Genomic DNA, 288,358 nt, shown 5'->3' with positions numbered 1-288,358 from the left:
GATTACATCAATATGTGTCTTACAATAAATATTATTCTGAAAGAATAGCTGTGAAATAATTTACCCAAAGGAAGGGACCAGGAAATGTGGTCACAATGCAGACACAGTGGACGGATAACAGAAACATTTTAATATCATGTGTAGACACATTTCTGGAAATGTGGGTACAATTAGAATGTAGACTAGATCTGGACCAACGACCCATGTTAGCACCAGGTATAAACGGGGTTATTGAAATCCCTGGTTTTCTTTGCCCATGAAACACAGACGGGGAAATTAGCTGGGGGAAGAGGCAGTTTGTTGGGCTAAAGCAATGTGTCCCAAACCTCCTCAAGCATCTCTAGCCGTTCCACTTTGATCTACTTCAGTACCACCAACATATCTGATTCAACTGTTCAACTAATCATCCAGGATTAGTTGAATCCCAGACCAAATAGGTGAAATGGCTGGGGATACTTAACTCAGGATTAGTTTAACTCAGGATTAGTTTAACTCAGGAACCAAATCAGCAGACAAGTAAGATGAAGACCATGTTGAAGACTAGATGTGCTTGTCATGACACGCGTACTGTCATATGAGTGAAACACAGGGGAAAAGTTGTAGAACAGGAACCCTTTGACAAGTGAAGATACTAGTCTAAAAACTGTATTGAAACTACTGTCATTTGTTTTCACACGTTAGACAGGTTTTCAATAGCAACCTGAACTGCTATTCTAATCCTGCCAATACAACAGCTGTAACGTGTAACATGGCTAAAAAGCGTCGCCAAATGATCAAAGTGCCAGGATGTAACATGTAAAACCAGTAAACACCACAGCACCTCCAGGACAGGAGTGGATCACTGGAGCACTTCTCCGCTCAACCTCTCAAATAGAAAGCAAAATGGATTCAGCCAGTAAGCAGTCCAAGTCTGTCTGATCTGATGTAGGCTGTTTATTATCTGTCACTTTATTCCTAGTTATATGTACATATCTACCTCAACTACCTCGTACCCCTGCCCATCGACTCGGTACTGGTACCCTGTGTATATAGCCAAGTTATTGTTACTCATTGTGTATTAATACTTGTGTTATTATGTGTTTTACTTTTCTATTATTTCTCTATGTTCTTTCTCTCTGCATTGTTGGGAAGGGCCTGTAAGTAAGCATTTCACTGTTAGTCTACACCTGCTGTTTACGAAGCATACGAATAAAATAGTCTATTTCCAGATCGAGTCGCAGCAGTGCATAAATCAGTGATGTAAATTCTGGGTGAGTTTGAACTAATCTGGGATGAGGGAAGGAAGGAGGGAGGATTTCAGAGGAGAGCAGACTCCCATCGGGATGATCTCCCTGTCTTTCCCCAGGAGGAATCTCAGCCTCAGAACTTCTCTATTTCTGCATGCTGGAGTTTTTTTTAACAAAGTTTTTTTATCATCAAAGGAGAGGAGGACGCACTTCTGTTGAGAAATTTGGGGTAAAGGAGTTTGGAGTAGAGGGCTGTTTCGTGAATAATGCATTAGTAATCATCTGAGCTCGCATTGAAAGGGAGAAGGGGATTTAATTGGGTGCATTGATGTTGCTGATACAGAGGTCTTGGGAGTTGGTTCTGTCAGTCGTTTTCAGGTCATTTTTGTCCCTCTGTATGGTTCTGTGGCTCAGTCTGCCTTCAGTCTGCATAGTCAGGCTGTCAGGATTTTTCTTGTCTGTTGACTTTGTTCCACAGAAAACGTTTCATCACCAGCCCTTATATGAAGATTGGTACCCACACCACAGCCACGTGACATACAGACACAAACATACTCACACAATCCCCTGTGGATTCACCATTGAAATATGTTTGTTTGCTGCGGCCAAATGCCCTCTGCACTGAGCAAGACCTTGGACAGAAGTTGTGGGTCAATATTTGCTGGGTCAAAGGTGACTCTGCACGTGGCGAGTGTTTGCTTGACGATGGTGATATCGGCCTCGTTAAACCTGGGTATTGTTCATTAGGCACCAAACGGAAGAAAACAGACTGAAAAAGGAAAAAACTGTTCTTGACTAATAAGAAACACTAGGTTTCACTTTCTGTTGCAAAAAGTCATTTATTTTTTTAATTCCGTTGCGTGCCCGAATGAACATGACAAGCTGTGTAAAACTTCAGATTCCCTGATGTCTGCAGCTTGAAGCCCTGCTAGTGTGTTTCCATACTTTAGAGGTACGGTTTGCGTTACCTTTTGCCCCGATGACCTAATGAAGTCACACTTTCAGATGGAGAATATTGTTCTGACTGTACTTTATAAAAGGGGTCACGTTGACATCGTGAAGATAACACTGACATTCATTATCAGTTTAATAACACCCCAACCTATTCAGTATCCCTACAGGGCAAACACCTGGTCATTAGAATGTTATGCTGAGTCTGGCTACAGCTAAATGTATTCTACAGGTAGGGCCTGGAGGGACCTAACACAGGGAAAACTCTGGACTCTATTCTAGTTATATAGCCTATAATATTAGAGCAGAAAAATGTTCCCTGCCCAGGTCACATCATGATTAACCTACCTAAAGGTAACAGAGAGCTGTAAGCTACAGGGTTTGTTTGCTCCATCCTCTCATTGCTGGAAGACGTCTGTAGAAGACACTGGGTTCAGAAATGAGCATGCTGTCTGTCTGAGCGTACACTTCTTTTCAAAGTTTCATCTTGGTTAATTTCACAAAAAAAAAAAAATTGTGTCTTCAGGTATAGTACATTCAATCTGATTTGTCAGTTTGGCTTTTCTGAGGAATCACAGGGCTTGTCATCATACCAAGATGCTCAGAAGAGGTGTCGAGTAGACCCACACCAGTGAGCAGACTTGTGTACACCGATTGGTCTGGCCTGACCAGAGTATAGTCTCTCTAGACAGACAGGTTGCCTCCTACAATGTTACCAATGTGTGGTTGCCCTGGGTCTGGGGGTCCCGAGATTAGACCAAATATGGCTGAAACGCAGCACTGGATGAGGACAGAGGAACACTCTTACCTTTGTAAGGGAGTTTCAGATCCACTGACACATCCCAAAGGATTTAGGGAGGTTGGACAACCCCTCTTGAATATAAACAGAAGCCATGATGAGCCATACCAGATACACAACACTTGAAGCATATCAACAGTGGTCTTTATACGCACTGGGACAGAGGTCAAATAATGTGTACTGGCTGTACACTCAAACAATTTGGATATAGTATAAATGATGAGTACAAAATGACCTTTTATGTCTGGATAATTCCCTGTATGGTTAACCATTCTTGAGTCTCCAACTAGAAACTGAGGAGCTGTCACTTCCTTAACTACATCATAGCAGCCCCTCTTCCCCACCATCCCCTCCCTGCCGCAGGCCCTCTCCCTCCATGCAGCAGTGGAAAGTCTGGAGTCTGTGTGCCTCGCAAGTGACTAGGGATAATTACCTGGTGCCACCGGAGGTCCAAGAACAACACAAGTGTCTGTAATTAAAATAACGGCATGCTTCGCCGTGTGAGAGAGTGCAGGCCCAATGAGATCGGACCAGAGACCGACAGCAGACAGACTGCTGAAGCCCCCACGTCAGTGTTCCAGTCAGTGTTCCAGCCGTCACGACAAGGCAACCAAACCCTACAAACTCGAGACAAGAGTTTCACTTGACTCCACAAAAGCTTCCTTAATAGGACAATCTTTCAGGCAAAGTTGTACCCCCTCAGATGACTGGAAGCAGTTTTAATTCCCCAAGGCATCTTCAAACTAATTTCTCCACTAAGCATACATGTACTGGGTTGTAACCATCTTTTACAATGCATAGGACCTTTATCAAAATTTACATTTCAGTCATTAAGCAGACAACTTAGAATCAGTGCATTCAACCAAGGAAGGTAAACCAACCACAAAAAATAAAGACGACTGAAATAAGCAAGACACTAGAAAGCGATACCATTGTATGATGTTTTATTAAAAAGTAAAGAAAACATACGTCAGCCTGCGGTCCCATGGCTAACTCCTCTCCACTGGCAATTCTCGATCAGGTTTACCATTGGCAGTGATGGCTGGGGGAATACTATTAACCTCAAAACAAAGCAAAGGGGAGATCGAAACTTCGAACCCATATCCTTGAAAATAAAATCCAAAAAAAAGGGGGGGGGGGGATCCTTTACATGTGAGCCCCACACCTGTCCAACCAATCCCGACCCCAGTTGCAACTATAAATATTTTTAAAAAAGTGTAAAATACTTTTTTAGTTCCTCCGGAAAGAAATAAAGTATTTACAACAGGAATTTTACTGAGGGGGGCAGTCACTTTTGCAATTCTTTAGATCTGCTCTTCCATCTAAATATTCAATGTAATTGAACAGCCAACAATTACATTTCAATCATCTCAGGTACAGGAATTGAGTAGTAAAAAAAAAAACAAAAAAAAAAACTAACTCAAAGCACTTTTTAAAACTGCCCAAATGATAACAACCAAATTAAAATCAGATTGTAGGCTTGACGATTCAATGACAGTAGTGTTAGAAAAGCACTAGCATACTGCATAGAACTTCACATACAGGACAGGTCACAATCAAGACATCTGCATTGTATGACTACCTAACCTGCGTTTGTAAATATCTACCCCAACACCCCATCTGAGAATTACTCCAAGGACCTTAGCGCTCTCCAAGGTTCGATAACGGTACACACTAGTGAGCGGGAAGGGATGTTTTAACACCTGCGCCACAGTAGAACGTGCATGAGGTTGTTTAAAGAAAGGATATGAACAAGACAAGAGGTTCTCAAGAGACCATGACTTGCACTATGCTGGTTAAAAGTGCAGGAGTATAGCACCACCTGGTGCTAATGAATGGAAACATACACAATAAGGAGTTTGAAGCAATGGCAATAACCTGAAGGATTTGAACCGAACAACCCGGCTCATGGTCCACGAACCCTCCTCCACACACAGATCGCCTACATCGGACTAGAACCTAACCAGACCTTGTATTGATGACATGGCATAAAGATGACTGCTGACAAATCTTTGAGGAAGGAAGTGGTTATCGCTCGCAAGTATTTCATACACTTCCTTTAAATCAAATTTGGCCAAAATGTGCAACAAAACAAATCATGAAAATCCCATTTTCAAGTCAACAAACACATTTACATGCATTTAGACCATGGCTATGCTTGGATTTGTGGTTTAAACACTGGTTTAAAATAATAAATGCCTATAAAGTCAATGAGACAGTAGAGCCCTACCACAGTAGGTATATGAAAACAAAAGGCAGCCCTAGCTTTACAGGGAGAGAACTACAGGGCGGAGTTTAAGGGGAATCATCTACTGAACTTGGAGGACATTCTGGAGGTGAAAGGTCGGGCAACGCGGTGGACCAGGAATGAGACACTGCAGATAAACATGTGTTGCTGCAACAAGAACAGAGTCCTCTGGAGAAAGAGGGGGTTAAAATGTACCGTTGTTTTTACAATAGGTCTTTTCATTGTCAACACAGGAAACTGAATTGCATATGTAAAAACCTGGATTATCTGTATGGTTCAATTGCTTAGGCAGAATGATGGCTAGGCAGTTGGTGTGTAGCCTGAAGGAAGAATTGAGACATACACCAAGGGCGTTGGTGCCCTCGCACGGCTGGGTTGCCCAAAGGCCAGTGTTTAGTCACGTCAAAAAGCAAAAGCAGAGAATGATGACTGTACATCGACATAAATGACTTATTTCCTGGACAACGGTTAACAGCCCATCCCTCACAGCCCAAGCCACACAGAAGCTAAATTACAACTTTAAACCTGGGAGGATGACCACAATGTAAGGTGTGGGGGGGATAAATTTAAATTCTCAGAGCTCTGACAAATCCTCTCGTCTTAGATGTAAATGTCTGTTTGAAAAAAAGTCACCAAATATTAAATCGCATTACAAATATAAATCAGTTTCTTTTTTTACTCAAAAATATTAACATAAAACCAAAAACACAAAAAACTCCATCTGAGAAGTTGAGTCCCATTTCCTCAGAATTGGGAGGGGTGTTCCGTTTTCATTTTAGGGGCAGAAATTTGAAAAGACAAACACAAGAAGCACCCTGGCCTTCATTATGAACGTTTTTGCCGCTTGGAATGTCGGTGGCTGGCCCCGTTCTCCTCGTCACTATCCCCACCATCGCCCCCCCGCTGCCGAGTTCTCCGGTTGTCGCCCTCCTCGCCGTCACTCTCTTGCTCTCGGTAGTCTCTCCGGCTGGACGTGGCCATCGCCCGCTTGCTCTTCCTCTTCACGCTGCCCTCTTTCTCGCTCTCCTCTTCCTTTCTCCTCTGCTCCACCACTGCTTTCCTGGGCCGACCCACCTTGCCTTTCCCATTCTGCATCTTCCGAACCTTGGGCGTCTCCTCTTCCTCCTCGTCCTGAGGGGTCCGACTGACTCTCTTCCGCTGGCGCCTGCGCAGGTAGCCGAGGCCGGGCAGCAGCTTGTGGAGCAGCTGGGTGAAGCTCTGCTCCGTCTTGGCCATGCAGGAGAGCACCGAGCTGCCCGTCTGGTTGTACTCCTCGGCGTTGGAGAACACCAGCTTGACGTCCTCCAGGAAGTCCTGGGCGTGGCGGTACTGGCCCTTGCTGAACTTGGCCTGCATGGTCTGGAAGTCCATGGGGCTGGAGATGATGTCAAAGTAGTCCTCCGCCTCCTCTACTGACACCGGCTCTCTGGAGCGAGGAGAGAAGACGGGGAGATTAGGAGTCAGGTCTACTGTCTCAGATCTAAATATCTTGTTACTATTTCCATGGAAGTCACATGGACACCTACACTGAACATGCATCTAATTAACTGTCTGATATCTATATAGTTAGTGTCAATGTATGTTGTTACATTGAGATAGGAGTATACAGTGGGGGAAAAAAGAATTTGATCCCCTGCTGATTTTGTACGTTTGCCCACTGATAAAGAAAGTCTATAATTTTAATGGTAGGTTTATTTGAACAGTGAGAGACAGAATAACAACAAAGAAATCCAGAAAAACGCATGTCAAAAATGTTATAAATTGATTTGCATTTTAATGAGGGAAATAAGTATTTGACCCCTCTGCAAAACATGACTTAGTACTTGGTGGCAAAACCCTTGTTGGCAATCACAGAGGTCAGACATTTCTTGTAGTTGGCCACCAGGTTTGCACACATCTCAGGAGGGATTTTGTCCCACTCCTCTTTGCAGATCTTCTCCAAGTCATTAAGGTTTCGATGCTGACGTTTGGCAACTCGAACCTTCAGCTCCCTCCACAGATTTTCTATGGGATTAAGGTCTGGAGACTGGCTAGGCCACTCCAGGACCTTAATGTGCTTCTTCTTGAGCCACTCCTTTGTTGCCTTGGCAGTGTGTTTTGGGTCATTGTCATGCTGGAATACCCATCCACGACCCATTTTCAATGCCCTGGCTGAGGGAAGGATGTTCTCACCCAAGATTTGACGGTACATGGCCCCGTTCATCGTCCCTTTGATGCGGTGAAGTTGTCCTGTCCCCTTAGCAGAAAAACACCCCCAAAGCATAATGTTTCCACCTCCATGTTTGACGGTGGGGATAGTGTTCTTGGGGTCATAGGCAGCATTCCTCCTCCTCCAAACATGGCGAGTTGAGTTGATGCCAAAGAGCTCCATTTTGGTCTCGTCTGACCACAACACTTTCACACAGCTGTCCTCTGAATCATTCAGATGTTCATTGGCAAACTTCAGACGGGCATGTATATGTATTCTTGAGCAGGGAGACCTTGCGGTCGCTGCAGGATTTCAGTCCTTCACGGCGTAGTGTGTTACCAATTGTTTTCTTGGTGACTATGGTCCCAGCTGCCTTGAGATCATTGACAAGATCCTCCCGTGTAGTTCTGGGCTGATTCCTCACCGTTCTCATGATCATTGCAACCCCACGAGGTGAGATCTTGCATGGAGCCCCAGTCCGAGGGATATTGACAGTTCTTTTGTGTTTCTTCCATTTGCGAATAATCGCACCAAATATTGTCACCTTCTCACCAAGCTGCTTGGCGATGGTCTTGTAGCCCATTCCAGCCTTGTGTAGGTCTACAATCTTGTCCCTGACATCCTTGGAGAGCTCTTTGGTCTTGGCCATGGTAGAGAGTTTGGAATCTGATTGATTGCTTCTGTGGACAGCTGTCTTGTTTACAGGTAACAAGCTGCGGTTAGGAGCACTCCCTTTAAGAGTGTGCTCCTAAATCTCAGCTCGTTACCTGTATAAAAAAGACACCTGGGAGCCAGAAATATTTCGTATTGAGAGGGGGTCAAATACTTATTTCCCTCATTAAAATGCAAATCAATTCATAACATTTTTGACATGCGGTTTTCTGGATATTTTTGTTGTTATTCTGTCTCTCACTGTTCAAATAAACCTACCATTAAAATTATAGACTGATCCTTTCTTTATCAGTACAAAATCAGCAGGGGATCAAATACTTTCCCCCCCCACTGCAAGTCCAAAGTTAGTTGGGCTAGTCAAGCCATATTTGAAACACTTTCAGGAGGCATTTCCCAGCTTCACAAATGTTTAACTGCATGCCAGTCTAACTAACAGAATAGTAGTGCATCAGTCTCACCTGAATGGCCAGCTGTAGCGGAATTTGACCAGTTTCTGCAGGATTTCCTCGCTCCTCTCCAGCTCCAGGGCCTGCCGATGCACACCCGCCTTTGAGCTCTGACGCACCTGCAGCAAACCAAACACACCATATTAGTGTTGGCAAGGGGTCAAGTTATCTTGCCAGCACATGAGTCACCAAAGTCCATTTTTTTTGGGCACTGTTTTCTTTACTCCTTTTTCTTCCCAATTTCGTGGTATCCAAATTGGTAGTTACAGTCCTGACCGTCGCCTCTCCCGAGTCTGTATGGGAGTTGCAGCGATGGGACGAGAGCCATGCGTCCTCCGAAACACGACCCTGCCAAGCCGCACTGCTCGCTTAAACCCGGAAGCCAGCCGCACCGATGTGTCGGAGGAAACACCGTACAACTGGCGACCAAAGTCAGAGTGCATGCGGCCGGCATACCACAAGGAGTCGCTAGAGAACGATGGGACAAGGACATCCCAGCCGGCCAAACCTTCCCCTAAACCGGACGATGCCGGGCCAATTGTGCACCGCCGCATGGGTCTCCCGGTCACGGGCCGGCTGCGACACAGCCTGGGATCGAACCTGGGTCCGTATTAACGCCTTAGACCGCTGCACCACTCGGGAGGCCAGACTAAAGTCTTTCTAACCATGAGCCATAGGGTGTGTGTGTTCTCACCAGCTCGTCGATGTCTGCAGGACTGCTAGGGGCAGCCCTCTGTTTGCTGGGTTTACTGTGGGGAGAGTGCTTCTTAGACGCCTTACTGGACGCCTTCAATGCTTTAGAGTGCTTCGTCTTCTTCCTTGATCTCACTGGGAAGCAGAAGAGTCCAATTAAATATACACACAGACACATCAGAAAAACATTTAAAATCAGCCCCATTTGTTGTACCTGTATGAACTGTAACAATAAGGATGAAATTATAAATCACAAGTAAAATGCTAAAACATTCAGATTATTTAAAATCTTTCAATAGACATCCTAAAACAGATCTCTGGTCGACTAGGCTCATCAACAAGCCCAACTTCTCAGAGGGAGGGAGCTATGTGAAGTCAAGAGACCTCAAAATGCACTGGGCCGAATCCTCGCTCAGAGTTTGGTTTGCAACATTATGTTGCCAGATCTGCAGGGAGGGGGGGAATAAATTATACACACACACACACACACACACACACATATATATATACCGCTCAAAAAAATAAAGGGAACACTAAAATAACACATCCTAGATCTGAATGAATGAAATAATCTTATTAAATACTTTTTTCTTTACATAGTTGGTATGTGCTGACAACAAAATCACACAAAAATAAATCAATGGAAATCCAATTTATCAACCCATGGAGGTCTGGATTTGGAGTCGCACTCAAAATTAAAGTGGAAAACCACACTACAGGCTGATCCAACTTTGATGTAATGTCCTTAAAACAAGTCAAAATGAGGCTCAGTAGTGTGTGTGGCCTCCACGTGCCTGTATGACCTCCCTACAACGCCTGGGCATGCTCCTGATGAGGTGGCGGATGGTCTCCTGAGGGATCTCCTCCCAGACCTGGACTAAAGCATCCGCCAACTCCTGGACAGTCTGTGGTGCAACGTGGCGTTGGTGGATGGAGCGAGACATGATGTCCCAGATGTGCTCAATTGGATTCAGGTCTGGGGAACGGGCGGGCCAGTCCATAGCATCAATGCCTTCCTCTTGCAGGAACTGCTGACACACTCCAGCAACATGATATCTAGCATTGTCTTGCATTAGGAGGAACCCAGGGCCAACCGCACCCGCATATGGTCTCACAAGGGGTCTGAGGATCTCATCTCGGTACCTAATGGCAGTCAGGCTACCTCTGGCGAGCACATGGAGGGCTGTGCGGCCCCCCAAAGAAATGCCACCCCACACCATGACTGACCCACCGCCAAACCGGTCATGCTGGAGGATGTTGCAGGCAGCAGAACGTTCTCCACAGCGTCTCCAGACTCTGTCATGTCTGTCACATGTATCAGTGTGAACCTGCTTTCATCTGTGAAGAGCACAGGGCGCCAGTGGCGAATTTGCCAATCTTGGTGTTCTCTGGCAAATGCCAAACGTCCTGCTGTAAGCACAACCTCCCCCTGTGGACGTCGGGCTCTCATACCACCCTCATGGAGTCTGTTTCTGACCGTTTGAGCAGACACATGCACATTTGTGGCCTGCTGGAGGTCATTTTGTAGGGCTCTGGCAGTGCTCCTCCTTGCACAAAGGCGGAGGTAGCGGTCCTGCTGCTGGGTTGTTGCCCTCCTACGGCCTCCTCCACGTCTCCTGATGTACTGGCCTGTTTCCTGGTAGCGCCTCCATGCTCTGGACACTACGCTGACAGACACAGCAAACCTTCTTGCCACAGCTCGCATTGATGTGCCATCCTGGATGAGCTGCACTACCTGAGCCACTTGTGTGGGTTGTAGACTCCGTCTCATGCTACCACTAGAGTGAAAGCACCGCCAGCATTCAAAAGTGACCAAAACATCAGCCAGGAAGCATAGGAACTGAGAAGTGGTCTGTGGTGACCACTACAGAACCACTCCTTTATTGGGGGTGTCTTGCTAATTGCCTATAATTTCCACCTGTTGTCTATTCCATTTGCACAACAGCATGTGAAATTTATTGTCAATCAGATTTGCTTCCTAAGTGGACAGTTTGATTTCACAGAAGTGTGATTGACTTGGAGTTACATTGTGTTGTTTAAGTGTTCCCTTTATTTTTTTGAGCAGTGTATATAAAAATAAAAAAAATATATTAAAAAAAAAAAAAAAAAAAAATAAATAAAAAAAAATACAAAAATCGACCTGCTACGGCAGCACTATAACCACCGGTCTTCCAAACCCAATTGCATGTGGTTATCTTACGTGCAAGCCTAAACTCACAGAGGATCACTCTGCCACATACCGTCAGCCAAGCCGGGGGTGAAAAGCCCACCAGATCAAAAAGGGGGGACGACACTCAGACAATGAAGAGGGGAGAGAATGAGCTCAGAATACTGCACCAAATTCCTGTCATTCCCATCTTTCTCTGCATCCGTGAAATGGAAACGCGTACATTGTTCGGGCTGTTCAGTTCTCTCTGGTCAGGATAGGAGAATGTCTGGGCCCGAGTATCTATGTAAAACCCCAGCTACACTACAGGCCCTTCCCACTCAGGCCCTTTTAGTCAAAACTAACTTGTCCACTCAGAAATATTCCCTGTCTTCTTGGTAAGCGACTCCAGTGAAGATTTAGCCTTGTGTTTTAGGTTAATTAATCTCCCAGTGTCTGGTGGAAAGCAGACTGACCCAGGTTTACCTCTTGGATTTTGCCTGTGATTGACATTGTGTTTTTTTTTTTTTTTTTATCCTGAAAAACCCCAGTCCTTAACAATTACAAGCATACCCATTACATGATGCAGCTACCAATATGCGCAAAAATATAAAGTGGTACTCAGTAATGTGTTATATTGGATTTGCCCCAAACATAACACTTTGTATTCAGGACAAAAAGTTTATTGTTTTGCCATTTTTTGAAGTATTACTGCCTTGTTGCAAACAGGAAGCATGTTTTGGAATATTTGTATTCTGTACGGGCATCCTTCTTTTCACTCTGTCATTTAGGTTAGTATTACTGAGTAAATACAATGTTGATACATCCTCAGTTTCTCCTATCGCAGCCATTAAACTCGAACTGTTTGAAAGTCACCATTGGCCTCATGGTGAAATCCCTGAGCGGGTTCCTTACTCTCCGGCAACGGAGTTGGGAAGGACACCTGTATCTTTGTGGTAACTGGGTGTATTGGTACACCATCCAAAGTGTGATTAATAACTTCCACTTTGACATTATAGGGTATTGTGTGTAGGCCAGTGACAAATGTAAATGTAATCAATTTTAAATTCAGGCTGTAACCACAAAATGGAAGAAGGGGTGGGAATACTTTCTGAAGGCACTGTACATCTGTAAGGTCCTTCGGTCAAGTACTGAATTTCAAGCACAGATTCAACTCATGAAAACTGGCAGTGACTGGTAAATGGTTAACAATAACAAACCAGACTTGACCATGCTTAAAGAGCTATTTTGAAGTTAATAATTATGCACTGGATTGTGTATTAAGCCACCTAGACACATCAAAGATACAGTCGTCCTTCTGAGCTGCAGGACAGGAAGAAAACTGCTCAGGGATGTTAACCATGAGGCAGTAGGTGATTTTAAAACAGCGGTGGCTGAGATGGGAGAAAACTGAGGATGGATCAACAACATTGTAGTGATTGCATTTCTAATATATTGTTTTTATTTTTGCATTTAATTTTGTATTATTTACTAACATTTTCATTATTATTTGTTGTTATAATTTATCATTTTATTACAATGTATATTGTATACATTGTTGCTTTGGCAATATTGACACAATTTTCATGCCAATAAAGCAGCTTGAATTTGACTCCGAAATAATGACCTAAATGACAGAGTGAAAAGAAGAATTAAAATATACATAATACAAATATTCCAAAACATGCATCCTTTATCATCACACCAAAGGAATGAAAAGCCTCACGGTTGGGGCAAATCCAACACGTCACTAAGTAACTGCCTCATTTTCAAGCATGGTGTTAGTTGCATCATGGTATGCTTGATATCTGAAAAGACTGGGGAGTTTTTCAGGATAAAAAGAAATGTGATGAGCTAAGACCAGGCAAATCCTAGAGGAAAACATTCAGTCTGCTTTCCACCAGACAGTGGGAGAGAAATTCACCTTTCAGCAGGACAATAACCTACAACACAAGGTCAAATCTACACTGGAGTTGCTTACCAAGAAGACAGTGAATGTTCCTTAATGGCCAAGTTACAGTTTTGACTTAAATCTACTTAAATCTATTGGCAAGACTCACACTAAAAAAAATCCAAGGAGGTGAATACTTATGATAGGCATTGTACATCTGTAAGGTCCCTCGGCCAAGTATTGAATTTCAAGCACAGATTCAACTTCAACTAGGCTGGAACAAAACCCTGCACACATTGGCCACTGTGCTCGTCAGTACTGTTACATTGGGTTATGGTAAGTAAGGGTCCCTACTGGGGTCAATAATACTCACAGCTGTGGCCCACAGCCTTGTAATCATTATCCTCCTTGTCCTCTTCATCAGAGTCCTCGGATTCAGACTCCTCTTCGTCCTCAGAATCCTCCTCTTCCTCAGTGTCCTCATTGTAGTTTCTGGAACAACAAGTAGCCATCAGCATTCTGTTAAAGAGCGTTCATCCAATAGCAAAACAGGCTTTTCTTTACACGCCGTACATTTGGAAGAACACTTGAAACTAGGGGCTGATTTGGGGGCTCATCGGTGGAGTCAAAATAATAAAACACTAGAGTATTTTCCAAGTGGCTTCTACAGTACCACCTTTAGATTGAAACAGCTCAATTGTCATGTTTGACAAAGAAGCAGAAAGTTTAGACACAGCTAAGTCTTTAATCCTCCAGTGAGGTGTTGTGTGTTATCGTGTGAACCCTACCTTCCGCGGGAGCAGCGTCTTTGCACGGCGGGCTGGCAGGCGGGACACAGCCACTCCCCCTGGGGGATGCGGTAGAGGGCGGGGCGCAGACAGAACAGGTGGAAGGCCTTGTTGCACTCGTCACACAGGATGAGCTTGTCATCCTCACCTGAAGGAAGGATGGAGAGAGAGAAAATCATCATCATCGCAGACAATAAATAGTTAAGGCCTACACTGTCATTAACTCTATACATACATATTTAATTGTCTAAAGTCACTAAGACCAGCAAAAGTTATTCATGTAAAATATTAAATAAGGAGAAGCCTCTCTGTATGGAGTGTGTGTGCAAAATCTACAACTGAGCAAACAAACAATGTCCGCGCTGCATCCCTCACAGCCCAGGACCCACACCTACAAGGAGTAGGGGTTGATACAGGATGGGCCAAGAGCTGCCATCACACATCCAAGTACATTTAGCTAGGGCCCAACTTACAATGAGACAGTTGGTTAAACCCCCAGCAATAAGGGCACACCCATTAGCTCTACCAAAAGAAGTATTCGTCATAATCATTTATAACCTATATAATGTCTCTCATTCCCAAATATTTGTAGTTCAAGATAAGGTTACAAGCCATGGCTGACCTGAAATCACTGGGTAGGTTTCCACTACACCATCTCCATTAATGTCAGATCAGCAACATGGATAGGAGGGAGCAGTGTGTTGTCACACAGGGCCTTGAGTATTGTACTTCTACTTATAGTAATAATATTACCTCAATACTTATACAGGGCCTTATACTGTAGTATCTTACTGCTAGTTCACCTGTAGTGTGGCTGTGTGGCAGCATGTGGTACACCTGCACCTGTCTGACACTACTCTGTCCCTGCTCTGGGCTCATCCACCTGCCCTGCCTGGGACTGGGGCTAACCATGTCCCGCAGCATGAGGACAGGAGGCCTCAGCCCTGTCCCTGGAGAGAGTACAGGCTGTTATTGGAAGAGAGAATGGGTTCCAATAACATAACTGGTTAAATCAAGGTAATACATTTACTAGAGCAAAGAGCAACACATACAGTTGAAGTCAGAAGTTTACATGCACCTTAGCCAAATACATTTAAACTCAGTTCCTTTTTTTACAATTCCAGACATTTAATCCTAGTAAATATTCCCCGTCTTAGGTCAGTTAGGATCACCACTTTATTTTAAGAATGGGAAATGTCAGAACAATAGTAGAGAGGATGATTTATTTCGGCTTTTATTTCTTTCATACACTCAATTAGTATTTGGTAGCGTTGCCTTTAAATTGTTTAACTTGGGTCAAATGTTTCAGGTAGCCTTCCACAAGCGTCCCACAATAAGTTGGGTGAATTTTGGCCCATTCCTCCTGACAGAGCTGGTGTAACTGAGTCAGGTTTGTAGACCTCCTTGCTCGCACACTTTTCTAGTTCTGCCCACAAATTTTCTATGGGATTGAGGTCAGGGCTTTGTGATGGCCACTCCAATATCTCGACTTCGTTGTCCTTAAGCCATTTTGCCACAACTTTGGAAGTATGCTTGGGGTCATTGTCCATTTGGAAGACCCATTTGCGACCAAGCTTTAACTTCCTGACTGATGGCTTGAGATGTTGCTTCAATTTATCCCCAATTTTCATTCTCATGATGCCATCTATTTTATGAAGTGCACCAGTCCCTCCTGCAGCAAAGCACCCCTACAACATGATGCTGCCACCCCCGTGCTTCACGGTTGGGATGGTGTTCGTCAGCTTGCGAGCATAATCTTTTTCCTCCTAACATAACAATGGTCATTATGGCCAAACAGTTCTATTTTTGTTTCCAAAAAGTATGATCTTTGTCCCCATGTGCAGTTGCAAACCGTAGTCTGGCTTTTTTATGGCGGTTTTGGAGCAGTGGCTTCTTCCTTGCTGAGCAGCCTTTCAGGTTATGTCGATATAGGACTCATTTTACTGTGGATATAGATACTTTTGTACCCGTTTCCTCCAGCATCTTCACAAGGTTCTTTGCTTTTCCTGTCAAGCAAAGAGGCACCCAGTTTGAAGGTAGGCCTTGAAATACATCCACAGGTACACCTCCAATTGACTCAAATTATGTCAATTAACCTATCAGAAGCTTCTAAAGCCATGACATCATTTTCTGGAATTTTCCAAGCTGTTTAAAAAAGGCACAGTCAACTTAGTGTATGTAAGTTTCTGACCCACTGGAATTGTGATACAGTGAATTATAAGTGAAATAATCTGTCTGTAAACTATTGTTGGACTGAAATGACTTGTGTCATGCACAAAGTAGATGTCCTAACCGACTTGCCAAAACTATAGTTTGTAAACAAGAAATTCGTGGCGTGGTTGAAAAACGAGTTTTAACGACTCCAACCTAAGTGTATGTAAACTTCCGACTTCAACTGTAGCTGATAACGTCACATAGCAACTTCACTTCAGTCATTCAAAGATTCTATACATTAGTCAATCATGTCTTTCTGCCTGTTCGAGAGGTTTGACTCAAAGGCCATGAACAGATTTGCTCATTTTTACTGCAAAGATTCCTTTAGTGCAGGGGCCAGCGAACCCCTGATTACCTCTGATCGACTTTAGTGTTAAAATTAGATCCACTTTTAGGATACCATCTGTAATTGTTTCTTACTAATTGGCATGGCCTTTCCATTGACACCATTTTAAAATTCCCTCTTCAGTTTCGGACTCCCTCATACAGCTCCAGGACGTTGAGGATCACCCACCTTTCCTGCGGCACACCTTGCAGCGTGCGTTCTCTGCCGACATGTCCCACTTGATGCAGGCGTCCAGCATGCCCAGCAGCACGTGCATCCGGGAAAAGGTCTGGGCCTCGCGGATCGCTGTCTTCCATTTCTCTACTGCCGTCGCCACCTGCACGGCAGACAAATTACTATTTTTTTTTATTACTTTTTTTATTGTATTGATTTTTACAGAAAAGTGTGTTTAAAGTGCACTTTAAAACATTTATTTGATTTGAATGAACAGTCCTCCTTAAGCTCAAATACAGCTCGGGGTAGAGGCCCTTTAAAACCAGATCAAGGATCAGATTACCCTAGCTTCAATCCTATCCTTAACCATTAGCTGGATGAAGAAACATCGGACTCAGGATCAGTCGTCAGTAATACCCCTTTCATATACAGACACAAATCCCTTTTTTTTTTAACCATACCATCTTCTGTTAATAACTGACAGAGGTAGGGGGTAAAAAAAACAAGGTACATTACAACCCACCTCGAGACCTAGTCATGAAACCTGTATTTTCAGACCCTGTAACCAAAAACCTGGTAATGGGTCTGTGAGAAAAGATCTGTTTTATGCAGGTAAATTCAATAACACTATTGTCTAACACCTTCCTTGTTTGAATTGCAAACAGGGCCCGTGGTTTAATCCTCCCCCTTCCAATTGCCGGTTACGCAATGACATGTATAAAAGGGGTTATTAAAAAAAATAAAGTAAAAATTTTTTCAAAAAAAATATTTTATTTAACTAAGCAAGTCAGTTAAGAACAAATTCTTATATACAATGATGGCCTACACCAGCCAAACCCGGACGACGCTGGGCCAATTGTGCGCCGACCTATGGGACCCATAGGTCACGGCCGGTTGTGATGCAGCCTGGATTCAAACTATAGTAACGTCTATAGCACTGAGATGCAGTGCCTTAGACCGCTGCCCCACTCGAGCCCCACTCGCGAGCAGCGGTCTACTTGCAAGAAAGTGGTAAAAAAAGAGGCTGTTTGAAAAAGGATTGCCTTGTTTTAAATTACAGGTAACATCCCATGTTCTGTCTAAAATAGGTATTACTCACCCTGGCCTCCTCCGCCAGCTTCTTCTCCTCATCCACCTCCTCAGTTTTCCTGCTCTCCTCCCCATCCTGCTTCTTCTTCTGCTTGGGGGCCATGAAGCCCTGCAGGAACTTCTTGATGACGCAGGCCTGGAGGGTGATGACGCACTCCCCAAAGTCCTTTAGGTTCTCCAGGTCATGCACCTGAACACACAGAGACAGACAGGGGTCAGAGGGGAATGGTCAAGTTCAGAGGTCATACTCTGCTGGATGTGCAAGGCACAAAGACAAATACAGGTAAATGGGCATTGAGGAAAATCTTGAAGCTTGTAGATAATATAATATGTATGGCCATTAGTTTTTCCTGCCCATATGACCTGACCAGATATGTGATCAGGATAAACTCCTGATTCCAAACGTTAATTGATTGTATGAATAAATAGTTACCTTTCTCTCGAACTCATCCATGCTGTCGTCCATGTAGCCCAGACCACCTTTCTGGAGGCGCGAGGCCACCTCGATGACGTCGCTGCGTAGGTACTTGAGCAGCTCCTGGTGGCCGTCGCAGCTCCTCAGCCCCGGGTTCCCCTTGCGGGCCAGGTTGATAGAGTGGAGGATGTCCTGGTACCTGTCAGCGTACAACACCCAGTCAGTCAGTCACACTAACTCACACACATATACCTGATCCATGTGACCTAACCATGAAAAACGCTGGGGCATTTGCATAAATAGGACAAGATAAAGTGTGGCATCGCTCACAAAGCAGGCATGGGGTGAGTGAATGAATTGGTGGAGGGTCAAATCAAATTTTATTTGTCACATACACATGGTTAGCAGATGTTAATGCGAGTGTAGTGAAATGCTTGTGCTTCTAGTTTCGACCATGCAGTAGTATCTAACAAGTAATCTAACAATTTCACAACAACTACCTTATACACACAAGTGAAAAGTGTAAAGGAATGAATAAGAATATGTACATAAAAATCTATGGATGAGCAATGGCCGAACGGCATAGGCAAGATGCAGTATATGGTATAAAGTACAGTATATACATATGAGATGAGTAATGTAGGGTATGTAAACATTATAGAAAGTGGCATTGTTTAAAGTGACTAGTGATACATTTATTACATCCAATTGTTAATTATTAAAGTGGCTAGAGATTTGAGTCAGTATGTTGGCAGCAGTCACTCAATGTTAGTGATGGCTGTTTAACAGTCTGATGGCCTTGAGATAGAAGCTGTTTTTCAGTCTCTCAGTCCCAGCTTTGATGCACCTGTACTGACCTCGCCTTCTGGATGATAGCGGGGTGAACAGGCAGTTGCTTAGTATGTAGAATATAAGGCGAATGTCTCCTCACCTGACTTGCAGCTTGGTCTTCAGCTCACTCTCTCTCACACCCTGCGCGTGGAGGCTCTCCACCAGGTCATCGAGTTCCCGTGGAGCATCACACACAAACCTTCAACACATGCGTGGTGTAAACACATAATATATCAAAGCACAAATATAATCTGCTCTCTGGTGTAAGTATCATTTCAACATTGTTATTGAATGACAAATCTGATAGTTATCAAGTCAACAAATGATCATATGTCATTGAGTTTCTTACCAGAGGTTCTGTCCCTGGTTGGGAGTGGTGGTCTCGATGCAGACGGCAGCTAGCGCCCCCTGGTGGGCTCCCTCGCTCAGAGCACCATCTAGACTGCCACCGTCCTCCTCAAAATCTGCAGGACCAGAAACAGAACAGGGTCGTGTTCAGTAGACACAAAGGAAGTGAGGGACTTTCTGAACTTGACCAATAAGAATAGCTTATTTTCCCCCCCTGTTGCACTAGGTTTTTCTACAGTGTGCCCTAATGAATACGACCCTGGTTTAACCCTGCAACAACCAATAATATTAAGAAATGATATTATAGGTTTCACAGAAGTTGTGATTATTACGTTATTCTCTGAATTCTTATTTCTTTCCTGACATGGTCAAATTCAGAAACTACAGGGCCATGAGAAAGTTAGCAAAGAATGGTACTGTTATAAGCGGTTTCACTTAAACCCTCATATCAGTCGCCCTGTTTGACTTAGACACTAAACTTTCTATGTAGGCGTCTTTTACATGCTGAACAAATTTGCCTCAAGGGCCCATAAGGTCACTCAGGTCGATTTTCCTCCATTTTGGAAATTTTGAAGAAACAAAAAAAACTCTAATTCAGTACGTAGACCTCTCTTAACTTCAGGGTTCATACACATTTTTGACAGATGGAATTTCATAACTTCTGCGTATTAAAAAAGTATGTGTAATGTGGTATTGACACAGAGGCTCCTCTCTGATCCCATGTGGCATCTCCTGACGTTCCATACCAGTTAGACAACTGTATAAAACACATGTGGTCAACCCTCAGTCTGGAGAGCTACTGGTTCTGCAGGCTTTTGATCAAGCTTTGCTCAGATGGGGACTGGAATAACAGTCTACACATCCACTAGCTGTCATGTAGAACATTGCAACCAAATACATTATGCCTTTTGAAATAATTCACTCATTTAATAAATCAAAGCTCAAATGCTATGGTAGGCTACAAACCTTTTTATTCAGCTGAAGCAAGCCCACAAATTTTCAGTAAAATGTACCTTTTAGTGTAGTCATTTTGATCTTAGCTACCTTAGAAGTGTTTACTTTGCAGGCTGACTAGCATCTATTGATTTGTCATGTCCCATACATTGGATGCCCAAATCAACTGGAAGTATTTACAAAACAAGTTGAAGCCACATATTCCAAAAGAAAAGCTACAGCTAATCTTTTTAACCCCCTAATATTACTGTTCGCGATTCGCAAATTATTATTTTTGATTCACATTTTGATTCATCACAATTGAACCAAATCCCAACTAATACAATGGCGAAGTGAATCGTGTGTTGTAAAAAATAATGGTTTAAATTAATCAACTTTATATGGCCTTCTTCGCAAGTGTCGGTGGAAGGTTTTTTGGAACATGACGAAAACATACATGCTAACAACAGCTAAACAGTTAACTACAGGGTAGAATATACGTTTTTAATTGGCTACCTAGTTAGTCTGTTCTCTATCATATTTTACAGGCTATATATAGGCCTAACTGCTGCTGCAATGTCCGACAGTATCTCTCCGTGAGCAACGGAGGAGTTCTTGGAAAACTTAAAAGAATTCCATGTCTTTTCCAGGATTTTCATGACGTACGAACCCTGTAACATAGCTTTTCTTAAACTAAGGGATTGGTTAAAACAGCGATTCCCTAACTAGGGTCACCTGATATTAAAAAAATGGGGTCGCGGGAGATTTTTCACATTGAGAGAGGAACTATTGTCATTCACAATGGATATAAAAAATAAATACAAAATAACTTTGGTGACTTTCTATGAAAATAAGATGCGTCTCCTTGCTTACGTAACAGACATATTTGGGAAACTGAACACAAGCATGCAGGTGTTTAGGTTCCTGACTCAGAGAATACCCTGCAGTCTCATTTTGAGCATTAAGGCCACGTTCAAAACAACGTGGGAACTCGGAAATCTCCAACTTCAGTGTGTTCGAGACAGCTGGGAACATGTACAAAAATGAGCTCAGACTAGGAAAAATTGTTTTGAACAGTCACCCAACTCAGAATCTCAGGCCTCTTTCTAGAACTCAGACTTTCTGACCTGAAGATCACTGAACAAGTCATGATTTGACCATAAAACCTATGGCACCCTTTGCCAGCTCATATCTGTAGGACGCTGGATTTAGTGCTCTTGTCTGCATTAAAACCAAACATCGATCCAGGTTGGATGTGAGCGCAGAGATGAGGTCGACCACACACCCTGACTTTGACTTAGGTTAAGAGATGGCTGAGTTATTAATAAATAAGGAAAGCAGATTTTACGTGTCCATTGAAATCCTTTGTAAATCCACTCCACAATGGCCCATCAACTTGAAACTAAGTTTGGCATTGATATCTTAAGAAATAAGAAAACTATTAACAATTCACCTTTGACTATGTAACGATAATGCTCAAAATAATAAAATAAATAAAAATCTCATGGACTAAGTCAGATTTACTCAAATGTTGGTCTTTTGACTCATCACAATAGTCTAAAGAGTTTAAGAAAATAAAGTTGATGTATTCAAAGATTGCCACACAATACCAGTAGATGCAAATGAGCACATATGCTAATATGCTAAAAATACTACCAAAATCTTTTTCTCATGAATAGAAGCAAATTACATGTAGGCCCATGGTACAAGTCTTAGGCCCATGGTACAAAACTACAGAAATGGTCAAAAGATGGCTGAGTTTTTGATGTGTCCATTTAAAACCAGTGTAAATCCACTCCACATTGGACCATCAACTTGTCATCGCTATCATGGATGTCCTTAAGATAAATCACACTGAATTTCGTATTGACATCTAAAACAAGGAATCTATTGCAACTCATTCTTTGCATATGTAACGCTAATGCTCAAAATCTGCCATCATCTTCTCCTCAGGAACCATTCGTCAGATTCACTCCTGATTTTGTATTTAGACTCATGATTCCACATAAAAATAGTTCCTACATGATCCGAGTGCTTGTTTTGTTATTCAACTGATCTTGTGTGTCCTTTCTGTCATGTGCTCACAGCTATATTTATCAATGATATTTCTTTACTCTTCTGGGACATGAGGCACTAAACACAGCTAGTGAAGAGCATAAGGTGTACTAGTATTAAGGTTTGCAGACTCTCAGCTGTGATGACAGTGTACTAACTTACCATTAGTCTCCTCTTTGGTAGCCTCCTCGTCCTCAGGCTCGGCTGTAGCCTCTTCCAGGGGGAGGGTGTAACTGTAGTCAATGCTGTCGTGCACCCAGCCCTTCTCTATGTACAGGCCAGGCACAACATCAGAGAACAGCCAGTACCTAACAGACAGACAAAGAGTTGACAGGTCAATACCGATGGTAATATAAACCAACAGTGACCTGAATCAACTGTATGTGGTAAAACAGTTTACATAGTTGTCGATTGGGACCGTTGAGGAAGCATGCACTAAACCAGAGCACTATGTGCATGTACCAAGAGTACACTGGAAATAAAACAACTAAACATATTGTGAACCATTGAAGTGTGCGTGCTGACCTGTTATGGTTTCGATCAGTTCCCAGTGGGATTCTCCTCAGCACTTGTTTGGCTTTGGAGATGCCGTCCTGGAAGGCCCTCTCCGCTGCAGCCTTCTGCTTGCGGACACGCTCCTCCTCCGCCTCTTTCTCCATGCGCTCTGAGGGGAGACAAAACAGAATTTGAGCAGGCACTCATTCATAACAGAGCATTCCCATTGCATAAATCACCTAAGCAACAATGGACTCAACCATAACTATCTTATCCTTTCTAATTGTCCCCCACAATGAAAATCGGGGAGAGGACTGTGGATCTGTCTCCGTCTGGTAATACGTTAGTCACACGAGACTTCAGACCACATTGGCCCCATTTTAACGAAACTTGTGTGAAAGATGAGTCTTAGCATAGAGATCTGGGATTTACAAAATTACAGATTGGCCAGATAATGGCGGTGTAACAACAGATTGAAAATGCAAACTTTGAAAGGTCAAGCCCCTCACCGTTTGATCTACAATCATGACATTTGGAACATAGGTCCCTCCTCACAAGGAACATATTTGCCTCAGAGACTCATAAGGTCAGTCATTATGGAATTTCCACCATTTTGAAGAAGAAAAAAAGAAAGAAAAGAAAATATAGATTTTTTTTTCTTTTTTAAATAAAAAGAGTTCCCCGCTACTCTTCTGGCACCGAACAACCAATCTGCATGAAACTTGACATGTGGCATCTATGGACAAAGGTCTCAACGCAATATTTTCCAGACGAGTACCTAAAAACATGGCCGCTATTGACCAATAAAGTTTTATGCGTGCGTGGTCTGGCACAAATGCATATAAGTCCGTCAAAGATAATCATATTGTAGCAACATTTGGTACACATGTTGAAAACACACAAGAAACAACATATGCAAGCAAGAACATTCATATCGACCACACGGTGGAGCTATACCGGACAGGTTTCTATTTCTTGATCTGTTTGACTCAGAGTGATAAAATTTGGCACACACACGCTCTGGCACAGGAGTCTAGCTAACCCACACAAACTCAAAACACCACTGGCCGAATTTTGACAAAACCTGAGTGAATGATGTGTCTTGCCATAGAGATCTGTCATTTTCAAAATTACACTGCTTGGCTTAAAGGGGCGCTGCATCATTCGTGGGGACGACATGTTTACTGTTGCCTCGATAAGAAATAAACTCCTATCCTAATGATAGGAGTATTTCCTCACCACGTGACATAAGGAAAACTGGCCCAGTCTAATGACCTACAACATGTCCAGCTGTCCTTACCTTTGTTCTGTCTGTCATGCTCCTCCTTTTCCTTCTTGGCCTGGATGGACATCAGCCTCCTACTCTTAACCGTACTAATCATGTCTTCCGGCTCCGCGGCCACCGGCTCTGCTTTCACCTTCACCTCTTTCTTGGTGCTACCCTCTTTCTTCTTCTTCTCCACCTTGGTGGTGGCTGACGGCGTGTCGCCACTGGCAGCCTCCTCGCCTTTGACATCAGCTTGTTCCTTGCGCCGTTGCTTCTCAGCCCGCTTGCGGTCGTTGACCTCCTTGAGCGAGGCCAGCCTCTCCTTCCACAGCTCGGCTGAGCGCTGCTGCATGGAGTCCACGTGGTCCTCCACTGAGTAGGTCATGAGGATTCGGTGAGACAGTGCCACCAGCAGGCTGGCCTTCTCCGTCGACGTCAACTCAAATACCTCCACCGCCTCCAGCCGCTCAAGGAACTCGCTGCTTACCACCTGGTCGAAGCCCACTAGGGGGCCCCAATCACCCCCCCCGGAGCCCTGGCCCGAGTCATCACCATGGGCGTCGCACGGCCGCAGGCACAGGCGCACCAGCTCAGAGACAGAGTGGAGGGTGAGGGGGATCTCCGACAGGGGCATGTCCAGCTCGCTGTAGCCCTCGGCCAGCTCGTCCTGCAGCAGAGTCTGCAGCAGCACCACCAGCACACGGTTCAGGTAGAGGAAACCTGCCTTCTCCCCGGCCAGAGCCTCCATCAAGGCCACTGCCGTCACCGGGTACTGGTCATCGGGCATTAGCAGGCCCGCGTAGCAGTTGAGGAAGTCCGCCACCATGGCCACGTCTCCGAACAGGGAGTTGGGCAGGCCCTCTGGCATGTCGACCAGCTTGAAGACAGGCAGTACCTTGCCGCCCTCGATTTCCAGGTCCTCATAGCGGCGCTGCTGCTCACGGCGCACCTGCTGCTCCTTCTCCCGCCGCTCCTTAGTCTTCTCCCGGAGCTTCTCCTTGATCTCCTCACGCTTCTTCCTCATCACGTCCCGCTTCTCCTCCTCGCTCATGGCCGCCCATTTCTTCTTGTGCTCCAGCAACTCCCAGCGCTTCAGGACAAGATCACAGAGCTCCTCAGGAAGCCGGCCCCGGTCCTCAGGCGAGAGGGCCTTGGCCGCCTTGGATATGAGACAGGACATGGCGTTCCTCTTGTCCTCCTTGCCCTTGTGCTCCTTGTAGTAGCGCAGCAGGTGCAGGGCCATAGGGTGCAGGGGCTTGCCCAGCTTGGGGGTCCCTGGGCCAGTGCTCCGGGCTCTCTTCTTGGGGCTTCCAGCGGAGTGAGGACTCTTGGCCAAGTCCAACAGGGTCATTTGCTTCATCTTGGGCTTCTTGGCGCCTCCACCCTTTTCATCCTTTTTGAATGACGCCTTCTGGCCGCTCTTGCCTGGGGTCTTTCTGCCAGTAGCAGATTTCTTGTCTCCAGGTTTTTTGCTGGATTTGGGGGAGGAAAGGACAGAAGCCCCCCCCTCTCTTTTCTTGGTGGTTCCGGAGTTCTTTACCTTCAGAGGCGAGCCATTCATTTTCATCTACAACATAAATCGATGCTTTATTGAGTCAATCCATTGCAAGACAAAATATGCAAATTCAATTGAACATTTAACAAATCCTCTGATTCTTTAGAAAACCACTAAGCCAGCTAAAAATATATGCAAATGAGATTACATCAGCATGTATAAAATTTGAGAAACCTGCATGTGGCCCCAGATTGTAGGGCTCAGGGGCATGCCGAGAGGATCATTTTTCTTCTCGTTCCCCGAATTCCCTCCTCCCGGGGTGTTCGAGGTCTTCAGCTTCTTACTGGGTTTGCCCTCTGTTGAGCTCAGGCTCTTGCGCTTGGCTGAGACTGGATTCTCTGTGAAAAACTAGAAGGCAAACAAAACTATTAGTCACATATTTAAAAACAAATGTTATATAAAAACACAGTGCCTTCAGAAAGTATTCATACCCCTTGACTTAAGTTGCATGGACTCTGAAATAATAGTGTTGAACATTTTTTAAATGACTACCTCATACACACAATCTGTAAGGTCCCTCAGTCGAGCAGTACATTTCAAATAGATTCAACCACAAAGACCAGGGAGGGCACCTATTGGTAGATGGGTAAAAACAAAAAGCAGACATCGAATATCCCGTTGACCATGAAGTTATTAATTATACTTTTTCATGGTGTATCAATACATATCACTACGAAGATAAAGGCATCCTTCCCAACTCAGTTGTCGAAGAGGAAGGAAACCGGTCACGGATTTCTCTATGAGGCCAATCAATGGAGAAAACTGAGGATAGATCAACAACATTGTAGTTGCTCCAAAATATTAACGTAATTGACAGAGTGAAAAGGAAGCCTGTGCAAAATAAAAAATATTCCAAAACATGCATCCTGTTTGCAACAAGGCACTGAAGTAATACTGCAAAAAAAATTGGCAAAGCAATTCACTTTTTGTCCTGAATACAAAGTACTGGATTTGCCCCAAACATATTACTGAGTAAGCCTCTCCATATTTGCAAGCATAGCAGCAGCTACATCATGTTATGTGTATGCTTGTAATCTTTAAGGACTGGGGAGATTTTTAGGATAAAAATAAATAAAGACAGATTGGAGTTAACCACAGGCAAAATCTTAAGAGGTTCAGTCTGCTTTCCACCAGACACTGGGAGATTAATTGACCTTTCAGTAGGACAATAACCTAAAACACAAGGCCAAATCTACACTGGAGCTGCTCACCAAGAAGACAGGGAATGTTCCTTAGTGGACAATTTAGTTGACTTAAATCTACGGCAAGACCTGAATATTGTTGTCTAGCAATGATCAACAACCAATTCTAGAGCTTGAAGAATTTACTAAATAATAAATGGGCACAATCCAGGTGTGGAAAGCTCTTAGAAACTAACCCAGAAAGACTCTCAGCTATAGTCGCTGCCAAACGTTCTTCTACAAAGTATTGACTCAGGGGGTGTGAAAACTAATTTAAAATGAGATATTTCTGTATTTAATTTACAATAAATTAGCAAAAAGTTCTAAAAACACATTTTCACTGTCATTATGGGGTATTTTGTGTAGAAGGGAGAGATTTTTTATTTTATTTTAATTCAGGCTGTAAGAACAAAAAGTTGAATAAGTCAAGGGGTATGAATACTTTATAAAGGCAATGTATGATGCTGTTTTGTCTTACTGTTGTATTTTATCTACATGTCCATCCCATAATCCAGAGCTCCTATATCACCAGGAGATTATGTGGAGGTTTTTGGACAAACAAAAAAAGTTAAAACCCCATATAAATCCAGGTTTACCTTGTGTGGATCCAGGAGGAAGTCGCTGAATTTGCTGGGCAGGTTGAACTTCTTCACCAGTTCATCCTCCACCACCCAGGGGGCCGTCTCTCCCATCCCAAGCCGGAGTGCATAGTGGCGGATGAAGTAGCGCATGATCTCCTTGGTCGGAGGGCGCTCAGTCCGGAAGAGGCTGTCCACTGGGACATCACTGATTACCTGTTGGTGTAGCGTTTAAAAATCTATATAAATTACATAACATCGACCCCAGTGTTGTGTTCATTACACCATGCAATGGAAAATATTTCAAATCCATTTAGTAACAGAAAACAAAAATGTGCATTTCTTATTCGACAAGTTTAGGAAGCCCCTTCCTGTTCCAATCCATCCCCCCCCCCCCCCCATTGTATAACCAATGAACACGACCCAGTTACATAAAACCTGCACTTGATGGCCGGAAGTGAACAATAAAACATTTTAAAGCAGTGGAGAGGACACCAACCTTGTCCTCGCTGATCAGCTTCACGTCATACTTGTGTGGCAGGAACTTTGGCATCACCCATCTCTTCTTCTCCTCCTTCATAGCGATGGGTGTTTTCCTGGGCGAGCGCCGTGCTCGGTCACCTAATGGCAAACAAGCACACAGTATATTTTTACACGCATGTGAATTTTTGGGGATCAGGCCTGTGTGGATTCTATGCTATTTTTACATGTACAAATTTGTCCATTTGACAAATGTTAAAGCTCCATGTGCTGTGTTTTAGGGATGTGTCAAAACTGATGGTTTTTGGTTTCAATTAAGACCTAGACAACCAGCTGAGGGAAGTTGCTTTACTAATCAATGACCTTAAATTCATCAATCAAGTAACAAAGGAGGAGTGAAAACCCGCAGTCACTCGGCCCTCAATGGAATGAGTTTGACACATGGTTTAAACTGATTTTTTTTTTTTATTATTATTTAAAATAAATTATAAAAAAAGAAATCGGTTTCCCTTTAAAACTAAGACAGCGGTTTAGGTCTCATGGTCCATCTCTTTCAGAAAGTTAAGCATTGCACCTGTACTACCCCATTACTTTACCTTAATTCCACCTCGCAAAGTTTACATTACCTTCTCAAAGTATTGCCATACAAGACTTTGTTGCTGTCGCGTGCTTTTTTGTTGCTGTCGTGGGCCATTTCAGACCAAACAAACACAATGCTTGGTTATTATCACTAAATCTTATTAAGTTTGTCTTAAAAAAAAAAAAAAACGTATTAAGACAAACTTAATAAGATTTAGTGATAATAACCAAGCATTGTGTTTGTTTGGTCTGAAATGGCCCACCTATTCTCTACAAGTACTTTACACCACTGTAACTGTACTGTAATTAACATTTGTTGGGAAAAAAACTAAAAAGGGTTCACATTTTCCTTAACTTTAAGGATACCAATTTAGTTTAAACGTTCACACACCTACTGTGGTGGATTTTGGTGCAGGTTACCTAACATCTAATAATTGTATTTGTTAGCACAACATGTCTCAAAGGTTCTGTACTCACTGAGGCTCTCTCTCCTGCTTTCCCTGGTCTCCCTGGGGCTCTCCTCCTCTCTGGGGAGCTGTTGTTCCTTCTTCTGGTTCTCCTGGCTGGCATTCTCCTTGTCGCTGGAAGGAGAGTCGCAGGCTCCCTCTAGTTTCTTCTCTGACGTCTCCCCCTCAGCGTTCCCCTCAAGCGGGTGTATCTTCACGACCTTAACCCGCAAACTCTTTTCCTTCCCCACCTTAAAAAAACCCAAAATGAATAGGTGGAGGGGGGGGGTAAAAAGGCATTTCATTTTCTATCAACATATATTCCATTAACAGTATTTCTTCCACCTTCATTGACTACTATCTTACCACATGAAAACAAACATCCACAGCATTCGACCAAAATAAAATAACCTCACCAGAAAGTCACACTCCTCATCTATGGCGTACTTGGTGAGGATCTCCACCCAGGCCTGGTCCACCAGCTTGTCCAGGGAGACCGTGTTGTGGTGAACCATCTCCAGGACGGGCTTCTCGAACCATAGTGGGTACTCTTCTTGAAGCCTGGAAATAAATTACTCATGTCAAACATCTCATTTATCTAACACTCAATAGAAAATGCCAGCAATAAACAGTCTTCCTATGCTAACTGATTTGGGTTTATTGGTGCACTTTCACTCCAATAATTTTGAGATGATGGCTTAGTGTGGCTATTGCTATTTCACTAATCGAGTCACCTGCAAATGCTTTCCGTAATTCATAAACATGCATGGAGCAGTCCAATCCAAGAAATACATACAAATGAACACGCCTCGATGAAACACAGACTGCTAGGACCACCAATGTCTAGCCTATCTGTACACAACCACTTCTCCAACAGGGGGAGCCAATTCAAACCCTGTCTTCCCTGCCTGTTATAAATAGACATCTTTAAATACGGCTGCTGATCCTGCCAGGCCTGCGCTGAGGGTGCCGGAGGAGCACAGCCTGGCTGTGGCACTGCTCTGAGGTCATTCATGTACACACAGAACTCAAAGCTTAATGTCCTCCCACAGCGCAGCGCTCAATGCCACAGCAGCCAATCTGGACACGTATCAAATGAGAGAACCTAGACCTTGCCTATAAACAATTCCTAATCCAATCCCTTCAGGATGCACACAAGTGCCTTGGGGTTGTTTCTAGACCAGGCCACACTCTTATTTTGCACACTCCTCTTTTCATGAAATAAAATGCATTCTCCCCGTCACTGGATTCCAGGATGACTCAATCCATACGTCCTGCAAATAGAAAGGAAGGAGGCGCGCGGGGAACGTCCAATAACACAGCTGTAAATCATGTGACCTTCAACTGGAGGCAGTGAGCAGTGTGTGCTACAGACGGAGCTGCACTGATCTTTTTAGCCTCCACATGTAATGATGATTTATATTTATTTTGAAACAGAGCATTTCTGTTAGCGGTCGTAATGTCGCTCAAGCTAGACTTGCTTGTTACTCACAGTTCAGTTACTTCTTGCTCCTCCTCCCAGGCCTCCTTGTGTGTGAGCTGGTTGCTGCCGGTGCTCTTGCATGTCCAGATGCGTTCGGCGTATCTCTGCAGGCGCGCCTCATACTCGCTGTAGCCATTTCATCAGGATAACAACATATATTCCCCTCAATCGCATAGTGTGAGTACTAGGACAGGAACATCCACCTAGTCACTTGACTCAGTTAGCTCTACGGCATACCCAGAGAGACCCTCCATTCATAATTAATGAATCATGCTAGGAGCAATTGATCTCGATAATTAAAAGGCCGGATGTGAGGGACATCCCACACCAAGCATACATTCTGGATCCTTTCATAACAGAGCCAAAGTGCAGGATAATCCCCAGAAACACTGCTCCAGCTGAAACTAAATCTGACAAGTCTTCCTCTCTGTAGGGACTAAGCAATGTGTTAAATCACATCCTGATATCATTAGGACTTTGGCATCTATAACTAGATGTTAAGCAGTACAAACTTTACTTATTATATTGCACTGACTGACAAAATGCAGAGCACAAACGTTTTGGGTTGATGATGCTTTGCACTGGAATAGTAGTAGTATTAAGGTTTGTTTACAGGTGGCTCGTAATTTGCTGTTTATCAGATAAGGTTATTGTACTGTACCTTTAGACTAGACAGACAAAAAGTGGGGATGTTGGCCTAGTGAGTTATGCAGCCTCAAGGAGCAATACATGTCAAACTCACGTGGGGCACCAAAATACTTCTGTATCTATTGGTAGTAAGGCTAGGGGACCTCAAAATAATGCATTGAACTGCATTTTTATTAGACCGCTGAGCAACCTGAACGATGCATTAGTATATCAATCCCGGATGCCAGGCGGCCATGCACCGGCTACACTTGATTGGAAAGCGATTCATGTCACGAACACGTTTGCCTTTTCTTACAAATCATATTACAACCGTTGTATTTCCAACAAGTCAAACTTACCAGTTTGATCTGCAAGTGAAATCCGTCCGATTTGATCATGAGCTAGTGTCAGAACTGACGTGATATAATCTGCTTGTTCTTCAGTCTACCCTGTAAAGTTAGCTAGCCATGCTAGTAAACGCGCCACCGAGACAGCATGACAAACTCAGAGACGGTGAGAATCACCCAAACCAGTTATGCATAGATCAGCTAACGTTAGATAGCGCAATTCTCAGGTAATACTAGTAACGTTAGTAGTACTTAGCTAACGTTACGGTTTGTCTAGTTAACTAGTTTTAAAAAGAGAGCACAACTTTGACTACGAAATAACAGTGAGTGACTGTGTGGGCATATTACGATAGGGAAAACAATCCCAAAGAAGCACAACAAATCCGACATAGCTAACGTTAGCTATTTAGCTATTATTAATATTCAGAAGCTGAACAACATAAAAACTCTGACACAAAACGCGATGTTCTGATAAGTGTGCATAATGGTTTTGCTTTGACAGTCAGCTAGCTAACTGGCGAACTGAGTCGGCTTTGCCATAATGTGAAAGGATACTCTTTGTTCCTGAAGGCCTCCTTGGTGTGTTCGATGTTGTAGACCTCCTCCTCTGGGCCTGGCGGCTCGGCTAGCGGCTTAACCAGCGGGTAGGGTTTCCGGCCCAGCAGTGGTGCCATCCTGAATACGAAACGGCAGCGATGACGTCTTAAAAAATAAAACTCCTACCACAAAACTACGCAAAATATGACAATATGGCCTTAGCATGTAGTCAAGTATCCAAAAATATTCCAGGAGCATTCAACGTGTAGCATCTAGCTAGCTAACCTAGCAAGTCGGCTAAATCCTCGCTGCAAACAATAACACAGCACTTCTTGCTAGCAGTCAAATCGCATCCTTGTTCTGTTCGCCGGTAGTTGTGTCATTGTTTATCAACACAAACTTTACAAAAACAGCTGTTTAAAAATGTGCAATGATAATGGACTCTTCGGGTAGGCTATCCGGAGAAACTTCTGCTAGCTTGTCCCAAAGGAGGATGGAGAGGAGAGCTGACAGGATTCTCGAACTCGCGGCAACAGCGGAGGTTCTCGTCAGGGGGTCTGGCGCGCTCTCCACTCCGGTCTCCAAAGACTAGCCCTCTTCTCATGGAGCGATTTTTTTTTACTCGCAGTTTCCGTCCTTGAAAGTTTACGTTGTTCCAATGATAGTAAAGGGTTGTAATAACTTCATTGAAATATGCAAGAGATTAATTACTGTGTTGGAAAAATGGCGGGAGTTTCCGCCCGGCAAAACACTGCACAACAAAACAACTCAGTTTCCCCAGCAGCAAACAGCTTCGTATAGATTTATCCCGCCCCTCTCTCTTTCGATTGGTCTAACAAAGAGCGACCCTATTGGCGCGTTCTAGTTAGCATTTGCATATTTCCGTTAGGAAACGCCTACTCTGTGAAATGCGCGTGTGCAATAACTCAATTCGCCGTTGTACAACTTATAAACAATGCCATTTTTTACAACTTTTGCAAAGGGTACATTTCACTAAACTTAGTTCACTCTGTTCGTAACAGATTTTAGTTTTTGGAACAGAAAACTGTATTGAGATCAAACGTTCAATCGGTGAGATAATTAGCAAAATGTCGGCCAAAATCCATCTCGCTCCATGTCCTCCCATTGCCGGCGACTAGGCTTTCTCTCATCCCCATATTTGGTAGTGAGTGGAAAAGCAAACCGGATGCTTCACATTTATACATCCGGTGAAATACCTGGCTCATTGTTCTATCTGTGACTACAAGCTGGCGAGCTCTATTGTTTCCAACCGTATTTCAAAATGGTGCCCTCCTCTAAAATGAAATGTGATGAAGCCCGTTTCATAGCTAGTATACTTTGATTTGCCGCTGTTGTGTCAACACATTATTTCAAATGACAAGTAATTTTAGACATTTGTCACTACCCGACCTTTAACTAAAACGTATATCATGTTAGGGGCGTGGTTTAGCTACGGGGGCTGTACGAATATTAAATAATAAGGCAGTGGGTAATCTCGCTAACTCGTGTTTGCTCTGCCCCCCCCCCTCGCTTGTTCTGCCCACTATGACTCATTTGTTCCCATTGGAAACGACGGGCTGTGGTCTGTCTTGGGTTAGTTTATACAAATCTTTGGTGTAGTCCTAAAACCCGGAAATTAGTTACCTATGGTTCGTTCAGCCACATGTTCTAAATCTAAACCCAGAAGGCCACACATTGCGAGACTTCCGGGAACGCTTGCGAAGCAGACTCGGCAGACCAGACCTGGGTTTGGGGTTTGAGAACTGAATGAGAGATGTGGACAATTCTTCCTTTGTTGTTCATTTTCTTGAAATCTAAATCAACAACCAAGATGCGAGTCAATTACTTAAGTAGCTGAACATGTTATTACTCCAACCTCCGGAAAGTGTCAAGCTGACACGTTTTTAATTTCGGCAAAACATTTTTTTAAATAGGAGTGCCTTTGAGTTGACAGGTTGCACATGCGCCGTTCGTAGCGAGACGACCGTTAAACCAGATTACGTGTTTTTTTGCGCATAAATTTAGCAAGTCAACGTCGCCAGGACATCGCCTACAAGCGTGATCAGGAATTTCTATTGGAGAAGCATTTCTACATCTCTTCATACTAAACCATCTTTGGTTCAGCCTTCGCGTGGGAAAAAATGAATGGTGAAAGAATAGGGTTTTGGAATAAACGCCCAAACACAAGGTCTGAGGGTAACACTGGTTTAGGAGATCTTATACGTTTTGTTCTATGAGATAACAGCAGTCAGTTAACATGAACTTTATGAATTATGAAGTCTTTATGTGATTGATGTGTTTTTTATTATTACATAAATTCTTCAAAATTCACAAAAAGTTACGTTATCTGATGAAGATTATCTCATAGAACAAAATGTATAAGATCTCCTAAACCTGTGTTTACCACAGACCTTATTTTCAGCATTTATCCAAAAACTTTACAAAAACGGCATTCATTTTCCTCATAGGCTTTCTCCAACGAACCATGCCGCAGTTAGTGCCTACGAAAAGACACCATTACTATTTCTCTCTATGAGGTCTGTGGTAAACACAGGTTTGGGAGATAATCTTCAATCAGTCACTTTTTGTGAATTTTGAAGAATTTATGTAATTTAAAAAACACATAAAGCACAAAAAGGCTTCATAATTCATAAAGTTCTTGTTAACTGACTGCTATTATCTCATAGAACAAAACGTATAAAATCTCCTAAACCAGTGTTACCCTCAGACCTTATTTTTGGCCGTTTATTCCAAAACCCTATTCTTTTTCCATTAATTTTTCCTATAGGGATGGCTGAACGAACCTGAGGTAGCTCATTTACGGGTTTTAGGACTTCAAGCTGGCGAGCTCTATTGCAGCCAACTTTAAAGGCGAGTCGAGACTGACTTGATCTACAAATCACCTGGCTTGCATCCTAAATAACTACTCAATATTATTTGTAGATCAGTCAGTCACAATTTACCCATGCTACATCATGGTCTTGACGCTCTTGAACACGGCCACTGTCAGTGGAGTATGCAGATGGCACTCTAGACCTTTTAAATATTTTCTTTTATCGGGGACATGTCATCAAAATAATAAATATATTATATTGTAACAGCATGTGGATAGCAGCTTCTGCCATACTGTAAAATTCCATCAGCCACTGTAAATAATGTATCTACAGTGTAAGTACCATAATCAGGATTTGAATAGAGTACCACAGTTTGTCATAATACTCATAAAACCTAACTGTCAAACTTGGAAATGGTTCCAATCCATTTTCAACCATTCATTTTCCCCTTGGGGGATTTTAGAAACACTTCAAGTAAGGGCTATGTTTCGTGTAGGCTTACCCTGATGTGACGTTTTGATAACTGTAAATCTCTCTCAGACAAGGTGACTTTTATCAGAGAGGAAGAGAGAGGCCCAACTCAGCGGAAAATCTGTCTCCGCAGGCGGTTGTTTTTTCATTGTTTTGCCCACCAAGTAAGGAGTTTTTGTATGGAGGTCTAACAGAGTGTCGAATTAGCTCAACAACAAAAATAATGGTTATTTGCTACGTGAGATTTATTTGATCTAATAAAAGTTTTGTAATGCTTAAGTTGTTACGAGTGTACTGATATAGGTAGGACACGTGACATCCCGGCATCTTTGAGAAAAAGATTTACAGTTAATATTAATTTACAGTTAATATATAAAAAAAAAAACACTTTCTATTGGAGTTGTCTCGAGATGGCTATGCATATTCATGTCATGTGGCATAGCATTTCTCTCCATTGGATACTGGCGGTTGACGTCAACAACCCTCATCGAATATTTTAAAAATATTTTAAAAAACATTACAATAATAAGATGTATACACCAATCCAAAGAAAGGATAGGCGGGACCTAGACAGCCCGCCATGCCGCTTTGTGGACAACGACTCCCATTGTTAGGACGGAGACACCTGTATCTTGTCAGTATATCCAAAATCTTTGATTTTATCAATATATAAACCTGTAGTTAACTAACTAGCTAAGCTAGGTGTTCTGGATAATGTTTGTTTGTGTCTGTGTGTGAGGGATGGGTAGCCTACTTCAAGAACTTATTGACTTGTAGCTGCCCTAGCTGGCAGTATTATTTTGGTTTCAGAGATGGACTGATTGATTATCATCCTCTCTTGAGTCAACAGTGTACTTACTTTACTACAGGAATACATTGATCTGTTTGCTGTTACCCTCTGGACAGCAGATCATTAGTATAGCTAGTAGGCATGGTTATGTAACCTTATTTAGTCCTACCTGCTATGGTGGGTTTTAAATAAATTGGTATTCACACGTCTGTTTGATTTTTGGTAAAATTACTGTTATGTTATTGATGCCAAATTGCAAACCTTATTTGAACCTTTTCTATTCCAGAACCAATGTGTGTGCCTGAGTCTTATCACCTCTCAACTAGGTAATCTGATTAAACCTGGAACACTGTGCTTCTGCTTTGGTCTGTTTCGGTCATTGCAGGAAGTCCTGAAGAGCAGGAGTGTGTGAACGGTTTTGTCCCAGCTCAGCTCCAACACCTGACTTAAATAATTATCATAACGAATCACTGCGATAGGCCTTGATTTGTAATCAGTTATAAGCTGGGCTGGAACAAAAGTGTATACTGTACACACTCCTGCTATTCATATCTGGAGCTGTCCACCTCTTTAAGTCATTATTCTGTACTATGGGTACAGCTGAACTTGTTGACTGATACCAAGGCGACGGATGTTAAGAAGAAGGGAGTAGCTGCGGACCAGAAGACTGCAGCAAAGGCAGCACTGGTCCATACCTGCCCTGTCTGTCAGGTGAGTAGTATTGGTTGGTACTGTATGTGCTTTTAGGTTACTCTCTATGTGTAGGCTATTGTACTGGCCTGTGTGGTACAGTCTTTCATTTTTTTTGTAGTTTGTTGCATTGTATTGCTTAGTTTATAATTTGTGTTGACTTTGAATAAAATCTAAGCCACAGATTGTTAACTTCCTCCATTTTGTACTTCACCTTTATACAGTAGATGCAGACCCAAAGACATTCAAGTAGCACTTTGAGAGAAAGCATTCCAAGTCTCCAATGGTCCCAGTACTGGTTGATGTGCAGGTCTAAGTGACCACACACACTGAAATGGACCTACAGCTGGGGTAAGATTCTTCCATCATTCACACATAGACATAGTGTAAACCACCAGGTTGTTAACAAAACGCTGTCCTCAATGCTTAAATTGTATTGTGTATGGCTCAATTTGTGTAAATCCTGTGATCACTCATCGTCTTTAATGGTGTGATTCAGAGACACACGATGACCACGATTTGAATGACATTGAGGGACACGCTGAGACCCCGAGTATGACTGGACATAGGCCGGATATTTGTGACAATGATTTAAAAGGGGTGTAGAAGCACACCAGAAACCCATTTTATGTTTATTCCAAAGCCAACCATCCCCCTACCTACCCCTTATTCCACACTGCCTTTTATGCCCCATGGTCCCTCAACTTCAGACACTTTGGAACTCTCCATCTTATCTCTATAAACCCACCCTACCGTCACCCATTTTCTCTATGCTGCTTCCTTAATTTTTTATATATATATTTTTTTTTATATCCGAACCATACAATATACTTGCAGTGAAGCCGCTCAACAACTACATCATACCAGTCATCCAACAGACTCCCATTCAGAGTGACTCACAGAAGCATCCAGGGTCAATGCCCTGTTCAAGGGCATGTTGACAGATTTCCCGCCAGGCCAAAAAACTGAACCCGATCCCACCCACAGTTCAAATCAAATCAAATTTATTTATATAGCCCTTCATATATCAGCTGAAATCTCAAAGTGCTGTACAGAAACCCAGCCTAAAACCCCAAACAGCAAGCAATGCATGTGAAAGAGGCACGGTGGCTAGGAAAAACTCCCTAGAAAGGCCAAAAACCTAGGAAGAAACCTAGAGAGGAACCAGGCTATGAGGGGTGGCCAGTCCTCTTCTGGCTGTGCCGGGTGGATATTATAACAGAACATGGTCAAGATGTTAAAATGTTCATACATGACCAGCATGGTCAAATAATAATAATCATTGTAGTTGTCGAGGGTGCAACAAGCACGTCCGGTGAACAGGTCAGGGTTCCGTAGCCGCAGGCAGAACAGTTGAAACTGGAGCAGCAGCATGGCCAGGTGGACTGGGGACAGCAAGGAGTCATCATGCCAGGTAGTCCCGAGGCATGGTCCTAGGGCTCAGGTCCTCCGAGAGAAAGAAAGAAAGAGAGAATTAGAGAGAGCATATTTAAATTCACACAGGACACCGGATAAGACAAGAGAATACTCCAGATGAAACAGACTGACCCTAGCCCCCCGGCACATAAACTACTGCAGCATAAATACTGGAGGCTGAGACAGGAGGGATCAGAAGACACTGTGGCCCCATCCGATGATACCCCCGGACAGGGCCAAACAGGCAGGATATAACCCCACCCACTTTGCCAAAGCACAGCCCCCACACCACTAGAGGGATGTCTACAACCACCAACTTACCGTCCGAAGACAAGGCCGAGTATAGCCCACAAAATCTCCGCCTTGGCATAACCCAGGGGGGGGCGCCAACCCAGACAGGAAGACCACGTCAGTGACTCAACCCACTCAAGTGACGCACCCCTCCCATGGACGGCATGGAAGAACACCAGTAAGTCAGTGACTCAGCCCCTGTAATAGGGTTAGAGGCAGAGAATCCCAGTGGAATGAGGGGAACCGGCAAGGCAGAGACAGCAAGGGCGGTTCGTTGCTCCAGCCTTTCCGTTCACCTTCACACTCCTGGGCCAGACTACACTTAATCATAGGACCTACTGAAGAGATAAGTCTTCAGTAAAGACTTAAAGGTTGAGACTGAGTCTGCGTCTCTCACAGGGGTAGGCAGACTATTCCATAAAAATGGAGCTCTATAGGAGAAAGCCCTACCTCCAGCCGTTTGCTTAGAAATTCTAGGGACAATTAGGAGGCCTGCGTCTTGTGACCGTAGCGTACGTGTAGGTATGTACGGCAGGACCAAATCGGAAAGATAGGTAGGAGCAAGCCCATGTAATGCTTTGTAGGTTAGCAGTAAAACCTTGAAATCAGTCCTTGCCTTAACAGGAAGCCAGTGTAGGGAGGCTAGCACTGGAGTAATATGATCAAATTTTTTGGTTCTAGTCAGGATTCTAGCAGCCGTATTTAGCACTAACTGAAGTTTGTTTAGTGCTTTATCCGGGTAGCCGGAAAGTAGAGCATTGCAGTAGTCCAGCCTAGAAGTAACAAAAGCATGGATTCATTTTTCTGCGTCATTTTTGGACAGAAAGTTTCTGATTTTTGCAATGTTACGTAGATGGAAAAAAGCTGTCCTTGAAACAGTCTTGATATGTTCTTCAAAAGAGAGATCAGGGTCCAGAGTAACACCGAGGTCCTTCACAGTTTTATTTGAGACGACTGTACAACCATCCAGATTAATTGTCAGATTGAACAGAAGATCTCTTTGTTTCTTGGGACCTAGAACAAGCATCTCTGTTTTGTCCGAGTTTAAAAGTAGAAAGTTTGCAGCCATCCACTTCCTTATGTCTGAAACACAGGCTTCTAGCGAGGGCAATTTTGGAGCTTCACCATGTTTCATTGAAATGTACAGCTGTGTGTCATCCGCATAGCAGTGAAATTTAACATTATGTTTTCGAATGACATCCCCAAGAGGTAAAATATATAGTGAAAACAATAGCTGTCCCTCAACCATTCTAGACCCCTCCCACAGTCCCCCCCCCGCCCGAATAAAAAAAAAATAATACAATTAATTCCATTCCCCACCACCAAGAACCCCTCAATGCACCAACAACCAAGAGAATGAACGAACTAAAGAGAGAAAAAAGAAAAAGACAGAAGAAAACAGCAAACAACAATGCACTTTTTTTTTTAAACAAAGGACATCAAGGACAACTAAAATCATAACAGCAATGCCAACTGTATATGTTTGTGTGCATGTCTGGCACTATTACATTTATGTGTGTGTTCTTGTATGCGTTTATTTGAATGAGTGTGTGTGTATATGCATGTGTACAAACACCTGCACGGCATCAGCCTCAGGCAAACCGGCATTAGTTGCTTCCATAACTTGTTATTCTTCTGATTTGATAGCATCTAGACTCAGTAACACGTTTAAAAGTTTTGTGGTGTACTGTTTTTGCTACTTTTTTTCACCTGTGTAAAGCTGTCCTGCGTATTCTGAGGTTCAGACTGAATGCAGAGGTAAATTGACAGCAGCAACATTCAATTGACAAGATGGGTGTTGATATAGCTGTGTTTAGGCATGGCTTCCTTGTTTTGTTTCTCATTCTACTGGAGTTGATCTAGTATTTTATAATAAACCTACCTTACACATCCAGTTGTTTCTCCATTTGTAACTCCCCCACCAAAAATCACAATATGCTGTTTTACATGTTGTGTTATTTGTGCTGGTCTAATTCCTAAAATGGAAAATCAGAAGAATCTGTGGCTCTCTGATTGTAATAATAGTTCATATGGTGCTCTGCGACGTCCCAGGTTTGTAGCATTGATTAATACATAATTTAATCTTTACTTCAAGTCAGATGTTTATACAGTATGTTATGTATGAAAGGCATACTGTACGTATGCATTGTTTACAATTGTGATTTCTTTAAAACAATGTCATTGTTGGAGTTCAGGTGTTTGACGTGATTGATGGGAGACTAGGAGCATTCTTGTCAAATAAATATGCTCAGTAATTCCTGATTATGTTTAAATTCTGCAAAAAGTTGATCTGGCTTTGAATCGGCAAGACTTAACAGAACATGTCCACAAGTTCATTTTGAATTGCTTTAATACAGACGTGCATTCTGACAACATGAATTTAAATAGATTTCTCTTCATTCATTTAGTTGGCAGGAATGATAAAGGATTAAATATAGACCTCCACCAGCTGAAGGAGAAGAGGATCTGGTAAAATAAGGGTATGTTGCTAGCATCATTTAGGTAGCTAGCTTCTTTGCAAAAAAATAGCCTAGTATTCATGGCACATTGTAAATATCTGACTGCTACTAGGATAGTATTCTGTACAAGACCAAATGCATAAATAAAACAAATATTAGTTAAATAAAATATCTAACAGTAAATGAAAATGTTCAATATTTCTTTTGTTTTGGGTAGGAGCTAGTAATGAAGTGCAGGAGCTTGTAGGGATTTGTATTCTTGCATGATTATTAGCATTTTCAAATCAGAGTAAATAGAGCGGAATATAAAATGCCCTATGGGGAAAAATGAATGGTGAAAAAAAAGGTTTGGAACCATTTCCATGTTTGACAGCTAGGTTTTATGGGTATTATGATGCATCCACTGTGGGGCTCTGTTGCTTGAGTGGGTTGGGCCCCTCCAGAAAAAGAAAGAAACATGTTTTTTTTATACATCATTTCCCTTTACGTTTAGTATTCCTGTCTGAAGACATATTGTATGCATTAGAATTTTGAAAAGTCACCTTATTCCCCTATAATCCACTTTTGGTTATATTTTGAGTGAACTATTCCTTTACATTCAATTACAAGCAAATAAATATGTCTTATGATTGAAATGTGTAGTATGACAGGGAAATTGTATTATTTACAAATAATGAAAACACTAAGATCGCGTTTTTACAATAATTTATACTGAAATTAAATTATTCCTACGCAGGTATTCCCCAAAATTTTTTTCTTCTTCACCGTTTCAAACAGTCCATTTAGATTTTCCAACTGGTGATTTTTGTTTCTCGCCTGAGTAGCCTCGTTTCACTGCCAAAAATAAAAATCAACCATCTAGTGTTCAGCGAAATAACAACACAATGTCAAATACAGGTAGCCTCGTCAAATAATTAACATCCAATCACATTAACCATTACTCTCTCGCGGGAATTCCACTAACAGTCCATATGTAGCCAAACGTAGCTGCTGCTCATTTCGTTTGCTTGAAAATTGATTAACGGTTAAAAAAAAGTAAGGCCCGCGTCCATAGAGACACATACAGTGAGGGAAAAAAGTATTTGATCCCCTGCTGATTTTGTACGTTTGCCCACTGACAAAGAAATTATCAGTCTATAATTTTAATGGTAAGTTTATTTGAACAGAGACAGAATAACAACAAAGAAATGCAGAAAAACGCATGTCAAAAATGTTATAAATTGATTTGCATTTTAATGAGGGAAATAAGTATTTGACCCCCTCTCAATCAGAAAGATTTCTTTGTCAGTCATTTCTTTGTCAGTGTGCAAACGTACAAAATCAGCAGGGGATCAAATACTTTTTTCCCTCACTGTACCAGCTCTACTGGTAGTACTGCTACTATCAGCAGTACGACACCTGCACCTGTCGACAACACAAGTTGTTCTGCTTTCACGAGCACATCCAATGCTAGCATCAGTAATTCTACATTTGTTGTTAGCCCAGCTAGCATGGACACTGACAGTTGTGAATCTGATGCAGCCGAAGAGCTACTGCCCTCTTACCCGGGAAAGCACCGAACAACAGACAGGGACGTTGGACCATCAAAGAGGCGCAGATATGATGAGAACTACATTGATTTGAGGTTCACTTATATTGGGAGTAGTGCCTTTCCTCAGCCACAGTGTGTTATATGTGCAAAAGTACTATCTCACAACTCGATGAAACCTTCACTCTTGCGCAGACATTTAGAAACAAAACATGCCAATTTGAAAAATAAGCCACAGGAGTTTTCTGAGCGAGAATGAAGACGACTTACGTGTAGTAAGACATGTATAAAAGCAACAGATATCATTAATAAGAAGGGGCTAGAAGTGTCTTATAAGCTACCAAGTGGCTAGGACAGGCAAGCCCCATACTATTGTGCAGGATTTAATTCTTCCTGATATGGTTGGGACAATGCTGGGGGAAAAGGACAAAAAAACGACAGACAATGCCTCCATCAAACAACACCGTTTCACGACACATCAGTGACATGGCAGGAGATGTTTTGAAACAATTACGGCTTTGCATACAAGCCAGTGAATTCTATGCATTACAGCTGGATGAGTCAACAGACGTGGCGGGCCTGGCACAGCTCCTGGTATATGGGGGGTCAATTAAGGAAGACATCCTCTTCTGCAAACCACTGGAAACCAGCACAACAGGAGAGGATATTTTTAAAGTACTGGACAGCTTTGTGACATCAAATGGACTTTGGTGGTCAAGATGTGTTGGTATCTGTACTAATGGCGCAAAAGCCATGACAGGGAGACATAGTGGAGTGGTAATGCACGTGCAAGTAGTTGCTCCCGACGCTACTTGGGTACACTGCAGCATCCACCAATTGGCTCTTGCTGCCAAGGGAATGCCTGACAGCTTGAAAGACGTTTTGGACACTACAGTGAAAATTGTTAACTTTGTTAGAGCAAGGCCCCTGAACTCTGTTGTATTTTCTGCATTATGCAATGATATGTGCAGCGACCGTGTAACGCTTTTACAACATACAGAAGTGTGCTGGTTATTAAGGGGAAAAGTATTGACACGTTTTTTTTAATTGAGAGACGAGCTTAAAGTTTTCTTTACTGACCATAATTTTAACTTGTCTAACCGCTTGCATGACGAGTTTCTCACACGACTGGCCTATCTGGGTGATGTTTTTTCTCTCGACTGAATGATCTGAATCTAGGATTACAGGGACTCGCCGCAACTATATTCAATGTGCGGGACAAAATTGAGGCTATGATTAAGAAGTTGGAGCTCTTCTGTGTCCTCATTATCAAGGACAACACACAGGTCTTTCCATCATTGTATGATTTTTTTGTGTGCAAGTGAACTCAAGCTTACGGACAATGTCAAATGTGATATAGCGAAGCACCTGAGTGAGCTGGGTGCGTAATTATGCAGGTACTTTCCCGAAACGGACGACACAAACAACTAGATTCGTTATCCCTTTCATGCCCTGCCTCCAGTCCACTTACCGATATCTGAACAAGACAGCCTCATCAAAATTGCAACAAGCGGTTCTGTGAAAAGGAAATTTAATCAGAAGCTACTGCCAGATTTCTGGATTGGGCTGCGCTCAGAGTATCCTGCCTTGGCAAATCGCGCTGTTAAGACACTGATGCCCTTTGCAACCACCTACCTATGTGAGAGTGAATTCTCGGGCCAACTCTCTCCAATACAACCCAACATTGCAGAGTTTTGTGCATCCTTTCAAGCACACCCTTCTCATTAACCTGTGGTGAGTTATTCACAATTTTTGATGAACAAATAAGGTTTTATATGTAAGATGGCTAAGAGCAAAATTATAGATTATTATTTGTGCCCTGGTCCTATAAGAGCTTTGTCACTTCCCACAAGCCAGGTTGTGACAAATACTCAGTCATTCTTATGTTTAATAAATGTATCATATAGTGTGTGTGTGTGGCAGGCTTACAATGGTGGCAAAAAAAAATATTTGAGAGTGCGGTGACCCTGGTGCTAGAGGGGGTATGCAGCTGGAGTTTGAATGTTTGAAGGGGTACGGATCTATAAAAAGTTTAGGAACTACTGTCCTATAGTGATGAGTTACTTACTTCCCATGGATTTTAACTTTAAATCAAGAATAATTCTAGCATCTCTATCAAGTGTCATGATTTTATTTAATGGACTGCTTAAAAAAACCACAATGCTAAGTCTGGAGACGGATGGCCAGTCACGGCCCAAGCTTTCTATGTATAAATTGAGGGCCCAAGGCCATGGATTTGCAATCTGATAATTTCCATGAAAGATAAAATGCAACCAAGTCAAGTGGTCATCCTATGTGGTGAAAAACATTTTGGAATATTATTTGAGAGTGTGGGAGTCAAAAGATGCAAAAAGAAAACACAATATCAACAACCATATTTTACTATGGAGCAGGGTATATTCCAGCATGTGCATCACTTTTGCAGCAGAAAATGAACACTTGAGAGCATGACCCACCTGACCATAAGAAATAATCTCTGAATTACAATACAAGGTCTTTAACTACTTTTCAACCTCGTTCACCATTCAAACTCATGCTATACCAGTCACATCCAATGGCCTATGAAAATTTAACAAGCAAGATAAGAGTATATCAAAAAGGATAGACATGACAAACAGTTGTCTAATCTTATTTGCCAAGCGAAGTACAAATGTAAAAAAATATTTCAAAAACTTCAGCCCATATTCAATAAAATCCAGTGACCGGAATGAGTTTCCCCTCATACTTCCTGTGCTGCTTGGATAAATGTATTTAACAAAACAGCGCTAACAGTGTGAAACAAAAGAAACTCAACAGAATATTAATTAAGATATGCTCAACTTCATCTCTCAGAATTAACAAACCGATTTGATTGAATAGGGGCCATAATTATTTAGATCTGTGCAATTTCTACGAATAACATAACATATGAGACACTTGTCTGACAGAAAATAAATATATAGTGTATATTTCAGAGCGATAGGCACTTTTTTTGAGCACGACTATGTACAGTGTAACGCATTAAACGGCTTAAAATTACTTTCAAAGCTGAGAAAGTAAAATTATATTTTAATAAACAACTTAAAACAATAACTTCAACTTTCTTTTTAAATGTATTCCATTTGTAGTGACTTGATTAACAGAAATGCATATTTTATGATAACGTATGTATAGATAACTGCCAAAATAAAGTAAACACCAACATAAAGTGTCTTAATAGGGCGTTGGGCCACCAAGAGCCAGAACAGCTTCAATGCACCTTGGCATAGATTCTACAAGTGTCTGGAAATCTATTGAAGGCGACACCATTCTTCCACAAGAAATTGCATAATTTGGTGTTTTGTCATACTATGGGGGCATATTCATGGTAGCCAAAATAATGGCCATAATAATGGCCTGCCCGGCATTTTTATACATGACCCTAAGCATGATGGGATGTTCATTTCTTAATTAACTCAGGAACCACACCTGGGTGGAAACACCTTCTTTCAATATACTTTGTATCCCTCATTTACTCAAGTGTTTCCATTATTTTGGCAGTTACTCGTATGTCCCATTTGGAGCCTTCAATAGAGTGCATGGGTTGCATGCATGTCCATCCAATCAACTAGTTATCTCAGTACAGACTTCTTTTCAGTGCAAATTTTCTTCAGTGGAGGGGCTCCTGATTCCTCCTCTTCTTCCTGTTAGAAATGTTGGTATTTAAATAAATTGATTGTGGTGATATCTTTAATGTTATTATTAATTAAGAGCTTAAGCAATTACCAATCACAACTTTTTGCAGCATTTTTTTTTAACACCTTTAAAAATGGTCATATCCTTTATTACTATAGAAAATGACTTACCTCTGTGCATTGAACTCTTACTCGGACACCAAGGGGCAAAACCAGGTCTTCCTTGATCAATGTGGGAGGCTCATCAGCAACTTCATGTGTTGGCTGGGATGGCTCTGCATATAGAGTGAAAGACTGAGTGAAACACTTAAAAAGGCATTGAGCTATTAACTGTAATATAGCCAATATAGTATACCTCAGTTACAAGAGTGACATAATAGCTAGGGCCCAGAGTTTTTCCTAGTCAAGTTACAGGGTCTGGAAAAGCTCCAGGCCCTACATGGGTGGACTGTGTAGTGCGATGGTGTAGTATGCTAAGCCAACTGTACCGTCCACACTCTCCTGGCCCAGCATGGGTGGTAGAGCATCTTCGGCCGTGCGGAGTGTTGTGGTGTGAGGAAGAGGACTGACTGCCTCGCTGGGGTGCTGGGAGCTGGAGCTGCTGCTGTCCATTTTGGGCTGGTAGACATCAGACAGGAAACTCTGGTTGCTGCATTCATCTGCGGTGAAAAGAACAGGAGCAGTCTTGAATGGTTTCAGACCAATATCATTTTCAATTGAGGAGGTAAATTTAAATTCCAATTAAAAAGTATGTAAAAGTTTTTATCTGCATTTAGTTTTTATCTGCATTCAGTGAATTTCCATGGAATTGCCCCCAACCCTGTTATATAGAGTATTGCAGTTCTTTAAAACCTGCTCCAAACTGCATGTGCTTCTCACAGTCAGTCAGTGCCTCACCTAGGAAATCCATGGTAGAGCTGGTGTTTTCCAACACCACATCTTTTAGACCTCGAACCTCTCCAGTTATGGATTTGCTCCGGTATATCTGAAACAGAAAAGCAGCGAGAGAGAGTAAAATAGAGCCAGAGTGGTAAGGTTGTTCCATACACAAACTCATTAAATTCATGAACCATAGGATGGTCTGATGCAGTCATCTATTATTAGATACCAAACCTGTTTAGTGTCTGTCACAGGCACCCACTTGAATATGCGTAGGGATGTGTCTCCCACAGTTACCCACTTCTTCTCCCTGAAAATGAAATGTAATAGAACAGAGAATAGATTTACTACATTCAGTAATAAAAAGCATGAACCAAAGATTCTTCTGATTTACTGGTGGCTATGCACAGGGCTAGGCTATGTAAATAGCCTATGTGCAAGTGCATTTTGTGCATTCCTGAACCTCGGGAAACTGCTCAGATGGACAACGGATATTTTCAATGTGGGTCACAGTTATATCAGAATGTGTAACGTTGTAACAACATGTGGACAAGTGTAGCCATTTTGACAGACTGTGAACAATTCCGTTAGTCCTGCCCATAGAATTGCCGGGCTTCGGCAGCTTCGTCTCTCCATTGGCTGTTGTGTCAGTCACTCGCCAACCCCTCTAATATTTTCCGAGTGAAGTTTGTCGTGTGGCGTTGCAGATGTTTACATTTCATTTACATAATCCCCGCGGTTTTACTTACCATTTACGCACTTTTTCAATTGCTGCCAGCACCTTTTTAATGTCATCTTTAGCACGACTTCGTGTCTCCGCGCGACCTGACCGTCCGGACATCTTTAGTTGTTACTTTTTGGAGATGTCTTTTCTTGCAACTCCAATCTTGCAGTGTGCTTACTCCTCCAATAGGCTAATATTCTCGCGAGGTTTTAACACCCATTCCCTTTTCCTAGTGGTTGGTTTGTCTGTTTTCTTCATCCTCCCCATCATCTTTGAGACGACGTCATCACATTACCATTGACAGTAAAATAATAGGTTGTTATGATGGGTATTATGGATATCTGGATATTTTAACCCCCATAAATGACACAAACGTAATGAATCAAACTGGATATAGTGTTGATTTTACGAAGTTGATTTATAAAGGATTTACAAAATTCACTATCAGATTGAAAAGGTTGATAATCCTTGGGTATGAGAGGAAGTGAGGGGGTGAATAAACTACAATAGAGAGGGAGTGATTAGATCCAATTATGCACAGCTGGAGCTCCCTCCCTGCCTACTATCAATCATATGGCCAAAGATTTTATTTTTATGTCTTGCAGAGGGTAGCACTGGCCAATAAACACTGATATGGCATGCATTTGTAATCTCAGTTCAATTGAGCAAACCAGTGCTTGACTTGGACTGAAATTGGTGTCAGTACTCATATTGTGTGCCGTTACTGTTTATATTTAGGTGCAGGAACTCTGCAATAGTTTTAAGCCAATATTATATCAGAGGTGCAGGAACTGAAGCAGTAGAACATTTTAGGTGCTGGTACTCAGTTCCGGTGAGCTCCTGCCCAAGTCAAGCATTGGAGTAAACAAATACTAATTGGCAGGCTCAATCAGCAGGGTGAGATATTTTGTGCAAACTTATGTATTCTGATCTTATAGCTGTGGCTAATTACCTCAACTAGCTCTAGAAAAGACCCAGAACAGTGTAGCATCAGAGCTAACCTGGATTCTTTGCTTGATTTAGTTTGAGTGGCACTACGGAACCAACGGGAAAATCCTCCAAACTCAATCAAACACACCTCATTTTACATTTCACCCAGGCAGATCAAATCAAATTGTATTCCTCACTTGCTTTGAAAACAACAGGTGTGGACTAACAGTGAAATGCTTACTTACAGGCCCTTCCCAACAATGCAGAGAGAAAGAAAATAGAGAAATAATAGAAAAGTAAAACGCATAATAACAAAAGTAATAGTAGATACACAATGAGTAATGATAACTTGGCTATATACAAGGGGTACCAGTACCGAGTTGATGTGCAGGGGTACGAGGTCATGGAGGTAGATAGTGTATGTAGATACTGTATACATATAATGGGGAATAAAGTGACAGATAGTAAACGGTAGCAGCAGTGTATATGAGGAGTCAAAAAGTTAGTGCAAAAAGGGTCAATGCAGACAGTCTAGGTAGCTAATTGGTTTAACTACTATTTAGCAGTTTTATGGCTTGGGGGTAGAAGCTGTTCAGGGTCCTGTTGGTTCCAGACTTGGTGCATAAGTACCGCTTGCCATGCTGTAGCAGAGAGAACACTATGACGGTGGCTGCAGTCTTTGACCATTTTTAGGGCCTTCCTCTGACACCGCCTGGTATAGAGGTCCTGAATGGCATAGAGCTTGGCCCCAGTGATGTACTGGGCCATACACACAACACTCTGTAGCGTCTTGCAGTCGGATGCCAAGCAATTGCCATACGAAGCGGTAATGCAGCCAGTCAAGATGCTCTCAGTGGTGCAGGTGTAGAACTTTTTGAAGATCTGAGGGCCCATGCATTTAGCTCCTCTGGCTGGCTGGTTTATCTGTGATAGTTTGCAAGCCCTGCCACATCCAATGCGCTTCAGAGCCAGTGATGTAGGATTCGATCTTAGTTCTGTATTGAAGCTTTGCCTGTTTGATAGTTCGTTGAAGGGCGTAGCTGTATTTCTTATAAGCATCCGGGTTAGTGTTCCGCTCCTTGAATTTTTGAAAACCCAAATCTTGCAATTCTGATTCTGTTAGATATTTTTAAGATGATGAACACACTGTTCACACACACTACTGTCAAAGTACTGTAGAGAAAACCAGCCTCTTGCCAGCTATCAAATATGAGACGGCCAGCAGAAACCATGGAAATGATCTAATTCAAGGCTCACAGGAGTGGACGGGTGACCTGCAAGCTCCTGTGACCTATATAATAACATATTATAACCATATCCATAAAAACACATATTACACACATTATTAGACCATATTATAACCACCATATTATTAATTTAGTTCTGGAGATGAATTGTTTACTCTGAATAAAAAATGAATAGGCCACTGGCATTTCTATTATGTAGGCTATTGTAGCAAAAACTCATTTAGACACTGACTGTAGGCCTACAGTCATAACATGGACTTTTCTATATTTACATTATGGTGATAAAGTCTGTACCAACAACCCAAACGCTATCATGTGCCTTCAATCATGCGTAATTGCGCATCATATCAAAATCAATAATGGTCCCATAATATTGATGAATATAGGCACCAGCAGAATTCTAGCCAATCGTTGACATTTCTGGGAGGAGTCTGTGACAGTTGCATCTGGGCCATAGAGAATTATAGAGACCTCTAGTGGCCAAAATACCATATTAGCATGGGCAGCGCAATTGAGGGCTTCCACAATTTTAATGTAGTCAACTGGCTGGGACTTTCCAGTCTGGTCTCATAGACTAGACGTAACATAGTTAATGTGAATCCGGGATACTCAAATTAGTGGAACGGTTAAATAAGACAGAAGGTATAACACAAAGGTCTAGTGAACGTCTAGGAATCCAAAGGTTGCGTGTTTGAATCTCATCATGGACAACTTTAGCTTTTTAGATAATTAGCAGCTTTGCAACTAATTACATATTTTTAGCTACTTTACACCTACTTAGCATGTTAGCTAACCCTAACATTAACCCTTTTACCTAACTCCTAACCTTAACCCCTAACTTAGCTAATGTTAACCACAACAAATTGGAATTTGTAACATATCTTACGTTTGGGAGATTTGTAACATATTGTGCGAATTACAATTCGTAACATATCATACAAATTGGAATTCGTAACATATCATACGACATGGTTGACGGACATCCACAAATTAATACCTACCATTCAAAATGTAACATTGGCGTGTCCCGGATTTACATGTACTATGTTATGTTGACCTCTGAGTCCAGGTTGGACTTCCAACTTCATTGGCTGATCCCTTCTGGTGACACTGCTGGAGTCATGTCCAACCGGGTCATCAGGAAGGGTTAGCCAATCGTGAAGAAGAAAATTGACTACTACAGATAGCCTCAATGGCACTGCCCATGCTGTCACAGATGCTATAATAGCACAGATACAAAAATAAGTCCTCTATCTATCTCTATGGTTTGGGCAACTATTGCCCTAGTTCATCAGTGTCAAAACAGTGCAGCACATTTGCAAAAAAGCTGATTTAGACTGCATAGGGAGAAAGGTAATCAACATGAGAGCATTGGGATTATATTTTAAAATCAGCTTAGTGCAACCAGCAACCTCACTGTACATCAGGCTTAATGCTGCGTTCTTAACCAAGTGGGAAGTGGGAATTTACTACATACGACTGGGAAAAATCTGCTTGAACGGCACTCCAATTGATCATTACTAGTGGGAAACTCGTCTATCATACTGAGCTTCCATATGCTGACCTCTGACGTCACATACTAAGAAAATGACCTTGATAACAGCATTTTGGCAGTTACATGCAAAAAACAAAGCATTAACTATAAAAAGCAATCTATTAATATGTTTTCTGAACACTATCATTTGTTTACAGGCTTGATAGCTGTAGTTTGAGTTTATGGTTTACTCAGCTTCTTGGGCATGAGCGTTTCTCAACGTATTCAAAGCACATTAATTAATTTACTACTTCACAACTAGTAAATTCCCACCTCCTACTTGGTTACGAACGCAGCTTAAAAACATGACATCGTCTACAGAGGGAGACGCGGTGGACAGGCGAAATGACCTCCTGAATTTGTCGACTGCCTGAACTATTATTGTCCAATTTTATGAATAATTTGACGATATCTTTGTAGAAATATTATTTTTCAGTGGAAATTGTAAAGAGACACAATGGACCGAGTGAAGAGCTCCATGCAGCAAGTACCGAACCCAATTCCCAAAGCGCTGATTCGTCGGACCGGTGGTGCCAACAGTTTAGAACTTGAAAAGGAGAACTTTGAACGCGGTCAGGTAAAGCACTTGTTTAGTGGGAATTCTGGATTTCTTGTACAGAATTAGAAGGGACTAAGAAATGTGAAGATATTATAATAGTTATGGTGAAGCTTCGAGTTGGAACCGTCCGTTGCATTGAAGTTGGCAATGATCCGTTCAGCGTGAAAAACCATGACATGTCCGCAAGTTATCAGCTTGAGTGATTGGTGCTGCCTCGCAGGTTCGGATTTCCATGGAATTTTCTGTGAACATTGCTCATGATCTATGCACGAAGGTGTGTGTGCGCGCCAACTTGACCTAAATGAGCGAGTGTTTACAGGAATGCATTGTTTACGATGTTTGTAATACAATGTAGTAGTATAGTACCACCACACAACAGCAAGCCAACATCATCATCATCATCCCTTATTCTTAGCAGCGGGTGACATATTTGATACGAATGTTTGATCGCTATGCCTCAAATACTTTTTCTAATCTAGTAGAAGCTATCGTCACAAAGTTGATATTGCAAAGATTATAGAGACATGACATCATTGTTGGGTATTCAATGCAAGATCAAAATCTGTTGAAATAGGTCAGTCCTAAGAGCACAGATTTAGTTATTTGAGAAATTCTGCCTGATTAAGAACAGAGGTCTGATTTACCATATCTCAGGAGAGAAGACGCCCACAACTGTGGAGAGAGAGAGGCAAAATGCTGTATGTGTCTGCCTGGACAATCCATAAAACAACTACCATGTATCGAACTGCAATAAAAAGCCTTTTAGTGCATCCTGGAGACAACACTAGATCCAATGTCCTGAGAGATATTGTGATGGGTTCTGGAAAGTACAATCAGCCTACAAACTGGGGTGTGTGAGAGAGAGCTGGGTGGGACTATCATTGTTGCTTTTATCCAGGGAAATAAGTTTGAAGAAAGGGTGGGACTGAGCAGCACTGTTTGTTGATGCCCTTTATTAAATGGGCAATCCGCAGTTAAAACAAGTGTTTTGGTAAAAAGCTGAGGGATGGGGCTGTAACGACTCTCAAATTCATAGACAGAGCTATGGATGCAAGGACTGACCATCCATGATATCAACATTTTTGTTTTAATCATGTTTTGAGTTTATAGTGTTTGTTTACAAACATTGGAGTAAAGCAAGCTTATATTTTGGGTTCTGATGGGGTAGGACAGTTAAACTAAGCTCATGAGGCATTTATAAGTTATATTCTACTAGAATCAATGGGTACATATCATTCATTTATAAATCAAAAATGGGATGCATCGACTGCAGATTGACCCTTTAATGGTTTGGATGTACTTTGAATTCTAGATCCCATATAGCTGACAGGCTGTTACTCAAGAGCTGTAGTCCAGAAAAAAGCATGCTCATTTTTCATGCACGCTGCTGAGCAGGGTGGACAAGACACTTCCTGCTTGGCAGTCTCTTCCCAGATGGGGGGTAGTCAAAAAGTAGGTCAGAATCAAGCCTTTTAAATTACCCTGCTCTGCTGGGTTGTTTTTTTTTGCGGCAGATGCAACCTGCTTTTCCCATCGTCTACTACAACCACTGCTAAATTAGCCAATGAGCTTTTGAGGACTGACGATTGATCCAGAGAGCAGAGTTTTGCTGTCTCTTGTAGTCATAGTGTGCTGTGACTGTGACATTGATTTTAGATGAAAGGCTAAATGTGTAAATTTAGGATTATCACACCACGTTCCTCTCAAAATTGCTCAAATCAGATATGATTCCTAATCTGGTTGTAGCAGTTGTTTTTGTTATGGTTGATTTTTGATGGCAGTCCTAAAGCTGTTCCGCGGCGGAGGGAAGAATCAATGAAATCTTGTTTGTGCTTTAATACAGGGATTAGCCCCGAGTTAATCTGATCTGTTGTGGCTTGGATCTGCCTGAATCTGCTGGCTTTCACCACTGTCCCAAAACCACCAGTGGCTCTGCTCTAAGACCTCTGTTCAGGCACAAGCACTCTAATACAATCTAGACTGGTCCCAGATCTGTTTGTGCTGTTACACCAATGACCATAAGAGTTTTTTATGGTGTATAGAAATGTGCACTGACACAGAACAAGTCTCTAGAGTAGACTGATAGTGGTAAGGGTGAAGTCATTGGTCCCAGGGCTCCTATCTCGGTGATTCTTAGAGCCTGAGAGTCTGGTAAACAACAAGGGTGTGTTCAGATTCAGAGTACTCACTACTTCATTTTGTCCGCAGAGTTATAAAAATACCTCGCCCAGGCCCAGATAACACATACAGCATGCATGTAATGACATGTTTAGAGACCTGAAATAAGTAGTGTCCTCTCTAATTGGAGATGGAATGAATCTACAGTGTGCTTGTTTATGAAGGACTGCCATGCCTCTCTCTGGAGTTAAAGTTGTACTGCTACGTAACAGTTTCTCATCGGTCATGAAACATAACGGCACAGTTGTTAAAAAAGAGCTCAATGACCAGCTTGAGAGAAACTATTTTAGTCGTTTCAACAGTCCACCTCCACTTGAACACCGTACCACTTTAATTAACCATTTAACTTCCAGGGGAGAGCTGCTATCCAGCTCTTTCTCTTCTGGAATGACAGGCCTGACTTTGCAGGTAGCCTGGCGGGTAGGAGTGTTGGGCCAGTAACCAAAAGGTTGCTGGATCAAATCCCAGAGCTGATATGGTAAAAATCTGTCATTCTGCCCCTGAGCAAGACAGTTAACCCACTGTCAGAAACCATAGCTAAGTACTGCCTGCTACAATGACCGCGTGTCTGTCTGGATAGTGGTCTGAAATGAGAAAAACATGGCTGCGTCTGTGAGAAAGCTACTTCCGTTCAGCCTGGCACCCCACTTTAGAACCTCTCCTGGGTCTCCCAGCTCCCAAACTGGGCTTTCTATTGTGGGATACATCCTGAGAGTGACTCCACCACACAGCAATGTGGCTTACATAATTAAGTCTTAAATTTAGATCCAGATTCTTCCTGCCTGTCTCCAGCCCCCCTGCATCCCACAGCTCTCCAAGGCAGGCTGCCTCTGGATATTCAGTACGGTTCGTTCCTTGTCATTTCAGCAAGCCATGACACCCACCATCTCAGAATGTTCTGAAATTGTTTCTGTTAGAAACAGATAAGACTAGCATTCCTGCAACATTATTTGGTTGAAATCTAATTAGATCTCTGAGAAATTAAGCTAATTGATTTACTCAAATTGGCAATTTTTTATATTTATAGGATTAATATAATATTCAAAGAATCCAAAGAAATTGTCAAAAGTTCCCACGGAACCTCTACATCCCACACCAATCAGTTCTCTATGTCTGACAAGTAGCATGGAGTGTGAAAAGGCTAATATAGGCACATTTACTTTTCTTTTTTTTGCAAAAAAGTTAGCATTTGAAACAGTGGACAACAACCAACACATGGATTGCTGTCATACCTTCTCAATAGACTGCTTACAGGGTAAGGAAACCAATGTGTAATTGAGTAATTTTGGTTAACGATCCCTTTAACATTGAGCAATCACCTGGAACTGTACCATCTAGTGGCCAGAACCTGGTAATATCAGGATGTGGGATGGGACATAAACCTAACAACTTCAATGACTAATTTCACTGAACAGGGGGGAAAAAACATCACAAAATTCACTGGAAATACATTACATAGGATGTAGAAACAATATTCTGAGCCACAGTTCCAGACAACATGTCAGACGTAGAGAACTGATACTATATACTTGTTGTTGGGGATTGGCGTGGAGGGTCTGTCGGTGACAATTTATTTGAATTCCTCATGTCTTACTCATTGTTAGAAAAAGGTTTGGTCCAAATCAGATGTCGGGTACTATATTTATTGAATATTATATGAATCGAATATATTAAAATTGCCAATTTAGGTGCAATCAATTAGCTTAATTTCTTAGATCAAATTATATTTTAACTCAATTATGTTGCAGGAATGCTAATCTTATCCGTTTCTAACAACAGAAACTTTCATAACAATCTGAGATGGTGGGTGTCGAAATCCACTTGTGCCTTTTGAGAGTATGAGAGTCATTCGGACACTTTTTGAGGATGTTAAAAGTTTTCTTCTTAGATGATGTATGTTAGTTTGACTAAGAGATAGCAGTGCCACAGCATGTCTCAGTCTGGTAATCAATGCTGCCCACCCCACCGCCTGTGCCCCCTTTAGTGGAGCACTGTGGTTCCCTGGCAGCTGTGGAATTTGGAGAAGGATCCACGACCATGTCCCTTGGGCACAAGCAGAACAGCATGGCGGACCCAGACAAGCACTCTCTAATCTCTCTCTCTCTCTCTGTTACACACACACTCTTGGTCTTACTTTCTCTTCCTGCCTTTGTAAGTACCCCCACCCTGTGCTTGTACCCTGTCATTATAACCAGGGTGAGTTGGAGAGGGGTAGTTACACACACACACACGCACAGGGAGAGCGAAAGCGGCCCGGGCCCATTAAAACCACTGAGGCAGCAAAAACAGCAGGCACTGGCCTGTGACCTCATTGCACCGGCTATAGATTAAAAAGTCCTGGACATGAGTGGCAGGTCAGCCATTGGAACAAAGTGCTGAAATTATATCAAAATGGCATTAACTCTGGCTTTAATATGGATGGATTAGATATTTTAAAACCTAAAAAAGTTGATTGGACATTGGATGCTTAGGTTACATCATCACAAGGACCTACATTTGTATTATTGACTTTTAGTTCATCATTACAATAATACTTGTGATTTTAGATCTAACTTTCTGACTTCATTATTGCGTAAATCCATTATAGCTTAGTGGATACTGTTCACACACAGTAGTGATGTATAATTATTTATTTATTTATACCTTTATTTAACTATGCTCTAATGTCTGGCCTACTCAGCGATTAAATGTCGTTGTGGCATACCAGTAAGTAGGTTTTTGTTCTGGAACGGTTTTGTCTCAGCCGTGTTCAAGGCCATTTATATGAACTTTGCCCACAGAATTGAGACAGAGAGGCTTTCACCCTTAACTTGGCGTGTGTGATTGTGTGTGCTCGGCACCACCATCACTAAGGCGGAATTAATGTACGGGGACCCAGACGAAAAGAGAAACTCAGTTGTTCAAACAATCAATATTCTACAACTGACTAGAATATAAACATGATACTCATAAAGGACTAGAGTAGTGTATGTGAGAATTGCAGCCTCTCCATAGAGCCGTGCTTGATGGGTCCACCCACACCATTGGCCCACACCGTACCAGGAAGTGAAGAGACTGGTGAAGAGCAGGCTTTGTCTGAAGACAGTCTGTTTGTGTGGAGCGGCCAGTCTGCCAGCAGGAGAATGTGTCACATATTGATTACCGTGGACTATGCTCCTCACTTGGCCCTAGTAATAATAATAATTGTAACTTTAATTGTTAATTTGCTTTTCATGCATGACGCACAATGAATTCAGAAAAATACTTAATTTCATGTGTTCGGTACCACATTTCTGAGGTTATTACTAAAGAATGATATGCTTAGTCTAATATTGACTTGTTTGTGCTTTGTCAAAGTTGTTTTTTTAGATATCTAAAATTATCTGAGCTGTTTGATTTTTTTTGTGAAGATTCCAGAGTGCAATAATTTCACGATTATGACATAAACCTCTGTCTGAGAGTAACCAGAGGAGGGCACGATTTACCTAAAATGACTGATGTAAGCTCAAGTTTATAACCACATTGCCTCAGCATAGTTGAAGACTGAAAACGGCTCCTTTTTGCAGTGTCACCGTATAACTTTGATATTGACAGTGACTTACTTTAATTATGCCACTGTAGGCTACCCCTTTCGAATAGCATATCCTATTTCAGTTAGGCCCATAAACATAGGCCTACATCAGAGAGTAATGTTATGGCCACATGTGAGCAGTCCCCAAATCACAGATTATTTGTTACACTGTTGCACTGGTTATGGAAAGTTACATTGTTTACCAGCATGATGATTTGCAGTTTGCCCGAGCCGCGCTGGTCTGGTGTCTCGTCATTTATTTGACTTTTTTTCAGGATAGTATAATTTGTTACATGGTGAGGTACGAAGTTAGTTTGGGCGGGGGTTTGTGCCATCCCCAGTCTGCACCTATTGTTTCACAGAGAGAGCACGCTGTTGTTTACACAAAATCCCCGGACAGACATTAAATTATCGATGTTTAGAACCACCTGCCGTCCTGTTTAGAAATATATTTTTAAATATTGCAGTCTACAATGCTATGAAATATATATTTTTTTAAATACACGAGAGGGAGATGTTCCCGTGTGTAGCCTACTCTAGGGGTAGGTTGTCGTTTTCTAGACAGTTCTGTTCCGTTTCTCGACAGTCGGATGCTGTGGCTGGGAGCCCCCACTGTTAACTGAGCACGTAGGACCGGGAGAAGGGACACGGAAGGAAAGGAATTGGAGAGCATTTGATATCAAATCAAATCGGGACACATGTTAAGTTAACGGGCCCACTCCACCACCCTCTACCGTCTACCTCATAAGCGATTCTAGATTTCTCATTTCCCAGTTGTAGACTATTCTGTCGAAGTATTGCCATCGACCGGATTCGTCTTTGAGCTCACAGCCACCCTGCATTTTTCTGGGACTATGGATCTTAGTAAAATGGTAGGTTTCCAGATATCGATTCATTTTTCCAGTGAACATTGTTAAAAAGGCGCAACAAATATGTGTGTTCGGGGTGAGAGCGAACTAATTTGTTACCGGGATTGTTTATTTAGGAAATTACAAGTTAGGATACTGCAGTCGGGATATATGTTCATGGTCGCTCTAAATCATTTGCTGATCATGCAACTGTATCGAGTGGTGTTTTTTAAGTTGGCCGTGTAGGATATGGTTTGTTATAGGATAGTCCAGACTCCAGTCAGATGCATGTTTTAGTATAGGATATAACTAGTGTATTGGGCTATAGTTTGCTAATGAATTTCCTCCGACTGATCGGATGTTTCCCCCTTATTTTCTCACATTGGCAGTTTTCTATGGTCATTAGATAACGTAAGCACGCGCACGTTTTTCACGGTGACTAGAATATCAACGAGCTATTTCACTAGACTATAGTGTTGTTTTCTTGGAGGAAAGCGATGTCAGTCAGACTTATGGTGGCCCAGCTACTTTGCAATGCGTGTCATGGGTCAGTTAAATACTTTCTATAAGACTACTAGAGACAGCAGCATATCTACTAATAGGTTGGATTGCACAATACATTTAAAATATTTTACTATCCACCAGGGACATACGATATAGCGTTACAAACCATGCATGATTAGTTCGGACTAATAATCACTCTTATTGATAGACAACCATCACATTTTTGTTACATCATGAGTGTCATTGCAAATATCATGGCTCATAGTGATAGAGGCTATGCATGCTGTTTTGAATGATTGATCATGAATTGGCTACAACAGCAGATGGAGAGCATTGATTCAGTAATTTGTGAATAGGGGAATCCCCACTTGAGAAATCCCCTCAGGGTTAGTTCAACACTGTCTGGACTTGGTGTGAGAGTTCCAGAGCAGGTGCACTAGCAAGGCCAAAGCACCAAGACTGCCCTTTCAGTGCCAACACGGTGTAGTAGGCTACTCTAGCTCCGTTATAGAGGGGTGGGGGAAGGGGGCCAATACCAAGCTTTGTGCTCCTCCTGAAATCTCATTGATGTGGAGGTAACCATTGAGCACACACAATAGTATGTTTGAGGCAAACACTGGTTGTGATGGAATACGCTCCTCCGTTGTTCTTGGAAGCAACACGGATTGCTCAAAGTCACGTTATAAATATGTTATTGGAGCGCTGTTCACCGCTCTGGATCAAACAGACGAAGCCTCAAGGCTGCTCTCTGAGACAAGTTCCTCTCTCTCGGCCAGAGGAAGATAAAGGCCTGCCTGCCTGCCTGTCAGTGTCCTATTAGCTCAGACTCCTCTGCTTTGGTTATTCATGTCATGCACTGAGAGACAATGGTATGAAAACATCAACAGTCTTGGCAGATGCAAGAACCAAAAGCAGATATCGAATCGTTCTCAAAGAGGGCTTACTATTTTTGTGAAGGCGAACTAAAACCTAGTCTTGTAAGACTGTATTACATTTCTATAGTGTCATAGCGTCTTTATCAAGGTAAATTAGTGCAAATGTCCATAGAGAAACCACAAACTAATTCAGCGGCTGATATGCTTGCCCTTTTACAGTACTTTTATGACATCAGCACTTCTTCAGGAAGTTAGCTCCACTAGTTACACAAAGTAGATAGGAGGCCTCCCTCACAGGAGGTTGCAGGAAGCTGTCTTGTCAAAGGAGGCTCGTAAATGGACCATGGGGTTTAGGTTTTATTATGCTAGCCAGGGCCTTTGGCCCCCAAGGTCCACACTCCGGCCAGTATGTCTCTTCAACCACCTGCCGTCCTGTCTTCCAGCCCAAGCCCTACAGGAACAAAAGCCTGCTGTCGGTGAGGTTATAGACTTTGACTAATGGAGTCTTAATAGACATGAGACAATGAGAAGTAGTGCGACAATACAGTAGTATATACCTATTCAGGGTACAAAATATTTAGGCCTACCAGTTTGATTCTGGACAGTATATTCACAGTATTTTGTCATACTTTGGTCCTGAGTAAGGTCCTGTTTTTTTTTCTGAGCACATGACCTGACCAGGAAAAACTCTTTACTTAAATGAGGAGGGACTATCTGAACTTGTCCAATGAGAACACTCAATTTCTGTTGCAAAACATTTTGCTACAGTGTGCCCTAATGAACACAACCCTGGTCTAATCCATGTTGGCTCTATGTTCACATAGACAGGAAGAGTAGCCATGCTGGAGGGATTGTCTTTTATGTTTCCTTTCCCTACCATGCCAGGCTCTTAGAGGTGTAGAGTGAGTGTTCCATGGGAGCGGAAATTGACGTCAGAAATGTGAGCAAATTTGTAAAATGGTCCTTTACCAAAACAAGTAACAGAGAGGGCCCTTTTCAGTGTGCTGACCTTTTTAAAAGGGGTGGAGTTCCAACCTAAAGAAATAATATAACCTAAACCCTCTCACTTTTACGCTCTTATGGCTTTTACAACCTGTTGATTTGAGGGATGTTAGTAATATGCCTGGTTTTCAGTTTTCACATTTGCTTCCTAAAAAGGTGTTTTTAAGTGCATAGTATGATGACTGTTGTTTTCAGTCTGTCTAGTGTGATGTGATGTAATGTGAAGTGAGTAACCTTTCAGGAAGTGGCTAGGAGGTGTTTTTGGTTATTACAAAATTTCCATCTAAAGCAATCCTTGTCAGCAGGAGAGCACTATTGGTGTCAAACAGCTACAAATTGTGTGTGTGCGTGCGTGTCCTCAGGTAGGGGGGTAAAAGTTTTAAACTATGTCCAGTTGACCATTGGAGCCACCTGAAAGATGCTGGCAAAGGAAACATTATAAAAGGGGAGCTGTGAGGTCTGTTTGGGTTGGCACTGGGCACTAGGCCTGAGGAGGTAGAGGAGCTGGGTGCATTTTTCAACAGGCAGGAAATGGGCTGGACGGGGTGTGCCAAGACAGCAAGCCTGACAGACCACCCCTCTCCCCCTGCTCTCTACCACTCCCCCAGACTCACTGACCCTCTCCCCACCACAGCACCTCTGTGTACAGTGGCGACGCGTTCACAGGCAGCCATCCATGTTTCCTGTTTTCATTCCCTCCCCCCATCCTTCCCTGTTTACCCATTCCTCTTGAGGTGGTGGGCAAGTCTTAGTAGTACCACCACAGCAATCCGCTGTGCACCTCCAGTCCACGGTGCCTGATAAAAGAACTGTGGGAACAGGGAATAGTTTGTGCTGCTTGGCCTCTACTTGTGTTCTGGTGTGGCTTCAGCACTGTGTGAACAGCAGATCATCTAAAACGCTATCTCTCAAGACCACTAACCAAAAAGCACTCTTCTTCCCTGTCAGCCATGTAGGTCATGTAAGAATAGCAGCTCGCCAAACTTGTGAGAACCCAGGCTCCTTTATTTAGACTATTATTTTGATTGGATTGATTGCGTTAATTGATTGATTCAATCTATCCAATTTTTTGTTGCACAGGAGTAGAAGGTGCTATCTCTAAATGCAGATGTTTTTCAACCATCATTAACTTTATTCTGCTCTTCAACCGGTTTCCTAGAGCAGTGCTAAAAATATACTGCGTTGTCGTCATAATCATCTAGTGTCCTAGTACCGCTATGTCTGCAGGAAAAACTTGGAATAAAAAATTATCCCCATTATGCCATGGGATGGGCCATTTAGTCATGTTCATGTCAAGCAGTCAAAACCATTATTCAAATGCTTTCTTTGGGGAAATGACTCATCAATGAGAGATCGCTGCATTATTAAACAGGCACTGACTGGGCGGCTTTTAAGACACCGGCTATGTCCTGCTCAGTACTAGACAAGACCGGCTCGTACTGAATCCCAATCCACCCCTAAAGCCTGGGCACTCTTGTAGATCTCAAAGGATCTGATAGGTTTAAGCAGTATGGTAATTCCTTCACATTGTCTTCTGATAGGCTGGGTGGAGTTTTCACCATATTGTTTGCATTTATCCTTTAAGCTCAACAAGTGTGCAGACCATTAGGGTTTGTTTCTTGACAGTGTCACTGCCACACAGCCAGGTGAGGACTAGCATATCAATGGCGACAGGAGAGGCCTCTAGAGTTCTCTGTGCATTACGTAGGTGGGCCCAGTCCAGACTAGTCTGTCTGTGAGGCAAGCCTCATCCTCTGTCTAATCTCCCCAACCGCAACACACAGTCTGTTTCTCACCTCCTAATTCAATTTTCTAGAAGTCATCATCTCACTTCATCGGCTGCCCATGCTGCGACGAGACGAGTTAATTGGCCTGTCGATGCTAGCGAGCCGCTCCAGCTTCTAGTCCCATTGGCTTGCCAGGAGTCCTGGGCAGCTGGCACTCTCTTTCAGACGGACGACAAAGTCGCTCTGTGGACTAATTGGGTCGTTCCTGTGTGGGAACCGCTTGCACAAGTGCTGGGAGCCTTCCATCGTTCCTTGGATTTTTGGAAGTTTTATTTACGGAAAGAAATAGTGTGGGGTTTGACTGAAATGTAATGGTAGACACGAGTGCTATTTTTACACTGAACAAAAAATATAAACGCAACATGGAAAGTGTTGGTCCCATGTTTCATGAGCTGAAATAAAATATCCCAGAAATGTTCCATTTTGTATTTCACAACATTTTTGGGCACAAATCTGTTTACCTCCCGGTTAGTGAGCATTTCTCCTTTGCCAAGATAATCCATCCACCTGACAGGTGTGGCATACCAAGAATCTGATTAAACAGCATGATCATTCCACAGGTGCACCTTGTGCTAGGGACAATAAAAGGCCACTCTAAAATGTGCAGTTTTGTCACACAACCCAATTGGCATGCTGACAGCAGGAATGTCCACCAGAGCTGTTGCTAGATAAATGAATGTTCATGTCTCTACCATAAGCCACCTCCAATATCATTTTAGAGAATTTGACAGTACGTCCAACTGGCCTCACAACCGCAGACCCTGTATGGCGTTGTGTGGGAGAGCAGTTTGCTGATGTCAACGTTGTGAACAAAGTGGTGGCCTTGGGGTTATGGTATGGGCAGGCATAGGCTACTAACACCAATTGCATTTTATCAATGGCAATTTGAATGCATGGAGATAACGTGACGAGATCCTGAGGCCCATTGTCGTGCCATTCATCTGCCGCCATCACCCCATGTTTCAGCATAATGCACGGCCCCATGTTGCAAGGGTCTGTACACAATCCCTGGATGCTGAAAATATATGATTTCTTCCATGGCCTGCATACTCACCAGACATGTCACCCATTGAGCCTGTTTGGGATGCTTTGGATCGACGTGTATGACAGATTGTGTTAAAGTTCGCCAATATCCAGCAACTTCGCACTGCCATTCTAAGAGGAATGGGACAACATTTCACAGGCCACAATCAACTGCCTGATCAACTTTATGCAAAAGAGATGTCGCTGTGATGCAAATGGTGGTCACACCAGATACTGACAGTAATCTTTTTTCTATCCACACCCCTAGCTTTTTAAAATACATCTGTGACCAACAGATGCATGTCTATTCCCAGTCATGGGAAATCCATAGATTAGGGCCTAATTAATTTTATTTCAATTGACCGACTTCCTTATGAACTGTAACTCAGTAAAATCTTTGAAATTGTTGCGTTTTGTTTTTGTTCAGTAAAGAAGATGCTGAATGTGTTGTACTGTATTTGCAAGTGAAATCCAGATCTGAGATATTGTCCTTTTGTCCAGACTCCTGCTGAGCTGTTTTCAATACGTCTCATCCATCCTGCAGTAGATTCTCAGACAAACAATGGTGACACTTGGAAAAGGTCACACATTCGCTTGCCTGTCGTTGTCAGTAAACACAGAGGAAACCACAGGATACTTTGGTCAGATATATGGCTCTGTGTGCAGTGTTGACATGATGGCATACACACAAATCTCTTGGCTTGTGCTTGATTATCTAGCAACAGGTGTTCCACCTGTAGCACCGGTGTCCATATCAACCCTGCATATATGTTTAATGATAGAAGGCATGGCTAGTAGAGCTGAGCATGTTTTGTGGTTCATCCTCTACAGGGCTACAAGCTAAGCACAGAGACATGGATGGAGTGGAATTTGAGCCAGGGAGCAGTGTGTGTTGAGAGATGTTGGCCAGCTCTGCATTCCTCTCTTTATCCTTGTCCTCCTCCTCCTCTTCAGAAGGCACAGCTGTGACTTAATTAGACAGTCACCCTGTGAATCGATCTTGTCAATACAAAGCCCGTCTTTGTCACCTTGAGCTGTGAATATGCCGTTTGTAATGAGGCTGAGAGAAAAAGACAGAAAGAAACAGGCTATTTTGTCTACCCTTGTCATGACTCTTGTGTCCCTAGTGTGTGTATAAAGTTTTGTTGATGTTTCTATAATGCTAAAAAATCTACATGTCCGAATGAACAAGGTGTCAAATAATCACCAATCAAGCATGACTGTGTAGTGTACTACACCTAGGTTATTCCCCTGAATGCCATGGTCAGCAAGTTATTCCTTCGTGTGAGACCAACGCACTGCCTGCGCTCCCAGTGAACCACCAGTGAAGTGGACCTGTGATGATTTATCACCCTCTGCTTCCCCTCCCAGAGAGGACTCAGGACATCTGGGGGAAGTGAGATTATTCAACCTGGCCTGTCCTTTCGTGACTCTCCAGCCACTCCACTTCAGACTTCAATATCACTGTTCTTTATCTGACAACAAACTAGATGTGACACAGGTATTCATTTAAAGCAGAGATGGGCAACTGGTGGCCCCACCCCCCTTTTGTAGGCCCACAGATCAATTTAAAAATTGAGGAGAAAAAAAAGTTTTAGGAATTCAGTCGGGGTCTCAACTTACTGTTGAGAGTTAGAGTAGTAGAACACACCAGGTGCGATTTCAAAATGTGGATGTGCATCAGCAGTTTTTCACTTGTTATGTCAGTCAATGATAGTCACTCAATTAGCCCATTTCAGCCCATGTTTGATTGCTAAGTTAGTCTAGCCAGTTATCTAAACTTGTAGAAATCATGGTCGAATTATGGACTAGGGGCGGCCCTCGTTTTTGATTTTATAAGTCACTCTCACTCAGATATCATATTAACATGGCATAAGTCAGAGCAAAAATGTGTAGAATTGCAGGAAATAAGCATAACAATTGCAAACATTTCTCACCGCCCCATGGCAAAATGTATAGAATTGCATCAAACTTGCTTTAAAACTGCCACATTTTCCCTTTGCCCCTTGGCAAAATGTGTAGAATTGCAGGACATTAACTCCAAAACTTTCTCTCCTCTGTGGGGGGCCGCCAATGTATTTTTCAAGGTAGGGGGGCCCCTAACAAAATGTAGCTTAGGGCCCCCAAAAGACTAGGGCTGGCTCTGACTGCATGTGTGGGTATAGATGTGGGTACGTAGACCCGTGAGCCACTGCGGCCCCTTATGATAACTTCAGATTTTTTTGTGACCCCCATCAAAGTTGCCAATCCCTGATTTAAAGGCTCAGAGAAGAGGTGGAGGTGCATAGAGGGGCTGCTTTTCCTCTCAGATGGAGTCCGAGATCAAATAGGCCTGAAAGGGATACTCCTAATAGGCCTGAAAGGGATACTCCTAATAGGCCTGAAAGGGATACTCCTAATAGGCCTGAAAGGGATACTCCTAATAGGCCTATCACTAAAAGGGAAAAATAATGTGGCTCTTTACACAGAACTTAAAAGAATGTCTCCTAAATTGAAAAATGACAACCCTGAAGTGAAATGATTCTTCTTCTGTGTGGCTGGTGGTATTTTAGTGGGGCCCATTGTATGGAAGCACTAAGCTTTATGGGTGTGTGTGTGTGTGTGTGTGTGTGTGTGTGTGTGTGTGTGTGTGTGTGTGTGTGTGTGTGTGTGAGAGGAATCAGATGTTTACCTGGCATATGGCTGATGGGGTTGTGATGTGTGTGTGTGTGTGTGTGTGTGTGTGTGTCCTTGGCATTTGCTCAGCCCTGTTTGTTTAAACCTCTCGACTGGAGGTCGGCTACCACCACCCCAAGTGAAGCCCACACTCTGCCAGTTTACTCAGGATTGTGCTCTTGAATATTCAGTATAAGTAGGCTACAAATATTCTCTTTGTTACTGATATATTTCTATATTTTTATAGTCGCTGTCACTGTGTGTGTTCCAATGGTTCAGTTAGAGTATGGTGTTGGAAACATCAGGGTTAGGCTTTGATTGACACATCATGGGCCACATAGACCTGTAGCCTACTGTATGTGTAACTAATTGTAATTCACTTTGGCATCTGATAATTCATATAAAAGAGAGAATTATGAGTGTGTGTCTTCCTCAAGTGAGGAGTGTGAGAACACCAATCAGTGCAATGCTTTTCTCTTTCCTCTCTCCACTTACTCCTCTGCACAGGCTGTGAGCATCAACAAGGCCATCAACACGCAGGAGGTCGCCGTCAAAGAGAAGCATGCCAGGAATATCCTCTTTGTGGAGCCGGGTATGTCGCTGTGTGTGGGTGACACTGTGTGTGGGTGACACTGTGTGTGGGTGACACTGTGTGGGTGGCACTGTGTGTGGGTGACACTGTGTGTGTGTGTGTAGTGTCGGATGTTAGTTGCGCAGTGTGTGTGCGTGTGCGTGCGTGCATAGTGGTAGTGTGTGTGTTGGATAGAATCTGTTTTTCTTTGACTATAGAGAAAGGAGAGCTGTGTTTGTTGACTCCCATGTGTTTGTGCAAGCTCTTGTTCCTTCATGACTCAGGGTTGTGTTCGTGCAAAACAAAACAATAATGGAACGTGACCCTGATGTCTGCCGGGACCAGGCCATTTGTGTGTGTGTGTGAGAGAGAGAGACCGAGAGACAGACTGCTCTGTAACGGTCTTTGTGAGATGTGTGGTAGATTTTTTTTTAGCCCCTCTTGAGAGAACAATGGAAGTTGAATAGGCAAGCAAAACACCTCTCTATGTTAACCCCCCCCCCAGCAGCCTTCGTCAGAGTATGTGTGCTCTCTCTGCCATCTCCCTTGTGTTTCTCCTTGACTGGTCTGTCTCACCCTGTATCCTGGGGACCCACCATGAGAAGGGCGCCCACACTTTCTGGGCGGCGGTCAACCGGCTGCCGCTCTCCAGCAATGCGGTGCTCTGCTGGAAGTTCTGCCATGTCTTCCACAAGCTGCTGCGAGACGGCCATCCCAACGTAAGTCTGAACCCACCAACACAGCCCTGATGGGACACACCTGTGTCGCGATCTGTAAGGCGTGCAATAGAAAACATTTTGCTGCAGAAAACGGAAATGAGCATTTGTTATTGGACAAGACTTGTTAGTTCCTCCCTGTTTCACTACGTTTTCTTTTGGTCCCTAATGAACACAACCCTGAACATACTGCACACCAGAGACATGCCCATCTCTCCATAGACTTGTGCTCAAGAGGTCTAGAATGATACAATATTCCCTGTTTATTACTCGGCTGGATTTGGTTTGAAGCCAGGCAGGGTAGGGATAGAATGGGAGACTCTGACGCTCTGTGATCACTAAGATCCCACAACACTTATCCCAAGACTAGGGGTGTTAACCCTGGTCGCCCTGTCTTAATTCCTAATCTGGCCCTCCTCATCCCCAGCTTCCAATTGGCTAATTTCAACCCCTCTCCTGTCCTCTCCCCTGCATCTCTTTCCAAGGTCATTGCTGTAAATGAGAATGTGTTTTCAGTTAATTTGCCTGGTAAAATAAGGTTTAGGTCAACTAAATATAGGGGTGGTTTCCCGGAAACAGATTAAGTTTAGTCTTGGACTAAAACCGTTTTTTAAATGGTGATTCTCCATTGACCATGCTTTTAAGTCCAGGACTAGGCGTAATCTGTGTCCAAGAAACCGGCCCATAGGGAATATCATTTAAGATTTGCACTTAATTCAGAATAGCCATTAGCCTGGTCCAAGATCTGTATGTGCTGCCTTGCCAAGTCGTATTGCGTTGTCATGCCAAAAGCAAACAGATCTGGGACCAGGCTACATAGCCTCTACTTCTATTAATGTATCATACTGTACAGTGAGATGACAACCACCAGTTTAGCCACAGTAGCTACTACCTCCAGAACTAGCATTATGCACCATGAAAATGATCTGCATATTGCTGCTCACACACCCCCATACACATTCATTCACTTCTGAGCACCCAGGCAATTGCCCAACACACTGGCCTTTTTGAACAGACCCACACAATGCATACAGTACATCTTCACGTGTAGTGCTCTCTCTGTTGTATCAGTAAGATTCTGAACGTTTGGCTTGTGGCTTCAGCCTTGTCTAAATGTTCTTTCTGTCTCTGTGTGTTCAGGTGATAAAGGACTCGATGAGGAACAAGGCTGACCTGAGTGACATGAGTAGAATGTGGGTAAGGATCAGAACACAGCACTGATGGTTGGCATTACGGCCCTAAGGCCCTTCCCAACCAGACCAGGAAAAACTCTCAGCCCCAGTCATCAGGTCTACCACTCTTAACCGGCAGGCTGGCATGGACACATTGGCTGCGTCGGAAATGGCACCCTATTCCCTATATACTGCACTAAGTTTGACAAGAGGCCTATGCGGGCCCTGGTCAGAAGTAGTGCACTATATAGGGTAGGGCGGACCCCAATTAGTCGATTGTTTGGTCGATAGGCTGTTGGTCGACCAACGTTTTTATTTAGTCGAGCATTAACAAACATATGCACAGTACCAGTCAAGTTTGGACACACCTACTCATTCCATTTTTTTTCCTACATTGTAGAATAATAGTGAAGACATCAAAACTATGAAATAACACATATGGAATCATGTAGTAACCAAAAAAGTGTTAAAAAAATTCTAAGTAGCCACCCTATAAAATATACTTTGATTTGTTTAACACGTTTTTGGTTACTACATGATTCCATATGGGTTATTTCATAGTTTTGATGTCTTCACTATTATTCTACAATGTAGAAAATAGTAAAAAAAAAAAAAAAAAAAAAACTTGAATGAGTAGGTGTGTTCAAACTTTTGACTGGTACACTAATATATATATATATATATATATATATATATATATATATATATATATATATATATATATATATATATATACAGTTGAAGTCGGAAGTTTACATACACTTAATGTCCAATTCAGGATAAAAAAAAGGCAGAATCTGCGAAAGCCAGCAGGAACGAGAGGAGGATGGTTGCGTCAAGTTAAGGTTTCTTTCTTCTGGTTGTCTTGATCTCTGGCTCCCTTTTTGAGTCACTTGTGTCTTATTTCATCAAACAGTGCGCTTAAAGCATCAGACAAGCTCAATGCATATGTACTGAACAAAAATATAAATGCAACATGTTGCTTTTCATATAATGAAATCAGTCATTAGGCCCTAATCGATGGATTTCACATGACTGGGCAGGGGTGCAGCCATGGGTGGGCCTGGGAGGCCCACCCACTTGGGATCCAGGCCCACCCACTGGGGAGCCAGGCCCAGCAAATCAGAATGAGTTTTTCCCCACAAAAGGGCTTTATTACAGACAGAAATACTCCTCAGTTTCATCAGCTGTCCGGGAGGCTGGTCTAAGACGATCCCACAGGTGAAGAAGCCTGATGTGGAGGTCCTGGGCTGGCGTGATTACACGTGGTCTGTGGTTGTGAGGTCGGTTGGACATACTGCCAAATTCTCTAAAATGATGTTGGAGGCGGCTTATGGTAGAGAAATTAACATTCAATTATCTGGCAACAGCTCTGGGGGACATTCCTGCAGTCAGCATGCCAATTGCATGCTACCTCAACTTGAGACACCTTTGGTATTGTGTTGTGTGACAACTGCACATTTTAAAGTGGCCTGTTATTGTCCCCAGCACAAGGTGCACCTGTGTAATGGTGATGCTGTTTAACCTCTTACATCTAGACGTTCCGCTAGCGGAACACCTGCTCCAATATCCAATGATGGGCGTGGCGCGAAATACAAATTCCTCGAAAATCCGAAAACTTCCATTTTTCAAACATATGACTATTTTACACCATTTTAAAGACAAGTCTCTCCTTTATCTAACCACACTGTCCGATTTCAAAAAGGCTTTACAGCGAAAGCAAAACATTAGATTATGTCAGCAGAGTACCCAGCCAGAAATAATCAGACACCCATTTTTCAAGCTAGCATATAATGTCACAAAAAACAAAACCACAGCTAAATGCAGCACTAACCTTTGATCTTCATCAGATGACACTCCTAGGACATTATGTTATACAATACATGCATGTTTTGTTCAATCAAGTTCATATTTATATCAAAAACCAGCTTTTTACATTAGCATGTGACTTTCAGAACTAGCATTCCCACCGAACACTTCCGGTGAATTTACTAAATTACTCACGATAAACGTTCACAAAAAACATAACAATTATTTTAAGAATTATAGATACAGAACTCCTTTCTGCAATCGCGGTGTCCGATTTTAAAATAGCTTTACGGTGAAAGCACATTTTGCAATATTCTGAGTAGATAGCCCGGCCATCATGGCTAGCTATTTTGACACCCACCAAGTTTGGTACTCACCAAACTCAGATTTACTATAAGAAAAATTGGATTACCTTTGCTGTTCTTCGTCAGAATGCACTCCCAGGACTTCTACTTCAATAACAAATGTTGGTTTGGTTCCAAATAATCCATAGTTATATCCAAATAGCGGCGTTTTGTTGTGCGTTCAAGACACTATCCGAAGGGTAAAGAAGGGTGACGCGCCCGGCGAGTTTTGTGACAAAACATTTCAAAATATTCCATTACCGTACTTCGAAGCATGTCAAACGCTGTTTAAAATCTTTTTTTATGCGATTTTTCTCGTAAAAAAGCGATAACATTCCAGACCGGGAAACCCTGTTTTCGTTCAAAGACTGAAAATAAAAACATGGAGTCGTCTCGTTGCATGCGCGCACCAGTCTCATTGTTCTCAGATCGACCACTATCCAAATGCGCTACTGTTTTTCAGCCAGGGCCTGCAAAGTCATCTTTCAACATTCTGGCGCCTTCTGAGAGCCTATGGGAGCGTTAGAAAATGTCACGTTACAGCAGAGATCCCCTGTTTTGGATAGAGATGATCAAGAAATAGTCAGAGAGGGCACTTCCTGTTTGGAATCTTTGGTTTTGGCCTGCCAAAAGAGTTCTGTTATACTCATAGACACCATTCAAACAGTTTTAGAAACTTTGGAGTGTTGTCTATCCAAAGCTAATAATTATTTGCATATTCTAGTTTCTGGGCAGGAGTAATAATCAGATTAAATCGGGTACGTTTTTTATCCGGCCGTGAAAATACTGCCCCCTATCCATAACAAGTTAATGAACTTCTTGATATGCCACACCTACAGTGAGGGGAAAAAAGTATTTGATCCCCTGCTGATTTTGTACGTTTGCCCACTGACAAAGAAATGATCAGTCTATAATTTTAATGGTAGGTTTATTTGAACAGTGAGACAGAATAACAACAAAAAAATCCAGAAAAACGCATGTCAAAAATGTTATAAATTGATTTGCATTTTAATGAGGGAAATAAGTATTTGACCCCCTCTCAATCAGAAAGATTTCTGGCTCCCAGGTGTCTTTTATACAGGTAACGAGCTGAGATTAGGAGCACACTCTTAAAGGGAGTGCTCCTAATCTCAGCTTGTTACCTGTATAAAAGACACCTGTCCACAGAAGCAATCAATCAATCAGATTACAGACTCTCCACCGTGGCCAAGACCAAAGAGCTCTCCAAGGATGTCAGGGACAAGATTGTAGACCTACACAAGGCTGGAATGGGCTACAAGACCATCGCCAAGCAGCTTGGTGCGATTATTCGCAAATGGAAGAAACACAAAAGAACTGTCAATCTCCCTCGGCCTGGGGCTCCATGCAAGATCTCACCTCGTGGAGTTGCAATAATCATGAGAACGGTGAGGAATCAGCCCAGAACTACACGGGAGGATCTTGTCAATGATCTCAAGGCAGCTGGGACCATAGTCACCAAGAAAACAATTGGTAACACACTACGCCGTGAAGGACTGAAATCCTGCAGCGCCCACAAGGTCCCCCTGCTCAAGAAAGCACATATAGATGCCTGTCTGAAGTTTGCCAATGAACATCTGAATGATTCAGAGGACAACTGGGTGAAAGTGTTGTGGTCAGATGAGACCAAAATGGAGCTCTTTGGCATCAACTCAACTTGCTGTGTTTGGAGGAGGAATGCTGCCTATGACCCCAAGAACACTATCCCCACCGTCAAACATGGAGGTGGAAACATTATGCTTTGGGGGTGTTTTTCTGCTAAGGGGACAGGACAACTTCACCGCGTCAAAGGGACGATGGGCGGGGCCATGAACCGTCAAAGCTTGGGTGAGAACCTCCTTCCCTCAGCCAGGGCATTGAAAATGGGTCGTGGATGGGTATTCCAGCATGACAATGACCCAAAACACACTGCCAAGGCAACAAAGGAGTGGCTCAAGAAGAAGCACATTAAGGTCCTGGAGTGACCTAGCCAGTCTCCAGACCTTAATCCCATAGAAAATCTGTGGAGGGAGCTGAAGGTTCGAGTTGCCAAACGTCAGCCTCGAAACCTTAATGACTTGGAGAAGATCTGCAAAGAGGAGTGGGACAAAATCCCTCCTGAGATGTGTGCAAACCTGGTGGCCAACTACAAGAAACGTCTGACCTCTGTGATTGCCAACAAGGGTTTTGCCACCAAGTACTAAGTCATGTTTTGCAGAGGGGTCAAATACTTATTTCCCTCATTAAAATGCAAATCAATTTATAACATTTTTGACATGCGTTTTTCTGGATTTTGTTGTTATTCTGTCTCTCACTGTTCAAATAAACCTACCACTAAAATGATAGACTGATCATTTCTTTGTCAGTGGGCAAACGTACAAAATCAGCAGGGGATCAAATACTTTTTTCCCTCACTGTATTAGGTGGATGGATTATCTTGGCAAAGGAGAAATGTTCACTAACAGAGATGTAAACAAATTTGTGCACAACATTTGAGAGAAATAAGCTTTTTGTGCGTATGGAAAAATTCATGGATCTTTTATTTCAGCTCATGAAACATGGGACCAACACTTTACATGTTGCGTTTATACTTTAGTTCAGTGTAGTTGCTTTTATTAAAACACATAGGGTGTGTCTATATATGGAAAAATACACAATTAACAAACTTTCGGTCTACCAATATTTATTTTTTTTAGTTGGGAACCGTCCTAATATAGGGAATTTGGTGTAATTTTTAGAACACGCATGTCATGTACTGTACATTGACTGGGGAGTAAACTCATGATCACCCTCCTCATTATTTCCCCTCAATGCAAACTCAGTGTGGTGTGTCCATGCCGGTCTGCTGTCAGTTAGTGTTGCCATCTGAGTGACAAACATTCTAATAGGTGACAGTCACACAGCAATGTGGTCCTGCTAAACCTGAGTGACTCAACAACACACACGCTGTTGTTATGGTATCCTAATGGTGCTACTGTGTATAGACAATATCTTTACACTCTTTTGGAGGGCTGGCTGTCCAGTTAAAGGATTGATTTAGGACTGTTAATTTGACATACGTAAAATGTTTACATTAAATAACCACATTTCAACAAAAGAGTTGCCTCTGGGTTGCAGCAGTACAGTGGAAAAGCCAAACCGTTTACTGCCCATGCATTCAGTGAGCAGGATGGATGGGGGAGCAGTAGGCGCTAATGCTGACAAGTAACCTTTTCCTGGAAGTACACTTAGTTGGGTCTCTCTTGGTACTTACTGATGGTACAAAATATACGAGGACTCTGGGAGAGTGACCTTGATGACCAGTCAGTACTGCTTCCTTCCTGTTGTGACAACACACTGAGGGCCCAAAGAAAGGGAAGTGAGAAGAAGCAATTGACTTTATAGCTGGCTATTCATTTTGACACACACACACCACACTAGTGATGCATGGGTTGACTCATAACCCGCAGTCGCCGCGGTGATATCTGCGGACTGGTGGGTTTAGGGTCATGAAATATTGAGTGGTTGAATAAAGAGAAAACAATAACTTAAATCCATATGTATCATTCTATAGGCTACATAAAATGTTTATTTCATTATTTTAGGCTATCTAGCATTAGTGCATGAGCCTAACTTTAGAGCCTAACTGTACGCACGACATAGGCCTATGGCATGTCAAGGGAACTGTAACCTACTGTTCAGATGGGTTCAATAGTAATTGAAATCTGGACACTGACTGTAGGTCTATAACATCTCACAATCTTAATATTAACGCCTGCAGAATTAAACATTACTTACAGTAAAATGATACACCAATTTTAGGCAAAGTTTTGACTGGGGAACAAGATTTAGATCTTTCAGCATCTTGAGAGAATGTGAATGTGCATTTAGCCCCTCTACAGACGGTATATATCTTTTATATAAAGTTGTATATAATGTGTTTAAAATCTGTCGTCTGTATTCTGTCTCTAAATGTTGTCTTTCACTAGCAGCACCATATCGCCAAGTAAAATTCTGAGTATGTGTAAATGTACTTGGCAAATATAGGTGATTCTGATCAGCGTCATAAAAGCTGATCTAGTATTTCAACCACACAAAATATTCATCCAAGCCGAACTGAAAACTGATCAGAAACATGTCGGGTTGTTTTCACAGATCTCTATTTCCTTACAACCGGTCAAACTGATGTACAGAAAATCTTTCCCATTTAAAAAAAAATCATTATTGCATTTTCTCCCCGGTCTCTAAACATCTTTGCTCCGTGAAAGGAGCAGAGATGACAAAGAGAACTTTAGCGATGTCAACTAGATTCAAACATTCATTCTATCGACTTATTACATTATTCTGGTGAGCAAGAGTTTATTTAGTCTTCTAGGCCAACATTTAATGACAGAAGAGAAGCTACATGTATCGAATTATAGATTATAACAATTACAAGCAGAAATATGTCTAAATCAGGCAAAAACAAATCCTGCACCCCCTGTCAAAAATTGTTTTTGCCGTCTCTGACTAGCCTACAGCGCATTTGCTATATTAGGGGGTTAGGGTCAGGTGTGGGCCTCAGATTTTCACGTTATCACATATAGTCAGGCGGTTGCGGATGGGTTAGCGAGCGGGTGCAGGTGAACAACAAGCTGACTTGCGTACCACTAACAAACACACACACACACACACACACACACACACACACACAGGCCTGCACTCATACAGTGCAAGACATTACAGAAGCAGATCAATTTGATTTAATGATAAAATTCCTTCTGCAACGTCAGCAACTAGCGACTCCTTTGGAACTCTCCCAAGGCCCTGGAGAAGACCATGTCTATCTCACTTTGATCTGGTCCCCTTTTCCCCTCTGTCCACAGGGTCACCTGAGTGAAGGATATGGGAAGTTGTGCAGCATCTACCTCAAACTGCTTATCACCAAGATGGAGTTCCACGTCAAAGTGAGTAGTGCCCCAGCCTGTATGAATGACAGGCAGACCAGTATCGTCTGTCTGTCTGTTTCTGTCTCTCGCATATACCCATCTCTAAGGATATTCCTAACACAGAAACACCTTTTCTAAAACTAATGGCCTTTTAGAAATCATTAGTTAATAGATAGCTAAGCTCAGTGAAATACTGCAGGCAGCAGACTTGGTGTTGCTCTGGGGGTTTTAGTCATTGTTCCTGGAGATGGAGATGCCTACTGAAGTGAAAAAACAAGGTTAAATCTCAATTGTATTTCCTTGAATCCTCACGTCCTCTCTCCTCGTCTCCTCAAAGCACATTGGAGCAGAAGATCTGAGGTTCCTCCCCTCGAATCTTCTCCTCCGATACGTTTTGAGAAGGACGCAAGGAGAGATGAGACGAGGGAGCATGAAAATACAATTGAGATTCAGCCCGTTCTGATATGACTCGTTCTTCTCTCTCCCCCAGAATCCCCGTTTCCCCGGCAACCTTCAGATGTCAAACAGGCAGCTTGACGAGGCAGGAGAGAACGACGTCAACAACTTGTGAGTGTCGCTTGCCTTTGTTGTTCTCACCAAACCACAGAGGGCTGGATCTATAATGATACATATTCTAATATAGCCCCAATGTTCCCTTTTAATTATGATTACAAGTGTTGAAAGTGACAAATGTTGAAAATGACAAGAAAATGCAGAATGTTTTTGTTATTGCCTTCTATTAGATACTCTATATATAGCATATGACTCTTGTTATATGTATACAAACCAACTCTGGTTCATCCACTTTGTACATGCTGTGAACACTCCAATCCAACCCCTCTGTGTGTGTGTGTCCTCTCACTACAGCTTCCAGTTGACAGTAGAGATGTTCGACTACCTGGAGTGTGAGCTCAACCTATTCCTTGGTGGTAAGCTATTCCTGTCTCTCTCTCTCCATCTCTCCTCTGCAACCACGCTTATCTAAAGATGTTGTGACATAACATGGCCCTCAGCGTTCACACACAACCATCTGGTTCTAGCTTTTATATGCCAGGGTCATGTTCATCCGCGCAGTCAACGGAAAAAGTTTTGCAACGGAAAACAAACATGAGTGTTTCTTATTGGACAAGTCCAGGTAGTCCCTTTCTGTTCTTGTCCATTCTCTTCCGTTTGGTGCCTAATGAACATAACCCTGGTTTTGGCTTCAAAACTACGTCCCAATATCCACACTAGCATGCCACTTAGAATGTGTGCCCAATAAATTGCTTAATTGAAAGTAGTATACTAGTATGGACATTAAAACAGAGCTATACAGTACTCTCCTGTCTCCCAGCCACTGTAAGCTCTTTACAAAGTAAAACACACATCTTCCATCTATCTCAACATGAGTGCCCTTCGTCCTCCATTTGAACACTCAGTAGGACTAATTTCTACCCTGTCTCCTCCTCCTCCTCTCATCCATCTCACTCACACACACACACACCCTTTGCCTCCCATCAGGAGAGATGTTTTGCAGGCTAAAGCATCATGTCACCCAGGAGCTGAGAGGCGTGTGTGTGTCTGGGTTTGGCTGCACAGGAAACCACACCTCCGTGTGGAGGGAGCGACTGGGTCTGTAGGGACGGAGTGCAAAGGCGATGGAGGGAGGGAGCGACTGGGTCTGTAGGGACTGGCATCAGAACGGGAGGGAGGGAGTGCAAAGGCGATGGAGGGACTGAACGAGAGCTGTAATGAGAGAGGAAGGAAGAGATACTGTTGGAGTACATACTCATTGGTTGATTCAGTCTAGAACAGCGGTTCCTAACCACCTGCGTGCACAAACAGTGTGTGCCTTTTTTTCTGTGTGACAGTCACTGGTGTGGGTGTGTGTGTGTGTGAGAGTGATAGAGCGAGATGATCACATATATGTTTGTGTGTTCTCCCTTGCAGTGTTCAGCTCCCTGGACATGTCACGGTCTGTGTCGGTGACGGCGGCGGGCCAGTGTCGCCTGGCTCCCCTGATCCAGGTCATCCTGGACAGCAGCCACCTGTACGACTACACCGTCAAGCTGCTCTTCAAGCTGCACTCCTGTGAGTCCAGCACACACGCCCCCCGCTGGACAAATGGCAGTGACAGCCTGAATATCTCATACTTGACTACTAATCTAGGGCCAACAGTTTTTCCTGTGACCTTCCCAGAAAACCTGTGGCTATTCCAAGGGCACGTCATTCACATAATTTTCCTGGTCATATCATGGGGTTAGGAAATGGCTAAAACCGTAGTACACACACATTTTCAGTAGTTTCATACACACACACATTCCAAAACTCTGATCTCTTTGTCTGTCTGTTCCAGGCCTTCCTGCTGACACACTCCAGGGCCACAGAGACCGCTTCCAGGAGCAGTTCAAGAAGTGAGTTCACGCACAAGTCATGGACAGCGTCCCAAATAGCACCCTATTCCCTATATGGTGCACTAGTTTTGACCAGCGCGCGTAGTGCTCTATCGCCTGCAGTGCTGAAGGTGTGATGATGAAGGCGGAGTGTTTCATCAGTGTGTGTGTGTTGTCTCTGCTAGGCTGAAGAGTCTGTTCTACCGCTCCAGTAACCTGCAGTACTTCAAGAGGCTCATTCAGATCCCACAGTTACCTGAGGTAAGGCCTGGAGTCCTCCTGAACTAGCCTGTAGATTAGACAGGATCTCTGCTGTGTATTATCAAGTAAATACTGTATCATTCACACACGCTCACACCCATGCACATGCACGTAGTCTCCCCTTTTCTCTGTTGCCCTTGCTTCCTCTTGAGGAATTTGGGCCCAGGTTGCTGTTCAGCTACTTGGGTTAAGTGCTATACAAATACAATTTGATGAATTGTCTCGTGTGTGTGTGTGTGTGTGTGTGTGTGTGTGTGTGTGTGTGTCTCTCTCCGCTGTCAGAACCCACCTAACTTCCTGCGGGCGTCGGCGTTGTCGGAGCACATCAGTCCCGTGGTAGTCATCCCGGCTGAGTCGTCCTCCCCCGAGACGGAACACATGGTGGACTTGGTGACAGAGGACCTGGTGGATACCGACATCCCCATCCAGCCGGTAGTGCATCTGAACATGTCCCATTACTGCTTTCTTATAGGGCGCCGTTTGGAACATGCCATATTGTGTGTGAAAGATGAATTCTGTGCGCTCGCTGACTCAAACTTATCCCATTCCTGTGGCATGGAATATATATATATATATATATATTTTTTTTTTTTTTACAGAATTTGGCATGTTACAAACGGTGCCCCTTCTGTGCTCAGTCTCAGTTGTACAGTATCTGTGTCTGTCAACTTAACCTAATGAAACCTAAAGCCTATAGAATGGCTGGCTGGCTGGCTGACTGACTGACTGTCTGTCTTGCTGTGTTGATTCCGACTAGGCTGCTGTGGTAGAGCCCAGGTTCGACGACCTCTTTGGCACGTCCGCCGCCACGGACCCCTTCAATTTCAACAATCAGAACGGGATGCGCAAGGACGACAAGTAAGACAACAGAACCAAACTGGCTGCACTCTGGATGACCGAATTTGACATTTGTAGGATATCCTTTGTCTGTATAGATTGTCACACAATTCAGACCAAACTGAAAGCCCTGCAGCTGAGGTATGGCCTGGGCATACCGTACCGAAACGTTTTGCAACGGAAAATACGCTTTTATCATTGGCCACGTCCAGTTAGTCCTTTTTCTGTTTTGGCCTGTTTTCTTCCGTTTTTTTACCTAATGAACACGACCTTGTCCTGTCCTGTTTCCATTAGGGACCGCCTGATCAAGCAGCTGACACTGGAGATCCAGGCCCTCAGGGAGGAACTGGAGTCCTTCAGATTGGAGGTGAGGAGGGGGGAGGAGGTTTAATGAGGCACTTGATCCACTACAGAGGCAGTTCTCCATAATGCCTGAACTACTGAGGCAGTGTGTTTACACACTGTTGAACCATAACATTCTGTCCCTTCCTCTCTTTCCATCTCTCGCTCTGCCTCTCTCGCTCTCTCTCTCTCTCTCTCTCTCTCTCTCTCTCTCTCTCTCAGAGTGGGCGTCTGTGCCAGGCGCTGCGTGGGCGTGTCAATGAGCTGGAGGCGGAGCTAGCAGAGCAGAGCCACCTGAGGATGCAGGCGTTGGGAGAGAGCGAGTTCCTGAGGGCGGAGCTTGACGACCTGCGCCGGGTCAAAGAGGACACGGAGAAAGAGCAGCGAAGCCTCACTGAGATCGAGAGTGAGTCCAGAAACAACCCGGGCACATCTGCACAACTCCACCTTCTAGCAGTTACCCACTACCATCCGACACTCCAGGACCAATCTATACCACTTGACATGTGTTTTGTTAGTTAACGTGTGTTCAGCCCTCTGACTGTTGTAACAGTAAGCGCTGTCTGTCCGTGTGTCTCAGGGAAAGCGGTGGCCAACGAGCAGCGCTACGTCAAGCTGAAGGAGAAGTACACAGAGCTGGTGCAGAGTCACGCTGACCTGCTGAGGAAGGTAGGCCCATCCAGACCCCTTATGATGGAAGAACCTCACCCCTCAGACTCATGGTGCAGGCTAACTCGTACCCCTCTCAGCCAGTCCCCTTTTGCTCCCTCTCCCTTGGCCCGAACCCTTGTTTGCAGATCTGAACGGTCTGGATAAGTATGAACAGTGTAGTGGTGGAGTTTTCACCATATTGCTTCCAACTTAGCGATCTACAAACATCAGAGGTGTTTGGGCCAAGGGAGAGGGGTCAGGAGTAGGGTGCGAACAGGGACCTCTATGGAGAATACACTTCACGCAGCAATGCTCACACGTTTAGTCCAGATTTCTTGTTTGTAATTCTAAAAGCTCTTCCCTCCCTTAAAACGTCTTGTGTTTTTCTGTTTGTGGCTTCAGAACGCGGAGGTGACTCGTCAGATGACGGTGGCGCGAGCGGCTCAGGACGAGGTGGACAGCGTGAGGAGAGAGATGCAGGAGAAGGTCAAGGCTGCCCAGGAGGCCGCGGAGAGACGGGTGAGGGCGAGGCACACACTGTCCTGAAATACTGTATCACCCTCTTGTTTTCTCTCTCTCAACCGTTTCCCTCTCTCTCTCTCTTCCCCCCTCTCTCTTTTCCCCCTCCCTCTCTTGCTTTCATGGACACAGATGACTTCAAATGTAATATACTTAACTTATTCATACTACAGTACATTTAAACATTCTCTATATCATTGTGTAACTGAGATGCCTTGCTGTACATGTAGGTGTTAGAGAGGTAGGAAAACCTGTCAGAATAAACTGAGGTAGAGGGATGGAGACCTAGCAGATGACATCTCTCTCCCCCTCCTTTCTCCGTCTCTCCTGCCTCTGTCCCCCTTCAGGAGCAGGAACAGGTGGAGCAGCTGCAGGAGCTGCAGAGAGAGCTGATCTCCAGCAGGGCGGAGCTAGACACCCTGAAAAGCACCATGGCCTCGTCCCAACAGGTGGCCAACTCTCTAGCCAAAAACACTCACCCAACAGTACACTCCTCTCCACTCTACCCTACCTGACCTCACTCTGACACCTTCACATCATCTTTACTCTGTCTTCTGTCTTTACATTCCCCAACTCCATGTTACTCTTCTACCCATCTCTGTGTGTGTGTGTGTGTGTGTGTATCCTACCACTCTTCACTCCTATCAACACACTCACTTCTCTCTCACCCTACCCCCTTCTTTTCTCATTCTCCCTCACACAACCACTCCCTCCTCACACACATACTTTGTCGCACATTTCACTTACAAACTATTTCTTCCCGTTTCTCATTCACATTCCTGTTCGCATGCTCAGGAGGGTGCCCACAAACGGGCGAGTAGAGGAATGGCAGTTGTCATATCCACATCTCATAGCACTTAGGGTGTAGTCCCCATTAAAAAAGGTGGTATTAGGAGTGTCTAGGGTGTGAGCCTTGTTGTTTATTTCAGAAGATAACACAGGGATAGGTACGATCCTAAAATACTGTATGTGTATCATACTGTTTCTTCTCCCCCCCCCCACTCAAATCAAAGTTCATGTGTCACGTGCGCCGAATACAACAGGGCTTTATAGTGAAATGCTTACTTACAGGCCCTAACCAACAGTGGCATTTTTAAGTAAAAAATAGGCATTAGGTGAACAGAGTAAAGAAATAAAAACAACAGTAAAAAGACTATATACAGGAGTGAGGCTATATACAGGAGTGAGGCTATATACAGGAGTGAGGCTATATACAGGAGTGAGGCTATATACAGGAGTGAGGCTATATACAGGAGTGAGGCTATATACAGGCACCGGTTAGTCAGGCTGATTGAGGTAGTATGTACATGGATGGTTAAAGTGACTATGCATATATGATAAGCAGAGAGCAGCAGTAGCGTAGAAGAGGGGGTGGTGGGTGGCGGGACACAATGCAGATAGTCCGGGTAGCCAATGTGCGGGGGCACCGGTTAGTTGGCTAATTGAGGTAGTATGTACATGAATGTATAGTTAAAGGGACTTTGCATAGATGATAAACAGAGAGTAGCAGCAGTGTAAAAGGGGTTGGGGGGGGGACACAATGCAAATAGTCTGGGTAGCCATTTGATTACCTGTTCAGGAGTCTTATGGCTTGGGGGTAGAAGCTGTTCAGGAGCCTTTTGGTCCTAGACTTGGTGCTCCGGTACCGCTAGCCATGCGGTAGCAGAGAGAACAGTCTATGACTAGGGTGGCTGGGGTCTTTGACAATTGACAATTCACTCACTTTCCTTCTCTCCGTCTCTCTCTCTCAATCTCAGTCGAGTGAGGAGCTCAGTTCGCAGCTCTCGACTGTTGAATCGGAGAAGGTGGAGCTAGCGGGATCCTTGTTGAAGAAAGAGGAGGAGCTTGCAGGTCTGGGGGAGGAGCTAGAGCGTGTTCAGAGCAGCCTGGCCAGTGAGAGGAAAAGTGGAGTGAAGACTGCCGAGGCCCTACAAAACCAACTCAATGAGAAGGTGTGTTTCAGGGGAGGTAGCTGTTTGTGTGCGCCTGTGTTTCAGCTTCTCAGTGAGCGTGTGTGATATCTGATTCTCTCACTGACCCTGTGTGGATAGGAGAGCAGGGAGCAGGCCCTGGAGAGCCAGCTGGTGGCAGCCCGCTGGTCCACCCTACAGGGGGCTGTGGAGGAGGCAGAGAGGATAGTCCAGGACTCACTGGCCCAGCTTGACGACCCAGCACACATCAGCTGCACCAGTTCTGCAGGTCAGCCCCTAACCCTCTCCAACCTCTGTCTTATGCACACCTGACTCCATCTTTATTCCTGTCCGTCCGACCGTCTGAGATGATGGTACATTGTGGTGTGTGTGTGTGTGTGTGTGTGTGTGTGTGTGTGTGTGTGTGTGTGTGTGTGTGATGTAGGATGATATCCCTTCATAGTGGTGTGTTTGTATGGTGGAAGATGCCTCCCCCCTCACTGTGTACCCTCGTTGTGTGTAGACTACCTGGCGTCCAGGTGTCAGGCATCTCTGGACTGTATGGACAGACTTCACTCTGCCAGAGACGGCTACCTGGCAGACAACACAGGTCAGACTCAGATCTTCTCTCTTACTCCCTTAGTCAGCATTGTGCCATCACACAGACAATCTACTTTCAGGCACCTATCGAAGCTGTCGTCGTTCTTGTGTAGCAGGTCAAAAGGTAGCCACCGACGGTCACTGTGCAGTTTGACAGTAATTAACTCGGCAACATTAACGGGAAGGACGTGTGTATATATACGTGTGCAAAGCTGTCATCAAGGCAAAGGGTGGCTACTTTGAAGAATCTAAAATATATTTTTATTTGTTTAACACTTTTTTGGTTACTACATGATTCCATATGTGTTATTTCATAGTTTTGATGTCTTCACTATTATTTTAAATGAGAAAATAGTAAAAATAAAGAAAAATCCTAGAATGAGTAGGTGTGTCCAAACTTTTGACTGGTGCTGTGGTAAAAATGCGTATTTATTGTTCAAATACAGTGTTTTTCAACATTACCGCCTTCAAGTACTTCATATAAAAGTAGCATATCCTGTTGATTTGTATATAGACTTTATATCAGTTTGACCTTTGCTTCTCCAGGTGTGTCAGAGCTGGTGCGGGCAGTGACCCATCTTGCCCACCTGGTGGGCGACACCATTGTTCAGGGCAGTGCCACCTCTCACATGGTGCCAGTGGAGCAAGCGGACGGTGAGTGTGAGCTGTCCCTGTCTTTTAAACTGAATTGTGCACTCACACATCCAGGACAGGAATGCTCCATGATTTTAAATAAAGTTTGATTTGATCCATGTCTTATAAAAACCACTACGTCCCTATATACATCTGTTAGAGAAGTACTGATCATGCACAGACAAGCAACGATAGCCTGGTCCCCTATCTGTTTGTGCTGTCTGTCACCGGGTGCCGGCGTTGGGAATACGGCACAAGCAGATCAAGGACCAGGATAGCAGTTAGCCACCCACTTCCTCTAAGTCTCCGTACTGTGTGTGCGTCTCTGACCGTCCTCTCTGTCCCCCCTCTCTTTCCACAGCGTTGTCAGACAGTGTGAAGGCGTGTGGGGCTGAAGCCCTGGCCCTGCTGGGTCAGATGAAGGAGCAGGAAAGCCTGGCTACGGCAGACAGCGCAGCGTTGAGGGCAGCACTGGATGGCATCCTGGCCACCTCAGAGGTCAGTCTTTATGGTCGTACACGTTTTGTTATTGTTATTGCTTTATTCTTAAATGTGAGTACATAGTACAGTTTAGGTGCAAATTACAGTCATTTGATTTCATGAAAACATGAGATTATTACACAATTACTAGCGAGTTAAAAGGAGGAGGAGGTTACTAACGTTGATACTGATGATACAAAACCATTGAAAACCTCAGTCAGGCTGCAGGGACGGAGGGATTCATGTATAAACTAGAATAGGCTACATGTCCAGTTGATCTTAAAGTGAACTACAGAAAGTAAACAATAAGGCTGTCATTTAAACACTTGGCATCTCATCAGAAGAAGAATCACAATTGAAAAGAACAGTCAAAACAATCACAATTTGACTACATGTTCAAAAGATTTTTTTAGCAATCTGTATTATACCTACTGGCAAACATGTCAATCTGCTTTCAGCCCTGGTTTCTAGCAACATAACCTGCCGCTCGCAAAAAAGCTGCTATAACTCTCTGTCTGCGTATCTCTCTCAAGAGGCCCACACTGATCTTGTAGGTATTCGCCTGGTCGTAGGATTCTCCCTGCACGGCTGTCGGTTGGTGCTGCGTTATGTACACGTCTTCCACAACGAGCCGGTCATAGGGGATCTTAACAATGATCCGATCCATGTTCTTCTCGGGAGTAAAGGGTGGTCTGTTATCATAAACAACATAATTTGGCAGGCTGTTTGCACCGGGGTTGCTTATTATGTTGAGGTTGCCCACTGCAAAGTAGAGTCGTGTGGCCCTATCAACTGCTGGGAGTAGCCTCTCAGTGTTCCCAAAGGAATGGAAGCCATATTCCAGCTGGCGTGCGTTGAATCCAACAGAAATGTCGCCTGTGCGGTCATGGATGGTCAGCTGTTGAGCGAACCAGTAGAGCAGTTTGAGACCGTGACGTGGATAGCTGTGGCCAAACTCTATGGTTCTCAGTTCATTGATTGATTGGAGTTCTCTGATGACGGCTGAAGAGACTTGGAGCAGGGACAGCAACAGGAGGACAGAGCAGACCAGGCCTTTTCTGTCCATGGTGAATGTTGGTGTAGCTAGAATCTTAGCTGGAGGATGCTGGAATCTGGATGATCAGGAGTGCAAATCTCGTCTCCAACCTACCATTTTATAGAAGAATTTTGGTATGTCACAGCAGTACTTACTCAATCAGTTACTGTTATTGAGATGAGGAACAAACTCTGCTATTCTGCTGAAACTGCTGATCCCATGTTTATTGTCTTGGTAATAATGGGGGGGGGGGGGTTCTTTCCCGTAAACGTAAGTTCCAGAAAATGTTAGGTCCAGGGTTCTAGTGCTGCCGTACCGCACCGGAGCAAAACGGTGCGGAATTGGGGTTGTTTAATAAAGTTTAGATCAAATCTAAATCAATGTTTTGGCAAGATCACTTAATGATTAATAGGTATTCTACACAATAGACCCAATTTAATAGCGTAGTTTAACGTTAGTGTTAGACCAAAAACAACATGTAATTTCTTATAACATTTTAGGATGATTTTGCTGAATGGTCGTGTTAATTGAAACAAAATACAGGTACACTACATAACCAAAAGTATGTGGACACCTGCTCATCCAACAGCTCATTTCAAAATCATGGGCATTAATATGGAGTTGGTCTCTCCTTTGCTGCTATAACAGCCTCCACTCTTCTGGGAAGGCTTTCCACTAGATGTTGGAACATTGCTGCCGGACTTGCTTCCATTCAGCCGCGAGCATTAGTGAGGTCAGGCACTGATGTTGGACGATTAAGCCTGGCTCGCAGTAGGCGTTCCAATTCATCCCAAAGGTGTTTGATGGGGTTGAGGTCAAGGCTCTGTGCAGGCCAGTCAAGTTCTGCCACACCGATCTTGACAAATAATTTCTGTATGGACCTCGCATTGTGCACGGAGGCATTGTCATGCTGAAACAGGGAAGGGCCTTCCCAAAACTGTTGCCTCAAACTTGGAAGCGCAGAATATTCTAGAATGTAATTTGTATGCTGTAGGGTTAAGATTTCCCTTTACTGGAACTAAAGGGCCTAGCCCGTACCATGAAAAACAGACCCAGACTATTATTCATCCTCCACCAAACTTTACAGGTGGCACTATGCATTGAGGCAGGTAGTGTTGAGCTTTACACCACTCCAGCCGACACTTGGCATTGCACATGGTGATCTTAGGCATGTGTGCGACTACTCGGCCATGGAAACCCATTTCATGAAGCTCCCGACAAACAGTTATTGTCCCGATGTTGCTTCCAGAGGAAGTTTTGAACTCTGTAGTGAGTGTTGCAAACGAGGACAGATGATTTTTACGTGCACGGGCTTCGGCACTTGACGGTCCCGTTCTGTGAGCTTGTGTGGCCTACCACTTCGTGGCTGAGCCGTTGTTACTCCTAGAAGTTTCCACTTCACAATAACAGCACTTACAGTTGACCGGGGCAGCTCTAGCAGGGCATACATTTGACAAGCTTTGAAAGTCACTGAGCTTTTCAGTAATACCGTTCTACTGCCAATGTGTCTATGGAGATTGCGTGGCTATGTGCTTGATTTTTATACACCTGTCCGCAACGGGTGTGACTGAAATAGCCGAATCCACTAATTTGAAGGGGTTTCAACATACTTTTGTATGTATAGTGTATGCTGTAACACGTTAATACAATCTGCTCGTATATTTGCTCAAACAGTAGATCTAAATTCATATTCCCATGAAACTGATTGAGATCAGATGGTTGGCATGCAGATGCAGCTTGGGCGTTTCAGCGATAATTCCTCTGGTTTTATCATTCACAATTGACAGTATGTATTTGAGCCAATATGTGTTGTTTTAGGCAGATGATGCATTTCTGCATATTTTAAAATGGTATTATTCAATGGTCTACGTCAGTACAAACTTTGATTGAGAAGCAGTGACGTCATACATTTATTTTGCGACGCGGCACCTAAAAAAATGTCACTACGCCACTGGTTAGGTCCCAGCATTTGTTGGGGACTGGCGTCCACCACTATTTGTTTTATGGCTTAGCCATGGGCTCTCGCTTGCCATGTCACTTGGAAGTTTTGTGATATAATGCTTTATAAGAAGAATTAGTGCTGACCTGCCATGGTTGTGAAATTCTCTGACATGGTTGTGACATAGGTCTACTAAATTTTGTGGAAGTCCACACCCTGCAATCATTCTGAGAACCTCAGCGTCTTCATAATGCCTATTTGTGCACATTTAAACCAGGGGATTGCATCATGATAAGATGAGTCTCACTGCTTCTTATCCTTTCAACAAAGTACGTGACCCGTGGAGGGGAAATGACAACACTAGCAGTTGACCTTCAGGCACAGGTCAGCTCCCCCACACTCTTTCTCTCTCCCTCTCTATGGTCTGTAGAAACTGCGTCCTCGGGGTCTGGAGCTGCAGCAGGGGGAGCTGGGAGATCTGGTGGAGCAGGAAATGGCTGCCACATCAGCCGCCGTGGAGTCGGCAGCCGCCAGGATAGAGGTAACCAGCTCAATTTGTGTGTGTGTGTGTGTGTGTCACCATCATCACCAAGGAGGATCCAGACAAAAACAGAAGTGTGTGTGTGTGTGTGTGTGTGTGTGTGTGTGTGTGTGTGTGTGTGTGTGTGTGTGTAAAGAATCCTCTGGTTTCATTTTACAGTAGTATCAACCAAAAGGTGTCTAATTTCCTCTATTTGTTCTATTCCATTGACAGGATATGCTCAACAAGTCGCGTGCAGTCGACACAGGGGTTAAGATGGAGGTCAACGAGAGGTGAGTCTCCTGGACATGTCCAGTAAGAAAAGCTCTTCTTTTTTTTGTCCCTTTGCTTTGAGAATCACATAACTTTCAAATGAGGGAAACGTTTCAGATCAAGATGTGGAGCTGCCGAACGAATGTGTCCTCTATCGCCCCCCATAGGATCCTGGCCTCCTGTACAGACCTGATGCAGGCCATAAAAGCGCTCGTTCTGTCTTCCAAAGACCTGCAAAGGGACATCGTGGATAGTGGCAGGGTGAGAAACAGAAACCTATCATATGTGCATCATAATGTATAATAATATAATATACGGAGTGGCTGACTTGCCGGGGATATTGATGCAGAGATTTATGCGCATGTGCTGTATTTTTGAAATGTAGCTGCTGCCGTCTCTGCTGCCTATATAGCTTCTGCTCAGTGCTCCCACTGCTGCTTCCCCCTCATTGACATGGAGGGGGAAACTTCAGTGTGCCTAATGTTTTGCGCACTCAGTGTATATTCCAATATAATATATTCGTTCCACCAGGGGGCAGCATCCATGAAGGAGTTCTATGTCAAGAACTCTCGCTGGACCGAAGGCCTGATCTCAGCCTCCAAAGCCGTGGGCTGGGGCGCCACAGTCATGGTGTAAGTAGTATCGCCCTTTCTCTTCTAACGTAACCTTGTATTACTGCACCGGAGCACTGTTACAGCAGTGTTGTTATTACTCCACAACACCATGGTATTCTGGAATACACTCATTTAGGCCAGAAGTTTTTCCTGACTACATGACTCCAGCCCCTACTGTATAGCCTATAACCGTTGAAATAGTAGCATGATGTACTACAGTACCCATAATGCTCTGTGTAATGTCTCCCATAGAGATGCAGCAGACCTGGTGGTGCAGGGCAAGGGCAAGTACGAGGAGCTGATGGTGTGTTCGCATGAGATTGCAGCCAGCACTGCACAACTGGTGGCCGCATCCAAGGTGAGACGGTACTTCTTGTATAATGATATAAATCAATCAATCAAATGTATTTATGAAGCCCTTTTTACATCAGCCGATGTCACAAAGTGCTGTACAGAAACCCAGCCTAAAACCCCAAACCGCAAGTAATGCAGATGTTAGAAGCACAGTGGCTAGGAAAAACTCCCTAGAAAGGCCAGAACCTAGGAAGAAACCTAGAGAGGAACCAGGTTATGAGGGGTGGCCAGTCCTCTTCTGGCTGTGCCAGGTGGAGATTATAACAGAACATGGCCAAGATGTTCAAACGTTCATAGATGACCAGCAGGGTCAGATAATAATAATCACAGTGGTTGTAGAGGGTGCAACAGGTCAGCATCTCAGGAGTAAATGTCAGTTGGCTTTTCATAGCCGATCATTCAGAGTTAGAGACAGCAGGTGCGGTAGAGAGAGAGTCCAAAACAGCAGGTCCGGGACAAGGTAGCACGTCCAGTGAACAGGTCAGGGTTCCATGGCCGCAGGCAGCATGACCAGGTGGACTGGGGACAGCAAGGAGTCATCAGGCCAGGTAGTCCTGAGGCATGGTCCTAGGGCTCAGGTCCTCAGAGAAAGAGAGAGAATTAGAGGGAGAATACTTCAATTCACACAGGACACCGGATAAGTCAGGAGAAATACTCCAGATATAACAGACTGACCCTAGCCCCACGACACAAACTATTGCAGCATAAATACTGGAGGCTGAGACAGGAGGGGGCAGGAGACACTGTGGCCCCGTCCGACGATACCCCCGGACAGGGCCAAACAGGCAGGATATAACCCCACCCACTTTACCATGTGGTAACTGAAACTGTGCATGCGTGTGAGACACTCACTCACAACCGGATGTACATATGCCAACCTACATGTCTCATCACTTGGTGTGTCAACCATATCTCTACATGTGTTTAAGACACACCCATGACCCATTCCTGTTGGTAACCCAGCCACTCTGGTCTGTTGGGCAGGTGAAGGCAGACAAAGACAACGCCAACCTGGGCCGCCTGAAGCTGGCATCCAAAGGGGTCACACAGGCCACCGCCAGGGTTGTAGCCTCCACCAAGTCCGGGAAGTCCCAGATCGAGGAGAAAGGTGAGTGGATTAACAGTAGCGTGGCCATGGATTTACAGTGAGAGATCAACATGACATGTATTGTAACTGAATGTATTGTGACTGAATGTTTTGTGACTGAATGCTGAATTTCTTTCTTTCTCTCTCCCTCCTTTCCCCCCCCCCCCTCTCTCTCTCCTATGACTGTGTGCTTCAGACACCATGGATTTCTCCAGTATGACCCTCACTCAGATCAAGAGGCAGGAGATGGACTCACAGGTAAGAGCAATGTGGGGTGGCTGAGTGTGTGTGTTACAGGTCTAAGTAAACTGTGTTTTTGTGTGTGTTGTCAGGTTTCGGTTCTAGAGCTGGAGACAAAGCTGCAGAAGGAGCGAGAGCGTCTGGGAGAGCTAAGGAAGAAGCACTACGAGCTGGCCGGGGTGGCCGAGGGCTGGGGGGAGGAGGACGAAGGTGCGTATGTGCGTCTCAACATGATTACTCAGAGGCACTATGGCAGAAATAGCTGTTGTGTGTGTGTGTGTGTGATTTCTTTTTGGCCTTTTGGTTGTGTTGAAGCTCAGTCTAATATCCCTCTACTCTCCTCACAGGTACAGGTTGAGGTCTGTTCCCCACCACTCCTCCAACCACAAGACTGACTTCTCTCTCGCTCTGCCTCTTGCCCCATTTACACACTCTTCGGTCTTTCTCTTCCTATTTATTTTTTATTTTTACGAAAGCCAAATAAAAAGGTGCTTTTTTTAAAATGCTCCTGTTGCTCCCGGTGACTTCCAATGGGACAGTGATGAGGAGGGAAAGTGACGGGGGATGGATTGACTACCTCCCTGGCCCCTCCCCCTCGACTGTTGAGGAATAGCCCACCTGCTGATGGCTCCTCTGTCTTCTACCAACGGTTCGTTTTGTCCCAGTGGGAGCACCACTAGTGTGTGTGTGGAGCGACCCACCACGAGCACAAGTTCTTCACAACCAGACATCCTACAATGCATTGCACAAGGGCCAATCCCTCATTAGAGGGAGACTTGACTGATTTCCAGTTAGACCCCACCCCTTGCCCACCCAATGTCTCATCAGTGCAACGAAAACAGGCTTGTGTGTTTTTCTCCCACTAAACAGTTGTTGCGTTGTTCTTCTAAGTCGTAGAGTTGTTGCCCTCGCCAGTTTTCTTTTCTCCTGGGTCCTCTGTTTCCTCTCACTGTGAGCTTTTACCTCTCTAACCCAAACTCCGTCTGAGCTATACGCCCACCGAGATACGGACTTCTGCCTTTTCGCCTCCTGGTTTAAAGACCATGATGACTGTTATTATTATTATTATTATTATTATTATTATTATTATTAGAGTAGACTGTTTAGACACCCAGCTACCCTGAGGATACACTAGAAATAGATCTGGCCCTGAAGTGAGCTCTGTCTGTTGAAATGAATGGGGTTTAATGGGGTGTAGGTTCTCTAAAGACACTAGTGTGGTGTGTCTGACCAGCCAGAGAGGACTGCTGCTGAAGTTGAAGTGGTGTGTGATGCTCTGGGGCTGCTTTGAACCCCTGGTTGTGTTCATTAGGCACAACACGGAAGAAAACGGAGTGAATCTAAAAGGTACTACCTGAACGTGTCCAATAAGAAACACTTGTTTTCGTTTTCCGTTGCAAAACGATATGCTACGCCGTGTCCTATTGAACACGACCTTGATCATGGTGGACCGTTGATTGGCTGTGTGGCTCTGAGCTTCCTGGTCTCTGTAACGTAGCTGGAAAATGGACTTCCATAAGCTGTCGTCTGATCATTTTCCCAGGCGCTCCCCCTCATTGATTTAAATGGAATGGACTTAAGAAAGATGGTGTAAGAAATATGGTGGAGTGAGCAAGTAATAAGCAGAGAGGCAGGGAATTGGAACGCAGCCCTACACACCCACACTGCTGGGCTCTTATCAGCTTCACCAGACGACGTAGCTGTAAAGCCTAGACAGAGGAACCGACAACTTCCATCACCATCTGTCTACAATAGCAATAACACCTGGGCCGTGTTCATTAGGCACCAAACGGAAGAAAATTGGAACAGGGAGTATACCTGGACCTGTCCAATAAGTTACATTGCCACAAGAGGGCAGTGTTCCACAGCAGAGCTTTTACATTACAGAGACTCGTCATGACTTCTCCTCCACCTCTCTTGCCAGTGGACACTAGTGCTCTTCAATCTGGCTTTCTGAAAAGAAATGGGAACATCGTATGTTGTCGAGTACACAATGAGTTAGGTTAGTAGGGTTTCATCCAGTATTTGTTTTCCTTTGAAATACTTTAGCTGCTCTTGAGCTTGCCTGGCGCAATGGAACCAATGAAATAGTCCCAAATGTTCTTCAAAACACGCCCATCTGGCACTCAAGTCAGGCTCAATGAAAAGCAATGCAATTCAAAAATGTATGAATCCTATTTGGGCCCAGATCTGGTTTAATAATAGCATACTTTCTCTGTGTGTGATGCTCTTTGGAGTTTGTCTTCCTGCGTGTCTTAATGCCCCTTTTGAGTTTTTAATATTCTGCTATGCTTTTGGCTGTTTTATATAAAAAGTTGTGACACTGGGTATTTAATGACGATTTAGCGGTGTACTTCCGGCACTACTTCCTGGTTATTAACCTCTCACCCTTTGGTTTGTGTCTGTAGTCCAACCAGCTCAGCCAGCCTTTCAAACTGCCGCTCACTGTAGTCGATGAGAAACAAACAGTACTCAAAATAACATTTGATATGTCTTTTTATGATATACTAAAAACTATGTATGTGGGTTTGTTTTCTTTTTTCAGTTTTTAAAATAAATATTTCAACTCATTAATATGACCAAAGCTTGTTTGTTTAGTTATTTTGCTCACTTCAATGAGGACTGGTAAAGGTAAGCTGCTGCAATTTTTTCAAAGTCCTTGAAATGTTCATGAATATTTAATTAGTTCATGTTTAATTCATGAACCCTTAAGTGATTAGGAACATGTATCATTCAAATGATTAAGTGAGAGACTCGTAGGCTATTTCCAGATAGCGTCCTACAAGAGGAATGGGACGGGCTATCTCATGTAGTCTTTCTAAGGATTCTATGAGATGTGATGCGCTGGGGAAAATGGGGATAATTATTATGACCCTTTTAATCATTGTGATTGATACAGGAGCTGTAGGATGGATGTCTGTCTCTGTACTGTTAGGTACTGTCTAGCGTGGAATAATGTCTAACATTTAATAATTGTTTAATGTAGGAAGATGACCTAAATTCCTTCTGTGTGAGTTGTACAGTAATACTGTTATATAAGTGTGATTAGTTGTGGCCGGAACACTGTGTTGTTCAATCTCAAGACAATGGGACTAAAGGTAGATGGCGCGAGGGGGGGTAGTAGTCATATTAACCCACTATTTACCAGTGTTGTGGAGAAATGTCTCCCTCTTCTCAATAATAAGGTTTCTACTATGTGAGGGAGCCCACAATACCACAAAACAATTACATTGTGACAACCCATATCTTTCATATCACTCAATCTATTCAGCACAGTATTGAATAGTAGGCCCCTAGTATTTACACAGTTCCATTCCTACCATTGTTACTGCTATACTATAGTATACACAATAAGATTACGTTATGCCTGGACTGGAGAAAGAACATATCCTCTTTCAATGTTCAGCTAGAGCCTTTGTGGAGAGTATTGATTTGATTTATTGCATGGAAAACAAAGTTGTGGTCCATTGATCTCTCCAATTGATCTGAGAGTAGACTAATGCACCAATATCCCGCTGTCTTTTCCACTCATTAAAGAAAGACCTGTTTACAAGTACCGAGAGTCATACCTGATTTAAAGTCAATTCCTTGACGTCTGTATAGGACATTGCTGTCAACATCAATGCCCAAGAAAGTACACTGTTGGTTAAAGTTATGTACAGCCGTTTAGCATTTGTCTTTTGCATTCTTTGAACACCGCTCCTTATTGTAACACAAGGCTTCTGTGGGGTTGCCTGTCATGTAGAACAGGGAATGTGTCTGTCTGCTCTATTCATTATGTTTCTGTCTGCAACATTCTGAACGTTTCACATTATGAAATAGACCCCAGTATCCAGCGTAATGATCAGTCTATCCTAATCTGATAGCCCTTCATTATAAACTCAGCAAAAAAAGAAACGTCCTCTCACTGTCAACTGCGTTTATTTTCAGCGAACTTAACGTGTAAATATTTGTATGAACATAAGATTCAACAACTGAGACATAAACTGAACAAGTTCCACAGACATGTGACTAACAGAAATGGAATAATGTGTACCTGAACAAAGGGGGGGTTAAAATCAAAAGTAACAGTCAGTATCTGGTGTGGCCACCAGCTGCATTAAGTATTGCGGTGCATCTCCTCCTCATGGACTGCACCAGATTTGCCAGTTCTAGCTGCGAGATGTTACCCCACTCTTCCACCAAGGCACCTGCAAGTTCCCGGACATTTCTGGAGGGAATGGCCCTAGCCCTCACCTGCCGATCAAACGGGTCCCAGATGTGCTCAATGGGATTGAGATCCGGGCTCTTCGCTGGCCATGGCAGAACATTGACATTCCTGTCTTGCAGGAAATCACGCACCGAATGAGCAGTATGGCTGGTGGCATTGTCATGCTGGAGGGTCATGTCAGGATGAGCCTGCAGGAAGGGTACCACATGAGGGAGGAGGATGTCTTCCCTGTAACGCACAGCGTTGAGATTGCCTGCAATGACAACAAGCTCAGTCCGATGATGCTGTGACACACTTCCCCAGACCATGACGGACCCTCCACCTCCAAATCGATCTCGCTCCAGAGTACAGACCTCGGTGTAATGCTCATTCCTTCGATGATAAACGCGAATCCGACCATCACCCCTGGTGAGACAAAACCGCGACTAGTCAGTGAAGAGCACTTTTTGCCAGTCCTGTCTGGTCCAGCGACGGTGGGTTTGTGGCCATAGGCGACGTTGTTGCCGGTGATGTCTGGTGAGGACCTGCCTTACAACAGGCCTACAAGCCCTCAATCCAGCCTCGCTCAGCCTATTGCGGACAGTCTGAGCACTGATGGATGGAATGTGCCTTCCTGGTGTAACTCGGGCAGTTGTTGTTGCCATCCTGTACCTGTCCTGCAGGTGTGATGTTCGGATGTACCGATCCTGTTCAGGTGTTGTTTCACGTGGTCTGCCACTGCGAGGACGATCAGCTGTCCATCCTGTCTCCCTGTAGCGCTGTCTTAGGCGTCTCACAGTATGGACATTGCAATTTATTGCCCTGGCCACATCTGCAGTCCTCATGCCTCCTTGCAGCATGCCTAAGGCACGTTCACGCAGATGAGCAGGGACCCTGGGCATCTTTCTTTTGGTGTTTTTCGGAGTCAGTAGAAAGGCCTCTTTAGTGTCCTACGCTTTCATAACTGTGACCTTAATTGCCTACCGTCTGTAAGCTATTAGTGTCTTAACGACCGTTCCACAGGTGCATGTTCATTAGTTGTTTATGGTTCATTGAACAAGCATGGGAAATAGTGTTTCAACCCTTTCCAATGAAGATCTGTGAAGTTATTTGGATGTTTACGAATTATCTTTGAAAGACTTATCCTGAAAAGGGATGTTTCTTTTTTTTGCTGAGTTCATTTTCCAGGTAGACTGCATGGCAAGGAAATCCTATAGTATCTCAATCTGGGTATCACTGCAATTCCATAGAACCCTCAGCCCTCTTCAGTCCTGGAGGGAAGACCTAATTCTACATGTGTATATGAGTCCCTTTCACACGCTCACACATACAATCTAAAAATATACATTTCAAAGTGGAAATTGAGCGTGAATCAATCTGTATAATCTGAGACAAATGTGGAAGTTACAGCAAACTTCAATCTAGAGGGATTAGTCCCTACATGAACTCCTGGACCTGGTTTCAATCTGCCACACACACTTCTATACTGCATACACAGACAGCAGTACAGTGCCAGTGAATCCCACCATTTATTGCTAATCGAACACAACAGAGTTGTGTTCATTAGGGTACGCAACGGAAAGCGTTTTGCAACAGAATGCAAAGGCAAACGTTTCTCATTTAGTCCCTCCCTATTTCTGTCCATTTTCTCCCATTTGGTGCCAGGAGAGCATGCTGGTTTATTTATTTCAGTCTTCATTGTGAAGAACAGGTCCTCTCTCTGTGGGTGTTTCTGAGCAACTAGAGGTAAATATTCCTTCCCCTCTGCTGTGCTGTGTACTGTACTGTTGGCCTCAGCTATGGGTGATCTGTGTTGGGATCTCTTCCTAACTGAGACCAGACCTGAGCACCCGGCGAAGACATCTGACCAGACTGACCATACACATACACCACTGTGTCTGTATTTTTTTTAAATTCTTTTTTACATTAACCAGAGTTTACCCAATGTATTAATTTATTTCCAATTGTTCATTATCAATGTCCTGTCCAACAATGTGGAGTATGCTGTTTGCTCGGCTGTTGTTTGGCTGATTTGTGTTGTAGGCTGATGCCGTGTTGTGTCCTCTCTAATCCATTACAAGCAGGGAGGGGAGGAGGAAGGGTGATTCCATGGCTCCAAGTGAGGCTGAGCTATTTTTAGTTCCCTGCGGTTGGTTGGGAGCTGAGCAGGCACTAGGCTCCATCAGGTCCCCTGGCAGAGAGAGAGAGAGTGAGAGCAGCCTCTCTCCCCCTATACTTCGATGACTGAGGTTCTCGTCATGAGGCCTGGACAGACCCTACCCCCACATCCCAAAGAAACAACACATCCATTCAGATACACTACCGCCCTCCGGTTGCTCTCATCACAGATGTTATCTTGACAGGGTTGTTTTTTTTTATTCATCTGAAGTAAACAAGGTCTGGGTCCTTTATCATGCCATTTTATTTATCGGATAGTGACTTGTGGTTCTGATGCATAGTGCTTTGGATATAGGAGGGAAAACGAAATATTCCACTGAGGAAAACTGGACAATAACAGTAGAACGATGCACATAACAGCATGTGCAGAATCACAATATGAGATGGATTCTAACGAACCATCACATGCTAGGTCATTTATAGGATGCGTGTGATCTGTTATCAGTCGGGTAGGTTCTTTTTTTGACCACATGACCTGACCAGGAAAAAGTCTTGTCTACCCGCATCACAAGACTTTAGTGTGGAGTTGACCTTTTCATCTACTTGGAGCCAGGAGGAGCTATAGTCTTGGTGTGCCTTTACAGGGTTAAAGCTCTAAAAAAGGAGCCCTTATTGTTAAGGACTCTTAATGTGAAGCCAGGCCATGTGAATGTAATCACTGTTCAATGTTTGTGTGAGTAAGGGTGTCAGCCATAGGAACAATAAACTATGATCAAACCCAGCCTGCCTCACTGGAGGCCTTTGCTTACATTGTTTTCGTTTGCCTTGCACGTTGAACACCAGTCATTATGCTAACGCTAGTAAGCGTTAGAGGCAGTTTCGCAAGCTAACTTCCATCATACTGGACATAGAAATGGTATTCACAAGTTCATCTGACTGGGGACGTAGATAAAGGGCATCAATGCCAAAATCCCGAAGTATCTCTTTAAGAGACTGATACAGACATGGTCACTGGACAATAAAATAAAGAGCTTTCCTTTTCTCGCTCTCTCCTCTAAGGGCTGTGGTTCTTGAAAGCAAACAAACAAAACGGCAAATGATACTGCTTTCTCGGGCGATGTTTCACCAACACAGACTGAGACAGAGTGCCTCCTGTTCATTGGACAGCTTTTAGAGGTTAGCCGAGTCCCCGGTGACCTTATGGTGAGATATCACACCAATGTACCCTTAAACAGCTAGGAAAGCAGTGTTGCTGTTTGTTTTTAGAAACTCCCAATAAAGAGCATAAATCTTTAACAACAGAGGGAAAGTTCCCAGCTACAGCTCTAGTCACAGTTCACAGGCATAGGACCGTTTTGAGTGTTGTTTCTCAATCTGTTCACAGAAAGATGATTTGACGCTTGTGGGTTTGTCGTGAAGCCTTGTATGGCTAAAAGACACAAACAAGCAAGGCCATGAAGGTGATGATCACACAATGATATGAATGAACAAGTACAATTATTCATTCAACCTCTTCAGGTGTGTGAATCCTCTTTCTGTAATCAGGTGGTACAGTATGTGTAGTAAGCAACACAGTACCTTCACGAAGGCTCTGTGAGTGAGACAGTATGGCTCTCATACTTTCATAACAGTTTTGGGACAATAGTTGAATGCAGCCACAGGTTAAACTGAAGCACTTGGGAGAAGCAAATGCTTTCTTTCTTACTTTATTCATAGTACAGAGTAACTCTATCCGTTTGTTTCACAACGCCATATTCATGGCCCGTTGGTCTGAGGCTGGGAGTAAAGGCCGGGTCCAGACAGACAGAGCACGACACTAGCTCCTACCAATGTGCCACATCTCCACAAAATATAGCCTGTGCGGTTACTAAGAGAACTGGCCAAATACAGAGTAACATCTGCTGCAATGATCTAAGAGGGAGGTGGACTGGCCATGCAGCGGAGCCCCCTCTCTGCCTGGCACCAAGCTTCCACAGGAAACCCCTCCACTTGGGAGAGGGGTTGAAGGGGAAGGAGAACAAGCGAATGATAGGAAAGCGAGAGAGAGGGGAGGGAGAAGATAGGGAAAGTGAAAGAAGAAGAGGGAGACGGGAGGGAGGAAAAGCATAGGGATAGATAAGAGAGACGCAGAAAACAGACAAATTGCAGGTGTGACATCAGCCCACACTCTCCCCTGAAATCTGTTTCCCTCCCAACGAAAACAGCATGGGTTTCGAGCTAAAATAATGATCACATTTGTTTTTGATGAGGCTAGAAGTGGTGATGTATTATCAGTCCTCAAGAGCTGCTATAGATAAGGTGAAGCTGCCATTTTGGTTTTCCACTATTTATATGTATGTACAGTGCTTTCGGAATGTATTCAGACCCCTTGACTTTTTCCACAGTTTGTTACGTTACAGCCTTAATCAAAAATGGATTCAATTCATTTTTTCCTCATCTACACGCAATACCCAATAATAACAAAGTGAAAACGGGTTTAGACATTTTTGCATATGTATTACAAATAAAAAACATACCTTATTTACATAAATATTCAGACCCTTTGGTATGAGATTCGAAATTGAGCTCAGGTGCATCCTGTTTCCATTAATCATCCTTGAGATGTTTCTACAACTTGACTGGAATCCACCTGTGGTCAATTCAATTGATTGTACATGATTTGTAAAGGCACACACCTGTCTATATAAGGTCCCACAGTTGACAGTGCATGTCAGAGCAAAAACCAAGCCATGATGTCGAAGGAATTGTCAATAGAGCTCAGAGACAGGATTGTGTCGATCTGGGGAAGGTTACCAAAACATTTCTGCAGCATTGAAGGTCCCCAAGAACACAGTGGGCTCCATCATTCTTAAATGAAAGAAGTTTGGAATCACCAAATTTCGAGCTGGCCGCCCGGCCAAACTGAGCAATCGGGGGAGAAAGGCCTTGGTCAGGGAGGTGACCAAGAACCTGATGGTCACTCTAACAGAGTTCCTCTGTGGAGATGGGAGAACCTTCCAGAAGGACAACCATTTCTGCAGCACTCCACCAATTAGGCCTTTATGGTAGAGTGGCCAGACAGAAGCCACTCCTCAGTAAAACGCACATGACAGCCTGCTTGGAGCACCTAAATGATTCTCAGACAATGAGAAACAAAATTCTCCAAAGATTGAACTCTTTGGCCTGAATGCCAAGCGTCACGTCTGGAGGAAACCTGGCACCATCCCTACAGTGAAGCATGGTGGTGGCAGCATCATTCTGTTGGGATGTTTTTCAGCGGCAGGGACTGGAAGGCTTGTCAGGATCGAGGGAAAGATGAACGGAGCAAAGTACAGAGAGATCCTTGATGAAAACCTGCTCCAGAGCGCTCAGGACCTCAGACTGGGGTGAAGGTTCACCTTCTAACAGGACAATGACCCTAAGCACACAGCCAAGACAACGCAGAAGTGGCTTCGGGAACAAGTCTCTGAATGTCCTTGAGTAGCCCAGCCAGACTTGAACCCAGTCGAACATTTCTGGAGAGACCTGAAAATAGCCGTGCAGCGACACTCCCCATCCAACCTGACAGAGGATCTGCAGAGAAGAATGGGAGAAACTCCACAAATACAGATGTGCCAAGCTTGTAGCGTCATACCCAAGAAGACTCAAGGCTGTAATCGCTGCCAAAGATGCTTCAACAAAGTACTGAGTAAAGGGTCTGAATACTTATGTAAATGTGATATCAGTTTTTTATTTTTAATAAATTAGCAAAAATGTTAAAAAAAAATATTTTTGCTTTGTCATTACGGGGTAGTGTGTGTAGATTAATGAGGAAAAAAAATAACAATTTAATCCATATTAGCATATGAATACAAGATGTAGGCTATTGCAAATGGCTGTATATATAGACCTCGTCTGTCTTCAGCCTACGTCACTATCATATTCTACGTCACTATCATATTCTACGTCACTATCATATTCTACGTCACTATCATATTCTACGTCACTATCATATTCTGTTCTATACAAAAGAACATTGACCCTGATAATTGCTACATTATGGGGATGTATATCCAAGACCAACAGCACGCAGAACACATCCAATACAGGTACCAAGGTGATGCTTTAATTGACCAAGTTCCAATGATATTGTCACTCCTATCTCCTCCTTTACAAAATACACTAAAATTGAAACATTTTCAAAGAGTAAAAAAGTAGGAAATATTGTTCAACCGACAAGGGATATACCAGAGAGAAAGCATGGCAAGAATCCAAATAATATTCATAATCATGACGATCATAGATAAGACATTACATATTACTATTTACATTTAGTAACACAGAGATTGACATAAATTATAATATATGTATATATTAAGATCTGTCATTTACAAAAACCATAATGCATTATATCACAGAGAAAGGCTATCCATAACCTTGGCTTTCAACAACAATTCTCAACCCCATGTTTTGCAACACTTTGACCCAAGCAAAAAAAAAATATCTTGTGTTTGGTCAATTTATTGTAGATGGGTGTGTTCTTTGGTTGTGTTAGGGACTTCTACAGCCTCTGATTGGAAGTCTGGACTGCCAGTCAGTTGCTGTGGATACCAGGGAGATTGGTTTGATTAGTTGTGTTACTTAGTTGGCTTCTGTTTAGAAAAATCCACAGGTCTACTGTACAGCTTTGCTGTTCAGTGTTTTAAGTGAGGGCCGGGTAGTAAGTTAGTGTGTGTAACAATCTATGAACTGCTATGATCATCCCAGACTGAAAGAAAGCTTCAGAACGTCAAGCTTTCAGAACTTCATAAGTGCATCTCCTAAAGGCCTCCACATCCCAACTGCTTTCAGTTACCATACCAGGCCAAAACACTAGAACCAAATCTCCAAGCCTGTTCAAGTCAGAGTTTCAAAAGTCAAATATGTTTAATTCCATAGTTCAAATTTTATCCAAAGTGGTGATGGTAGATGTATCATAACTTACATCAGACACAACACATGAAGTATCCAAACATCACAAGACATGATTTCAGGCATCTACGGATGATGGAGAAAGCCAAAGCACTGACTGCTCAGATTCTTCTCAGGGTTTAGCTGTATCCTTGAATCCTTTCACACTCCCTATCATCCTGACTCTCACAACAAAAACTGCTGCCGGTGAGACCTGGAGTGGATCACACAGCTGTGCAACCAGCTGTACCTACAACCCCACAACCAGGATGGACTAGAATCCAGAATCAGGACCTGCCCTCTCCCTCTCCCTGACCCGCCTCCCCTCAACCCTTCCCCTGCCCAACCCCCAAAGTCCTCAGTGCCAAACCTTAACACCAGGCCTCATCACTGTCCCAGCTGGCACGGCCTTGGGTGGATCAGATCAGCTGGATTTGGGGATAATCATCTTAGGCCATCTCATTCACATACAGACAAGAGCTCCCATCAGCTGTTTAACCCAAGGCTACTGACCCTGCCAGGACCTGGTCTCTCCTCACACTGCAGGTCAGCCAGCCCTAACATAGATAGTAACACAACAACACTGGCTTTGGCCTGGCTCTCTATCTAAAGAGCTACACATCAGGCTGGGATGTTGGTCTGGGACATGCATGGCTGTTTGTGTGTGTGTGTGTGTGTGCGTGCGTGCGTGCGTGTGCTTATGTGTGTTTGTATGCACGTGTGTGTGTTTGCTTGCCATTGCGTGTGTGTCTGGTGGTGTCCATCCATCCCCAATGACATCCTCCTCCAGTCCAGACACACACAGAGCCCAGAGGGGCAGGTCAGGCTGTTACTACAGCCTCACACACACACTCCCCTACTACCTCCACCCTGGAGGCTGCTGGTGTGTCATCAGGAGGGGAGGACAGAGGTCCATGGTAAATCAAAGTCGCACACTCAGCCACACACTCGCCTCCTTCCCTCCCATCCACCCCCATTCAACCCCAAACCGAGTCCCGGATGACGCTTGGTCTTTCAGTCCCAGCCGTTGTCCTTGATCATGTGGGCCAGCTCGATGATGAACTTCCCCTCCTTGTACTTCTGACTGCTCTCAAAGGCATGCTCCTGTAGGGTGTCAGGGTGTTGGAAGAGACGGAGGCAGGAGAAAGAGGGAGGGAGGGGAAAAAGAGGGAACGGGGAGAGGGAAAGGGGAGAGGGAAAGGGGAGAAAGAAGGGGAGAAAGAAGGGGGGAGAGAAGGGGAGAGCGGAGAAGGGAAAGGGGAGAGAGAAAGAGGGAAAGGGAAGAGAGAAGTAGGGAAAGGAGAGAGAGGGAAAGGGGAGAGGGAATCAAATCAAATTTTATTGGTCACATACACATGGTTAGCAGATATTAATGCGAGTGTAGCGAAATGCTTGTGCTTCTAGTTCCTACAGCGCAGTAATATCTAACAAGTAATCTAACAATAACTAACAACTACCTAATACACACCAATCTAAAGGGGTGAATGAGAATATATGGATGAGCGATGGCCGAGCGGCATAGACAAGGTGCAATAGATGGTATAACTGTAGAAGGAGGGAAAGGGGAGAGAGGAGGAGGGGAATGGGGGAGTGATAGAGGGAAAGGGGATAGAGAGGGGAAGGGGAGAGAGGGGGAGAGATAGAGGGAGGAAGGGGAGAGAGAAGGAGGAAGTGGAGAGAGAAGATTAGGCTTTTCCAGGATGAGATTCACACTCATTGCCATTGAAAACACTGTACTCTGATTTCACCTCTGAACCCCGTTATATAATGGAGCATTGCAGAGTGCTGTAGACTACTGCAGATTACAAATGTAGTCAAATGTGTTTTTACTGTACATCTCAATATCCTGTTTAGTCTTTCCTATTTAAGCAGAGAGAGGAGTTATCAGGTTACACGGTCTGGAAGTCTACTGGGTCAAGCGTCTGTGGATCTTGGACGGCGGTGTAGAAACAGAGATATTAATGGCCTCGTCCCACTATCGTTATATCTGGGCAGACGTGTGAGGTATGTGTGAGTCATAAACCCCCCCCCCCCCCCCCCCCCACACACACACACACACACACACACACACACACACACACACACACACACACACACACACACACACACACACACACACACACACACACACAGACAGACACAGACACACAGGTCTGACGGGGGAAGTGGCAGTGACAACCGGGCATAAAGCCATGCTGATAAACGGGACAGCTGGTATGTGGAGCGGCTGTGTGTTCCACATTGACCTGCTGCTAGAAATACCACCTTTACTAAGTACTGAACATGGAGGCACAATTATATTTCAGTGCAAAAATAAAGCTGTCCACATCTATATCATAGATATACAGTACCAGTCAAAAGTTTGGACACACCTACTCATTCAAGGGTTTTTCTTTATTTTTACTATTTTCTACATTGTACAATAATAGCGAAAACATCAAAACTGTGAAATAACACATATGGAATCATACAGTTACCAAAAAAGATCAAAATATATTTTATATTTGAGATTCTTCAAAGTAGCCACCCTTTGCCTTGATGACAGCTTTGCACACTCTTGGCATTCTCTCAACCAGCTTCATGAGGTAGTCACCTGGAATGTATTTCAATTAACAGTTGTGCCCTGTTAAAAGTGAATTGTGGAATTTCTTTCCTTCTTAATGCATTTCAGCCAATCAGTTCTGTTGTGACAAGGTAAGGGTGGTATACAGAAGATAGCCCTATTTGGTAAAAGACCAAGTCCATATTATGGCAAGAACAGCTCAAATAAGCAAAGAGAAACGACAGTCCATCATTACTTTAAGACATGAAGGCCAGTCAATCTGGAAAATTTCAAGAACTTTGAAAGTTTCTTTGAGTGCAGTTGCAAACACTATCAAGCGCTATGATGAAACTAGCTCTCATGAGGACCGCCACAGGAAAGGAAGACCCAGAGTTACCTCTGCTGCAGAGGACAAGTTCATTAGAGTTAACTGCACCTCAGATTGCAGCCCAAATAAATGCAAAAAAGTAACAGACACATCTCAACATCAACTGTTCAGAGGACACTGAACCAGGCCTTCATGGTCGAACTGCTGCAAAGAAACCCCTACTGAAGGACACCAATAATAAGAAGAGACTTGCTTGAGCTAAGAAACAAGAGCAGTGGACATGCGTGTCTTTGAGAGACGCAGAGTAGGTGAACGGATGATCTCTGCATGTGTGGTTCCCACCGTGAAGCATGGAGGAGGAGGTGTGATGGCGTGGGGTTGCTTTGTTAGTGACACTGTCAGTGATTTATTTCAAATTCAAGGCACACTTAACCAGCATGGCTACCACAGCATTCTACAGCGATACGCCATCCCATCTGGTTTGCGCTTTGTGGGACTATTATTTGTTTTCAATAGGACAATGACTCAAAACACACCTCCATGCGGTGTAAGGGCTATTTGACCAAGAAGGAGAGTGATGGAGTGCTGCATCAGATGACCTGGCCTCCACAATCACCCGACCTCAACCCAATTGAGATGGTTTGGGACTAGTTGGACCGCAAAGTGAAGGAAAAGCAGCCAACAAGTGCTCAGCATATATGGGAACTTCTTCAAGACTATTGGAAAAACATTCCTCAAGAAGCTGGTTGAGAGAATGCCAAGAGTGTGCAAAGCTGTCATCAAGGCAAAGGGTGGTTACTTTGAAGAATCTCAAATATATTTTGATTTGTTTAACACTTTTTTGGTTACAATGTAGAAAATAGTAAAAATAAAGAAAAACCCTTGAATGAGTAGGTGTGTCCAAACCTTAGACTGGTACTGTATATATAATGTATACATTTGTATTCCACAAATTTAACCTGGTGCTAGAAATATCCCCTTTACCAAGTACTGGAGGCACAGTAACTTTATGTACTGCAACTGTTGTTATTTTTCAGTACAACTCAGATTGATGTCCACATCTATAACCTTATATGTAGGACACATTATATATACACTACATTATATAGAGGTTACATTATATATACACACACTACATTATATATAGGCTACATTATATACACACTACATTATATATAGGCTACATTATATACACACTACATTATATCCAATAAATTAGATATAGGCTACATTAGATATATATACTGCTCAAAAAAATAAAGGGAACACTTAAACAACACATCCTAGATCTGAATGAAAGAAATAATCTTATTAAATACTTTTTTCTTTACATAGTTGGTATGTGCTGACAACAAAATCACACAAAAATAATCAATGGAAATCCAATTTATCAACCCATGGAGGTCTGGATTTGGAGTCACACTCAAAATTAAAGTGGAAAACCACACTACAGGCTGATCCAACTTTGATGTAATGTCCTTAAAACAAGTCAAAATGAGGCTCAGTAGTGTGTGTGGCCTACACGTGCCTGTATGACCTCCCTACAATGCCTGGGCATGCTCCTGATGAGGTGGTGGATGGTCTCCTGAGGGATCTCCTCCCAGACCTGGACTAAAGCATCCGCCAACTCCTGGACAGTCTGTGGTGCAACGTGGCATTGGTGGAAGGAGCGAGACATGATGTCCCAGATGTGCTCAATTGGATTCAGGTCTGGGGAACGGGCGGGCCAGTCCATAGCATCAATGCCTTCCTCTTGCAGGAACTGCTGACACACTCCAGCCACATGAGGTCTAGCATTGTCTTGCATTAGGAGGAACCCAGGGCCAACCGCACCAGCATATGGTCTCACAAGGGGTCTGAGGATCTCATCGCGGTACCTAATGGCAGTCAGGCTACCTCTGGCGAGCACATGGAGGGCTGTGCGGCCCCCCAAAGAAATGCCACCCTACACCATGTCTGACCCACCGCCAAACCGGTCATGCTGGAGGATGTTGCAGGCAGCAGAACGTTCTCCACGGCGTCTCCAGACTCTGTCACGTCTGTCACGTGCTCAGTGTGAACCTGCTTTCATCTGTGAAGAGCACAGGGCGCCAGTGGCGAATTTGCCAATCTTGGTGTTCTCTGGCAAATGCCAAACGTCATGCACGGTGTTGGGCTGTAAGCACAACCCCCACCTGTGGACGTCGGGCCCTCATACCACCCTCATGGAGTCTGTTTCTGACCATTTGAGCAGACACATGCACATTTGTGGCCTGCTGGAGGTCATTTTGCAGGGTTCTGGCAGTGCTTCTCCTGCTCCTCCTTGCACAAAGGCAGAGGTAGCGGTCCTGCTGCTGGGTTGTTGCCCTCCTACGGCCTCCTCCACGTCTCCTGATGTACTGGCCTGTCTCCTGGTAGCGCCTCCATGCTCTGGACACTACGCTGACAGACACAGCAAACCTTCTTGCCACAGCTCGCATTGATGTGCCATCCTGGATGAGCTGCACTACCTGAGCCACTTGTGTGGGTTGTAGACTCCGTCTCATAATACCACTAGAATGAAAGCACCGCCAGCATTCAAAAGTGACCAAAACATCAGCCAGGAAGCATAGGAACTGAGAAGTGGTCTGTGGTCCCCACCTGCAGAACCACTCCTTTATTGGGGGTGTCTTGCTAATTGCCTATAATTTCCACCTGTTGTCTATTCCATTTGCACAACAGCATGTGAAATGTATTGTCAATCAGTGTTGCTTCCTAAGTGGACAGTTTGATTTCACAGAAGTGTGATTGACTTGGAGTTACATTGTGTTGTTTAAGTGTTCCCTTTATTTTTTTGAGCAGTGTATATATATACACACACACACACACACACACACACACACACACACACAGGCTACATTATATATAGGCTACATTATTCAGTCTATAGGCTACATTATATAGGCTAAATTATATATAGGCTAGATTATATATACAGGCTACATTATACATAGGCAACATTATATATTGGCTACATTATATTGGCTACATTATACTGTATATAGGCTACATTATATATTGGCTACATTATATATAGGCTACATTATGTACAGGCTACACAATACATTATATATAGGCTACATTATATATACACTCTACATTAGATATAGGCTACATTATATATACACACTACATTAGATATAGGCTACATTATATACAGGCTACATTATATACAGGCTATATTATCCATGCACCAAAATAGATACAGGTTACGATATATATATACATACACACTACATCAGATATTGGCTACATTATATATACACACACTACATTAGATATAGGATACATTATAGTGTGACGACCCTGGGTTTATAAGCGGGGAAAACGACTCTGCCGTTTAAGCATGCTTTTGCAGCACATACGATAGCGCGCCGGACTTCGGGCTTGAAGTTCGAGGGTTCGAGACCTGCTCCCTGCTGTTTCATTACATTGGTGTCGGAAGTGATCGGACCTTGCATCCACGACAGTGCGTGTGCTTGACCGGTGAGCGCGTTCCTGTAAGACGTTGAGGAAGCGCTCTTTGAAAGGAGGGGGTAGTGTAACGACCCTGGGTTTATAAGCGCTGAAATCGACTCTGCCGGACAAGCATGCTTTTGCGGCACAGTCGATAGCGCGCCGGATTTCGGGCATGAAGGTCGAGGGTTCGAGACCTTGCTCCCTGCCTGTTTCATTACAATATATACAATACATTAGATATAGGCTACATTATATACAGGCTACATTATATTGGCTACATTACACTCAAGACCCAAACTGCTACAGACCTATATCTATCCTGCCCTGCATCTCTAAGGTCTTCGAAAGCCAAGTTAACAAACAGATTACCGACCACTTTGAATCACACCGTACCTTCTCCGCTATGCAATCTGGTTTCAGAGCCGGTCATGGGTGCACCTCAGCCACGCTCAAGGTCCTTAACGATATCATAACCGCCATCGATAAGAGACATTACTGTGCAGCTGTATTCATCGACCTGGCCAAGGCTTTCGACTCTGTCAATCACCACATTCTTATTGGCAGACTCAACAGCCTTGGTTTCTCAAATGATTGCCTCGCCTGGTTCACCAACTACTTCTCTGATAGAGTTCAGTGTGTCAAATCGGAGGACCTGTTGTCCGGACCTCTGGCAGTCTCTATGGGGGTGCCACAGGGTTCAATTCTCGGGCCGACTCTCTTCTCTGTATACATCAATGATGTTGCTCTTGCTGCTGGTGATTCTCTGATCCACCTCTACGCAGACGACACCATTCTGTATACTTCTGGCCCTTCTTTGGACACTGTGCTAACTAACCTCCAGACGAGCTTCAATGCCATACAACTCTCCTTCCGTGGCCTCCAACTGCTCTTAAAACGCAAATAAAACTAAATGCATGCTATTCAACCGATCATTACCCGCACCTGCCCGCCCATCCAGCATCACTACTCTGGACGGCTCTGACTTAGAATACGTGGATAACTACAAATATAGTGAGGGAAAAAAGTATTTGATCCCCTGCTGATTTTGTACGTTTGCCCACTGACAAAGAAATGATCAGTCTATAATTTTAATGGTAGGTTTATTTGAACAGTGAGACAGAATAACAACAAAAAAATCCTGAAAAACGCATGTCAAAAATGTTATAAAATGATTTGCATTTTAATGAGGGAAATAAGTATTTGACCCCTCTGCAAAACATGACTTAGTACTTGGTGGCAAAACCCTTTTTGGCAATCACAGAGGTCAGACGTTTCTTGTAGTTGGCCATCAGGTTTGCACACATCTCAGGAGGGATTTCGTCCCACTTCTCTTTGCAGATCTTCTCCAAGTCATTAAGGTTTTGAGGCTGACGTTTGGCAACTCGAACCTTCAGCTCCCTCCACAGATTTTCTATGGGATTAAGGTCTGGAGACTGGCTAGGCCACTCCAGGACCTTAATGTGCTTCTTCTTGAGCCACTCCTTTGTTGCCTTGGCCGTGTGTTTTGGGTCATTGTCATGCTGGAATACCCATCCACGACCCATTTTCAATGCCCTGGCTGAGGGAAGGAGGTTCTCACCCAAGATTTGACGGTACATGGCCCCGTCCATTGTCCCTTTGATGCGGGGAAGTTGTCCTGTCCCCTTAGCAGAAAAACACCCCCAAAGCATAATGTTTCCACCTCCATGTTTGACGGTGGGGATGGTGTTCTTGGGGTTATAGGCAGCATTCCTCCTCCTCCAAACACGGCAAACTGAGTTGATGCCAAAGAGCTCCATTTTGGTCTCATCTGACCACAACACGTTCACCCAGTTGTCCTCTGAATCATTCAGATGTTCATTGGCAAACTTCAGACGGGCATCTATATGTGCTTTCTTGAGCAGGGGGAACTTGCGGGCGCTGCAGGATTTCAGTCCTTCACGGCGTAGTGTGTTACCAATTGTTTTCTTGGTGACTATGGTCCCAGCTGCCTTGAGATTATTTACAAGATCCTCCCGTGTAGTTCTGGGCTGATTCCTCAACGTTCTCATGATCATTGCAACTCCACGAGGTGAGATCTTGCATGGAGCCCCAGGCCAAGGGAGATTGACAGTTCTTTTGTGTTTCTTCCATTTGCGAATAATCGCATCAACTGTTGTCCCCTTCTCACCAAGCTGCTTGGCGATGGTCTTGTAGCCCATTCCAGCCTTGTGTAGGTCTACAATCTTGTCCCTGACATCCTTGGAGAGCTCTTTGGTCTTGGCCATGGTGGAGAGTTTGGAATCTGATTGATTGATTGCTTCTGTGGACAGGTGTCTTTTATACAGGTAGCAAACTGAGATTAGGAGCACTGCCTTTAAGAGTGTGCTCCTAATCTCAGCTCGTTACCTGTATAAAAGACACCTGGGAGCCAGAAATCGTTCTTATTGAGAGGGGGTCAAATACTTATTTCCCTCATTAAAATGCAAATCAATTTATAACATTTTTGACATGCGTTTTCTGGATTTTTTGTTGTTATTCTGTCTCTCACTGTTTATATATAGACTACATTATACAGGATATAGGCCAGATTATATATATATATATATATATATATAGGCTACATTATATATAGGTTACATTATACAGTATCTAGGCTACATTATATATAGGCTACATTATACTGTATATAGGCTACATTATATATAGGCTACATTATACTGTATATAGGCTACATTACATATAGGCTACAGTATACAGTATATAGGCCAGATTATATATAGGCTACATTATACATAGGCTACATTATACTGTATATAGGCTACATTATATATAGGCTATATTATACAGTATCTAGGCTACATTATATATAGGCTACATTATACTGTATATAGGCTACATTACATATAGGCTACAGTATACAGTATATAGGCCAGATTATATATAGGCTACATTATACTGTATATAGGCTACATTATACATAGGCTATATTATACAGTATCTAGGCTACATTATATATAGGCTACATTATACTGTATATAGGCTACATTACATATAGGCTACAGTATACAGTATATAGGCCAGATTATATATATAGGCTACATTATACATAGGCTACATTATACTGTATATAGGCTACATTATATATAGGCTATATTATACAGTATCTAGGCTACATTATATATAGGCTACATTATACTGTATATAGGCTACATTACATATAGGCTACAGTATACAGTATATAGGCCAGATTATATATAGGCTACATTATACATAGGCTACATTATACTGTATATAGGCTACATTATATATAGGCTACATTATACTGTATATAGGCTACATTATATATAGGCTACATTATAAACTCAGCAAAAAAAAGAAACGTCCCTTTTTCAAGACCCTGTCTTTCAAAGATAATTTGTTCATAATTATCCAAATAACTTCACAGATCTTCATTGTAAAGGGTTTAAAACACTGTTTCCCATGCTTGTTCAATGAACCATAAACAATTAATGAACATGCACCTGTGGAACAGTCGTTAAGACACTAACAGCTTACAGAGGGTAGTCAATTAAGGCCACAGTTATGAAAACTTAGGACACTAAAGAGGTCTTTCTACTGACTCTGAAAAACACCAAAAGAAAGACGCCCAGGGTCCCTGCTCATCTGCGTGAACGTGCCTTAGGCATGCTGCAAGGAGGCATGAGGACTGCAGATGTGGCCAGGGCAATAAATTGCAATGTCCGTGCTGTGAGACGCCTAAGACAGCGCTACAGGGAGACAGGATGGACAGCTGATTGTCCTCGCAGTGGCAGACCACATGTAACAACACCCGCACAGGATCGGTACATCCGAACATCACACCTGCAAGACAGGTACAGGATGGCAACAACAACTGCCCGAGTTACACCAGGAACGCACAATCCCTCCATCAGTGCTCCGACTGTCTGCAATAGGCTGAGAGAGGCTGGACTGAGGGCTTGTAGGCCTGTTGTAAGGCAGGTCCTCACCGGCAACAACGTCGCCTACGGGCACAAACCCACCGTCTCTGGACCAGACAGGACTGGCAAAAAGTGCTCTTCACTGACGAGTCATGGTTTAATCACACCAGGGGTAATGGTCAGATTTGCGTTTATCGTCGAAGGAATGATCGTTACACCGAGGCCTATACTCTGGAGCGGGATCGATTTGGAGGTTTGGGGTCCGTCATGGTCTGGGGCGGTGTGTCACAGCATCATCAGACTGAGCTTGTTGTCATTGCAGGCAATCTCAACGCTGTGCGTTACAGGGAAGACATCCTCCTCCCTCATCTGGTACCCTTCCTGCAGGCTCATCCTGACATGACCCTCCAGCATGACAATGCCACCAGCCATATTGCTCGTTCTGTGCGTGATTTCCTGCAAGACAGGAATGTAAGTGTTCTGCCAAGGCCAGCGAACAGCCCGGATCTCAATTCCATTGAGCACGTCTGGGACCTGTCGGATCGGAGGGTGAGGGCTTGGGCCATTCCCCCCAGAAATGTCCGGGAACTTGCTGGTGCCTTGGTGGAAGAGTGGGGTAACATCTCACAGCAAGAACTGGCAAATCTGATGCAGTCCATGAGGAGGAGATGCACTGCAGTACTTATAGGCTACATTATATATAGGCTACATTACATATAGGCTACATTATATATAGGCTACATTATACAGTATATGGGCTACATTATACTGTATATAGGCTACATTATACAGTATATAGGCTACATTATATATAGGCTACATTATACTGTATATAGGCTACATTATATATAGGCTACACTATACAATATATAGGCTACATTATATATAGGCTACACTATACAGGCTACATTATACTGTATATAGGCCACATTATATAGGCTACATTATATATATAGGCTACATTATACAGTATATAGGCTACATTATACAGTATATAGGCTACATTATACATAGGCTACATTATACAGTATATAGGCCATTCCCCCCAGAAATGTCCGGGAAAATGTCAGGTGCCTTGGTGGAAGAGTGGGGTAACATCTCACAGCAAGAACTGGCAAATCTGATGCAGTCCATGAGGAGGAGCTGCATTGCAGTACTTAATGCAGCTGGTGGCCACACCAGATACTGACTGTTATTTTTTATTTTAACCCCCCCTTTGTTCAGGGACACATTATTCAATTTCTGTTCGTCACATGTCTGTGGAACTTGTTCAGTTTATGTCTCAGTTGTTGAATCTTATGTTCATACAAATATTTACACAAATATTTTGTTAAGTTTGCTGAAAATAAACGCCGTTGACAGTGAGAGGATGCTTTTTTTGTTGCTGAGTTTATATAGACTACATTATATATAGGCTATATTATACAGTATATAGGCTACATTATATATAGGCTATATTATACAGTATCTAGGCTACATTATATATAGGCTATATTATACAGTATCTAGGCTACATTATATATAGGCTATATTATACAGTATCTAGGCTACATTATACAGTATCTAGGCTACATTATATATAGGCTAAATTATACTATATAAAGGCTACATTATACAGTATATAGGCTACATTATTATAGGGCCTACCTATTCTGTATAAATAAAAAAATATTTTTTTAATGGATTCTAACCCTTTGTCTATTTTGTGACTGGATAAGCAGTTGTTCTTGTTGCTGGTCAAACTGGTCTTGAATCAGTACAGTTATCTCAGTGTGGACAGCCCAGCTCTGGTCCATCATGAATGGCTACCATCTCTGAACTAGGAGAAGGGGGTCAAGATTGGTTGGTTGAGTACTTAGAAAATGTATAGGCCTACATCATGTGAAATATGCCCCTTGGATCAAGATTGGGACTGCAAGGAATCCCTATGAGTCAGCCTATGTACTGTAATGTTACACTGATGTTAGTAATGATTAGTCCAAAATAGTCTCAGGGTCCATAATGACAACCAGAACTCATCCATGTCAATACGATAACATAAAGAGTGAAGTAGGGCCTGCACACTCAATTGTTCCAAAACCTTTATTAGTTCACAGTGTTTCAATCCTACAATGATCTAATAAGGTAATAAAGGTATTACTAATGAAGGTAATAATGCGCCAATGCCTATCCGCTCTAACTCTAGATACAGTATCTGCCATTGTTCTACCCCCCCGACATATGCACACTCTTACACTCACATATTTCCAACCCAGAGTTGTCTTGCAGTTCTCACAGTAGATATCTGCCACAGCATGGAGCCCCGTGAGCAACACTCTCTCTTCCGCCGGCCCACACCCCACGTTTACCCTGAGAGAGAGAGAGAGAGAGAGCTCATAAGCTGTTCGATTCGTAAAGGTTGCCTGTCTATACTGAGTCATAACACGCCCACTCACACACTAGATAATATTACCCAGAAGACACTTCATACTGAGCTAGATAGGGACCATGTTCATACAGTAGGAATGTGCATCTTCATTTCATACTTATTGTGATTGTGCTCGCGGGCTGAGGACTGGATCATGGCTGTACTGTAACTACATGTAGACACAGTGATACTCACACTGAGTTGAACAGATAAGCTCTGCCTTGGCTCCCCTGGAAAGACTGCAGGAAGAGAAGATGAGTAGGTTAAAAAGGAGGAGTATCCTCAGCGTTCAGCATTAAAGCCATAATCTGGAGTTTTTGTTTCAGCCTCGCTGTCCCGTTGTATAAATGATTGGAGACAGGAGCAGGAATACGTAATAGGGGGTTTTACTCCACGGTTTTACTCCACGCCATGAAAAGGCACGGGGACAAAGCCCAAAACAAACCCCTATACAAAAACACAGGGATGTAACCCAAACAAAATAGTGAGGTTAAGCCTCTAATAAATACACGTGACGAGACCCGTAATAACGAGTACACAATACACGCAGCACGAAAGCCGAAACAACAAAGCACAGATATTCACAAGACATACGGACATGGGAACAATAACCGACAAGACAATGGTGAACAGAGGGCACATATACACAATTACTAATCAGGGGAATTGGAATCAGGTGTGCATAATGAGAGAGTTCAGTGATGCCTAGAGGCCGGTGACGTAGACCTCCGGAACTGGTGCACGGAATGAGCAGCAGTACCTGAGGAATCTGTGACAGTTGCAGCCAGTTGCAGCCGCCGAAGTTGCGGCGGCGTCGGACAGGCCAGTTGCAGCTGCCAAAGTGCGTCGTCATCGGACAGGCCAGTTGCAGCTGCCGAAGTTGGGGCAGCGTCGGACAGGCCAGTTGCAGCTGCCGAAGTTGGGGCAGCGTCGGACAGGCCAGTTGCAGCTGCCGAAGTTGCGGCGGTGTCGGACGGGCCATTCCCGCTGTCTCCATTTAGGGTTGGTTATTTTGTCATGTTGTATAAAATTATTGGAGACGGGCGCAGGAATACGTAATAGGGGGTTTTAATACTCCACCCAACAATACAACATGCCATGAAAAGGCATAGGGACGGAGCCCAAAACAAACACGTATACAAAAACACAGGGATGTAACCCAAACAAAAGAGCGAAGGACGAGACTCGTAATAACAACACACGGGACGAGACCTGCAATAATGAGTACACAATACACGCAGCATGAAAGCCAAAACAACAAAACACATGTACTCACAAGACCAACGGACATGGGAACAATAACCGACAAGACAATGCCGAACAGAGGGCACATATACAGTTGAAGTCGGAAGTTTACATACACCTAGCCAAATACATTTAAACTCAGTTTTTCACAATTCCTGACATTTAATCCTAGTAAAAATCCCTGTCTTAGGTCAGTTAGGATCACCAGTTTGTTTTGGTGAAATGTCAGAATAATAGTAGAGAGAATGATTTATTTCTTTCATCACATTCCCAGTGGGTCAGAAGTTTACATACACTCAATTAGTATTTGGTAGCATTGCCTTTAAATTCTTTAACTTGGGTCAAACATGTCGGGTAGCCTTCCACAAGCTTCCCACAATAATTTGGGTGAATTTTGGCCCATTCCTCCTGACAAAGCTGGTGTAACTGAGTCAGGTTTGTAGGCCTCCTTGCTCGCACACACTTTTTCAGTTCTGCCCACAAATGTTCTATAGGATTGAGGTCAGGGCCTTGTGATGGCCACTCCAATACCTTGACTTTATTGTCCTTAAGCCATTTTGCCAAAACTTTGGAAGTATGCTTAGGGTCATTTGTCACGATCTTGGAAATGAGCGGACCAAGGCGCAACATGAATTGAGTTCCACATCTTTAATTACAAAGTGAAACTAGAAACAAAATAACAAAACTTACAAAGACCGTGACGACGTAGTGCTCAAACACACTAACACAAACAATATCCCACAAAACACAGGTGGGAAAAAGGCTACCTAAATATGATCCCCAGTTAGAGGCAACGATTACCAGCTGCCTCTAATTGGGAACCACACAAAACACCAACATAGACATACACCCCCCTAGTCACGCTCTGACCTAAACACCATAGAGAACCAAGGGTCATGGCGTGACAGTATCCCCCCGCCCCAAAGGTGCAGACTCTGGCCGCAAAACCTGAAAACAAATGGAGAGGGTAGGGGGGTGCCTAGTGTCGGTGGCGGCTCCGGTGCGGGTCGTAGCCCCCACCCAGACCCCGGATCCGGCCATGGCGCTGGGCTGAACGCCGTGCCTGGACTGGGCACCGGCGCAGAGGAAGGCTCCTGCCATGGAGCAGGACTGGATGCCGTGCTTGGACTGGGCACCGGCACAGAGGAAGGCTCCTGCCATGGAGCGGGACTGGACGCCGTGCCTGGACTGGGCACCAGCGCAGAAGAAGGCTCCTGCCATGGAGCGGGACTGGACACCGTGCCTGGACTGGGCATCGGTGCAGAGGAAGGCTCCGGCCTTGGAGCAGGACTGGACGCCTTGCCTGGAAGCTCCTGACTGTTGACTGTCGCTGGCAGTTCCGCACCGTTGACCGTCACTGGAGGTTCCGGACCGCCGGAAGCTCTGGACTGTGAATGCGCACTGGAAGCCTAGTGTGTGGAGCCGGTACAGGTGGCACCGGACTGGTGACACGCACTTCAGGGCGAGTGCGTGGAGCAGGCACAGGACATACCGGACTGGGGAGGCGCACTGGGGGCTTGATGCGTGGGGCCGATACAGGTGGCACCGGACTGGTGACACGCACTTCAGGGCGTGTGCGGGGAGGAGGCACAGGACGTACCGGCCTGGGGAGGCGCACTGGAGTCCAGATGTGTGGAGCCGGCACAGGTTTCACCAGACTGCTAACCGGATCTTCTGGTCGAATGTTGAGCAGAACACACTTGCACAACATCTCTCTCATCTCTCTCTCCCAACTTCTCCATTGCCACCCTGACAGTCTCTGGCTCTTTAGGGTGAATGCAGGGAACCGGCACAGGACATACCGGGCTGGGGAGGCGCACTGGAGATCTCTTGCGTGGAGCTGGCACCGGAATGATGACCCGATCTTCAACCCGACTGCGCTGCAGCCTAATCTTCGCCAACATCATTCTCTGATATCCCTCTTCACACTGCTCCATCGCCTCCCTGACAGTCTCTGGCTCTTCCGTCTGCTCAGCCACCAGCTCCATGTGCCCCCCCCCAAAAAAATAATCTTGGTGTTTCTGTGGCCGCGGTCCCCGGCATCATTGCTGTCCTTCCATGCTCCTTTGAGACTCCCGCCAAGGAAGGGTCGTGTCCTCCCATGACCTCCTCCCATGTCCAAAACTCCTTTACCTCGTGCACATGCTGCTTGGTCCTCTTTTGGTGGGATATTCTGTCACATAAGAACGGGACCAAGGCGCAGCGTGTGTAGAGTTCCACATCTTTATTCCAAGTGAAACTATGCAAAACAAAATATATCAATAAACGAACAACGAAATGTGACTACCTGGTGCACATGCACAAACACAAAACAATATCCCACAAACACAGGTGGGAAAAATAGCTACTTAAATATGATCCCCAATTAGAGGCAACAATTACCAGCTGCCTCTAATTGGGAACCAAACCAAAACACCAACATAGACATTTTAAACTAGAACACCCCCTCGTCACGCCCTACTACACCATAGAGAAACAAGGGCTCTCTATGGTCAGGGGTGTGACATCATTGTCCATTTAGGATACCCATTTGCGACCAAGCTTTAACTTCCTGACTGATGTCTTGAGATGTTGCTTCAATATATCCACATAATTTTCCTCCTCATGATGCCATCTATTTTGTGAAGCGCACCAGTCCCTCCTGCAGCAAAGCACCCCCACATCATGATGCTACCACCCCCGTGCTTCACGGTTGGGATGGTGTTCTTCGGCTTGCAAGCATCCCCCTTTTTTCTCCAAACATAACGATGGTCATTATGGCCAAACAGTTCTATTTTTGTTTCATCAGACCAGAGGACATTTCTCCAAAAAGTATGATCTTTGTCCCCATGTGCAGTTGCAAACCGTAGTCTGGCTTTTTTTATGGTGGTTTTGGAGCAGTGGCTTCTTCCTTGCTGAGCGGCCTTTCAGGTTATGTCAATATGGGAATTGTTTTACTGTGGATATAGATACTTTTGTACCCGTTTCCTCCAGCTACTTCACAAAGTACTTTGCTGTTATTCTGGGATTGATTTGCACTTTTCGCACCAAACTACGTTCATCTCTAGGAAACAGAACGCGTCTCCTTCCTGAGCGGTATGACGGCTGCGTGGTCCCATGGTGTTTATACTTGTGTACTATTGTTTGTACAGATGAACGTGGTACCTTCAGGCGTTTGGAAATTGCTCCCAAGGATGAACCAGACTTGTGGAGGTCTACAATGTTTGTTCTGAAGTCTTGGCTGATTTCTTTTGATTTTCCCATGATGTCAAGAAAAGAGGCATCCAGTTTGAAGGTAGGCCTTGAAATACATCCACAGGTACACCTCCAATTTACTCAAATGATGTCAATTAGCCTATCAGAAGCTTCTAGAGCCATGGCATCATTTTCTGGAATTTTCCACGCTGTTTAAAGGCACAGTCAAGTTAGTGTATGTAAACTTCTGACCCACTGGAATTGTGATACAGTGAATTATAAGTGAAATAATCTGTCTGTAAACAATTGTTGAAACATTACTTGTGTCATGCACAAAGTAGATGTCCTAACCGACTTGCCAAAACTATAGTTTGTTAACAAGAAATTTGTGGAGTGGTTGAAAAACAAGTTTTAATGACTTCCGACTTCAACTGTATACATTTACTAATCAAGGGAATTGGAACCAGGTGTGCGTAATGAAACAGTTCATTGACGCCTAGAGGCCGGTGGCGTAGACCTCCGGAATTGGTGCACGGATTGAGCAGCAGTAGCGGGGCAATCCGTGACACCTGACACTTCATTGACATGATCATTGAACAGCAGGAAATATCCCAGATTTTGCCTTTAAAGTAAGACTGACTGACTGACAGACAGACAGACAGACAGACAGACAGACAGACAGACAGACAGACAGACAGACAGACACGTGCTTTTTGTACAGGTGAGGGTTTACTTTACAAAGTGTAGCACATGGAAAAAGTAATATTCTAACACATAAACACACACACACACACACACAAGCTGTAGAAGTAAGATGGCTGTGAATTGAGCGACACAGAGGTGCAGTAGGCTCGTTTCCAGTCTGAAAGGGCAGCGTCAGCTCTAATACTAGGTCCAAGTGTGAAGGAGTCTGCTAGCAGAGCTTTAAGACAGCTGCAGAAAGCACTCAACACCTTTACAGTTATTACTGTGCGATGTATTGAAATTCTAATTAATCTGTAAAAACTACAGTATTTATACAGAGTATCCTTTATTTAACCAGGGAAGTCACGTTAAGATGGACCTCTCTTTCAAGTAAGCCCTAGAGCCCAACAGTAGCATGTTCTCTCATGCTCTCTCTTGGGAATGACTTGCATATTAGGGCAGTGTTTCCCTTACATACCAGATTCAATTTATCACCAATCCCTTGATTAGTAGATTCAGGGTCAAATTAATTCGGCACAAAACAGAAGTAAACGGACTTATTTTCTGCATGCCCTAATGAACAACACCCAGTTGTGTTAGTGCTGGGCTTTAAAGAGTGACTGCCTTTATAAAGCAACAAATCCCTTTGAAAACGGATATGAGTCAAAAACAGTTATTCTAGTGTAAAAATGTACTACAAAGTGTAAATTGGATAAGTCTTGTCTAAAATTTAGTTTGGAACATTTGTGAGTCACAATGGGTAAATGACGATGTCCATTTGCCCACTAACATTGGGTGAACAGCTGCGGTGATTTCTCTCAATCCAATAGCATAGACAGTGAGACAGACCTGCCCAGCAGCTCCGACTGTTTACATAAGACAACACGTCAATCATGTTTTTACTTGAGAAATACTGCACCAAACACCTTAGTTAGATCTAAAATTGCATGACTAAAATATCCTCGGCAAAAATTTCAAAACGTATTACATTTTTCTTGAGTTATCTTAGATTGATTCTGGGGATTTTGAGGAAAGTAAAATAGGCTGGGGACAAACATCATTAACCAAATGCGGAATCGGTCAGGAAACACACATCCAAGAGTGAAATCAAGTTTTTCTAATGAGCAACAGAAAAACATACGTGCCAATCGCCATGTTCAGTGGCTCTTTAAAGGAAATGTGGAATAGATTGAGGGAAACAATATTAGAGTAAGCAGTGTCATTAGAGGATGGACGGTTGTGGTCGGTATGTTAAACAGTCACCTTGGAGATGAGCTCGTCGTGGTTGGCCAGGTGCGCTCTGCAGTGGATGCAGCTGTAGGTTCGGTGGCAGCTGGGCAGGTAGGCCTGGAAGGTCTTGGAGCGCGTCATCCTGACTATCGGGTGGGGCGGGGTGGGAGGGCGGTGCAGGAAAGGGCTGCCGGCCCAGCTAGGCTCGCAGGGGAAGCACCGCAATACACAGGTGAGGGCCGTGGTGGGGGGCGGGGCGGGAGGCACACACCTGGTGAAGCGGAGCACAGGAGAAACACACTCTGATGAAGGTGATCTGTTGTCGAAACCTCGTTGTTGTTTTTGACCTAATCCCTGTGTAGGTTGTTGGCAACACAGCAAACAGATCTGGGTCCAGGATAATCCGTGTGTGGATATAAAGACATTTTAACTTGAGTGCCTTGGATTTTTTTATATATGAGCTCCCACAGGGATAACTTTACATTGCTGCATAATACACATCATTGTCTGTAAAATACGAAAATCTGTTTGCCTCCATATGTTCTCTGCATATGAAGTACAGTAGGCAAATTACTTTGCAGTGGAGCATGACAGAACATGAATGTGTGTGTGTGTGTAGCCTGAATGTGTGTAACATGAATGTGTGTGTAGCCTGAATGTGTGTAACATGAATGTGTGTGATGACAAATGTCAACAAGCATAGACTGTGATCTCATGATCCTTGTATTATACTGAGAGACAGTAGTTTTACAATTATTTCACTTTAGACTGTTAACACAAAGAGGCTTATAGGGGAAAGGCTGTGTGCTATAAGCCTTTAACACATGCCCTTGTTTTCTCTCTGAGCCAACAGTGTGGGACCAGGGCATAAAGAGACCACTCAGAGGTCTTGCGTGCACACTAACACACACACACACACACTTTAACACCAAAGCCTTTCCTTTCTCTCTGTCATTTTAGGACAAAAATCTGAGGATAAGGCTAAAGCACAGCTTAGCACAGATCCAAGTAATCTCCACAATCTCCATAGACTCCAATTAGGAACAGGTTGTTACTCTAAACCAGGCTTGTGGTCAATTCCATTTCAATTCAGTCAATTAAGGAAGTAAACTATAAATTCCAATTCCACATTTACCTAATTGAAACACATTAAGGAATATTGGAATGGGAACTTCCTGAATTGACCCCAACCCTGCAGTAAACCCTGGGTGTAATGAGGTTCATCTAGTCAAGCAGCCTTAGAGACATTTATATCTGTCAACTAGCAGGTTCAAGGCCTGCCTTGACATTATCTTGAAATATGGAGCTAAATGCAGCTCCAATATATTTTGTTACAGTTTACATCAAAGCAATGATGTTCTCTATGAATCCAATATGTTCTGTCGCTAATGGATGACGAGTCAACCCCACTCTAACGGGTCGTTTGATTACCTAGGTCTATTTCTGTCTCATGCACACACATAGAAACACACACAACAGCAGTGTTGATATAGTATGTTGATATGGGGAAATAAAGTATTGTGAAAGAGAAACCTTATGTCACTGCCTTTTGACTCACTTTCCCACTTCCCATCCAAAGGATCCATTCCCAAGCTTTTCCAATGCAAGTCAGTGACTTGAGAGATTAAATGAGAGCTGAGTATCAAAATCACATTAGCCTTCCAAATCACCTCCATTAGTAATGATTTTCCATCCTCAACTCAGATATGGAAAATGATTTGTCCAGGTCTCTCAATTACATTTGACATTTTAGTCATTTAGCAGACACTCTTATCCAGAGCGACTTACAGTAGTGAATGCATACATTTCATACATTTTTTTCTCCATACTGATCCCCCGTGAGAATCAAACCCACAACCCTGGTGTTGCAAACACCATGCTCTACCAACTGAGCCACCCGAGTTCTCAAACTCGCACACTTTGTGAGATGTAGAGTAGGTGATCGGATGATCTCCGAATGTGTGGTTCCCACTGTGAAGCATGGAGGAGGAGGTGTGATGGTGCTTTGCTGGTGACACTGTCAGTGATTTATTTAGAATTCAAGGCACACTTAACCAGTATGGCTACTACAGCATTCTGCAGTGATACGCCATCCCATCTGGTTTGCGCTTAGTGGGACTATCATTTGTTTTTCAACAGGACAATGACCCAACACACCTCCAGGCTGTGTAAGGGCTATTTAACCAAGAAGTTGAGTGATGGTGCTGCATCAGATGACCTGGCCTCCACAATCACCCGACCTCAACCCAATTGAAATGGTTTGGGTTGAGTTGGACTACAGAGTGAAGGAAAAGCAGCCAACTAGTGCTCAGCATATGGGAACACATTTAAGACTGTTGGAAAACCTTTCCAGGTGAAGCTGGTTGAGAGAATGCCAAAAGTGTGCAAAGCTGTCATCAAGGCAAAGGGTGGCTACGTTGATGAATATCAAATATATTTTGATTTGTTTAACCATTTTTGGTTACTACGTGATTCCATATGTGTTATTTCATACTTTTGATGTCTTCACTATTATTCTACAATGTAGAAAATAGTAAAAATAAAGAAAAACCCTTGCATGAGTAGGTGTCCAAACTTTTGACTGGTACTGTATTGATTGATTGTATTGATTCTTGAAGAATATAACTTATAAATGCCTCATGAGTTCAAATGTCACACACCATGAGAACCCAAAATATACAATTGTTTTCTCCAATGTTTGTAAACATTGTAAATGTAAACAAACACTGCATAGCCTCATACCATGGTTCAAACAATAATGTTGATACCATAGATGGTCAGTCCTTGCATCCATAGCTCTGTCTATTAAGTGGTTACATTTCTCTAGGCCCATCCCTCAGCGTTTTACCAAAACAGAGGCAGGACAGCTGTTTGTTATTGTTTTATCTGTGGATTTGCCCTTTAAACAGCTGCATATTATCAAGATAAAGTGTCACCAACAAAAAGGTAAACAATAGGCCTATAGCAAATGCAGCATATGGCATTCATTTTTCACATGTAAATAGCACTTTTCAGCAGTGCTCAAAGCATGGCATTCCATGAGAGCAGCATTTATTTTTCAACTTGAATCAATGAGCCCAATCAGTCCTCCATGACAACAAAATCATAAACCACAGAGTAGGGCTGGCTAATAAGTCCTTCGTTTTGGGGTTATGCTCAGGTAAAACAATTTGACTCATCTATACTTCCATATTTCCAAGTCCTATTCTTGAAGATCAAGGGGCATAACATTTATTGGAATGACTGGAATTCTGATAGACTTTGGTTTTTAATGTAAAGATATAATTTAAATCATAGTATTATATGTAGTAGAAAGTGATGGGTTAGAAGAAGCCTACATAACCAACCCATAAAGTAAAATGTAACATCCATATGGCCAACTATGTAAACTTTAACATTGATTTATCCTGCAATAGATTTTGTTAAATTGGTAACATACATTTTTGTCTTCTTCTAATGCCTCTTAAGGGGAAAGTAATTTAAAAGTAACTGAATGGAATCAGATTACGTTACTGAGTTTGGGGAATCCAAAAGTTACGTTACTAATTACAATTTTGGACAAGTAACTAGTAACTAACGGATTACATTTAGAAAGTAACCTACCCAACCCTGGCTGTGGGGATGTTTTTCAGCAGCAGGGACTGGGAGACTAGTCAGGATCGAGGGAAAGATGAACCGAGCAAAGTACAGAGAGATCCTTGATGAAAACCTGCTCCGGAGCCCTCAGGACCTCAGACTGGGGTGAAGGTTTACCTTCCAACAGGACAACGACTCTAAGCACACAGGCAAGACAATGCTGGAGTGGCTTCAGGACAAGTCTCAGAATGTACTTGAGTAGCCCAGCCAGAGCCCGGACTTGAACATCTCTGGAGAGACCTGAAAATAGCCGTGTAGCAATGCTCCCCATCAAACCTGATAGAGCTTGAGAGGATCTGCAGAGAAAAATGTTAGAAACTCCCCAAATACAGGTGTGCCAAGCTTGTAGTGTCATACCCAAGAAGACTCGAGGCTGTAATCACTGCAAAAGGTGCTTTAGCAAAGTACTGAGTAAAGGGTAAATGTGATATTTCCATTTTTTATTCATTTTCAAACATTTCTAAAAACCTGTTTTTGCTTTGTCATTATGGGGTATTGTGTGTAGATTGATGAGGGGGAAAAAACAATTTAATCAATTTTAGAATAAGGCTGTAACGTAACAAAATGTGGAAAAGGTCAAGGGGTCTGAATACACTGTATATTCACTTGTATCTAACATTTTATTATTCAACTCAACATGTGTTGCACCTGTTGTTTCTTAGGTGAGAGGATGACCGACACATTGAAGAATCCTTCACTCATTTTCAAACACCAGATCATCTTTTGATGTGCCCATCTAGAAAATAATCTCTTTCAAGACCCAGCATTTGTTTGTAGACTAAATTCAGCCACTACAACAACACAGCACAACAAGTAGGCCTACTCTGCTTTGCACCAAAGCCTCTTTGTTTCATATCGCAGAAGAAAATCTAAGACAGCTAAGAATAAGCCCAAAGACTAACCAAGACACAAATTCTCTCCCTGTCAAATAATTATCCAAATATAACAGGGATAGGATCTGCCAAAGCTGTCTGAGCTTGCAAAAACTGCCGGCGTGTTTTTCTGACACATCATCATCATCATCATCTTTTCCTGTTTCTGTCTGCCTCACTGCTTTGCCCCTGAAGGCTGATGTGCTGAGCTGACTGGTATTGGTATAGTCTGGGTGCCACACTACATGCCACATCACTTACCAGCCAAAGGTCCTCCCTGGTATCACAACAACAACCTTGCTTATGTAACCGGAGAGGAGCTGCTGCTGCGGTCGAACAGTCAGAGGGACAATGATAGCGATAGCAGCCAGGGGACTGAGAGAGAGAGAGAGAGAGAGAGAGAGAGACGGACTGGGGAGCGTGCGTCCTTGTGTTTGGGGCCCTACTGTAGGTGTCCTTCAGAGCACACAGCTCCACAGCTCCAATGGGAGGCTTTATATAGTTTCCTCTCTCGTTCTCTTGTTGTGTTTCAGGGGCAACAGATGCGTTACATCACTGACTGCAACAGACCGAATCTCAAATCCTCTTATCTGATCTTGAGGGTGGACAGTGATTGGGGTTTTCCCTTATTTGATCTGTATGAGCCTTCGAAGGGCGGACATACAGTACCAGTCAAAAGTTTGGACACGCCTACTCATTCAAGGGTTTTCTTTATTTTACTATTTTCTACAATGTAGAATAATGGTGAAGACATCAAACTATGAAATAACACATGGAATCAGTAACCAAAAAAGTGTTAAACAAATCAAAATATATTTTCTATTTGAGATTCTTCAAATAGCCACCCTTTGCCTTGATGACAGCTTTGCACACTCTTGGCATTCTCTCAACCAGCTTCACTTGGAATGCTTTTCCAACAGTCTTGAAGGAGTTCCCACATATGCTGAGCACTTGTTGGCTGCTTTCCCTTCACTCTGCGGTTCAACTCATCCCAAACCATCTCAATTGAGTTGAGGTCGGGTGATTGTGGAGGCCAGGTCATCTGATGCAGCACCATCACTCTCCTTCTTGGTCAAATAGCCCTTACACAGCCTGGAGGTGTGTTGGGTCATTGTCCTGTTGAAAAACAAATTATCATCCCACTAAGTGCAAACCAGATGGGATGGTGTATCACTGCAGAATGCTGTGGTAGCCATGCTGGTTAAGTGTGCCTTGAATTCTAAATAAATCAAACAGTGTCACCAGCAAAGCACCCCGACACCATCACACCTCCTCCTCTATGCTTCACGGTGGGAACCACACATGCGGAGATCATCCATTCACATACTCTGCGTCTGACAAAGACATGGTGGTTGGAATCAAAAATCTCAAATTTGGACTCATCAGACATTTACATTTTAGTCATTCAGCAGACGCTCTTATCCAGAGCGACTTACAGTAGTGAATGCATACATTTCATTTCATGCCTTTTTTTTTTGTACTGGCCCCCCGTGGGAATCGAACCCACAACCCTGGCGTTGCACACACCATGCTGGCGTTGCAAACACCATGCTCTACCAATTGAGCCACAGGGACCAAAGATGTCCACCGGTCTAATGTCCATCGCTCGTGTTTCTTGGCACAAGCAAGTCTCTTCTTCTTATGGGTGTCCTTTAGTAATGGTTTCTTTGCAGCAAATCGACCCCATGAAGGCCTGTTTCACGCAGTCTCCTCTGAACAGTTGATGTTGAGATGCGTCTGTTACTTGAACTCTGTGAAGCATTTATTTGGGCTGCAATCTGAGGTGCAGTTAACTCTAATGAATTTATCCTCTGCAGCAGAGGTAACTCTGGGTCTTCCTTTCCTGTGGCGGTCCTCGTAAGAGCCAGTTTCATCATAGCACTTGATGGTTTTTGCGAATGCACTTGAAGAAACTTTTGAAGTTCTTGAAATTTTCCAGATTGACTGACCTTCATGTCTTTAAGTATTGATGGCCTGTCGTTTCTCTTTGCTTATTTGCAATCCAACATGGCGTAGCAGTCAGACGTCTTTGTCTTGTCTTGTCCCGTGTATATATCTTCTTTTTTCTTCGTATATATTTCAGATGTATTTTTTATATTTTTAACCTCAACTTCAACATACTCTCCTGCAACCCGCCTCACCCAGTGTGGCATGGATCTGCTATTTTTTATACCTTAGAACCGGAACCCCCAACAGAAGCTAGCCAGCTAACTAGCTACTAGCTAGTAGTCAGTTAGCCACTGCTAGCGGTCATCAGCTAGCCTCAGCCCAGTCAACTCCTGCCAGTCTGCACAGCGCGATTCAACCCAGAGCATATCGGACTGCTTTTTCTCTACCACATCTCCACATCTCTGGATTCCTACCGCAGACTCTGAACCTTTTCACCTGGATCATCGCAGCTAGCTAGCTGCTATCCAAGTGGCTACTCCTGGCTAACGACTCTGTCGTTAGCAAGCACCAGTTAGCCTGGAGCTAGCCTCGTGCTAGGCCTATCTCCCGGCTAGCTGAAGAGGTCCATCAGCCACTTCTTGGGCTACAATACCTATTTTGCCAATTGGCCTGGACCCTTTTACTGCCGATCCATCACGACTGGTCTACCGATGTAATCCGCCCGAGGGGGTTTCAACAGGCTCCTCCGTCGCAACGTCCCCTGAAGGCCCATCTGCTAGCCTGCTATCCGCAGCCCACTAGCTGTCTAGAGCATATCGGACTTCTTCTTCTCTACCACATCTCCACATCTCCGGATTCCTACCGCAAGCGCTGAACCTTTACACCGAATCATCGCAGCTAGATAGCTGCTATCCGAGTGGCTACTCCTGGCTAATATCTCTGTCCCGAAGCAAGCACCAGTTAGCCTGGAGCTAGCCCCGAGCTAGGCCCACCTCCCGGATAGCTGAAGAGGTCCATCAGCCAATTTCTTTGGCTACAATACCTATTTTGCCAATTGGCAATACCTATTTTGCCAATTGATATAGCCCTTGGTTCACCCCAGACTTGACTGCCTTTGACCAGCACAGAAACATCCTGTGGCGTTCTGCATTAGCATCGAATAGCCCCCGAGATATGCAACTTTTCAGGGAAGTCAGGAACCAATATACTCAGTCAGTTAGGAAAGCTAAGGCTAGCTTTTTCAAACAGAAATTTGCATCCTGTAGCACTAATTCCAAAAAGTTTTGGGACACTGTAAAGTCCATGGAGAGTAAGAGCACCTACTCCCAGCTGCCCACTGCACTGAGGATAGGAAACATTGTCACCACCAATAAATCTCCGATAATTGATCATTTCAATAACCATTTTTCTACGGCTGGTCATACTTTCCACCCGACAACCCCTACCCCGGCCAACATCTCAGCACCCCAGCAGCAACTTTCCCAAGCCCCGCTTCACCCAAATCTAAAAAATCTGGATCCCTACAAATCAGCTGGGCTAGACAATCTGGACCCTCTCTTTCTAAAATTATTCGCCAAAATTGTTGCAACCCCTATTACTAGCCTGTTCAACCTCTCTTTCGTATCGTCTGAGATCCCCAAAGATTGGAGAGCTGCCGCGGTCATCCCCCTCTTCAAAGGGGGAGACACTCTAGACCCAAACTGTTATAGACCTATATCCATCCTGCTCTGCCTTTCTAAAATCTTCGAAAGTCAAGTTAACAAACAAATCAACGACCATTTTGAATCCCACCGTACCTTCTCCACTATGCAATCTGGTTTCCGAGCTGGTCATGGGTACACCTCAGCCACGCTCAAGATCCTAAACGATATCATAACCGCCATCAATAAAATACAGTACTGTGCAGCCGTCTTCATCGACCTGGCCAAGGCTTTCGACTCTGTCAATCACCGCACTCTTATTGGCAGACTCAATAGCCTTGGCTTCTCAAATGACTGCCTTGCCTGGCTCACCAACTACTTCTCAGATAGAGTTCAGTGTGTCAAATCGGAGGGCCTGTTGTCCGGACCTCTAGCAGTCTCTATGGGGGTGCCACAGGGTTCAATTCTCGGGCCGACTCTTTTCTCTGTATATATCAATGACGTCACTCTTGCTGCTGGTGATTCTCTGATCCACCTCTATGCAGACAACACCATTCTGTATACATCTGGCCCTTCTTTGAACACTGTGCTAACAAACCTCCAAACGAGCTTCAATGCCATACAACACTCCTTCCGAGGGCTCCAACTGCTTTTAAATGCAAGTAAAACTAAGTGAATGCTCTTCAACCGATCGCTGCCACTCCCGCCGACTAGCATCACTACTCTGGACGGTTCTGACTTAGAATATGTGGTGTCTGGTTAGACTGTAAACTCTCCTTCCAGACTCACCATTAAGCATTTCCAATCCAAAATTAAATCTAGAATCATCTTCCTATTTCGCAACAAAGCATGCTTCACTCATGCTGCCAAACATACCCTCGTAAAACTGACTATCCTACTGATCCTTGACTTCGGCGATGTCATTTACAAAATAGCCTCCAACACTCTACTCAGCAAATTGCATGTAGTATGTCACAGTACCATCCGTTTTGTCACTAAAGCAACCTGTACGTGCTCGTTGACTGGCCCTCACTACATATTCATCGCCAAACCCACTGGCTCCAGGTCATCTATAAGTCTATGCTAGGTAATGCCCTGCCTTATCTCAGCTCACTGGTCATCATAGCAACACCCACTCGTAGAACGTGCTCCAGCAGGTATATTTCACTGGTCATCCCCAAAGCCAACACTTCCTTTGGCCACCTTTCCTTCCAGTTCTCTGCTGCCAATGACTGGAACGAATTGCAAAAATCACTGAAGCTGGAGTCTTATATCTCCCTCTCTAACTTTAAGCATCAGCTGTCAGAGCAGTTTACCGATCACTGTACCTGTACACAGACAATCTGTAAATAGCACACCCCCATATTATTACTGGGGTACAAAAGAGCAAGAGGGTAAGTATCTCTACTTGCACATCATCATCTGCACATCCATCACTCCAGTGTTAATGCAAAATTGTAATTATCTCGCCTCTATGGTCTATTTATTGCCTACCTCCCTCTTCTACATTTGCACACACTGTACATAGATTTTTTTCTATTGTGTTATTGACTATACCTTTGTTTATGTGTAACTCTGTGTTGTTTGTTTTTGTCGCACTGCTTTGATTTATCTTGGCCAGGTCGCAGTTGTAAATGAGAACTTGTTCTCAACTGGCCTACCTGGTTAAATAATGGTGAAATAAAAAATTAAATAAAACATTTGAGCTGTTCTTGCCATAATATGGACTTGGTCTTTTACCAAATAGGGCTATCTTCTGTATACCAACCCTATCTTGTCAACACATAACTGATTGGCTCAAGCGCATTAAGAAGGAAAGAAATTCCACAAATTAACTTTTAACAAGGCACACCTGTTAAGGGAAATGCATTCCAGGTGACTACCTCATGAAGCTGGTTGAGAGAATGCCAAGAGTGTGCAAAGCTGTCATCAAGGCAAAGGTTGGCTACTTTGAAGAATCTCAAATATATTTTGATTTGTACAACATTTTTTTGTTTTGCTCGGAATTTTCGCTACTCCACTGTATATGATGATATTGATATTGTCAGCAGGCTGGATTACGTTAATGCGCTCGATTCTCCCATACGGTATTCCTGCCTGCGACTGCTGGTGGTGCAGTATCAGGCCACGCGTAACGTGTAATAATAATAACAACCAGCTCCACTGCAGACCTTGCCATCCCATCCATGCCCGCAACATAAACAACCAGCTTGCAACATTCTGAACCGCATTGGGCAATCCAATTATAAAAGCCTATTCAACCATAATGGTCAAACATTTCATTATGCAACTGAAATTTAATTTAAGAATTATTATGACAGCAAACCATTCCCCATCATAACACGGGAATGGTATATATATATACACGTTATGGCAATGATTTACATGGATTTACCTTTGAATAGAAGAAAAATATATGTTGATCACTTAAAAAGTCGCACCTCCTCGTTTTCCTCGTAGCAATGCCAAACCTAAAACCTTCTTCGCATTCCTTTCGAGGTAAATTTCCTCTTGCCTGGCAAGTCGTGCAGACGCAATGCTTTCAAGCGCGCGGTGCCCAGACCGAGTTTGACGTAATTGCACAGAACCACACTGTACTTCGTCTGGAGACAAATTGACAGCTGTGTCCGCCAACCAATACAACGATAATGCATAGCAACACTGCGCTTATTGGTTATGAATAGACAGGAGCAACCAATACTCTTGTTCGTAATGTTAGGCTGGCTACCTGCAGTTCTTTTCAGTTTTAGGACAGAGACAGATACAGACCTGTATTAAAGAATTTGCTGAGGAAAGCTATATCATTCAGAAATTGTGTTGAAATTATGTAAATAGGCAGAATAGGCATAACTATGGACTTCAACAACTCAACTTTTGATCAAAGATTAACCCTTCATATGACTTGTTTTGACGTTTGGTGGACTCTCCTTGCAACCTACTTCAGGGTTTCCCAAACTCGGTCCTGGGGTCCCCACTGGGTGCACGTGATTTGGTTTTTGAATCAGCTGTGTAGTGCTAGGGCAAAAACCAAAACGTGCAAAACGGATAGTTAGTTTACAATCTTTATGTAACTGATTGCTGCCTCCTAGTGGTGGTTTTGAACACACTCAAGACAAATGAGGTGAAAGTAAAGGTTGTGTGTGAAAGCAGATCAGCACCATCTGATGTTTCCTAGCTGTGACGAAGTTCATAGTGAAAGGTCTACACCCCTTTGAAACAGTGGAGTCCAAGGGCTTTAGGTAACAGTCAGTATATATTGAGTTGTATTAATTTTTAGGATCTAGTAGTATAAATGGGTTGTATGTTAGTCCCATCACTCCACAATACAAAACACAATAATTCAAAACGATAATTCAACACATGAAACAACCTTTTTTTTTTTTACTGTAGGGAGATGAGCAAGGCCCTCACCCCCAAATATACCCTTCTTCCAGGAGTTAACTCGGTGACACATTAATTCCTACCTGGTATAGTGTAGAAAAGGCCAATGTGATCACTGAGCTGAAGGATGTGCCAAAGCTGGCCATCACATCAGACGGGTGGACCAGCCTCTGTCAAGACCACTATCTCACTGTTACAGTGCACTATACAAGCCAGGGCAGTGTAAAACAGAAGGTCCTCCACACCAGGACAGTGTACAAATCGCAAATTGGCAAAGTAGTGGCAGAGGAGATCTCAGACATTCTGAAAGAGTTTGAGATCGAGCCGAGCAAGATTGTAGCTGTGACTGTTGATAATGTTGGCAATATGGATGTTGCCATCAAGAGGCTACACATCCTGAAAATAGGATGCTTTGTGGACACATTGAATCTGGCAGCGCAGCTCCATTGATAAATGGGCAGCATGAATCAGAGCAGTGGTCATGTGGTTCAAGAGATGTGGTCTTCCCTGTGGCTCAGTTGGTAGAGCATGGTGTTTGCAACGCCAGCATGGTGTGTGCAACGCCAGGGTTGTGGGTTTGATTCCCACGGGGGCCAGTACAACAAAACAAAATGTTTTAAAAAATGCATGAAATGAAATGTATGCATTCACTACTGTAAGTCGCTCTGGATAAGAGCGTCTGTTAAATGACTAAAATGTAAATGTAAATGTAATACTTGTGGACGTGCTGTTTGATAGAAACAATCTAATTTCTTTCCAAATGGCTTCAACATCTATAAACTTGACCTCAGTTTAATGGTAATTTAGCCGCAATCCTGAAAGACACGAGACATAGATGCGTTGCTTTTTCTGTTGAACATGCCATATTGTTGTATATTTTATTATTTAGATCCTATTTGAAATCTTTACTGACTGATGTCTGGTGATTGTTGTAACATACCATATATTCGGATGTTAGTGGGATATAAAGCCTAGCGATGGGAAAAGATCGTTGGGGCAGTAACCCGAAACTTTCAAATCCCCGAGCTGACTAGGTGAAAAATATGTCGATGTGCCCCTGAGCAAGGCACTTAACCCCATTTGCTCCTGTAAATCGCTCTAAGAGCGTCTGCTAAATTACTAAAATGTAAATTTCCAATTATCGCACTTGTTGGACTTTTATTTTGAAACTGAAAAATGGCACAAGAAGTCTATATATGACGTATTAGAGACGTTCTAGAAGCACCAAGGCTGCCATTTTTGTCTGTTGAGACGTGTAAAGGGGCCATCAAGCAACTTTTGATTCAACTAGCTATCTTACTGGAACTAAAGAAGTAGAACAAAACTGTTAATTTTAGTATTAGATTGAGGACACAATTTCAATGGATTACGAGTCATTTCAATCACAAGCAACTTCAATTTTGGCTATTGTTGTTGAAGCGTCGGTGACAGAAATGTGCATAGTTGAGCATGAAGCGTCAAACATGGCATCATGTAGTGAAATATCTTGCTCTGGAGATGATGGTGCTCAAAATGTCAACACAGGGGTGGGTGTCTTCCTACGCAGCCAGTTAACTAGTTTGGACTCCGTTTAGGACGAGGTTTGCATAACAGTACCTAATGTAGCCTATTCCAAGCTAGCTAGTTGTTCGTTAGTCTTACATCTTAACGTTCCGATGCTCATTTCATGCATTTCACTGGCCAAGTCCTAACTTCAGGGGTCAGGAGGACTCGACACTCACTGGTATGATGGCCTACAGCCCAAACTGGTTTTGGAACCACTGCTTTACTAGATGTCCCTAGTTGATGTCACTCCCCGATAACACACTAAAGATCAAACTGGGGGATATGGGGTGTTGTTTTTTAGGATCAAACTGGGAGATCAGGTCATGATGTGGATGTGATATTAGGTAGCCTAATATTGCTTCGCCACGATTTTCTTCCCATTTCCATCAGGCACGGCTTGTCTCCATCATGCACCTGTTGATGAAGGAAGCCATTCGAAAGTTATGTAGGTTATTCACAGAGTGTACTACAATTCTACAAAATGAAAATGAGACCCTGAAGAATAAGCTGGAATTAATGGTGACACCACTGCAACAGGGTGAGATCTGAAATAGAGTAATTCTGTGTTAACCAAGAGTAATCAGTTTGGTTAGTTGGGAGTGTGTCTGAAATCCATAGGAAATCTCAGATTGTAAAAATCTGAAATACAACATTAAAATCTAAATAGCTAGAATACCATGCAGAGCATTAGATAAACTGTACTATGTACACATATTAATCTGATTTCACATGAAAGAGAAACAGGGTTGAAATAATTCCAGCTATTTCCATTTCTCTTTTAGGTTATGTTGTGTCTCCTGCCAGTGCAATGAAAGATGGGGAGACCTCGGCATCATCAGAGGAAGACTGCGAGGTGGGTAGATTGTATTTCATCAAACCATGCCAAATGAGAAATTGTAATAGGAAGTCTGTTTTTACTGTGTGTGTATTTGTCTGTTGGCAGGAGGATGACTCAATTGACTGTTCCATCAAGGAGTGTGATATCTCAGGAATCAATGTGACATCAACCAGCGGAGAGGGTAAAACTCTTTGATTGTGTTCTCAGTAATTCTGCTCAGTATACATCTCAACTGTATTTAGATGCTTATTTTGCTATTAACAAGAGGTTTATGTGGCTTTCTTTGTGTTTGCACTCTATTTGGCCTTAGGTTCTGCAGATGTTGATAATGCACGCAGAGAGAGTTCAAGCACAGACAGTAACCCCCCTGCAGGAGACCGAGAGGAAGTAAAAACAGAGCCCACATCAAGAGACCCGGAAATTGGCGTTGAACACATCCATGATGCTCTCACTGATGGCACACTGGTCAAAACAGAGGGCAATGGAACAAATGAAGAAGTTTCATCTGCTGATGTAACAGAAACTACAGAGCACAGCAGCCCCAGAACAAAGCAGATCTTTCCCGAAAGGAAGAAATCCTTTAACTGTGACCAGTGTGGGAGGCGTTTTCATCTGAGCAGCTTGCTGAAACAGCACAAGCGAGTTCACACGGGAGAGAAGCCTTTCTGTTGTGGCCAATGTGGAAAGAAGTTTATATACTTAACTTCTCTCAACAAGCATGTCTTGGGTCACTCAAAAGGGAGGACTTTTGGCTGCACAGTTTGCGGAAAGACGTTCCGTGAGGAGAGAGCACTAAAGTCCCACGGGTTTGTTCATTCAGAGGCAAAACCATTCAACTGTCTGACTTGTGGACAGGGTTTCACAACAAGAAACAGTCTTATGGTGCACCAGAGAATTCACACAGGTGAAAAACCATATAGCTGCACTATGTGTGGAAAGAGTTTTGCACAATCCAGTTACCTCACGACACATAAGAGAACACACTCCCTCGACAAGCCATTTAGATGTGCTCAGTGTCAAAAGGGTTTCATGACTGAGCGGGCATTGAAATCTCACCAGGTAGTGCACACAGGACTGAAGGCATTTAAATGTGAGATATGCGGAAGCAGTTTTGGTCACGAGGTCAACCTTAAAAGACACAGTCTGATTCACACAGGGACTAAACCGTTCAGCTGTAAGGTATGCGGAAAGCAGTTCAACCAATCCAGCACCCTCAAAGGACACATGCAGGTACACGAAGGATTGAAGCCCTTTATGTGTGACATTTGTGGAAGAACGTTTGTATACAATTATGCTCTGAGAAACCACCAGCAGACACACATGGATGATGAAAAGAAGGACAAGCACAGGAAACCACAAAGTTGTGAGATATGTGGGAAGTGCTACAGCTCCATTGGGACGCTTAAAATACACCAGCTGCTTCACACAGGTGAGAAGCCGTTTGTTTGCTCTACATGTGGGAAAACCTTCACCCAGCGAGCTGCTTGTGTTATACATCAGAAGGTTCACACTGGAGAGAAGTCTCACATGTGCAGCGTGTGTGGGAAGAGCTTCAGTTTGCCAAACAGTCTTAGACTACATGAACGAATTCACACTGGCGAGAAACCTTACACATGTGTAACTTGTGGGATGACCTTCCGTATCAGCGGTAACCTTAAAAGGCATATGCGTGTTCATACAGGAGAGAGGCCCTTTAGCTGTGAAGTATGTGGGAAAATGTTCAGCCAAGCTAATAATGTCAAAGCTCACATGCAGGTCCACAAAGCAGAAAAGCCATACTCATGTGACAATTGTGGAAAAAGCTTTGCCTATGTAAGAAATTTCAAGGAACACAAGTGTGTCAATAGATAACCATTTGCAGCACTGTGAGGATTGTATCACAACATTTGTAGTTTGGGGTGCCTACATGTTTGACAAGTAAGGATCAACTTTTATTAAGAGAGTGGGCATTAAAAATGAATTCTGTTAGTTTTAGGGTTGATGATGCTGTAAACTGATATCTGGGCATTTGTTGAGCAGGAAGATGACATGGTCTCAGTATTATCATTCCAAGATATTTATTTGTAGCAAAACCTTTTTTGTTCTTTTGCACTTTTTATCAAATTGCATAAGCTTATTTTTTCTTTAACGGACAGATAGAAATGTACTGGGGGGAGGGGGGTCCAAAATAAGGGAGGGTTGTCAATTTAATTTTTTTGCTTTGGGGAGGGTTGTGTGGGTTTTTTTATTGGGCAAAGGGGAGAGCAGTGTGTTTTTTGGGGGGTGGGGGGGGGTTTCTCCCTGGTTTACATTTGCTCTTCTGCTTATATTTTCCGTATAGACAAGGGCTTGTGGAAGAATGTTTGATATTACACTAATAAACTTTTGAAATGTTTTGTGACGGTTTGGTATGATGTGGCTATAATTACGCTTTAGCTACTACAAGCATATGATATGAAGGCATTGCACCCCGGAACTCCAACTGACTGACAGTGCAACTTGAGGTGAGGTCTATTTCAGGTCTACCAGAGTTACTCCTATAATCTAACAATATAATGCTTATCTTTATAAAAAATATTCTGATCGAAATTTACAAATTAGCCCCCGTCTGTACATCTATAGCAGACGCTATAGCCTACAAAGAAATACATTGTGAAGCGAGTGCAACACTAGGCTGGTAGGGAGTAAGGCACATTAAGTGCTGAGCGTTTTTAAAAAAACAACATTTTATTAAGTCATTATAGTCTATAAATTGCGCATATAGGCTGTCAGTTACTTAGGATTAAACACAAATTAAATGAACAATTCCTAATTAGGCTCAGTCTACAGTGACTAAATACATTTTTAGAAACACCAGTTTGGCCAGAGTCTGGCTTTAGGCTCATGCGATGGTGCCGGGAGAGCATGCTAGCATCGAATAATAACCTCTCCGCACTTGCAGAGCCACTGGGGATGCTTAACACTCTTTTGGCTACTCTTACCAGGCTGGGCAGAGATGCAGAGTAAAAAATATATATATATACAGGACACACCTACTCAATCAAGGGTTTTTCTTTATTTTGCCTATTTTCTACATTGTAGAATAATAGTGAAGACATCACAACTATTAAATAACACATATGGAATCATTTAGTAAGCAAAAAAGTGTTAAATCAAAATATGTTATATTTGAGATTATTAGAGTTACCAGCCTCAGAAATTGCAGCCCATATAAATGCTTCATAGAGTTCAAGTAACAGACATCTCAACATCAACTGTTCAAAGGAGACTGTGTGAATCAGGCCTTCATGGTCGAATTGCTGCAAAGAAACCACTATGAAAGGACAGCAATAAGATGAAGAGACTTGCTTGGGCCAAGAAACACGAGCAATGGACATTAGATCGTGGAAATCTGTCCTTTGGTTTGATGAGTCCAAATCTCTGTGTCTTTGTGAGACGCAGAGTAGGTGAATGGATGATCTCAGCGTTTGTGGTTCCCACCGTGAAGCATGGAGGAGGAGGTGTGATGGTGTGGGGGTGCTTTGCTGGTGAGACTGTCTGTGATTTATTTAGAATTCAAGGCACACTTAACCAGCATGGCTACCACAGCATTCTGCAGCGATACACCATCCCATCTGGTTTGTGCTTTGTGGGACTATCATTTGTTCTTCAACAGGACAATGACCCAAAACACACCTCCAGGCTGTGTAAGGGCTATTTCACCAAGAAGGAGAGTGATGGAGTGCTGCATGAGATGATCTGGCCTCCACAATCACCAGACCTCAACCCAATTGAGATGGTTTGGGATGAGTTGGATCGCAGAGTGATGGAAAAGCAGCCAACGTGCTCAGCATATGTGGGAACTCCTTCAAGACTGTTGGAAAAGCATTCCAAGTGAAGCTGGTTGAGAGAATGCCAAGAGTGTGCAAAGCTGTCATCAAGGCAAAGGGTGGCTACTTTGAAGAATCTCAAATATAAAATATATTTTGATTTGTTTAACACTTTTTTTGGTTACTACATGATTCCATATGTGTTATTTCATAGTTTTGATGTCTTCACTATTATTCTACAATGTATAAAATAGTAAAAATAAAGAAAAACCCTTGAATGAGTAGGTGTGTCCAAACTTTTGACTGGTACTGTATATATACAGTGCCTTCGGAAAGTATTCAGACCCCTTTACTTTTTCCACATTTTGTTACGTTACAGCCTTATTCTAAAATAAATTAAATAAAAAATGTTCCTCATCAATCTACACAAAATACCTCATAATGATGAAGCAAAAACAGGTTTTTCAACATTTTCGCAAAATATAAAACAGAAATAACTTGTTTACATAAGTGTTCAGACCCTTTGCTATGAGACTCAAAATTGAGCTCACATTAGAACACAGTGGCATCCATCATTCTTAAATGAAAGAAGTTTGGAACCACCAAGTCTCTTCCTAGAGCTGGCCGCCGAGCCAAACTGAGCAATCTGGGGAGAAGTGCCTTGGTCAGGCAGGTGACCAAGAACCCGATGGTCACTCTGACAGATTTCCTCTGTGGAGATGGGAGAACCTTCCAGAAGGACAACCATCTCTGCAGCACTCCACCAATCAGGCTTTTATGGTAGAGTGGCCATGCGGAAGCCACTCCTCAGTAAAAGGCACGACAGCCCACTTGGAGTTTGCCAAAAGGCACCTAAAGGACTCGGACCATAAGGGAACAGGATTCTCTGGTCTGATGAAACCAAGAGGGAACTCTTTTGCCTGAATGCCAAGCATCACGTCTGGAGAAAACCTGGCCACGTCTCTACGGTGAAGCATGGTGGTGGCAGCATCATGCTGTGTGGAAGTTTTTCAGCGGCAGGGACTGGGAGACTAGTCAGGATTGAGGGAAAGATGAACAGAGCAAAGTACAGAGAGATCCTTGATGAAAACCTGCTCCAGATTGCTCAGAACCTCAGATTGGGGTGAAGGTTCACCTTCCAACAGGACAACGACCCTAAGCACACAGCCAAGACAATGCAGGAGTGGCTTCGGGACAAGTCTCTGAATGTCCATGAGTGGCCGGAACTTGAAACCGATTGAAAATCTCTGGAGAGACCTGCAAATAGCTGTGCAGCGATACTCACCATCCAACTTGACAGAGCTTGAGAGGATCTGCAGACAAGAATGGAAGAAACTCCCCAAATGCAGGTGTGCCAAGCTTGTAGTGTCATACCCAAGAAGACTTAAGGCTGTAATCGCTGCCAAAGGTGCTTCAACAAAGTATTGAGTAAAGGGTGTGAATACTCATGTAAATGTGATGTTTCAGTTTTTTATTTGTAATATATTTGCAAAAATTTCTAAAAACCTGTATTTGCTTTGTCATTATTGGGTATTGTGTGTAGATTGATGAAGGGGGAAAAAAACTATTTAATCCATTTAAGAATACGGCTGTTATGTAACAACATTTTGAAAAAGTCAAGGGGTCTGAATCCTTTCCGAATGCACTGTATGTATTATTTTAACTGACAAATAAAATGAATCAATCAATCCAAACTGTGCAGCAGCCAACTGATGAATGAAAAGAGACATCTGTTACAAAACGTTTAAAGACATTTGGAGATTGTCAAGCCAAGCCTTCAATACTGGGTAAGCCTACAAGGTAGGGAGGGATGTATTTTCCATTTGTTGAGATTGACATAATCTATTTATTTTGGTGTTGAAAACGCAAGCCATGTTATTGAAGTGCTCTAAGTTGTCGGTATACTTTGTTTATTGGTTGTGTGGTGCATTGGCACAGAAACCTGTTGGTGGAAAATTTGTTGCATAGGTTTTATATAATTATAAATATGGCATCAAAATGTACATCTGATTTCCCCCTAGCTGATCATTGTCTGCAGCCGGCTCTGATCGTGAAGTAATAAAACAGGCAGGGAGAGTCTCGTCTGCGGTGGTCGGCGAACCCTCAACCTTCTGGCCCCTAGCCCTGTGTGGAATTGACAGAGCCACAAAAGCATGTTATATCCACATTTATAATGACATGGTCGTTACAGTTATTGTTAATTTTGGTCGTAAACATTCTTTTGAGTTAATTCTATGGAGTGAGAGGGTGTTACATTTATTTTACAATACAAGGGGAGACTCATGTGATTTTTTTTTGTTAATGTTGTGGAGGGGGATGCATCATTTTTTTATGACACCTTGAGTTGGACCATCCCATCCCCCCCAGTAAATTTTGATTTGTCCCTAACCTACATTAACGTTCCCCACACACCTGCAAAGCAATTCCTGGATTCTTTGGATGTGCAAGTACATTTCACTTATGTCAAAATAAAAATTTCCGTTGGCAGGAGACTGTGTGATGACTGAGTTTTTGATGCATTTGTTTGTAATGATTTCTGTGATTTTTGTAGTGTACGAAATATTTTTATGTAACACAATAATCACAATCGACCAGTACATTTGCCACCAACATCACTCTTTCCCATACAGCTAGCTCATTTATAAGTGAAAACAAAGTTACCTTTATTTTGAAAGACTAAAAGCGGTTGTCACCACACACCCCAGCCACAAAGTCATAAACCCCGCCCATTTGTACAATTTATCTTCTGGGTTTTTAAACTTAACCACACTGATAACTCAATGCCTAACCCTAACCTTAAATTAAGATCAAAAAGCAAATGTTTGTTTTAATGAATTTTTATGATATAGCCACTCTGACTTTCTGGTTGCAGTAACTAGTGGAAACCACAAAAAACCATGCCTCGACCCGGAAGAACATGTGACCTATGCCGATCGAGTTGTTTCAGGTCAGTCGGACAACAACACTGCTAACAGCACTAGTTACACTTATTTTGTAGCTAACGTGACAAAGCGCTAGGCCAACAGCGCGTATTTACGAAGATTTGTAAGTCCGTTGTGATTTCGACAAAAATGTCAGTTTTGCAAGGACAGATTAGCTCCATTTTGGAGATACTGGTTAGCGCGACTGTTACAGAAATTAGCAAAGTAATCGAGGGTTCTGCCTCGTCTGAAGTGCCAACAACGGGAGATAACGCGAGTGAAGCCCCAAACGAACAGGTATATCTGCTGATTGTGTAAAGTAAGGCATTTTGTAAACTAGCCCGGTAGTTAATTGTACCGACGTTACAGCCTCCACTCCACTTTGGGGCGTAATCATTACGCCGAAACCGTTTACTCCAAACGGAAACCGCATACGAGAGTTTCTATTGGACAAATTCAAGAAGAGACCTACCCATTTCGTTCTGTTTGGTTCTGCGCTATGCAGAAATCGCTCCGCCATTTCATAGTTGCTAAAATTCTGATAGTTCGCCTAGTTTTAGTTTGTGACAATTAAGTATAGACTATAGTTGCTTGTTTGTAGAGAATCATTGTACCATCTAAACCGCTGTGAAATCTCTTCCATAACCAAAAATATTGTGGAACTTTCACTGGGGATTGGGGTACCTGTGCATTTTGCCCCCCCCCCCCACCGCGATAGGTTTGATGAATTCACCTCTGAAGGTGAAATGTGTACTTACATTCTGAAATCTTGCTCTGATTTATCATCCAAAGGGTCCCAGAGATAACATGAAGTGTTGTTTTGTTAGATAAAATCATTTTTCATATCCTAAAAATGTCCATATAGCATGCACGATCGATTTTGTATTTCCACTCGTTCAATTTGCAAAGAAAGGAATCTGTGAAAATCTAACCCTAAACCTTGTTTCAACCAGTCAGATCACGTTCATATGTATTCCTCAGAGATCCTAGAACATAACCAGACTTCACTATATCATTAGGGGTGTAGTATATCCTATAGGACACCAAATTTGGTCAGGGAGTGACGCCTTCATGGCACGCCGATGACACGGCCGGTCTTCATTTGATCGACTGTATCTTTGTCAAATAAGCACCAATCGGGGTCATTCAAAGCTAGCTAGATAGCCAATGAGCTGGGCTTTACGGGAGTATCCGGAGTATCTGTCTCAAAATGTAGATGCTAGCCTTTTGCGAAAGCATGCCTTTTCCTTTTGGACAAAAATTATACAGTTAGTCAGAAGTTTACATACACCTAAGCCAAATACATTTAAACTCAGTTTTTCACAATTCCTGACATTTAATCCTAGTAAAAATTCCCTGTCTTAGGTCAGTTAGGATCACCACTTTATTTTAAGATTGTGAAATGTCAGAATGATTGTAGAGTGATTTATTTCAGCATTTATTTCTTTCATCACGTTCCCACTGGGTCAGAAGTTTACATACACTCAATTTGTATTTGGTAGCATTGCCTTTAAATTGTTGGGCCAAACGTTTCGGGTAGCCTTCCACAAGCTTCCCACAATAATTTGGGTGAATTTTGGCCCATTCCTCCTGACAGAGCTGGTGTAATTGAGTCAGGTTTGTAGGCCTCCTTGCTCGCACACGCTTTTTCAGTTTTGCCCACAAATTTTCTATGGGATTGAGGTCAGGGCTTTGTGATGGCCAATCCAATACCTTGACTTTGTTGTCCTTAAAAAATAATATTTAGCTCCCCCACTTCTATAACCAAAGTTGCGCCCCTACCCCTGACTATCAGTAAACAATTTGCAACCAAAAAAAATGTGGTGTCTGGTTTGCTTAATGTAAGCAATTTGAAATGACTTTTACTTTTGATACTTAAGTATATTTAAAATCAAATGGTTTTGGACTTTTACTCAAGTAGTATTTTACTGTGTGACTTTTACTTGAGTAATTTTCTATTAAAAGGATCCGAGTCTTTTTTTCCAATTTTCGCCTAAAATGAGATACCCAAATCTAACTGCCTGTAGCTCAGGACCGATCCCGTAGAGGTTAATCTTTACTTTTACTCAAGAATGACAATTGGGTACTTTTTCCACCACTGGTATTTACAGTTGTTTGTAGCTGGTGTACAAAAGTACAAGACGCAAAAACGAAACTAAAGCACGGGAAACATAGAAATAGCTCACATAGAACAGATCTACCGCCTCTTATGCTTGCTTTCAATGAGAATGACAGATCAATGAGAAAGATAGATCTATAACTCATGCCTTTGCAGATGAATTAAGACTGTTTTAGGTATGAACCGGTCCACGGGGTTACAAGTCTATTGCGGCTGCATACAATGCGTTTGGGATGGTAAGATGAAACCATCAGTATCGCCATCTGACAGCCTTTGGGCTACATTCTAAACTGAAGACCATGATTATTGGAGTTGGGTGTCCGTTCCCAAAGAGGAAGAGGCGAAGCGAGAGGGATATTTGGGATCAAGTTTCGTAATGATTAGTTTGATATAAGTAGGACACGTGACATCCCTGCAACTTTGAGCTGTGCCTGGTCATCACTAGTTACAGCCACAAAGTCATAATCCCTGCCTAGTGCTACAATTTCTCTTCTTAAAATGTGATTTTAAAGTCTAGCCCTTACCTTGGCCACACTGATAACCTTAAAAAAATGTTTCATACATTTTGATGATGATAGCCAATTTTGACTTTGTGGCTGGTGTAACTAGTGGAAACCATTGTGCCTCTTATTCACACCCATATCTGCCCTGTCATTGGCTAGAATGGTCCCACCTGACCTTTGCTCGTCCTGATCTTGCCGCCTCCTGACTGCCTTACATTTTTGAGGATATTTATTTTCATTGTTACAGTGGCCACTAGAGTATCTGATCAATATAATATATAGTCTGTACCATCCCTTAGCCCGCCCTACCATACCTCTGTCTCCGTATGTATGTTTAGCCCAAAAAGAGTATAGCATGTCATACTCTTTTTGGCTAGACAGCATCCGATACATGGGCTACATATAGTAAGACGGGGGTGCTTTTTCAGTTGCTCGGATGCTTTCTCGGGTGAAATGGTAGTCTCAGCCACTTGCAAATTTAAGGAAAGTTGGCGGGTACACTGTTCGGGTGCTGGAATGATTTTTGGACGAACGTGCGAAGATATTGTTTGACAATCAGATGAAAGCAAGACTGTTTCTGTTCATGCCACATTAAAAGGTAATACATTTTTACAGTTTAAATGATTTCTTTACTATAAACCCACACTAGAACTGCTAAAGCAGTCATTTGGACTGTTCATGAATTTAAACATTTTATTACTCTGCCATTTTTAAAGTCATGCCCCTCTCCATCCTTGGCTATTCCTTAAGTCTATAAAACACACTGTCGTTGTTAGAATCATAATATCACAAACAGAACTGGTATTCTAACCAGTTTTAGGTGTCGTTTTAAGTGGTTTTCCCCTGTTGCCTTTCCTCCCGACGGTAGGGCCTGCGCCCCTCCCAATAGTTGAAGGTGCCGTGCCCAGTCGATAATCACCCTGATAATTCCCTCAACTGAACCTAAACTATACCAAAACTAATTTCACACTTATCACAACAGATCAAATAAATGAAGTAAAGTATGATGGGGAGAATGGGTGAGTGAGGGGACACGGACGATGCATAATTATGTAATCACCAATTGTGAATGAAGATCAGGGCGGGCCATTCCATTGTATTGATCTATTCTAATTATAATCAGTCCACCGAATCCATGCAGTCCTATCAGTGTACTCTGGCCTACTTGGAGTAAACAGTCAGTGAGGGCGTGCATCATTTACAATGGCAAGAAGACCAAGACAAATGGATGGACATGCTGTGTTAGCGTTGCTACCAAATCTGAATGAAAATGACTGATGGTGGGGAAGAAATTCATGTTGATGAAATCTGATGATCAGCACAAAACGTTATAACAGAGAGCAGTCCCTAAAAAACATTCTCAACAAACTCATCAGCTTTCGTTGTTTATGTGCATGCTTTAACTGATGAAGACGCACACCATGTAAGCACGAGCTGACTGTCATATCAACACTTATGTTCATTAAAAAGCCATTATTCCTTTTGTGCAGATGTTAACTATTCATCAGGCACACCTGACACTTATAATGATGTTTAGGCTACTGATGTTTTCATCATTCCACCGCATATGTTGCTGGCAGTGCGTCTCGGTGGTTGGGGTATTTTTATTTGGTTATAAAAAATGATCTGTTACTTTCGTTCCAACACATGCTTTCTTTTTCATAGTTATAACAAAGGCACTCCATGTACAATTGATTGAAACCTAGTGCGTTTTTTAATTATCTAATTTTGTGTTGAAATGTATCCTACAGTAACAAACTAATAAATGCTTTTGTCTTATTTGAAAACAAAATGTGTTCATTCTGTTACCTAAGACCTTCATGGACACAACCAAATGATTATTTTTGCGATAGTGTATATGAAATGTATTAATTGCACTGCTAGAATGTTGCAGTCAGAATGACTGCTCATTAGCTTGAAGGGGGGGTCCCTCAAGGCCCAGCGGTTTAAGGAGGTCCCATGGGAAAAAAAACATGCCCCCTATGGAAATCAAATGGCCGCCAACTGATTCGTTCTGGTGCCGGCCCAGCCTTAGCCTGGAGACCTGACATTTTGAATTTCATTAAATTCAGCATCGGGCGTAAATGATCGTTTGGATCAGGGAAGTTTCCTCTCACAACCTCTACAAGCCGGAATCTGAAATAAAATTACATTTTAACTTACTTTACCAGTTGTCTGTGCGGTTGGTCCTTTTGCAGGTAGGAATGTGAGACAATATATCCACAGGAAAGTATAATTAAATCAACTTTTCAAAGCGCTGGTAGTGTGTTCAGATTACTATCACTTGATGTATGAGCACTAGATGATAATGCATGCATACTTGCCAAGCTCATGAATGTGTTTACATGGTTCTGCGCATGCTTCAAGTGATCTGAACACACTACCAGCGCTTTGAAAAGTTGATTTAATTATACTTTCCTGTGGATATATTGTCTCACATTCCTACCTGCAAAAGGACCAACCGCACAGACAACCGGTAACGTTAAAATATAATTTTATTCAACATTCTGGCTTGTAGAGGTTGTGAGAGGAAACTTTCCTGATCCAAACGCTCAATTCAATTAAATTCAGCTTTGGGTTTTTAGGCTACCCATCCTTGACCTAGGGTATGTGTTCTACGTCTGGTTCATTTAGCTAATACATTATGCTAGTACTTGCCACAGGGTTGGCTCAACTGGAAACATGTTTGTACAATTTAGATCTGCAAGCATTTATCATAATCGCCAGAAATACTTGTCATAGACGTTTATAATGGTAGCTAGCTAGTTAAGTAAACTGAAGTTTGTTCTGTATGCCCTAAACTTGCTTTTGCTCTTTTCACTCAGTTGACCCAGTTGACCTTATTCATGGAGATGCTGGCAAAGGAGGCTGTGGACCAAATCTGCAAGCTATTCAACGAGTGCTCCTCCGTTCTGCATCTGGAAGTGTCTCGGAGTCAAACTGAGAATGAGGACTTGAAGAAGAGGCTAGATGCGTTTGAGACCAAACTGAGGACTGTCTTAGAAGGGAGTGGAGGACAAGAGAACACATCAGCCAATGGCTGCTGCAGTGAAGTCAAGATCATCCACCAGTTAAAAGGCACACAACCAGGTGAGAGTTGGCATTATTTCAGATAAGCCATCATTGGGGTTTTAGTGCTTTTACTAAAACCAGTGCTTTTGAATTCAATGCAAACCTTTTTGATTTTGACCTCAATCTTTTTCAGGCGTATGCGTTGGTGATGCAGAAGTGAAACGATCCCCCATCCTCCACCTGTGGAAAGGGAGACTTCCCTCAACTGTAAACGAGGTAGGCTTATTTGCCTAACTGACAACATTCTGTGGGAAGTTTAGATCTTGGAAAGCTGTCTGGAATTACTAGGGGGTACAGAAAGTAATAACCCATTTACTTGTCTGTATCACACAAGTATCATTATACACCATTTGGTACCAGGTAGTTACCAATTGTATTTTATTATTGGAACTGAGTACAAGAAGAAGCATTTTATCCCTTTGTGACGATTTCTGTTGTTTTATGATATTATATGGATATAGAGATATATAGGTATAGATAGATATGCAGTACCAGTCAAAAGTTTGGACACACCTACTCATTCAAAGGTTTTTCTTTATTTTACTGTAGAATAATAGTGAAGACATCAAAACTATGAAATAACACCTATGGAATCATGTAGTAACCAAAAAAGTGTAAAACAAATCAAAATATATTTGAGATTCTTCAAGTTAGCCACCCTTTGGTTGATAACAGCTTTGCACACTCTTGGCATTCTCTCAACCAGTTTCATCTGCAATGCTTTTCCAAGAGTCTTGAAGGAGTTCCCACATGCTGAGCACTTGTTGGCTGCTTTTCCTTCACTCTGCGGTCCAACTCATCCCAAACCATCTCAATTGGGTTGAGATCGGGTGATTGTGAAGGCCAGGTCATCTGATGCAGCACTCCATCAGTCCTCATGAGAGCCAGTTTCATCATAGCGCTTTATGTTTTTTGGGACTGCACTTGAAGAAACTTTCAAAGTTCTTGAACTTTTCCGCATTCACTGACCTTCAAATCTTAAAGTAATGTTGGACTGTTGTTTCTCTTTGCTTATTTGAGCTGTTCTTGCCATAATATGGACTTGGTCTTTTACCAAATAGGGCCATCTTATGTAGATCCCCCCCTACCTTGTTACAACACAACTTATTGGCTCAAATGCATTAAGGAAAGAAATTCTACAAATAACAAGGCACACCTGTTAATTGAAATGCAATCCAGGTGACTACCTCATGAAGCTGGTTGAGAGAATGCCAAGAGTGTGCAAAGCTGTCATCAAGGCAAAGGGTGGCTCCTTTGAAGATTCTCAAATATAAACTATATTTGGATTTAACACTTTTTCTTGTTTACTACATAATTCCATATATGTTATTTCATAATTTGTAGAGTAATAGTGAAGACATCCAATGTAGAAAATAGTAAAAAATAAAGAAAAACCCTTGAATGAGTAGGTGTGTCCAAACTTTTGACTGGTACTGTAGGTAGATAGATCAGACTCTAAACCTGCGTTCCATTAAATCACTTTCCCTCTCATCTCAGCACTCCAACGTGGAGGACACGATCGAGTCAGTTATTATCAAAGAAGAAGGCTTAGAAGATTACCTGTACAGCAGCACCTCAGACCCAAGTTATTTTTTAGAGAGCCAAGCCCAGGAGTTGAGTGACGCAGAGAACCCCTCAGAGGGCCCAAAGGACAAAGGCGGCGCCGGAGGGCCAAAGCATTTGAGAAAGCCAAAGATCACTGGGGCTTGTCAGGCAAGGTCCAAAAAGGAGAACCATCTTAGCTGCAAGCACTGCAGGAAGACATTCAGCAAACTGATCCAGCTGAAAGCTCACCAGGCGATCCATGTAGCAGCGGAGAAACCTTTTAACTGCAAACAGTGCGGTAGAGGTTTTTCCTTTAAACGCAGTTTGGATGCACACCAGCTGCTTCACACCGGAGAGAGACCACACACCTGTGGCGATTGTGGTAAAGCTTTCACCCTAAAGCAGCTGCTCAAGAATCACCAGAGACTCCATGCAGGGTTGAGACCGTTCCGCTGCGATGAATGTGGCAAGAGCTTTAACCGGGCCCACGGTCTCAAGATGCACCAGATTGTCCACACGGGAGAGAGGAAATACAGCTGTGAGATCTGCAAGAAGAGTTTCAGCATACCAGGAAATCTCCACAGGCACCAGCGTATACACACGGGTGAGAAACCGTTCCGTTGCGATACATGCGGGAAAAGCTTCAACCAGGCAGACACTCTGAAAGGACACCAGCGGATCCACACAGGAGAGCGGCCATTTACCTGTGAGACGTGTGGGAAGTGTTTCATTCAAAGAAGTGCACTGAAAATGCACCAAAGAACCCACGCAGGAGAGAACGCCTTCCTCTGTGTGGTGTGTGGGACAGTCCTGGCTTGCGTCAACTCTCTCAAGACACACCTTCAGGCTCACACAGCAGAGATGCCTTGTATTTGCTCAGTGTGCGGTAGTAGTCTCAGTTCACTCACTCACCTCAAATCGCACCAGCAACTCCACACTATGGAGAAGCCGCACAGCTGTGGCCTATGCAACAAGAGCTTCAAGTCGGTCAGCTACCTGAACATACACATGAAAACTCACACTGGGGAGAGACCGTTCACCTGTGACGTGTGTGGAAGGATGTTCACTCAACACAGCAGCCTGAAAACCCACCAGGCAGTCCATACTGGGGAGAAACCTTTCAGCTGTGAAACGTGTGGGAAATGTTTCAGCAACACTGGGAACCTCAACAGGCACCAGAGGATACACACTGGAGAGAAGCCTTTTAGCTGTGACCTCTGTGGGAGGAGCTTCAACCAGGGCAACAGCCTCAAAGCCCACAAACAAATCCACACAGGGGAGAAACTATTCATGTGTGACAAATGCGGGAAGAGTTTTTCCTACCTGAGGAATCTGAAAGATCACAAGTGCTACTATATCTAAAACCAATAGGCATAGCCTCGTATTGTGATGGACCACACTTGGTTTGAACAATTTGTCTCGGCATTAAAAATGCAATTATAGGTCAGTGTGTGGCATACTAACATATGAAGTGTACTGATTAGATTGGTTGCCAAAAAAGCCTTTTTTCTCCAAAGTATTTAATTTTGTATAACCAGTTGCCTTTGTGGGGTAGAAAGACTTTGAGTGGATTGGCTGGTGGTCCAGTAACTGTTCAATGGAGCAGAGCCTAATTTATTTGAGAAGGATATACATCTGTAACCTTTCTTGTCTTGTGTACCTTTTTATTACTGTTGTTATCTCGTATTTGTGAGCCAATGGTAAATAAAACTCCTGAAATGAGTCCTTTGTTGGTGTGTGTGTGTGTGTGTGTTTTGTTATCTGTGCGTATAGTCCTAACAGCTGCAACATAACATTAATGCAAATTATCGGGTGCCTATAAGTTGGTGTCCCTCTATGGCGCCTTGTACGAAGTGCCTCAGATGAGACTGATAACAGATTCGCATGGATATTACGTAACAAGGAGAAACAACAGGAAAATAAACCTGTATTTCAGTCCATTTATGGCACCGATATAGCAGATCATCCATTTCACATGAAATTAATTAGATTTGTATCGATGCATGAATTCCTCCGTGAACAGATTCCTGACTGTGGACTTGTGGTGTGCCGACCATCTACATGTCTGCATTACCAGCAACTGTGTTCCCAAGCCGTACCTCAGCCAATGTCACTATGATAGAACTGTGCAATGCTCTCTTCCCTTCCAAGAGAAAAGTAGATGTCAGCCAGTTTCCTGAATGGAGGCAAACAAGTTAAATAAATCTATGAAAAAGCCAAGGCAACACCGTGGGTGATGTCAAATGAAGTGTACATGTGACCAGAAGATGATTACCTTCAGCACTAATAGAAGTTCATGTGCTGTGGTAGAATGAAATGGTTGAGCAATCTGTATTATGCCTGCATATTCATGTTAGGTTACCTTGGGTACTTCAAATATGCAAATCCTCATAGGGTAATCAATGAAAGATGTTCCTAATATTGTTGCACACTTCACATTGATTAATTCATTTAATATGTAGTTATGGTGGTCTGCCTCACACCCATCTATGGTCATCCATCCCTCCAATCCTCATTCCTGAAAATCACAAGTCTACATATGTTGCTTGTCAGTCACATTGATGGGTATGGCATAATGTCTATGTTTAGACCGAACTCACCAAGACTGAAGATCTTTAATTATTTTCCCCAACGTTCTCTGATGTACTCCATGCACATAATAGCAGGGAACTTGTCATATATATATATTTTAAGGGGCACTTCCTTGCCACCCAGCCGCTCTTCAGCAGCACCCCACCTAGAATGCAATGCAGGAGGTGAGGGACCAAACCTTGTGTTCCGCTGTTGGGAGCCTGACCTGACCCTGTGTTCCACAGATTTCTTAATTTCTTTCCATTTAGGGTTAATCACATTCAACCTCAAAAGGTTGGCTCAAGGCTCACTCACGTATGCTCAGCAGTAATGCCCCTCAGCACTTGTAGTTTAATGTATGTTTGAATCTGCACAGTGGGTACGCAGTGATGTCAAGTGGCATTTAGAAGAACAAACAGTTGTATTTCTGAGTGTGCGACTGCATGTCTTGAGTTGGAAAGAGTATGTTTTCTATCCATGGATGGGCGTTTAGTCATAGATTGTAGAGTAAATGCCTCAAGTTTATTAACTCTGAACAACACTCCTAGTCTAATTCACATCAAGATCACACATGGCAGATATTGTAACCTATCAAGAAATGAAATGAAATAATTTGTTTTATTTCAAAGAAAAGCATGAATTTTCAATAAAATATTTAACCCCATTCCATGGTATTTTAATATTTACACTATATCACTTACTCTTTACAATGCATGTAACCATCTGAAAACAAGAAAGAAAACGGAAATGCTGAAACCGCAAAAGTATGTCAAAGAAAACCGCTAGCTAGAAGCCAAGCTGTAAGCACTGTCAGCATCTCTAGGGGAAGTTGGTGTCTGGGGAAGCATGCAAAGCTCACACAGGGCTTTAAAATGTGTGCAGGCTGTGAAATGGGTCGGTTGAGTGTGGAACACATGGGTTCGTCCTGTAACGTCTGGGTGTTGTTGATGATCCAGTTACTGATGTACAGGATAGGTGATCTGCAAGAGCAGTCCCAGGGGTTCCCCTCCAGGTGGAGGACCTTCAGGCTCTCCAAAGGCTCCAGTGTCCCATTCAAAAGAGTACTGAGGCGGTTTGATTTCAGGTGCAGTTTCTGGAGACGGTGAGGGCCTTGAAAGATGTCAGGGTGTAGCTGTTCTATCTGGTTGTTGTCTAAGTCAAGCTCCTGTAAGTCGGCCAGGGGGGCGAAGACTTGAGGGTGCAAGGCCACCAAGTGGTTGTTCTGGAGAAGGAGTCTACGTAGGTCATCCAGGGAGTAGAAGGTTGCATATGGGAGGTCACGGAGCTGATTGAAGCTGAGATGAAGCTCCTTTAGTGTACCTAACCCACCAAAGCCTGCAGGAGTCAGTGCTGTGAGGCGGTTGTTATCTAAATCCAGCATCTTGAGGCTGCGAAGTTCAGAAAATAAGCCTGTGGGAAGATCTTCGATCAGGTTTTCATTCAGCAGGAGCTCTCTCAGGTTTCCAAGGGTATAAAACTGCTCCGGGTGAAGAGCTGTGAGACGGTTATTGAAAAGCTTCAGGGAGTGGAGTTTAGCCAGACCATGGAAGATGGACTTAGGGAGAGACCTGAGGTGGTTATTGTTCAACTGTAGCTCCCTGAGGCTCTTGGTCTTGTGGAATAGGCCTCTGGGAATCTTGCTTAGTACGTTGTTGTCCAGGTAGAGTGTCCGTAGCCTGCTCAGTCTGGAGAACAAGGCATTGTGGAGGTCAGCTATCTGATTGTTGTCCAGCTGGAGCTCCCTTAGCTTAGACACCATGTGAAAGAGCCCTGGTGGTATGTATGAGATCTTGTTGCTGTCAAGTTGCAGCTCTATCAGCATAGTTAGGTTGTGAAACAGGTCCCCTGGAAGGTATGTCAGCCTGTTGTGGTATAGATCCAGGAGCTCCAGTCTGCCTAGATATTGAAACACTTCAGAAGGGAGGGATTGGAGGTTATTGTAGCTCAGATCCAATTGACCGAGATGGGCTAGACCGCTCAATGAGTCCTTAGCCATTATGCTCAGGTGGTTATTATTCAAAACCAAAATCCTTAGATGGCTGAGCTCAGAGAAAGCATCTTCTGGTAAAAAGGTGATGCTGTTCTTCTGGAGGTACAAGCTGTGCAGCTGTGACACATCCTTCAGGGCAGCAACGGGCACAGAATCTAACCTGTTTCCACTGAGGTCCAGATGACTCAGGTTTACTGCTCCACTGAATGTGCCATTCCCAATGCTAACCAAGTTGTTCTTAGACAAAATCAGCTTTATCAATTTGGATGAGTTCTCAAACACCCCTTCCTCAAACTCCACAATACTGTTGCTGCTCAGGTGAAGGTCAGTGAGTGCAGGAGCTCCACCCAGTGCCCCGTACTTCAGGCTGTTGATCTGGTTCAGTGTTAGAATGAGTGTCTTTAATTGACCAAGGCCTTGTAGAGATCCTGGGTGCAGGGCCTCCATGTTGTTCTCACTGAGGTCCAGGAAGGTGAGTGCTGAGAGGCCTTGGAGCTGCCCAGGGCCCAATGAACCTAGGTAATTACCCCTGAGAAACAGCTTGACCAGGCTGCTCATGTTGGGCCAGATGAGGTTGGAAGTCAAGGAGACATTGAGACAGTTCTTGGTGAGATCCAGGAACTGCAGCTGCTCCAGTCCACTGGTGGGGAATGCCTGGATCAGGTTGTGGGCCATATAAAGCTCCTCAGTACCATCTGGGAGGTTAGGGAACTTCTTCAGCCTCTTGTCCGGGCAGCTGACTGTGACGTTGTCCAGACATGCACATGGTGAGGCAGGACAGGTAGCAGCTACTGAGATGAGGGCCATGATGGCTGTGCTTAAAATCACCAACATTGCGAGGAACTAATGTTGATATGACAGGAAAGGAAATTGGGTCAATGTGAGATCTGAAACAAATATATGAAACTTCTGTTGTGACATAATTCCTGTTTACCAGTACACATCCTGCTCAACCGTGTCAATGTAATCTATGCCATTTCATTGTTCCTTTCTTTGGATATTCAGTACAATGTCTTGTTAATTATGTGAAAATCTTGGGACACTACAAACTTGTTGGACGCATTTGCAGTTTGTTTTGGTTGTGTTTCAGATGATGTTGTGCCCAATAGAAATGAATGGTAAATAATGTATTGTGTCATTTCGGAATCACTTTTATTGTAAATGAGAATATCATCTGTTTCAGAACACTTCTACATTCATGTGGATGTTACCGTGATTATGAATGAATCATGAATAATGATGAATGAACAAGTTACAGGTGCAAAAAGATAATGCCCCCAAAACATGCTAACCTTTTTGGAGGGGGGTATGATATTTATGGTAGCATCCACATTTACAATAAAAGTGAATCCAAGATACATAAAGGGCTTTCATTTCTAAACGATAAAACAGATGAAAATACGTTCAAATGAAATGTGACATTCTGTACTGTATATACACACTATACTGAATGAAAACATTTGATCACAAATCCAAAATGGAGAAGTATAGAGCCACATTAAAAGTTTGTCTATAAACATGTCAGCACTGTGTAGCAATGAGTACAATATAATTACACTGTGCTTTCCAACTTAACAAATATATAGTTTCCCTGTCACTTATTATAAAATGGGACCTAACAGATTGCTTGGGAGTGACACAATCTGTCTTTCCAGTAGATTCCCTTATGTAAAATTCCATCATTAAAACTTTTATTGAGATTTAAGCGTCAACCTGCAGTTCAAACAATAACAAAGCGACACCCCACCACTCTTTTGGTTAAAAGCTGAGGGATGGGGCTGGAGAAATGCATTCAAATTCATGGACATAGCTATGGATACAAGGAAAAGTATAGTTTAAACCATGTTTTGAGGCTTTACATTGTTAGTTTACAGGTACAATGTTTACTAACAAAGGAGTAAAAAAAGCTTATCTTTGGTTCTGATGGGGTACGACAGTTGAACTTAGCTAATGAGGCATCCATAAGTTATATTCTTCAAGAATCAATGGGTATAATATCATTAATTTTAAAGTCTAAAAATGGATGTAGCAAGGCCAATTGCCCCTTTAAGGACTTGCATGTTTATCATATTTTAGTAATGACAAAAGTGTAAAATATGTGCATGCATTTCATTCTCACTTTGAAAGTAAGAGTAAATGCACAGTTGCATACAAATATTTAACCAAAATTTATATTCACTAATCATAAGTCAACTTACCTTTCAGGAGGAGAGATTTGTGCTGCATGTGATTGTAGTGAGTCATAAATTGTGAAAGGCACTTGCTTTTAAAGGTGAGGGTTTTAGGTGTCGGAAACTTTTTTTCAGAATATTACAATTTGTCAGCACAAATGTTGTGGTTTAGAGCCCCTATCTGTGACATCAGATCAGTCTCATATTTGATTACCACAGAAAGCTAAGCAGGTATCTAGAGGTGAGAGATGAATGTCAGTACCAAGAAAATGAAATAAACCACTTCAAAGCTTCATCTGTGACTGCACTGCAATCAGTCTAGTCTGTGTCTAGGGTAAAGTATACTGATAATATCTTGCTGTGTTTGATAATGTAGAACAGGTATTCCCAAACTGGGGTACGCGCAATGCCATCAGGGTACGCCAAGTAAAAATGTGATTCACATTTAAAAAAAATAATAATAAGTTAATTTTAAAAAATTTAAAAATATTCACACTTTCAAACAGTCCGTTTATATTTTCCAACGGGGCTATACATCTGGGTGAGGTTTTTTTCTCACCTGAGTAGCCTCATTTCACTGCCAAAAATAAAATTAAACTATCTAGTGTTCAGCAAAATAACAACACAATGTCAAATACAGGTAGCCTAGTCAAATAATTAACATCCATTATTAACCATTACTCTCTCGTGGGAATTCCACTAACGGTCCGTATGTAGCCAAATGTAGCTGCTGCTCATTTCGTTTGCTCGAAAATGAATAAATGGTTTAAAAAAGTAAGGTGTCCATAGAGACACATACCAGCTCTACTGGTAGTACTGCTACTACCAGCAGTACTACACCTGCACCTGTCTACGACACAAGTTGTTATGCTTCCACGAGCACATCTAATGCTAGCATCAGTAATTATACATTAGTTGTTAGCCCAGCTAGCATGGACACTGACAGTTGTGAATCTGATGTATCCGGAGAGCTACTGCCCCCTTACCCGGGAAAGCACTGAACAACAGACAGGGACGTTGGACCATCTAAAAGGCGCAAATATGATGAGAACTACATTGATTTGGGGTTCACTTATATTGGGAGTAGTGCCTTTCCTCAGCCACAGTGTGTTATATGTGCAAAAGTACTATCTCACAACTTAATGAAACCTTCACTCTTGCGCAGACATTTAGAAACAAAACATGCCAATTTGAAAAATACGCCACGGGAGTTTTGGAGCGAGAATTAAGGTGACTTTCGAGTAGTAAGATATGTATAAAAGTAACAGATACCATTAATAAGAAGGGGCTAGAAGCGTCTTATAAGCTACTGAGTGGCTAGGACAGGCAAGCCCCATACTATTGTGGAGGACTAATTCTTCCTGCTGCCGCGGATATGGTTGGGACAATGCTGGGGGAAAGGCCCAAAAAACTATACAGACAATGCCTTCCTCAAACAACACTGTTTCACGACGCATCAGTGACATGGCAGAGTTGTTTCGAAACAATTACTTCGCATACAAGCCAGTGAATTCTATGCATTACAGCTGGATGAGTCAACAGACGTGGCGGGCCTGGCACAGCTCCTGGTATATGTCCGTTACGTTTATGGGGGGTCAATTAACGAAGACATCCTCTTCTGCAAATCACTGGAAACCAGGACAAAAGGAGAGGATATTTTTAAAGTACTGGACAGCTTTGTGACATCAAATGGACTTTGGTGGTCAAGATGTGTTGGTATCTGTACTGATGGCGCAAACGCCATGACAGGGAGACATGGTCTCGGTCTCGTGTGGCTCAGTTGGTAGAGCATGGTGTTTGCAATGCCAGGGTTGTGGGTTCGATTCCCACGGGGGACCAGTACAGAGAAAACATTTATGAAATGTATGCATGCACTACTGTAAGTCGCTCTGGATAAGAGTGTCTGCTAAAATGACTAAAATGTTTTTTTTTTTAAATGTAAAAAATAGTGGAGTGGTAATGCGCGTGCAAGCAGTTGCTCTCGACACCACTTGGGTACACTGCAGCATCCACCGAGAGGCTCTTGCTGCCAAGGGAATGCTTGACAGCTTGAAAGACGTTTGGACACTACAGTGAAAATGGTTAACTTTGTTAAAGCAAGACCCTTGAACTCTCGTATATTTTCTGCACTATGCAATGATATGGGCAGCGACCATGTAATGCTTTTATAACATACAGAAGGGATGTCCGCAACTATATTCAATGTGCGGGACAAAATTGAGGCTATGATTAAGAAGTTGGAGCTCTTCTCTGTCCTCATTATCAAGGACAACACACAGGTCTTTCCATCATTGTATGATTTTTTGTGTGCAAATGACTCAAGCTTACAGACAATGTCAGATGTGATATAGCGAAGCACCTGAGTGAGCTGGGTGCGCAATTACGCAGGTACCTTCCCAAAACGGATGACACAAACAACTGGATTCGTTATCCCTTTCATGCCCTGCCTCCAGTCCACTTACTGATATCTGAACAAGAGAGCTTCATTGAAATTGCAACAAGCGGTTCTGTGAAAATGTAATTTAATCAGAAGCCACTGCCAGATTTCTAGATTGGGCTGCTCTCAAATCAAATCAAATTGTATTAGTCACATGCGCCAAATACAACAGGTGTAGATCTTACAGTGAAATGCTTACTTACAAGCCCCCAACCAACAATGCAGTTAAAAAAAAGAATATGTGTAAGAATAAGAAATAAAAGTAACAAGTAATTAAAGAGCAGCAGTAAAATAACAGTTGAGTTGAGGTGACATGCACATGTAGGTAGGTAGAGTTATTAAAGTGACTATGCATAGATGACAACAACGGGGGGGGGGGCAATGCAAATAGTCTGGGTCAGAGTATCCTGCCTTGGCAAATCGCGCTGTTATGACACTGATGCCCTTCGCAACCACATACCTATATGAGAGTGGATTCTCGGCCCCCACTAGCATGAAAACTAAATACAGGCACAGACTGTGTGTGGAAAAAGACTGAAACTCTCTCCAATACAACCCAACATTGCAGAATTATGTGCATACTTTCAAGCACACCCTTCTCATTAACTTGTGGTGATTTATTCACAATTTTTGATGAAAAAATAAGGTTTTATATATAAGATGGCTAAATAAAGAGAAAAATTATTGATTATTATTATATTATTATTTGTGCCCTGGTCCTATAAGAGCTCTTTGTCACTTCCCACGAGCCGGGTTGTGACAAAAACTCACACTCATTCTTATGTTTAATGAATGTATCGTATAGTGTGTGTGTGGCAGGCTTACAATGATGGCAAAAAAACAACATTTGAGAGTGCGCTGACCCTGGTGCTAGAGGGGGTATGCAGCTGGAGGTTGAATGTTTGAAGAGGTACGGGACTATAAAAAGTTTGGGAACCACTGATGTAGAAAATGCAAAAGGCACACACATTTTTATGGAAAATATAGTATTTGTAAACAATTATCTGATACCTTATTAGAACATAGTAATGTACTGTGCAGAGAGCGAGAGTAAGAGAGAAAGGAAGAGAGAGAGTAAGAGAGCGAGGGAGTAAGAGCGAGAGAGAGAAAGACAGAGAGAGAGGGAGAGAGAGTAAGAGAGAGAGAGAGAGAAAGAGAGTGAGAGAGAGAGAGAGTAAGAGAGAGAAAGAGAGAGAGAGTAAGAGAGAGAGAGAATGCAGCAATGGTCTGTTTAGCTGGTTCACTTCCTATTTATTTTTTCCTTCTATAATGTATTAGTTTCAATCACCAAGTGTATATCTGAGAGCCTTGAAGCATGGCAAGGAAGGCTATGCTAGATGAAAGTGAGACCTTTTTGTAAGATGTCTTTCCAGGCTCTTTTTCGAGTGGCTCTTGTCTTTTTGACCCTTTTAAGCATTTTGTGATCAAGTTGATCTCATAATAGACGCAGACATAAAGGGTAATGGTAGAGAGTGGGACTATTCAATTTGTGACCCAAAATGTGGCAAGAGGTTAATCTAAATGCTGAAACTTGAAACAAGGATGAAAGATTAAAGTACTGTAGCCCAATGTGCTTCCCCGGCTGTTTTGAATAGGCCTCCCTGTGGTTCCAGTTCAAACTCACTCCAGTTCGGAGACTGGAAGTATTTTGACTTCCTGATGCTGCGTTCTACCCTCTCTCTTATATAGACTACACAAATGGAAGAGGGTTTTCGGGCTCAAAGCAGCAGGCGATCACCATGTCACAATTATAATGTTAAAAAGGGGGTTTGCTGACGATGCAACAAAACACTGCCACCACATAACAAGTAAAAGAAAACAGAATCGTTGATAACCACAAGATGACGCCATCACAGCAGTTATAAGGATGCCTCTGGCCATGATGCGGCTACTACTCCACTAGGTGGCCCTCTATAACGTAACACAATTTGCAACACAGCACAGAGAGCAAACAGGATGACATTGCAACTTCTCACGAACAAGATGTTATTTAAAAATGTCAATCAGCATACAAGGTAAACATAACAAGCAAAAGTATGATAACTATACATGAGATATTAACAAAAATAATTTCTAAAAATGCCAATCTTGCCTATTTCAATGGTAACCTAACCAATGCATTATTCTGTTGCCCATATACTCTTGAAAACCATAATGTGTACAATCAATGACTCTATTGCCTGATTTTGTTCACAAAAAAAGTATTTGTAAACTTTGAACAACAACATCATGGGGTTTAGGGACAGTCAGGATTGGACAGACACTTGATTAAGGGCAGAGCATAGCCTCCAATGTGCCTCCAGACCTCATAATCTCTGCCAGACTAGAGATGAATGCAGTGGGAGGCATGGGGGGTTGGCCGTGGTACTGCCTACCAACAGCTGTAATTAGAGCATTGAGATGACTAGGTCTGAAATACAGTAGATCAACTGGAATAGAGAGAAGTTGCAGTAGTTTGTAACTCTCCTCCATTTGTGTCAGCGCAGAAGCAACCAGCCTCTGAGGATATGTAAAGCATTTTGGATAACAGCTGATACTGTTCATGTTGCCATGTGATGTATAGGTCTACACTGCATGTTTTTTAATAATAATGTAGAAGACAAATAGTTCACATGGTTCAATACTCTCTCAGCTGAAGTCATAAGGTAACATGTTCAGAATGAATGGGCTACTAATGGGTTATTAATACAGTACTAATACTACTGATTCATGAAGCTATGTCAAATCAGATCTGCCAAGAGTCTTGAGTCAGACAGTGGAGGCTCTGTTGGACAGTGGACCTGACTGGAGGTGGTTTGTGTTCAGTTCCTCAGTGTCAACCAGGGTTGCAGTGGTGGGGCTGGGCCCTGGTCGATCACCCTGACCCGCTCCGTGTGCACACATCACTTACAATCATGTCTAGGCTCTCTCCATGGTACATGGAAAGAGCAGCAGCATCTGACGTCCACACTTTACCTGCCTTCGCACATACTCCATTAGGACTATTGAAAATTCCACATAAAGCGGTTCCCAAATGATTTGGTCCCAAATGACTGCCTAATGATGCTGAGGGACTAGATGCTGATTAGAGAGAGTTTGACACGTGGAACTTGTCAGGTTCACACTGTTTCTCAATTGCGCCTCACTTTCACACACTGCTCTTCTGCGCTCTCACCCATGCAAAACCAAGAAAAGCGCTAAACCAACATTCACTATATGCCTATCTCAATAACAAAATACCAAGTGCCCGGGGACCACAGCAGAATGAGGTGTTCATGGGCCCGACCCGCTCGTGTCCGATTTGTACAGGTGAGACTATAGTCTTTGGTGATGTGCTTCTGCTGTCATCACCCACTTGGCATAATCAATAAATAGACATGAATAATATAGATAGATTAAAACATAGAAATTATATACACCAGAGAACAGATGGTTTGTTCTCACAACAATATAAATTACAAGTGGAGGGGAAATTACATAAAAGTGCAGTAATTTGTTGCTTTGTTAAAGTGTGTCTTCTTCAGACAGGGCCCTGTCGTCCCTGTTGTCAAATGCCCAAGACATGCTGTCTGCAGCGTCAAGTGATGACATTACTGTACAGAATATTGCTTGCGAACGTAGTTGACGTGTGGCTGGTGCTGGTAACTGCTGTTCTACCGCTGAATGAATGGGGGGATTGTCTCTTTAAGAATATGGGGGAAGGGTGTGTTACTGAGCCTCGGACGCAGCCCTGCCTATTATTTCTCTTGACGTTCTTCGCTCTTGCTCTTGTCATACAGTTTGGAGATGCCGTTTTCTGTAGGCAAATGTTACAACAGATAGTTATGTAGGATATCTGCGAGAGTCAAAGTTAAATCATTTTCCGAACGTTGAGTGTTATTCGACGGCTACTTTTTCAGGAAGTGGTCCATCACGTGCAGAAAGAGAAAGGGGGTAACGGTACATTCGCCGATGCTCTATCCGCAATTGTCATGTCGTTGTATTGTTTCTTTTGACGGTTAATTATTTATTAATCAACTATGAAATGTGGGCTGACAATTAGGCTTAAGTCGTTCAGTGTTTTGCCTTGGGAGTGGTTGGTTTTGCGGGCATCATTTGGCACCCCCCCCCCCCCCCCCAAAAAAAATACAGATTTTTCAACGACAGACATCCACCCATGGTCGTGGTACGCGCAGACTACCTGACCAATGTTTTTTGTTTTGCCAATTGTTTTTTTTGTCGGATCTAACAAACTGCTCTGTTCCTGACATACACCCACATTCATCACTGGAAACACAGAATTGCTTTAAAAAAATGTTTTTAGTATAGTAATGGTGCGATAGTGACAAGAAACCTATTTTGTGCTCATTTTATTTCCAGAATGAGGTATATCATTGATGCCTTTCTTCACATGAAGAATCAGCCAAACATGAAGTGGATAGCCTAGAAGACTATTCAGACAGTTTTCTAGACAATTGCCTGTATACGGTCGTGTTCGGTGCTGCCTTTTACAATGAAAATGAGAATTTGAGGATACAATTCTGTCTCACTGCTCTCGAACCTGGGGTTGCCGGTAGGATAGGCGTCTACTGCCTTGGAACACTGGCTAGGCGGTGGAGCGGCCAATGTCGACTGTTATCTTCGGTAGAATATAATCCTGTATCTAACTGTTACCTACATAAAAACCAAGTAGCCTAATAGAAAGGATACCTCAGGGACAATGTCTTCTCGTGCAGCACTACCTGGGAACGAGCGGAAATCGGACCTCGTAAGTATTTAATACATTTTATTGTCTTATATAATCTTTTGCAGAGGTCTGACTGTCATGTGCATTACACCCTTTACATGGAACAGTGGCATGGAATCAAGCTAGGTGACATATCAACGTACTAAAAAATGACAGGAGGATGCATAAAGCCGATACAATCATTGATTGCTGGAGGTAGGCTGGCTATAGCCTATTTGCACTGCTGTTAAAACCATCATTCATTCACTCTGTACATTTTGTTCAAGTGAACAGAATAACCCATAATATATCATTTTGAGAGAGCACATGTTGCGCCTAGAAAATCTGGAAATCAATAATGATACATCTATAACACTGTCATACCGTTATGTAATAATATGTCAATTCAATGTGACACACATGTGGCCTAGCTAATGCGGTGGCAGGTTTGTATACAGTCTCCCAGGCACAGATATGTCACTTTGGTTTCATTGTTTGTTTCACACACTTTTTTTTAGGAATGGTGAAAAGAGGACATTCCGTTAATCATCATCGAAAAGCTCTGTACCTCTTCTAATTCCCGTCAATCATGAAGGGGTTGTTTGGCTTGAGTCTAGTCTGCTCAGTACAGTATCAATGGTGTAGAATAACAGAGCTTAAAGGACAAGTAGCTCACCAGTTTTCGCACAGACCTTCGTGAAGGATGACTGGCATTTAAAGACGTGGATGTTGATTAAAACAGCCCCCCCCCCACCTCTCTGATTCAGAGGGGTTGGGTTAAATGCGCAAGACACATTTCAGTTGAAGGCATTCAGTTGTACAACTGACTCGGTATCCCCCTTTCCCTTTAAAGCTAGACAGTTTTATATGTTTATTGACAGTGATTCTCGGCCAGACACTTTTAGAAGTGTGAAAATCCCCCCTGTATTTTGATCACAACATTGGACAGGCCCCAGTTTATTTCTTTATTTACATAGACGAACAATAGATAGATAGACAATTATATTAGGCCACGCCCACATAGCATATTACGGTCTGTTGATTGTTGTTGCTTTTATTTGTTGATCATCCTCTGCTACAATAAATATCCATTCAAATCCTATATCTAAGCAGGCCTCACATTATCATGGCACTGACTTGGTCCTTCCTGGAAGGAATGGCATGCAAGAGTGACACCCTCAAAGGCAGATAGATTCACTACAAAAGCATTTGAGTTGAATTGACAAAGCATTTTTGACAGGTGGGTATATCGGAGAGGTGTAGAGTCTGTCTAACCCTGCTGTGCCCACCTTCATCCATAATATTAGGGCATGTCAGGATGTTGGTTGATTGGTCTAGGTGCAGGGCTAAATTAGGATAATATTACGCTACTACAATACATGGCCTGAGCTTACATTGTTTGTCAAAAATATTTATTAAAAGAAAGGGCATAGAAATCTTCGAGACATTCGTGAAGCAGATTATGCTTGTTGTCCTTTTCAGAAAGGACAGACTTCCAGAAGGACTTCCATTGTTTGTTTACATCACAGCAAGTCACTAGACGAGAGTAAATATTTGACAACATGATTCTCTTAATTACAACCACTTTATGCTCGCTTCGAGGAATACAACACAGAGTCTTGTGTGAAAGCCCCTGTTGTTCCAAATGACTGTGTGATCTCGCTCTCCGTGGCTGAAGTGAGTAAAACTTTTCAACAGGTTAACACTCGCAAGGCTGCCAGGCCAGACAAAATATCAGGGCGTATTCTCAAAGCATGCGCAGACCAGTTGGCAAGTGTGACATTTTCAATCTGTCTTTGCTTGTCCTAGTCTGTAATCCCAAAGACAGTTTTAAAGAAGCATGATATGAAGAAAATGTAGTCAAATCAAAATCAAGTGCTATTTGTCACATGCGCCGAATACAAAAGGTGTAGACCTTACAGTGAAATGCTTACTTACAGGCAGGCCCTTAAGGCCCTTAACCAACAATGCAGTTTAAAGAAAACTATGAAAAGTCTATTCCAGAAAAAAGAATAGCATACTTGTCCTTATGTGGCTATGCCAAATGGTTGTGGGCTACACTAGTTCATTTAGCAGACAAGATTTGCTTATAATTCCATGGCATTATTTTATATTATTTTATAGTATGAAGAATACCAAGCTGAATAAAATAGAAACATTTTCTCAAAACGATTTGAGGGAGTGCACACATGCGGCTATTCTGTGTTGAGCAGTTAACAAAGAAATAGCTATTTCTATATGCTTCATTTAGAGTAATTAATGTAACTTTAGTTGTTCTACAAACGTTGGGCTGTATGTTTTGATTTTTAATACATTGTAAGGCTGCATGATGAGACTAATGATTTGAAAGAAAATGCTTGAAAGCAACTTCTTTTTGCGCAGGCTGTACACACTCCAATAGTCTCATTCGCAATTTGACAAGCACTTCATAATGCCTTGAATTTCACGGTGGCATTCCCCTTGATGGCCTTAATGCACCCTAAAAAAATCCATGCCTTTTGCGCCCCGGAGTGCTGCGTTTTGCCCTTCTCCCTGAGTGTGCTGCGCAATCCAAAGCGTCTATCACTCACACGGCTTTCCGTCATGTGATCTGGTCTTTCCCACAGGCTACAAGTTAAGACAGACACATCGAGGATACAACTGCGTGTGTACTTATACAATCCCGAGGTGCATATTGAAGATATTTGAAGAACTGTCCACATTTACTTTTCGTCAGCCAAGAAGATGAGTAGGCCTAACGAACAGCAAAAGCACTAGCCTATGTCAATCTACTATGTCAATCTACTATCCCCCATAGTACAGAAGTCGACCTATTCTATTCTGTGCGAGAAAGAAAAATTCCAAACATAGTCTGGTACGGTTGGGGGATGCGATAGATCCCAAATTATTACAACCACTAGCATCAACAAAAACGTTTTTATGCAATGTGGCTGACGCAACAGATCAGAACGTTTTGCTTAAAATGTTAATAAACTATTAGGCTATTTCTTCACATTATAAGCACAGCAATGCGCACATGGTAGTAGTCTGCAAGCGTGAATGTTCCATTAGCGTAAAACACCATTATCAAAAGTGACCCCAAATGCAATTATGCATGTACAGTTGAAGTCGGAACTTTAGATACATTAGGTTGGAGTCATTCGTTTTTCAACCACTCCACAAATTTCTTGTTAACAAACTATAGTTTTGGCAATTCGGTTAGGACATCTACTTTGTGCATAACACAAGTAATTTTTCCAACAATTGTTTACAGACAGATTATTTCACTTATAATTCACTGTATCACAATTCCAGTGGGTCAGAAGTTTACATACACTAAGTTGACTGTGCCTTTAAACAGCTTGAAAATTCCAGAAAATGATGTCATGGCTTTAGAAGCTTCTGATAGGCTAATTGACATCATTTGAGTCAATTGGAGGTGTACCTGTGGATGTATTTCAAGGCCTGCCTTCAAACTCAGTGCCTCTTTGCTTGACATCATGGGAAAACCAAAAGAAATCAGCGAAGACCTCAGAACAAAAATTGTAGACCTCCACAAGTCCGATTCATCCTTGGGAGCAATTTCCAAAGCCTGAATGTACCACGTTCATCTGTACAAACAATGGTATGCACGTATAAATACCATGGGACCACGCAGCCGTCATACCGCTCAGGAAGGAGATGCGTTCTGTCTCATAGAGATGAACGTACTTTGGTGCAAAAAGTGCAAATCAATTCCAGAACAACAGCAAAGGACCTTGTGAGGATGCTGGAGGAAACAGGTACAAAAGTATTTATATCCACAGTAAAACAAGTCCTATATCGACATAACCTGAAAGGCCGCTCAGCAACGAAGAAGCTACTGCTCCAAAACTGCCATAAAAAACTGCACATGGGGACAAAGATCGTACTTTTTGGAGAAATGTCCTCTGGTCTGATGAAATAAAAATAGAACTGTTTGGCCATAATGACCATCCTTATGTTTGGAGGAAAAAGGGGCAAGCCGAAGAACACCATCCCAACCGTGAAGCACGGGGGTGGCTGCATCATGTTGTGAGGGTGCTTTGCTGCAGGAGGGGCTGGTGCACTTCACAAAATAAATGGCATCATGAGGAGGGAAAATTATGTGGATATATTGAAGCAACATCTCAAGACATCAGTCAGGAGTTAAAGCTTGGTCGCAAATGGGTCTTCCAAATGGACAATGACCCCAAGCATACTTCCAAAGTTGTGTAAAATGGCTTAAGGACAACAAAGTCAAGGTATTGGAGTGGCCATCACAAGGCCCTGACCTCATCCAATAGAACATTTGTGGGCAGAACTGAAAAAGTGTGTGCGAGCAAGGAGGCCTACAAACCTGACTCAGTTACACCAGCTCTGTCAGGATGAATGGGCCAAAATCCACCCAACTTATTGTGGGAAGCTTGTGGAAGGCTACCTGAAACGTTTGACCCAAGCTAAACAATTTAAAGGCAATGCTACCAAATACTAATTGAGTGTATGTAAACTTCTGACACACTGGGAATATGATGAAAGAAATAAAAGCTGAAATAAATCATTCTCTCTACTATTATTATGACAATTCACACTCTTAAAATAATTGACCTTAGACAGGGAATTTTTACTAGGATTAAATGTCAGGGATTGTGAAAAAATGAGTTTAAATGTATTTGGCTCGGAAACTTCCGACTTCAACTGTAAGTATTCAGACCCTTTGCTATGAGACTCAAAATTGAGCTCAAGTGCATCCTGTTTCCATTGATCATCCTTGAGATGTTTCTACAACTTGATTGGAGTACACCTGTGATAAATTCAATTGATTGGATATGATTTGGAAAGGCACACATCTGTCTATATAAGGTCCCGCAGTTGACAGTGCATGTCAGAGCAAAAACCAAGTCACGAGGTCAAAGGGAATTTTCTGTAGAGCTCTGAGACAGGATTGTGTCGAGGCACAGATCTGGGGAAGGGTCCCCCAAAAACATTTGCGTCATTGAAGGTCCCCAAGAACACAGTGGCCTCCATCATTCTTAAATGGAAGAAGTTTGGACCACTAAGTCTCTTACTAAAGCTAGCCACCTGGCCAAACTGAGCAATCAGGGGAGAAGGGCCTTGGTCAGGGAGGTGACCAAGGACCCAATGGTCACTCCGAGAGAGCTCCAGAGTTCCTCTGTGGAGATGGGAGAACCTTCCAGAAGGACAACCATCTCTGCAGCACTCCACCAATCAGGCCTGTATGGTAGAGTGGCCAGACAGAAGCCACTCCACAGTAAAAGGCACATGACAGCCCACTTGGAGTTTGCCAAAAGGCACCTAAAGACTCTAAGACCATGAGAAACAAGATTCTCTGATCTGATGAAACCAAGATTGAACTATTTGGCCTGAATGCCAAGCGTTACGTCTGGAGGAAACCTGGCACCATCCCTACTGTGAAGCAAGGTGGTGGCAGGATCATGCTGTGGGGATGATTTTCAGGGGCAGGGACTGGGAGACTAGTCAGGATCGAGGGAAAAACGAATAGAGCAAAGTACAGAGAGATCCTTGAGTGGCCCAGCCAGAACCTGGAATTGAACCCGATCGACCTGAAAATACGAGCAATTGACATTAGACCGGTGGAAATCTGTTATTTGGTATGATGAGTCCAAATTTTAGATTTGTGGTTCCAACCGCCGTATCTTTGTGTGGTTCCCATCGTGAAGCATGGAGGAGGTGTCACCAGCATGGCTACCACAGCATTCTGCAGCGATACGCCATCCCATCTATTTGTGCTTAGTGGGACTATCATTTGTTTTTCAACAGGACAATGACCCAAAACACACCTCCAGGCTGTGTAAGGGCTATTTCACCAAGAAGGAGAGTGATGGAGTGCTGCATCAGATGACCTGACCTCCAGAATTACCCGACCTCAACGCAATTGAGATGGTTTGGGATGAGTTGGACCGCAAAGTGAAGGAAAAACTACCAACAAGTGCTCAGCATATGTGGGAACTCCTTCAAGACTGTTGGAAAAGCATTCCAGGTGAAGCTTGTTGGGAGAATGCCAAGAGTGTGCAAACCTTTCATCAAGGCAAAGGGTGGCTACTTTGAAGAATGTCAAATATAAAATATATTTTGGTTACTACATGATTCCATGTGTGATTTTTCATAGTTTTGATGTCTTCACTATTATTCTACAATGTAGAAAATATTACAAATAAAGAAAAATCCTTTGGGGTCACTGAGAAATGTTCTTGTTTTTGAAAGAAAAGCTATTTTTTTTGTCCATTATAATAACATCAAATTGATCTGAAATACAGTGTAGACATTGTTAATGTTGTAAATGACTATTGGAGCTGGAAACTGCAAATGTTTTATAGAATATCTACATAGGCGTACAGAGGCCCATTATCAGCAACCATCACTCCTGTGTTCCAATGGCACGTTGTGTTAGCTAATCCAGGTTTATCATTTTAAACAGCTAATTGATCATTAGAAAACCCTTTTACAATTATGTTAGCACAGCTGAAAACTGTTGTTCTGATTAAAGAAGCAATACAACTGGCCTTCTTTAGACTAATTGAGTATCTGGAACATCGCCATTTGTGGGTTCGATTACAGGCTCAAAATGGCTAGAAACAAGACCTTTCTTCTGAAACTCGTCAGTCTATTCTTGTTCTGAGAAATGAAGGCTATTCCATGCGAGAAATTGCCAAGAAATTGAAGATCTTGTACAACGCTGTGTACTACTCCCTTCAAAGAACAGCGCAAACTGGCTCTAACCAGAATAGAAAGAGGAGTGGGAGGCCCCGGTGCACAACTGAGCAAGAGGACAAGTACATTAGAGTGTCTAGTTTGAGAAACAGATGCCTCACAAATCCTCAACTGGTATCTTCATTAAATAGTACCCGCAAAACACCAGTCTCAACGTCAACAGTGAAGAGGTGACTTCGGGATGCTGGACTTCTAGGCAGAGTTCCTCTGTCCAGTGTCTGTGTTCTTTTGCCCATCTTAATCTTTTCTTTTTATTGGCCAGTCTGAGATATGGCTTTTTCTTTGCAACTCTGCCTAGAAGGCCAGCATCCCGAAGTCACCTCTTCACTGTTGACGTTGAGACTGGTGTTTTGCGAGTACTATTTAATGAATCTGCCAGTTGAGGACTTGTGAGGCGTCTGTTTGTGTCATGCACAAAGTAGATGTCCTAACCGACTTGCCAAAACTATAGTTTGTTAGCAAGACATTTGTGGAGTGGTTGAAAAAGGAGTTTTAATGACTCCAACCTAAGTGTATGTAAACTTCCGATTTCAACTGTATGTAAACCACAGGGAAATCTAATTTTCTGCTGCACTGGCCCTTTAAAAAAACCACATGTTGGTTGTCCTTTATGTGACAGAAATGTTGCAGGCCAGGGATCGAAATGATTGACCTGCTCTTGGAGTCAACTGGGTCACACGCTCCTCTTGTTTGAAATCTCTCCATGGAAACCCAGGAGTGTTTTGTTTCCCAGTCCATTTTCCTCCCAATTCGACATCTATGCTGAGTGAAAGGTGGTGGCGTAAAATGAGAAAGCCCACACCGGTCTCCTCCTATCACGTTGCTCGTGCCGTACCTCCCAGAAAGCCTCAACTGTAATTAAAATGATTTTAGATTGTATCGTCTTCCTCGGTCTCGTTCCCTGGGACAGCCTGGGGGTGTGTGGGAGAGTGAAAACGTGTTGCATGGAGGTTGACAGAGTGTATCAGGATGTGTGCACAGTAGGGTGGGACGGGGCTTCGATATACTTAAGATTTTGGTAAATCATTGGTAACAACAAACCAGACCTGTGAGGCTGTTGGCCTAAAATGAAGAATTTCTTGAGGGTAGCATATTTGGCTCAGTAAACAGTTGATACAACCACCATTTTTAATATTCACATGAGTTTTTCTGCTAGAATAGATAATAGCCTACACATTGAAGTAGACTACTAAAAAGAAGATGACATGATGTTCAAACTCCAAGTGGGGTTTCACTTGTGTTGTGCCCTTGTGTAAGACGTCTTCCTAAATCCTTGTACATCAGTCTGTGTAAGCCTAATCATTGTAATTCCATGTCTGTAAAGCAAAGGAATTTGTTATGTAGGTCAGGCTAATGATGCTTATTCAAAGGCATATTATCTCCCTATCATCATAACTTGAATAATAAACCTAACAACACACATGGTGGCACACATTAGTCATCCAGATTTGAGATTTGCATAATCGCACTTGCTTCGCACCTCCCGCTCCAGCATGTCCCAGGGATCCAAGTCGTTATGTGTCAGGCCACTAATGCTGTCTTTGCGCTGGTACAGTTTCGCACCCCTCTGCATTGTGACATCCTCTGTATGCCCCTCATTCTCTCGCTTCTATCAGCACCATCTGGTAGAGGGACCTTTACTCTCACTCTCCAGTTGCCCAGCCAGTCCCATGAATGGAGTCCATGTAGGCACCGTTTCTGTTGTTTTGATCAGTACCTTTACTTACCTCTATACATTTCTTATCCAGCTCAGCTTGCAAATTCGGCCCATATACAAATAACCCTCCATATTGTGAACAAACTCTTAGTCATACATTTTGCATATAAACTTTGTGTTGTGTTTACCTGTCAATAGTTTATGGCCCCTTTGCAAATAATTCACAAGCCTGTATATAATGCAACCAGATGCAGGTCTGAATGAATGAACAGGTTTTTCCCGGTGGCACAGAACAGAGCCATTGTGTGGCCTTGCGTTGATGGATTCATGATTTGGCTGTCTCTAAATGGAAAGGACTCCTCAAATCCCATTGGAGCCATGCAGGTCACGTAGGAATGTTCACAGTCTGTTGAATTGCATTGAACAGAACCTTGTATCAATGGTGGGCTATACATGACCTGCTCATATTGGTAAAGATGACAATCATCTAGTAGAAATGAACTTGATTTACTCCCATTTATATGACCAAGTAAGCTTAAGTATCAGGCTAGTTTTTGGTTGTGTTGAACTGGTTTATTTGGAAAGCTGTCAGGATAGGAGTCTATTTGAATTGCTTCAAGAACATTAGCACACAGCTCCCTGCACTGTTACGTAACCGCTGTACTCTGGTGTCACTTTACCTGTGTGTCTCCGGGGCTGAGTAAAGGGCTGGGCGATACTGTATATCGTGGAGACTAGTATACCGGTGTGGATTTTTACAATACCGTCTATAAAGGTATTTTGATACAATGCTAAATAAATGCAAAGTTCTACAAATTTGACTATTTCACTGTCAATATTGTCCTAGTTTGGTTGAGTATAAAACTATCAGAACCAAGAAAGGCCAATAAAATCACTTAGAAATAATGTGTGGCCTTTCTAGAGTCATTCACTACTTATAGAATTTATTAAGAATAATATTCAGAAACGTAAAATACCGCCATACCGTGAAAAATATTGTGATGTGATATTTTGTCCATATTGCCCAGCCCTAGCTGAGTGGGTTACCTAGCGATGCATAAGACATCTGTTTCACCTGGGCCTACTGTCGCTTCCAGAGCGACTAGGCTGCGCTAGAGCATTCCACTCCTGTGTTCGACCGCTACTCGTTATTTGTTTCACATTTTCATTGTTGGATATAAAAGACTAAAACACCAGGAAAACAGCAGCAAGTGATTTTCATTTTGTTAATCTTTTACCAAGTATTCCCACGCATAACAGAGAGACATGTTTGTTTTATTGTTGGACATCAAAGACAGTGAAAACACCAGGAAATCAGCTCCAAGTGATTTTAATTTTGGAAATCTTTTCCCAAGTGTTCCCATGCATAATAGAGAGACATATTTGATCGTATACCAATAATAATAATTGATTGGATACCACTTTTCTACCAACTGCGGGGGGAAATGTGTAGCACCCACCTCAGTGATGGACGCCGACCATTTTTGTGCCAGAACGCTCACCACACATCAGCTATCAGGTGGAGAGGTGAGGAGTGATATATACCTATTAGGAATGAGGGGGATGAGTAGGTGGACATGAACACCGGGGTGAAAACCCCTATTCTTACAGTAAGCGCCATCTTTAATGACCACAGAGTCAGGACACCTGTTTTAACGTCCCATCCGAAAGACGACACCCTACGTCGGACAATGTTCCCAAATGTAATCAAGGTTTGAAATGATTATGTTTTAATCAAATATTATATCTGTTGAGGCTTCTTGTGGTCAATTTGCAGTCCAAAAATATTTATTTTGTTATGTTCCGGCCCCCTGACCATCCGCTCAAGCAAAAATTGGCCCACGGCTGAATCTAGTTGATGATCCCTGCAGTAGATGGTAGAGTCATGAGTCCTAGTTTCATTTCATGCCTAGTTTCATACAACAAATTATAGTGAACTCATAGAATGTGGTAGGATCTATCCTGTTTACATAAGCCTAGCTAGTTTCACTGCACAGTACTGCTCGTCCTCCCCTGGCCTCGGCATGGAGCGTCTGTTGATGTTGGAAAAGTCGCATGACATGTCACAGCACTGCACAGAGATTCTGCAAAAGTGAAGTGGAGGGGCCTCCCGAGTGGCGCAGCGGTCTAAGGCACTGCATCGCAGTGCTAGAGGCATCACTCAGACCCGCATTCGATCTCAGGCTGTGTCTCAGCCGGCCGTGACTGGGAGACCCATGAGGCGGCGTACTATTGTCCCAGTTTCATCCGGGTTAGGGGAGGGTTTGACTGGTCGGGATGTCCTTGTCCCATCGCACTCTAGTGACTCCTGTGGCGGCCCGGGCGCATGCATGCTGATTTCGGTCGCCAGTTGTATGGTGTTTCCTCCGACGCATTGGTGCGGCTGGCTTCCGGGTTAAGCGAGCAGTGTGTCAAGAAGCAGTGCGGCTTGGCAGGGCCGTTTTGGTGGACGCATGGCTCTCGACCTTCGCCTCTCCCAAGTCCGTACGAGAGTTGCAGCGATGGGACAACACTGTAACTACCAATTGGATATCACGAAATTGGGGAGAAAAAGGGGTAATAAGTACAACAACAACAAAATAATGAAGTGGAGAGGGAAATGGAAGCAGAAGTGTCAATTGCGAAAAAAAATCATCTGGCAGATTATGCAAACCTCTTCTGTCTAGCCACTGTGAGAGTGTATGTAAACAGAGGGAGACTGAGACAGTGAATCTGCTCTACAGGCTAATCTAGGGCAGTTAATGATGCTATATCTCTGCCCTTTGTCCTGCTACTGACCCTATGGAGCCATTCATTACTTTTTATCAGTGCTTTAGTTGCCCAAGGGCCATCTGCCTTGTTCATGTATGAAACAAAGCGAGGTCCTGTACACAATCAAGAATGTTTGGGTCTTCAGCAGAAGGTCAGATACGTATGTGCCTCCTGTGTGGGGTTTTGACCAGAACACAATTGCAAAAGCTAAGCGATATGGTAGGCTTACAGTGTTAGGCCAGTCTAGTGAAAGCAGTTTGTTATGTTCTGGTTTCACACGTTGCACACTGTAGTAAAATGAACTTTCCTATTGAAGACTAATGGCCCTGTTTCTCTGAGCCAGTGCTCCTGTGTTCTTGCTGGTGTTTAGGCTGTTTCATATGGCAGCTCTGTATAGATGAACTGTATAGGCTGTGCAGTGCACTGCAAGTGGCTTTGGATAAGAGCATCGGTTAAATTCATTTCAGGCTTCTAAGATCCATCGATTAGAGAACCTGACTGAGAACTCGTGTGTGTTTGGTTTGTGTGTCGTATGTGTGTGAAACCAGAGAGCCATGGCGCCCTGTTTCTGTGTCCACTAGAGGATGCGAGAAAGAGAGAGGGATATCCGACACAGGGAGAAATAAAGCAACATAAATAAGCAGTAGTGCTTGCTGGTGGAGTTCAGTTCCCTCCTTTCATCTGCCTCTGTTGATGTGTGTTTGTGTGCACTAGCACGTGCCTATGAGTGTGGGGGATTATTAGACCTGTTGCAATGATACAAATTAACTTCAAAGGAAGGAGGGAGTCTGTCCCGGCACTCTTAATTAATGGGTTAAATGACAGTGAGTGCAACTCCCCAAACCTGTTACTAATACAACATGACCAGATTTGTATCTGTAATTCGCTTAGTTTGTATAGAGGCTTATCCTATGAGAGATGGAACATTTCCTGCTTTGAAAGCGAGATACACTCTCTCTCTCTGTCTGTCTGTGTAAGGCCATTTTGTTCTAGAACATATTTGTTGAAGAAGTACTGAACGAGAAAGCTTCAGGCACTCTTAGAGGCAGATTGTTAAGTTACTCAAGTTTGACCCGCATTCTCTTCTGCTCTTCATACAAATACCTTTAGGAAAGACTTCTCACCTCTTCGGTTGCTGAGATATACTTAGGATTGAATGATCCTGATGATAGCTTTAGGGAAAGGAAAGGGGGGATACCTAGTCAGTTGTACGACTGAATGCATTCAACTGAAATGTGTCTTCCGCATTTAACCCAACCCCTCTGAATCAGAGAGGTGCGGGGGGCTGCCATAATCGACATCAACATCTTCGGTTCTTCTTCTAACATTGTATTGGTTAGGTTCCAAGCCCTGAGGGGATGGACCTTTCCTGTTGTAGTGTTCTTTTCCATTAGCATATGGTCTTTACATTTCAAGGTTTTGTTTGACGCCAAGGTGAACCACACCGGCTGCAGTGGCGGTGTCTCTAGTGTTCTGAAGTCATTATCCCCAGTGGCTTCTCAGCTGTGTTGCTCATGGTTTTGGTAAAAACCCCAGTGGTACTTTACCGACTGGACTGACTGAGGAGAGTTCATTCAGTCATGAGTCATGCTGTAAAATTCACTGGCAGGCAGCTGAGCAGACTGTCTGGGACTCCCGCGGAATAAAGCATGTTAGGTCATTGCTGCAAAATAATCTGACTTCAACCAACACAACAGGATTTGCCAAAAGTTCAGTAAACGCTCTGGATTAACTGCAAAGCAAGTTTTATGTGAAAATGTTCTGAAATGTAACTGCTGTACAACTTAAAGTTATTGAAGAGGATTGAAACTGGCAGAAGAAACTACAGTTTACCAGCTCAGACTCTGACCTCTTCACCACATAGCAAAAGATCTGTCTGAATGTAGCGAGTGGCTTGTTGCAAATGAATGAAGTATCCTAATGTTGGTTCTATTGGGATAATATGTTTTGGCCATAGTCTATCAACAGTTTTGGATACTGTCTTATTCACACTCTGTTTTTTAACCTTGTCAACCAGTCCAGGAAACTGCACAGTTGTATGACATGTGACAGTGTGGCATGTCACGTGCTCTACGGTCACAACTTCCTGTTAGATGGGTGCTAGCTAGGCTATATATCAGACATTTATGAACAGACATTCCAACTATCCACATTTGTACAAGGGACATAGATTTTGTCATTGGTAACACTTCCTATACCATCATATTTTTAGTGAGATTCTACTCTATGGACATATCCAGCCTGAAAAACTGTCATCACAGGCAGAGAGAGGAAGTCATGGGGGGAGGCCATTGTGTAAGGACGGGATGTTGTAACCTTGACCCATCCTCAACCCTCCCCACCCCATAGCACAGCCTCCTATTGTCTTGCCGCACACCAGTCATGTGATCCAATGCAAAGATAGACACAAACCACCCCCAGGCACTGTCCAGCCAGAAGTGGTTCACATTTGTCTACAGTGGTAGAGATTGCCATGTAGCCTATTAGAATGACTTATATAGGTTAGCAATCATGCTAACCTATGCTACAGGCTTTTATACATAGCTTGTAGGTTGCCATACAGACCTAGTATTTCAAGGATGGCCTCACCCAGTGATGCACAGGAAACTGAGTGTGCCTCCAGGCTGCCATTACATGACTGGGTCATGACAACTTTCCTCTTTAGGAGGTATAGCCTTGACCCTGAAATTCTTTCTCTGTTTACCAGCTCTGTACTTCCTTTTATTTTATTTATTTAACCTTTATTTAACTAGGCAAGTCAGTTAAGAACAAATTCTTATTTATAATGATGGCCTAGGAACAGTGGCTTGAGCCTTGTTCAGGGGAGAATGACAGATTTTTACCTTGTGAGCTCGGGGATTCGATCTAGCAACCTTTCGGTTACTGGCCCAATGCGCTAACCACTAGGCTACCTGCCACCCCTTTAGAAGAAGATGGTGGAGAGAGAGGGAGAGAATGGCATACTTGTTAGGTGTACTGGTGTTATCATATCACACCTCCTGTTGTTGTAGTTATAGTTGCGTGCTATGACATAACCTGTATCTCTTTCTCTATAGTTGACTATGACTAATTATGTTTTGACCCAGCAGGACCTTCCATTTATTTCAGCTGGTTGAATGTTATTTTGTGGAACATTTGTGATTCTATGCATTCCTTATTGTTTACACTCAAACAGATCCAATCTCTCACAGTTGATTTTTCTGGCTTTCACCCTCCAGGGTTCTCATGGCCCACACAGAACATTGTTGTTGCAACAAACAAGTCAAAATCACATGCATATAGTCACTTGTTTTTTCTTGATCACGTTTTTATTGTTGTGGTGTTCAGTTTCAACTCCAAGACCTGTCTGTGACCCTGCTCTGTTGAACTGCTACAACACACATTCATGTCTCTCTAGTCTTGCCCCCCAGTCTGTCTATGTATGTATCAGCGACTCCATCTCGTACCCAGCCCTCTGCCCTCAGACTTCATCCCACTATCTGAATACATTGACGTGGCAATCGGACGGAGAGAGAGAATCGATGGGCTCTCCTTGAAAGGGTCAAATGGAAAGGGGTGGGAAGAGAAGAGAACCCAGATTGTGAGGTTGGCTGAAAATGAGAGAAAGATAGCAACACTAGACACAAGGGGATCGGGGTCGGGTGAGGAGAGGAGTGGGAGACTAATTGATTTGTTTTGGGGGAGGGGGAGGGGCTAACTGATGGCTTGTCACACCCAGTAAGATGGGGATGCAGGCGGGATATAGGGGCTCGTTCGGAGGCAATGCCCAATAGGAGCTCTCCTCTTTCCTGTGGGAGCGAACGAGCGAGGGACACGACATGGGAACAGGTGGATGAGAGGAGTGATAAACCGGACTGCGGCAGGGCGGGGGAGGGTGGGAGAAAGATGGGGAGGGGATGAAAGGGCTCTGCCAAGAGTAGTCTGATGCAGCACCAAATGCTCTGTTTCACCTGATGTGCTGATCTGGGGTTAAGGCTTATGCGCTTGCGTGTGCATTGCACATTTATGATAGTATACCGTGTGTACGTATGTGTGTGTGTGTGCGTGTGTTGGTGTCTCTGCGTGTGTGTTTTAAAGAAAGACTGTCTCAGTCAGGCAGCGGGATCTTTCCTGGGAGTTAGGGTGCACTATTCTGTCGGAAGGTTATACACTATGCTTTATTATACACTATGCCTTCCCTGTGCTAGCCTACACATGGCTGTGGTCTGAAGCTGGGAACTGGTGCTTAGGGCTACTGATGAGGTCGTGGGCCTCACCCAGCCTGCATCTGTCTTTTCAATCTCATCGTCTATCTCTCTGGGTGCATTCGAATAGTAATTTGAGGAAAACCGCTTTCAAATGTATTGAACAAGGGAAGGACGCTCTATCAGTCCTTACCTACCTTCTTTAGCCAAGGATGTAGAAGCAGTGTTGTTGATTAATGTTGTCATAAATCCGCCTAAATATAATGACATGGTTTGACAGTTGAAACTAATTTTGGGACGTTCTCTGAAGTGTTGGCTTAACACGATTTAAATACCACAAAATCATAATTATCTTCATTGTAGTGAGTTCCTCAATAAATATGGATAAATAAATCCTTAAAATGTTACTTCATTCATGCTTTATATTTCAGTTTAGTGACATCGGAGTGGTGACGATGGTTTGATTCATTCAAACGCTATCCTCTTTCCTCAGCGACTTTTCCTCCCCTCTTTACATTGAACACTGTGATCTTTTCAAATAAGGTCAAGGTAAAGTCACTAGGAAAGGAAAAAGGCCATATCTTTGAAACCATCATCTCTCCTGCCCTATTCCATTAGGGGCCCCACATTTCCCTTCCCTCACCACACCTCGCCTAAATTATTCAGTTGATTAAAAATAGTTTTACCTCGTCCCTCCACTTTTCCCTTCCCTCCTCCCTCTCTTTTTCTTAATTCTCCTGCATTGGCACTGTATCATAAGGTCATTATTGATACTACGTTGGGAAGTGTAATCTCTCTGAAATGACACTGTTGCTTCAGGAACACCATGCTGTGACTCTTATCCAAACTATTCTCTAAACGTCGTTAGGGATTTGAAATGATTCAACCAAATGCTGTCATAGATTGTGTTATCCAAACTCTCCGTTTATGCTTTGTTGACTTGGAACATGCTGCGATGGGTAACCCATCGATCCAGGGCACCGTGTAGGAGGAATGTTGAGCCGCCATGTCGCTTTAGCGTGCGAACGCAGCTCGCCGTACGCTACAGTGTGGTGTCGGACATTCCAGAGCAGATTGATTATGAGATGCTGAGTTGCACCATGCCACCCGTCTCTATTCTATGACCTCAGAGGAGCATGCATGTGAAGAATGCCAGCAATGTGGGGTGGAATGAGATTAGCTGCCTTCCTTGGCTTCCATAGGCCTCATGAGCCACTGCTAACCCATACGTGTTAATGTGTTAGCCTGTTAGCTAGCTTGGCACTGCTCAGTATTTACTGTCAGCCCAATAGCTTTCTCTAATAGCATTAACAGGTTTTTCACAACAGACCTTGATGAATTACTCATGGCCACTCAACACTCGACATTAACAATTCCATTCCACAAAGCCCTCTATAAATGTTGGCTTTGGTAGTTTCAGACGTGTAGACATTTGGTGGTTCTAGTTCACCCGAATTTCTAAGCTGATGTCTGCTTAAATTGCTTGTATGTGTTCTAGAATCATCTATTGGCAGAGAATGTGATTTCACACCATTGATGTCAAGATGCGATGCAGCTAGATGATTTTGCATTTTGTTTATGACCCATTTCTCTTTTCCCAGCATACCTCTCTCTCGACGAGCCGCTCGGAGAAGAGCACTGGTTGGTCGAGCAGATCACTCGGAGCACGATGCCGGAACTCTATCGCCTCGTGTTCGGACGAGCAGCCGCACATCGGCAACTACCGTCTTCTCAAGACCATCGGCAAGGGCAACTTCGCCAAGGTCAAGCTGGCTAGGCACATCTTGACGGGCAAAGAGGTGAGACTGGACTGGGCTGGGGGTGTGGATGGGCTAGACTGAGGGGTGAGGCTGGGGTAGAGAAGTGGGTACTTGACTGAAGAATGGGGTTAGGCTGGTAGGAATAGTGCACATGGCCAATGAGGTTTGTAATAGGCCATTTGACAGGTTGGTTGTGGTGAGAGCATGGAACATGTTGGAGGGATGGATGGTAGTTGTAGTTTTAGAGAAACTTTTGGAAAGAACAAGACTGGGTTTGTTCTTCTAGTCTGTCATGACTTTTAAGGCCTGTGTAGTTGTAAACACAATGTAACGCTAGCCCATAAAGCCCACATTTTTAGGTGCATAATTCCACAGGGTTGTTAAAAGTTAAACCTAATGACATGGAATGGGATCATGTGGAGTGCAGTGTGTAGTGAACCATATACATTTACAGTCCTAGTCTCACTCACACTTTGACCGAGACAAACCACGCTGTTAAGCCACTTATGGGGCCTTATAGCTTGTTGGTTTGTTTTAGAGTTTGAGCTTTGGGATCTATTAAAATGCCCTTTCATATGTCACTGTTTTGATATCACTGATCGTAATGATTTGTCTCTCGACGTTTCAGGTTGCAATTAAGATCATTGACAAAAATCAGCTCAACCCGACCAGCCTACAGAAGGTGAGTGCTGTTGTGTGCATGTCATGAGAAACGGTTTGGAGATAAAAAGTCTTGTCTTGAAACGAGGCCGAAAAAGCATGTGACGTCACACAGTTTTACAAGACACAAACAGCATCAAGAAGCATCAAGAGAACCATAATCTTCATGTCATTTGAGATAGTGATGGTTAGGAGCAGAATTTATCAGCTTGAATGCAACCTTCCTAACGTCATGGTTTTAGTTTCAATATTGACTATATTATGCTGACCTGCACTCTGTCTGCGCTCTCTCCCTACACAGCTGATAACTTGCTCAACACCTAGGCTAGTATCTAGGTTAAATAACTAGGTTCAAATCAATATGCTATGACAGGAAGTGGATTCCTGTGTGCTTGTTTTGGTGGACATTTGGCCATTGAGATGGTGCAAGGATTCAATGTCCTAACCTTTGACCTCGTTCTGAGTTCTACTGGTCTAGGAGGTGTATAGTGTCTGGGATGTTTTGATGGTTTTGCTGCAGTCCTTGCCATCTAGAATCCTTGGGGCGTCCCTACCCCATTTGAAGTTGAAATTTAAAATGGTTAAGGTTATGGTTCGGGTAAGACAGGGTTTCCCAAACTCGCACTATACAGCTGATTAAAATAATCAACTAATCATCAAGCTTTGATCATTTGAATCAGCTGTGTAGTATTAGGGCAAAAACTAAAACGTGCACCCCATGGGGACCCGAGCACCGAGTTTGGGAAACACTGGGGTAGGGGTTAGGGTCATGGTTTAGGGTAGGGACGTCCCAAGGATCCCGCATAACACTAACAATTTTACTGCAAACATACCAATGATTTCAAGGCCATTTAAAGGGGAAGTTCAGGATTTGACAACTTCCTAACCCTGAAAGTAGTCTATCTCTCATATACAGGAGAAACTGTAATCCATTAGGGATGTAGTGATTCACATGCGGCACTTTCAGCATTCAAATGCTAAAATGGCTTGCGTGATGTTAGGCTTTATTAGTTTAACCTATGTAATTTTGTAGGTTATTGTTATCTATGTACTGTTTAAAGTGGTGTTTAACCGGAATAAAAGTAATCTACCGGAGACACAACTCTCATCTGGTTATACCTGCTGAACGGGGCATAAAATAGATTTTATTTTGATTGTTCAGGTTCACCATCAGCAATAGTTTTGGTAGTTTTGCTTTAAACAATCAATGCATTAAAAAATTTCAATAATATTCAGACCCCTTGACTTTTTCCAAATTGTGTTACTTACAGCCTTATTCTAAAATGAATTAAATAGTTTTTTCCCCTCATCAATTTACACACAATACACCGTGACAAAGCAAAAACAGTTTTTTTTGTGTGCAAATTAATCATAAAAAAAACTGAAATATCACATTTACATAAGTATTCAGACCCTTTACTCAGTACTTTGTTGAAGCACCTTTGGCAGCGATTACAGCCTAAAGTCTTCTTGGGTATGACGCTACAAGCTTCGTACACCTGTATTTGGCACACCTGGTCCGGCAGGTAGCCTAGTGGTTAGAGCGTTGGGCCAGTAACCGAAAAGTTGCTGGATCGAATCCCCGAGCCGACAAGGTAAAGTTCTGACGTTCTGCCCCTGAACAAGGCAGTTAACCCACTATTCCCTGGTAGGCTGTCATTGTAAATAAGAATTGGGTTCTTAACTGACTTGCCTAGTTAAATAAAGGTAAAAAAAATTGTTTGAGTTTCTCCCATTCTTCTCTGCAGATCCTCTCAAGCTCTGTCAGGTTGCATGGGGAGTGTCGCTGCACAGCTATTTTCAGGTCTCTCCAGAGATATACAATCAGATTCAAGTCTGGGCTCTGGTGGGGCCACTCAAGGACATTCAGAGACTTGTCCCAAAGCCACTGCTCTATTGTCTTGGCTGTGTGCTTAGGGTCATTGTCCTGTTGGAAGGTGAACCTTTGCCCCAGTCTGAGGTCCTGAGCACTGGAGCAGATTTTCATCAAGGATCTCTCTGTTCATCTTTCCCTCGATCCTGACTAGTCTCCCACAGCATGATGCTGCAACCACCATGCTTCACCGTAGGGATGGTGCCAGGTTTCCTCCAGACGTGACGCTTGGTATTCAGGCCAAAGAGTTCAATCTTGGTTTCATCAGACCAGAGAATTTTGTTTCTCATAGCCTGAGAGTCCTTTAGGTGTCTTTTGGCAAACTCCAAGTGGGCTGTCATGTCACTTTGACTGAGGAGTGGCTTCCGTCTGACCACTCTACCATAAAAGCCTGACTGGTGGAGTGCTGCAGAGAAGGTTCTCCTTCTGGAAGGTTCTCCTATCTCCACAGAGGAACTCTGGAGCTCTGTCAGAGTGACCATCGGGTTCTTGGTCACCTCCCTGAGCAAGGCCCTTCTCCCCCGATTTCCCGGTTTGGCCGAACGTTCACCTCTAGGAAGAGTCTTGGTGGTTCCAAACTTCTTCCATTTAAGAATGATGGCCACTGTGTTCTTGGGGACCTTCAATGCTGCAGAAATATTTTGGTACCCTTCCCCAGATCTGTGCCTCGACACAATCCTGTCTTGGAGCTCTATGGACAATTCCTTCGACATCATGGCTTGGTTTTTGCTCTGACATGCACTGTCAACTGTGGGACCTTATATAGACAGGTGTGTGCCTTTCCAATTCATGTCTAGTCAATTGAATTTACCACAGGTGGACTCCAATCAAGTTGTAGACACATCTAATGTGTCAATGGAAACAGGATGCACCTGAGCTCATTTTTGAGCCTCATAGCAAAGGGTCTGAATACTTATGTAAATAAGGTGATTCTGTTTTTTTATTTTTAATACATTTGCAAACATTTCTAAAAACCTGTTTTCTCTTTGTCATTATGGGTATTGTGTATATATACTGCTCAAAAAAATAAAGGGAACACTTAAACAACACATCCTAGATCTGAATGAAAGAAATAATCTTATAAAATACTTTTTTCTTTACATAGTTGAATGTGCTGACAACAAAATCACACAAAAATAATCAATGGAAATCCAATTTATCAACCCATGGAGGTCTGGATTTGAGTCACACTCAAAATTAAAGTGGAAAACTACACTACAGGCTGATCCAACTTTGATGTAATGTCCTTAAAACAAGTCAAAATGAGGCTCAGTAGTGTGTGGCCTCCATGTGCCTGTATGACCTCCCTACAATGCCTGGGCATGCTCCTGATGAGGTGGAGGATGGTCTCCTGAGGGATCTCCTCCCAGACCTGGACTAAAGCATCTGCCAACTCCTGGACAGTCTCTGGTGCAACGTGGCGTTGGTGGATGGAGCGAGACATGATGTCCCAGATGTGCTCAATTGGATTCAGGTCTGGGGAACAGGCGGCCAGTCCATAGCATCAATGTCTTCCTCTTGCAGAAACTGCTGACACACTCCAGCCACATGAGGTCTAGCATTGTCTTGCATTAGGAGGAACCCAGGGCCAACCGCACCAGCATATGGTCTCACAAGGGGTCTGAGGGTCTCATCTCGGTACCTAATGGCAGTCAGGCTACCTCTGTCGAGCACATGGAGGGCTGTGCGGCCCCCCAAAGAAATGCCACCCCACACCATGACTGACCCACCGCCAAACCGGTCATGCTGGAGGATGTTGCAGGCAGCAGAACGTTCTCCACGGCGTCTCCAGACTCTGTCACATCTGTCACGTGCTCAGTGTGAACCTGCTTTCATATGTGAAGAGCACAGGGCGCCAGTGGCGAATTTGCCAATCTTGGTGTTCTCTGGCAAATGCCAAACGTCCTGCACGGTGTTGGGCTGTAAGCACAACCCCCACCTGTGGACGTCGGGCCCTCATACCACCCTCATGGAGTCTGTTTCTGACCGTTTGAGCAGACACATGCACATTTGTGGCCTGCTGGAGGTCATTTTGTAGGGCTCTGGCAGTGCTTCTCCGACTCCTCCTTGCACAAAGGCGGAGGTAGCGGTCCTGCTGCTGGGTTGTTGCCCTCCTACGGCCTCCACCACGTCTCCTGATGTACTGGCCTGTCTCCTGGTAGCGCCTCCATGCTCTGGACACTACGCTGACAGACACAGCAAACCTTCTTGCCACAGCTCACATTTATGTGCCATCCTGGATGAGCTGCACTACCTGAGCCACTTGTGTGGGTTGTAGACTCCGTCTCATGCTACCACTAGAGTGAAAGCACCGCCAGCATTCAAAAGTGACCAAAACATCAGCCAGGAAGCATAGGAACTGAGAAGTGGTCTGTGGTCCCCACCTGCAGAACCACTCCTTCATTGGGGGTGTCTTGCTAATTGCCTATAATTTCAACCTGTTGTCTATTCCATTTGCACAACAGCATGTGAAATTTATTGTCAATCAGTGTTGCTTCCTAAGTGGACAGTTTGATTTCACAGAAGTGTGATTGACTTGGAGTTACATTGTGTTGTTTAAGTGTTCCCTTTATTTTTTTGAGCAGTGTATATATTAATGAGGGGGAAAAAATATTTTATCAATTTTAGAATAAGGCTGTAACGTAACAAACTGTGGAAAAGGTCAAGGGGTCTGAACACTTTCCGAATGCAGTGTATATGGTAACTTTCTTAGATATACAGGATAAAGTTGATCATTTCATAACGAGGACAGCAATGACATGTGCGAGGCGCACTGCATGGCCGAAGAGGAGAAGAGAAGATCACGCCATAAAAACTTCCAAAAGGTCAAAACCATTTGATTTTGAATTGTGGGTGAAATCCAAAGATGTGCTATATTTTCATTGGCTATGTCATAGCTAATTTATAAACAGTAAATATTGATACATTACTAGCTCAAACACTTAATCTGCAAAAATGACAAGTTCATTAGTGGGTGATGGTGATTTCAGAACCAAAATAGGGGGACAAAAAACGGTCTACATTGCCCCCTATAATCTGGTAGTGGGGTGGTAGATTCCTAGTCTCCTTTATGGCTCTGCTCAGGTGCCTACATAGTACATACACCATAGACATCCATCATTTATACACCACACACAAACGATCTCTCATCACACTGAATCGTTTCAAATTAAACATGTCGTTCCTGTATCATATCGGAGTCCATCTAGATACGTATCGAATCGTCTCGAAAGGGAAATATGCACATCCATATAATCCATAGCTCTGTTTTCTCTAAACAGCCATTTCAAACTTCAGCTAACTTCAGCCACCACTAGCTACAAATCAATGGGAGTGATGGGGCAATGATTTTGGAACATTGACAACTCCGCAATGATAATGTTGCTGTCCATATGAGAGAGAACTGTAGGACTGTGCTGCTGTATCATATGTTGCCCCTCAGTGGAACTAAGTGGATTTCTATTTAAGCATGGAGCGATGCACATAACTGTCCAGTGTGGTCAGAGTTCATGGGAAGACGGAGCCTATGTATAGATACATTGCATAGCATAGCTGTAATAAGGTTAGCATGCTGGCCCGACTTCAAATGACTGTAGTAGGCTTTCTTCAGACAAAACCAATGGAGGACAGAGACATGTATTTAATTGTGTATGAGTGCCCCTCCTCATTTTGAGGCAATTGAACAGCAGGCTTGAGCTTGGTTTGATCACACATACACAGGCTTATTCCCATTATGCGTCCCTTTGGTACCCTACACTATATAGGGAATAGGGTACCATTTGAGACGTAACCCCAGTCACCCGTCATAATCAACCCCAGTCACCCGTCATAATCAACCCCAGTCACCCGTCATAATCAACCCCAGTCACCCGTCATAATCAACCCCAGTCACCCGTCATAATCAACCCCAGTCACCCGTCATAATCAACCCCAGTCACCCGTCATAATCAACCCCAGTCACCCGTCATAATCAACCCCAGTCACCCGTCATAATCAACCCCAGTCACCCGTCATAATCAACCCCAGTCACCCGTCATAATCAACCCCAGTCACCCGTCATAATCAACCCCAGTCACCGTCATAATCAACCCCAGTCACCCGTCATAATCAACCCCAGTCACCCGTCATAATCAACCCCAGTCACCCGTCATAATCAACCCAGTCACCCGTCATAATCAACCCCAGTCACCCGTCATAATCAACCCCAGTCACACGTCATAATCAACCCCAGTCACCCGTCATAATCAACCCCAGTCACCCGTCATAATCAACCCCAGTCACCCGTCATAATCAACCCCAGTCACCCGTCATAATCAACCCCAGTCACCCGTCATAATCAACCCCAGTCACCCGTCATAATCAACCCCAGTCACCCGTCATAATCAACCCCAGTCACCCGTCATAATCAACCCCAGTCACCCGTCATAATCTACCCCAGTCACCCGTCATAATCAACCCCAGTCACCCGTCATAATCAACCCCAGTCACCCGTCATAATCAACCCCAGTCACCCGTCATAATCAGTCCACTTGCTACTGAGAGGGTCAATCCATGCAGATGATGGCTCCTTTAGGGACCGCTGTAGGCTTTGTATGAGCATGGCAACGCATTCACGCCTCCGATGTGAGAATTGATGCAGATGACATCACACTCATGCTTCCCTGTTGCTAGGCGAACATGTTTTGATCAACCATCTTGTCACAGGCATCTGACGAGGTGATCTGTGTCCGGTGCACATATTTGTATCAAAGCGTCATCTGCTGACCAAACTTTAGCCTCGTTGTGCTTCCACCCTGTCAGCACAACAGGAGCAGGCTCTTACTTAGGACAATTAAATCAATATAAAACACACTGCTATCGATTGTGGCTCTGTTTAAGGTATTATTTGTCTGCCGCGGATAAAGATATGGCTGGCACCAGCCACTGCAAATTATACTGTTCACAATTAGTTAGCTACTATTTGCAGACATCCTGTAAAGTAAACATATTCGTAGACCTTTTGTTATTGCTTGCAAGGAAGTCCCATCTCAAGTTTTCAGTGATGAAGTGACCACCATAGAGTTAAAGGGGTAATCTCGATTGGTACATCCATTTTGGACTTTGAAAGTAATTATATAGCCATTGATTCTTGGAGAATATGACTTATAAATGCCCGCTGTTCCAGGCTGCATCCCAAATGGCATCCTATTCCCTATATAGTGCACAACCTTTGTCCAGAGCCCTATGAGCCTAAATAGAGAGTAAAGTGCCATTAACGATGCACCCCTAGTGTTGAGTGGTTTCCTAGTGGGGACTGGGGATGGATGAAGGGAGGGGGACGGGGGTGGTTTGTGATCTCTGCATGCAGAGGTGCGCTGGTGGATGGATACTGCTGCAGTAGAGCAACGGCAGACAGTTGTCCTGTCAGCACTATTCTCCTCCCATTCAGGACACACTAGACCAGAGCACCAGGTGACTCTCTCTCTCTCTCTCTCTACACTGTGTCCCTCATCTCCCTATCCTGCTCTCTTTTGTATTGCAACATTCCCCTCTCCCACCCTGTCTTTTTCTCGCCCGCCCTCTCTCACCCCACTCTCTCACCCCCTCTCCCTCTCTATATGTCACCTAACCCACTTTATTTCCAGTTTCTGTCTATCTATCCCTCCCTCCCTCCCTTCTCTCATCACCTCTTCAGGCACTGCAGAGTAACCACAGATGTACTCTCTGGAGGCTGGGCCCCCCACAGTAGCTAGCGTCCCACGCCCAAGCGGTGGCAGGTGATTTAAGGGCCCAGGCTCTGTCCCCGACCAACCAAGCTGCACTGCTGCAGAACACTTGGGGTAATCTGGCTGCAGTCTGCAATCTGACAGTGACAGCAGGGCTGCAGCAGCAATGTTGGCCCACCGCCCCTCAAACTCAGTCTCCCTCTAATCCCATTAGGGGCTGCATGGGGGATCTTCAGCAGCTGATACACACTTTATTTTATATTTTTTTTACCCCTTTTTTCTCCCCAATTTCGTGGTATCCAATTGGAGGTAGTTACAGTCTTGTCTCATCGCAGCAACTCCCATACGGACTCAGGAGAGGCGAAGGTCGAGACCCATTCGTCCTCCGAAACACAACCCAACCAAGCCACACTGCTTCTTGACACAACGCACATCCAACCTGGAAGCCAGCCGCACCAATGTGTCGGAGGAAACACTCTGGGCCAATTGTGCGTCGCCCCATGGACCTCCCGGTTGCGGCCGGCTGCGACAGAGTCTGGGCTCTAACCCAGAATCTCTGGTGGCACAGCTAGCACTGCGATGCAGTGCCTTAGACCACTGCACCACCCGGGAGGCCGCTGATACACACTGAGCAGGACAGACACTTGCACCCATCCTAAAACAACTGCCTGATGTATCTGAAACATCCCCCAAACACTTACTAACCCCATGCCTAACCCCATGCCTATCTATCTCATACCCCTAAATACTACCTCCCACCACCTATGTCTCCTTCCTTCCCCACCCCTCACTCTACCTCCCACTCATTCCCAGTCCCGACCTCTGATCTATTCCACACTAGGCCCTTTAACTTTAAACCCCGTCTCTGTCATCCTTCACGTCACTTCTGTCCCTCACACCTCACCCACCCTACAGCCTCTCTGTACCCCCTATTCCCCTCATCTTCCACCTCTCTATCTGGTCTGGATGTTGTCAAGATTTTCTCAAGCTTCGTCATTGTCAAGAGTGTGTATAAGTCTGTCTGTGAGAGCCTGTGTGAGAGTCTGTGTGTGTGGGGGGGGTAATCCTTCACCGTGTAGGGCCCCTTCAAAAGAGTCTGATGCTACTTTGAGGGGGGAGGTTATCCCTCTATCAGGCCCCTTCAGCCAGGAGCAGCATTCCAGACAGACGAACAATGGGGACAGCCGAGGTGGGGTCCTCCAGGGGGCCAGGGCACTGGAGCTGGGATCCTGAGAAAGCAAGCGACCATGAGGCAGAATCAAAGAGCACAGACCGTATGTGTGTGTGTGTGTGTGTTCCAGAGAAAGGGATAAGGACGCTGCTGTTTGTTTATCAGTGGGTAGTGTGTATCATTAAGATATTAAAGGAATTAATACAGAGGGGGCAGGATATTTTCCCACACTGTTGAAGGATGATGGGAAGAGTGGTTTTCATTCTGTTCATGCAGGGGTCAGAATATGTGCAGTAATCCAGTTTCTGAGTTGCTGCCTATGTGTGCGTTCCAAATGGCACCCTATTCTCTATATAAACTCAGCAAAAAAAGAAACGTCCTCTCACTGTCAACTGCGTTTATTTTCAGCAAACTTAACGTGTAAATATTTGTATGAACATAACAAGATTCAACAACTGAGACATAAACTGAACAAGTTCCACAGACATGTGACTAACAGAAATGGAATAATGTGTCCCTGAACATAGGGGGGGTCAAAATCAAAAGTAACAGTCAGTATCTGGTGTGGCCACCAGCTGCATAAAGTACTGCAGTGCATCTCCTCCTCATGGACTGCACCAGATTTGCCATTTCTTGCTGTGAGATGTTACCCCACTCTTCCACTAAGGCACCTGCAAGTTCACGGACATTTATGGGGGGAATGGCCCTAGCCCTCACCCTCCGATCCAACAGGTCCCAGACATGCTCAGTGTGATTGAGATCCAGGCTGGCCATGACAGAACACTGACATTCCTGTCTTGCAGGAAATCACGCACAGAACGAGCAGTATGGCTGGTGGCATTGTCATGTTGGAGGGTCATGTCAGGATGAGCCTGCAGAAAGGGTACCACATGAGAGAGGAGGATGTCTTCCCTGTAACGCACAGCGTTGAGATTGCCTGCAATGACAACAAGCTCAGTCCGATGATGCTGTGACACACTGCCCCAGACCATGACGGACCCTGCACCTCCAAATCGATCCCGCTCCAGAGTACAGGCCTCGGTGTAACGCTCATTCCTTCGACGATAAATGCGAATCCGATCATCACCCCTGGTGAGACAAAACCGCGACTCAGTGAAGAGCACTTTTTGCCAGTCCTGTCTGGTCCAGAGACGGTGGGTTTGTGCCAATAGGCAACGTTGTTGCCAGTGATGTCTGGTGAGGACCTGCCTTACAACAGGCCTACAAGCCCTCAGTCCAGCCTCTCTCAGCCTATTGCGGACAGTCGGAGCACTGATGGAGGGATTGTGCGTTCCTGGTGTAACTCATCGTGTAACTGTCCCGCAGGTGTGATGTTCAGATGTACCGATCCTGTGCAGGTGTTGTTACACGTGGTCTGCCACTGCGAGGACGATCAGCTGTCCGTCCTGTCTCCCTGTAGCGCTGTCTTAGGCGTCTCACAGCATCGGACATTGCAATTTATTGCCCTGGCCACATCTGCAGTCCTCATGCCTCTTTGCAGCATGCCTAAGTCTTGTTCACGCAGATGAGCAGGGACCCTGGGCATCTTTCTTTTGGTGTTTTTCAGAGTCAGTAGAAAGGCCTCTTTAGTGTCCTATGTTTTCATAACTGTGACCTTAATTGCCTACTGTCTGTAAGCTGTTAGTGTCTTAACAACCATTCCACAGCTGCATGTTCATTAATTGTTTATGCTTCATTGAACAAGCATGGGAAACAGTGTTTAAACCCTTTACAATGAAGATCTGTGAAGTTATTTGGATTTTTATGAATTATATTTGAAAGACAGGGTCCTGAAAAATGAGTTTAGTACACTACTTTAGACCAGAACCCTATTCCCTATATAGTAAACTGCTTTAGAACAGAGCTCTATTCCCTATATAATACACTACTTTAGACCAGAACTCTATTCCGTATATAGTACACTACTTTTGACCAGAGTCCTATGGGAATAGGGTGCCATTTTGGGAGGCAGACATGGACTGTTTTGTCTTCTCTCTTTGGGATCTAATGACTGTTGTTGCTACCCTTTACAGGAAACAATTTAAGCCAGTTGCTGTAGTTCTGGATAGGCATGTGACTTGGATGTGCTTTATTGCTTCTTGCCAAACAGTAAAGGTTGTACTACCTCATGCTCTGTGTAGATTTGACTCTGTCAGCTTCTCAGTGTTAACAGTTACATGATAGGACATTCAATCCTAAACTATGGTCAAACAAACATGAGGTGAATTCCTGAAATAAACTATTGTTTATTATTACTGTCCATGAATCATTCGAACACTTGAAGGTATATTGTAGCTGAAGCTGGAATTATGCTATACCAATTTGGCCACAAACAGTCACCAGTGTGTGTTTGAACTTTGAACCCGATCTACCCTCATGCATTTGGGTGCTACACTGGGCAAACTCATTCCGGGTGGAAGCACCTGTAGACCTGGCCCCTGGGGATGCCTCACCTGAGCCCTGGCCCCTGAGGCTGCCCCTGCTGGGGCCATCTGTCTGCCCCCCGTGGTAGAACTCAGCACTAGTTTTAGATCGGCTTGTAACGAGGAAGCTCCGGGTCTGCCCCTCATCACCAAGGTCTCTGTTGAGGGGCCATGTTGACAACAGCCGGTGCCTTGAAACGCCCTGATCCACCATGTCCAACATGAAAGGGCTCCCTTCTGCATAATCACACCCCCTTTCCCAGAGGAGCAACCTGGGTCCCACAGGGACGTGAAGGGGGGATGGGGTTGGGGTGTATGGGGAGAGAGGGTTAGGGCAGGGAGGGAGGGGTATTCTGTTGGTTAGGTTGGGGGGTTGGGGGGGTTAGGGGCAGTGTAGGTGGTGGCACTTGCATCAGATGTTATCGTTATGCAGGGAGGGAGTGAGCAGTCATTCATGGGCGATGGCTTGCTTGGCCGTTGGCGTGGATAGACGTCTCTTTCAGAGACAGAGCAGGTTATTCAGTGGCTCTGCTGAGTCGTTTGAGAGGGGAGCCTGAGTGTTCCGTTTACCTCTATCGCTCTCTCTCTCGTTGTCTCTCTCTCTGGTCACGTGACAGTGTGGTCAGGGGGATGAGGGGTGTGCTTGTGTGTGACTGTGCGTGCGTAATGTGGTTGTGTAAAATGTCTGTGTGTGGGTAAAGCGAGTGTATATGTGTGTGTCCTATGCAGGCATATTTTTCCTGTGTGTGTGTGCAACTATGCGTGGGATTGTTCAGGCCAGAGCTCGGACACAAGGCCTGGATGAACTGGTTCGAGTGAGGCACACAGACAAAAACACTGCCTTGTGTTAAACAACCGCCTGTGTCCACCGCTGACTGACCCAACGGTAACCTCGACCCACAATGACACACAGAGAGTACGAGAGAGAGAGGCAACTTAGTAAGCTGCTTTGTGCAAATCCCCATGTAAAACAGAGGAGAAAAACCAGAGGTTGATTCATTCTGCCCTTTTGTGCTCTCTCTGTGCTTTCTGCTTCAGAGCGAGATTGGCTTCCGGGGTGATGTTCAGGGATGAGACGGGGAGAGAGGGTGGAGGAGGGAGGGAGGACTGCATTAGACAGATGCATACTGTGGATGGGCTGTCCGTTCCCTTGGCCAGTCATGTGCTGAGGGTGGCAGGCAATACAGGGCATTGTTGGGCAGGGGTGGGGTGGAGAAGCTCCCCTGGGAATAGACTGGCCTGGGGATGAGACTAGGACTAGAGAGTCTGGCTTTAGTACATGGGTTGGCATGACAACAGTGACATTGGGTCATTGCCAAGGGAATGGACCAGGAAGTCATTTATGGGCGTGTGAGAGAGGGAGAAAGTGGTAGAAAGAAGGGAGGGGGATATGACGGAAAAGAAAAAGATTAAGGAGGTGGCGGGAGAGGAGAGACGGGCTTATCTGATTATTTTTCTTTAGAGCTCAGGTGAACAGCTGATGCGCTCTGCTCTCCTCAATTCAATTACAGACAGTCTCAAGGGATGTGTGTTTGATTTGGATTGTATGTTCACGCATGGAGCTGCAACATGTCATTGATGTGTGTTTGTGGACACTGAATGTATACTCCACATTAGCCGCATTACTTTGTAACATGTCTGCTTCACGCAGGCTGCTTCTCTCAGTGTGTCTGTACGGGACAGGACACATGTACACCATCAGATTTATGGTTGCGTCCAGCTGCCCTGCACTTCGGCATTGGAAAAATGTATAACAAGGGAAGCAGTGAGTCCGATTTTCTTCCTTTAAATTGTTTTTAAAGAACTAGGTTTCTCTGTACAGTGTTTAATCTCAGTAGCTTATATCCTACAGTCATGTATCACTAGCCTATACCCTACAGTCATATATCACTAGCCTATACCCTACAATCATGTATCACTAGCCTATACCATACAGTCATGTATCACTAGCCTATACCCTACAGTTATGTATCACTAACCTATACCCTACAGTCATATATCACTAGCCTATACCCTACAGTCATATATCACTAGCCTATACCCTACAGTCATGTGTCACTAGCCTATACCCTACAGTCATATATCACTAGCCTATACCCTACAGTCATGTATCACTAGCCTATATCCTACAGCCATATATCACTAGCCTATACCCTACAGTCATATATCACCAGCCTATACCCTACAGTCATATATCACTAGCCTATACCCTACAGTCATATATCACTAGCCTATACCCTACAGTCATATATCACTAGCCTATACCCTACAGTCATGTATCACTAGCCTATACCCTACAGTCATATATCACTAGCCTATACCCTACAGTCATGTATCACTAGCCTATACCCTACAGTCATGTATCACTAGCCTATATCCTACAGCCATATATCACTAGCCTATACCCTACAGTCATGTATCACTAGCCTATACCCTACAGCCATATATCACTAGCCTATACCCTACAGTCATATATCACTAGCCTATACCCTACAGTCATGTATCACTAACCTGTACCCTACAGTCATATATCACTAGCCTATACGCTACAGTCATATATCACTAGCCTATACCATACAGTCATGTATCACTAACCTATACCCTACAGTCATATATCACTAGCCTATACCCTACAGTCATATATCACTAGCCTATACCATACAGTCATGTATCACTAGCCTATACCCTACAGTCATATATCACTAGCCTATACCCTACAGTCATATATCACTAACCTATACCCTACAGTCATGTATCACTAGCCTATACCCTACAGTCATATATCACTAGCCTATACCCTACAGTCATATATCACTAGCCTATACCCTACAGTCATATATCACTAGCCTATACCCTACAGTCATATATCACTAGCCTATACCCTACAGTCATATATCACTAGCCTATACCCTACAGTCATGTATCACTAACCTATACCCTACAGTCATGTATCACTAGCCTATACCCTACAGTCATGTATCACTAGCCTATACCCTACAGTCATATATCACTAGCCTATACCCTACAGTCATATATCACTAGCCTATACCCTACAGTCATGTATCACTAGCCTATACCCTACAGTCATATATCACTAGCCTATACCCTACAGTCATGTATCACTAGCCTATACCCTACAGTCATGTATCACTAGCCTATACCCTACAGTCATATATCACTAGCCTATACCCTACAGTCATGTATCACTAGCCTATAGTCCACAGTATATTTGTTGGGTCATGATAAATATGTCATTCAGTGCAGGTGTTATGGATACAAATGCACAAGACATTAGTACAACAACAGTAAACTAGCCCTCTTCTTGAAGTTGTACTTGGTGAATAAAAATAGGACTGTGGACACCGCCTGCTTCAACAACATGTGGCGCTGTGACAAACCGATCAATATCTTGTGTTGCATCACATACTCTCTGTTTTTCTGTAAGCATGTCTCCATACTGGTCTAGGTAGGTCATTTTAAAGTGCAACAGCGCGAAAGGGAGAGTGTGGCTTTTGTTCCAACGATAGGTGCTATATGGAGTCTGTCCATGCTACAGGTTGGGTCATCCATCGCCTCAGGCAACACTAATTATTATTTTACATTTACATTTAAGTCATTTAGCAGACGCTCTTATCCAGAGCGACTTACAAATTGGTGCATTCACCTAAAGATATCCAGTGGAACAACCACTTTACAATAGTGCATCTAAATCTTTCGGGGGGGGGTAGAAGGATTACTTTATCCTATCCCAGGTATTCCTTAAAGAGGTGGTGTTTCAGGTGTCTCCGGAAGGTGGTGATTGACTCCGCTGTCCTGGCGTCGTGAGGGAGCTTGTTCCACCATTGGGGTGCCAGAGCAGCGAACAGTTTTGACTGGGCTGAGCGGGAGCTGTGCTTCTTCAGAGGTAGGGAGGCGAGCAGGCCAGAGGTGGATGAACGCAGTGCCCTTGTTTGGGTGTAGGGCCTGATCAGAGCCTGAAGGTACGGAGGTGCCGTTCCCCTCACAGCTCCGTAGGCAAGCAGCATGGTCTTGTAGCGGATGCGAGCTTCAACTGGAAGCCAGTGGAGAGAGCGGAGGAGCGGGGTGACGTGAGAGAACTTGGGAAGGTTGAACACCAGACGGGCTGCGGCGTTCTGGATGAGTTGTAGGGGTTTAATGGCACAGGCAGGGAGCCCAGCCAACAGCGAGTTGCAGTAATCCAGACGGGAGATGACAAGTGCCTGGACTAGGACCTGCGCCGCTTCCTGTGTGAGGCAGGGTCGTACTCTGCGAATGTTGTAGAGCATGAACCTACAGGATCGGGTCACCGCCTTGATGTTAGTGGAGAACGACAGGGTGTTGTCCAGGGTCACGCCAAGGTTCTTAGCACTCTGGGAGGAGGACACAAGGGAGTTGTCAACCGTGATGGCGAGATCATGGAACGGGCAGTCCTTCCCTGGGAGGAGGAGCAGCTCCGTCTTGCCGAGGTTCAGCTTGAGGTGGTGAGCCGTCATCCACACTGATATGTCTGCCAGACATGCAGAGATGCGATTCGCCACCTGGTTATCAGAAGGGGGAAAGGAGAAGATTAATTGTGTGTCGTCTATGACATCCTCCATGTATTATTACATCACTACCAGGAAGTAGACAGTCATGCTTGGTAGAACTTTCCCCTTGTAAGTAACACCACAAACAAGCAAAAGCAAAACATAATCATCCTCTGTGTTCATATTTTTGACTTATCCCCTTGACCAGATCCCTAGATATTTTTCCTTGTATTATTTATAGATATTTTTTGGGTCTGAACTGAGAAACACTGGCTATTTTGAAAGCGCTTCACCTCAGTAGGTATGCTAATGTAGTCCAACGGGCCAAAAACTGTGTGTGTGTGTGTGTGTGTGTGTGTGTGTGTGTGTGTGTGTGTGTGTGTGTGTGTGTGTGTGTGTGTGTGTGTGTGTGTGTGTGTGTGTGTGTGTGTGTGTGTGTGTGTGTGTGTGTGTGTGTGTGTGTGTGTGTGTGTGTGTGTGTGTGTGTGTGTGTGTGTGTGTGTGTGTGTGTGTGTGTCTTTTCCCTGTGGCTCAGTTGGTAGAGCATGGTGTTTGCAATGCCAGGGTTGTGGGTTCGATTCCCATGGGGGGCCAGTACACAAAAAAAAAATGTATGAAATGTATGCATTCACTACTGTAAGTCACTCTGGATAAGAGCATCTGCTAAATGGGTAAAATGTAAGTGTGTGTAATTTAAATCATTGAACCCACCTTACAAGGGCACTGCACACCAACCAGCCCGGCTCCATTCTGTTTATTTGAGAAATTAGTCATTTGCTTGCACAGTCCCTGAGACATACACATTTGAATCATTCTCAGTTTCCTTCTCTCTGTTTCCCTCTGTCCTCAAGGCAATCCAAAATATATATATCATCCTAACAACTTTAATCTTGCCACTTGCGTGTACAGATATCTCGTTTGAAAGCTGCCGCAGAAGGCCAGAATCATGGGGTAGAGCATAGGGGGGCTGAGAGAGAGGCATGGGGTGGGCGTGTCTGAGAGAGAGGCATGGGGTGGGGGTGGCTGAGTTGAGAGGCATGGGGTGGAGGTGGCTGAGAGAGGCATGGGGTGGGGGGGGCTGAGAGAGAGGCATGAGGTGGGGGGGCTGAGAGAGAGGCATGGGGTGGGGGTGGCTGAGAGAGAGGCATGAGGTGGAGGTGGCTGAGAGAGGCATGGGGTGGGGGGGGCTGAGAGAGAGGCATGAGGTGGGGGGGCTGGGAGAGAGGCATGGGGTCGGGGTGGCTGAGAGAGAGCATGGGGTGGGGTGGCTGAGAGAGAGCACGGGGTGGGGGGGCTGAGAGAGAGCATGGGGTGGGGGGGCTGAGCGAGAGCATGGGGTGGGGGGGCTGAGAGAGGCATGGGATGGGGGTGGCTGAGAGAGAGGCATAGGGTGTGGGGTCTGAGAGAGAGCATGGGGTGGGGGGGCTGAGAGAGAGCATGGGGTGGAGGGGGGCTGAGAGAGAGGCATGGGGTGGGGGGGCTGAGAGAGAGGCATGGGGTGGGGGGGCTGAGAGAGAGGCATGGGGTGGGGGGGCTGAGAGAGGCATGGGGTGGGGGGGCTGAGAGAGAGGCATGGGGTGGGGGGGCTGAGAGAGAGGCATGGGGTGGCGGGGGCTGAGAGAGAGGCATGGGATGGGGGTGGCTGAGAGAGAGGCATAGGGTGTGGGGTCTGAGAGAGATGCATGGGGTGGGGGGGCTGAGAGAGAGGCATGGGGTGGGGGGGCTGAGAGAGAGGCAAGTGGTGTGCGGGTCTGAGAGAGATGCACGGGATGGGGGTGGCTGAGAGAGAGGCATGGGGTGGCGGGCGCTGAGAAAGAGGCATGGGGTGGCGGGGGCTGAGAGAGAGGCATGGGGTGGGAGGAGCTGAGAGAGAGGCATGGGGGGGCTGAGAGAGGGGTGGGGGGGGCTCCAGAGAGAGAGTGAAAGAGAGAGGGACAGAGGGGGTGAGACGCAGCTCCCTGGGTGACGTTCTGTGTTTTGGAAGAATGGGCTCGAACTTCTAAGGAAGCTGGCCACCTTCTCACACAACGATCAGCACATTCCATCCATTGTGTGGGTTTCTTTCTCTATCCTTCCTGTCTTTCTCCCTTACTCTCCTTCATTCCTTCTCTTGCTTTTTCTCACTCATACATTGTGAAATCCAATTTTGTGTTTGCCTCTATTTCTGTCTTTATTGAAGTATTCCCCTTTCCACAAACCCAGGCCTTGTAACACAGTCTCTCACTGATTCCCTTTTACCTGGTCAGAGCAAGCCGATTCCTCGTCACCCAGTCTCACCATATACAGTTCAAAGAGAGGACTCTGTGGGCTGGTGCACACATACCGCCAGCGCTCCCAGTTTCCCCACTTACAGCAGATGTCACAACCAGGAAAGGAGGCTTATGAATGTGTTCGAGGGAGGGCCGTGTGTGTGTCAAATTGTGGGTGTGCGACAAGTGTGTAAATACGATTGTGTGTCACCTCATAACCACAAGGTGTTGAATCACACACAGCAGCGGCAGGTAGTGCCCGTGCCGCACCACCGTTGCAGCGTCTGTGTGATGTGGCACCTCCATCATTTCTAGAAAGAGAAGAGGCTAAAAGCAGCAGCACCTCCATGATGGATGAGGGAGCCCTGTGGGGAGAGAGGCTCTGCCCAGGGGGAGAGGCGCTCTGTCTAGTCAGGCTGTCCCTTGAGTGGTCCGCTCTCTAATTAGCTGGAAGCCAGCTAGTGTTGGAGGGGGAGGTGCGTCCATTTTCCGACAAGCAGCTGAGCTTATTTATGAATGAATAAATGAGTGACGGGGGTGGAGGCGGGCTAACCTCCTCCTATCCGCCTGTCTGGTTCAGTTCTTATATTATGAATCAGGAATTTTCATCATCCCCCACTTTCATGCCTATCTTCACATGCGCTATATATATCAGTGTGGCTGTGAAGACTTGAATAATGAAATAACATTCTTTTAACTCGCTTCTTCTCTCTCTCTCTCTTTCCTCCAGCTCTTCAGAGAGGTACGCATCATGAAAGGCCTCAACCACCCAAATATCGGTAAGTGCCTCGGCTATACTAATCTCCCCAGCTTCCAGGGTGTAGTGCCGCAGGGCATACCCCACCCCAGAACATCATCAGCCTAACACCCATCTTCACGCAATGTTCCCTTTCACTGTCAATACAGCTGCTGAGCAGGAGTCAGGGCATATGGATAGTAGTCCCCCACTGAGCTGAAAATGATCCTCCTTTCCAGGGGGGTTACAGCCAGACCCCCGTGCGCTGCCCCTGTAATGGCCAGAGGCTGTGTCCCAAATAGCACCATATTCCCTATGGGCCCTGGTCAAAGATAGTGCACTATAAAGGCAATAGGGTGCAGTCCCTCATGTAAAGCCAGGACAAGTAGACTTCCTCCATTTTTTATAATGCACACGGTCACATTTAATACTGCATGCAGCTGAAACATAAACTGCTGTACCATACTGTTGTGCATTTACAGCACATCTCCCTGTTCTAAGGAACACACAGTAAGTCACTTTGTGCAACTGTGTGTGTTGTTTGTCTGTGCCACTATACTGAGGTGTCTATGTGTGTGTTTGTGTGTTACAGTGCAGCTGTTTGAGGTGATCGAGACAGAGAATACACTCTATCTGATAATGGAGTACGCCAGTGGGGGTGAGCAGAGTACCTCCCCTCAATCAGTATCCCTACTCGCTCCTCCGTTTCTCTCTCTCATCTCTTTTCTCTCCACCCTTCCCTCACGCTTTCCCTCTTCCCAGTACCGCTGACCCATCGATTGTCCTCTGACCGCCCTCATCCCTCCCTCTGCACTGTCCTTTTCTCTCCTCTTCCTCCATGTTCACTTTCTGTCTATTCTTCTCTTTGCTTGTGTCCCCTCCCTGTTCTAATCCCCACTCCGCTTGTTTGTCAATTTTTCCTCCCATTCTGTTTCTTGCCAAATAAGGAGCTAATAGCCAAGCATGTGCCCCCTCCTGATCTCAGCCTTACTGCTTTTCTCCCAGTGGATGTGTCTTCTAGCATGAAGCATGTACTGTACAAAAACACAACACACACTCATGCATTCATTCATTCAGTCACTCTCTCTCTTTCAACTCTCTCTCACACCACCACCATATATCCCCAGACACATGCATGGGTCACAGACATGTAGACATGCCCATGCAAAGTCAACCATTAGTCCAGGGATCACTGAGATGAATGAGGCCCTATAGGCTCCGTGATGAAGATACTGATCCCAGATCAGGCTCAATTTAATAATCCATCTCACTGATGATACTACTGCTGCGTATGCTCTCCTTTGGCTTAGGGGGCGTCGTACTACTATGGCTGACCCTGTAAAACAACACATTTCGCTGCACCTATCCGGTGTATGTGACAATAAAGCATTTTTTTAAATATTTGTTTTATATTCTCTCTTCATGTTCTTACATTACAATTTCTCCTCACTCACTCACTTAATGTGTACATTACAGAAATACAATAGAATTATATTATAGAACTCTAATGAATACACTATATATATATATTAGTGGTGCGCGGGTCAGCTGTTTGTTCAACCACCCGCAATAGCTAATAACCCATCTGCAGACCACCCGACTATATGTGGTAAAGTGAAAATCTGAGGCCCACACCCGACCCTAACCCGCTAATATAGAAAATCTGCTGTGCAGTCAGAGATAGTGGAGCTATTTCTGGGGGGAGCAGGGCTTTTTAGTTAGGCCTATGTCTCTGCTTATAATTTCCAACATTTTGGCCGGCTATTTGTTAGTCGACTTTTAACAACTTCTATAATTAGATAAATGCAGCTTCTCTTCTGTTATTACTTGTTGCCCTGGAAGACTAAATAAACCCTGCTCACCAGAACGACGTCATAAATCAATAGACTGGATGCTTCAATCTAGTTGATATCGGTAAAGTTTTCTCTTTCATCGCTGCTTCTCTCGCGCACTCGCCAGGGAGAAAATGCAATAAATACATTTGTAGAAAAGGGAAAGATTTTCTGTGCAAAATTTTCAAATGATGTCAGTTTAACCGGTTTTCGACCCGACATGTTTCTGATAAGATTTCAGTTCGGCTTGAATGCATATCTTATGTGGTTGAAATAGGCTACTATCAGCTTTTATTATGCTGATAAATATAGTACCTTTACAGACCCTAACTGCGCATTCATTCTCTCAAGATGCTGAAAGAAAGAAATAATATTACAGAGTCAAAATGTACATTTGGTGTATCATTTTACTGCAAGAAATGCTTAATTTTGCAAGCGTTAGTGTTATGTTGGGCTATGTGAGAGGTTATAGACCTACAGTCAGGGTCCAGGTTTCAGACTACTATTCCGTTTAACCCATCTGAACAGTAGTTCCCTTGACGGGCCATTTGGAAGTCCCCGTCTTGTGACTGTCGAATTTGTATAGCGCCTCACAAACATCACACATAACATAACACTGCTATCATCTTACCACTTCACCAAATCTTCCCTCAACATTAGACTACTGCTCTGGCCCTCCCTTCTCTTTATTTTCAACTCTCCATTTCGCAGCTTTTCTCTTATTGAATTAAACCCCGACATTGTCCTTTTTGCCTCAGTGGACCGAAGTGAACTTTTTCTGCCCATGTTCCCAAAAGCATTTGGCAATTGCCGTGTATTCGGTGAGGGTACAGTTAGGCGCTAAAGCTTAGTCTACACGCTTTCGCCAGATAAAAATAAGGAAAGAAAAATGTTAATGTAGCCTCTAGATATGATTTGCACAAGAACGATACATTTATAGATTTTTAAAGCCCTTCATCCACTCAATATTTCATGACCATTTACCCACCCGCCCCGCAGATATAACCGTGGGGACTGCGGGTTATGAATCAACCCGTGCATCACTAATATACAGTATAAGTGCCTCAATTACACACTGTATTCAACCAGACGGTGTTGTAAGCCTGATTCTCTGTCTGTTGATGTGGTTTGTTTCTCTCTCCCTCAGGTGAAGTGTTTGACTACCTCGTGTCCCATGGGAGAATGAAAGAGAAAGAGGCGCGGGCCAAATTCCGCCAGGTGAGATGTGACCAAAAATGTATAATCACAACAAAACCCAGTGAATGGTGCTGAGTTGGCCTGAATTACATTGCAAGCATTATTATAAGTTAGTATGTGTCACTCTATGTGTTTGGCTTTTTTTACTGTGGCTTGTCTCACTCCCCTTCTTTCTCTGTCTCTCTCGCTCTCTCCCCCCTCTCCCTCTCTCTCTATATATATCTATATCTATCTATCTAGATTGTGTCTGCTGTACACTACTGTCACCTGAAGAACATTGTTCACAGGGACCTTAAAGTACGTGACCAGTTCAGACCTGATGACTTTTCATTGTCCAAAATGACAATCATTAAGTATATCAATATCAATACATAAAAAAATGTGAAACACTGATGATCTCTTTCCTGAAATGAGCATACAAACTCAGCCTGAACTGAACAGACTCTCAGTCCTTAAAAGCTGCGCTATCTTCACCTGTCTCTGCAGGCTGAGAACCTCTTGCTGGATGCCGACTCCAACATCAAAATCGCAGACTTTGGCTTCAGTAACGAGTTCACCATGGGCAACAAGCTGGACACGTTCTGTGGCTCCCCTCCCTATGCCGCACCGGAGCTGTTCCAGGGGAAGAAGTACGACGGGCCTGAGGTGGACATCTGGAGCCTGGGGGTCATCCTCTACACGCTGGTCAGCGGATCACTGCCCTTCGACGGGCAGAACCTCAAGGCAAGACCCCCCGCAGCGCAGCCAAATGGCCTTTACTTTGTCTGAGTCTGAAATGGCATTCTATTCCCTACATAGGGCACTACTTTTGGCCCAGGACCATGTGTGTGGTCAAAAGTTGTGTACTATATGGGGAATATGGTGCCAAATGTGACATTTTGGAAACTAATGCTGCCTGTGGTACTGAAGGGTTTCGTGCTGATTACTTCATGTTCACGTTTTATTTTCATGCTCAGTTAATCAAGAGAAGGGACACATTGTCTTTTAGTCCCTTTGCCATTATTATGTCTCATGTTTTTGTGTAACATTATATAACGTTATATGCACGTTTTGTGTAACGTTATCTGAATGTGTTCCCCAGGAGCTGCGGGAGCGTGTTCTGCGGGGGAAGTACCGCGTGCCCTTCTACATGTCCACCGACTGCGAGGGTATCCTGCGCAGGTTCCTGGTACTCAACCCCACCAAACGCTGCACCCTGGAGGTGAGGAGGGCAACGGCAGGCGGCACTCAGCTTTACAGTACACGCAACCAGACACACCCTGTTTGTGCACTTTTTAACATCGTTTTATCCCTGATTAGCAAATCATGAACGACAAGTGGATTAACTCTGGCTACGACGGAGAAGAACTGAAGCCTCATATAGCGCCCCTGGAGGACCATAATGATGGCAGCCGCATCGGTGAAATACCTCTCTATCTCCCCTCTACTCCCTACCTACATATCGTATTCGTCCCAAATGGCACCATATTCCATTTTTAGTGCACTGGCCCCTGGGAGTAGTAGTAGTAGTAGTGCACTAAAGTCGTGGCCAAAAGTTGAGAATGACACAAATATTAATTTCCACAAAGTTTGCTGCTTCAGTGTCTTTAGATATTTTTGTCAGATGTTACTATGGAATACTCAAGTATAATTACAAGCATTTCATAAGTGTCAAAGGCTTCTATTGACAATTACATGAAGTTGATGCAAAGAGTCAGTATTTGCAGTGTTGACCCTTCTTTTTCAAGACTTCTGCAATCCGTCCTGGCATGCTGTCAATTAACTTCTGGGCCACATCCTGACTGAAGGCAGCCCATTCTTGCATAATCAATGCTTGGAGTTTGTCAGAATTTGTGGGTTTTTGTTTGTCCACCCGCCTCTTGAGGATTGACCACAAGTTCTCAATGGGATTAAGGTCTGGGGACTTTCCTGGCTATGGAACCAAAATATCGATGTTTTGTTCCCCGAGCCACTTAGTTATCACTTTTGCCTTATGGCAAGGTGCTCCATCATGCTGGAAAAGGCATTGTTCGTCACCAAACTGTTCCTGGATGGTTGGGAGAAGTTGCTCTCGGAGGATGTGTTGGTACCATTCTTTATTCATGGCTGTGTTCTTAGGCAAAATTGTGAGTGAGCCCACTCCCTTGGCTGAGAAGCAACCCCACACATGAATGGTCTCAGGATGCTTTACTGTTGGCATGACACAGGACTGATGGTAGCGCTCACCTTGTCTTCTCCGGGCAAGCTTTTTTTCCAGATGCCCCAAACAATTGTAAAGGGGATTCATCAGAGAAATGACTTTACCCCAGTCCTCAGCAGTCCAATCCCTGTACCTTTTGCAGAATATCAGTCTGTCCCTGATGTTTTTCCTGGAGAGAAGTGGCTTCTTTGCTGCCCTTCTTGACACCAGGCCATCCTCCAAAAGTCTTTGCCTCACTGTGCGTGCAGATGCACTCACACCTGCCTGCTGCCATTCCCGAGCAAGCTCTGTACTGGTGGTGCCCCGATCCCGCAACTGAATCAACTTTAGGAGACGGTCCTAGCGCTTGCTGGACTTTTTTGGGCGCCCTGAAGCCTTCTTCACAACAATTGAACCGCTCTCCTTGAAGTTCTTGATGATCCGATAAATGGTTGATTTAGGTGCAATCTTACTGGCAGCAATATCCTTGCCTGTGAAGCCCTTTTTGTGCAAAGCAATGATGACGGCACGTGTTTCCTTGCAGGTAACCATGGATGACAGAGGAAGAACAATGATTCCAAGCACCACCCTCCTTTTGAAGCTTCCAGTCTGTTATTCGAACTCAATCAGCATGACAGAGTGATCTCCAGCCTTGTCCTCGTCAACACTCACACCTGTGTTAACGAGAGAATCACTGCCATGATGTCAGCTGGTCCTTTTGTGGCAGGGCTGAAATGCAGTGGAAATGTTTTGTTGGGGATTCAGTTCTTTTGAATGGCAAAGAGGGACTTTGCAATTAATTGCAATTCATCTGATCACTCTTCATAACATTCTGGAGTATATGCAAATTGCCATCATACAAACTGAGGCAGCAGACTTTGTGAAAATTTATATTTGTGTCATTCTCAAAACTTTTGGCCACGACTGTATTGTAGGGAATAGGGTGTTATTTGGGACACAGCCTTCCTCTTCTTTCTTTGAGCCTGTATCTCTGTCTAACGTCCCTCATCTCTCCGCTCGCCTTCAGAGGTGATGGTGGGGATGGGTTACACCCGTGACGACATCAAGGACGCTCTGACCACTCGGAAGTACAACGAAGTCACCGCCACCTACCTGTTACTGGGACGCATGAATGAGGTGAGGCACAACGAGACAACGCGTGTGTGTGGGAGAGAGAGAAAATCCTTCATCATTAAGGCTTTCTGTGTTGCCCTTCTGCCTTCCCAGTGTTCCCCCTAAAAGGTAGAGTTTTTTATATATATATTTCTGCCGAGACACGCTCTTAAAGGGATAGGTTGAGATTTGGGGAATTAGTTGCCAAAGTCTGGCACTAGCCCTTTAAGATCAGTATATTTATAGGAAACAGAGCAAGCGGGGGTGTGAATGAGAGCCACCGCTTGCTCCTCCTCATCTCCTCACAGTGCAGTGGCGCGCACCAGTTACATTTCAGATGGTGTCAACGTCATTTCATTTCCATGCATTTTGGAGTAGAATATCCTTTTAAAAAGTCACCAGAAGTGACCTTCTCACAGTCGTTCTACACAGAAATCCCCCTCTGCTACCTTAGCCACCGCTGCTAATACAAATCTCAGGGGAACACCTGGCGTGCCAGTCTGCTACAATACGTGTGTGTGTCGTGCCTGTGTGTTCACACTGTCCACAATCACCTGAGTCCTGATGCTAACGAGTGTGTTTCTCTCTGTGTGTATGTCAGGTGGAGGGCAGTGAGTCTCGGTCAACCAGCAGTCTGAGCCTGGCGCGGGTACGGCCCAGCACCGTCACCAACGGCACCAGTAAACACTCCACCTCCTCCACTACCTCCACCTCCTCCTCCCACAGCAAGACCACCCAGCGCAGCGCCTCCACCTACCACCCCCGCAGGAGGCACAGCGACTTCTGTGAGTGGGCTGTCTGTTAGTCTGCGTCCCAAAATGCACCTTTTTGTGAGGTCACCGGTCATCTTTATAATTTGTGCAGTCTATAATATCATAACATGCTGTTTATCCCAAACGACTTACAGTAATCCATGCAGAAATGTACATATGGGTGGCCCCAGCAGAATTCAAACCCACAATCTTGGTTTTACAAGCGCCTTGCTCTATGAACTGAGCCACACAGGACCAGACTTTGATTCTCATGTCGTATCCTCTGCCCTGTCCGCCTGTTGTGCAGGCGGTCCAGCAGCGCCCCCGTCCCACCCCAAGCGTAGCCCCAGCAGCGTGGCGGGGGCAGACAGGGAGCTGAAGGAAGAGGGAGGGCGCATGGCGTCCCGGAAGGTCAGCAGCAGCGTGGTGGGCAGCCGTTCCATCCAGCCTCCCTCCAGCCCCATGGTCAGCAGCGCCAACAACCCCAACCAGTCAGAGATCCCAGACCGCCGCAAGGAGATTAACACCGCCACGGTGAGCACACACACACACACACACACGCACACACACACACATGCACACATAGGCCATGTTCCAGGCTCACTACATGTTAGCAAACCACATCATATAATAGAGTTATCTGATGCCAGACTGCGCCGTCGATGATGTGGCACGCAACTATTGGTTGATGCAGTGCAATGCTGTCGGCCTACAATATGACCTTATACGTATTTATACAGTATAAACACACACACACACAGGGAAAAGAGGAGACAAACTAAGGTCAGTGTGCGGAGGAATGAACCAAGAACAACACTTTGGATAGAGAATCTACAGATTCATGCTAAACTATGATGTGGACAGAGAGAATAGAGATGAAACGCTAGTATATAGGGAGTCCAGTAACAGTATAAGGATGAACGACGACAACAGTGTGAACGGAGAATATGTAGATGAACCCGAGATGAACCCTTTGAAGGGCTCAGAGGCGCTCTGACAGGGTGGACTGAGAGGGACGACAAGAGTTCAACACTGATACTGTGGTTCCCTAAAGTACACTCCTTTTGACCAGGGCTCATAAGTAGTGCACTATATGGGGAATAGGGTGCCATTTGGGATGCGTCCATTGACACTGTGATGTGGGGGGGTGGATATTATCAGTCAGGGCTTTGAATAGACATAAACATCCAAGCGTTATGTGACCATTAGACAATGTCATTATATGGAGGAGAGGAGGGATATATGAAGGATGCCTTTCTGAATTTCACCAAATCACAGTCAATGTGTTATCTATGGAACTGTCATTCTCCCTGCCTTTCAGAACAACGTCCCAGCAAGTGCCATGATCCGCCGGAACACGTACGTGTGCACCACGGACCGGAACAGCACAGACAGGCCCTCCCTACTGCAGAACGGAAAGGAGAACAGGTGAGCAGAGCGTTTGGGTTTCATGTTTGTGTCATAGGCGTCGTAAGGATTGGACCAAGGCGCAGCGGGTAAAGTGCTCATCTTCTTTATTTGAAGTAACGTGAACACTTAAACAAAACGACGAAACAGTTCCGTAAGGCAACACAAGTGAAACAAACCCCAACTAAATATGGCCTCCAATTAGAGGCAACGACAACCAGCTGTCTCTAATTGGAGGTCCTACTAAAACCCCAACATAGAAATAGAAAACTAGATTTAAACATAGAAATAGAAAACATAGAACCTAAACCAAAAACACCGAAACACACAAAACAAACATCCCCTGCCACGCCCTGACCAAACTACAATGACAAATAATCCCTTTACTGGTCAGGACGTGACAGTTTGTGTTTGAGCATTGTACATGTGCTTCTACATTTGTTGAGTCCTTGAGTATAATAGCAGGGATACTGTACATTCACGTTCTCAACATTGTGTGCATACATAACCTATGTGTTTTGACTGTAGTGGTGTTTTTGTGTGTATAACATTCATTACGTCTCTTGACTAGGGGATAAAGAGCTTACTGGTGTGTGCCAGAAGGTGGTGGTTATCATGTGACCTACGGTCCTAGCACTGGGGGAGGGGAGGGGTGGGGGTGGAGGGGGAAAGCGGTGGCTGGCTGTGTCCCAACTTGATCAGCAACCACCTTCAAGGCCCTGTCAATGCAATGCAACCGTCTTCTAGGCCCTGTCAATGCAATGCATCTGCCTTCTAGGCCCTGTCAATGCAATGCAACTGCCTTCAAGGCCCTGTCAATGCAATGCAACTGCCTTCAAGGCCCTGTCAATGCAATGCAACCGCCTTCTAGGCCCTGTCAATGCAATGCCACACTAGACGGGCTGACGGGACACACATGTGCTAGAGCACACACAGTGCAGCCGCACAAACAAATACACCACCGCATACACACAATGACAAAATACACAAACCAACACCCTCGGAAACAGACACAATAATCGTGCTCATACAGACATGCATGTTGTCATACAATTACATGCTATATATTACATAATCATGCATTACATTCTACACATTTTCAGTTTCTCCCCCTGGTCTCTTTTGCTTTGGGGCTCAAGTTGAGGGTAAATGATTGTGCTCTAAAACGGCTGCAAATCAACCAAAGGACTCTAATGTGTCTGCCCTACTCGGCCCCTCTCCCTATGTGAGTGTGTGTCTGTCTATCAGAGCTCTGGCTATTTAGAGCGTTAAGTAAAGCGGCCCCAGGCCAACAGGGGCTCAGCCAGCCTAGCTAACCCAGCCAGTCAGGGAGAACTGTAGGGAGCGGGCCAAGGGGACGAGGGGAGGGGAGCTCTGCCAGGTGGATGAAAGGATGCAGGGTTAAGGGGGCATGGGGAAGGAGGGGGCTACTGCTGTACGTCCACAAGCCTCCAAGCAGATGGCTGAAATCTTCATTTTCAGTCTGTCTGTCTCTCTCCCTCAAGCCCTCTCTCTATCTCTCACCCACTCTCTCTATCTCTCACCCTCTCTCTCTCTCTCTCTCTCTCTATCTCTCACCCTCTCTCTCTCACTCACCCTCTATCTCTCACCCTTTCTCTCTGTATCTCTCACCCTCTCTCTCTGTATCTCTCACCCTCTCTCTCTCTCTCTCACTCACCCTCTCTCTCTGTATCTCTCACCCTCTCTCTCTGTATCTCTCACCTTCTCTCTGTAACTCTCCCCCTCTCTCTGTATCTCTCACCTTTTCGCTCTGTATCTCTCACCCTCTCTCTGTATCTCTCACCCTCTCTCTGTATCTCTCACCCTCTCTCTCTGTATCTCTCACCCTCTCTCTGTATCTCTCACCCTCTCTCTCTGTATCTCTCTCCCTCTCTCACTCACCCTCTCTCTCTGTAACTCTCACCCTCTCTGTATCTCTCACCCTCTCTCTGTATCTCTCACCCTCTCTCTGTATCTCTCACCCTCTCTCTCTGTATCTATCACCCTCTCTCTCTCTCACTCACCCTCTCTCTCTGTAACTCTCACCCTCTCTGTATCTCTCACCCTCTCTCTGTATCTCTCACCCTCTCTCTGTATCTCTTACCCTCTCTCTCTGTATCTATCACCCTCTATCTCTATCTCTCACCCTCTCTCTCTATCTCTCACCCTCTCTCTCTATCTCTCACCCTCTCTCTCTGTATCTCTCACCCTCTCTCTCTCTATCTCTCACCTCTCTCTCTCTCTCTCTCTCTCTCACCCTCTCTCACTCACCCTCTCTCTCTGTAACTCTCACCCTCTCTCTCTGTAACTCTCACCCGCTCTCTCTGTATCTCTCACCCTCTTTCTCTATCTCATCCTCTCTCACAATCTCTTTCCCTCTCTCTCTGTATCTCTCTCTATCTCTCACCCACTCTCTCTATCTCTCACCCTCTCTCTATCTCTCACCCTCTCTCTCTATCTCTCACCCTCTCTCTATCTCTCACCCTCTCTATCTCTCACCCTCTCTCTCTCTCTCTCTCTCTCTCTCTATCTCTCACCCTCTCTCTCTCACTCACCCTCTCTCTCACCCTTTCTCTCTGTATCTCTCACCCTCTCTCTCTGTATCTCTCACCCTCTCTCTCTCTCTCTCACTCACCCTCTCTCTCTGTATCTCTCACCCTCTCTCTCTGTATCTCTCACCCTCTCTCTGTAACTCTCCCCCTCTCTCTATATCTCTCACCTTTTCTCTCTGTATCTCTCACCCTCTCTCTCTGTATCTCTCACCCTCTCTCTGTATCTCTCACCCTCTCTCTGTATCTCTCTCCCTCTCTCACTCACCCTCTCTCTCTGTAACTCTCACCCTCTCTGTATCTCTCACCCTCTCTCTGTATCTTTCACCCTCTCTCTGTATCTCTCACCCTCTCTCTCTGTATCTATCACCCTCTCTCTCACTCACCCTCTCTCTCTGTAACTCTCACCCTCTCTGTATCTCTCACCCTCTCTCTGTATCTCTCACCCTCTCTCTATCTCTCACCCTCTCTCTCTGTATCTATCACCCTCTATCTATATCTCTATCTCTCACCCTCTCTCTCTATCTCTCACCCTCTCTCTCTATCTCTCACCCTCTCTCTCTGTATCTCTCACCCTCTCTCTCTCTATCTCTCACCTCTCTCTCTCTCTCTCACCCTCTCTCTCTCACCCTCTCTCTCTGTATCCCCCCTCTCTCTGTAACTCTCACCCTCTCTCTCTGTAACTCTCACCCGCTCTCTCTGTATCTCTCACCCTCTTTCTCTATCTCTCATCCTCTCTCACAATCTCTTTCCCTCTCTCTCTGTATCTCTCTCTCAATCTCTCACCCTCTCTCTGTATCTCTCACCCTCTCTCTGTATCTCTCACCCTCCTTCTCTGTATCTCTCACCCCCTCTCTCTATCTCTCACCCTCTCTCTCTGTATCTCTCACCCACTCTCTCTCTCACCCTCTTTCTGTCTCTCACCCTGTCTCTCTATATCTCTCCCTCTCTCTCTCTGTAACTTTCCCTCTCTCTCTATCTCTCACCCTCTGTATCTGTCACCCTCTCTCTGTATCTCTCACCCTCTCGCTCTCTCTCCCTCTCTCTATCTCCCACCCTCTCTCTCTATCTCCCACCCTCTCTCTATCTCTCTCCCCTCTCTTACCCTCTCTCTATCTCTCACCCTCACTCTCTGTGTCTCTCACCCTCTCTCTCTGTGTCTCTCACCCTCTCTCTCTGTATCTCTCACCCTCTCTCTCTGTATCTCTCACCCTCTCTATCTCTCCCCCTCTCTCTCTGTATCTCTCACTCACCCTCTCTCTGTATCTCTCTCACCCTCTCTCTGTAACTCTCCCCCTCTCTCTCTGTAACTCTCCCCCTTTCTCTCTGTAACTCTCACCCTCTCTCACTCTGTTTCTCTTACCCTCTCTCTCTGTATCTCTCACCCTCTCTCTCTGTATCTCTCACCCTCTCTCTCTGTAACTCTCACCCTCTCTCTCTGTAACTCTCACCCTCTCTCTGTATCTCTCACTCACCCTCTCTCTCTGTATCTCTCACCCACCCTCTCTCTCTGTATCTCTCACCCTCTCTCTCTGTTTCTCTCCCCCTCTCTCTGTAACTCTCCCCCTTTCTCTCTGTAACTCTCACCCTCTCTCTCTGTAACTCTCACCCTCTCTCTCTGTAACTCTCACCCTCTCTATCTGTATCTCTCACCGTCTCATTTTCTCTCTTTCCCTTTCTATTTCTATGCTCACTTTTCTTTTCTCACTTTTTACCAGCATACCAGTCACACCCCTCCCACATCCCCCTTTCCAGTCTGTCCTTCCCTCCTCCTCCCTGATCCCCCTCTCCCCCTCACAGTCTGTTTCCACCAAAGGCCCAGTTCTGATTTGGCCTCACCAGTATTCTCTCTCTGTCTGCTGAAAGCCAACACAAGCGGTAGCTCCTACCCTGGGACTCTGTAAAGGTTCACCATCCCTCTGCCAGATCCAAACTAACTCCAGCTAAAGCATTTCTGGCTCAAATCATTGATACGATGATATGCCCTGGGCAAATGCTTTTTTTAGGCTGGATCATATTGTTGTATGTTTTAATTATGTAATGTATTGATTGTTGCTGCCTTCTTGGCCAGGTCTCCCTTGATAAAGAGACTCTGGGTCTCAATGGGCTTTTCCTGGTTAAATAAAGGTTAAAAAAAGAAAAATACATTATGAACTGAGCACCTCACTGTTAATGGTTGAGTGATGGATGAACGGGATGATGATCTGATTGTTTTGTCCTTTCTGCTCTCTCCTCTCTCAGCTCCATGTCCCACCGGCTGCCCCCGGCCTCACCCTCCACCCACAGCATTGCTGGGGCCTCGGGGACCTCCTCCTCTTCGGGCTCCCGCCTCACCCGGGGCTCCAGCATCCGCAGCACCTTCCACGGGGGCCAGCTGAGGGACCGGCGGCCTCCCTCCCACGCCCCCCCCACCTCCCCCACTCTGTCCCACGACGCCAGCCCCCTGCCCCACGCACGTACCCGCGCCACCTCCAACCTGTTCAGCAAGCTCACCTCCAAGCTCACACGCAGGTAAGAGGAGAGTGAAGGGAGTGTGAGGAAGCCCTGAGCTTTAGCCCCCCAGTGTAAGGATGACAACACTTCTATTCTAGTCCATAGTGAGGGTAGAATTCTTAGCTTGAACCCTGTTGACTTTGGATATTTAAGGAATTTCAGTAGAAACATCAGAAGTGTAAACAATCCTAGTCTAAACAGCTGAAAGGGACAGGCAGCGTGAAATTGGGAGGATTCTAATAGATGTTAGTTCTAATTATACGATGCTGCGCGCGACATTGTAAAATTCAACGCTCGTCAGGGATAGCGACTGCGTTTAAGAAATTAGATCAAATAATGATCATGTACAGTCTAGCAAGGACAAGGATTACTGTAAGCGTTCACGCCTGTTACGCCCCCGTGTTATTTTAAGTGTGAAAATCTGGGGAGCTCTTTGTTTAGCGAAGCCCAGTAAACTGCTCATCTGTGTGCACTGATGGAGACAAGCAGGCCTGATAGCAGGCCTGAACCGAAAGGGAATGTTGATTCAGGCAAATGAACATGAAATAGCACCCTAAACGAGACTGGCATGTAGTAGAGGCCTTTATGGGTCCAACAAGTTAGACGCGTTCCGAAATGGAAAAACCTGATCCTTTCCATATAGACCTGGTCGGATCCAGACCCGGTCCGATCCGAGTGAAAAAAGCAGCAGAAAAGTCCATTTTTAAGCTACTTTATTAAACGGAACTGATAAAGCGTGAAGGAGAGGAGGCAGAGAGAGGTGACGCTCTAGCAGGGTCGTGCTGTGTGTAGGCTACTGTGAGTGTGAGTGAGTGACACGGGAACAGGGAGGAAGGAGGGAGAGGAGAGAAACGGCAACCAACCAAGCCGAATCGCGCTATAGTAGACTAATAGCTGCCATAGCTAGGTTATTTATCATCCAAAATGTTTACGTAGTACCTGTCTTGACTGCATCAAACCGGGAGAAGCTAGTTAAGCTAGCTAGCTAGGCTAATTGGTGTTGCATGCTCTTTCTCATCCCACAGTTACAAACAACAACAACTCCATTCAGAATATAAATTAGCTGCCTTCTCCTTTAATTTTTAAATCCATCATTTTAATTCCATCTTCCATTGATGAGATATTTCCTAACCTTCGTCCCAAACAGAGGCTCTATGACCGTGAAGAACTCTAGCGTGTAGGCTACAGTGTTAGATAGTGTGTTAAGGACAATATAGTTAGGCAACTGTAGAGGAGGGCACACAAAGTCCAAGACAGGTGACAGTGACTTCCTCAGTATGGAGGGCATTCGTCTGAGCCCTAGAGACACAGTGGAGTCAGTAAGGTGTGTGTGTGTGTCTGGCCATCGGTACTCAGACTTACACTGCTGGAGGGTCCGAAATGCTTCTGACGTCCCCCTCTCTCACTCTCTCCTTAATCTGCATTGACTTTACTCAGGCTTACTTCCTCCTCTATTAACCACAGGCTTCAAACCCCCCCACTTACCCAGTTCACATCTCCCTACTTCCTACTACACTCTCTCTCTGTCTCTCTCGGTCCTGGCTGTTTTTTGGGGAAGTGCTTCATGTTTTTTTCTGTTTCTTAACTACTTTGCTTTTCCGTGTTAACTTTACTTTTCCTTGTTAACTTTACTTTTCCTTGTTAACTTTACTTTTCCTTGTTAACTTTACTTTTCCTTGCCTATCAGCTGCAATCTTTTATCCTTCTTTTTTCCCCTTTATCCATATCTCTTTCTTTCTCTCTATGTCTTTCTTTCTTTGTCTCTCTATTTCTCTGTCTCTCTCGTTCTCTTTATTTCTCTCTCTTCTTCCTCGTAGGGTCAATCTTGACCCCTCTAAGCGTCCCAACTCAAACAAGTCCGTCTCGGGTTGCACTCTTCCGCAGGGATCAAAAACAGTTAGTAAGTTCTTCTTCCCATGTTTCTGGCTCCTTCTCTCTGCCTGTCTGTCAGTCTGTCTGCCTGCCTGCCTGTCTGTCTGCCAGTACCTCCAACCCCTCGCACACTCCCCTCTCATTCAGTGCCTCAGTCTGTGTGCGCCCTGTCTGTTGTCTGGGTTCAGTACAAGAGCGCACCCTAGAGGCCACAGGTGACACAGCATACCCTTGACAACAACAGAACAACAGCCAGCAAGGACCCTGCTTTCCAAAGGCTTTTAAAATGAGCACAGGCTTGTACATTCTTCTTGTAATTTCAGTTCAATTAAAGGCAGTTGGTTAATGGATTCATTATTGTATGGATATCTACCAACTGATTGTGGCACCTCAAACAATAATACATGATTGGACATGAAACATTTCTTTAATCTTATCTTTGAAAATCAAAGGGGTCTGATGTGACTTTGGACTCTACGGGCTGTTCTTTACCTTCTCCTAAAGCTTTAGGGTGCACCTCACTCTGATGACCTCACCACTCATTGTGCGGTTATATGCCGTCCAGTTGTACTTTTGAACGCAATTGTAAGACGGTGACTCATTTAATGAACTCCATATATTCCTCGCATTGTTAAAACACCATCAGTCTCAGAGCCAGTACTGTGAAGCTGTTTCAGTGTTTTTGGTTAAGCCTACCTACTTCTTTGCCACAACACAACGGTATCACAAAGCCAAGGAGGTACAGATTGGTACAGTCTTGTTTGTAAGGAGCTGCTGCCATGCGTCCTTAGCATTGCTGACACTTTAAACCAGTATTAGTTGCTTAATAGAGCCTTTATCCCCCTCTTAACGGGATCCTCTTCACAGTCCCAGCCAGAGGCACAGGCTTGTCATTCCTTATCCTCCCTCTCCACTCATCTCCACTCACTCCCTCTCTCCCAGAGAGATATTTGACCCAACATGGCAGCCCAGACGCTATCCCACTGGCAGGTTTGTTTTAAGACACTCGACAGCTCAGATCTCTCCACTATCCTGTTAGATGGAGATTTTCTAGAAGGAAAGCTCTAGTCCTTTCAAGAAACGCCTAGTTTCTGGAATGGCATGTGGTTTGCCGTGAGCGACACTCTTTGTGGTGCTTGAACAGCAGCGCCCCCTTGTGTGTGTTAGATGGATGTGTAATGGGACATCTCAAAACCTGTCCATACTTTAGTGGTAGTAGACATTGGGCGAACACCATGTGCTTTCATATGCTTTTTGTCCGAATTTATGGTACACATGTTCTACAAACCCACTTAAAATCCATCACAGCACAAGTTTTCCAGTTATGTCACGCATTGCAATCAGTAGAAGCTTTCTAGTCTCTGGCAGACATCCAAACCTGCCCCGAGCCCTTTCCTCTAAAATACCTTTCTAGTGTGGCTTCAAAGTGTATGTTTTTATTTATTTTATTTCATTTCCTTGCATTTCGGAAGGTTGATGTCACTCTGGCTCTGATGAGTTGATGGTGTTGTTGTTGAGTTGGTGTTGTGGTTGATGTTGCCTTGCTGAGGGAAGGATTGGAATAGGAAGGGGAGGGAACAAGGGATATTTCTCTATTGGCTGATTCATTCCTAACACGCAACTTTGTCTTCCTCTTGAGGGTCACAGACGAACCTGAGAGAGTCTGCAGATCTCCGGTCACAAGGTGAGTGTATACAATACAGTATGTCCCACTGTGATGAGAACCTCTTTAATTACTGGTCCAAGGTCAGTTTCCCCAAACCCAGTTGTAACCACATTCATTATGATCACACAATGCAAAACTGACCCCAGACCAGTTAGTTAGTTGTGATGGATATCAGTCAAAGACATTCTTTATCACTCCATGTCTGCCCACCATTGGGCAGTATGACAGCTCCAGGACCAGTAGTTACTAAAGGCATTTCTATTCTCTCCCTCACAATGTAGCCTCGGCTGCACAGTCTCTGGTCAGACAGTCTCTGGTTAAAACCAGCAGGTAAAGCTCAGAGCATGGGTCAATGCAGCATTAGCTCTAAATGCCCTTGGTGTGACTCGTAGATAGTAGATGTGGTACCCTGTGCTAGATGCCTGTGATTGAGTGCCTCTCTAATTATTTTCTGAAGTAGGATCCTTGTGTGTTTTAATAAGTAGGTTCCTCAGTGTGTGATAATAACAATTTAAACTCCCCATCCTTTGACATGAACCTCATTTTTACTAACTCAAATTATTTGAATAAATGAATAAATACCCATAATGTAGACATGCAGAATACTTACCGAGCTTCCATTTCATAACTTCCAGTCTTAGTTGTTTTGGGTTGGGTTGGTGTTGATGGTGTGTGCATATAGTTGGTAAGTCATGCTGTTGAGCTATGTTTCCAAGAGTAGTACTAGTAGTGTTTGGTATCCTGGCTATGTCCACGCCTAAACCTACACCTACCTACACAGCAGATGTGTTTTGCTAGCTTGTGACTGAGCAAGGTAAGATATCACCTCAAGCTGATTCTGTGACCCACCAGCACAGCATTCCAAATAAACATTTCTGCTTTAAAATGGAAATCAATCCCAACTTAAATTAGCTGTGCAAACCACAAAGGTTGGGCTCAATTCCATTTCAATTCAGGAAGTACACTGAAATTCCAATTCTCTTCAATGCGTTCCAATTAGGATTTCTTTAAATTAGAATTGGAATTTGGTTTAATTTCTGAACTTACTGAATTTAAATGGAATTGACCACAACCCTGCCATCCAAAGACACCTCCAGAAATAATAATGTAATGAGCAGAATATACAGTGCATTCGAAAAGTATTCAAACCCCTTACCTTTTTCTATATTTTGTTACGTTACAGCCTTATGCTAAAATTGCTCAAATGATTTTTTCCCCTCATCAATCTACACACAATACCCCATAATGACAATGTGAAAACAGGTTTTTAGAAATGTTTGCTAATTTATTAAAACAAAAAAATAGAAATACCTTATTTACATAAGTATTCAGACCCTTTGCTATGAGACTCAAAATTGAGTCAAGTGCATCCTGTTTCCATTGATCGTCTTTTAGATGTTTCTACATCTTGATTGGAGTCCACCTGTGGTAAATTCAATTCATTGGACATGATTTGGAAAGGCACACACTGGTCTATATAAGGTCCCACAGTTGACAGTGCATGTCAGAGCAAAAACCAAGGCATGAGGTCGAAGGAATTGTCCATAGAGCTCCGAGACAGGATTGTGTCTAGGCATAGATCTGGGGAAGGGTACCAAAAAGTATCTGCAGTATTGAAGTTCCACAAGAACACAGTGGTCTACATCATTCTTAAATGGAAGAAGTTTGGAACCACCAAGACTCTTCCTAGAGCTGGCCGCCCGGCCAAACTGAGCAAACGGGGGAGAAGGGCCTTAGTCAGGGAGGTGACAAAGAACCCGATGGTCACTCTGACAGAGCTTCAGAGTTTCTCTGGAGATGGGAGGACCTTCCAGAAGGACAACCATCTCTGCAGCACTCCACCAATCAGGCCTTTATGGTAGAGTGGCCAGATGGAAGCCACTCCTCAGTAAAAGGCACATGACAACCTACTTGGTTTGCTAAAAGGCACCTAAAGGACTCCATGAGAAACAAGATTCTCTGGTCTGGTGAAATCAAGATTGAACTCTTTGGCCTGAATGCCAAGCGTCACGTCTGGAGGAAACCTGGCACCATCCCTACGGTGAAGCATGGTGGTTGCAGCATCATGCTGTGGGGATGTTTTTCACCAGCAGGGACTGGGAGACTAGTCAGTATTGAGGGAAAGTTGAACGGAGCTAAGTACAGAGCGATCCTTGATGAAAACCTCCTCCAGAGCCCTCAGGACCTCAGAATGGGGTTATGGTTCACCTTCCAACAGGACAACAACCCTAAGCACACAGCAGGAGTGACTTCGGGACAAGTCTCTGAATGTCCTTGAGTGGCCCAGCCAGAGCCCGTACTTGAACCCGATCTATCATCTCTGGAGAGACCTGAAAATAGCTGTGCAGCGACGCTCCCCACCTAACCGGACAGCGCTTGAGAGGATCTGCGAAAAAGAATGAGAGAAACTCCCCAAATACAGGTGTGCCAAGTTTGTAGAGTCATACCCAAGAAGATTCCAGGCTGTAATCGCTGCCAAAGGGTCTGAGTACTTATGTAAATGTGATATTTCCGTTTTTAATTTGAATGCATTTGCAAACATTTCAAAAAACTGTTTTTGCTTTGTCATGGGGTATTGTGTGTAGCTTGATGGGGGGGGAACTATTTATTCAATTTTAGAATACGGCTGTAACGTAGCAAAATGTGGAAAAAGTCAAGGGATCTGAATACTTTCTGAATGCACCAAGCATACATCCTTGAGTGGGGCACGGCTGTAGCCTAGTATGATGGTATGATGGTGCATCATCACTTAGAATGTTGTTGCCTTGAAGAACACGTGTCCTCAAAAAGGTAAAATTGTGTTGTTGACTTGCCTAACTTGTGTTGCTGCCTAATATTCCATTTTATTGTGCTCTGGTATCCTCTGAATTGTGCACCACAGATGTATTTTTCCAGAATTGTCTAAATTATGGCAGCATTTTAAGATGGCGATGCAACGTGTGTGTTGTGGATGCTACATCCACTCCTCAGCGAAGACTGTTAAAAACATTTTATATACTTTAATTTCTATTGGCCTTGTTATCTATTTTAATGGATTTCTATTGCTGTTGATAAATTAAGAGTAGTGGCTGTTAAACCAAACCCTATATGATACTAATCTATTTCTCCCCTGTCCCCTTCTTCCCTTCCACTCACCCACATTAATGCATCGTCTCACCCACACTCCACCTGCATCCTCTTCTGTCATTCAATCTCTCACCCCCACTCACTCCCCCACTCCCACCCACGCCTCACCCACTTTGCCCCTGCAGTCGCCATCTACCTGGGCATCAAAAAGCGGCAGAGCCCCGGACCCCCCGATGCGGCTGGGATGTGAGGGTGCGGAGCCCGCAGGACCCAGCGGAGGTGGTGCTGGCGCTGCGCGAGGCGGCCCAGGGCTGCGGCTGCCAGGTCCACCTGGCTGGGCCCTTCCTGCTCTCCTGCACCCACGGGATTGCTGGCTCACGCGTGGCCTTCGAGGCTGAGGTGTGCCAGCTGCCCGCAGGCCCCGCCGAGACCAGCGGCGTGCGCTTCAAACGGCTGTGGGGGGCGCCGCTCGCCTTCCGGGACATCGCCACAAAAGTGTCCAAGGAGCTGGAGCTCTGAGGGCGACAGGGGGTGGGGCAGAGGGCTTCTACACTGGACAGACTGACCGAGGGGGCGGGAGAAGGAGACGGGAAGAACCCGCTACCCCCACTGCCAACCTCACCTCACCCCCGCCAAAGACCCGCTTCTGGTGCCACACGGACACGCAGACGCACCGGCACGGACGGCCCGGCCCCGCCACTCACAGACCTATGACCTACAAACCCTGCTGAGGCACCTCAATATTATGTGAATCTACGGAGTCGAGCAGTTATTTTTTAATTCCATATTTGCAGATGAAGATATTTTTCATCAATGTCGTTATGATTATATTATATTTGTTGTCATTCCTTTTTAACAGCTGCTATTTAAAAGGTTTTTTAATTTAGTTTTTCTTTTTTTCGCTTCAATGAGTGATTGACGCAGACTGAATGCATATTTAAGAAACAAGAGGCCAGTCCTTTCCTAGACAGAACTCCAGGATATAGAGCAGGGGTGTCAAACTCATTTTGCCCTGGAGGCCGCATTCGGTCTTCAACAAGGTCCGGAGGGCCGCACTGAAAATGTGTTATATTTCCTCGCCGTCAAAACTTTCCAAAAATAGTCCTCTACCCATACTTTAAATGATTATGCTCCCGACTGTCTAGCTTTATTTTGGAGATTATTAACAAGCTGGACACAGTCAATAAACTGTATGAATGTAGGTCCATTATCTTATCATTTCTACACAGTTTCAATTTGGTTGTAGTCATTTTAAAGTATACTATTGTTTTGTTTTACTCTAACCCGCGGGCCAGATTGGACCCCCTCGCGCACCGAATCCTGCTCGCGGGCCATATGTTTGACACCCCTGCCTTATAGGGAGACAAACAGAAATGCAGAGACGGACAACAACAAAGAACAATGCTGTAAAACAAAATGGCAGATCCTTCTGCCCATCCATTGCGTCTGCTCAATTCTTTAAGACCCCCTCTGCTACTCTCATCAAGTTTTATTTTGTGTTTTGTATATACCGGTATGTTGGTTACCAATGAGCAAAGCTGTCTGACTTCAATGTCTAAAACGGAGTAGGTGATGACTGCTCTTCTGAGCCACTAACCCTTTGATTTTCTGCGTTTCAGCAGGTAATGTACACAGGCATTCTACACGTTCTTCTGGTAGCACTTTTGGTTTAGCAATATCACCTCTTCAATTGTATTTCCTCTTAAATGGTACAGCACATTCACCGGGCCAAGATTCCAAACATGATTTGATATAAGCTGTGTTTAGTATAATGTTGGGGAACATCGATTGTCACATTTCAAGGAATCACAAATGGATCACTTTTTTGTATAAGATGACCCAAGATTGCATAAACAAAGATAATTGGATCAACTCCTAATTTTCTGCTCAAAAATAAAATAATATCATTGATCACACAGACTATAACAACTACAGCGACGCTTGTTGAATTGCATTCAGTATTTCAATTGGTCAGCAAAACAGGCGTTGTGTAGCCGCTTCCCTTCTGGTAACCAATCAGCCTTCTGTATTCCTGAGTGACGTATGAGAGGGAGGTTGGTAGTTTAGAATGTGACCCTGGGTGACGCTGTTGAAATCAACCCTGACACTCTTCTATAAATGAAGCACGCTCCCAAGCTCCTCACGATAGATCCAAGTCAGGTAGATAGTCACTCACTCAGGCCTTGACTGTTTGTCACTGGCTTTGGTTTGCACCAATAAATAGTAATGATCCTTGTCGCCTGGCAGTGGGTCACAGCAGCAGACATGCCAGATCTTCATTCCCAGTTGGTGCAGTGAGCTGCAGTGGTCTCTTCTAGTTTAGATCTCAGAACCATGTTTCTATTTTCTCAGCTCAGACTGTTGGTGTCGCTAAATGTTCCTCAACCTTTCTTGTTTGCTGAAAGTCTGTCTGGTCTTTAAATGGCTCAAAGGTTCATCAACAGTGGATGATGTTCTCATTACAGAATGTGTTTGTCACTGTTCCAGTATGATGTCATTTCTACAGTATGTAAAATCCCAGTTATATTCCGTAACCTGTGACACCACTGACCATCTTCGCCAGCCTGCCCACACTGGACTGCTTGCCCAACACACTCACAAATCATCAGTTGTTTTCAAACTCCACCATTTTCCACCTTATTCCTTTTGGCAAAATTTGTATTGCACACGTGTATGGCAGTATTACATAGTAATCCATGACACTACTATGACTTCAGTTTGCCCGTTGCAAGGAATTATGGGAGTTTTTAGTTGCAACAGGTGGCCACAAATGTCTTAAAATGTGAAAGCTGTGATTTAGGGCAATTCTTTTGCAACTTTGCCCAAAATAGGACCTCTCTTGCCCAACAATTTCCATCTGTATTGCTAAAAGCTTAGGACCATGCTTCAAGAGTAGGAAGTAGTTGTGCGTTTGAAGCAGTCGCTGTTATCGATAAAACGGAGTGCAACTATGGAAATGACTGACCTGCAGTCCTGCATGTCTCTGAGGAAAATTGTATGAAGCAAAAATAAATTCTCCTTTCAAATTCTGACATTTTGGATCAAGTTTATTTTTGTTCTCAGTGGGGTTGATGTGGTGTCAATAGATTACAGATTGGTCATGTTATATGTTTGTTTATTGTACCATGGTTTTAGGGCATTTACGAGGCTACTGTAGCGTGTGCACGTGGTGTGTGTGTGTGCGCCCACTGAGTGTGTGTGAGTGTGTATGTACATGCACCATGTGTTTCGAGACCATACATCAGACAGTGGGGTTGATTGTTAACCTGGGCCTTGTTTTATTTGCTCAATACATTTAACTACCAAAAAACTGATTTCAAGATTAGCTGCATACACAAAGTAATGGCCCATGGCACCAGACTATGCGATGGTACTTTGATCCCAGGAAAGAACGGGAGAGATGGAAAGTGACCGTAGGAAGGAGAAAAAGAAATGATGAAGAGAAAGAATAAAGGATGGAAATAAAAGTTGGATCAGAGTGGAGTGTCTTTAGGAAAAGTACAGGGAGGCAGTCTCCTGCCCGCGTAACGACAAAGCTAGTCATTTCTATGATACAAAAAACACTGAAGCACAAGTATCGCTTTACTTCTGGGCTGGGATCATGCCATCGATGGCCTCTCCCTTCTCCAGCTTCTTCTCCATCTCCACCATGAGCTTGACGCCATCCACCACCATCTGCACCTGCTGCACCTCTGAGGAGCCCAGACGATCAGCGTTGGAGATGTCGAAGATTCCACCCACGGAGGCCGTGTCCACACCACCTGCAGGCAAAGAGGTCAAAGGTGAATCTTCATTATCTACACTGGTGCTCAATGATGTACATGTCAGGTTAAATATGGCTTGGCTAGTCACCTCAGAGATCCACATGTAATGGCAATGTAATTACATTCTATGGACTATTGCATTAAGACTGTAAAGTGAGTTTGAGAGTAGCTCATACCTGTGCCGCGCTTCTGCAGACGCAGCCTGGTCAGGATCTCCTCAAACTTGGCGTGTGTGCTCAGCTTGGGCAGCTTGACGTGCACGCCACCGCGCAGGCCAGTTCCCAGGTTGGAGGGGCAGGTCAGCACGTAGCCGAGATGCTCGTTCCACATGAAGCCGTGGTTGTGCTTCTTGAAGACTGCCTCAATCTGCACAATTTGGAGAAGGACAGGAGACGAGAACATTCCAGTGAGTGCGTTTTCAGGTGAGAACAGCCAACCGAAAGTGATGTGTGTTTGACTACAAGAAAAGCCAGCTGCCATCGTTGTGAACGAGCAATAAAGAACAATGTAGGTATTGACAGTGTGTCAGTCCTGTAGGCTCTGTGGCTAGCGTACCTTCTGCAGACCAACGCAGAAGCGTCTGAAGACCTCCTTCATGTTGCCGCCCTTCTCCATGGAGATGACACGCAGGTGATCCTCCTCGTTCACCCAGACCAAGAAGCTCTTGGCATCGTTGTGCCTTCAGAAAGGAGGGAGTACATATTACATGACTGTGGGACATACTGTACATACATTATCTGGTTTCATAAATGGTATTGTTTTGGTTCGGGTATTGGTATGGGCCTGTGTCCTGGGAACTCACCAGATTCCTCTTGCGTCGGGCCAGTCACGGGCCATACCAGCGGACAGCAGCAGGGGGGAGACGGGCTTGTCAAACAAGAAGTGGTCGGCGATCAGCTGATCCTGCTCGGCATCGGTCATGCCATTCAGGGGGTAGTACTTTCCCTTGAACTCACCATCCAGTGTGGCCAGGGCTGAGGGGAGAGAGACATAAACATGAGATTGACATGGTCGTGCTCCAAGGCAGCACAGCTGACCCTGACTTATAGTGCTGATTTTACTGAGTGCTCAGACACTTACCCTCAATGGACAGTTTCTCAACCATTCTGCGCTCGCCACGGCTGTTGTGGGGGGGCAGGGTGTATCCCTTGATGCTGCGTCCGGTACGCACACGGCTGGACAGGACGTAGGCAGGGTCAAGATCATCACCTCCCTGCAAACGGGGAAATGAATGTTATTTCACTCTAGACATATAACTCATTCAAATGCTGTCTAGTCACCACGGTCCACTGCAGCCTTATATATTAGCTAAAAAAATCAAGCTTGCAAAAGGTAGCAACGCCAATGTAGAAATGTGATTGTCATGACCACTTTCTTCACTCACCTTCAGGTTCTCGAAGTTCAGGTCGGTCTTGTGCTTGTCGGTGGGCTTGTAGCCTCCGTGACGGTCGGAGATGATGGGGTCGAACATATCCTTAAAGACTTCGTAGCACTCTTCATCACCAGCAACGCAGCCGACGGTCATGATGAAGGGGTGTCCTGCAGACAGAAAGAGAATAAGTGGGAACTATTGCCACAGGAAAACTACATGTAACAGGCTACCAACAGTCTCATTTTTCATGCCAATAGTGTATCAGTTAATATCACTAAGAATGTTTTGCTTTGAGGTGCCCTTATCAGCCACCAATCAGAGCTGATCAGGACATGCCTATCCTGTGGCCTCACAGGGCCCTTACGGGTCTTCCTGTGTGTGTGCTTCCGAGCCTTACCAGGGTTGTCCACACCGGTCTGGGTGCAGTCGTCCAGGGTGAAACCGGAGGGGGTAGACTTGCTCCTCAGCTTTTTGTACATGTCCTTGGTCAGCACCTTGGCCATGTGGTTGTTGTGCAGAGAGAGGTCTGGGAACTCCTCTTCGTCTGAGAATTTCATCTTATAGTCATTATGGCAGTTCTTCGTCATGATTGCAGCTCTCTTTTGTTCTGCTAAAAGGAGGGGAGGGGAAGAAGTGTGAATATATGTAGGATGATCTGGCACACAGTAACGAAAGCCCTCCCAACTAAATATTCAAGAATGGTGAAATAAAAATATCTGGGTCCCGAGCAACAGAATTGTGCCACATTTGTAAAAGAGAGCATGATGGGTTTTCAGAAAAAAAATGGAAAAAGAAAAAAAAAGGAACTGTCCTAGCAATGGCCTAACAATGCAACAAATAACACTAAATGTACCATATTTTGTTTTTTGTAGTAATGAGTCTCCTAGTGTCTTATCTATCAGTCTCCTGGCCCCCTCCAGCCACCGCCTCATATTTCCACAGAGAGTGACAGGGGTGATCTATGTGCTTTTATGCACTTAGCAGCAGAAGGTATTTTTAGACCAGGCCATCCACCCTACACCCGCTTGCTGTGGTTATACACTGACACTGGCATGCAATCCACCTTTCCATTCCTTCAAGGGAAACACCACCACTGGAGCCTAGTCTGGCTACCCCCCAGTAGGCAATACCAGAGAGTTCCAGAGACGGACTTGATTCATTCTCCGGTCATTAGCACAACTGACCTTCATAATAGGATCTCAGAGTAAAAACATCAGAACTACAAACATGCTGAGGAACAATTGCAGACATTATAGAAATTCCAACAACAAAAAAAATCTACAAAATATCTAAAATGACTCGATGTCATCTATAGATCACCACTGGTAACAAATCAACCAGCCGCTGTCCTGGGACTATCCCTCCTCTACAACAGCCGTTAGTGATCATTGCTGTTTTCAAACCAGTACTCTCTTTTACCGACAAAACTTTTAAGAAAGTTAGTTTGCACTCAAGAGGATGTTGAGTAAAAATGCATAAGTAGTAATATATCTTCCATTTTAGGAAACTGCAAGAAACTGAAGAGGGGTCCAATGCAAAAAACAAGAATAACCGATTTCAGGATTCCAAATGGTGCAGCGACGGAGAGGTTTCAATTGCCTAAATTGTTTGTTTCAAATTCCTCTTCTTTTTGTGCTGTTTTTCAGGAGTTCTCCTAATTTCTACTTAAACCATTTTCCAGAAGCTCGCTGCCTAGTAGGTTTACCTGCACAGAAGAAAAGAAGGAGGTAATGTTCCTGGGATCCACCAAAGCCAATATAGGGTTGCCCAACTTTGACAGGTGTTAGACCTTAGCTTATATACCCAGACCTTTGCACCCATTGGCTAGTTTGTCTCTGAATTCTCTCAATCGATTGGACAGCCACAACCCCTGATGTCCAGTGGAGTTTCTAAAAGGCAAGAACTTACATCACAACACCCGAGACGATACAACAGCTGTGCCTACTCCCTGAATGGCAACGTCCCCCTCCTCCTCTTATTAGCTAGTTGAGGTGGGGGGGTTGAAAGACACAGTTGAAGTAAAGCGACAGTTGTAAAAAGACACTTTCTCCATGGGCACCTATGTAAGTGTTCACACTGAGAGATTGAGGGATCCTGGGGAACAAATAACTACTAAACTCAGCAAAAAAAGAAAGGTCCCTTTTTCAGGTCCCTGTCTTTAAAAATGTAAATAACTTCACAGATCTTCATTGTAAAGGGTTTAAACACTGTTTCCCATGCTTGTTCAATGAACCATAAACAATTAATGAACAAGCACCTGTGGAATGGTCGTTAATAAATGAACAGCTTACAGACGGTAGGCAACTAAGGTCACAGTTATGAAAACTTAGGAGACTAAAGAGGCCTTTCGGCTGACTCTGAAAAACACCAAAAGAAAGGTGCCCAGGGTCCCTGCTCATCTGCGGGAACGTGCCTTAGGCATGCTGCAAGGAGGCATGAGGACTGCAGATGTGGCCAGGGCAATAAATTGCAATGTCCGTACTGTGAGACTCCTAAGACAGCGCTACAGGGAGACAGGACGGACAGCTGATGGCAGACCACGTGGAACAACACCTGTACAGGATCGGTACATCCGAACATCACACCTGCAGGACAGGTAAAGGATGACAACAACAACTGTCTGAGTTACACCAGGAACGCACAATCCCTCCATCAGTGCTCAGACTGTCCACAATAGGCTGAGAGAGGCTGGACTGAGGGCTTGTAGGCCTGTTGTAAGGCAGGTCCTCACCAGACATCACCGGCAACAACGTCACCTATGGGCACAAACCCACCGCGATTTACGCGAATCCGATCATCACCCCTGGTGAGACAAAACCACGACTCGTCAGTGAAGAGTACTTTTTGCCAGTCCTGTCTGGTCCAGCGACGGCGGTGTGTCACAGCATCATCGGACTGAGCTTGTTGTCATTGCAGGCAATCTCAACGCTGTAAATTACAGGGAAGACATCCTCCTCCCTCATGTGGTACCCTTCCTGCAGGCTCATCCTGACATGACCCTCCAGCATGACAATGCCACCAGCAATACTGCTCGTTCTGTGCGTGATTTCCTGCAAGACAGGAATGTCCGTGTTCTGCCATGACCAGTGAAGAGCCCGGATCTCAATCCCATTGAGCATGTCTGGGACCTATTGGATCGGAGGGCTAGGGCCATTCCCCCCAGAAATGTCCGGGAACTTGCTGGTGCCTTGGTGGAAGAGTGGGGTAACATCTCACAGCAAGAACTGGCAAATCTGGTGCAGTCCATGAGGAGGAGATGCACTGCAGTACTTAATGCAGCTGGTGGCCACACCAGATACCGACTGTTACTTTTGATTTTGACCCCCCCCTTTGTTCAGGGACACATTATTCAATTTCTGTTAGTCATATATCTGTGGAACTTGTTCAGTTTTGTTGCACTTGTTGAATCTTGTTATGTTCATAGAAGTATTTACACATGTTAAGTTTGCTGAAAGTAAACACAGTTGACAGTGAGAGGACGTTTCTTTTTTTTATGTCTAAAAGCGTCTGCTAAATGGCATATATTATATTACTAGTTGTGGGATTTCATGGGAGTTCTCCCCTACAGTCATTGGAGCTCCCTCTCATTCATCTGTAGTGTGGTTGGTGTGTATTCCCACCCCCTTGGTCCTAATTTGAATCAGCCAAAGTGATACGATTTTGCATAGGAATATGGTCATGGTCCCTTGAGAGAGATGGCGAACCGGAAGAGGAGAAAGGAGAAAGCCACTTCATAGAGCATTTTATAAACAATACCTGACAATATCAACCACAAACTGGAACTGTGTGACACACTCCTCTTGGTCTTCGCAGAGGTTTTTGTTGAAGCTCATAGTCAATCAAGGTTTAATGTGGTCACACAAGGTTTAACAATGTTAACGAGGCGATTGTTTAAAACAAGTCTTCCGCACAGTGCCACTGTGTCTCCCAGCTCAATGACTAGATGGAATGAACAAGTGGCACAATGTTAATCTGATGTAAACAGGCCTATTTTGGGTGAATTTAACAAACTAGTGCTTTTCTTAATATCAAGAATTGTCAAGGTCCAAATGTTGAAGATGTGATTCTATCAGAAATTACTAGTCTCCCTCTTTTCCTTTGTCCCTCTTCACAGTATCCTCCATATTCCCATCCAGTTGAATCAGGGATGCCAGTACAGTCTTTATACCTTGACACAACCTAGTTGGCGAACGTTACCACTTTTTGGCTTTAACGGTTATCGTTGGTTTTGTACAGACGGGCTCGGAAGGGGGGCATCTTCTTTTTGTCTCTATTATCAGATGAGAATAGTGAGAACTACAACTGTAATACTGAGCGGCAGGTAGCCTAGTAGTTAGAGTGGAGGGGCGGCAGGTAGCCTAGTGGTTAGAGCATTGGGCCAGTAACCGAAAGGTTGCTAAATCGAATCCCTGAGCTGCCAAGGTAAAAATCTGTCGTTCTGCCCTACCCACTTAGGCTGTCATTGTAAATGAGAATTTGTTCTTAACTGACTTGCCTAGTTAAATAAATCAAAAATGACGATGCTAAAAAGCCCAACACATACTAGCAGAGCTGTTGCTGTAGATTGGACACGCAAAAGGATGGAAGTCCCAGGCTTCAGTGTGCCTTACTCACAAATCCACCCTTAGCTTTTGTGCCAACCATTCTGTCAGGACACATCTCCCAACTGTGCTAGATAATATATGTCTTCGTGTCTATTTCTAGCAGCATGCCAGGGCCCTGCCAAACAAAGATACTGTGTCCCCATGGGGTGATAGTCATAACAAACATGCACACACAGAAAAAGAAGAAGAAGGTGTCTTTCTTTGGTTGGAAGTACAGCATAAGATTGAATTGAAAGCATCTACTGTCTACAACCAAAGTTTGCTGAAGCAGATTTGGAGACGGTAAGTGATAGAGGTTGATTGTCCAGGCCTTGTACACAAACCTCCTTCAGTATGTATTATCAAAAGTATTATTAAGTTGATCATTACAAAATTTGGTAAAAAATTCAGTCTTATATGGGAAATTAACCTTACATAAAAAGGAAATTGGCAAATGTTGCCAGCCAGTGGTTTTATATAACATTATTATGAGATGTTCAGCAGGAGTATGAGATGTTGCAGGTGCCTTGTGTTTGAGATCTATTACATATCAGTAGTGCAATTACTGACAGATATTAAATCAAAGAGCCCATGTCACAACAAAATTGTTGATGGCTGTGACGCAAACACAACGAATCCCTCCCATTATGCAAAGCAGAGGGCAGCCAAGAGAAGCTAAGCTCGGTACTTATTGACGCGCTCAGGGGTTTTCTATTGCAACACTACTGCGGGGTCACGGTCATAGCAATGTAATAACCAAATGTGTGATGACTCAATGACCAGGTTCATATTTCAATGACCAAGTTCATATTTCTTAATGAGGGAAGTGGAATGTGTCTCTGCAATATGTTTCAAGCTTGCTATTCTCTGTGGTACAAGGAAGATGCGACTCTGATACACATGGGAATATCTTTTGTTTGTCATTATGAAGCTGAACTATGAATTTCCAGAGGCAAGGAGTCAAAGAAATTTGACTTTGCTTGGGAAATAATCTTATACAATGTGTGACTCTGTCACTTTCTGTCAAATAAAATATGTATAATTAAATTGAGGGTTCATATAAATAATCATAATACAAAATATTTGCTGGTGGAATAATACACTACATGACCAAAAGTATGTGGACACCTGCTCGTCGAATATCTCATTCCAAAATCATGGGCATTAATATGGAGCTGCTATAAACAGCTTCCACTCTTCTGGGAAGGCTTTCCACTAGATGTTCGAACATTGCTGCGGGGACTTGCTTCCATTCAGCCACAAGAGCATTAATGAGGTTGGGCACTGATGTTGGACGATTAGGCGTTCCAATTCATCCCTAAGGTGTTCGATAGGGTTGAGGTCAGAGCTCTGTGCAGGCCAGTCAAGTTCTTCCACACCAATCTCGACAAACCATTTCTGTATGGACCTCGCTTTGTGCACCGGGGAATTGTCATGCTGAAACAGGAAATGGCCCCAAACTGTTGCCACAAAGTTGGAAGCACAGATTTCCCTTCACTGGAGCTAAGGATCCTAGCATGGACCATGAAAAACAGCCCCACACCATTATTCCTCCTCCACCAAACTTTACAGTTGGCACTATGCATTCGGACAGGTAGTGTTCTCCAGACATCCGCCAAACCCTGATTCGTCCTTCGGACTGCCAGATGGGGAAGTGTGATTCATCATTCCAGAGTATGCATTTCCACTGCTCCAGAGTCCAATGGCGGCAAGGTTTACACCCCTCCAGCTGACACTTGGCTGCTCGTCCATGGAAACCCATTTCAAGAAGTTTCCGACGAACAGTTATTGTGCTGAAATTGAGAGGCAGTTTGGAACTCAGTAGTGAGTGTGAGAGACGATTTTTATGCTTTACGCGCTTCAGCACTCGACGGTCCCGTTCTGTGAGCTTGTGTGGCCTACCACTTTGCGGCTGTAGTTCCTAGATGTTCCACTTCACAAAAACAGCACTGACAGTTGACCAGGGCTGTAAGGGGTGTTTAACTGGCGGCAGAGAAGTCAGACGCAGGAGAGAAATAACTGTGTTTCCAACGGCACAGTTTATTAAAAAAAAAAACACCGGAAAACATAATAATAAAAATCAATAAACATAACCCGACGCACACCAGTACAGACGTACACAAACACTTACAATAAACAATCTCCGACAAGGACATGAGGGGAAACAGAGGGTTAAATACACAACATGTAATTGATGTGATTGGAACCAGGTGTAAAGGAAGACAAGACAAAACCAATGGAAAATGAAAAATGGATAAGTGATGGCTAGAAGGTCATTGACGTCGACCACCGAACACCGTGACAAGGGCAGCTCTAGCAGGGCAGAAATTTGACGAACTGACTTGTCGGAAAGGTTGCATTCTATGACGGTGCCACGTTGAAAGTCACTGAGCTTTTCAGTGAGGCCATTCTACCTCCCAATGTTTGTCTATAGAGATTGCATGGCTGTGTCCTCGATTTCATACACCTGTCAGCAACAAGTGTGGCTGAAATGGACGAATCCACTCATTTGAAAGGGTGTCCACATACTTTTGTGTATATAGTGCATGTCGGGAAATCTGGTCTAGACTTTATTTTCCTTATCCATTATTATTATTAAATAGTCATGAGTCTTGTTAAACTACGTAGAATTGCAGGAAATGAGCTTCAAAACAACAACAGTCTCCTAGGTTCCTCAAATTAAACAAAATCAAGCTGGTGGTGTATTTAATATAGGCTATCTCAATCAATCAATCAAATGTATTTATAAAGCCCTTTTTACATCAGAAGAGAAACACAAAGTGCTGTACAGAAACCCAGCCTAAAACCCCAAACAGCAAGCAATGTAAATGTAGAAGCACGGTGGATAGTGAAAACTCCCTAGAAAGGCTGGAACCTAGGAAGATGGCCATTTAAGTACATGGCCATTTAAGGCCAGATTTTTCTTCAAGATGTTCAAACGTTCATAGATGACCAGCAGGGTCAAATAATAATCCGTGGTTGTAGAGGGTGCAACAGGTCAGCACCTCAGGAGTAAATGTCAGTTGGCTTTTCATAGCTGATCATTCAGAGTTAGAGACAGCAGGTGCGGTAGAGAGTCGAAAACAGCAGGTCCGGAACAAGGTAGCACGTCCAGTGGACAAGTCAGGGTTCCTTAGTGGCAGGCAGAACAGTTGAAACTAGAGCAGCAGCCAGAGCAGGTCAACTGGGTACAGCCAGGAGTCATCAGGCCAGGTAGTCCTGAGGCATGATCCTAGGGCTCATGTCCTCCAGGAGGGGAGGGAGAATTAGAGGGAGAATACTTAAATTCACAATAATAAATTGGAAAAAGGGTTCCCTGGGGGAAAGGTTTGGGAACCCCTGCTCTAAACCTTTGTTGTAGAAAGGAACAGCAGAGAAGCCACTAAACAGGTTTAAGTCTGTGTCTGCATGTGTACATGTATGTATGTGCAGTGAGAATAGGGGGAGGTACTCTCAGTGCCCTGACTCTAAGTCAGGTGTGTCAAATGGATGGTTTGAGTAAAAAAAATAAAAAAAACATGTAAATGACTAAAACCAAATCTAAACTGTGTAAAATGATAATGGACCTACATTTAGTTTCTTGACTGTGTCCAGTTCACTAATAATCACAGAAATTAAGCTAGACAGTCAGGGAGCTTAGAAAATTACAAGAACGATTGATAGAGGACAATTCTTTGCTAATTTTGACGGCGAGGAAATATAAAATTTTCAGTTCAGCCCTCCAGACCTTGTTGAAGACCTAATGGGGCCTCCGGGGCAAAATGAGTTTGACACTCCTGCTCTAAGCCAATGCTCAGGGTCCAGGGTCCAGGGTCCAGTTTCACAGCTGTGCCATGCCTATCCTCCCCTAACATGACTGACCAAATTAGTCTCTGTCCATGTCCCCATGCCCCTCCCGTGTGCCACTGTCAACCCCATAAATCCCACATTCAATCAGTCATTTAATTTGTCATGGTTTTGATATTTTTAGTTTTGCCTTTTGAGTTTTGACCATGTAGAACAAAATACACCTACATGCTGAACACTTTGTTTCATCTGGAGTATTCTCTTGTCTTATCCGGTGTCCTGTGTGAATTTAAATATGCTCTCTCTAATTCTCTCTTTCCCTCTTTCTTTCTTTCTCTCGGAGGACCTGAGCCCTAGGACCATGCCTCGAGACTACCTGGCATGATGACTCCTTGCTGTCCCCAGTCCACCTGGCCATGCTGCTGCTCCAGTTTCAACTGTTCTGCCTGCGGCTATGGAACCCTGACCTGTTCACCGGACGTGCTTGTTGCACCCTCGACAACTACTATGATTATTATTATTTGACCATGTTGGTCATTTATGAACATTTTAACATCTTGACCATGTTCTGTTATAATATCCACCCGGCACAGCCAGAAGAGGACTGGCCACCCCTCATAGCCTGGTTCCTCTCTAGGTTTCTTCCTAGGTTTTTGGCCTTTCTAGGGAGTTTTTCCTAGGGAGTTTTTCCTAGCCACCGTGCTTCTTTCACCTGCATTGCTTGCTGTTTGGGGTTTTAGGCTGGGTTTCTGTACAGCACTTTGAGATTTCAGCTGATATACGAAGGGCTATATAAATACATTTGATTTGATTTGATTATTCTAACTCAGGGAGCAGAACCTCTAGACTTCCTTAATATTAGGCAGGGTGTCAAATTCATTCGATGGAGGGCCTAGTCAGTGGCGGAACTAGAGTATTATACATGGGGTGGCCAAGGCTACTTCAGGGGGTCCATAGACCATGACAGAAAATGAGTGTGTAACCCGAACCTGTCATCTAAAGATCATGAATGAATCCTATGATTGCTGATTAGATGTAGAAGTGATAATTCACTTAACCCAGAGTTCTTCAATGTGGCAGATAGTGTGGTCCAAAAGGGTTACATCACCAGAATTCTTTAACATACTATGAATAGTCAGTGTTTCTACCTCGGAACTGCAGCTCAATTTCACACACACACACACACACACACACACACACACTGGAGAGACTTGGGTCGCTCTGTTTTCATGAATATATAATCTGGGTCTATAAGTGTTGAACATCCAAAATAGTTTCAGAAAATAAAGCTCAAACACCAAGGAGATAAGATAGCATTTGTGTGTTACATAAATTACATAGTTTATTTACAAAAAAGTACATTTACATAAAAACACTGCAATTTGACATGGACTTGAAAAATACAAATTATTTTGGTGCCCATCAATATTACAAATTTACAGTATCATATTTATGCTCATATATATTATGTTAACTAATAGCAAAGAAAAGTTTTGGAATTGGCCTAATCAAAACCAAATTAAATCTGTGTGTGTCACGTCCTGACCAGTAAAAGGGGTTATTTGTCATTGTAGTTTGGTCAGGGTGTGGCAGGGGGTGTTTGTTTTGTGTGTTTCGGTGTTTTTGGTTTATGTTCTATTTCAATGTGTATATCTATTTTTCTATTTCTATGTTGGGTTTTTGGCAATGACCTCCAATTAGAGGAAGCTGGTTGTTGTTGTCTCTAATTGGAGGCCATATTTAGTTGGGTTTGTTTTCACTTGTGTTTTGTGGGTGGTTATTTTCTGTATAGCCTGGGAGCCTTATGGAACTGTTATCGTCGTTTGTTTATTTTGTTTTGAGTGTTCTTTAATAAATTAAGAAGATGAGCACTTTACCCGCTGCGCCTTGGTCCAATTCTTACGACGCCTATGACAGTGTGACAGATTTGTATTTATAATTTTAGAATGTCAGTGTACTAGTTAGTACACAGTGCAGGTTTTAATCATGACCTAAGTGCCAAATTATCTTAGGTAGATTTAAAACAGCATAATTCTGCGGTTCTGGTGAAAACTGGCAAAATGTTTCACAAACTCATCCATGTTGAGGGTGTGTGCCCTCGTTAATTCAACACTGAGAATTCCGAGGTGACTTAACCTGTCATCAACCATCGTTGTCCTAAGGTTGGCTTTAATCTGTTTTAAAGCTGAGAAGCTTCTATCGCAAGAGGCACTGCTGACTGGTGTAACAACATAAATCTTACAAAGTCGAAATAGCTCATGGAAGACCTCTTTATAAGGTTCTAGAAACACAACAAAGTCAAGTCTGTCCCTTCCACTTTTCTCTCTCCTATCAAGAAGCCGCTTGGTTTGATGAACCTCATGTTTGAGGTCCTCTAAATCTGACTCAAAGGTCTGAGCAAAAGCAAACAGAGGCTCCTCATTTAAGAATGTTGTACTCTTTGGGTTGAGAGACTGGACCCCTTGCATTATCTCAATTCGTCTTTGAAAAACGCCTCTGCAGCTCAGCTGTGAGACTGTCAAGCACCTGATAAAAGATAGCTCTTTGGAAGCTCTCACCATCACTTTGGGCACTATTTTTCTGTCCTACAGTGCTCATCATCAATGAGTCGTGAAATCTTAAGCTTGTTTTAGGCTGTCTTTTACACACTGTGTGTACACTTATTTTGCAGTGCTCTGCAATCTCTTCAACCTCTTTCCATAGTTCTCCAAAGTAACCCTCACTTCTGTAGTCCTGTAATGTGTCTGCACCTACTAGATCCACAGCCCTTGCTAGGTCAAGAGAGTTTGATTGGAGCATGTCAGAAAGACATTTGGCATCACCAATCACTTTACAAAAGGTAACCTAAAGCCCTATGAAATGTAAATCTATCTGAGAAAGAAAGCCCCTTGCCTGTGATATCCTATAGCACTCTCAGAACTGCTGGAAGCTTGTCCCTCAGATTATGGCATGCCATGTATCTGCATGCCCACCTTTGTAGTTCCCTGGGCTGCTGCTGTGGATACAGCTCTTTCTGAACTGCAAGCCACTTGAGATGAACGTACGAGCCAGATACAAAGTTATAAAGCTTCTGCAGGAGAGCAAAAAAGTTAACTGCCTCAGGCACTGATTTTACAGCATCGACAAGAACCAAATCCAAACAATGTGCATTACAGTGCACATAAAATACAAATCTTACACTGTTTTTAATCCGTGCAGACACACCAGAATGCTTTCCGCTCATGACGGATGCACCGTCATAGCCTTGCCCCACAAGATTATTTCTGTATTCCAGACCATGTTTTTTAAGGAAATCAATTATAATTTTTGTGAGACCAGCTGCATCTAAGCTTTCAGCTGACTGAAAGCGTAAAAAGCTTTCATGGATGGCCCCGTTGTAATAGTACCTGACAACTAAAGACATTTGTTCTTTTTCCTTTAAATCTTTGGTTTCATCTGCAATTACACTAAAAACTTCACTTTCTTTTACTTCTCTTATTACTTTGTTCTGGATTTGGTGGCTTGTCTACTTAGCATTGCCATATGCATTCCTCCTTTTCTCTATGAGAAGGTCATGCTTTGCTATTTCTTCTAAGATTGTCAAAAAATGACCCTTGTTGTGAGAGTCATCAGACTCTCGATGACCTCGCTGCACTATATTTTGAGTTAATGTAAGTACTGCTGTTGAAAGCCCTTTTCCTAGTACCATGCTGAGTTCTGGGAAATGTTTTCAAACACGGCTGTACAGGACCCTCTTCTCTGGATCTTGAAATGTCTGAAATACACGTGTCATATCTCTATGGAAATGTATAAATAAGGGATCCACAAGATTAGATACTAACAGCTGCTAACTAAAATGTGTAGTTTAAAGTATAGGCCTGGCCTACCATTGGGTCCTTTTGGAACAGCATATCTGGTGCTTGATGCAGTTGGGAGGGGCTTGATGACATCTCCCAGCAGCTCTGGCCCACTGTCTTGCTCAGAGGTCTCTGTGTCATCCCTTGATACATCTATTACATTAAAATAACACAAGAACCATTAGTGTATAATCACAATAAAAATGCCACAGCCATCAAAACAAGAACACACATGAATCAACAACCAACATTTTAAAGTGAGGCTTAATCTGACAGAATCATCTATTACAAGCTGAAGCTAAACTTAAAATCTGAACTGACCTGGTGGTGGTAGACTGGGTCCTTGTGAAGTCTGATCACACGGACTCTGACTAGCCTCAGTTAGGGAGCTGTTCTGGGTCCAGTGGTGATGCAAGGTCTGGGGTCTGTTTGCACCTGATCTGCCTGTTTGTGCTTCTTTAAAATGAAGTCGGATCTCTCCCTTTCTTTTCATGTTTAATTGACCCTATGCAAAAATAAAACAGTCTATGGTTGCATCGAAGCATCCAATTACCCACATTTTAGTCCAATCTCAAATCACAATTATCATAACTGTACCTTAAAATCACAGAGGTAAAGACAGTTTCAGGTTGGATATTCAACAGATATTCGCCTGTAGTTCACCAACAGCAGTTAGGGACCGTCAGCATAGTGACAAATCACATTTTTCTAATTTCAATAGCTCTTTATCCATTACTCCTAACACTTTCAACACTGGTTGCAGCTAACCCGATGGCATAGACGTCGATTGTCGATTTACATCTTACACTATTTTAAATTATTTATTTACGTTTTTGAATTTCAATAGCTCATTGGTCATATGACCTACTGACATCAAACAAGGTGCAGAATGTCCACTCAGTTGGCCTACACATTGCACACCCTTTAGTTTGTCCATTTTCATCTCACAAGAGTTTACATTCATTTTACCAAATTTAAAATTTCAATAGCTCCTTGGTCATGTGACCTGCTGACTTCAAACAAGGTTCAGAATGTACACTCATTCTTTGCTTCTTTGCTGCCCTTCTTGACACCAGGCCATCCTCCAAAAGTCTTCGCCTCACTGTGCGTGCAGATGCACTCACACCTGCCTGCTGCCATTCCTGAGCAAGCTCTGTACTGGTGGTGCCCCGATCCCGCAGCTGAATCAACTTTAGGAGACGGTCCTGGCACTTGCTGGACTTTCTTGGGCGCCCTGAAGCCTTCTTCACAACAATTGAACCGCTCTCCTTGAAGTTGTTGTTGATCCGATAAATGGTTGATTTAGGTGCAATCTTACTGGCAGCAATATCCTTGCCTGTGAAGCCCTTTTTGTGCAAAGCAATGATGACGGCGCAGGTAACCATGTTTGACAGAGGAAGAACAATGATTCCAAGCACCACCCTCCTTTTGAAGCTTCCAGTCTGTTATTTGAACTCAATCAGCATGACAGAGTGATCTCCAGCCTTGTCCTCGTCAACACTCAGATCTGTGTTAACGAGAGAATCACTGACATGATGTCAGCTGGTCCTTTTGTGCCAGGGCTGAAATGCTGTGTAAATGCTTTTTTGGGATTCAATTCATTTCCATGGCAAAGAGGGACTTTGCAATACATTTCAATTAATCTGATCACTCTTCATAACATTCTGGAGTATATGCAAATTGCCATCATACAAACTGAGGCAGCAGACTTTGTGAAAATTAATATTTGTGTCATTCTCAAAACTTTTGGCCACGACTGTACACAGCGATTCAACTTTCGTAAAAGTTATTCAGGAAACTTAAACCCGATGCTAAACCTTAAAACTTACTTCAAATATGATGCTTTTGCCAATCATGAAAAGAGCTTGTGGAGCTGTGGAACTATTCTCTCTTCTTCTTCTGTATGTCGCAACCAACGTTAATATTCTCTCAGCCCTCTGGCTCTGCCTCTGGGCCTAGTGTGTCAGGAATCCCGCTTCCTGAGTCTGTTTTCTGCCTGAGCTGACTGTTTTTTTTATTTGGATTCTGTTTCCTGAGGTTCCTGAACGCACCCTGTCTGGTTGCCAGGCGACTAAGCTAGGTGGGAGAACTCTTGATTACCCGCACCTGCATCTCATCAGCCATCTGCACACCTGGTCCTGATCATCACCTCTTCTCTTCATAAGCCCTAACCTGACATCCATTCCCTGCTGGATCGTTAGCAATGAACAGTATGTTGTGCCAGAGTATCAGCCGCATGTTTCCAGAGTTAGTTTTGTTGTTCTGTACTTTTTGCCGGTTACTCCCCCCCATTTACTCTGTCTACAGTCATCCTCCCAGAACATTCACCCCCCTTGCCTGGCCGTCGGTGGATTCAGTGACATCATTGGATCAACCTATTCACTCTCATCAACTCACCTCCGCTGCTGCTCCGTCTCCTGGATTATTCTATTTTCACATCAAGACTACCAATAAATACTCACCTTCATTTTACTCAACTTGTCCTGGTCTGCTTCTGGGTTCAGCTTTAGAGAATCGTGACATAGTGTCTGCAGGTTTTTGTTTTTTTCAATTAAGCCCTAGACAACCAGGTGTGGGAAGTTCCTTAATAATTAGTGACCTTAATTCATCAATCAAGTACAAGAGAGGAGTGAAAACCCACAGCCGCTCGGCCCTCCATGGAATGAGTTTGACGCCTGTGATATTAGAGAGACACTTCCAAAGAGACACTCCCTCTTCTGAGATTCCCTGACGCAGCAATACTGTCCTACCGATGTATAGAAAACTAGCTAGATTTATATTTATAATATCCTTGTTCAGCCACTACTCTGAGAAACATAGGATATTAAAGTTCTTCAGATTACATTGATAGGATAGTCTCGAACGGAGCTCATCCAGTTTATTCTCCAGTGATTGCACGTTTGCCAATAGAACAGAGGATAAAGGTGATTTATCAACTCTCTAACTTGCTCTCACGTCGGCCTCTATAGCGCCGTCTCCTCCGAGTGTCAGGGATTTGGGTCTGGTCCGCGATAATCAATGTCTTTCGCCTCTGACTCATTGAAGTAGAAGTCAACATACATAAAATAGCACAATTGGTCAGGACGACCGCCAACGACCAACTTGTTTCTTATTGAAAGTAAAGCACGAGTAACAGGTGTCACTGTGCTTGCGTAACAGTTTAGCTTCCTTCCACATCCGCTAATGGGCGTGGTCCTGAATCCTCAGCTTCGCAAACTCATGTGACCGCCCTCTTGAAAATGTTTTTTCCAACTACGCTACCGAAAATCTAGCAATTTGATAGCGCATGTGTAGACATTTCAAGCTGGGGAGTAAGGATACAAATCCAACTCCATTACACATGCACTGAGGGATAATACATTGGCTTCTTAAATAGGCTACTTTTAAAGAAAGCCTAGAAGGTTAGAGGGTAGAAGAGGCCTGGAAGAGGCTGAAAGAGCAGAGAACTCCCCTAGAAGCGATGATGGCTGTACTACATGCAACATAGAATATGAGACAGGAAGTTAACGCTGGGCTACAGTGACACCTTCTTTGGAGTCCACACATGGTTTGACCTCTGAGCGGCCAGTGTCAAACATGTATACCTATGTAGAAAAAAAGCGTGTTAGCAGTTTGCAGACCCTACAAATAGATCCAGCCTTTGAAATGGGACACCATCAACATATGTGACTATGTTGCATTTGTTGCAAAGTGGAATAGACTGAAGTGGAATTCTAAAGAATAGGCAGAGAAGTGGGGGTTAGTGTTGTATAGGTAAGGTCTCACTGTCTGAGTTTCAGATGCCTTCTAAGATATCGGGTAGCATTGTGGTACCATGTACAACTAGATCGTATAGATATTTGCAAAGCACTACAATGTGTTTAACATTCAATTTCACATAGAGGTGTCAAAGCCTCACCACAGTACAGCAGCTTCCCATTACCATCACTATTTGAATACTTTCACACATTACAGAATCAAAATAAACTTGGCAGATTATGTGTGGATTGCTGTTGCTATTCAAAAACATGTTTTAATGTTAGTGAATGGCAATGGAAAGCATCTCAGGGCCCTATATAAAAGAATTGGTACAAAATGTGTACTGTACACGTGACTTGTACATAATGTATATATGACTCATACACATTGTGTAATATTCTGGTTGAGTTGAGGAATATCATATCATTGTCGGGCTGTCTGCACCACAGCTTACCAGCCATGGTCAAAATTAGCAGCAAGCTAGGAGCCTGCTATCAAGAATTTCTCATGACCCCACCCCACACCAAATCTAATGACACAACCTTAAAGTCTATACATTTAGATTACAGCAACATATAACCTTAAATTCATTACTTATCAAAATGAAAATAAACCGATAAATACATTTACTCAATAAAATTTTATTTTTCAAATGATCTTTCTCAAAAACATGTGTATATTGTCAAATACAATGATCTGTACCCCCCTAAATAAATCATACAAACATGACATTAAATTGCCGACCCCACTGCAGTTCCCCTCCACTAGGGGTCGGGACCCTGACTTTGAATACCACTGCCCTAGATACTTCTTGGTAGCCGTAGCCTAGATCTAAAAGGATCAAATAGGTATGGCAACAGTATATGGCAACATCAGAATATGTCAAAGGGTAGGGGCTAGCTATACTACAGGTTTACAGTGCATTTGGAAAGTATTCAGACCCCTTGACTTTTTCCACATTTTGTTATGTTACAGCCTTATTCTAAAATTGACTAAATATTTTTTCCCCCTCATCAATCTACACTCAATACCCCACAATGACAAAGCAAAAACTGGTTTTTAAAAAGTTTAGCAAATTTATAAAAAATATAAAACTGAAGTATCACATTTACATAAGTATTCAGACCCTTTACTCAGTACTTTGTTGAAGCACCTTTGGTAGCGATTGCAGCCTCTGGTCTTCTTGGTTACGACGCTACAAGCTTGGCACACCTGTATTTGGGGAGTTTCTCACATTCTTCTCTGCAGATCCTCTCAAGCTCTGTCAGGTTGGATGTGGAGCGTCGCTGCACAGCTATTTTCAGGTCTCTCCAGGGATGTTCGATCGGGTTCAAGTCCGGGCTCCGGCTGGGCCCCTCAAGTACATTCAAGACTTGTCCTGAAGCCACTCCTGCGTTGTCTTGGCTGTGTGCTTAGGGTCGTTGTCCTGTTGGAGGAAGGTGAACCTTCAGCCCAGTCTGAGGTCCTGAGCGCTCTGGATCAGGTTTTCATCAAGGACCTCTCTGTACATTGCTCTGTTCATCTTTCCCTCAAACCTGACTAGTTTCCCAGTCCCTGCTGCTGAAAAACAGAGATGGTTGAGTGCTGCAGAGATGGTTGTCCTTCTGGAAGGTTCTCCCATCTCCACAGAGGAACTCTGGAGCTCTGTCAGAGTGACCATCAGGTTCTTGGCCACCTCCCTGACCAAGGCCTTTCTCCCCTGATTGCTCAGTTTGGCTGGGCGGGCAGCTCTAGGAAGACTCCTGGTGGTTCCAAACTTCTTCCATTTAAGAATGATGGCGGCCACTGTGTTCTTAGGGACCTTCAATGCTTCAGAAATGTTTTGGTACCCTTCCCCAGAGCTGTGCCTTGAGACAATCCTGTCTCGGAGCTCTACCGACAATTCCTTCGACCTCATGGCTTGGTTTTTGCTCTGACATGCACTTTCAATTGTGAGACCTTATATAGACAGGTGTGTGCCTTTCCAAATCATGTCCAATCAATTGAATTTACCACAGGTGGACTCCAATCAAGATTCTAGAAATATCTCAAGGATGATCAATGGAAACAGGATGCACCTGATCTCAATTTCGAGTCTCATAGCAAAGGGTCTGAATACTTATGTCAATAAGTTATTTATTTGCAAAAATTTCTAACAACCTGTTTTTGCTTTGTCATTATGGGGTATTGTGTGTAGATTCATGAAAAAAAAAGATTATCAATTTTAGAATAAGGCTGTAACATAACAAAATGTATGAAAAGTCAAGGAGTCTGAATACTTTCCAAATGCACTGTATATGTGACTGGTCCAAGGGTGATTGAGAAAGTACACATTGTAATGTATTAATAGGATAACATATTATTCATCCACAGAGTCAAGCACTTACACTACCAACAAACCAACACACCTCCAGGCTGTGTAAGGGCTATTTGATCAAGAAGGAGAGTGATGGAGTGCTGCATCAGATGACCTGGCCTCCACAATCACCTGACCTCAACCCAATTGAGAATGTTTGGGATGAGTTGGACCGCGGAGTGAAGGAAAACCAGCCAACATGTGTTCAGCATATGTGGGAACTCCTTCAAGACTGTTGGAAAAGCACTCCAGGTGAAGCTGGTTGAGAGAATACCAAGAGTGTGCAAAGCTGTCATCAAGGCAAAGGGTTGGCTACTTTGAAGAATCTCAAATATAAAATATATTTTGATTTGTTTAGCACTTTCTTTGGTTACTACATGATTCCATATGTGCTATTTCATAGTTTTGATGTCGTCACTATTATTCTACAATGTAGAAAATAGTAAAAATAAAGAAAAACCCTTGAATGAGTAGGTGTGTCCAAACTTTTGACTGGTCTGTATATTTTTCATGTTTTTGGAAATTCTCCCGCAACCCCATTTTCATATCAGGCGTCCCCTAGTTTGGGAACTGCTGTTACAATATATAGTATATTGTTTTGTACAGGCCCTATATGTTTTTCTCTCAAGATTTTGGAAATTCTCTGAGACCCCATTTTCATATCAGGCGACCCCTACTTTGGGAACCGCTGATGTAAATAGACAACCCACTCAGCCATTCCCCCATCTAGGCTACATAATATTTTTTTTATATAACCTTTATTTAACTAGGCAAGTCAGTTAAGAACAAATCCTTATTACAACGACGGCCTACCCCGGCCCAAACCCTAACCCGGACGACGCTGGGACAATTGTGCGCCTTCCTATGGGACTCCCGATCGCAGCCGGTTGTGATACAGCCCGGGATCGAACCAGGGTTTGTAGTGACGCCTCAGACTGCTGCGCCACTCGGGAGCTGTTGTTGATGTAATTTGAGAAGAGTGTGGGGCCTAGGGTCAAGCCTTGGGTTACTCCCTTGGTGACAGGCAGTGGCTGAGACAGCAGATGTTCTGACTTGATACACTGCACTCTTTGAGAGAGGTAGTTAGCAAACCAGGTCAAAGACCCCTCAGAGACACCAATACTCCTTAGCCGGCCCACAAGAATGGAATGGTCCACCGTATCAAAAGCTTTGGCCAAATCAATAAAAATAGCAGTACAACATTGCTTAGAATCAAGGGCAATGGTGACATCACTTAGGACTTTTAAGGTTGCAGTGACACATCCATAACCTGAGCGGAAATTCTGGTCAGTAGAAATCCACTGTTCTAAAGTCACATGTTACGGGGAGGTGTGGAGGTATGGGTAAAGAGACTATAGACAGAAAGACAGACAGACTGACAGCTGAGTCGATGCAATTTAATCAGCCAATCTGGCACTGGTGGACGGAGAACTTTACACTGTGGCACTAAATATAGCCCCTCCAGCACAAGTGACTGAACTGGCTCTGGTTTCAATGGATGCAATTTCATCACCAGACACACAACACACCCAAACGGAGAGTCATTATTTTAATGGACCCGTTTCCAAAGACATATTTTGTTTACTGTTTATACATTACCGGTCAAACGTTTTGGAACAGCTATTCATTCAAGGGTTTTTCTTTATTTTTACTATTTTCTACATTGTAGAATAATAGTGAAGACATCAAAACTATGAAATAACATATGGAATCATGTAGTAACCAAAATAAAGTAAAAAAAAAATCTAAATATATTTTATATTTGAGATTCTTCAAATAGCCACCCTTTGCCTTGATGGCAGCTTTGCACACCCTTGGCATTCTCTCAACCAGCTTCACCTGGAATGCTTTTCCAACAGTCTTGAAGGAGTTCCCACATGCTGAGCACTTGTATGTTGCTTTTTCTTCACTCTGCGGTCCGACTCATCCCAAACCATTTCAATTGGGTTGAGGTCTGGGGATTGTAGAGACCAGGTCATCTGATGCAGCACTCCCCCACTCTCCTTCTTGGTCAAATAGCCCTTACACAGGCTGGAGGTGTGTTGGGTCATTGTCCTGTTGGAAAACAAATGATAGTCCCACTTTGCCCAAACCAGATGGGATGGTGTATCGCTGCAGAATGCTGTGGTAGCCATGCTGGTTAAGTGTGCCTTGAATTCTAAATAAATCACAGACAGTGTCACCAGCAAAGCACCCTCACACCATAACACCTCCTCCTCCATGTTTTACGGTGGGAACCACACATGCGGAGATTGTCCGTTCACCCACACCGCGTCTCACAAAGACACGGTGGTTGGAACCAAAAATCTCCAATTTGGACTCCAGACCAAAGGACAAATTTCCACTGGTCTAATGTCCATTGCAAGTCTTTTCTTTTCTTCTTATTGGTGTCCCACTCCAATTTGCATACCGCACAAACAGATCCACAGATGATGCAATCTCTATTGCACTCCACACTGCCCTTTCCCACCTGGACAAAAGGAACACCTACGTGAGAATGCTATTCATTGACTACAGCTCAGGGTTCAACACCATAGTACCCTCAAAGCTCATCACTAAGCTAAGGATCCTGGGACGAAACACCGCCCTCTGCAACTGGATCCTGGACTTCCTGACGGTCCGCCCCCAACTCTGTGAAGCATTTATTTGGGCTGTAATTTCTGAGGCTGGTAACTCTAATGAACTTATCCTCTGCAGCAGAGGTAACTCTGGGTCATCCATTCCTGTGGCGGTCTTCATGAGAGCCAGTTTCATCATAGCGATTGATGGTTTTTGCGACTGCCCTTAAAGAAACTTTCGTAAGTTCTTGTCTTAAAGTATTAGATAATAGTAAAAACAAAGAAAAACCCTGGAATGAGTGTCCAAACTTTTGGCTGGTACTGTATATACACTGAAACTCACATCAATACCTTTGTCAGATAACACTGTTAAACAAAGAATGTATGCTATTGCTAGCAATCGAGAAAACTGACTGAATGACTCAAACACCCCTGCTTATGCTCTCCAAATGGACGTAGTCTGTGAGGGCCGAGATTCCCATGCATTGACTTTTGTTCACTATACATGTCGGGAGATGCTCTTCGCGAGGATATATTGTTCTGTCTCACGATTCCTGAGCATGAAACGGCAAATGGGATGTTCAGTGTACAATGTGGCTATATTGACAAAAAATGTTGGGCTTTTGCACAGATGGCTCCATCTATATCACGGGACGGCGGGCAGGCCCAAGGGACTCAAAGGGAATACCCTGCCGTCTCCCTCTGAGTATTAAATGCTGCGTTCAAAACAACTGAGAACTCGGAACTGAGAACTGGGAAATCTCAAATTCCGACTTCACTGCGTTCAAGACAGCTGGGACGTTGTAAAGAAATGAGCTCTGACTGGGAAAAATAGTTTTGAACGGTCATCCAACTTGGAATTACAACTCGGGAACGCTGGCCTCTTTCTGGAGCTCTGACTTTCAGACCTGAAGATCACTGATGTCATGATTTGACCTCGTATTTTTCAGAGTTCCCAGTTGTCTTGAAAGCACCATAAAACTCATGGTAGGCAACCTTTCACCAGCTCATATATGTGTGAAGCTGGATTCAGTGCTCTCGTCTGCAATAAAACCAAATACCGATACAGGTTAGATGTGAAAGCAGAGATGAGATGCTCACTGTGGTGGTGAGATTAGAGACATTATGTCAGACTAATTTGCAATTGACTGCCCCACATTAAAAGTATGTGATGGTGAATTGAGAAGACAATCAGAAATACTGCTAGAAGGTTTTTCAATTGACTGCCATTGCCCCAAATAAAAAAGTAAACATTGGCTGTTAATTCCATACTTTTTTTCACATGGGTGGTCATTGGCCAAAAACGATTGGGAACCCCCGATGTACATGTTACAGTGTGTCCACTATGTTAGCCTGTTCATGTACACTTGTTTACATTCATGTTCAATTTCTGAGGGTCACCAATTATTTGTTTCATTGCTTACTTGCTTTACATGTTGCCACGAAAACATTGCATAATGCCCACCCCCAAGCACACACTAACCTCCATACACTGACTGATACGCAGTCATCCAGCTGTCCTATGATTCCCCCCCTCAGGCATGGCCAGTATGCACAGAGACAGCTGTCTAGTGGGCGTCAGTTGGTGTAACGTTCGCTTGTACCATTTGCCAAACCCCCTGGACACAGACGCATTGATCACATTCCCTGCGATTAACACAGGCTTTCCACAAACCCATATCTTCTGGAGCCTTAAGCCCCACTGCAAACAATGAGCTATGGGAAAACACACATAATGTCCTCTTACAATACTGAATGGACCATCCACTCTGCAGGACTACATGGACTCTGGCTCGCGTTATTATATAAAGGAATGACGGGATGTCATGGCATAAACCAGGACAGTTCAAACCACTGACATTTGGGAAATAATTTGATAAGCATCATTATATATTATTTTTAACATTGACATCACACTAGAAAGGGAGGGTGCACTTTATTACATTGCCAGAGATATAAATGTAGAATAATATTGTATTGTTATTAACATTTTATATTATATGAATTGCATCTTGCTTTTTTTGTTTCTTTTTTTTGTACTTACTGGGTCTGGCTCAAAGGGAACAGGATAGCATTTGCAGACCTAAGTAAAATTGAAATCACATAAGTGTCAAAAATAAGGCCAACTGGCAAACATATTGCCACAGATGGACAAACAAATAAACATTCTGGTCCACGCCACTGAATTTTGAATTGGGTGCGGAATGCACTGCAGAGTCCCTGATGCTGCCAAGCAGGTGACCTGATCTGACCCCTGAGCAGTGTTCACCTAGGACATGATCATCATGGACTTCAGGAAACAGCAGAGGGAGCACCCTATCCACATTGACAGGACTGCAGTGGATAAGGTGGACATTTTTAAGTTCCTCTGCGTACACATCACGGACAAACTGAAATGGTCCACCCACGCAGACAGTATGGTGAAGAAGGCGCAACAGCGCCTCTTCAACATCAGGAGGCTGAAGAAATGTGGCTTGTCACCTAAAACCGTCACAAACTTTTACAGGTGTGCAATTGAGAGCATCTTGTCGGGCTGTATCATGGCCTGGTACGGCAACTGAACCGCCCACAACCGCAGGGCTCTCCAGAGGGTGGTGCGATCTGCAAAACGCATCACCGGGGGCAAACTACCTGCACTCCAGGACACCTACAGCACCCAATGTCACAGGAAGGCCAAAAAGATCATCAAGGACAACAACCACCCGAGCCACTGCCTGTTCACCCAGCTACCATCCAGAAGGCGAGATCAGTACAAGTGCATCAAAGCTGGGACCGAGAGACTGAAAAACAGCTTCTATCTCAAGGCCATCAGACTGTTAAACAGCCATCACTAACACAGAGAGGCTGCTCCTACATACAGACTTGAAATCATTGGCCACTTTAATACATGGAACACTAGTCACTTTAATAATGCTACTTTAATAATGTTTACATATCTTACATTACTCATCTCATATGTATATACTGTATTCTATACTATCTATTGCATCTTAGCCTATGCCGCTCTGTCATTGCTCATCCATATATTTACATTTATATTTAGATATTCTGTTCCTTTACTTAGATTTGTGTGCATTAGGTAGTTGTTGTGGAATTGTTGAATATTACTTGTTAGCTATTGCTGCACTGTCAGAACTAGAAGCACAAGCATTTTACTACACTCGCAATAACATCTGCTAATCATGTGTATGTGACCAATCAGATTTTATTTTATTTTATTTGACATGAGGAGTAGTGAGGCCTAGCGCTCAGGCCTGGCTTCCCTTATAAGGTATGGGTCTGCCTCAGTAGCCACACAGCCCAGCAGCTGAACCATCAATCACCCAGATCGTATAACTGTCTACAGAAACACACAGTGTGATCTGCTCTCTGTCTCCCTCTCTCTTCATCTCTGTAGAAGATGCCACTGTGTTCTGTAGTCCATGTTGGTTTCTATAGCCTGTTTCTGTTTCTCAGATTGCTCCTGCTCTTGCCGTCTTTCCCATCACTCTGTCTTTTCCTCCCAATTCTTTGCAATGAACATTTTTACATGAATGTTGTAATTAATTCATTTTGGGAGGCCTGCACATCAGATATGTTGTCCAATATCCACAGACATCAATACCTTTTAGTTGACTTACATTCTCTTTTTCACTCCTATATCTAAGCCATTAAGTCATTGCTCTCTTACTGTAACTAATGTTGATGCCTTGTACAACCCTGCCATCACCACTGTCTCAACTAATACTGCTACTCCTAATGTTTATTATTCTCCCTGGGCTATCCCTCATCCCATCCTACCCTTTTAATCTGCTTTGTTGAAAACTTGGCAAGTTATATTAAGTCCCCTCAGGGTTCCACTACCCCTTTTACTCCACCCGAACACACCCCAGTCCCACACACACCGGCCCCCACCTTTCTGTTATTGCTGGCTATTTCGTAGTCTGCATGATAAATACAACACCATGCAGTGATGTGTGGTGCCACTGGGCATGTTTGTGTGTTGTGTTGTGTTGTGTTGGTGACTCAGAAAAAGTATTATGCACATACCAATTCATTACTTACAATAGCAGTAACACTGTGCACACAAGCATGTTGCATATTCCAAAAGAATTTCACAACAAAAACATATTTCATGGAGAAATAGCCACAAATGTGTCCATATCATCAGAATACCAGTTCTGGTATGTAGCACTTTGAAATCTAAAATCTCATTCCATCACAGCCTAATAAATTGAGAGCCTGTCATAGATAAATATAATTTATATCATATTAAATACATAATATATTGTTTGAATATATACACTTTTTAATGCATTTATTTAACATTAAATGTGAATAGAACAGTTCATCTCGGGGACAGTCAGCCTTGCGGTCATGTCTGTGCTGGTTTGTCCCGTCCCTCGCAGTTCAGAGCACCCACAGATAGATGGCCTTATCCCCAGACAGAGATGACATCCATCTACCGCGGTGCATGGTGGGAATGATCAGATCAGGTAAACTGAAATGAGAGTCTGAGCCGCAAGAACAGGTGAATGATTACTGAATTACTGTAGGACTACTGTTAATGCCGTCGTCTAAATATATCCGTTATCTTGGTCCCATAATAAACAAATAGTGGATGTTTTGACGCGAGCGGTCCAATTAACTTTAATGGGAGCGCAAATAAAAATCGGAGATACGCGACTAAAAGAGGTCGACAACTCGCCAAAAGCCTGGAATTAGCAGCAGGTAACGTTAGGTTAAAAATAACTTTGTTGATAGTACTCTTGTTAGTGTTAACATCAATTTGTTCTTTGACATGTGGATCATGCTTTTGTAGTTTCGATGGCTGCGTTATATCCCAATGGTCTTTGTTTTCTTCTGCATGATTATAGTATGTCATCAACACATTTATTTGACAAAAGTTATTTATTTATTTTGATGCATATATTTTTGTCTTTATTTGTCGTAGTCTACGCAGTATACTTTTTCCTATACCATTTTAAACACGTTGACAAAACCACAACAATACACCGGCCTAACCATCTGTTGTTATTGTCTAATGTTATACAAATTCAAATTCGTAATCCATATCAAACCGTGAAGGCAGACACAGTAGTAGCCTATGGCACAAGTCCTCCTGTACACGCGCACATGTTGTTTCTCTGACAGGTGTTGCATTTCTCCCATAGAGGATGCTCCTCCGTAGGCCTATCGTAACTGTTTCACTCTTTTTTATTTAGGTCTGCTGACCTGTCAAAGTGTCTTAGTGAGTGTATAAAATGGTCAAGGACAAAATAATGCATTATAAAAATTATATTATCCGATTTAATAGGCCTATTCATCCATAAAATATGACATTAACTCATTTGTTTTGCACACAATAAAGTATGTAAAGTAAGCTTGATCTGTGGCATACTGTGGGAAGGGGGAGGCGGGTAGGCCCTCCTGAATCTGACCGCCACGGGATGTCAGATTAATGGTATAGAATTTCAGCTCTCCCCAAAGACTGGACAAAGGTTGGTGACAATAGTGCTGGTTTAAATGAGGAAGATGTTGTAATCCAGAGCATTGTATTGAAGTATCTACCTATGACTGACATGATTCAATCTCTTATGTCAATGACAGGGTGAGTCATTGTTAAGTCAGTAATTCAAGATATAGTGCCTTAAGATCACTTTCTCAGAAAGAAATGGGTAAATCTATTTGAATTCCAGCACTGTTTGACAGCAGCCTTTTTGATTTGAACAAACCCTTCCATACATATTTGCCCATTGCAGAAGTGCTCAGAAAGTGACTTTTTGGACCTGAATGCCAAAACATTCAAGAGATAAAGGTGCTCAAAATAGACCAATTTTGCATACCATAACATGAGACATCCATGTTTTCATCACTGGAAAAGACCAACAGTTGAGATTTTTTTTAACAATTAACGTCAATTATCTAAAAACACATAAAGGTTGATTTTTTGGGGGCAGCTTAGACCCTATTTTACATAATTTAAGGTTTTTGTGTTGTGCCAGCATTGGTTGAGACACAATATGCTCAACCAATGTTTTGGCTGATAATGTTGACTTGAATGGGAATATCTGTTGTTTTCAATTATACTCTCAATCCTTTATAATAATCCTATTGAAATCTTAGAAATATAGATAATATAATAGACATTTAAGTTGACATTCGACGGTGGGTGGACCGGCGGTCATCTTTGTGGTAGTAATTAGAAGTAAACATTTCAATCCAATTAAAATGTCAGTGGTGTACCAGCTAAATTACAGTGGGCTGAAGGGATAGGTCCATTCTATGAATTCAATTTCTATGATTGAAATGACACCCACCCTGTATTCAAGAGCATGTTGTTTCTCAACCGATGGCAGGCACAACACAAAAACTTCAGATGATGCGAAATAGGCTCTAAGCTACAACCTCTGCAAAAATGAAGACAAACATGGAGTTTATGTGTTTTTAGATAATTGACGTTAAATGTATAAAATTACAAAATAAATTATATTTATTTTTTATTTTTATAAATAATAAAATATATTGAACAAAAATATAAATGCAACATGCAAGAATTACTAAGATTTTACTGAGTTACTTATAAGGAAATCAGTCAATTGAAATAAATTCATTAGACCCTAGTTTATGAATTTCACGACTGAGCAAGGGCGCAGCCATGGGCCAGCCTGGGAGGGCATAGGTCCAACCACTGGGGAGCCAGGCCTAGCCAATCAGAATGAGTTTTCCCCCACCAAAGGGCTTTATCATAGACAGAAATACTGTCAAGTGGATGGATTATCTTGGCAAAGGATGGATTATCTTGGCAGACAGGGATGTATACAAATTTGTGCACAGAATTTGAGAGAAATAAGCTTTTTGTGCGTATGGAACAGTTCTGGGATCTTTTATCTCTGCTCATGAAACATGGGATGAACACTTTATATGTTGCATTTCTATTTTTGTTCAGTATAGTTTGACAACACTATTAGTAAGCTTTTAAATTATCTCAAACGTTTATCTTTTCCAGTGATGAAGACATTGATGTCTCAAGGTATGGTGGAGTATGCAAAATGGGCCAACTTTGAGTACTTTTATCTCCTGAATGTTTTAGCATTCAAGTTCAAAAAGTCACTTTCTGACCACTTCTTCCATGGGCAAACATTTATGGAAATGTACTGTATGTTTAAATCAAAAGTGATGCTGTCAAAAAAGTGATTGAATTGAAATGGATTTACCCAAATATGAAATAAGATCACCACTCTTTTCAACTTTAGATCCGTTATAGGTCCTTTATAAACTGACTGCAGCATGAGTCCCAATCAATTCCAATGACCACTGTTGTTCACAACTGCCATACGCTGCCCTCCTCCCAGAAGCCACGAGTAAACCGATATCCTTGTGTTAATGTATGGTCTGCTGCAGCTGGCCTGCCTTTTGGTGTTATGCTGATGCAGCCTCGTGCTCAGGCCCAGCATAGCTCACTCTCTTGTTTCCCAAAGACACCTGTTTCTCCTCTTAGGCGCTTGGCTTCACAGCGCAAACCTCCTGTCCTGTACTCCAATTAATATTGGTATGGTGTAAGGGTTTCTTTTTTGAGGCCATCCCCTGTAGCCGTGCTGCAAGATGCATCAACATGTTATTACCACATAGAGCAAGGACCGTGAAATAGAACACCCAACCAGAAATAGAACGCCCACTACTATGTTTTATTTGTATCTGTACCAGGTCAGGGTTGATATTGTTATGGGTTTTCCTTTAATGTCAGAACTGCACTCCAACCATATGATCAGACCTTTTCTCTCTGGGCCCGTTCTCATTGTACTACACATCCCACTCCAACCCCTCAATGTGGCATGAAGGCCCACTGACCAGGAAGTAGCCTACATCATGTGTTATGACTTGAGTCGGCACCAGGCTTTATGCCTTCGGGCTCATAGAGCAACATTACACCGTTGTCCCAGGATGTGTTTTACATACAGTACAGTCCCATTGGTGTGTGTATTGGCTATTCACTGTTTCCTTTGGCTCCCAGAATGCATAGTGATTGTGGTTATGAAAGTTTGCATAAAAATACCCAGGCAGATCACTTTACAGTTTCAAAGGCTCTGGCAGGCTGTCAGGTCAGCATGCTGTTGTCATTGGTGACCCCCCTGCAGTGGTAAACATAGGCTACACTTATAGTTGTGCACTTTGCACGGAACTCGGAGCATCATTTTATGTTCTGATAAGATGTTTTGTAAAACAGCTATAGGACAGATCAAATGGATTGTTGTCATTATGGTAGGCTTGTGTGTTATTAGTTTGGTTAGAAGGGACTTATCCCATCTCATTTCTCCTCTGTGTGTTTGTCTTTGTGTGTCTAGGGGCTGCTGTTTGTGAGACATCTCAGTTCAGTACCAGCTGTATTTTACTGTAAATCACTGGTCACAAGTCTCTTTAGTGTACTGGCAGTGGTAAAATTATAGTTGTATTTGTAAAGCTAGTTGGTTAGCCAGCACATTGTCATAGTCCAACACAACATTGTTTACTGTGGAATGTTGCCATTAGCCATATTACCACCAGTGCATAATTCCATGCTGCCATTGAACACCGCTGTTGGACCTTTATTCACTTTGTGTGTTCCATGCATATACACTGAGTGTACAAAACATTAAGAACACCTGCTCTTTCCATGACAGACTGACCAGGTGAACTCAGATGAAAGCTATGATCCCTTATTGATGTCACTTGTTAAATCCACTTCAATCCGTGTAGATGAAGGGGAGGAGACAGGTTAAAGAAGGATTTTTAAGCCTTGAGACAATTGAGACATGGATTTTCTATGTGTGCCATTCAGTGGGTGAAGTAGTAAGTGTCAGGCGCTGTGGTTTGTGTTAAGAACTGGAACGCTGCTGGGTTTTTCACACTCAACAGTTTCCTGTGTGTATCAAGAATGGTCCACTATCCAAAGGACATCTGGACAACTTGACATAACTGTGGGAAGCATTGGAGTCAACATGGGCCCGCATCCCTGTGGAACGCTATCGACACCTTGTAGAGTCCATATGACCATGTACAAGTATTTTAAAATGGTGGACCCTCCCCTTCCTCCTCCTCCATCCAGGGTTGAACTGAGAGTGGCACCATGTTGTCGGGGGAGGAGATTCTGTGCAGTACGCGGCAAGTGATAGCGGGCCTGGAGGCGCTTCGTGGTGAGAACCACACCCTCCTGGACGACCTGCAGAAGGCGCAGGAGGGCCGGCCGGTGGCCGACAGTGGCAGTGTGGAGCAGGAGAAGAGTGGCATCATCCGCCAGTCTCTGGAGAGGATAGAGCTGGGCCTGGGAGAGGCACAGGTGGGATCATACTGGAGATGAGGGAATGTATGGAGATAGTAGAATGCATGAAGACCGCATAATGGGTGAACTTGTCCTTTGGCTGTATTTTGGCTGTATTTTGACTCTATTTTGGCTGTATTTTGGCTGTGTTGTATCTGTACATGTGTATATGCACACCTACTCCACTCTCTTTCTCTTTCACTCTCTCTCTTTCTTTCCCTCTCCCTCCTCCCTAGGTGATGATGGCTCTGTCGGCCCACCTGGGCTCCCTGGAAGCGGAGAAGCAGAAGCTGCGGACCCAGGTACGGAGGCTGTGCCAGGAGAACCAGTGGCTGAGGGATGAGCTGGCCGGGGCCCAGCAGAGGCTGCAGGACAGGGAGCAGGAGGTGGTCACCCTGGAGGAACAGAACAGACACCTGCAGTTCATGAGCAGCATCCGCAAGTACGACCAGGAGGAGCTCCCACCGGTATGTCACAGACCACCACAATCAGGGTCATATTCATTAGGCACCAAACGGGAAAAAGACTGATACAGTGAGGAACTACCAAAACTTGTCTAATGAGAAATGTTTCGCTATGGTGTGTCCTAATGAATATGACCCAGTACATGGTGCATGTGTTTGCCTCATCGTTTATGTTATGACTAAAGCTAAGCTGTTGGTGGCTTATCAGAACAGGTTGATGTGTGTTTCTCTGTAAAGTTCATATAATTACTCCCCTCAGCTCTGTACTATAAATCTAGTTATGTTTACTATGTCGACAGGAAGACAAAGAGATGGGCTCCATCAAGGAGTCCCTAGATGATCTTTTTCCCACGGACGAGGAGGAACAGTCACAGAGTACGTGCACTCGTCAAATGAGCCGGCTATTCTTGTCTATCTATCTGCTGTGCAGACGAGCTATGCATGTATGTGTGCCGGTGTCTCGATGTGTCTCTCTGTGTTGCATAGTGTGTCACTTGCTGTGTGTTTGTTTGTGTATGCGTATATGCACAATATATTTGCCAGTGAGCATATGTGTCCATGTATGTCTGTGTTCATGTATATTTGTGTGTTACCTCCCTCTCCTGTCCCCCAGTATCTCAGCCCCACGGTAGCAGTGCGGCAGCAGCGGCCCAGCAGGGAGGCTATGAGATCCCGGCCCGCCTGAGGACCCTTCATAACCTGGTGATCCAGTACGCCTCCCAGGGCCGCTATGAGGTGGCCGTGCCCCTCTGCAAACAGGCCCTGGAGGACCTGGAGAAGTCCTCGGGCCACAGCCACCCTGACGTGGCCACCATGCTCAACATACTGGCCCTGGTCTACAGGTGATTGGAGCCACGTTAGCCTAGCATAGCCTCAATGCTAGGTCTATCTGTGGGGGATTTCCATAGTGTGGCTAGTTAAGTTAGCCGTGTGCTAAAGCTAAAGGCTGTTTCGCTCTTCTCTGCAGAGACCAGAACAAGTACAAAGAGGCGGCGAACCTCCTGAATGACGCATTGGCCATCCGGGAGAAGACCCTGGGCATAGATCACCCTGCGGTATGTTCCTCTATAGTCTATAGTGAAGGTCAAGGGTCACCAAAATGGACAAACATCTAAATAAGATGTCTAAAACATGCATAGCTAATGGCTTTCCCCAGCTCAATGGATAAGCAGCTACAATATGTAACCAGTGGTGTAGTGGAGGGTAACCCACCTTTTGTGGAAAAATGAAATGAAAATATAGGGAGTGTTTCTTTTTTCACTGCGACCGGCAATCAGAGTTTACCCCCCCCCCCCTTTTTTTTTACCACTACATCACTGTATGTAACTAACAGTACTGTATTTGTTTATAGGTGGCAGCCACACTCAACAATCTTGCTGTACTGTATGGAAAGAGAGGGAAGTACAAGGAGGCTGAGCCACTGTGTAAGAGAGCCCTGGAGATCAGAGAGAAGGTAATGAGGCAGTAACCTAGCAGCACCGTGACTAGAAACCCTGCCCTCTGATGGACCAATGGCAACTCTGCAAGAATTCTGTACTACATAGCACTGCAACCATAATACATAAAACATTGGGGTCGTTAAGGAATATTACCTATAACTCATTACTTCTTTAAACAATAAATAATTACTTTCTACTCCCTGGGAAAAGTAATTTGTTATATAACTTTTGCGTTACACCCCAAAACGTTGCACATTCTCACTCAATGTAAACAATGTTGTGTTTCTAGCAGTGGAGAGGTGTTTCTCGCCTGGGCACAGTTGACATTTTACTGTTATATTCTTGTAATTGTATCCTACAAAATCAAAGTAATGGGAGTACTTCCGTGCTGAGAAACTCAATGTTTAAGATGCTTTTACCATTTTCCATCTCCCTCACTAAAGCAGTTAGTAGTAGTGTGTGTGTGCGTGTGTGCATGTGTGTGCGTGCGTGCGTGCGTACGTTAACAGGAACTTTGTGAGAGGGCGTCAGATGAAAACAATTAGAATCTGGAGCGGGGGGATTTAAAAAAATAAAATTTGCGCCGTCACAAATACTTATTTGGATCAGTAACTGTAATAGGAAATTAATGATAACACAAGTAACAACAACAAAAAATGATCAATAACTGTATTATTTAAATTGGGCTAGGGGGCAGTATTTTCACTGCCGGATAAAAAAACGTACCCGATTTAAACTGGTTACTACTCGTTCCCAGAAACGAGAATATGCATATAATTAGTATTAGTAGTAGATTTGGATAGAAAACACTCTGAAGTTTCTAAAACTGTTTGAATGGTGTCTGTGAGTATAACAGAACTCATATGGCAGGCAAAAACCTGAGAAAATTCCAAGCAGGAAGTGGCCTGTCTGAGAAATTGTAGTTCTTCTTTCTAGTCCCTTTCGAAACTACAGTATCTCTGGGGTTACGTTGCACTTTCTAAGGCTTCCATTGGCTCTCTAAAGCCTTCAGAAAGCGGATTGAGGCGTCTCCTGTCTCTGGGCAGAGTATACTAGCACAGTTTGTCAGTGGTCTGCCTAGTGACAAAGAGATTGGAGATGCGCGGTCCCGCGACCATGCTGTTTTTTCTTTTCCTCTTTGAATGAAAACACTATTGTCCGGTTGGAATATTATCGCTATTTTATGAGAAAAATACCATAAAAATTGATTTTAAACAGTGTTTGACATGCTTCTAAGTACGGTAAAGGAACATTTAGAATTTTTTGGTCTCTAAATGCGCTCCCGCGTTACCCTTTGGATAGTGACCTGAACGCACGAACAAAACTGAGGTATTTGGACATAACTATGGATTATTTGGAACAAAAACAACATTTCTTGTGGAAGTAGCAGTCCTGGGAGTGCATTCTGATGAAGATCAGCAAAGGTAATACAATTTTTCTAATAGTAATTCTGAGTTTAGTGAGCCCCGAAGTTGGCGGGTGTCAAAATAGCTAGCCGTGATGGCTGAGCTATGTACTCAGAATATTGCAAAATGTGCTTTCGCCGAAAAGCTATTTTAAAATCTGACATAGCGATTGCATAAAGGAGTTCTGTATCTATAATTCTTAAAATAATTGTTATGTATTTTGTCAACGTTTATGGTGAGTAATTTAGTAAATTCACCGGAAGTTTTGGGTGGGAATGCATGTTCTGAACATCACATGCCAATGTAAAAAGCTGTTTTTGGATATAAATATGAACTTGATTGAACAAAACATGCATGTATTGTATAACATAATGTCCTATGAGTGTCATCTGATGAAGATCATCAAAGGTTAGTGCTTCATTTAACTGGGTTAGGGTTAGGGTTAGGGTTTATGTGGGTTTATGTGACATATATGCTTGCTTGGAAAATGGCTGTGTGATTATTTGTGGCTATGTAACATAATCCTAACATAATCTAATGTTTTGCTTTCGCTGTAAAGCCTTTTTGAAATCGGACAATGTGGTTAGATTAACGAGAGTATTGTCTTTAAAATGGTGTAAAATAGTCGTATGTTTGAAAAATTTAAATTATTGCATTTTTTAGGTTTTGTATTTCGTGCCACGCTCTTCCACTGGCTGTTGAATAGAGTGGGACGGTGACGTGCCACCTAGTCCATAGAGGTTATATTACTCGTTACCGCAAAAAGTAATTTCATTACTGTAACGCGTTACTTTGTAATGCGATACCCCTAACAATGCTTATTACCAAAACCTGCCTGTTGATCTCCCTTCACCCCCCTCCTCTCTTGTTGTCGTGGGCAGGTGTTAGGCACGAACCACCCTGACGTGGCAAAGCAGCTGAACAACCTGGCGCTGCTGTGTCAGAACCAGGGCAAGTACCAGGAAGTGGAGCAGTACTACGAGCGTGCCCTGCACATCTACCAGAGCAGGCTGGGCCCCGACGACACCAACGTGGCCAAGACCAAGAATAACCTGGTGTGTGATGGAGAGGGAGATGGAGGGAGGTGTAAAAAGGGGGAGTGGACATGGTTGGCATGGTCACTGGGCTAGATGATACCATATTATTTGTGTGTATAATATGCTATAATTGGGTAGAAGTGGGGGACATTGACCCAAGCTGCATGCGTGTGTCTATATATCTGAGGTGTGATTGCGCTATTTGTGACTAGTATTGCTGTATTTCTGGCTACAGGCTTCATGTTACCTGAAACAAGGGAAGTACAGACAAGCTGAGGCTCTGTATAAAGAGATCCTGACCCTGGCCCATGAAAAAGAGTTTGGATCTGTGGATGGTGAGAGCAAAGTCATAGTATGATCTTTGAAACCTGCTCTCTAGGTTCACTAGCATTTTGATCCTAAAAGGGTGTATGCATTGGAGTCAAAATGTATCTCTGATACAGTTGAAGTTGGAAGTTTACATAGACTTAGGTTGGAGTCATTAAAACTCGTTTTTCAACCACTTCACAAATTTCTTGTTAACAAACAAGCGTTTTGGCAAGTCGGTTAGGACATCTAGTTTGTGCATGACACCAGTAATGTTTTCAACAATTGTTTACAGACAGATTATTTCACTTAAAATTCACTGTATCACAGTTCCAGTGGGTCAGAAGTTTACTAGGTTGATTGTGCCTTTAAACAGCTTGGAAAATTCCAGAAAATGATGTCATGGCTTTAGAAGCTTTTGATAGGCTAATTGACATAATTTGAGTCAATTGGAGGTGTACCTGTGGATGTATTTCAAGGCCAACCTTCAAACTCAGTGCCTCTTTGCTTGACATCATTGGAAAATCAAAAGAAATCATCCAAGACCTCAGAAAAAAAATTGTAGACCTCCACAAGTTTGGGTCACCCTTGGGAGCAATTTCCAAATGCCTGGAGGTACCATGTTCATCTGTTCAAACCGTACAAATAGTACGCAAGTATAAACACCATGGGACCACTCAGCCGTCATACCGCTCAGGAAGGAGACGCGTTCTGTCTCCTAGAGATGAACGTACTTTGGTGCGAAAAGTGCAAATCAATCCCAGAACAACAGCAAAGGACCTTGTGAAGATGCTGGAGGAAACGGGTACAAAAGTATCTATATCCACAGTAAAACGAGTCCTATATCGACATAACCTGAAAGGCCGCTCAGCAACGAAGAAGCCACTGCTCCAAAACCGACATAAAAAAGCCAGACTACGGTTTGCAACTGTACATGGGGACAAAGATCGTACTTTTTGGAGAAATGTCCTCTGATCTGATGAAACAAAAATAGAACTGTTTGGCCATAATGACCATCGTTATGTTTGGAGGAAAAAGGGGGAGGCTTGCAAGCCGAAGAACACCATCCCAACCGTGAAGCACGGGGATGGCAGCATCATGTTGTGGGGGTGCTTTCCTGCAGGAGGGACTGGTGCGCTTCACAAAATAGATGACATCATGAGGATGGAAAATTATGTGGATATATTGAAGCAACATCTCAAGACATCCATCAGGAAGTTAAAGCTTGGTCACAAATGTGTCTTCCAAATGGACAATGACCCCAAGCATACTTCCAAAGTTGTGGCAAAATGGCTTAAGGACAACAAAGTCAAGGTATTGGAGTGGACATCACAAAGCCCTGACCTCAATCCTATAGAAAATGTGTGGGCAGGACTGAAAAAGCATGTGCGAGCAAGGAGGCCTACAAACCTGACTGTTACACCAGCTCTGTCAGGAGGAATGGGCCAAAATTCACCCAACTTATTGTGGGAACCTTGTGGAAGGCTACCCGACACGTTTGACCCAAGTTAAACAATTTAAAGGCAATGCTACCAAATACCAATTGAGTGTATGTAAACTTCTGACCCACTGGGAATGTGATGAAAGAAATTAAAGCTGAAATCATTCTCTCTACTATTATTCTGACATTTCACATTCTTAAAATAAAGTGGTGATCCTAACTGACCTTAGACAGGGAATTGTTACTAGGATTAAATGTCAGGAATTGTGAAAAACTGAGTTTAAATGTATTTGGCTAAGGTGTATGTAAACTTCCCACTTCAACTTTATGTACTGTAAATAGCTAATCTTACTGGAATGATGCCACTGATGTGTATCCTCTGTGATGTTGATGTCTCAGGTGAGGTGCGGGATATCTGCACCCACACGGGAGAGGAGGGCGCCATGCAGGATGGGCTGGGCAGTCTGAAGCGCAGCGGCTCGTTCACCAAGCTCCGCGAGTCGATACGCAGGAGCAGCGAGAAGCTGGTCAGGAAGCTGAAAGGAGTTGGAACTCAGGATACCACCCCTCCGACTCCTGGGTAAAGACCAAGTCCTCATTCTGCATGTGTTAGCTCTCAAAATGATGTTCAATTTGTTACTCTCACTCTCTCTTTCTTGTTCTCTCAGGATGAAAAGGGCTAATTCTCTGAATGTGCTGAACGTGGGTGCGAGGGAGCGTCAAGATGCGGCAAGGGTGAGCATCAGTTTCTACTTTCTGGCTTTTTCTCACATTTCTGTACAATATGATTGCTAGTGTTTATTCATCACCTTTCATTTTATGTGCTTCATATCCTAAGGCATTTCTCTGGTTGTGTGTCATCAAAATCAATGTACTGTGCATGTCATTGTTGTACACATACGGTCAGACTAGTCAAGTGTTTTGTATGTTCTTCCAGGGCACCAGCGACCTAACAGAGAACCGAACCCTGAGCTCCAGCACCCAGAGCCTTGCACGGCGAGGGTCCCTCAGCTACACCTCTGAACACTAGCCCCCCTCCCAACATCCAGGAAGTGCTGTCATACAGCTCTGGCCCCTACTCCACTCTCCGTCTGTGGATTGGCCTCTTGCGCCTACATGGGTCACTCCACCCCTTCCCTGTTTAAATCGAACACTGATCCGTTATCAGTTGAGGTTTGTTTACTGCATTATGTTGTAGCGGGTGGAGGCCCCTGGTAGATTAGGATACACAGCAATGAGGACTGGTTTTAAGTGATGCAGATTGTATCCATTTCAGACCAGTTTAATCTGGAAATGAAATGACAATCCATTTAGCTTTTTTATAATGATTTAGTAATGCTCTGTTGTGACTTACTGTACAAGGAGGGAAATGCTTGTATTCTTCAATGATTGTTCACAAGTATGAACATGTTGATATTTCTATTAAGGTAGTGTCTGAAGCTATTGGATATTATCTAAATGACTGTGGCTATGCAAGAAAACAAATCTTATTTATACAATGTGTTTAAAATGTGTTACATTCTGATTTTATCTTCTTGTGTTCATGTTTACCAGCGGTTCTCATGTTTTTGGCACTAGATGATTTTAATTCCAAAACGCTGATCTGCACAAGCACAATTAAAACAAAGATTTACTAATAAAGCTAGTGAATGTGATGCACAATCCGTGTATTGGCTTCCATATTAGGTTACGGTAAAGGACTCTTCTTAGTCCACAATATTAGAGCAAAATCTTTACTTCCCAGTCCAGCAGTAGAATGCTATGTAATTATTGTCTAAGGCTTGGCATTCTGTGAAATATGTTTGAACTATGTTTAGCCGATTTCATTATGAGCAGATATAAAAAGCACAAGGGGCTCCCAAGTGGCACAGTCTAAGGCACTGCATCTCAGTGCTAGAGGTATCACTACAGACCGGTTCGATTCCAGGCTGTATCACAACCAGCCGTGATTGGGAGTCCCATAGGGCGTCGTTAGGGTTTCTCAATAAGAATTTGTTCTTAACTGACTTGCCTAGTTAAATAAAAGAAAACTATTTTGATGGCCCAAAAGTTAAAGCATGTGCCTGTATTTTTACATTTGTCTCAGTTTGGGATACATTTATATTTTTTGGGGTAGCTAGCTCTAATTTAAATTCCTTCTGGAACATGTTAAAAAATTATTTGATTTTGTTGATGTAGCCTATGCATCTTATTCAGGATGTTAGCAAGTCAAGAGTAAATATATGCAATTTGAGGGACAAAAAGTGATTTAATTCACTGTGGCGGTATTGCCACGTGATCATTGAGAGCTGTAGAGGAGTCACTAATCTAGAAAACCTGGATTGTTAACCCCCATTAAGATGGATTGAAGGCGTTAAATGCAGATTGCGACAAGGTCGCCAGTTCGAATCCCAATGAGTCTTTTGCTTTCCAACCTTAACCAATCACATTTCTCATTTGACCTTCTAAATGACTAATTGACTGAACAGCTTTATAAATGTGGGGAACGTGTGGCACCCTCCCTCATGCTGCTGCAGTGGACTAGGAACTGGGATAGGGACCAGAAGGTCACAATCCGATCAGGACACAGAATGGATGTTGGAACCGGGGATATAAACTGACAAAGCACAATAAGGACTCTATTCAATCTGTATCAAGCGTTTCAGATTGCGCAATAGAAATTAAGGTAATTTCCAATTGAGCCGATATATGCAGTGTTTACCATGAATGCAGTCTTCGCCAACACGGGAACATTGCCTTTAAATTTTAATCACGCTGAATCACTGAACTTCAGTGGTCCAGATTAAATAGAATCCTACTTATTTATGTAGAACTCCTGTTATGGAGAGCTTTCTTTGCAGATTGTCAATGTTATTGAAAATGACAAATGTATTTTATATCTGGAAACCATAGCAGACAAATGTCAAATAAAGTATATTGAGTCTCTTCAATCCACTGTGTTCATACTAGCCTTGTCTGTGTATGTTTCATGATGTACATGTGCAAATATTTAGAAGACAAAAAAAACATGCCCACTGCATGGTAGAAACTGTAAACATTTATTTTTCGGCCTCCAGGCTTATGCAAATATACACTTTGTACAAACAGATAAGCTGCTCTATGTACAGTAGGACAGTATTGAAACAGTGACCTTCTCTGTATGACAGATGTGGGTTTGACTGGGTGATGACATTTCCTCTTAGGCTTGGTGAGCGATCTGGGCGATCTTTTGCAGCATGTCCTCTGACTGCAGCTGCTCCAGCGTGAGCAGAGACAGGCCCAACTCCAATTCCCTTCAATACTGATGTGAAGGAACTAGATCGCTAACAGCATTATGGAACAACCTGCTGTGACCTCAGTGCATTATGGCTTTCAGCTTCTAGAAATCCAATTTATATTTTTTATTACAAGAGGAATTTAGAATTTTTATTAGGATCCCCATTAGCTGACGCCATAACGTCAGCTAATCTTCCTGGGGTCCAACACAGAACTATAAATACATTAAACATGTATTTACGTAGACATTGCAGACAAAATAAATGTAAAAAATGATCAGGGTCGAGTCTGTATCAATGATCAGAGTGGTAAGAAATGGTCCAACAATTCCTCTCAAACCTTTGACACACCAAGTTCCAAAGGCCCTCACCTTGTCTGCGAAGATCATCAAGCCGTAGTCCGTCTTGCCCCTGATGGCGCGGCCCACACACTGTGCTGCGCGCCGCATGGCGTCAAATGTCAGGAAGTCACTCTCTCTAATCTGGAACTGGCCCCGCAGGTACTCCAGACGAGCCTGGTGGGGATGGACAGAGGAGGAGAAGGAGAACTATTTTGGACAAACAGCCCATTAGGATTAAAGGAAGTAAAGTGAAAGACAAGAGAGGGGTGAGGAAGACATATGCGGAACAGAAGAGAGGAACAGACCAAAACAGTGAATAAAGCAGAAGAGAAGAACAAGGGAAGGATGATGAACAGAGGAATTAGACTGACCATCAGGATCCGGCTCTGTGTGTAAACGTAAGGCACTCCGAACATGATCACCGCACAGCCAAAATGGTGGACTGAGGGAGACAGTTTCACATCACTCATCTCTTCAAATAACTACAATGAACAACTCACTGTACATGACCTGTGTTGTAACTTTAGCGGCCATTTTGTTTTGCAAATGAGCCTGAAGGAGGCTATACTACTGTGCTACAGGAACTAAAACACTCACCAAAGTCGATTCCCTCGTGACACCTTCCCCCCTGGCCACAGACAGCAGGATGGCTCCTCTGCCGTTCTCACAGGCCTGGGGCACAACGGATAAGAGGTCACAGACACAACGACAGAAGACAACCTAAGACAATCAAAGAAAGGGTCTCCTGACCTCCTGGTATTTCTCCAGAGCCATGCTGGTCTCTGCTGCGTCTGGGGTCTCGATGAAGATCAGCTTGTTCCTCTGGACGTTCTCCAAGATGCCCTACAGACAGAGACACACCGGGACAGGACATGAGGACAATGCTTACTCAACTTCCAAATTACTACCCTTCAAAAAATTAGATTTCTCCAACTCAGGGATCGATCACCAATATCAACATTGGGCACAATTCTAGCTGCTGCCAATAAAATGCTAACATACTGTATACTGAACAAAAATATAAAACGCAACATGCAACAATGAAATAAATTCCTTAGGCCCTAATCTATGGATTTCACTTGACTGGGAATACAGATAATTGGTTGGTCACAGACACCCCCACCAAAAAAGGTAGTGGTGTGGATCAGAAAACCAGTCAGTATCTGGTGTGACTATGTGTCGCACTGCATGAGGCAAATCTCCTTCGCATAGAGTTCGTCAGGCTGTTGATTGTGGCCTGTGGAATGTAGTCCCACTCCTCTTCTATGGCTGTGCGTAGTTGCTGGATATTGGCAGGAAAACTGGAACACGCTGTCTGGTGAGTGTGCAGGCCATGGAAGAACTGGGACATTTTCAGCTTCCAGGAATTGTGTACAGATCCTTGCGATATGGGGCCATGCTGAAACAAGGTGATGGCGGGGATGAATGTCACGACAATGGGCCTCAGGATCTCGTCACGGTGTCTCTGTGCCTTCAAACTGCCATCGATAAAATGCAATTTATCTTTGTTGTCTGTAGCTCATGCCTGCCCATACCATAACCCCACCATGGGGCACTTTGTTCACAACGTTATCAGCAAACCGCTCACCCACACGACGCCATACACATGGTCTGCGGTTGTTGGACGTACTGCCAAATTCTCAAAAACGACGTTAGAGGAGGCTTATGGTAGATAAATGAACATTCAATTCACTGGCAACAGCTCTGGTGGACATTCCTGCAGTCAACATGCCAATTGCACACTCCCTCAACTTGAGACATCTGTGGCATTGTTTTGTGTGACAAAAATGCACATTTTAGAGTAGCCTTTTATTGTCCCCAGCACAAGGTGAACCTGTGTAATGATCATGCTGTTTAATCAGCTTCTTGATATGCCACACTTGTCATGGATTATCTTGGAAAATGAGAAATGCTCACTAACAGGGATATAACAAAAAAAAATGTGCACAGAATTTGAGAGAAATAAGATTTTTGTGCATATGGAAAATGTCTGGGATCTTTTACCTCAGCTCATGAAACATGGGACCAACACTTTACATGTTGTGTTTGTATTTTTTGTTCAGTGTAGCTATGTCTATTGCCATAACAGTACAAACAGAACCACACGATATTCACTTTTAACATTTATTCTCACTTCAATTTGTGGACCGTGTGTACACACCTGCTCATACCACGATGCCACAATGTTCTCCATGTAGGTGCTGGTAAAGAAGGCCACGATGCCATCGGGCACAATCGCAGACATCTCCAGCAGCAGGTTGCCATAGTTACGGATGACAGCTGAAAAATAGACACCAGACCAGGTTTATTCCAATGTTTTGTTTTATCACAACTAAGGAAAGGAGAGTCTAAGCTCACCAATTATTTTGATACAATGTAACAAATCACTAACCAAAATCTTCACGTGTCTCAAACATGGAGGTCATGGCCACCTGGTCATTCCCCCTCCCCACCACCTGAAAGAGGAAGAGCTCAGTGTCACCCCCTTGCATCCTTTCTGAAGCTCAGCATAGCTTGAATTAACCACTCAGGTCATATCATGTAGACGGTTTCTGAGGTTACTCACAAGAGGGCAGAGGCAGGTGCGTGCCAGCGTCATGGTGAAGGATGCCATGGTAACAGGCCGGAAGTCCAGGATTCGGGGGTAAATGTCCAACGGTGAAAGGGTCTCTGGATAGAAACATGATCAGAAGTAGACAGCCGATCCAACACACAGCCAAGGGATCTAGTGTGCGGATCAATGGCGTGACATGATCATACTCCTGAACTGACTGCTGAAGACACCTACAGGCAAAATAATATCAACTATCATACTTCTTTACATTTGTCTGCATCGCATGCAAATCCATAGAGAAACTCTGTCATTCTGAATGGTGGTAAAAAAATAAATCATTAAAAAGATGCAGATTTAAGGGGGAATGCCCTGTTGATAAAGTACTGAGAAACAAAGAAAAGGCATTTGTCCCTCATTAACACATCTACATGGACAAGATACAGCACTAAGTTTACAAATAGCACCCGAGCCTGACTGCATTGGAACGTGAGTGGCCACATCTTGGACAGATGAGACCATCAGCAGGTGGCTTATAATCCCTGATTAGTGGCTAGGTCACAGGTAATCTAGGAACAGGAGAGAGAGCGAGCGAGAGAGAGATTACCCCTGACGTAACGATGACAGACTGGAAGCGCTCAAACACAGGCTTGATGGCAATGGAAGGGTCCATACAGCTGAAGGGAGATCAGAGCCAGGGTTAGAAGTAGATCCCAGATAAAAAGCGTAAACCGACACAGTGTTTTTTAATGCACTAGCCCATAAAATAAAAGGCTGCTTAATATCTGAAACTGCATGAATGCCTGGACCTGGACTTATGCTACATATAATATAAATTGTTCCCGTTTCTCTCAACTAGATCCCAGATAAGATGAATGCCAAATCAATTCTTATGATGCATTTAAACAATCCAATGACACAATGAGTAACTAAGCAGAGTGTATACAGGAGTCATTCACTTCCATCCTAATGGATTATTTCACCCTTGGCTCTTGCAGTGGTACAACATCTCATCCATCAATAACACACCGTTCTGCTGGCAAAACAAAACATGAAACGCACCTGAAGTGCAGAACGGGGTTAGCAATGGTGGGGGTTCGGTCTTCAAAGGGTTCACTGATGATGGTGAAGCCTGAGGGTGGAAGATGGCAAGGAACGGAAAGTAAATAGCCACAGAGCTGTAGCCGTGTAGAGGTAACAGACAGTCAGCCTAGGGAGGTTCAGTACCTTTGCTGTAAGTGCTGACCAGAGTGGCAAAATTGGAGATGAGGGTGATGGCTGAGAAGTCTGCGATGTCCGCTATCTCTAAAGTCCTCAGCAACGAACGCAACCTCTCGGCACAGACTCTAGAGAAACAAATAGATATGTCATATAAGAATTAAGGAGTGAGGAGTTACTAGAAACTTATTTCGATGTTCCCAAGAGACATAATCCACGATGGAGTCTTAAGTCTAGGAGCATTCCTTTTGCATTGCCTGGTGCCCTGGTGGACAGAGTTTGCACATGTTAGGGCCATTCCATTGGTCCTAAAATAGAAATCGCCATGGTCCTAAAGTGGAAATCTCCACCAACCAAGGGCACCAGGCTATACAAAACTAACACAAAAGTACTGTAGAAGGGCTTGCAGTCAATGCAGACCTTCTCAAAGATGTCTTTGAGGAACTGGGGAGAGCTCTCCTGCACTACATGGTGAATCCTCAGCCTGGACTTTAGGTACTCCAGGAAACACTTCATGAAGCCCACAAAGTGCTCTGCCGTGCGGATGCTGCCAGGCACAGCCTCTGGAAGCAGAGGGGGGAAAGACATAAATAAAAGACAGTGCGGGGGAGGGAGGACAGGATATAGAAAGGGAAAGATAGATACATGAAACCGTGTTTGAGCATAAATCGATACAAATATGAACAAATATTCAATAACTGGGTTGTTTTCAACTGGACTCCAGAGGGCTAACCTTGGAGGATCTCATCTGGCAACACGGGATTGGACATGTAGATGTCGGTCTCCCTGGCAACATTGGCCTCTTTCAGGCCCTCCACCAATCGTCTGTATTCCTCTTTCAGTTTGGCTGCGTCTGTCTCCTTTATCCTACAGCAGAGGACAAGCGGTTGAGATGACATCACAAGACTCTTCACTTCTGGGGCAAGAACAACAAACTGGTTGAGTCGGTCTCATTATAGACTCCTTGTACATTCTCCTTTGAACACAGAAAATGTTAGTGCATCTAGTGCTGCTCTCCACTAGACCCCTGAGTGGATGACCTTACTTGAGAATGGTGTTCTGTAGGGTCTCCACGTTGGCCTGACTGCGGTCCAGAGTCCTCCTGGTGATGTTGACACTCATGGAGTCGATGCACACGTTGTCTGAGGAAGAGGATGGAATATCAGCTTGTGGAGGCTTGAAACAGTGGGTTACTTAAAGAAATTGAAAAGAAACAGGTGGATGTCCTTACCGATGTTATGTGTGTCGTCAAAAACAACCACCAATTTCTTGGAGAGGTTCTTTGAGACTAGGTCTGCAATCTTTGGGTCCAGGAGGTAGTGGTAACTGTAAACTATGATGTTGGCATGGAGGACCTGTATGTGTTAAGGAAATAAGCAAAAAGGAAAAACATCCTCACTTGTCCATCTCCTTCATACTGTAATGCCAGAGAGTTTCTAAACCCAGAGGCGCAACATAGCAAGACTTCCGGGAACGCTTGCGAAACAGACCAAGCAGACCAGGCCAGTGTTTGAAAAGTCAATGAGAGAAGTGAAAAATTCTTCCTTACTTGTTAATTTTCTCAAAATCTAAAAGGCACAACCTAGATCTTAGCCAATGTCTTAAGTAGTTAAATGTTATTACTCCAACCTTATGAAAGTAAACTGACACATTTTCATTTTTGTCAAAAACTTCATATCGAAAGTATATTGCCTAAAAGGGTGATCGGGGATTTCTATTGGATAATCAGTTTCTGCCCATCTTCATACTGTACCGTCTTTAGTAATGCTGTCAAATATAACATTCTACAAAAACAATTGTAAAAGAAAAACATCAGAAGCTATGACAAAGGGCTACTCTTACCGAATATCGTGCTAGGTAGTAGGGGCACCAGCCTTTCCTCCGCCCAAATTCCTTCATATCGTCCAGGTTGTAGACACCAGCTGGGAGGGGCACCTGCTTTCCCATAGCGTCAAACTCCTGAAGCAGATAGACAGACAGAGGTATGGAAGTCTCCAGATCACTCTCTTTGTCACAATCCCAAGCCCCTCACCTCATAGAAACGGCAGGAAGGCAGGCTTGGGTCGCTGTGCCGTTGGGCGCGGATGTATGACGCCGTCAGGCTGTGACATTTCCCATCCACCTCCTTCCCAAAGCGTAACGAGCACACCTGAACACAAAGAATCATGCAATTTGGACCATGACATGGACAGAAAAATATTTGCTATTTTGACCACACACATATGTGTTTGAAGAGTGTTACAGGACCACGGTTAGTGGGTGTCATCGTGAAGATACACTGTCGGCAGTATACTGACTGCTAGGGACGGGCAACAAAGTTGTCTACCGTGACCCTTTACAGATATAGAACGCAGTACAGTAACATGTCGATAACTGATCACTTTTCAGAAGCGTCTGTACCTTTTCAGATTGTAGAATTCTGCTCCTGCATATAATGTTCCATTGTTTCCCTGACAACAAACGTTGTCATTTATGTTAGGGTGGATAGATGTGCTTTCTTTCAACTAAATGTCTAGGTAAGTTGCAATATTTAACGAACTTTAAAAGTACCATTTTTTGGGGAAAGAATGATCTACGTGTGGGCAGCAGGCAGGCTAGGATTGACTGTTCTGGTCACCTACTGATGGAAGTCAGTCTCGCTTCCGAAGCGGCATTACTTTACAGACAAATAAAATACCGTTCATGTCTCCAAAGAAGGTTTCGTGTCGGCGTTTAAAAAGCTGTAGTGTAGCCTACCCTAACAGACAAACAAACCTGTCGTAGCAGAGGTGCTTTTAAGGGGCCACTTACCATTATATCTGAAAAGGGTCATCGATACAGGCTAAACTGGAAGCCTACTGTCATTTCATATTATGAGACAAAAACACCCCCACCCACTCATAAATGAAGAGTAGCCTACCCCGTGCCCGCAAGACTGGCCTCAAGATACCCCTGTATCCCAGCGACATTGGTCCCATGAATAGCCTAAACTAGGAAATTCTACACGCAACAGACCGAACACACACACGGGTCATTAGCAAAGAGCAAGAGCAGGAAGGCCAGCGCGAGGAAAAGACAGGAGGGGCCATGAGCATATGTCTTGGTAATCTGCATCTTGCAATGTCTTGTCTTGCATGCCTCGCAAATTCACCAAAGTAGACTAAAGTTAGTCTCTTCCTCTCTGGTTTTATTTAAAAATTACACAACCTTGCCCAGGTCATTATAGCCATATAAATCTAGTTAGGCTATACCACAAAAAGATTATGTTTTGTGATAACTGCATTGTGATTTTAATTGTGGGGGGAATTTTTGGTTTGTTCTTCTTAATGTTAAGGATTCCAACTTTGTTTAAACGTTTACACGTTCACATCCCTAATGGAATCCATGTTTGATTTGGAGGGGTGCATCTAATAATAGCATCTAATAATTGGATTTAATTATTTCCTGGGCACCGCACGGTGATGCAAACGACTCCTTCCCAAACAGAACCGTCCACGGACATACCCTCCAACGTGGAAAAAGCGATGCCAAACAGGCAGACACCAGTCAGTATACTGTATATGTTTCAAGGCTTGGGATTGGGGCGGAAGCGTAGCCTAGTGGTTAGAGCATTAGACTAGTAACCGAAAGGTTGCAAGATCAAATCCCCGAGCTGACAAGGTACAAATCTGTCGTTCTGCCCCTGAACAAGGCAGTTAACCCACTGTTCCGAGGCAGTGGTTGAAAATAAGAACTTGTTTAAATAAAAATACAAATTGTTAAGCCCATAGACCTCCATTGATTGAGATCTATAAAATGTGCTATTGGCACTCCTACCGCGGGGTGAACACACAGGTTTTTTCGAGAGGAGAGCACCAGAGCCAGGAAGTTGTTCTTCTCTCCAGTCCCCTTAGAATAGAACTCCGTAAGCTTCCTCAACTCCTCCACCACCTGATAGAGAAGGGGATGAGAAACAGATGTTCAAGGACAGGGGAGCACACACAGAGGTGTAGGAGAAGAGAGAGATCACCTTCTCTATCTCAGGAACAGTTCGGGAACAGTAGATCAGTTTTGTGACTTCAAGGGGATACTGTGACTTCAAGGGGATACTCCTGTCAAAGAGAGGAGAGATCACTGTATAAGTGTACTGTCAAAATGGTCCAATGGAGTCCTGATGGAGAAACTGACATATCTTGACTCACCTGCTGATATGCAACAATCAATGACAGAAGAGAGATGGTTTTCCCAGTTCCCGATGGCATTTCCAGAACACCCTTTGGATAAGCAATGTGTTACCATTATGCATAGGGCCATAACATTAGGATAGATCTACAACAACTGGCATGTTGCTGGGTCTCTCTAGTTACCTTGGCATCCAGGGTCCTCTTGAGTTCCAGTATGTAGGAATATTGCTCTGGGTAAATGTAGTCATAAGGAAAATAGACTAACAAGGCCTTCGATGTTGAGCCTAGAATAAAAGGTATTACAAAAACATGCATATATATAAGTGAAATAGTAAGGGCATTTTAGCCAGGTAACGTTAGCTAGCAAAACAGAGCTGTGACAGCACGTACCATTAGCTAAATCAAAGAAACCTATAACTACCTAGCTAACGCCCCTATTCATCTGTGGCTAGGTTCGTTCCAACAGACATTGCATGGTGTAATGTTTACAGTTTAACCAGCTAGCTAGCTTATGATAGCCAACTGATAGCTATGTTAGCAGAGAGCGGATTTAGTAACGTTTACTAACGTTACGTGCGCTAGCTAGCTAACTTTGCCCTGTCTGAGAATCTCTCTGCCACGAACACTCACTTCATTTCGATAGGATTTCTTGCAGCGATGGCAAGCAGCTTCTTTGGGTCAGGCACTTTTTTTCATTTTTCACAATAAATAGATGCCTAGCTAACTTATTGGCAAAACAAAACCATTCAATTAGCTAGCTATGTCCCACACGTTAGATTTATTCAGACATTCCATCTACACTTCCACACAAAAGCCCATCTTTTGCTTCTCTGATTGGTTGCAGAATTGTGAGCTAGTCCTTTGGTCTTCTCTGATTGGGTTTTGTATGCGTTCCTCAAGTGAAGTACGTACCGTTTCTTTAATCAGACCTAACTAGTCAAATATCGAGTTCAATTTTGACCTGAATTGCATTTGTGGAAAACAAGACTGTTTTCAGATCAGACCTGTTTGTGGCTGGATATTTTCGAGTCACGTCGGGGATAATTTTAGTATTTTAGCTAACCTTAACTTAATTGTACTAAACCTGCCTAGTTAATGTTCCTAACCTACTACGATACTTCTGCTTGTCAAAACCGGCAGACCTGCCTGAGAGCAGTGTGGGTATCCACTAATGCGATGCAGCCAGCCAGGGAGGTTCAGAGAACTTCATAAAACGAAGCAAAAAAGAAAACTGAAGTACTGCAGACAAAAAAAAAGATTTACCTGAGCAGAACATTATATTTATATTCAACATGAGCAGAAGGTATTGTCTTAATAGTAGTAAAGGTACTGTACTGTTAGCCTATGTTTTTCATTTGACAAGTTGTAAGATAGAGTGGCATATATATATTTTTTTACATTAAGTATCACTCCATCAAGGGAAATATGGTATTATTTCTAACAAAGATATCTACATATATTTCAGGCCTTTGTATCCCTGGAGATAATCAAAATTCATGTCAACTTTACAGTTTGAAAACATACTGTACTTTGTCCAAAAAGAGTGGTCTCTTGGCACAACTTACCCAGGAATGGGGTAAGTTGAGCCCGGGACATGGTAAGTTAAAGTTAGACTCATCCATATGACGTAGATGCAGAAAGGAAACAGCAAAATGAGTACATTTCCACAACAATTAAAAGCGTTAAAGCGCCGGGCTCAACTACTCTGCTGTTTTGGTGCCCTAGCTACCACGCTTTGAACAGCTTGAAGTGAACCCATGCACATGTGCAGATAGTCTGTGTGATAGCTAAGTCTTGCATCTCGCTCATCTCAATATCTGCAGTGCTGCTCGTGCCAACAAATCTTCTGTACTGAATGAAATACCACTACCTTTTTAAAACCATGTCGATATTTATTTCCCAAACACAATTCAACACAATTGCTTTTTTGTCTTTTCATAATATTAAGTTTCTTTTAACACACCTAATTTCTTTACACTTTTAACATAGGCCAGGCCTATGAAATAATGACCTTTTCCTAAATATTTGGTCAAATTATGAATTTTGTGTATGGTTTCCCAGAAACAATGGTGGGTTAACTTGCCCATTTGGCTCAACTTGCCCCACACTCCCCCAATAGGTGGTGTGGTAGGATGACCTCAATATTGGAAAAGATAAGCCAGAAGTTACAGTTTCCTTAGATTCCACTCTTTTAGTGAAATTATATTTATCGACAACACAATAAAGGCCCACATATTTCAGACAAAATCGACATTTTTCATTACATAATTACAATCTTCCCTGTTCTGTTATCACTTAGCAAATTATGGGAGCAGATCAGCCCATCATTATGTGTTTATGGAAGTTTCATATACAAAATAATATGGTGCTTTATTTTCAGTTTAAGAAAGGAATGATATTTCTTTGAGCTGTGTTTCTTGGTCCTGGCCCTGGGGATCCATCGAGCCTCTCATTTGGGGTAGGGTGTATGAGGGTGGGAATGTGTACCCCTTTGGGTACACATTTACAGTTTGAAAACATACTGTACTTTGTCCAAAAAGAGTGGTCTCTTGGCACAACTTACCCAGGAATGGGGTAAGTAGAGCCTCTCAATGTGTACCCTTTTGGGTCCCCGGCCCAGGGTAGAGATGCACAGCCTCTGAAGAATGTAAAAATACACATACAGTACCAGTCAAAAGTTTGGACACACCTACTCATTCAAGGGTTTTTCTTTATTTTTACTATTTTCTACATTGTCGAATAATAGTGAAGACATCCAAACTATGAACTAACACATATGGAATCATGTAGTAACCAAAAAAGTGCTAAACAAATAAAAATATATTTGAGATTCTTCAAAGTAGCCACTCTTGGCCTTGATGACAGCTTTGCACACTCTTGGTATTCTCTCAACCAGCTTCATGAGGTAGTCACCTGGAATGCATTTCAATGATTTTATTTGGCAAGTCAGTTAAGAACAAATTCTTATTTACAATGATGGCCTACCCTGGGTCAATTGTGCGCCACCCTATGGTACTTCCAATCACGGCCAGTTGTGATACAGTCTGGAATTGAACCAGGGTCTGTAGTGACACCTCTAGTACTGAGATGCAGTGCCTTACACCACGGCGCCACTCAGGACCCCAATTTACAGGGGTGCTTTGTTAAAAGTTCATTTGTGGAATTTCTTTCCTTCTTAATGCATTTGAGCCAATCAGTTGTGATGTGACAAGGTAGGGTGGTATACAGAAGATAGCCCTATCTGGTAAAATACCAAGTCCAGCTCAAATAAGCAAAGAGAAACGACAGTCCATCATTACGTTAAGACATGAAGGTCAGTCAATCCGGAAAATTTCAAGAACTTTGAAAGTTTCTTCAAGTGCAGTTTCAAAAACCATCAAGCAATATGATGAAACTGGATCTCATGAGGACTGCCACAGGAAAGGAAGACCCAGAGTTCCCTCTGCTGCAGACGGCAAGTTCATTAGAGTTAACTTCACCTCAGATTACAGCCCAAATAAATGTTTCACAGAGTTCAAGTAACAGACACATCTCAACATCAACTGTTCAGAGGAGACTGTGTGAATCAGGCCTTCAAGGTCGATTTGCTGCAAAGAAACCACTACTAAAGGACACCAATAAGAAGAAGAGACTTGTTTGTGACAAGAAACACAAGCAATGGACATTAGACTTGTGGAAATCTGTCCTTTGATCTGATGAGTTCAAATTTGAGATTTTTGGTTCCAACCGTCGTGTCTTTGAGACGCAGAGTAGGTGAACGGATGATCGCCACATGTGTGGTTCCCACCGTGAAGCATGGAGGAGGAGGTGAGATGATGTGGGGGTGCTTTGCTGGTGACACTGTCAGTGATTTATTTAGAATTCAAGGCACACTTAACCAGCATGGCTACCACAGCATTCTGCAGCGATACGCCATCCCATCTGGTTTGCGCTTAGTGGGACTATCATTTGTTTTTCAACAGGACAATGACCCAAAACACACCTCCAGGCTATGTAAGGGCTATTTGACCAAGAAGGAGAGTGATGGAGTGCTGCATCAGATGACCTGGCCTCCACAATCACCTGACCTCAACCCAATTGAGATGGTTTGGGATGAGTTAGACCACAGAGTGAAGGAAAAGCAGCAAACAAGTGCTCAGCATATGTGGGAACTCCTCCAAGACTGTTGGAAAAGCATTCCTCATGAATCTGGTTGAGAGAATGCCAAGAGTGTGCAAAGCTGTCATCAAGGCCAAGGGTGGCTACTTTGAAGAATCTCAAATATATTTTGATTTGTCTAACACTTTTTTGGTTACTACATGATTCCATATGTGTTATTTCATAGTTTTGATGTCTTCACTATTGTTCTACAATGTAGAAAATAGTAAAAATAAAGAAAAACACTTGAATGAGTAGGTGTGTCCAAACTTTTGACTGGTACTGTATATAAAAAAGGGATGGTACAGCATCTAATTTACATATTTATTTAATACATTACAGTAATATACAGTACATAACAATTTGAAATACAATGTAATATATCAACACAATATAATAAAATGATCAAATAAAATCTGATGCAAGTCCAGAAATTGCACCGCTGTTACAAAATATGAACTTTCTCTGGTCATCCCACTATATTTAAAGGATTTTGAAGAAGCTGCACATTTCTGATACTTTGATTCTAATGCACAAAAAAAACATTGACCTTTTTGCCCTGCTAGAACGGTTGCATTTTGGATGTCATTACTTCTGCCACTAGATGGCAACCTAATACATAGAATACTCCATTCTTGACAGTGTTGTCCTGACATAAAACAGTAAAATTCCTTACAGAGGTACACACAGAATTTTTTTAAATGTGTGCATGGAAGAATATCAAAAGCACATGAATTGTATTTTTAGGCAACTACGTTTCATCCTATCAGAAAACTACAGAGCTTACTTAGGGAGTTAGTGAAGTATGATTTATGTACCCTAACAATAGTGAAATGCTGAAAAACATGTAAAATGATAGTCTGTGAAAATGTAGGCAGCATTTGGGTGGGAGAAATTATTGTCTCTCCACCATTGTGAATCTGAATATCAAAAGACAAATGGTTGGTTCTGAAGCTGCTGTGTATCCAGTCTGGATATTATATAGTCCCACAGTCCCAGCGTTTGTGCCCGTCAGTCCTGGCACTATCCTCTGTCTCTGCCTGTTTGTTAGACCAGCCCAATCATCATTAGGCTATATGCAGGTTGGCAATAAAAGTGTCCCAGACACCTCTCTGCACAGCGGTGTCTAAGCCCCTTTCCTCCCTCTGCTCACAACTCACAGCGGTCATCAATGCTCTTGTAGCGGTCCATGATCCTCAGCACGTCCTCCAGGATGGACGGCCCCAGGTCCAGATCCAAGCCCATCAGGGACTCTGAGTGGGAGACGCCGGAAGAGAACCTAGGGCACACGGTGGGCGACTCACTCCGCTCGCTCCCAAGGTCCTCATTGCTCAGGCCAGCGTCTGAATCCAGGCTCAGCCCCCTCCGAGGGTCCAGGGGGCCACAGCTCTCTGACATGGAGTCCTCTGAGGAAACCTCTGAGAAGGAGCCGGAGGAGGGCACCAGGTGCCTGAAGGAGGCAGAGTAGCTAAGGTTGTGGCAGGGGTCCATGTAGCAGCCGACACCCTGGTCACACACAGAAATAGAGTAATGCTTCTGCTGGTTTTGGTTATGGTTGTTTGGCTGAGGTTGGTACTGTTGCTGCTGGGACGGGACGGTCGAGTCCTCCAAGTGAAGCCGAGGAGGCTTGGGCGGGGCCTGCTCGTGGGCGATGAATACAGGCATGGAGATGGTGCTCTTCAGCATGCTGGTGGAGTGGTGGTAGGGGTTGCAGTGGTTGTTACAAGAGTGGTTGGATCCTTTGTCGTTCATGGGGTAAGCCTCTTCCAGCTGCCTCTCCATACTGTGGGAGCGTGGTAAGCCGTTCAGGGCGGGCAGCATGTCCATCTTGCCCTGCAAAAAGCCCACGTCTCCGAACATGTCGCCCTCTCCCTCCGGCCCGACATGGGCACTGTGGCGCATGTCCCCTAGCGGGGGGCTAATCATGTCACTGGACAAGACGTCTCGCAGCTTGAGCTTCTTACCCCGCTTGGGTGTGGTAGTCTTTAAGTACATGGGCGTCTTGGCTGGCATTCTGTTTCCCAGAATTCAGTGTGTGAGGGGATCGTCTCTCAGTGATAAGATTTGCACCTCCTTTTAATGATATGCCAGACAAAAGTGATTTTATTTTTTATCGTTGTCCTTACTTTGTCCACTTCCTGGTGATCACAGTGGCATGTAGGCCTTGACCGGAGATCAACGCACTCTCAAACAGTCACCATTATTCAGTAAGGGTGGTGAGTGTTCCAGCTTCAACGCCTCCCTTCTTCCTTATCTTTTGGCCTCTGAAGATGAAGAATCCTTTGGCTGCCTTTATGTCTGCTGATTCTCTGACGGGGCTCAGTTGCTTTGGGAATGTGACACCAAAACGCAAGGCCTGAGGGTCTGTGGAGACACAGAGAGAAATACAGAGAAAGATTTACACCCTTGGAGCCAGAGGACAGAAATATAAGGGGAAACACTTCAAGAATATGTGTGTTTGCTGAGGGGGACTGGCTGAAACCGCCCAAAAATGCCTTTAGTTTAACATGGCAGATGATGTGTGCTGATTTGAGGTTTGTGTGGGGTGTTGCAGTGAATCACACATTACATCATACACCCTCAGGAATTCATTGCACATTCCAAAGACTTGCTAGACTTTTTTGGAAACACAATTTGCCAAGGAAGTTGTTTGTTCAAAAGATTTTGTGTGCGTCTCCCTGTGTGGGAACCTGTTATCAGGGCCTCTTTGTGGTTCCGATGCTGAGACAAACATTGCGTATTATACAGCTGCTGAGGGAGCAAGAGAGATTATCCTTCAAAACTAACACTTTACATACAAAACTAACACTTTGCATACAAAATTAACACCTTTCTTCTCCAGAGCTGTATGCACATTACACTAAGAAGCATTTAAATGCAAGTTAACTGTAGACTTTTTCTTCAAAGCCCATTTGGATAACAGACAAAAAACAAATCACGATGATCATGATCTGTTGGCTTTTGCATAGCATCCTTATTTCCACATTTTCTTACGTTACAGCCATATTCTAAAATGTGTGAAATTGTTTTTTTCCTCATCAATCTACACACAATACCCTATAATGACAAAGTGTAGAGATTTTTGCTCATTTATAAAAATTAAATAAACAGATATTACATTTACATAAAGTATTCAGACCCTTTACTCAGTACTTTGTTGAAGCACCTTTGGCAGCGATTACAGCCTTGAGTATGACGCTACAAGCTTGGCACAACTGTATTTGGGGAGTTTCTCCCATTCTTCTCTGCAGATCCTCTCAAGCTCTGTCAGGTTGGAGTGGGAGCGTTGCTGCACAGCTATTTTCAGGTCTCTCCAGAGATGTTCTGCCTGGGCCACTCAAGGACATTCAGACACTTGTCCTGAAGCCACTCCTGTGTTGTCTTGGCTGTGTGCTTAGGGTTGTTGTCCTGTTGGAAGGTGAACCTTTGCCCCAGTCTGAGGTCCTGAGCGCTCTGGAGCAGGTTTTCATCAAGGATCTCTCTGTACTTTGCTCCGTTCATCTTTGCCTCGATCCTGACAAGTCTCCCAGTCCCTGCCGCTGAAAAACATCCCCACAGCATGATGCTGCCACAACCATGCTTCACCGTAGGGATGGTGCCAAGTTTCCTCCAGACGTGACGCTTGGCATTCAGGCCAAAGAGTTCAATCTTGGTTTCATCATACCAGAGAATCTTGTTTCTCATGGTTTGAGAGTCATTAGGTACCTTTTGGCAAACTCATAGCAGGCTGTCCTGTGCCTTTTACTGAGGAGTGACTTCCGTCTGGCCACTCTACCATAAAGGCCTAATTGGTGGAATGCTGCAGAGATGGTTGTCCTTCTGGAAGGTTCTCCCATCTCCACACAGGAACCCTAGAGCCTTGTCAGAGTGAACATCGGATTCTTGGTTTCCTCCCTGACCAAGGCCCTTCTCCCCCGATTGCTCAGTTTTGCTGGGCGGCCAGCTCTAGGACGAGTCTTGGTGGTTCCAAACTTCTTCCATTTAAGAATGATGGAGGTCACTGCGTTCTTGGTGACCTGCAATGCTGCAGAATTTTTTTGGTACCCTTCTCCAGATCTGTGCCTCAACACAATTGAGGAAATTGGGGGCTCCCGAGTGGCGCAGTTGTCTAAGACACTGCATCTCAGTGCAAGAGGCATCACTGCAGTACCTGGTTTGAATCCAGGCTGCATCACATCCGGCTGTGATTGGGAGTCCCATAGGGCGGCGCCCAGTGTCATCTGGGGTAGGCCGGCATTGTAAATAAGAATTTGTTATTAACTGACTTGTCTAGTTAAATAAAGGTTAAATACATTTTTTAAATCCTGTCTCGGAGCTCTACGGACAATTCCTTTGACCTCATGGCTTGGTTTTTGCTCTGACATGCACTGTCAACTGTGGGACCTTATATAGACAGGTGTGCTTTTCCAAATCATGTCCAATCAATAGAATTTACCACAGGTGGACTCCAATAAAGTTGTAAAACATCTCAAGGATGATCGATGTTAACAGGATGCACCTGAGCTCAATTTCAAGTCTCATAGCAAAGGGTCTGAATACTTATGTAAAGAAGTTATTTCTGTTTTTGGTTTTTAATACATTTGTTAAAATTTCCTAAAACCTGTTTTTGCTTTGTCATTATGGGGTATTGTGCATAGATTGCTGAGGAAATTGTTTTATTTAATCAATTTTAGAATCAGGCTGTAACAAAATGTGGAAAAAGTCAAGGGGTCTGAATATTTTCCGAAGGCACTGTAGATACAAAAGTATGTGGACACCCCTTTAAAAATGATTGCGGCTATTACAGCCACACCAGTTGCTTACAGGTGTATAAAATCGAGCACATAGCCATGCAATCTCCATAGGAAAACATTGGTCGAATGGCGTTACCGAAGAGCTCAGTGACTTTCAACGTGGAACCGTCATAGGATGCCACCTTTCCAACAAGTCAGTCAAATTTCTGCTCTGCTCGAGCTGTCGATGTCAACTGTAAATGCTGTTATTGTGAAGTGGAAACGGCTATGAGCAACAATGGCTAAGCCGCGAAGTGGTAGGCCACACAAGCTCACAGAACTGGGCTGCCGAGTGCTGAACTGTTTGTCGGGAGCTTCACGAAATGGGTTCCCATGGCCGAGCAGCTGCACACAAGCCTAAGACAATCATGTGTAATGCCAGGGTGTAAAGCTTGCCGTAATTGGACTCTGGAGTAATGCAAAAGCGTTCTCTGGAGTGATGAATCAAGCTTCACCATCTGGCAGTCCAACGGACGAATCTGGGTTTGGCGGATGCCGGGAAACGCTACTGTAAAGTTTGGCGGTAGGAGGAATAATGGTCTGGAACTGTTTTTCATATTTCAGGATAGGGCTCTTAGTTGCAGTGAAAGGAAATCCTAACGCTACAGTATACAGTGACATTTTAGATGATTCTGTGCTTCCAAATTTGTGGCAAAAGTTTGGGGAAGGCCCTTTCCTGTTTCAGCATGACAATGCCCCTGGGCACAAAGTGAGGTCCATACAGAAAGGGTTTGTCGAGATCGGTGTGGAATAATTTAACTGGCCTGCACAGAGCCCTGACCTCAACCCCATCGAATACCTTTGGGATGAATTGGAACGCCTACTGCGAGCCAGGCCTAATCGCCCAATATCACTGTCCGACCTCACTAATGCTCCTGTGGCTGAATAGAAGCAAGTCCCGCAGCAATGTTCCAACATCTAGTGGAAAGCCTTCCCAGAAGAGTGGGTCTGTTATAGCAGCAAAGGGGGGACCAACTCCATATTAATGCCCATGATTTTGGAATGAGATGTTCGACGAGCGGGTGTCCACATACTTTTGGTCATTTAGTGTAGTTCGTGGCTGTGCTCTAAGCTGACTCACTAATGATACTGCTTACTGCATTCAGCTGATGTCATTATTGTTAATCATCTCAGTTAATGGAATCCCCACCAATCCTAGGACTTTACGCCTTCTGAAAATCTTCTTCATCATGAGTCATGTGTTTAAAAGTTAAAACAATGTGAATGTCTAAAAAGAATTGAGGGGATTTGTGTATGAATCATATCCTGTATGAGTTATAGTACTATTGTCTCACTTGATGTGTTGAAATGTTACACATTTTCTACCGCAGCCAGTCGACTCCTGGCATCTCTAACCGTCATGTGAATTTTAACACATTAGCTTCACATATAAAGCTGCTTGAGATCTTTGTAAGGGGAGAGGTGTTGAGACTTGTTGGTGATGATTTTCACAGTGTTAATTGACCGCAGAGTCATTGGCCACATTGTGACAAGGTATTGTGTCACTGGGTAGAGAAATCAGATGGGGGCTGATCGTGAAAGTACTATACCATTTCTGCGACACACCATCAGATAAGATACAAACAGCCTACTATTCTCTGAGACAGAGAGATTGAATCCTCCTTGAGTTGGAAGTAAACAATGTTTCACCCTTATATCTCTACATTATGTGTCTGTCAGATTGTATGCAGGGAAGTGAATCTATAAACATGCCGGTTGTCAAACACAATAGGGATAAAGTGTTGGGCTGGCCCATGCATTCTGACAGTCCTGGCGCTGCATGACAATGATGTCCTGCTCCACTCTTTTTAACCTTTATTTAACTAGGCAAGTCAGTAAAGGACAAATGCTTGTTTACAATGCCGGCCTACCCCGGCCAAATTGTGCGCCGCCCTATGGGACTCCCAATCACAGCCGGATGTGATTCAACCTGGATTTGAACCAGGGACTGAATTGACTCCTCTTGCCCTGAAATGCAGTGCCTCAGACAGCTGCGCCACTCAGGAGTCCTAGGGCCTGCATTCATGCCCTGCTCCTCACCTATTTATGGTGACAGACTTACCCTAATTCCATCACAGAGGAAATTTTATCACACACACTACTGTTTTATCAGTTGTGTGTGTGTGTGTGTGTGTGTGTGTGTGTGTGTGTGTGTGTGTGTGTGTGTGTGTGTGTGTGTGTGTGTGTGTGTGTGTGTGTGTGTGTGTGTGTGATAAAATTTCCTCTGTGATGGAATTAGGGTAAGTCTGTCACCATAAATAGGTGAAAACTGACCCCCAAAAATATTTACTCATCACACAATTTCTCAAGCAACAATTTGGGGAGTGGGTTGAGTGGGGAGGGAAAACTAGCTGTAATTGGCAAAGAGGTTTGGAACGCTCTTTCTTATTGGTCAATTAACTCATTTGCCGCCTGGTGATGTCATTAGGCAAGCCAAAACTCCATTCCACCAAAACAGGCTGAAATTTCACGTGTTCTTTTCAAACAGCTATTACACTAAAATGGCATTATCATCCTTTTCACAATTTCTAAACTCATAGTGTGTAAATAGATATAAAACACAGGAAATCACATTTCTGACAATTTCTAAACTCATAGTGTGTAAATAGATATAAAACACAGGAAATCACATTTCTGACTGCAAAAATATATTTTTTTAATATATTTTTTAATGATATATTTTGTTATTATTTTCCTGGACACATATGTAACATAGTTATTCAAGTCAAACATCTGTTTGTAGTTTCTTTCCGCCACATATGGTCTCAATTTGCGTTGTGTATCAGAAGGTTATACCATTATACCGCCAGTTCCGCACTCCTTGTTTACATCTCTAGTCGACCAAGGAAGGTGCCTATTAACAAATTGTGAATCATTCCTTGTCCTGAAATTCCTGATTTGGCCATCCTAATGGCACGTACTTCCCCTAATCAGAATGCGTTTTGCGTCATGCGTAATGTGGTTGACCTTTTGCTTAGTTTTTCTCTCTTCTGGTGACCAATGTGTTTTTGCAATAAAACCAGCCCAACAAAATAACCCAACGCCCAATCTATTAAATAATGCTAATAGTGTATTTTGCAGTGGGCGTAAGACATTATCCAGACGTTTTTGGAAAAGGGAATACTCAGGCTATTGCGCAAATGTATTCCCTGTCAATTTTAGCATCATTCATCTATGTTGTGCATATTGTTGTGTATATTCTGTAGCCTACCTAGACCGTATAATTTACTCATGCCAGCAGTGAATTCAATCCCTTCAATGTTGATGAGGGTAATGCGTAAACATCTAAATGTATGGCCAATGTAATTTGTCATCTGGTTTGTGGAAAACAGATTTCTGGGTTTGAAATTAGATTGCAAATCAAATCAAATTGTATTGGTTAGCAGATGTTAATGCGAGTGTAGTGAAATGCTTGTGCTTGCAGCGAGACAGGCTCTGATTTATTGGCGTGATTAAGGTCCCAGGTTCTTGTGACCTTGAGTAACAGAGTCTCACTCAGACCCATTTGTTCCTGCCCACTGGGCACATACTGGTTGAATCAACGTTGTTTCCACGTCATTGAAATGATGTTGAATCAACGTGGAATTTGTTTTGAAATTGGGGGGGGGGATTGTTTTTTAATTTCACCTTAATTTAACCAGGTAGGCTAGTTGAGAACAAGTTCTCATTTGCAACTGCGACCTGGCCAAGATAAAGCAAAGCAATTTGACACATACAACATCACAGAGTTACACATGGAATAAACAAAACATACAGTCAATAATAAACTAGAACAAAAGAAAATAAAAAGTCTATATACAGTGAGTGCAAATTAGGTAAGTTAAGGCAATAAATAGCCCATGGTGGCAAAGTAATTACAATATAGCAATTAAACACTGGAATGGTAGATGTGCAGAAGATGAATGTGAAAAGTAGAGATACAGGGGTGCAAAGGGGCAAGATAAATAAATAAATACAGTATGGGGATGAGGTAGGTAGATAGCCCATCTGTAAAACAGCCCATCTATGTACAGGTGCAGTGATCTGTGAGCTGATCTGACAGCTGGTGCTTAAAGCTAGTGAGGGAGATATGAGTCTCCAGCTTCAGAGATTCTTGCAGTTCGTTCCAGTCATTGGCAGCAGAGAACTGGAAGGAAAGACGACCAAAGGAGGAATTGGCTTTGGGGGTGACCAGTGAGATATACCTGCTGGAGCGCGTGCTACGAGTGGGTGCTGCTATGGTGACCAGTGAGCTGAGATAAGGCGGGGCTTTACCTAACAGAGACTTGTAGATGACCTGGAGCCAGTGGGTTTGGCGACGAGTATGAAGCGAGGGCCAGCCAACGAGAGCGTACACGTCGCAATGGTGGGTAGTATATGGGGCTTTGGTGACAAAACGGATGGCACTGTGATAGACTGCATCCAGTTTGTTGAGTAGAGTGTTGGAGACTATTTTATAGATGACATCACCGCGAAGTCGAGGATCAGTAGGATGGTCAGTTTTATGAGGGTATGTTTGGCAGCATGAGTGAAGGATGCTTTGTTGCGATATAGGAAGCCGATTCTAGATTTAATTTTGGATTGGAGATGCTTAATGTGAGTCTGGAAGGAGAGTTTACAGTCTAACCAGACACCCAGGTATTTGTAGTTGTCCACATATTCTAAGTCAGAACCGTCCAGAGTAGTGATGCTGGACGGGCGAGCAGATGCGGGCAGCGATCGGTTGAAGAGCATGCATTTAGTTTTACTTGCGTTTAAGAGCAGTTGGAGGCCACGGAAGGAGAATTGTAATGGCATTGAAGCTCGTCTGGAGGTTAGTTAACACAGTGTCCAAAGAGGGGCCAGAAGTATACAGAATGGTGTCATCTGCGTAGAGGTGGATCAGAGAATCACCAGCAGCAAGAGCAACATCATTGATGTATACATAGAAGAGAGATGGCAGAGAATTGAACCCTGTGACACCCCCATAAAGACTGCCAGGAGTCGGGACAACAGGCCCTCCGATTTGACACACTGAACTCTATCAGAGAAGTAGTTGGTGAAACAGGCAAGGCAGTCATTTGAGAAACCAAGGCTGTCGAGTCTGTAAAATAAGAATGTGGTGATTGACAGAGTCGAAAGCCTTGACCAGGTCGATGAATACGGCTGCACAGTAATGTCTCTTATCGATGGGGGTTATGATGTCGTTTAGGACCTTGCGCGTGGCTGAGGTGCACCCATGACCAGCTCTGAAACCAGATTGCATAGCGGAGAAGGTATGGTGGGATTCGAAATGGTCGGTAATCTGTTGTTAACTTGGCTTTCGAAGACCTTAGAAAGGCAGGGTAGGATAGATATAGGTCTGTAGCAGTTTGGGTCTAGAGTGTCACCCCCTTTGAAGAGGGGGATGACCACGGCAGCTTTCCGATCTTTGGGAATCTCAGACGATACGAAAGAGAGGTTGAACAGGCTAGTAATAGGGGAATTGACGTTGATTTGACGTATGTGTCCAGTGGGTGGGTTGTACGGACACAAGCCTTATGTAATATTTAGGCTCTGAGATCATCCAATTCCCGGACATCCCCCAGTTAACTATTTGGTAGGCTACCACTGTAGACCTGATAATCCACACACACAACTCGGCTATTTTAAACGCGATTCTTTTCCAAGAGAGCAATACATAAGCCTATAGGACACACGCTTGAAGGAGTCGCCGTTCAAGTTTATTCAAGAGGCCATTGATTAGGGTATAACAGAGGACTACTATATATGGCTGTAGATAATGGGATGATGTAGGCTACAGTATTATGATTATAAGGAATATACCCAAACAAAAGTACGAACACGTTTATAGCAAACAACTGAATTTAAAGTGGCCTTCACACCGACTCATTTTGTGAGGGTCGCGTAGTTCATTCTGGATAGCTTTGGAAATGGAAAACCCTGTTATATATAAGCTTGTAATCTTCTTAAAATATTAGATCCATCATAATCAGCGGTTCCAATATCGAATTGTATCCATGTTACCAAATTACACATTTAAGCTGCTCATCTCATGTGAAGAAGTCATTTCAACACATTTTGATTTTGCTATTAGTAAACAAACAGCGGTATAAACTGTTTTCTAATTTGCAGGCATGCAGGCTGGTGAAATAGAACCGATATATTCTTAGAATTTAGGTGAGAGATATTCGGACACAGAACGGACAAGAGACAAAATTACTTGTAAAATAACTGTTTTAATTTCCAAATAATAGTCTAACAGAAGTAAATATTACTTGCCGACCTTGTAGAGGAATCGCTAGATTTCCATAAGGAAGAATCACGGCGCTGTCTATAGTCCACCGTTAAGGCGTCAGCTTCTCTCGTTAGTATAAGAACAGGTAAACCTCTTACTGCGAACTGTTTCTGGAGTCGAGGAGCCTCGCAAACAGTCTGGTCGGAGAAGGGCGGGGACGTGATGGTTGTGAATGAAGAAAGTGAAAGGGGATCCTGTGAGGCGCCCTCTTGGGCGCAATTAACTCTTGATAATGTATTGTAGGCTAAATAGCATGCAGCAACAGATTATTCAAAAACAAATGAAAAGTAAATTCATCACACAGTCTATTAAATCTTTGACTAAGCATAAAACAGCAGGTTTTAAAGTTCAGTGAAGCACAAACACAGTTGATGCGCACATTCTGCATATGGGCCAACCAATTAAGCATAGGCCTAATAGTTTTGAGCAGGGGCGCAAGTTTGGTTTTCGGAGTGGGGGGGACATAATTTTTTATTACATTTTTTTATCCAGTCAGATAAACACTCTAAACAGCCTACCCGACGGCTTGGAGGCGTCCGTATGGTCCTAAAGCACACTGTTGCCTTGTTTTGTATCACATTCCAATGATAAAACTGGGGGGGGGGGGGGGGGGGGGGGGGGGGGGGGGGGGGGGGGACAAAAATGCAATTTCAGAATCTGGCGGGACAGTGAAAGTTGCGACCCTGGTTTTGAGTATGTGATATTGTGAAAGTCAGCATTTAAAATGGATCTGTCATTGCTTTTCCCATCTCTGGGGAACTGTCATGATGGCCAAGAAGTACCTAGGCAGGCCTACTGTCCCGCCAGATAATTAATCATCCAATGGCTCGGTGGTTAACTCTGAAAGTGATGTGACAGCACTGTTCCCCAAACTTTACCTGATGGCCCCATGCACAAAAATTTGGACGCAGTCCAAAGACCTGAAATTATAAAAATAATGATTCCTCCCTTGAGGTAAAAAGAAATCTAATGCAATTGGGAAAAACAAGCATTCCTCTACATAGCTTTCACCAAGTCACTTCAGCAATTATGCCAATGAGGAAAGGATGTATTTTAATTTTTTGAAGGCTTAATTTGAGATGTATGATGGCCTTATTAAAACAAACAGACTCCATTGGGGATCCATTGAATTGCTTCTCTTGAATAGGTGAGCAATATGATGGAATTTCTTACATTATATAGTATGATATATTAAGTTCTACTGCTTTAGTATGATATGCTACCTTCGACTGCTTTAGTGTGATATGCTACAGTAGGTCAGGGGTTAAAGTTAGGGTTAAGATTAGAGGTTAGGTTAAAGGGTTAAGGTTAGGTTTAAGGGAAGGGTTAGCTAACATGCTAAGTAGCTGCAAAGATGCTAAAAAAAAAGTAGTAAGTATTTGAAAAGTTGCTAA

General features: G+C 43.7%; 11 protein-coding genes, 1 non-coding gene and 1 pseudogene across 25 annotated transcripts; 6 read left to right on the top strand and 7 right to left on the bottom strand.

The window, feature by feature from the left end:
- Nucleotides 1-3,903: 3,903 nt before the first annotated feature.
- On the bottom strand, nucleotides 3,904-32,827 carry LOC115206145 (tyrosine-protein kinase BAZ1B). Of its 2 annotated transcripts, XM_029772789.1 has the most exons (21): nucleotides 32,026-32,827; nucleotides 30,506-30,622; nucleotides 29,430-29,574; nucleotides 29,045-29,264; nucleotides 28,008-28,129; nucleotides 27,527-27,724; nucleotides 25,924-26,097; nucleotides 24,228-25,761; nucleotides 22,958-23,096; nucleotides 22,595-22,740; nucleotides 19,446-19,560; nucleotides 19,197-19,295; nucleotides 18,284-18,464; nucleotides 17,861-18,040; nucleotides 16,777-16,924; nucleotides 14,852-14,998; nucleotides 14,049-14,196; nucleotides 13,634-13,752; nucleotides 9,225-9,358; nucleotides 8,543-8,649; nucleotides 3,904-6,650 (listed from the first exon to the last, which is right to left on the bottom strand). In XM_029772789.1, exons 1-21 carry the CDS (start codon nucleotides 32,142-32,144, stop codon nucleotides 6,050-6,052), a joined length of 4,893 nt encoding a protein of 1,630 aa, XP_029628649.1. In that variant the 5' UTR covers nucleotides 32,145-32,827; the 3' UTR covers nucleotides 3,904-6,049. The 2 variants fall into 2 exon arrangements, with proteins under 2 accessions (XP_029628649.1, XP_029628650.1); XM_029772790.1 differs by lacking the exon at nucleotides 14,852-14,998 and having other exon boundaries at nucleotides 32,026-32,826.
- A 12,022-nt stretch (nucleotides 32,828-44,849) lies between these two features.
- Nucleotides 44,850-48,074, bottom strand: LOC115206156 (B-cell CLL/lymphoma 7 protein family member B-B). The gene is made up of 6 exons (XM_029772807.1): nucleotides 47,768-48,074; nucleotides 47,253-47,328; nucleotides 47,037-47,124; nucleotides 46,628-46,798; nucleotides 46,311-46,414; nucleotides 44,850-46,148 (listed from the first exon to the last, which is right to left on the bottom strand). The coding sequence occupies exons 1-6, from the start codon at nucleotides 47,857-47,859 to the stop codon at nucleotides 46,077-46,079; spliced, it is 603 nt and encodes a 200-aa protein (XP_029628667.1). The 5' UTR covers nucleotides 47,860-48,074; the 3' UTR covers nucleotides 44,850-46,076.
- Nucleotides 48,075-51,742: 3,668 nt separating this feature from the next.
- On the top strand, nucleotides 51,743-93,197 carry LOC115206148 (huntingtin-interacting protein 1). Of its 3 annotated transcripts, none has more exons than XM_029772796.1 (31): nucleotides 51,743-52,030; nucleotides 66,942-67,005; nucleotides 67,582-67,724; nucleotides 68,862-68,918; nucleotides 75,888-75,968; nucleotides 76,441-76,517; nucleotides 76,818-76,879; nucleotides 77,880-78,020; nucleotides 78,286-78,343; nucleotides 78,508-78,583; nucleotides 78,866-79,015; nucleotides 79,341-79,441; nucleotides 79,715-79,787; nucleotides 79,985-80,168; nucleotides 80,343-80,431; nucleotides 80,816-80,932; nucleotides 81,280-81,381; nucleotides 82,690-82,884; nucleotides 82,984-83,131; nucleotides 83,366-83,452; nucleotides 83,989-84,096; nucleotides 84,437-84,573; nucleotides 87,961-88,071; nucleotides 88,285-88,343; nucleotides 88,491-88,584; nucleotides 88,855-88,955; nucleotides 89,190-89,295; nucleotides 90,276-90,399; nucleotides 90,575-90,636; nucleotides 90,711-90,828; nucleotides 90,966-93,197. In XM_029772796.1, the coding sequence occupies exons 1-31, from the start codon at nucleotides 51,911-51,913 to the stop codon at nucleotides 90,974-90,976; spliced, it is 3,156 nt and encodes a 1,051-aa protein (XP_029628656.1). In that variant the 5' UTR covers nucleotides 51,743-51,910; the 3' UTR covers nucleotides 90,977-93,197. The 3 variants fall into 3 exon arrangements, with proteins under 3 accessions (XP_029628656.1, XP_029628657.1, XP_029628658.1); XM_029772797.1 differs by lacking the exon at nucleotides 51,743-52,030 and adding an exon at nucleotides 52,063-52,286; XM_029772798.1 differs by lacking the exon at nucleotides 51,743-52,030 and adding an exon at nucleotides 58,103-58,612.
- LOC115206895 (small nucleolar RNA SNORA16B/SNORA16A family) lies at nucleotides 83,519-83,634 on the top strand. The gene has a single exon (XR_003880874.1). It is a non-coding gene; the product is annotated as a small nucleolar RNA SNORA16B/SNORA16A family (small nucleolar RNA).
- Nucleotides 93,198-100,987: 7,790 nt separating the features above from the next.
- Nucleotides 100,988-131,045, bottom strand: LOC115206789 (protein yippee-like 2). Its single transcript, XM_029773986.1, has 5 exons — nucleotides 131,029-131,045; nucleotides 120,853-121,090; nucleotides 114,682-114,725; nucleotides 114,320-114,428; nucleotides 100,988-102,937 (listed from the first exon to the last, which is right to left on the bottom strand). Exons 1-5 carry the CDS (start codon nucleotides 131,043-131,045, stop codon nucleotides 102,848-102,850), a joined length of 498 nt encoding a protein of 165 aa, XP_029629846.1. The 3' UTR covers nucleotides 100,988-102,847.
- A 2,423-nt stretch (nucleotides 131,046-133,468) lies between these two features.
- Nucleotides 133,469-137,001, top strand: LOC115206150 (gastrula zinc finger protein XlCGF26.1). Of its 3 annotated transcripts, none has more exons than XM_029772800.1 (5): nucleotides 133,469-133,764; nucleotides 134,174-134,321; nucleotides 134,566-134,636; nucleotides 134,727-134,802; nucleotides 134,932-137,001. In XM_029772800.1, exons 1-5 carry the CDS (start codon nucleotides 133,600-133,602, stop codon nucleotides 136,470-136,472), a joined length of 2,001 nt encoding a protein of 666 aa, XP_029628660.1. In that variant the 5' UTR covers nucleotides 133,469-133,599; the 3' UTR covers nucleotides 136,473-137,001. The 3 variants fall into 3 exon arrangements, with proteins under 3 accessions (XP_029628660.1, XP_029628662.1, XP_029628661.1); XM_029772802.1 differs by having other exon boundaries at nucleotides 133,469-133,818; XM_029772801.1 differs by having other exon boundaries at nucleotides 133,469-133,961.
- Nucleotides 137,002-141,179: 4,178 nt separating this feature from the next.
- LOC115206141 (gastrula zinc finger protein XlCGF26.1-like) lies at nucleotides 141,180-150,292 on the top strand. 3 transcript variants are annotated; one of them, XM_029772775.1, is made up of 4 exons: nucleotides 141,180-141,356; nucleotides 146,778-147,042; nucleotides 147,158-147,240; nucleotides 148,522-150,292. In XM_029772775.1, exons 1-4 carry the CDS (start codon nucleotides 141,336-141,338, stop codon nucleotides 149,929-149,931), a joined length of 1,779 nt encoding a protein of 592 aa, XP_029628635.1. In that variant the 5' UTR covers nucleotides 141,180-141,335; the 3' UTR covers nucleotides 149,932-150,292. The 3 variants fall into 3 exon arrangements, with proteins under 3 accessions (XP_029628635.1, XP_029628636.1, XP_029628634.1); XM_029772776.1 differs by lacking the exon at nucleotides 141,180-141,356 and adding an exon at nucleotides 141,365-141,454; XM_029772774.1 differs by lacking the exon at nucleotides 141,180-141,356 and adding an exon at nucleotides 141,365-141,627.
- A 1,348-nt stretch (nucleotides 150,293-151,640) lies between these two features.
- LOC115206140 (insulin-like growth factor-binding protein complex acid labile subunit) lies at nucleotides 151,641-155,380 on the bottom strand. Of its 2 annotated transcripts, none has more exons than XM_029772772.1 (2): nucleotides 155,329-155,380; nucleotides 151,641-154,017 (listed from the first exon to the last, which is right to left on the bottom strand). In XM_029772772.1, exon 2 carries the CDS (start codon nucleotides 153,962-153,964, stop codon nucleotides 151,910-151,912), a length of 2,055 nt encoding a protein of 684 aa, XP_029628632.1. In that variant the 5' UTR covers nucleotides 153,965-154,017; nucleotides 155,329-155,380; the 3' UTR covers nucleotides 151,641-151,909. The 2 variants fall into 2 exon arrangements, with proteins under 2 accessions (XP_029628632.1, XP_029628633.1); XM_029772773.1 differs by having other exon boundaries at nucleotides 151,641-153,973; nucleotides 155,329-155,366.
- Nucleotides 155,381-161,378: 5,998 nt separating this feature from the next.
- Nucleotides 161,379-221,983, top strand: LOC115206138 (MAP/microtubule affinity-regulating kinase 4). 3 transcript variants are annotated; one of them, XM_029772768.1, is made up of 18 exons: nucleotides 161,379-162,464; nucleotides 179,345-179,542; nucleotides 180,132-180,185; nucleotides 198,841-198,889; nucleotides 199,439-199,504; nucleotides 201,826-201,896; nucleotides 202,116-202,172; nucleotides 202,362-202,598; nucleotides 202,957-203,076; nucleotides 203,175-203,274; nucleotides 205,061-205,170; nucleotides 205,748-205,931; nucleotides 206,206-206,432; nucleotides 207,220-207,326; nucleotides 212,096-212,365; nucleotides 214,165-214,247; nucleotides 215,859-215,903; nucleotides 219,137-219,326. In XM_029772768.1, exons 1-18 carry the CDS (start codon nucleotides 162,417-162,419, stop codon nucleotides 219,199-219,201), a joined length of 2,091 nt encoding a protein of 696 aa, XP_029628628.1. In that variant the 5' UTR covers nucleotides 161,379-162,416; the 3' UTR covers nucleotides 219,202-219,326. The 3 variants fall into 3 exon arrangements, with proteins under 3 accessions (XP_029628628.1, XP_029628627.1, XP_029628629.1); XM_029772767.1 differs by lacking the exon at nucleotides 214,165-214,247 and having other exon boundaries at nucleotides 161,381-162,464; nucleotides 219,137-221,983; XM_029772769.1 differs by lacking the exon at nucleotides 214,165-214,247 and having other exon boundaries at nucleotides 161,382-162,464; nucleotides 215,867-215,903; nucleotides 219,137-219,186.
- A 222-nt stretch (nucleotides 221,984-222,205) lies between these two features.
- Nucleotides 222,206-225,940, bottom strand: LOC115206139 (creatine kinase M-type). Of its 2 annotated transcripts, none has more exons than XM_029772770.1 (8): nucleotides 225,793-225,940; nucleotides 224,485-224,697; nucleotides 224,100-224,254; nucleotides 223,796-223,928; nucleotides 223,518-223,689; nucleotides 223,271-223,394; nucleotides 222,892-223,081; nucleotides 222,206-222,712 (listed from the first exon to the last, which is right to left on the bottom strand). In XM_029772770.1, exons 2-8 carry the CDS (start codon nucleotides 224,672-224,674, stop codon nucleotides 222,534-222,536), a joined length of 1,143 nt encoding a protein of 380 aa, XP_029628630.1. In that variant the 5' UTR covers nucleotides 224,675-224,697; nucleotides 225,793-225,940; the 3' UTR covers nucleotides 222,206-222,533. The 2 variants fall into 2 exon arrangements, with proteins under 2 accessions (XP_029628630.1, XP_029628631.1); XM_029772771.1 differs by having other exon boundaries at nucleotides 224,485-224,694; nucleotides 225,793-225,848.
- A 23,376-nt stretch (nucleotides 225,941-249,316) lies between these two features.
- On the top strand, nucleotides 249,317-263,223 carry LOC115206137 (kinesin light chain 1-like). Of its 3 annotated transcripts, none has more exons than XM_029772765.1 (12): nucleotides 249,317-249,398; nucleotides 253,988-254,218; nucleotides 254,437-254,667; nucleotides 254,964-255,039; nucleotides 255,278-255,506; nucleotides 255,632-255,719; nucleotides 256,016-256,117; nucleotides 258,391-258,564; nucleotides 258,782-258,881; nucleotides 260,693-260,873; nucleotides 260,962-261,028; nucleotides 261,231-263,223. In XM_029772765.1, the coding sequence occupies exons 2-12, from the start codon at nucleotides 254,009-254,011 to the stop codon at nucleotides 261,321-261,323; spliced, it is 1,551 nt and encodes a 516-aa protein (XP_029628625.1). In that variant the 5' UTR covers nucleotides 249,317-249,398; nucleotides 253,988-254,008; the 3' UTR covers nucleotides 261,324-263,223. The 3 variants fall into 3 exon arrangements, with proteins under 3 accessions (XP_029628625.1, XP_029628624.1, XP_029628623.1); XM_029772764.1 differs by having other exon boundaries at nucleotides 249,383-249,433; XM_029772763.1 differs by lacking the exon at nucleotides 249,317-249,398 and adding an exon at nucleotides 249,412-249,633.
- An 85-nt stretch (nucleotides 263,224-263,308) lies between these two features.
- On the bottom strand, nucleotides 263,309-271,831 carry LOC115206788 (general transcription and DNA repair factor IIH helicase subunit XPD-like; annotated as a pseudogene).
- A 4,415-nt stretch (nucleotides 271,832-276,246) lies between these two features.
- Nucleotides 276,247-287,138, bottom strand: LOC115206136 (cdc42 effector protein 2). The gene is made up of 2 exons (XM_029772762.1): nucleotides 286,953-287,138; nucleotides 276,247-278,300 (listed from the first exon to the last, which is right to left on the bottom strand). The coding sequence occupies exon 2, from the start codon at nucleotides 277,947-277,949 to the stop codon at nucleotides 277,086-277,088; it is 864 nt and encodes a 287-aa protein (XP_029628622.1). The 5' UTR covers nucleotides 277,950-278,300; nucleotides 286,953-287,138; the 3' UTR covers nucleotides 276,247-277,085.
- Between the last annotated feature and the right edge of the window lie 1,220 nt (nucleotides 287,139-288,358).

This window comes from Salmo trutta, chromosome 13 (genome assembly GCF_901001165.1).
Source record: "Salmo trutta chromosome 13, fSalTru1.1, whole genome shotgun sequence".
Lineage (NCBI taxonomy): Eukaryota > Metazoa > Chordata > Actinopteri > Salmoniformes > Salmonidae > Salmo > Salmo trutta.
Note: the sequence above shows the minus strand (reverse complement) of the source record. Positions and strands in the feature narration are given on the sequence as shown.

What these genes read in the sequence shown, in the direction of transcription:
- LOC115206145 (XM_029772789.1), bottom strand. Translation starts at nt 32,144, where the DNA reads ATGGCACCACTGCTGGGCCGGAAACCCTACCCGCTGGTTAAGCCGCTA. An exon ending in TGGATGAGTTCGAGAGAAAG is followed by an intron (nt 18,041 to 18,283) that starts GTAACTATTTAT and finishes CTGTGTGTTCAG; the next exon opens with GTGCATGACCTGGAGAACCT. An exon ending in CTGCAGACATCGACGAGCTG is followed by an intron (nt 8,650 to 9,224) that starts GTGAGAACACAC and finishes GGTTTGCTGCAG; the next exon opens with GTGCGTCAGAGCTCAAAGGC.
- LOC115206156 (XM_029772807.1), bottom strand. Translation starts at nt 47,859, where the DNA reads ATGTCCGGACGGTCAGGTCGCGCGGAGACACGAAGTCGTGCTAAAGAT. An exon ending in GGGCCAGGAGAGTGTGGACG is followed by an intron (nt 46,415 to 46,627) that starts GTACAGTTGGCT and finishes CTCTATATGCAG; the next exon opens with AGCCATCCCAGCCAACACAT. An exon ending in TAAGAGTTCAATGCACAGAG is followed by an intron (nt 46,149 to 46,310) that starts GTAAGTCATTTT and finishes CATTTCTAACAG; the next exon opens with GAAGAAGAGGAGGAATCAGG.
- LOC115206148 (XM_029772796.1), top strand. Translation starts at nt 51,911, where the DNA reads ATGGACCGAGTGAAGAGCTCCATGCAGCAAGTACCGAACCCAATTCCC. An exon ending in AGAACTTTGAACGCGGTCAG is followed by an intron (nt 52,031 to 66,941) that starts GTAAAGCACTTG and finishes TCCTCTGCACAG; the next exon opens with GCTGTGAGCATCAACAAGGC. An exon ending in CGGCAGCCGCCAGGATAGAG is followed by an intron (nt 88,072 to 88,284) that starts GTAACCAGCTCA and finishes TTCCATTGACAG; the next exon opens with GATATGCTCAACAAGTCGCG.
- LOC115206789 (XM_029773986.1), bottom strand. An exon ending in GCTTATCTGTTCAACTCAGT is followed by an intron (nt 114,429 to 114,681) that starts GTGAGTATCACT and finishes TCTCTCTCTCAG; the next exon opens with GGTAAACGTGGGGTGTGGGC. An exon ending in CAACTCTGGGTTGGAAATAT is followed by an intron (nt 102,938 to 114,319) that starts GTGAGTGTAAGA and finishes GACACCCTACAG; the next exon opens with GAGCATGCCTTTGAGAGCAG.
- LOC115206150 (XM_029772800.1), top strand. Translation starts at nt 133,600, where the DNA reads ATGGATTACGAGTCATTTCAATCACAAGCAACTTCAATTTTGGCTATT. An exon ending in CTCAAAATGTCAACACAGGG is followed by an intron (nt 133,765 to 134,173) that starts GTGGGTGTCTTC and finishes CATTTCCATCAG; the next exon opens with GCACGGCTTGTCTCCATCAT. An exon ending in GACATCAACCAGCGGAGAGG is followed by an intron (nt 134,803 to 134,931) that starts GTAAAACTCTTT and finishes ATTTGGCCTTAG; the next exon opens with GTTCTGCAGATGTTGATAAT.
- LOC115206141 (XM_029772774.1), top strand. Translation starts at nt 141,481, where the DNA reads ATGTCAGTTTTGCAAGGACAGATTAGCTCCATTTTGGAGATACTGGTT. An exon ending in GTGAAGCCCCAAACGAACAG is followed by an intron (nt 141,628 to 146,777) that starts GTATATCTGCTG and finishes CTTTTCACTCAG; the next exon opens with TTGACCCAGTTGACCTTATT. An exon ending in TTCCCTCAACTGTAAACGAG is followed by an intron (nt 147,241 to 148,521) that starts GTAGGCTTATTT and finishes CTCTCATCTCAG; the next exon opens with CACTCCAACGTGGAGGACAC.
- LOC115206140 (XM_029772772.1), bottom strand. Translation starts at nt 153,964, where the DNA reads ATGTTGGTGATTTTAAGCACAGCCATCATGGCCCTCATCTCAGTAGCT.
- LOC115206138 (XM_029772767.1), top strand. Translation starts at nt 162,417, where the DNA reads ATGTCTTCTCGTGCAGCACTACCTGGGAACGAGCGGAAATCGGACCTC. An exon ending in AGGAGATTAACACCGCCACG is followed by an intron (nt 206,433 to 207,219) that starts GTGAGCACACAC and finishes CCTGCCTTTCAG; the next exon opens with AACAACGTCCCAGCAAGTGC. An exon ending in ACCTCCAAGCTCACACGCAG is followed by an intron (nt 212,366 to 215,858) that starts GTAAGAGGAGAG and finishes CTTCCTCTTGAG; the next exon opens with GGTCACAGACGAACCTGAGA.
- LOC115206139 (XM_029772770.1), bottom strand. Translation starts at nt 224,674, where the DNA reads ATGACGAAGAACTGCCATAATGACTATAAGATGAAATTCTCAGACGAA. An exon ending in TGAGAAACTGTCCATTGAGG is followed by an intron (nt 223,690 to 223,795) that starts GTAAGTGTCTGA and finishes CTCTCCCCTCAG; the next exon opens with CCCTGGCCACACTGGATGGT. An exon ending in CCCGACGCAAGAGGAATCTG is followed by an intron (nt 223,395 to 223,517) that starts GTGAGTTCCCAG and finishes TCCTTTCTGAAG; the next exon opens with GCACAACGATGCCAAGAGCT.
- LOC115206137 (XM_029772765.1), top strand. Translation starts at nt 254,009, where the DNA reads ATGTTGTCGGGGGAGGAGATTCTGTGCAGTACGCGGCAAGTGATAGCG. An exon ending in ACCAGGAGGAGCTCCCACCG is followed by an intron (nt 254,668 to 254,963) that starts GTATGTCACAGA and finishes CTATGTCGACAG; the next exon opens with GAAGACAAAGAGATGGGCTC. An exon ending in ATACTGGCCCTGGTCTACAG is followed by an intron (nt 255,507 to 255,631) that starts GTGATTGGAGCC and finishes TCTTCTCTGCAG; the next exon opens with AGACCAGAACAAGTACAAAG.
- LOC115206136 (XM_029772762.1), bottom strand. Translation starts at nt 277,949, where the DNA reads ATGCCAGCCAAGACGCCCATGTACTTAAAGACTACCACACCCAAGCGG.